Here is a 225,437-nt window from a genome sequence, read left to right on the forward strand (position 1 = left end):
GTAATATTCTCACCCACTTTCTTTACCTGGTTTTCTTATTTTTACACAGCTGCCTACATTTCTCTTCAAGGGACAAACTATACTATGCAGTCATAACAATGGTTTGAAATGAAATTTCTACATCTTACAAACCGATAGTTGTACAACTTATACTCAGTGTTAAGTACATAAATAATACCCTAAGTAATAATCAAAAACACATGTTACTCAAACGTATAATTTGACCTTACACTGAAATGAAACCTTAAAAATACTGGACTCGTCAAAGTTTCAATGCAACTCAACTTCTTTCATATGAAAAAGATGGTGTGCGAAAAAAACTAATCACACAAATTACCTATGTGTTCAGTCAAACAGAATTTCTCCCTCTCGTGTTTTTACCTTGATTTTGAAAGATACACTTACGCTATACTTTTCTTACCGCCTTTATTTGCAGGAACAATACTCTGTCTGTTGAGGGTCTTTTCCTCGAGACAGGTATTTCCTGAGGGAAGAGGACATTATCATAGCTGAGGAGTGTCACGTTTCCTATATATATGGAGGCTTTTCCTTTCAGGAGAACTGACTCCCAATTCCGAATGAAAGCTCATTTCTAGAGAAGGGTCTATATATTAAACATGGCTGGGTTGTAGTCACATGCAGGCTGCAGGTATTCTGGCAACAATGAGGGCACATGCAGCAGCAAAACCTTGGAACAATACGGGCTATCTGTTGCTGGTAGTTTAAGGTTTCAAGGTTGTGAGGTTGCGCAATACATCGGAAAGAGTAGTTTACCAAATCACATATTTTATCATTCCCCAACTGAGGGATCTTCCAAGATATAACATGCCTTACCAGTGTTTCTTTTTCACTCTGATGCTAAATCGAAAAGGTGGTTTTGCTGAGTCCTACTGCTGTGAAATGTACTGGACAAAAACACGGAGGTTTAGCTATAAAAAAGAGAAGAAACTAAGGAAAAAACTCAAGAGATCCCCATTTCTTTATATTTTATTTGTTTAGTTATTTCACAGATGCATTGCTGCCTGAAAAATTACAACTTTTGTTTTTTTACTGTTATGGGATCGATATTTAGAGAGACTTTGTGTTTTGAAAAGGTTATGCAACCTTTCCAGGTCAGCAGGGGTTTAAGTCATGCTTTACGAGATTGTGCATCCCAGAATAAAGTTTCATCAAGCAGATCGAGTGAAAGATTAATTTCTGTCGCCCAATCTTAAAGCAGGTGCTGAATCTAAATGTGGGACCCAACGGCAAATCCGGGGTGGATTATCTCTTCTCCAGCATCTTATGGGTATACAGCACAAATGTCAGCTTCGGATGTGGCATAATTCAAGAAGCAGCTAAAAATCATAGTTATAAATGTGCTGGGTAGTTTTCTTGCATTCTTTGACTCATTTGTCATTGTCTGTCTCTTTGCTGGACAGATGCATAAGAGCCTTCTTTTCCACAAACACAGCTTCTTCTTGTGGGCCGTTCCACCAGCTCCCTGCTCCTCAGCATTCAGGCTTTTTCCTCAGCCTTTTAAACTGAATTCTTTCAGTTGCTTTCCTCTCCACATTCTCCTCCTTAATGTTACACAACACCTGGACTGATGCCTATATGGTTGAATTTGCCCTTTCCTATTTCATTTCTTTCAATTCTTGGGCAGTCACTTGCTGGCTTATCCAACCACACAAACTCATCAAGTCTGCATTACAGTATATTGCTTCTCAAGCACTAAGCCGCTGTCATGTCCCACTAACATTTCCTCAAACTGACATTTAGACTTACTTTGTTCTTGTAAGCCTTCAACTTGACCACCTCATTGCTATCCTCCAAACAGCAGAACTGATCCAACACCACTGCTTTGTGATCTTTTTGCTCCTCACTATTAGCGGAGGGGTTGCAGTTAATCGTATTGATTATATTCAGATGGATATGGACCCGAAGGGGGGATGGTGCAGTGGGTTTGGCCTGTGCCTCCTCTTTGGTGGGTCTGGGGTTCGAGTCCTGCTTGGGGTGCCTTGCAATAGATTGACGTCCGGTCCTGGGTGTGTCCCCTCCCTCCCAAGTTTTGTGCCCTGTGCTGCTGGGTTAGGCTCTGGTTTGCTGTGACCCCCACTTGAGATAAGTAGCTTCAGCCAGTGTGTGTGGATATGGACCCCTCTCAAAGCTCTGAGTTGGCGGTGGTTCATGTAGTTTAATTTTCATTCAGTTATTTATTTATTTATGTAGCTGATGCTTTTCTCCAAAGCCACTAACAATGTAAAGCTACTGACTGTTATTTACCTGTTTGTACAGCTGGGTAATTTTACTGAAGCAGTTCAGGGCAAGTGCCTTTCAAAAGGTCACTACAGCTGGAGGTGGGATTCAATCTTGCAACATTTTGGTCCAAAGGCAGCAGCTTTGACCATTATGCTACCAGCTAACCCTATTCACAGGGCTGTTTACCAATAATTTATAATTTTGCAGAATTTACAGATACAGATTTTATCATTTTTACAGATATTATTATACAGACACACACAATGGCCACAACCGCTTGTCCCAAGTGGGGTCACAGCAAGCCGGAGTGTAGCCTGGCAGCACAGGGCGCAGGGGACACACCCAGGATGGGACACCAGTCCGCTACAGGGCATCCCAAGCAGGACTCGAACCCCAGCTCCACCATAGAGCAGGCTGCGGCCAAACCCGCTGCACCGCTGCACCCCCCTAATATTACTACAATGCAATATAATAAATTTTGATAAATTATAATAACTTTTATAGATCATTTAATAATACAATTAATATATGGCCATACAAATAACATAATATATAATTGTATTGCAAATAATAATGCAAGTTATTTACAGATAGATATCAGTAATTATCTATCCCTTAACAGTCCACAAAGGAAAGTTTCTGTGGCTGTCATCCTCTCAGTATAAGCAGTCTCTTCCTCATCTGTTCAGATTTGTTGCAAACTTTTGACTGGTGTCAGAACTTTTTATTAAAATACAAGTATGATGATGGTTGTCAAGATTTATTGTATCCTACTGGATGGGTAGTGTTTGGTCAAGTATCTCACAGATGATGTGTCGGTTTTAACAGCCATGCTTTTATTTGACTAGCAAAGTTCTCTGATTTGACTGGCTATTAGACCCAAAACTATAAGCTCAAAGCACTGGATGTTAAGAGGGGTTTCAAAGGGTTCCGTGCAATTGATCCCAATACAAAGACAGACACAAGGCCATTATGTGGCCGTCATCTTATGTTCAAAGCATAGTTTTTCGTATTTTTGGCTGAGTTATACTCCTGCCTGTGAATATCTGGTGTCCTTGAAAAGGCCTTTCTGATAACAGTACAATGGATAATTTTGAACTGTTGAAAATCAGAGGATTTTGCACCAGATGCCGTCGTCTTCAAAGTGATGAGATCATGAAGTTCAAAATCCAGATGAGAGCATAGTTGGGATCACATTACTCCACTGTCGCAATTTATCACTTCGGTTTCACCGCACAAAGCCTTGCGCTCATTTTTGGCAATTGCACAAATCGATTTAAACCTCTCCTGTTATCAATCTTCAGCCAAAGATGTACAGTATTTTTAAAATGGAATTTGATTAAGCGCTTGACCATATCAGTGAAAAGTTACAGAGCCAAGAATGATGCATGTCAACAAATGTACAATTATTAGCTTTAAATCTGCTTTTAGAAGAATTTAATTTGGAACATGTGGGAACAATATAAACAATCACTGTGGATTTCGCTGTTTCGCACCCTTGGACATTGCACCGCTTACCATAACTTTTGTGCCACATTAAAATATGTGATCTCTAGTGAAATTATGTTAATCTTTTATTCAATATACGATTTTGTTATAATTGTTGTGGTGCACCCATCTGTTTTACTATGTCCCCATTACTGCATTAAATATAAATACTGTTTGTTGAACAGTTTTTTCCTCTTTACTTCTTACAGCAATTTCTTCTTCACCATATCATCATGACCCCCACCTGTTCAATTGTATGGCAGAAACTGAGACGCTCACATAAATGAAATTTTCTCTTATCTGACCTGTAAGCTGTGATCACTCACTGTTGGCAGATGTTCACATCTATCTCCCTTCTGGGGGAATCGTGACATCGACAACCTCTCAGAGTTAAGAACAACAATCCCACTTTGAGCTGTGTGTCATAAGAGACAGGAGTGGGTTTTATTTCCTCTTCCTCACACTCTTGACACAGCCCATTTGTGATGTTTCACAGCAAAATAACAAGGAGAAATAACAATAACAAAGAGAAATCACAGCACCAATGGATCCAGTTACTCGCAAAAACACAGCGCCGGCAAACTTTAGACTCTTTAAAGCAGAAAATGTTTTTTAGCTCTGGCAGTCAAGTGGCTGCACTGCTGGGCTTCTACACAGACAACAAGTCAAGGTGCGTTAGGGGACAAGAATACAGCTGTATATTGTACTGTGACCAGTACACAGCAGTGCAGCACACATGCAGACACCATATGGGTTTGACCCCTTGGATTCACTAATGTCACCCACATGTGTTGACTCTGATCATAGTGGACAGTGGCGTAGTGGCTAAAACTGCTGCATTTCACTCAAAGCAGTCAGGTTTGGATCCTACTTCCCCCTGTACTGTATTTATCCGTAATTGCTGTAAAAATATAATGCATGTTTATAAATGGGTAAATCACTGTAAGAAGATTTACATTGTGGGTGGCTTTGGAGGAAGATTTGTACAATATATGAGTGCTAGGGATCAGTTTTGTACTGTAAGGTCTCTGGATACAAAAAAAGAATAACTCTGCTCTACAAAGGGTTGCAGTGCTAAGCTGTCCTTCTGAGAGGAATGAAAACAGCGTGAAGGTTAAGAGGGAGGTGCAATGTCTGAGCTTTGCCATTTGATTCTGTTTCACTGCAGAGGAACCTGTCTAATAAAGCTGCATAAACAGCAGTAACTGCATCAGGGCGACTGGCACAGGAGTGAAACGTGAAAAACGTGAAAAGACGTGAAAAAATCATTGTGCGATTCTAAAATGTCAAAGAGTAAAAGAATTTAAAACATTAATTTGTGTGATTCTTTAACGGACTATGAAAAGGGAAGCAAATAGCCTTCTTTTCTGCTAATGTGAAACACAGCATAAGACATTTCATCAGCTATGATTTCAGGGATGGCGTAAAATAATGCACCAAACGACCACCAAAAAAGTACTTTTCTTGCAAAATGATTATGTTCAGTATCTTCGCGTCACACTACTGTAATATGTACAACACACAGATTGTATATAGTTTCATCTTTCAACTTCAAAAGGCTATATGTATAAAGCATAGTGCAAACTCTTCTCTCATTCTGTGCCACAGAGCCCCAAATCAATAGTGTACAAGAGACAGCCTGAGCCATGTTTTCATTAGGCGCTCGTGCTTCTGTATGATGGCCTTGCAATGACATCCAGAGAATGGGCTGTTTGGAAACTCAAACACTCGCAGAGATGTCCCCCAAAGAGCATTTTCACAGCCGCACAGCAACCACAAACCACTGGAAGTCTTGGAATTGAACCGCACTCGAAAAAAGCCCTTCCTGTGCTGAACGCCATCCTCCGGGTGCAAGTAGCTCATCGTTAGGCTGTGCAGACACGCATTGTTTAGGCTGCACTCACTCCTGCTGCGTCGAACATTTAAACAAACACTGCACGAGTGCTTAAATGTCTCCGCGAAGGACGGGACTGTTTCCCGTGTACCTGCTTCACATATGGTTTTATTTCCCTGTCCTGCAACTCTGATCTAAAATATTCATTTTGGAACCAGTTATTGGCAAAGTGCAGCGAAGAGCATATTTGATACAGTGTGGTTTCATCATCTCCCTATCTGTGTTGTGGAAGTCATATTTACATTATTTTTGTGGGTGGTCTGTGTCACCAGGGACTGAGTAGAGCGTCAAGAAGACCACCGGACCGGGGTGTCTGCTAGGCTGTACCTCAGAGCAGTGGCCACCCTGTGCGCATAGTTTCAAGTTACTGAGGACTGCTGGGTCTCTATTGATTTGATTAAAAACAGTCTGTTGCTCTGCAGAAGGGCATAAATTAACAGAATTTCTCTTGCATGTTTGGAGTTAAGTGAAAGAAGTGTAAAGCAGTACAGCCTCTGTGTTTGCAACATTAAATTAAATAGTTCCAGCAATTGATATGCACACACACGCTGGCTGAAGCCACTTGCCCCGAGGCAAGCTGGGCAACACAAGAGGTGGATGGGACACACCCAGGACGAGACACCAGTCCATCACAAGGCACCCCAAGCTGGACTCGAACCCCAAAGCTGCCAGACAGCTGGCAGAGGCCAAGCCTGCTGCACCACCACACCCCCTGCGATTGATATACTACACCTAATACATTTTGCTCACAGTGTTGACTGAGTTTTAATATAATCACAATTTAGAATATATGATTCGCTATCACTGCTGATCCTAAAATTATAGTGTGATTTGCATTATTTTGTAAGCTTTGGTCATGTAGTTCGGAGCATTGAGGCCAGTGCTGGCTAACTTGGAAATTAGAGAAGTATCTCTGCATTGTTTTGCACAGGTAGTTTTCCTTTTGCATTAGTGAAAGTACAGCATAACATATTTTTCAAACATAACATTGTACATGCTAGAATAGAATTTCAATAACTTAATTTTCCCATTATTATTATTATTATTATTATTATTATTATTATTATTATTGCTGCTGTTACTGTGTAATTTGTATTAATAGTTGAGTGTGCGCTTGATTTTTTATTTAAGGTTTTAAGCTGTCTCCCTTGGTTTTCATCGTTTGTCCAAAATATGTACCAGTGATGGGCTGGGGGAGGGGGAGTTGATTAAGCCTTGTCCCATGCCAATACCTTCAGACATCTTTGCCAGTGGAAAATATGAGGGTAATTCATGACTGGCTGTTGTGTTGTCCAGTACAGATTCACACATCTACATTTACATTTATTCATTCAGCAGAGACTTTTCTCCAAAGGAATGTACATCTCAGAGAAAATAGAATTTGTACTTACATTAAGAGAGACAGTTACATACAGACATGATTCTTAAGTAAACCTAGTTTGTTACTTTCCACTTGATGCACCAATGTTCATCACTTGAACAGATACATAAAACGCAGGATAGATGAATCCTGATAACCTTCCTACAATTTTTTTATAAGGTACAAACATTTACATATATCTATAGTGATTCTTTTACGTGTGTGTGTGTGTGTGTGTGTGTGTGTGTGTGTGTGTGTGTGCTTTCTAATTTAAAAGGATATCTTGTGAAAAGTATTATTTTATGTCACTGAAACTGGGAGATATCATGTGCCACCAATTGAAGTTTTTGCTTTGTTATAGTAAAAATTAAAAATTTGATACAATTTATTATACTGCTGTAAACTGACTTGTTGCATCTGGGACTTCCATACGTTTACATTTACATTTACATTTACAATTATTCATTTACATTTATTCACTTAGCAGATGCTTTTGTCCAAAGCGATGTGCATCTCAGCAAAAGTACAATTTATGCATTACACTAAGAGAAGGAGACACTGAGAGAAGGAGACGTTTACTTTGTTTTCTGCAAATTATGTAGAGAAAAAATCGAAAACTCGCGCTTGTTATAGATTTGATAGCCCCGAACAAAGCACTTTCTTGAAATGAACTTATTGCCGGACTTTTAAACCACCCAATCTCAACAAACATTAGCCTTGCCTTTTGTCTTACTAGGTTCTGTTGTAAGTCCCTGCTCTGGCAGGGTCCCCCTGCAAATCCTAATGAGGAAATAAGCTACACCTCCAAGTCCCTTGGACAAACCAAGTACTCCTGCACAATGCAGCTGCAGTGTGATGAGCTTCTGTAGTTTGTCTGAAATATAATGAACCTAAAGCAGCAAAATGTAACAAAAACTGCAAGCATACATGAACTTTTTAGGAAAGTTATGTCATGAAGCTAAATATATTATGTAGACCTTGTCATGCTTTTAGAGAATGTACCCAGGGCTGTTTTACATGATGGTCCACATGTGCTCATGGCAAATGTCCATGTTGAGCAACCCTTTTAATTACCAGCCTTTGTATGCTTTTTTGATATAAATTCTGTACTAAGCTGTTGAGAACATGCTGATCAGATAAGGTTACAAAGTAACACAGATTAAAAAAATTAATTATTACGCTCTGTAACTGTGCAATGACATATCAGAGTCTGGATACTACACCTTTTTTGACTCTTGCTGTCATCACAAATCATAGTTTTAAAATGGGCAAATGAGTGTATTCACATGATGGTCTGGTAGCATTGTGTCTTTTGTATAGTAAACACAATAAAGTTTATTTGATTTTTTTTCAGTTAGTTCCAAGGGCCATATGGCTCCACTCAACGGGATAATGTTTCCATGCCATTATTTTGTGTTGCTGCCATGTCAGGAAGGCTGACAGTAATGCTGTTCTGGCCATCTATGAGTGACATTGAGAACATTGTTTTTTGCAGAGGCTCAGTGGCTGGCCTAAAGGTAAATTCCAAAGTGTGGAGAGGAGCTGGAAACACAAGAGGCCTTTGTGGCCTGGTCCCCTCTCTTCGCCTGTATCCGCAGACCTCCCTTTTTTCAAGACTGAGGAGAGCATTCATGTGTGAACTTGCACAAGATCATTTTACTCCCACTCATTATCAGCCCAGATTGACAGAAGCAGGAGAAAGGACACATAACCAGATAGAATCAGGATGCTGTCCATGAATGTGCTATAGCTCTAGTCTGATAGCTGTAGTGTTGTCCTAATTACTAGCCTTTCAATACAACTAAATAAAACATTTCACTGAGAATATTGTAAGAGACAAATCTGTGAGTTCACTAATATTGTAAATACAAGCATATTCACTTAGAAGACACTCATCACATCAAAGTTTGGTTACAAGCATTTATTTTTTTCAAAAAACAATAATACTTTTACAAAAAGCAATCACTTCACATGTCTGTTGTATGAAATTTTTGTGGATACTAAAATAAATATGAGAGATGAAAATAAAACAGGACTGTATTGATATATTTATACGTCTCCAAGGTTTTTAAAGAGTTAGTGACACATAGCGCTGAACAAAGATCCATAACTTACAATCAGTAAGTAAACTGTTATTATTATGAAAATTATTTATGATAATGAGCTTTTATTCATTTTGACTAAGGGGTCAAATTGATTTTGTGGCTACAAACTTAAAAAAAGTTCATCATAGTCCCAATTTTCTTTGTAAGTTCCAGTGTATACCATTTTGATTCTTATTACATAAGTAAATGTAATATATCAAAATATTGCTTCCCAAACAACACATAGTAATGAAAAACACAGCAATATAATATATATATTATATTGCTGTGTTTTTCATTACTATGTATTATAATAATATAATAATAATGTATGTAACATAACAATAATCCAGTCCTTTTTATTGTGGTCAGGATTATTATTTGGCTCCTAAATTGTTCAGTTTGTAGGGAAGCTGTAAAGACTTACAAAAAAAGACACTCTACAGTATGTATAACCTCATTTTTACCATACTCACAAATACTACTTTAAAAAGAGAAACCTTGCTAATTCTGTTTAATTCTTTAATTTTATTTGTATGTCTTTTACTCTGTAGTATATAGTCTACACTGTATGTGAAGTTAAGACACACCCCTACAGCCTACACTGCATGATATTTTTAAGATGCACAAGGCCGCTGGAACACCATTCTTCAATCATAAGTATTTGTGTAATAAATACATTTGCCAGTTATGTGTTTTAGGCACATTCGTGTGATGCTTTCATCTATAGGGAATCCAGCTTTTTTCATCCTGGAGACACTGTACATAGATTTTAAGTAACTCCTAAAGAGAACAACATGCAGAAAAGAATCTTAGATTGTTACACTTGTCGAAGAGGAAAATTTTAGTCTTCTAATGTGTGACTGGGTTGTGGATTGGGGTTGCAGCGGCACAAAGACTCGTATAGCTGGTAAAACTGGTGAATACTGTGCACCGGAAGGGACAAAAAACTAACACTTGCAACAGTAACAATTACAGGTCTACCAAATGTGTTTACTGTGAATACATTTCACTGGAAGCACAAAGGTGGTACTGATCCAGACAAACACATGGCATCGTTACCACTAGACACCACACACTTTCAGGGCCTGGAATGCAGGGAATCACCAAAGGGTGCCAAAATCATGTGTGGGTGCCAAATCTTGCTAGTAATTTTTAAGTAATCTTAGAAAGAATAATTTAAAATAATAATAATTATCGGGGGGTGCGGTGGTGCAGCAGGTTTGCCCTGTGCCTGCTCTCTAGTGGGTCTGGGGTTTGAGTCCCACTTGGGGTGCCTTGTGGCAGACTGGCATCCCGTCCTGGGTGTGTCCCCTCCCCCTCCAGCCGTGTGCCCTGTGCTGCCAGGTTTGACTCCAACTTGCTGCAACCCTGCATGGGACAAGTGATTTCAGACTGTGTGTGTGTGTGTGTATGTGTGTGTAATAATTGACAGTTTTATGAGAAAACTGGAGATTTGCTGTCTTATATGCTACATGTGATGCGGCGCTGCCCTATGTCATATGAATTGTTAGTCTGTGCAGAGAATAATACATAATCTATAGCCAAAATAATACTCATGTCAGACACACACACAGTTATAATTGTGTGTGTGTGTCTATATTAACTGCGAGACAGAAGTGGAAGGGGTGCCTGCCCTGCTGTTCCCATTTACAGACATCACACACTTTTCACATCCATGAAGAACACGAAACATGGTTCACGTGCAGAAAGTCGAGCAAACAAGTCCCAAAAAAAGTCATAATAGAAACGAGTCTGTCGGCGCGCAGTGATCAAGCTTCGGTAAATAAATGTAAGAAGTGGTGTAATTTACGAGGACGGAGTGAATATCGGCGGATGCACATACACAGTCGGCGCTGCTGTCAGATTCCCCCTCCCGCCCCCACACACGCCACCCCCCCCCATCCCCCCACCCAAGGCCGCCCACGGAGCAGAGCACTTCGGACCAATGAGATTCATGTGCAGTCCAGGTCCCGAGTGGAAGGCCCACAAGGAGAAGCGCAGAGGCTGTGGAAGAGCAGCTCCTTCCTCGGCACGCGGGTTTTCTTTGCAGCGCGCGGCCGGACGAAGGAAGGGCGTTCGGACCCGCGTTAGTGCGACGAGACTCTGCAGGAGACCGATGAGAGAAACAAGACGCGCGGAGCTCTTGCCGCTGCTGCTGAGACAAAAGTCGAGAGCGCAGGGATGCTGCTTTAGGAGGTCTGTGCTGCGCTGCGCTGTGCTGTACTGTACTCGACCTTCTCAGAAAGTACACGAGGAGTGCGATGTGCGGCCAGAAGTCGAAGCAGGCGGACGAACTCCGGCCGATTTATCTGCACACTCGGAAAAGAGCGACCCGCCGGTAACTGAACGTCGCGAAGGCATCACCCTCCTCCGCTGAGCGATCGCTGCCTGCGTGGGTCGAGCTCGTCCTTCGCACTCGTTCAAATCCGCGTTGGAGCGCCGATCATCGCAGTGTTGTGCGACTCATCTCGGGCGGTCGGGAGAGGGGGTGGGGGGCGGAATCGGCGCGTTCTCCGCCGCGCTGCGCGCTCCCGGCGACTCTATGCTCCTGCGGAAGCGCGCGCTCTGAAATGGCAGCTCGTGCCGCTCCGACGCGCTGCTGCCCGCGCCTCTTCTGGCCGCTCGGATGCGCGCTCGTGCTTCTGGGCTGCGTCTCTGGCGCGTCTCCGTCCCACGGCCGCCGCCTGGTCTGCTGGCAGGCCATCATGAAGTGCCACGGAGAGCCCGACTGCCACTACGCGTACGAGCAGTACGTGCACGCGTGCGCGCCCGTGCTGAACGGCGCCAGGAAGAAGTGCCCGAGTCACTGCATCTCGTCCCTGGTACAGCTCAACCTGACGGCGAACGGGCCGGCCCTGGAGGACTGCGACTGCGCGTCCGATCGCTTGTGTCGGGACACGAAGCGCGCCATCGAGCCGTGCCTGCCGCGGACGCGCAGCACGGGCTGCACGGACGCGCGGCGCCAGTGCGAGACGGACGCGCGCTGCGGCGGCGCCATGCGCGACTACCTGCTGCACTGCGGGAAGCTCTTCAGCGGCGTGCGCTGCACGGACGCGTGTCGCGACGTGATCGCCAATATGCGCAAGATCCCCAAAGCGGAGCTGCTGGACACGTGCGTGTGCGACGGCAGTGAGCGGACCATCTGCGAGTTTGTCAAAGTCAGCATGAAGACGCTGTGCTTCGACGCGCGGGACGAGTACACGGGGAGCGGGTTCTCCCACCTGGAGGACGACTCCGAAGAGGGAGATGTACCCGAAGACCCCTGGGATGAGGACAGCGCGGGTGCTCCCTCCAGACCCCCGCACGCCCTGACTGCACTGGCACTCATTTTGGCCATGCTGTCTCATCTTTAAAAGGCGGGGGTCACCGGCGTGTGCCTGAACCTTCATGCCTGGGATTCCGCTCTTATCAGGAGTCGGGAGGGAGAGTTAAGCATTGGGTTGGGAGGATGTGCCTAAAAATGACCCTAAAGAGCGTGGATGTAACTCGCAATACATGATTCGTTTCCATCCGTCATCAATAGCTGCTTGTCCAGGGTAGGGCCCTGTGGTCCAGAGTCCGTCCTGCAAGCATAGGGCTCGGCTCCAGACCGTCACAGGGCATTTGCACACTCATCACACACACACTAAGGGCACGCGTCCGGACTGGGGGACCAAACCGGGGCACCTGGAGCAAACCCATGCAAACATGGGAAGAACGCGCAAACTCCACACGGAGCCGGATTCAAACCAGTGTCCACACCCGCAGCCCAGAACTACCTGCTGCCCCCACCGTGACACCAGCTCACAGTACGCTTGGGTTCCCCACTGGCTTTTGCATCCAAGGTCATGTTTCCCACTGCGTGTGGGTTTCCTATGCAATGCACCCCGATGAGTTGCACACAGGGAGATTTACCCCTTTTGGTCCCTGGCTTTCAGGTTGTTGTTCTTTGTTTTTTTTTTGTTTCTCTTTGTCTTTTTAAGAGTGATGCTCTGAATGTACAGTGTCTGTTCACCGTATCTTCCGTCAATACCGAAATGAGTTTTTTTGCCGTGCCTCACAAGCTTTGCCTCGGAAAGCTTGACTCAGCTTACTGTAACCCCACTGTGAGAAGTGTGACTCTTCTGCTCACTGTATGCTTCATTTTGTCCTTGAAACCGAAAAAAAAAAAAATGCAAAAAGTGCACTAGCAAACACACAAGTGTCTAAAACATACTGGGATTTTTAAATATTGTCTCCGGTTGTCAGAATTTCAATTTTGTGTCCGGTTTAATTATGCAATTGGAGATTACGGGCCTACATAGCTTAAAAAAAATCACAATTTTATGAACCTGAAATTAATTTATTTGCCAGCTGTCAAATTAAGCCCAGTCAAGATGTCAGTATTTCAGTTTTTCAGAGATACTTGTATGAAAAGCTCAATACTTAACTGTATAGTGTTTTCTATAAAATTATTTAGATTGTGCTTTGCTGAGATGGTTTGTTCACTCTCAAGAAGCATCAGCGTCCAATGTATACGGTTCTGATCTTGTATTTGTACAGATGGCATAAAAGAGTCTTCTTAAAGAAATTCTTGACTGATGGTTATTTGTTTAGCAATGGATTACTACATCTTTTATTATGTACTGCAACTTGTTTTGCGCATAGAAAATGTTTACTTGTGGATAAATATACTTGTGGGCCAGATTAGTTTAACTTCTGTTGGCAGATACCTCCCGTCTAATGCAAATATTCAAATGTTATAGGGCACTGGCACACTTGACCTTGCAAACAGACATGTTTGCTGAAGGAATAAGCTAAGGCGTTTGTAAATGTATAAACAAAGAAAGAAAAGCGCTTTTCCCTAAGGGCATTTGAGATGAGATGACGCCAGGACAAAAGGCCAAAGTACTTTATTTTTCTTAACTGCTTATGTTTTCAGAGGCTGTAAATTGAAAAAAAAAAAAAAAAAACTGCCGATTTAAGCAACATTCAGAAACGAAACCTGACTGAGAGCAAAACTGGGGACTTAGATCAAAAGTGCATTTAGTTTTGCTCTTTGTCACGTTTCAAGTAGTCCCTTTCGCCTTTCAGTGCAAAATACTGTAAACACATTGACTGTCGTGACATAATTTAACAAGACAGTTTAATGGATGCTGCTTTAGACAGCTCGGGTTCAGATTTCATTAGTAAAACGTTGGGCAAAAACAGGTCTCAAATTAGCAAGTACACTGCATAAACAATAGTGCACTTACATGTTTTATATTCTGTAATAAATCAATACAAAACATTCTGATTATGCCCTATGAATAAATACTTTTTAAACCTCCAAGCGGAGTGCCAGCTTTTTTTCCAGCATATTTGTAATGTAATTACAGGCTTTGCCAAGCGGTCTATTTAAGTGGCTTGTCAATTGAAAAACATTATGTCTACAATTAAACTGTAATGCACACACTTTTGTAAACATGAAGCTCTAAAATGCCAAACCACACAACTCCATAGTTTCATATTTGCAAAAATGTAAAAGAGGGTTTAATTTACTGTATGACTTATTACCTGTTGTCCAGGAGGGTGAGCCGAACTTTACGTTCATTTACTAGTCTCATCATATCACCATTATTTTGAAACGATTTACATGACGTTCAAAGCAACCTATAAGCAAAGGATCAAATCTGTGAACTACCTTCAGATATATTTCATGAAATACTACCATGGGACATAAGATATTATAGGATTAATGCTTTTTCTTCACTTGCCCTGTGAATATGTTGTTCAAAAGAAGATAATTCTCCTAGTTCCTACAATACAGATCCAGACTTTGCTGTGAAACAGAAAGCTATAATTTGTTCTGTAAGTTATTCAGAAGGAGGAATAAAGTGCAAATTTAAATATAATACATTGTAGCACAATTTTTGATCACGCCTATGAACACAATTCCAACCTGAGAACATTTATAACCATTTTAGTCTATATGTTGCGAACATGGATTGCCACGACAGGTAATGTGTACTGCGACAGCAAACAAGGACCCTTAATTAACAAATAAGAGTCTGAGTGGCACTTGGATCCCCGGATTGTATAGGAGGTTCTCAGCTGTCAAGTTTGGTTCTTGGCTTCAGGAAAGGGCTCTAGGGAGTCTTTTGTTTGCATCCTTCATGGCTGTCAGCCAGCGAGAGAAGTAATTTCCCCCTGCTTTTAGCCAGCGAGGTATCTCTGTGCTAAGTTGTGCTTCACAAAATGAAAATACAGTCTATAGCTGGAAGAGCAGAGAAAATAGAATTTAATTACTCCTGTTGTTCTCAAGAGTCAGTCTTTGTGTAAAAAGAGAAAGGAATGACTGAGTATCAACCACTTTGTAGCGAGGCATAGCTCTTTGACATATTTCATTGTCCCATGGAAGTTCTCCATATAACAAATCACTGGACCTTTCTTTCATAAGCATAATATTGCAGGTTTTCCAACAACTTCTATATAATTAGAGTGTATAGTTATGTCCCAGAAGTGGTGAAGAGCCTTACATAACAACTGTAATGTCTGATCAAACTAAATAAATTATAAATTTTAATGGACGTTACTTTTTTTTTTTTTTGCTGTCCAGTTGAGATGCAGAAACACTCTTCTTTCACTTTTGCTTTCCAGCACATTTTAATCATTTTAGCTTCAGAACAGCCTCTTCTTGTGCAAACCATGGTAGGACCAGAGCTCCATATATCTGCAACCCTTTATATCTGTATCGAGAACTGGTGATATTCATTGAATTGACAATAATGGAAGTAATCAAATTATCCCTTGAGTTTCTTTTACTTTCTCTCCGGGTCTAAGCCCTGATGCTTCCAATCCCAAATATTTCTTTCAGATTCAAGCTGCCACTTTGATTTCATCACGTTAGGCTCCTGTTGAGATCACAGCCCTTTGTAATAAAAAAAATGTTCCTAATCCAGTTATAACAGCTGGGTTTCACTGCTCAGGGCCTTGGGAGGAACACCGGGATTAAAATGCACTCAAAGAAAATCCTTAACCACTGCTTATTGGAAACTTTACAGTCTGGAAAAAAGCATATTAGAATTAAAATCCTAGGCTTTCTATTTTCACACTTAACATGCACCCAGAAACTGTGTTACAGCTATATGACATAAATAAAGGTGATTTTTTAAAAAGTAGTTTTATTGCTTTAAATAGAAATAGCTATCAGGGACAAGTAAAAGACTTTAATATTTCTCAGTATCAGGATGTTCACTGGATCCTGATCAGCCAAGGAGAGATAACTTCAAGTGAAATGCACGTGTTTACATCATCATGCATATTTTTAATATTTCAAACGTGAAGATCACTTGCAATAGCTAATCAGTCCTTTTAATTTAAGCTCTACAACCAGTGAAAATTGGAAACAGATGCTCTCAAAATGCCTATAAAGTCAAATGCCTCTAAAGTCAAATGTAGAAAAATATTTTGTTACACAGGGGCTCTGCTAGGTGCTCTGTTTATTTCCAGGTGGCATGTAGCTGTATAATGACCAAATGTGACAATGTACAGTATGATAACCACATTGTTTATACACACTGTAAAAGTGTATCAGCATGTTAAGTACCGCAAACTGCTTCCCCTCTGTTGTTTATGCACTTAAATGACACTGAGCCAGTTTTTGTGCATCCTTATGTCCTGTTCCCTAACCCTCTTCTTAAAAATGCAGAACCAATATATGCATGGATCCAGAGTTTGTGAATGCGGTGCGGTCAACATCATGCAAAAGTGATTTATGCTGCTAGGGTAGTTCAGGCAGAAACACTTGCATGACCTCTGACCGCAATACAAACAAACCTGCCCACAGCCTTGCAAAACTGTTTCTAAGCCTCTTTACACTGCAGGCCATAACGCTGTCAGTGCGGTAAGCGGAACAGGCTGGGGGTCGGATGGTGGGGGTCGTCTATGTCTATGGTGTGGTGTTGCGCAACGCACTGGGACCAGGGATGGACAGTGCAAGAAGGAGAGGAGAGGATCTGTCAGCGAGCGCAAAACTAACTCCACCTTTATGATCTATATCAGCTCCTCTGCATCATTTTGCTGGCTGGGACAGGGCTGCCACTGGGCCGTCCTCCCGCCACTCCCCAGCCACCTCTTCAGACAGGGGTTTGCTGGAAAAATAGGAGCGTGGTGCAATAATTCCAGGAGCTGAGAGAAGGAGATGGGGGAGAGAAAAGCACAAAACTTGCTGACACGGGGCATAACTTAATTTCCACGGTGCCGCGGCAGCTGTGTGGAGTAATCTGCCGTGGCAGGCCATTAAAACTTCAATGCCTTCACTGACCCAGAAGGGAAACTCAGGCCGCAGAGAGCCATTTCAAAGCGGGAGGTGATCCGCGCAATTTATGTGCTTGTCTTAAAGAAACACACTCCACTTCTTATTGCCAAGCTACTCGAGTGTTTGGCGGTCACCTTGATCTTGCCTATGCGATCGAGTGTCATCGACAGGGAAACTGTGGAAAATCATTGTACATGTATAAAGTATTAAAGCATTACAGTCGGAAATTATTTGGGCAAACATTTCACTCAGATATTTATTTAGACATTTTAAGAAATGTTCACTGTTTTTTCAGCTTTAAATACATACTTAAATGCATCAATGCAAACTTACGTTGAAATTATTTTATTTAAGTAATGTTGGGGGCAAGCTATTTTAGTAAATGTTTAAACTTTGGTGTATGTATACATAAAGTTTTAAAAGTAAATAAAAGTTACAAATAAAATACATTTTTTGGATTTTTGATTTATTATTATGTGATTTATGGTCTGTATTTAATTGTCCACTGTATTCTCAAAATAAAATTTACATTTACACCAATAATACTGTATGTATACGGGAGCACTCCCTGTAAGTGAGCTTGGAAAAAGATTACAGATAAACAAATACGTAAATAAGTGAATAAATAGATAGACAGATCAACTCATTATAATAACAACAACAATAATAATAATAATAATAATAATAATATAAAAAGTTATTGTTGTTATACATATATTTTAATTTAAGTACAAGGCATTGCAGTGATTTCCTTGTATGAAGATACTGAGTTGAGCTAAATTTGCATAATAACATTTAAAATAATAAAACAACATTGAGTTTAAGGGTGGGCCACAGAAGAACATCTTATGGGTCGTTCTAGTAAGGTTTGCTACAGGCACAATAGTAAAGCTGCCAGGGCAGTTTGGTCATCGTATGGTGCAAGTGCAGCTCCAACAAAGCCCTCAGCGAGAATAATGACGCAAAGCTGGGGAGTTGTTAGGAGTTAATTGTCTCCCATGGACTCAATAAGGGCCGGGCCTTCACTCCATTAAGCTGACCCCTGGGGGCATGGGCCAAATTGCACCCAGTTGTTGTCTTGAAGGTATTCATCCTTCACACATTCATTTCCTCCTTTATGTTATCCCACCCGCCCCTCCCACACCCCCCTTTTCATCTGGGGAAGATTTGCCGGGGAATCCGGGTTCGGGGAACAGTCTCTGTACAGTCTCTGAGAAAAGAAAGAGAGCCAGGGTCATAAATATGTTAAACTGGCAAGGGAGTTTAAGTGGCTTTGTAAAAGAAGCACAAATGGACCTTGAGAGCAATTAATGAATATGAAGCAAAGAGATACCTCCTGCAGAGGGGTGCTTTTTTTACATTTAACAAAACACATTCCAGCATTCTCAAAATCAAGTCTGAGATTCCTGAGGGACATTTATGATTAGTACAACTATTATCAAGTGCAATCGATACAAATATCAGGTTCGGCATGTGTTTAGTGACGATGATGTATATTGCTTCGATACACAATAAATACATTAAAAAAGGATTTAAAGATTGTTGCTACACTTATGTTTTGTGATTTTTCAGTGTGTGTGGTTTCACTCGAAAGAAACGAATAAAAACAGTTTTGAGGTCAAGTATTGATTGATATTCATCAGCTCTTGCCTTAGTCATTTTTGTTTGCCAAAACGTCGACAATTTTTGCAGTGGAATTTGTGTAGTGAGTGGTTTGTAGTGGTAATTCTTGGAGCATTTTCAGTTATGTTGGAAAGTGCTACCATTTAAATCCAGAACCAGAAATGCAATTCAAAAGTTATTAAAAAAAACTTGCCAGACATTGTGGTTTATACTATTGAACAAATGTCATTACTTCACTCTGAAAACACGTCTTTGTTTCTCTATTTACATTTTAAAAATGTTCCAGAGTACCATAAAACAATGATATGATTCAGTTTAATTTAATAACTCGGCGTAGCAGTTAAAGTTTATTACGCAACCTTTGTTACAAATACACGTAAAAATAAAATTTTCCTCAAGAAATCTGCACTATGAATTTAAACATGAGAATTAAAATTTGAAGTCAAATCCTTGTATTTTTCTCTTCCAAAGAATGACTCAATGTTGTACATTTGTCACGACCGCACCAGCGTATAGAGCGACCCATTCCAAGTGATCCTCAACATTGTTAGAAACGCAACATTTGTTCTACCACAACACCTAGTTAATGATACTCTTCTGTATTATTTGAAGGAAGCCATAAAAAGCTGATTGACCCTTTCCTATAAATAAGAGAACCGTTTGGGGTGGGGGCTATGAGCAAGGCCGAGGGGGAAGGGCTGGGATTAAGGCGACTCAGACCAGGGAACAGAGCTCAGTCTGGCTTGGCAGCAGTGGGGGGGGGGGAACCCAGAAGGCTGCCCAGGGAACGGGCCCACATTCAGCCGTCCTAAGAAATCAGTGGGAAGGCTGTTCCAGATGTTTTACTAAACATTTCAGATTGCATCATGCTGCTTCTACTTTTTTTTACATAAATCTGCAGGGTCTATAAAATTAAACGCTGGCATTATTTCATGCCCCAGGTTTGAATCTCCAGTTCTGCCATAGTACCCTTGGACAAGGCATGTTCCCTGAATTTTTACGGTAAAATTTACCATATAAATGGGTAAATCATTGTGTGCTGCTCAGTACCCTAAGATTGTGAGGCATCATGGAAAAGGGTGTTACCTAAATAGTGGAGAGTCAACAAATGTTGCTTTCAAATCAGTCTCCATATGGAAGACTTATTCCTTCCATCTGCCTCAGGCATGTAAAATATTTCTCTCCCAGCTTAAGAATGTAAATTTTCAGTGTTTTTTGCTACATTTTATTGGCTGCGGATCTTCTTGTGTTTTGTTCTGAGAAGGAATGTGGACACGTGATTGAGTGAATCTATATAGCTACCTTTTTATGTGGTGCCATCATAGAGAAATTTTAGCTCTTAACAGAGCTCATAACCAGCTCAACCCATCTGTAAGGCTGATTCCTCTTGATGCATTTTGACTTACCTCTGACGAAAATGCTGACATGAAGTTATACAGATGTCAGCAACGATTAAACCTTTGGTGGAGAGGATGTGGAAGGAAAGGCAGCCCAGAAGAGCAGTAGATGCCGTTGGTGCCCCATGGAGCCTGGGCCGTGTGACTGGATTTAGGTTTGATTCCTGCTCAATTTATGGGTAGTTTACATGTTCTACTCATGTTTTCATGAGTTTCCTCCTGGTGCTCTCGTTTCCCACCACAGTTTAAAGACACATGCTTCTGATGAACTTGTCACTCAATGGTGCTTCTATAATATGTATAAAATGTGTTATATTACTCTGGTGTATAGATTTATAGGGACTTTAGTGTAGTCTGCCAGTCACCTTGACTGAGGTGTGTGCTGAATACTTCATACTACTCATTGTGCATTCCTTTATAGAAAATTTTAAATTGTCTGCTAAATTAATACATGAAGGAGGCACACTGGGTAGCTGGAGCAAAACAAAATTACTTATCTGAGCCCTGTTTCTGTTGTGCTTTTTACCTGCTGAGTTGTCTGTTTTGCAGGACTGAACATAAGGTCCACCTCAGTGCAGCGATAAAATAAAGTCAACATCACTGATTTATAGTTAGCATTTTTGTGTGTGGTTAGGTTTAACTTTATTTTCCTTATGATTTGATCCAAAATATGATAAAAACGACTTTTATCTGCCTGAAATATCAAAAATCTCTTTTCTGGGCATGATCAAATACAACAAAATATATTTTCCTACTTGCCATCCGTTCTGTAGTAATTCAGCTTCCTTTCCATGAGCCCTGAAAGGGTAAAGCAGGACGGAACAGCTGTTGCTTCCATAAGAACCTTTAACCTTATAGCATCAAAGATGAAAAGAGGAGCATTGTCATGGAGACAACCTTCCACCCACGCCACCCCCTCGTCATAACTGGAGTGGGTTTTCACTCTCTCGGGAGCCAGAGAAACCAGGCCTATTGCACTCATTCACACACACACTGTCTGAACCGCTTGTCCCATTTGGGGTCGCAGGGAGCCAAAATCTAACCCGGCAACACAGGGCATAAGGCTGGAGGGGGAGGGGACACACCGAGGACAGGATGCCAGTCTGTCACAAGGCACCCCAAGCAGGGCTCGAACCCCAGACCCACCAAAGAGCAGGATCCAGTCCAACCCACTGCACCACCACACCCCCTGTATTGCACTCATTCTTTAGAATCAGAATTAGAATCAGAACGAGCTTTATTGCCAAGTATGTTCACACATACAAGGAATTTGTCTTGGTGACAAAAACTTTACTGATAATTTCTCACCGGCCTGGGGGGGTTTCCATTCATGCCATTGGTAACTGTCCCTCCCAGCAGTGTACGCACTACCTCTTTACTGTCCCTCTGTTGCTGGGCACCAGGAGTGTCGCACTCAGCTCCTGGACTCATGCAAACCTCAGTTCTTGAGTCCAGAGTTATGTATGCACTTGTAACTTTCTGCAACGTCTTCCCTTCATTAATCATTCATAAAGAATGATAAAGCACACTCTAAGATTGCAGAGCTATTTTCTTTTTTTCAGGATGTACAAAAAGTACGAATAGTACAGATAACTTTAATTTTCCACAATTTGACCAGTTAAATGATGAGCATCTCATGAAATAAATATCAGTGGACACACGGCCAAGATATCAATTTTATATCTGTCTGAAATCCTTGAAATCTATTATTTAAATAACATAAAACTGCTTTAAAAACCAAAGTCTGTTTTTATATTTAATTTTGCCAAGACATAAAATGCACAAGTTATAACTATCAAAGTACTACTGAATCAATTTTCAGCTTTTCTGTTCTTTTGTCACTCTCCCTTTTTAAAGGTTCACATCTCTGGTCTGCTGAACTGGCATCTCATCTAGGGTTTCACTCCTCTCTCCAAGCCTTCTGCCCAATGCTTTAGGGATAGGCTCCGGTTCACCATCACCCTGATCAGGACAAGCTCTTATTGCAATTGAATGGATGGATGGAGTGGGTTGGACCACAGTCCTGCTCTCCGGTGGGTCTGGGGTTCGAATCCTGCTTGGGGTGCCTTGCGGCGGACTGGCGTCCCGTCCTGGGTGTGTCCCCTCCCCCTCCGGCCTTACGCCCTGTGTTGCCGGGTAGGCTCCGGTTCCCCGTGACCCCGTAAGGGACAAGCGGTTCTGAAAATGTGTGTGTGGATGGATAGATGGATTTATCTCTGACCTGACCATTGAAGAACTTCAAAACAGTGGAGATGATCGTAGACTTCAGGAGAAACACCTCAGCATTATCCCCACTCACCATCATGAACAGCACTGTGGCAACAGTGGAGTCATTCAGGTTCCTGGGCACCACCATCTCACAGGACCTGAAGTGGGAGCCCCACATAGACTCCATTGTGAAGAAGGCCCAGCAGAGGTTGTACTTCCTTCGTCAGCTGAGGAAGTTCAACCTGCCACAGGAGCTACTGCTGCAATTCTACTCCGCAGTCATTGAGTCCGTCCTCTGCACCTCTATAACTGTCTGGTTCGGCTCAGCTACGAAGTCAGACATCAGAAGACTGCAGCGGATAGTTCGGACTGCTGGAAGAATCATCGGCACATCCCCCCCAGCTCTCCAAGAACTGCACTCGTCCAGAGTCAGTAAAAGGGCGAGCAAAATCATTCTAGACCCCTCACATCCAGGCCACTTCCTCTTCGAACCCTTGCCATCTGGCCGGCGCTACAGAGCACTGTGCACCAGGACAGCCAGGCATAAGAAAAGTTTCTTTCCTCAGGCCATCTACCTCATGAACACCTAAATCTCTCCCCTAGAGAGTAAACCGTCCAATACATAATGCTATTTATATTTATAACTATTTATCACATTTCTCTTACACTCCCTTGCATTTGTATCTAGCGACTATTTTTGTACTATTTTTGTATATTGGGTACTTTATATTTTTTAAATATTTTTTATCCCTTGCTCACATACTCTATCTTCTCATCTGTGTCTTGTCACTGTCATTCTGTCTGTGCTGTGGTAGTTCCTGTCACCAAGACAAATTCCTTGTATGTGCGAACATACTTGGCAATAAAGCTCGTTCTGATTCTGATTCTGATTCTGATTCTGATAACATTTCAAAAATGTTTTCAGTTTCTTTAATTCATTAGTAGGGGAAAAAAACACAAGTTACAACTAAGTAATCAAAACACTTCTGTTCTGTGTTTGTGTTTGGAAAAAGTTATAGACCAACACATGCACAAAGATACAAAATGGACTTTTCTGAAGTACTGAAGATCATTTTATGTGAGCTGTGCTAACACTGACTATGTTTTTTTTTTTCCCCACAGTAAAATTTAGAGCAATTTTTCAACTTGCTTTCAACATGGTTTTTCTAATTTCTAAAATTTGCAGGATGACATGAAGCATGTTTGGTTGGTTGGTTTGGAAGTGTTAGAAGAGCTCTCCCACTTGCTGGAGGACCCTGGTGTTGTCCTTTCTCTTTTACAGCCAAAACTGTTATGACACTAGAGTGGAAAGAGAACAGAGAAGCAGTGAATTACAATGACATTTGACAGATGAACTTTCTGTTTTAAGGCAGAATATTCCTGATTTTAAATATTTGTTTTAGGGAAGAAAAAGAAGGAAAGTATTACAACACCCCAAATATGGAGTTAGTGCACTAACTAAGTTAACACTGCGTATTCTCTTAATGTCAGCTATAATACATAGGCGTGGTCAAATTTCTGAAATGGCATGAATTTTCCATGGAAATGAATACATGAAAATTTACATGCAACTAGGAAATGCATTGATTTGATTAAAAGACCTTATCCAAGACCAAAAAGTGAACACTCAAAAGTAAACCGATTAGGACACTTCAAATCGGTGAATTAATACAAGGTGCAGACAGGAATTCTATCAATCAGGTTCTTTCATACGGACTTTCATGTCTCTCATACATGTGGGTACCTCTCATTAATGGAGCTGTAGCTTGAGATCTTGTGGGAGGTAGATTTCATAATGCTCATTGTGAGTTATAAAAGAAGAACACTGCCTTTTGACATTCCCAAACATACAAAACACCTCAGTGTTCTTCAAAAACACCAGATAGGTGCAAAGGTCAAAAGCAAGGAGTGATAGGGTCACAGTCATACAAAAGATGGAAAAAATGTTGAAGATCTGTCTTTTCCTTATTTTGTTCCCCCACTTTTCATTTTCTCCATGCATTTGCCCCCTCTGAATTCCAGTCAAAAGAGATAATGAGGTTAGGAAGACAATGTCTCTTTGTGGTATTTCATGTTTTCTTCTCAAGTCTGAATACCTTTGCTTTTGGAAGTGTCCAGTTAAGTGTAAAAAAAATCATGACGGAGTTGCATTGACTAACTGCTTTAGTTAAACAAAAGAATAAAAAAAACAACAAAGGGTGCAATACAAATGCATCCATTCTTAATTTCATTTGTTCAACTGTGAAAACTAAGTCATGCAATATTATTTCTTTTTATACTTTATCAGTAATTACAGTTTTCATTTCAGGATACAGAAAGAATACTGTATGCAAATCTATTGTAATTCACTTTCCTGCCCTTAACCTCCATCTTTTCAGATACCAAACTCAATATAAGCCATAAAAACCATTGTTCAGCAGAATGAAAAATCTTTCCATGAGACATTGGTAATTTTTATACTTCAGCACAATTCCATTATGGCATTATCTGTAGGTACTAAGTGACAATAAAAATATGAAACATGCAGTGAAAATTTCTGTGTAAGTACAAAAGTCTAATATAGTATCATATTTTCAGCTTGTAATAATATTTTTAACCACACATTATGGTTTATTGTATGAAGAATGTCTGAAGACACCTATTTTAACAAAGCCATTATTAACAAAGCTCATTATTCTGTCTGTTCCGTTTATGCTTCACATATTTTCAGTTATAATTTCAACGGGAAGTTGACTCAGTTTTTATTCCAAGTGTAATGTTACAAACTGAATAAGGGCAGAATGTGGTGTAAGTGGTTAGAGCATTCATCTGTGGACTCAGGTTGCAGGTTTCATCCCCCCCCCCCCCCTTGCTTTAGTACTCTTGTCATGGGGCTTGCCATGTTATGTTACAATAAACCCGGTATGTAGGATCTAGACTTTCAATCAAGTTGCAGCACAAGATTAGTAGGAAAACTGTGTACCTTCAATTAGATACTTTAAGTAGCTTAAATTAATAATTACCCATTTTGATCATGATTTTGATTACTAACCGAATGATTGTGACTGTGATCCAACTTAAGCTAAATTAATTAATTCATTATCAATAACTGCTGATCCAGTCCATCGCAAGGCAATCGTACACACTCAGTCACTCACTCATACACACATTAATTTACATTCAACACTCTACTTGAAACATATGTTTGGATTGTGGAAGGTAAGAACCAGGTTGCAGTGCATCAACAAGAATCACTTTCAAATATGTTTCATAATGTATTAAACTAAAAGTTTATTTATTTATTTATTTATTTTCCCCCACAACTGTGTTACTGACTAAATTGCTTTAAAAATATGATGATTTTGTAACATTTCTCATTTATGTTACCTTGAAATAATTTACAAGTTTAAGAAGCCTAACATTTTTAAGGCGACATAAAGTGGTTGGATTGTGACAAAGATCCTTGCAGGATCCTTCTCAGGTTTCTTGCTAAAGGTGCATACAAATGATCAGTACTAATGGTTGTTTAAGTGCCATAAGTTAGTTATCATCTATGTTGTGCTGTGTGAGTTATACATGATGATGAGAATGTTCTAATACAAGTTTTGAAAAGTGTCTTATGAAATTTCAGAAGTGTTATTAATTTTGTTTCATATTAATGTTTTCTTTTTATGGCATTTAGATACCTTTATCATTTTTTATTAGCGGGGTCAAATAATAACGCCTTGTACAGTTGCTAAAGCCTTTCTGCTTTTTCTGAAATTCAGGTGGGAGATGTACTTCCTGTCCCGTTTCTAAATTTTCTTCATCCCACATCTAGCATGTTTTCTATAAACTTCTGGGCAACATGTAATAAATGAGCAAGAGATAGATCTTGTCCAGGCAACTGCGCCCACTCCAAGGGACCGGCATGTTCTTCTACATGATCTATTCTAGGGAGGGTCTCTATGGGAGAATCAAAGTCAGGCCAAGTGTGCACTTTTGCTGTGAACTTTGATAGGGCCTCCACAAAGTCAGAAATACCACCAACAACCAGAAAAGCATGGAACAATTCAAAGCTTCAAGCAAAAAAGTGTAATATAAAAAATTTCAGTTCAAAATAGGATCCTTCACGATGTCAAACACTACATAACATGAACAGCCCCCACTCTCCACATGGAGTGTGACCTCTGTCATCTTGTAGCTATGTGCCATCACTTGAGCATCTCTCAGAAACATTGTTGCTTTTATCATACAACCACACACACACACACACTTTCTGAACCGCTTGCCCCATACGGGGTCGCGGGGAACCGGAGCCTACCTGGCAACTCAGGGCTTAAGGCCGGAGGGGGAGGGGACACACCCAGGACGGGATGCCAGTTCACCGCAAGGCACCCCAAGCAGGACTTGAACCCCAGACCCACCAGAGAGGAGGACCCGGTCCAACCCACTGCACCACCACACCCCCTGGATCACACAACCATCATCTGTCAAAATGATATGCGCTAAAGCAAAAGAAAGTGCAAAAAGCAGTAAAGTGCAGACAGAATGCAGAGAAAAACATGAACATCCATTATCAAAAATTACTCACCCAATGCAGGATTAGTGACGAAAAGACGCAGAAAAAATTTTGACCCCTCACCAAGATGCGAGGTGTGACAGTACTGCTCCATTCAAATGAAGTCTGTGGAAAGAAAAGAGCAAAAAGATAGAATTTTTGTCCTGCTTAAATATGCAATGGACAACGCTGAAAGTTTAAGATTATGTGGGGAGCCGAGCACTGGGGTAATTTCTCTTCATTGCCTGAAACATTGAAGAGCATTGGATACTTCTGAGAAATGCTCATTCTATAGCTGAAAAGAATTGAATAATTAAGACTCTTCCGTATGTATACGTTTTGTAAGGTTTCATCCCTTCAAAGTTTAAATAGTGAATATTTGTGATCTTTTAAGCTAATTTAGAGTGATAAATGGACACTGCCTTGCTTACAGCGTTTATAGTCTTTTCCCAAATATAACTATGCATAAAGGAACTTGATTTTAAGACTTATTATATAATTATTGCAATTTTTGCGAACTAATTACTGGAATTCAGGGGGTTCAATCTGTAAGAGTGCTTTCAAGAAATGTCTGGGGCCAAGTAGGTGAAGATGAAGAAAGAAAGCAGTGTTAACCCCTCCCACATACCGAAAACTTTGGATTTGCTCACCATGCTGATTGGCAAGTGTGTCCTACACGTATTTTGTATTCTGTAGCTCTTTGCTCATCAGTGGCTTGCGGATCACCATAATTAAGACAGCCAAATTCCACAGGACTGGTTGTTTTTTGTGTTATGAGACTTAGAGATATCCCTTTGGAATATACCTTCAAACTAGTCCCCCCGAGGCCATACAACTCCTATAGACTCACTCATAAATTTTCACAACATTAAGTTCAGGTTTCCTTTCAGGAATGAATAAACAAAACGGAGGAAAACCTAGAGCACCAAACTCGTTACTCTTTGGGGTTGTAATTTTACCTCCTCACAAGTAATTCACTTTATTAGGATCCATATATGTGTAATGTTTTAGTGTGATTTCCAGTTACAAATTTAATGTGTTTGATTTTACTTAATTAGTGAAACCCTAAATTGAGCACATTAGAGCAATTTGATTTCTGTGTGTGTATGCGTGTGTGTGTGTGTGTGTGTGTGTGTGTGTGTGTGTGTGTGTGTGTGTGTGTGTGTGAGTGTGTTTAACCTTCTACATTTTTTTTTCTGCATTTTGTAATTATCCTTGATGACTTAGTTAATTAATGGGTCAAAGTGCAGGAAAGCTAAGATACTGAGAGTCAGTATATTTTTAACTTCCTGTTATTTTATCTTGACAGAGCATTTCAGATAATTAGCTCAGCATGAACTATATGCTACAACAGAAAGGAAATGTGAAAATTGCTTCCAAGTTTGTGTGTCTTTCACCATGTATGTTAGTGCAAGCAAGCATGTTTGTTTGACATTTTGAACTTTTTGTCTGCAGAAAAGTTAAACCCTTGAGGATAATTACAAATTTTATTGTGCAATGCTTCTGTAAAATAAATCAAGTACGTAAATGCAAACTATAAGTTCAGTTATTCACGCACGTCAGATTTTTACTTCAGATGCTTCACAGATTCATACTTGGCTGATTTTATATACTGCTGAAAAGATGTAATAATTGTAAAAACATTAGAAAACATCAAAAGTTCAAAATCCTAAAAGCACAAAAATTCTAGAAAGAAAGAAAGAAAGATGAACAAACATATAGATAGATAGATAGATAGATAGATTCAAGTCCTCTAATATATGTTGATTTTAAACCCATGTGGTTTATAGAAATTATATAATTATATTTACTTGGGGGGTTATTAATGTATTCCATTAAGGGGACATGTTTTGGAGTTTGTTCTTTTCTGAAATATTTCCATCCTACCATACATGTCTTGGGTGATTTTAAAATTCAGAACATCCCCAACTTTGCACGAAAAGCCAAAGGCATTATTACTCCTTAAATATTCTGCTTCCTGACGGACCCCGAAATGAATTAAAGATTAAATGTGGGGGAAAAGGAAACACATCTAGAAATGCAAACCTAAACCTTAAGTGTGCATTTAATGAAACTGAAACTTATGATGTCAGCTTGAAATAATGTTTGCCTGAAGCATGTAACGAAGACACTACCATACTATGCATTTATAATAAAAACCATATGGTTTAGGTCTGACATAAATTTGGCTCCTGAGTGAGCTCCATGTGACCTTAACATTCTTTGTGCTGAGGAGATTTAGGAACACTGTTAAAGGTCTCAGCACCACAGCCTTTTTCAACATTTCCCAGCAGGACTGCACAACTGTTTACTTAGAGATTAAAAATGAGTAATTTTTTAATGTAACAATTTATCTTAGATGAATTTAGTGTATACAGCATAGATATGCAATACTACTAATATGTTTTTAAAGGTAGTAAAAGAGCAATTTGTCCTTATGTCCTACATAAGAACTGTTGAATTTTTTACTAGGATTGCCTGCATAAAACATTAGTTACTGGCAAATCCATTTGAAAGAAAGGTATTTTATCTATGATTTTTAAAAAAAAAAAAAAAATAAATCATTTGGCAGTACACTCTTACTATTTAAGCCCTTCATTTTTGTCTTGCACAGCAAAACCTTTGCCATATTTTATTCTTGGACATGGAGATGATTTTTGTTTAAATCTGCATACCAAATCATAATCAGTTGTACAAAACTATCCATCCATCCATCTTCCTCCGTTTTTATCCGGGGCCGGGTCGCAGGGGCAGCAGTCCGAGCAGAGTCCTCCAGACTTCCCTCTCCCCGCACACCTTCTCCAGTTCCTCTGGGGGAACCCCAAGGCGTTCCCAGGCCAGCCGGGAGACATAGTCTCTCCAACGTGTCCTGGGTCTGCCCTGAGGCCTCCTCCCAGTGGGACAAGCCCGGAACACTTCCCCAGGGAGGCGTCCAGGAGGCATCCGGAACAGATGCCCGAGCCACCTCAACTGGCTCCTCTCGATGCGGAGGAGCAGCGGCTCTACTCCGAGCTCCTCCCGGGTGACTGAGCTCCTCACCCTATCCCTAAGGGTGCGCCCAGCCACTCTGCGGAGGAAACTCATTTCTGCCGCTTGTATCCGCGATCTCATTCTTTCGGTCATGATCCAGAGTTCATGACCATAGGTGAGGGTAGGAACGTAGATCGACCGGTAAATTGAGAGCTTCGCCTTACGACTCAGCTCCCTCTTCACCACAACAGACCGGTACAATGACCGCATTACTGCGGACGCTGCACCGATCCGTCTGTCGACCTGCCGCTCCATTTTTCCCTCACTCGTGAACAAGACCCCGAGATACTTAAACTCCTCCACTTGAGGGAGCAACTCCCCCCTAACCCGGAGGGGGCAATCCACCTTTTTCCGACTGAGAACCATGGCCTCGGATTTGGAGGTGCTGATTCTCATCCCCGCCGCTTCGCACTCGGCTGCAAACCTCCCCAGTGCACGTTGCAAGTCTTGACTTGATGAAGCCAACAGGACCACATCGTCCGCAAAAAGCAGAGACGAGATCTCGCGGCCACCAAAACAGACACCCTCCTTTCCCTGACTGCGCCTAGAAATTCTGTCCATAAAGATAATGAACAGAATCGGTGACAAAGGGCAGCCCTGGCGGAGTCCAACATGCACCGGGAACAGGTCTGACTTACTGCCGGCAATGCGAACCAAGCTCCTGCTCCGGTCATACAGGGAACGAACAGCCGGTAGCAACGAGCCCCGAACCCCATAATCCCGAAGTACCCCCACAGGATGCCACGAGGGACACGGTCGAATGCCTTCTCCAGGTCCACAAAACACATATGGACTGGTTGGGCAAACTCCCACGAACCCTCCAGCACCCTAGTGAGGGTATAGAGCTGGTCCAGTGTTCCACTGCCAGGGCGAAAACCGCATTGCTCCTCCTGAATCCGAGGTTCGACTATCGGTCGGATTCTCCTTTCCAGTACCCTGGCATAGACTTTCCCAGGGAGGCTAAGGAGTGTGATCCCCCTGTAGCTGGAACACAATCTCCGGTCCCCCTTCTTAAAAAGAGGGACCACCACCCCAGTCTGCCAGTCCAGAGGCACCGTTCCCGAACTCCACGCGATGCTGCAGAGGCGTGTCAGCCAAGACAGCCCCACAACATCCAGAGACTTGAGAAACTCGGGGCGGATCTCATCCACCCCCGGAGCCTTGCCACCGAGGAGTTTTTTGACCACCTCAGCAACTTCAGCCAGGGTAATGGACGAGTCCCCCTCCAAGTCCCCAGCCTCAGCTTCCTCTGCGGAAGGCACGTCGGAGGGATTGAGGAGATCCTCAAAGTACTCCTTCCACCGCCCGAGAACATCCTCAGCTGAGGTCAGCAGCGCACCACTTCCACTGTAAACAGTGTTCGTGGAACACCGCTTCCCCCCTCTGAGTCGCCGGACGGTTTGCCAGAATCTCTTTGAGGCCGACCGAAAGTCTTCCTCCATGGCCTCACCGAACTCCTCCCAAGCCCGAGTTTTTTCCGTGGCGACTGCCAGAGCCGCGTTCCGTTTGGCCCGTCGGTACCTGTCAGCTGCTTCAGGAGTCCCATGAGCCAGCCAGGCCCGATAGAACTCCATCTTCAGCTTGACGGCATCCCTTACTTCCGGTGTCCACCACCGTGTTCGGGGATTGCCGCCGCGACAGGCGCCGGAGACCTTATGGCCGCAGCTCCGAACCGCCGCCCCGACAATGGAGGCGCGGAACATAGACCATTCAGACTCGATGTCCCCCACCTCCCTCGGGACCTGGTTGAAGCTCTGTCAGAGGTGGGAGTTGAAGACCTCTCTGACAGGGGCCTCCGCCAAACGTTCCCAACAGACCCTCACTATGCGTTTGGGCCTGCCAGGTCTGTCCAGCTTTTTCCCCCGCCATCGAATCCAACTCACCACCAGGTGGTGATCAGTTGACAGCTCAGCCCCTCTCTTCACCCGAGTGTCCAAGACACATGGCCGAAGGTCAGAAGAAACGACTACAAAGTCGATCATCGACCTCCGACCGAGGGTGTCCTGGTGCCAAGTGCACTGATGGACACCCTTATGCATGAACATGGTGTTCGTTATGGATAAACCGCGACTAGCACAGAAATCCAATAACAACTCACCGCTCGGGTTCAGATCAGGGAGGCCGTTCCTCCCAATCACGCCCCTCCAGGTATCACTGTCGCTGCCCACGTGGGCATTAAAGTCCCCCAGTAGAATGACAGAGTCCCCAGTGGGAGCGCTTTCCAGCACGCCCCCCAGGGACTCTAAAAAGGCCGGGTACTCTACACTGCCACTAGGCGCATAAGCACAAACGACAGTGAGAGACCGTTCCCTGACCCGAAGGCGTAGGGAGACGACCCTCTCATTCACCGGGGTAGACTCCAGCACATGGCGGCTGAACTGGGGGGCTATTAATAAGCACACACCAGCCCGCCGCCTCTCACCTTGGGCAACGCCAGAATAGTGGAGAGTCCACCCTCGATCGAGAAGAGTGGTTCTAGAACCCAAGCTGTGAGTGGAAGTGAGCCCAACTATATCTAGACGGTATCTCTCAACTTCCCTCACCAGCTCAGGCTCCTTCCCCGCCAGTGAGGTGACATTCCAAGTCCCAAAAACCAGAGTTGGCGCCCGAGGTTTGGGTCAGCCGGGCACTCGGCCCCGACCACTGCCCAAATCACAATGCACCGGCCCCTTACGGTTTCTCCGGCAGGTGGTGAGCCCACTGAAGAGCGGCTCCACGTCATGGCTTCGGGCTGAGCCCGGCCAGGCCCTGTGGGCATAGACCTGGCCACCAGGCGCTCGCATGCGAGCCCCCCTCCCCGGCCTGGCTCCAGGGTGGGGCCCCGGTGACCCCATACCGGGCAGGGTAAACGAAAGCCTTGATTTTTTTCTTCATAAGGGGTTTTTGAATCGCGCTTTGTCTCGTCTGTCATCCAGGACCTGTCTGCCATGGGAGACCCTACCAGGGGCATATAGCCCCAGACAACATAGCTCCTGGACTCATTCAGGCACTCAAACCCCTCCACCACGGTAAGGTGGCGGTTCACGGAGGAGGTTGTACAAAACTAATTTGCATTTATGAAGAAGTCAATCCATTTTACACTTACAATTTACTTGAATCGAAAGAACCGCTTTGGTAGAGGTAACCTGGATGTCACCAAAAAAAAAGTTTTGAAGAGCTCACATGATATTAAAAACTGAGAAACCTGTAACTATACAAATTTGACATGAATTGTGTCTCTGTCCCGTAAAACAGATGTAACCCAGAGGGGCTGCCAGTGTCAGCGGCATGAAGAGAATATCTTGTTTTCTCTCTGGGGGAATTCTTGTGGTTCTGCCATGGCATGACTCAGAGTTTTGCTGATCCATTTCACGCTCATGAACAAGAAAGGTGCATGTGGGAGTGACAGATCCCTTACCCACCCCCAGTTACCACATACCCAGGGTGAAGACCAGTGCAGTATCAAGACTCTCTTGGGGCCAACCAGTTTCCACACTAAATACCCAGGGTAAATTGTGTTTGCTTTGGGGATATCTGTGAGAATGCTCTGGACATATGAGATGGAATGAATTTGCCTAATTTCATGCCAGTAGGGAGATACACTATATTTCCTTGGACATGTCTCAAGCACAAAACTGGAAAAAGGTTCTGCTAATGATCAGGGTGGCAACCAGAATTTGTAACATGTTCACATACATTTATTTGTTTAGCTGATTCTTTTTTGAAAGCAACTTGCAATGATTTACCAGCTCATGCAAAAGTCTAATTTTTACTAGAGTGATTTAGCCTAACCACCTTTCTCAGGGGCCCTACAATGGGATTTGTTAGTACTATCTAACATTAGTCTCTACAGTGGAAGGTAGCGAGACTAACCACTGCACCACCTGCTGCCCCAAGGAAGGGTCACTTCCTCCACAGTGTAATATTTCATATGGCATATCATACAGTTTACCATAAATACATATATTCTTTCATTGCGCCTGCTTTTAAAGGTATGGGTAATATTTTTGTCTGTGGCCTGATTTTAAATTTGCAGATATCAATATTGTCATTGAAGGAGAAGATACAAAGATGCATGTATAACAAAAATATTGCCTTCTACAAAGGTACCGCATACAGACTTATGTGAGTCAAAGTAACTTTTGCAGAATTTTGTGATAAAGTTGTACATAGAATCTTTCTTTCACTTACACACACACACACACACACACACACACACACACACACACACACACACACACACACACACACTTTTCAGTCCATGTCATTATTTTGCAACTGTTAATTTCAGTGTCAGCAATTCCTTACCCGACCCTTAGAGTTATGCACCTTAATATTCGAAATGCATAGCAGTGGACCTAATACCAAAGAGGAAACCACTGCATTCAAGAATATAATGTTTCTCTAGCATGGGACACTAATGACCTCTGGATTTGATCTCAGATAATGAAAGATAAAGAAAGAAAACAAACTGATGATGCATACATGCAAAGAACTGGATCATTGTTTGTTTTAAATGAGCTTCTCCACACCTTGTTGGAACACTCGCTCAATGACAGCAAGACACACAAACATGGAAAAGGTGTGAAATTCTATGAAATGCATCTGAAGGCACAGCTAATTTTTTTTCTCATATAACATGTGTCTACGTGAGTGCCAAGGCAAACAGCTCTGTGTTGACTTTACCTCAGAGGTATTTAGCCTCCTCCCACTTCTTGACTAATAAGAGATGTGAGCCCATAGCATTACTAATTGCAGGGCTGAGTGAAGGGGGAGCTGAGCCATTAGGCAAAGCTTCCCATTTACCGGTCGTTCTACGCCCCTACCCTCACCTATGGTCATGAACTTTGCATAATGACTGAAGAATATGATCGCGGATACAAGGGGCTGAAATGAGTTTTCTCTATAGGGTGTTGGGACTCACTCTCCATGATAGGGTGAGGAGTTTGGACATCTGGGAGGAGCTCAGTAGAGCTGCTACTCCACCACAATGAGAGGAGCCAATTGAGGCGGTTCGTGCATCTGATAAGGATACCCCCTGGGCACCTCCTTTTGGAGGTGTTCTAGGCACGGTCAACTGGAACGTGGCCCCGAAGTTGGCCCAGGACCTGCTGGCTGAGCTGGAGGAAGTTGCGAAGGACAGGGGCGGTTGGGCCTCTCTCCTCTCACTGTTGCCACCACGACCCTACTAGGACAAGCGGGAAAGAAAATGAATGGATGGATGGATGGATAGATGGATGGATGGATGGATGGATGGATGGATGGATGGATGGATGGATGGAGTAGGAGAGCAAATCAGGGCACACACTTCCAATGCTTTATTCCAGGAGACCAACTGTGACCCCCCTGGGAAACAGCACATTGGGAAGGGCATTCTTTAGGACATGGTTCTAACCCTTAATTTAAATTAAGAGAGTACATTTTCCCTTGATACCTAGCCATATTAAATGAGGCTGTTTGTCCCTGTAGACCAAACAATGAGTCAAAAGTCCGCTTACATGTCTGTTCTTATTTCAAATACTTTCTGATATGGGGGGAAACTTGCTCAGGTTACTCCGATTTTCAGTTTTATTGTTTCAAGGCACATGACAGAAAAATATGATCCAATTTAACTAGAATGGCTGATAAGTTTCTTAACATTAAAGAATCTGGTGTCATTATAATTGCGTCAAAAGGTATGGCCATCAAAATCGCATTTGTGTGTATTATTACCTGTGTTTCTTCACCAGATTTTGTATTAAAAAAAGATTTTGCTGAAACAAGTCCATTATTCAAAGAGTTAAATAAAATACCAGGAAAAGGAAACGCTTTTCCCTTTTATGTAGGTCGTAATTTCAGCTGTTATCGTCAGAGCTGACAGTGTTTTACATATACAGTATGTGGCACATTTGTTTATAGCACCTTAGCTGAAAGGTTGAAAGTTTTCAAGATATCATTCCTATCAGCAACACACTGTCAGAAAGCATTTTAAGTTCATTCTTCTTTGGTTTTCGAGGGCTGCTAATAATTTCCCTTTACAAAAAAAAAAGAAATGTTTCCAATTACGCATTGAACTCCTGCCCTCTTCCATGGCTCTGTTTGGAGCGCAGACAATATACCTTTGATGAAATGTGGCGGCAGATTGATTGTGTCAGGACTGGTGGGAAATATATGAATTAATTTTGTGAGACAAACTTCCAGTGACTCTGATATGTGGAATGTTAACTCCGAAGTCAGTATCTGGGCCTTTTCTGTACCATTTCCCTGCGGGGGATCCCAGCAGACATGAAAAGCACGATCTTGGGTCACCTTAATAACATACACCAACATTTGTTTTTTTCTCTCCACTCTTTCCTGCAAATATCGGTCTTGAAAAAAATTTTAAGTGACTGTCAGGCTATTAAATTTTGCTTCTCCACTTATTTTTGGAACTACAATGATGTGAAAAAGTATTTGCCCCCATCCTGATTTCTTCTGTTTTTGTGTATATTTCATACTAAATGGTTTTAGAGCGGGGGCGTGGTGGTGCAGTGGGTTGGACCGGGTCCTCCTCTCCGGTGGGGTTCGAGTCCCGCTTGGGGTGCCTTGCGGCGGACTGGCGTCCTGTCCGGGGTGTGTCCCCTCCCCCTCCGGCCTTACGCCCTGAGTTGCCGGGTAGGCTCCGGCTCCCCGCGACCCCGTATGGGACAAGTGGTTCTGATAATGTGTGTGTGTGTGTGTGTGTGTGGTTTTAGAGCTTCAGGTGAAATACAACATAAAACAAAGGCAGCCTGAGTAAACACAGCATACAGTTTTGAATTTTTTTTTATTGAAGCAAAAAAAGAGTTATCCAACACCTATTACCCATGTGAAAAACTAATTGCCCCTTTAAACTTAAAATCTCGTTGTGCCACCTTCAGCAGCAATAACTGCAACAAAATGCTTCTGATAACTGGAGATCAGTTTTTCACAGAGCTGTGGTGGAATTTTGGCCCACTCTTTTTTGCAGAACTGCTTTAGTTCAGCCATGTTGGAGGGTTTTCGAGCATGAACTGCAGCATGTTTCAGGTCCTGCCACACCATCTCAATTGGGTTCAAGTCAGGACTTTGACTAGGCCACTCCAAAACTTTAATTTGCGCTTGAGTTTCAACTTACGGACTGAAGATAGGACATTCTCCTTTAGGATTTTCTGGTAGAGAGCAGAATTCATATTTCCCTCAGTTACTGCAAGCTGCCCAGGCCCTGAAGCAGCAAAGCATCCCCACACCATCACACTGCCACCACCATGCTTGACCGTAGGTATGATGTTCTTTTTGTGGAATTCGGTGTTTGGTTTACTCCACATGTAACAGAACCTCTGTCTTCCAAAAAACTCCAGTTTTAATTCATCAGTCCACAGAACATTCTCCTAAAAGGTTTGAGGATCATCAAGATGTCTTTTGGCAAAATTCAGAGGAGCCTTAATGTTCTTCTAGGTTTGCAGTGTTTTTTACCTCGCTACTCTTCTATGGAAGCCATTTTTGCCCAGTGCCTTTCTCATAGTGAAGTCATGAACAGTGACCTTTATTGATGCAAGATAGGCTTGTAGTTCCTTGGCTCTTTTGTGACTTCTTAAATGAGTCATCTCTGTGCTCCTGGTAGAATTTTGGGAGGTTGGCCACTTCTGGGAAGGTTCGTGCCGAGTTTGTTTCCATTTGGAGATAATGGCTCTCACTCTGGTACTTTGGAGTCCCAGAGCCTTTGAAATAGCTTTGTAACCCTTTCCAGAGTGATGTATTTCAATCACCTTCTTCCTCATCTTTTCTGGAATTTCTTTCAACTTTGGCATAGTGTGTCATGGAATAAGACCTTTTAACCAACTTCATGCTGTTGAAAAAGTTCTATTTAAGTGTTGATTTGATTGAGCAGGGCTGGCAATAATCAGGCCTGGTGTTGTCTAGTCCAGCTGAACCCCATTATTAATGCAGCTTCATAAATTTTTCACACAGGCCCAGTTGGTACTGGATAACTTTTTTGCTTCAGTAAATAACATTTTCATTTAAAAACTGTATTTTGTGTTTACTCAGGTTGCTTTTGTTTTATGTTAGATTTTGTTTAATTTCTGAAACAATTTAGTATGAGATATACACAAAAACAGAAGAAATCAGGATGGGGACAAATACTTTTTCACAGTACTGTATATATAAAAATATCTGGCATAACAAGTCTAATACCACTTCAGAAAAACAAGAAACCCTTTCTTCTCTCTGCCATGATGGTTTTTAGCATTCCCTTTGTTAATGACAATCCACTCAAAGAGTTAATCCTTATAATTTAACACAGTACATTTCTTTGGAGGAATTTGTCATGGACAGACTTAGGAATTCTTGCAAAACAAACTATGCCAGCTATACCACTCCACAGGTCTTTGCTTGTGCCAAGAGTTGAACTAAGAGGTCATTTGTTTTGCCATCTTTTGGAGGGGGCATTCCACCTTTAATTGCCTCCGCACATTGAACTGGACTGTTCATTCACTGTACTTATGCTCTCAACACTGAGTAATGGCACACTAAAGTCTGCTAAGAGTCACACTTAATGGATCTGGCACGAGGGACAACAACACCAACAAAAGGTCACAGCAAGACGAAAGCTGAAGAGACTGGTGAGAGCATTCATCTGGTCACTGAAAGGCTGTACTGTGGTATTCAAGGCTAATCAGTCTCCAACACATTCAATGGCACAGCCACTATTTCTGTACTGATTTAATAATACCATGGTACAAGGAGACTTTAAATAGGGGACTGGCTTTAAAAAAAAACTGCTCATACGAAATTACTTTATATATTGCAGTTTACGACCAAGCAATCCATAAACGATTAATACTATTCGATGCATATAATAAAAATTAAATTATTAAACACTAAATGAAACAAACATTAGCATACTGAAGTGATTTGGTTTCACACCAAACAAGTATGAAAATCATAGTACTAAAGCTGCTTACTTTGTCACTATGAAATTAATATCAAATCATATTGTACAAACTGTTTAAAAGCATACACGACAAGCTAAAACACCAAGAACAAGGAAGAGAGTAAGCAAATAAACAAATACAGCAAAAAAAAAAAAAAAAAAAAAAACACCAAACAAGAACTAATTTCTCTCCTCCAAGTCTATGAGACAACTAACGTGTGTTTGGTTTTTGCAGTGGAGCACTATCTGCTGTTCTAACACAACAGCTGCTGCAATTTTTCTTGCCCTGATCCAGACACACATGGACAAAAGGCCTGATGGTGGCAGGCTGCTGTTCAACACAGGCTGTCATTCAGGGTTTCGGCACGGTGCCGCAATGGCTGCGAGTCCCTGGCTGTGCCCTTGGCAGCCCCTTGGCCTTCCTGCTGGGAGCTTTGACAGAGGGACCTGTCGGTCTGGGGCCAAGGCCTGGGAAAAACAGACTTTGCCTGCAGGATTTGGTGGCTGGAGAGTAAGAGGTTGTGCTAACCTAGAGATATGATGAACTAAAAGGTTGAGTCAAACTTTGTAACAAGTTCAATATTTACTCATGTGAGAAGGACATCAGAAACACATTTTTAGTATGTAAAAATTTAATACATACTCATTTTTCATTGTATTTAGTACATTGGCTGCTCTGCTCATGAACGCAGCAGGCTGTTTTTAACTTATTTGCTGGTAACTCCAAAGTCCCTTTCACCCCTACACCACAATAAGTAAAGGCTTAATCATACAGACACCCCTCAATTTATTTGCATCTTAGCTTCCTTCAAAACCTTGGGTTTTGATAAAATGAATGAAAAAATACTCTCTAAGACTTTTTATCATTGTGATTTTATTCTTTAACTTCTATATACAAAATAAAAACTGACAGCAATATGTCTCTTCACTCAACACTCAGGAACACCAGACATGGAATACAATCACTGCGAAAGAGAAAAAGATTGCCCCTTTCTTGTTTGAGTGAGCTTTGCAGTCATCAACTGGTGCAGCGGGTAGTGTAGTGAAAAGAGCTGCTATCTTCGGACCTGAAGGTCACAGGTTTAATTCCCACTTCTGTCTGTAGTACCCTTGAGCAAGTTGCTTCAGTAAAAATGATCAGGCTGTACAAATGGGTAAATAATTGTAAGTTGCTTTGGAGGAAACACACACACACACACAGACATACAGAATGTCTACGACAGCTTGCCCTGAGCAGGGTCCTGGTGAGCCAGAGCCTAACCCGGCAACACAGGGTGCAAGGCTGAAAGGGAAGGGCACGCACCCAGGATTGGACGCCAGTCCGCTTTGCAGAAAAGCATCAGTTACATGAATAAAAACATCTGTATCTATTGGACTGTTGGGCAACACTGTCTACATTTATAAGCTAAACTTTTACGAAGCAGATGTGTTGTTTGTGTACCTTTAAAAAAATTGTAGGAAGGCAATCAGGAATCGTCTATCCTGAGTTTTATGCAGCTACTCGTGAGATAGGGGGGACGTGGTGGCGCAGCGGGTTGGACCGCAGTCCTGCTCTCCGGTGGGTCTGGGGTTCGAATCCCGCTTGGGGTGCCTTGCGACGGACTGGCGTCCCGTCCTGGGTGTGTCCCCTCCCCCTCCGGCCTTACGCCCTGTGTTGCCGGGTTAGGCTCCGGTTCCCCGTGACCCTGTATAGGACAAGCGGTTCTGAAAATGTGTGTGTGTGTGTACTCGTGAGATGAGCATGAGTGCATAAAGTGGAAAGAAACAAACTAAGTTTACTTAAGAATCACACCTCCGCAACTATGTCTCATTCTCCTAATGTGATGTACAAATTGCATTTTCTCTGAGATGTTCGTCGCTTTGGAGAAAAGCGTCTGCTAAATGAATAAATGTTTGTAAATGTAAACCACATGAATTAAAAATAAAGTGGGAAAATATAGCTCAACCATTGGTTACCTGAACCCGTGTATATTGAGGTCACATGTGTACATGTATTCAAGGCAGTACAGATAATGTGTAAAATCATAAAAGTATATCATGTTATCAGTCCCATCCATAATAATGAAATCTAGAAAATTAGGTGAATTAATGTTTCAGATGCAATGTAGCTTTTTATTTTTTTTTTAAAAAAGGCTTTGGTTATTTAGTTTTTTATAAATTATGCATGGATAAGTACCTCTGTGCATACTGCACACTGTGGGAACGATTTTTAATGCCAATAAAAATTCCTTATGGTCAGCACCTCTTTACAAAAATATTTGTGCCCTCTGTTCTGTATTTAACACTGCTTCTGACAACAAAAGAATATGCAGAGCATGATTTAGAAATTTCCAACTGTAGTCTTTCAACTGAAATGACCTGTGACAGAAAAGTACCTCCCCAGATATAGTTAATGTGAAAAGAACTTATTGTCCAAATTTGAATACTTTAATGAAAAGATCACATTTCATCCCGCAGTTGCTATGGTTGGAGTAATACCACAAGATTTGTTTTTCCCCTCAAGTGCTGCATGACCACTGGCAGGAACTTTATTTAACTGAGTTGCTCCGCAACCACAATGTAATAACACCAAAAACCAACATGAACGCAGCTCTTCGGCTGGCCAAAGTCAGCTGGGAGGTAATGAAGAGAAAGAAAACAGACGTCATTGGAAAATTAGCATTAACACCTCTTCCAGAGCTTCATTTGTCCTTGGGGAAATTAGAAGAAAAGGTGGATATTTCAAAAGAAATACTGCATTTTAACAGTTAATTTCTAAGAAGTATGTGTGCGGTCATCAAACATAGAGAGAGGTCACTGATGCGCTTCATAATGACAAAAATGATAGTTTATTGTACTTTTTGCAACACCATTAATAAATTGGCAACATTATATTTTCACAAATATGACAGAGCACACTGACTTGTAGAAACGTGCCTGTTAATGATATAGAGAATCTAAAGTGGAAACAGCTGCATGGCTCAGGTTTACATAATTTTACTTTACAACATTATTTTTCTTCAAATACAATGGTTTGCACCAAAAGAGAAAAAGTACTGAGATAAGTGAAATAAAGTACATCACTGCGTGTGCAGCTGTTTTACCCCCTCTCTGTTTTCAGTCTGGGAAAAGTCTGAAAAGTGTCTTTTTGCTCTGTGGATAGATTCCCCCCCCTCCCCCTTTCAGAATGACTGAATGGTGACTGAACCTCCCCTCATCTTCACTGGCCAGAACAACCTCGGCCAGTGGGCTGAACAAACACTGCAACATCAAGGGGCAACGGTGGCTCATTTCTTTGCTGTTGAGGTCTCTGGATTAAGTTCACATCTCATAATTTATGGGGTTTTAAAATTACCACATTCACAGTATATGCAGTATACTAATATTTTTACCTAAAAACATGATCACTCACTTTCTATGGATAACCTCTTGTCCAAGTCTGGGTCCTGGATGTCTTGAGACTGTCCCAGAATCATAGGGCACTAGGCTAGGTTGGGTACACCCTGGATGGGAACGATGGCAACAGGGCAAATAAATATGTGCATTAGCTATACTCCAGAATGAGTAGTCTATAAGAGTGTTACTTAGATTCACTTGCTATGAGGTTCTTTTCTGAACTGAAACTACATCAGTTGTGGTTGCAGCTAAAGATGGGAAAGGTTCATGTGCTTTTTTCATGCACTTCGGAAGTCTTTCTCCATCTTGTGGAAGTAAGTGGGAATGTAATGCAAAATTCTTGTACAACGCAGAACTCTGAACTCTGAACCTTTTAATGCCAGTGTATAAGACCCTGGAATTGGTTGTGGTTAGGCAACGCACATGAAACACAATATAACAACATACAGATGATGAACGACAAGGCAATAACAATATACAAAACAGCCAACATGTGGAAGTATGAGATATATGTCTCTATGGACAAAAGCATCTGCAAAATGAATAAATGTAAATGTAAAATTGAAATGTAATAAATAAACAACAGGATTGCAGACATGAGCAGCAGTGCAAAGCAACACAGGTAGTTATTTGCACTACAAAAACAGGTTTAAAAACCTACAAACCCATTTGCACACCTGAAACAGGTTTAAAATAATGTTGAACAAAGTGGAGTTCAAAAATTGCTTAGGTTACCTGGCATTACCAAGGATGCAACTTTAAGCATATTTGTATCCGAAATGTGGTAATAGTGCTGTTAATACTATTTAGTAATGGACCTTCAAAACTGGAAGAAATCAGACACTTGTAAATCTAAATAGAGTTAAACTAAGTAGAGTTTTACCTGAGAAGGGGAATTTATGGGATGATACAGGATTTTATGAGGAAATGGGGCATGCTGCACTTTTTCAAACAGGCCACACTGTAACACATTCAGTGTCATCTGATCATTTGTGTTTCCCTAACCCAGAGAAATACAAATGTGTTGCCCATACTCAGGGGGGTGCGGTGGTGTGGTGGTGCAGTGGGTTTGATTGGGTCCTGCTTTCTGGTGGGTCTGGGTTCAAGTCCCCCTTAGGGTGTCTTGTGATGGACCAGCATCCCATCCTGGGCATGTCCCTCCCCCTCCAGACTACTAAAAAACAGAATGGGGTGTATGAAGAGTGGTGCACATGAAACACTGGTGTCACTTCACAACTTTAGGGTTGCGGTGTGATAGTGACACCAAAATTTTCTGTTGTCCTTATGTTCAAGGTTTTTCAGTATGCTTCAGGATGACAGAATGATCATTTTAACGATAAGTGAATTGCAAATTAAATATGGAATGGCTGTTAAATTATCAATACTTCAGTTGAGGGCTCAATCTGGTAGTGCTGTAGACACTGGCAGGCAGCATGGTGATTAAGGGCATCAACACATGAAGTAAATTTCTAAAATCAACTTACCCTTAGGGAATGCATCTTAATTACTCCATTAAAATGTTCCACTGTGTAAACTCATGAACCTATACAAAAGTGTCAACTAAGTCCTGAACTATAAACCAGGAAATTTACATTCACTGCTGCTCTTTCTCTGAAACAGGCAAGTGAGGACGTTATTACACTGACACATCTACAAATCACTGAGCACTTAAAAGAACATTCAGAACTCTGAAAACCTTTTTATGCAAAATTGGCACCATAGATGTGTAAATGTTCAATAAGAGATAAAATAGGAAACCCTGCAATTTTCTCAAGATGTTTTCTTCTCAAGATGTGTTCTCCTCTTCATTTAAGTGAAGCTTTATTGTTCAACCTTTTTCACTGTCCACGAAGGCTGTTCACCTTGAAGGTTGGAATGCAGTACAAATCATATTCTTTCTTTCCAGAGTGCTCACGTCCAGGATCAGGGCTCTGGAGAACATTTTTTGTACAGACCAAAACTCTGCCAGTCTTTGAATATTCCAAATCTGATGCAAGCCATGAACTCAAAGATTAACTCTTCAAGCAAGTTCTTTGGTTTAGCCAGATCACAAAGGTGCTGTTCATGTAAAGTCAGCTCACTCTTTTCAGGGACCTGTAAGAGAAACAATGGTTAAAAAACTTACTTTTGTTATGCAGATGGAAAGTAATTTCCTGTATTTATACTTAATTATTATGTATTATAGTAAATTTGGATATGGGCACAGTATTAATACCCATGATTACACCAAGTGTATAATGAAAACAAATTTAAACAAAAACAGTAAAAGTAACTTATTTTTGTGATACATTGCCCCAACTTACCATACTACATAAATATAAAAAAAAATCACAAATAATGTATGCAAACATTTTAGCATTGCTTTTATCAAACTGAATATACACCAGATTTTTTTCCTTCCTATCATTTTTTTTTACCAGGGTTTTTCATATGTTATTCACATACAGAATTGCCAATAGTTCTTTCATAGTCACAAGGTTTAGTATGTCTTTCAATACAATGTCAGAACCAGTAATTTAGGAACTGATGTCCAGCAGCTTTGCATCTTAACAGAAATATCAAATATCACTATGAATCTTAATTAACATTAATCTTCATTTATAAAGGACAGCTTACAATGGTAGATTTGTATGCTGTGGTACATAAAATTATTTACTCATTCATGCACTTTGGGGAATTCTTGGTAAGTACTGTACTTTGATCAAAGATACTTGAACAGGAACTCAATTAAAACCAGCAGTCAGATTGCAGGACAAAAAGGCCCTGAGCACCAGCATACCAACTGTCTTATCGTTAGTTTACTACAAGAGCACAATACAGCAGTGTGTGTTTGATCTGTCTGAGCCTTTCTCCTTGGGATATTCTGGTTTCCTTCCACTTTCAAAAGGTATGTTGTTTGTGTATTATGCAAGATCTTCATTCGCTGTAGATTGTGACTGCACAAGTGAAACTAAAGAAAATAAAAAGTTTACACTTATAGACACACACACACACACACACACACACTTTCAGAACCGCTTGTCCCATACGTGGTCGCAGGGAACCGGAGCCTACCCGGTAACAGAGGGTGTAAGGCCGGAGGGGGAGAGGACACACCCAGGACAGGACACACGTCCATCACAAGACACCCCAAGCGGGACTCGAACCCCAGACCCACCGGAAAGCAGGACTGCGGTCCAACCCACTGTGCCACCACACCTCATAAAAAGTTTATATGTATCTCAAAAAAATTACTAGGAAGGTGATTAGGAATCAGTAATATTCTGGTTAAGTTATTACGCAGCTACTTGTGCGATGAACGTTGGTGCATATGGTGAAGAAAACTAACTGTACTTAAGAGTCACACATCTGTAGCTATGTCTCTTTCTCCTAATGGAATGCACACATTGTATTTTCTATGATATGTACGTTGCTTTGGAGAAAAGCGTCGGCTAAATGAATAAATGTAAATGTAAAAGTGAGTCTCTGTGTCTCTGTCGAGGCATCATATAAATTGAACCCTGGCTTATGTAATGCATCACTTACACTTGGTTTAGAGTGAGCATGACCCTCCACCAGAGATAAGTAACTAAAAGAAATGCATACATTTATATTTCAATATCAACAGTTCTTTATTAATTCCAAATCATTTTAAAAAGTGAGACAAAATGTGTATTACCTCAGAGGCTATTTTTGCCAACCATATCTTTTCTTCTTCACTGAATTCCATTATGGACTTTCTGGTCCTCTAGTGAACAAAAAGTAGATAAATTAACACATTTTTACTGCACTGTAAAATATTTTAAAACATGTTCCACTTCAATTTGTTTGTCTGTGGATGCAGTAAATGTGGTCCATGGTCTGTAATACACTGAGAGTATTGTGGTTGGTCTGTAATACACTGAGTGTACTCTGATTGGTCTGTGATACACTGAGAGTATTCTGACTGGTCTGTAATACACTGAGAGTATGCTGATTGGTCTGTAATACACTAAGAGTATTCTGATTGGTCTATGATACACTGTGAGTATGTTAATTGGTCTGTTTTACAGTGTTAGTATTCTGGTGGGTCTGTAATACACAGAGTATCGTGATGGGTCTGTAATACACTGAAAAGTATTCTGACAGATCTGTAATGCAGGTATTCTGATTGGTCTGTAATAGTACACTGTGAGTATTTTGATTGGTGTGTTTTACATTGTTAGTATTCTAGTGGGTCTGTAATACACTGAAAATATTCTGACAGATCCGTAATGCACTGCGAGTACTCTGACAGCACATGCTACGGGAAGGCAGCCTCGCGGACATCCTCGTGGCTAATCATAGTGTGTTTCCTGGAAATCATGAGGGCTTCAGAAGCCGAAATTAATTATGTGCGGGAAATGGAGATCGCGGCTCCACATCAGATGTTGGAAGCAGACGAAGTGGTAAAAACAGGACATGTTGTTGTGAGAAAACACAGGGTTTTTTACCAGAAAGATAAATATAACGAGAACAGACATTCATGACATGACAACAAATAACAAAATAACCTCTGGTAACAAAAGTGAAAGTAGCGCCCTGGCAAATCATGCAGTTGGGAATGAAAGTTTAACTCATCGTTGTGTAAACATAGATTTCTGTATCACAAATCAAGTTTAGAAGCTGAGGAATCTGAGCGAAATACATGACAATAATATGAATACGCGTTGCCGCAGATATACGTAAACACACACCTACGCGCGCGCACACACACACACACACACACACACACACACACACTTGACACCATCGCTGTGCGCCTCACTCACCTTTCCGTCCAGAGAAATGTTGATGACATGTATTCGACACAAGTTGTAATGAATCAGAAATTTGCCAATATGGGTGCATGAAAAGAAAAAATGACACTTTTTTTTTACCGCATATTGCGCTCTGTACCTACGCCGTTCAGTGCTCTGCGAGGCAATAGCAAAAGTGAAAGCAAGTTTTGTTCCTGAGTGTCCTGTTTGTTCCGCATGTCTTATCTTTAATCCTCTTCGCTCCACTTGAAAACACTGTACAAAATCACACGCCAGCTTTCAGGAAGGAAGATCAACACCAACAGACCCGTGAAAGGAAGATGGAACCATTCTCTGGCAAAACCATCGGACCAGCTAATAGGTAGAGGGAGCACTTCAACAGCCTTAACGGTACATCCATGGAAAAACCACTTCTGATAGAACAGGGAGACGATCTGAGTGTGAACCTTAGTCCTGTCTCAAAGGAAGAAACTATCAAAGCCATTAAGATGATCAAGAATGGGAAAGCACGTGGACCGGACAGCATTCCCCTGGAAGCACTGAAAGCAGACCCTGGAATCACAGCAGACATCGTGGTTGACCTTTTACAAGTGGCTTTGGAGAGAGAAGAAATACCGCAGGAATGGAAGACAGGCTACATTGTCAAGCTTCCGAAGAAAGGAGACCGCACTGAGTGTTAGAACTGGAGAGGGATCCAGCTTCTATCTCTCCCAAGCAAAGTCTTCACAAGAGTGATCCTAGAAAGGATCAAAATAGCTGCGGTTGCCAAGCTAAAAGAAGAGCCGGCAGGATTCAGGGCCGGTAGATCCTGTGCAGACCAGATAGCGACTCTTCTTATCACCATTGAACAGTCACTGGAATAGTAGTCTCCGGTGTATGTCTGCTTCATCGACTTTAAGAAAGCATTCGACATGGACAGAACAGTGATCTGGAGAGTCCTCAGACATTATGGCATCCCCTATAAGATTGTCAGGATGATCCAGAGCCTATGAAGAAACCAGCTGCAGAGTCATTCACAGTGCCAAACTGTCTGCACCCTTCACAGTCAACACCGGAGTCAGGCAAGGCTGCCTCCTGTCTCCCATTATCTTCCTTCTGGTTATTGACTGGGTGATGAAGACAGTGCTAGACAAACCAAGGGGTATACAGTGGACACTTACCCAGAAGCTGGAAGATCTGGATTTTGCAGATGATACTGGTCTGCTGTCACATAGTTTTCAACACATGCAGGCGAAAGTGGTGAGGCTCAAAAATGTTACAAGGACTGCAGGGTTAGAGATCAGCACAACAAAGACCAAGACTCTGTGAATAAACTCCACACAGGAAGTTCTCATCACCATTGATAAACAGGCTATCAAGGACGTTAATCGCTTCACCTACCTTGACAGTGATATCAGTAAGACAGGAGGGACGGACAAAGATGTCAAAGCCAGGATCAACAAAACACGCCATGCCTTTGTTTCCCTCAGACCAGTGTGGAGGAACAGGAGGCTCAGTCTGTGCTCCAATCTGAGAGTGTTCATCACACATGTGAATTCAATGCTGCTATATGAGGAGGGAGGGGGCGTGGTGGCGCAGTTGGTTGGCCCGGGTCCTGCTCTCCCGTGAGTCTGGTGTTCAAGTCCTGCTTGGGGTGCCCTGCGACGGACTGCCATCCCATCCTGCGTGTGTCCCCTTCAGGCCTATGCCCTGTGTTGCCGAGTTAGACTCCGGCTCCCCGCGACCCTGTATGGGACAAGCGGTTCAGACTGTGTGTGTGTGTGTGTGTGTGTGTGTGTGTGAGTGTGTGAGACCTGAAGACACACAAAGAGCCTGGAACCGCAAGTTGCTCCACATGTGACCTATGTAACATACCATCACAGGCAACTGCCAAAACACAGTTAAAAATGTAGTGCATGATGTACTGTTCAAAATAGGGGACCTGTTATATTTTAACTATGCAACACTAACTAAAGGTCCTGGTTATTAAAAAAAAAAAAAAGCAAGTGCTTCACAGACAGAACAATAATCTTCAGTTTTCTGGGTGCTTTCTGTAATGTGTTTTGTGTCAGACAGTCAAGATGCTCACCAGCTGTATGGTGCCTCAAAGAAAGAGCTGTGATAGTGGAACTATATTAGAAAATTATAGGAAACACAGCTTTTGAAGGAAAAGTGCACGAAACCCTCAGCTTACGAATGATCGCGTTACAATATTTGAAGATCAAAACATTTCAGTCTGTCTGTCTGTCTGTCTATCTATAGATTTTTTGGAACCGCTCGTCCCATACGGGGTCGCGGGGAACCGGAGCCTACCCGGCAACACAGGGCGCAAGGCCGGAGGGGGAGGGGACACACCCAGGACGGGACGCCAGTCCATCGCAAGGCACCCCAAGTGGGACTCGAATTTTTTTAATGCAATTCCTTCATTTATCTCTTTTCCTATCATTTCTGCCTGCAGCTGAGTGCTGGTGATTTGTTCACTTGCTGAGCCCAGAGATGGCAGTAAAACCCTCCAAAGAAGAACTGGGAGTTTGTTTTGCTTCCACAGTGTCCACAGGTTGTGCATGGTCTTTGTAAGTTTGTGTTTCTAATACTGCCAGTAAGAAGAGGTAAACTGTTACCATGACTATAAAAAAGAAATTATGTGTGGATAAATTTGAAAGTGAGGGTAAGACAACAAATGCTGCATTTTTTATTGGATGAATCTGGATTAAATGTTTAAAGGGTTGTATTTTGATGTATATCAAAATTAATATAAAAATAAATGTAATACTCATTTCTGCACCTCTCTTATTGTACCCTTATGCTAACCTTTGGTATCTGGCATAGGCATTGCAAGGGGGGTATAACTTCCCAGTGTTCAAACAAGCTTAATTTGCATCCCCTAAATATAAATCCGATAATGGACTGAAAATTAAATGAAAATTATGAAAAATATGAAAATCAAAAACCTGATTTCAATAAGTTCTGTGTGCTCTCCCATTTTCTTCCATAATTTTATGTTTACTAGAGGGATTTGAGCACCCAAGCTTTATCTTGAGCATGTTTTATGATTTTTTCCATATAAAATTGTAAATTAACAAAGATAAAAGGTTTTTCCAGTTTTAAAAAACATTAAGCCACAAAATTGTTTCTAATCTTTTATTTGTCACAGTGCTTGGGGAAAACACCTTGGGAACATGGGACATGTTAATATTTTTTTTTTTTACATGTAATACAAAAACAAACAGTTAAAACTGGTTCCAACTAATTTATACACCTAATTCATATATGAACTACTACTTGCTGCATCAGAAAAAATCCTTAGTTTTTTCTTATTTAAGTGAGCATGAAAGGCCTTACTGATTAGCAATAATCAGTGCTCTCTGTCTCCCCTTTACAGGAGGCACCAGTGAGGCCATTTGTGTTACAGGTGCGGGTTCGAGATCGTCGACTTCCACTGCAGGTAGACCAGGGAGACCAGCAATTCCAGTTTCCCTCTTGGATGATATTGACATCTGGGAAAAAATACAGATTCTTCAGTTTATAACAGAAGAATTAACTATTTAATTTTTTGTGGAAAAACAGCAAAGGCACAGTGGTATGTTGCAGGAGGCTGTTCCAGTGCTGCCAGGGGACAGACTGACTTACCCCGCAGAAGGTCAGTCTTGAGCGTCTGGCATGCCAGGCCCTCAAACTGGGGCGGACAGAGACACAGGCACTGGCCGTCCACCAAGGTGACTGTCCCCCCGTTTTGGCAGGGCTGACACTTGCAGACACTGTACTCGGCAATATAGTCTTTTGTAGCTCTCTCCAGGTTCTCTTTCTTGGCATTGCCATGGGGCATGTTCAGAGGGATGAGGGAGTGTATGGCCTCAGGCTGCAGGTAAGAATAAAGATTCTTCCATTGTCACAAAGCAAACTGCTGTTCAGCAGGCTGATAAAATAAAAGGCAGCATACGGTACAAAGGTTAGATGTGTGCTTTAGCAATTGATATGTTGCCAGTTACATTGCTACAAGAGGTCCTGGTATTATTCTGCTGAGAAAAGTGCTTAATGTGGTTGGCTTCAGTGAAAAAGGAAGGAAGGAAAAACTACAAGCTCAGTGGTTCAGTTCTGATAAAACTGTCAGCAACTGCGGAATAATGAAAGTCATTTAATGCTAATAACTGTTAAAGTCAGTTAGCTTTTTTTCCAGAGCAGCTTACAATTATTTATAGCTAGATAATTCAACAGGAGAAATTTCAAGGCAAGCACAATGCTCACAGGTACCACATCTGGGATTTGAACCTACCATTTTTCAGCCCAGAGGCAGCAGCTCTAGCTACTATGCTGTCAGCATTACATTCAGAAGCCCTTGTGAACCTAGCTCAAAGGCACATTTCATATTTAGGAATGAGGAAAGTGTGTAAGCAGAATGATTAAAGTGTTAAGGAAACCCATATTTATGTTGTGCCTTCTTACTTGACTGTGCAACAGCACAGGAGCATTAATCAGCGACTTGGCCCACTCAACATAGGCTCCCACATCAAGTACCCCACTCTTCTCAATCTTCATCTTCAGGGCAGCAGCTGTTGCTGCTGTGCCTCCACTGACAGACGTCACCACTTTGTCGATGAGTGCTTTTTTATCTCCAGTTTCTGTTTGGGGAAGTCAAGCATATTACAAATACGTCCTGGGCTCATGCAAATTTTAAACCATTTCACAGGAGCTCGTCTCTCAGAATTGCAATTCATCTACATGGGTTGACCTATTTGCCTTCCAAAAACACTAGCACAACACTTGTTCTATGGTGAAAGCATAATGTAAAAATAAAAGTAACACACCATTCTCATTAACGCTGACGTCTTCACAACCTTCCTTCTTTATATCCCCCTCTAACACAGAAGTGTCACCTTCCTCTTGGATGTTTATGCTGGCATCAAGGTTAAGGCAACTATGGATTTTCTGCTCTGTTATTTCTGGAGGGAGCAAATATGGAGCATTATGATTACATACCAGGAAGGCATAGGATATTTTTTTATCATTATTTCATAATGCGCATAGCTACAAGTTTAAAATAATAAAATTTGCATTTAATAATTACTAATGAGACAGAAATGTTTCTGGTTCTACCTACAAGCCAAGTACTACCAAGTACTGAGAATTATTTTGCTTATGCACTTGACAGAAATGACAATAGGAGACTTACATAATAAGTTCTTCAAGAAATATATGAGTAAAATACCTTTTTTAGTCATTGTCTCTTTGTTTATAACGTAAACAAGTTCATATTCGCCTCCTGATCTTCCAGATATGGCATAGTGTGTTCCATAATCCTCCAGGAATCTGAAGTATTCCCCTTTCATATATTCCACAGGCAAATGTGCCACATCATTCTGGAAGGTTTCGGTCAACATCAGATCTCTGGACCTCATTCTGAAAGTGCTCAGCTGAACCTTCCCTTTAACTCTCATGAAGGTCTTATGCTGTAATAAGGAGAAAAGTCTTGATTTATAATTGTGAAATATCGCGTTTTATTTTGTTCAAAACTTAACTGGGCTGTCCACTAATTCATATAAAGCCCAGCTTTTAAGCATTTTATTGTACAATTTTTTTTTTTTTACATGACCTGTGTCATTAATAATAAAAAGGCTGAGTTTCATACAAATGAGTTTCAAATTTTCATACATTTCCTTTTCTTTTTTAATATTCTCTGTAACTACCCACTAAGACCAAGTGTCTGAAAAATGCACTGAAACAAAACAGTAGTGTTGAATCTCTGAATTTAAGAACTCATTCAGCTGAATTGATGCTGCATATTGCAAATGTGGAAAAAGTACCAAAAAAAATTATTCCCACACCTTATGTTGTTAAACTGAAAAACAGTAATTAACATTAAAATTGTTTTTCTCTATAACATTGCTTACCTTCACAGATGAGTATTCCGTCAGTTTTTTGATATTTTCAGTTTTTTGTTTTCCAAACTTCAGATTAAAATTGCTGGGAGTTGCATCGTTTGTCACCTCTTCAGTTGTAGTGAATTTGAAAGAAAAACCCAAACTGAGAGATTCTTTTGTTTCCTGCAAGACTTCTTTCAGCAGAGTACTGGAGTCATCATAAAGCTCCTTTGAGAAGGATTCATCAGCAAGAGTCTAAACAGCACATGAAATTTCAATCAGCACAGCAGCTTTAGAGTTTCCACTCAGTTAAAGACATAATGGGATATGTAGGAAGACCTAAGAACATTTCTGAGTTATGAGTTTTGCAAAATTCCCAAATCAAGACTAGAAAGACAGCTATCAGCTTATATTAATGTTAATAAAAAATACTGGCAAAGTATAACTCATGGAAAAAAGCAAAGTCTGTACTATTTAAAATTACAGGGGCGTTAACTTACATTTATGTTTTACATTTACTTTTATTCATTTAGCGAACGCTTTTCTCCAAATCGACGTACATCTCATAGAATTTGCTTGAGTAGACCAAACAGAAAAAAAGTCTAAGACTAAATGGCTGTAACTGGAATAGTTAAACGCACTGCATAGTTGAGAGTTGCCACATTCCAGGGGATGCGGTGATATTCCAAAGTGTTGGTGTCCCGTACGCGGTTGCACAGTCCATTAAAGAATTCATTGTTGAAGGCATTGCTTCTGGGGTCTGAACCCAAGATGTTGATGCTGTCAAAACAAGAACAGAGTAAAAACGATCTGAAAACAGAAAGAGAGATCAGCAATTTTCTATGAAAAAGGGTCTGATTTTGTTTCCTTTTGAGTGTTCCCTGAGTGCTGGTGGTTATTTATGTGTTTATCAAGCACTGGGTGGAGATGGTTGGGTGCCCTGTCCTGGGGCATTCAGCTCACCCATATCCAGCTGTCCTACCCAGCTCGGACAGCTCAAGCTCATGTTTCCCACAGGGTGTGCGCTTCACATCCTCGCAGATATCCTCGTCAGAGAAGTCCCCACAGTCATTGTCTCCATTGCACTGCAGTCTTTTCTTAATGCAGTTGCCTGCAGTCAAAACATATATGACACATTTGAATGAGGGCTCTCTGAAAAAGTTATATTTAGCCATGTGCTTCTTGCTTTGAATATAGTATGCATAAAATAATATAGCTTATACCGCCATTTTAATCTCAGGTGTTGCAACTATTACCAATATATAAAGAGTAGTGTTCAAAACCAAAAGTTTTTCACGATTTTATGTTTTTCATGTTAGAAAGTTGGCAAGAAAAAACATGCCTACTTAAAGACGTGGTTGACTCAAACAACTAAATTATTTCCATCAGAAAAATTACATTTGACATGTATTGTACTAGTGAATTTCTAAATTGTTTGTCATCTTTTTGGAACCTTTTTAAGCAGTGTTGCATGATCTCTTCTGCTTAATCTTGTGCCCATGTGCTGTATTTACCAATACCTATATCTGTTACTCAGGTGGTGAACTGATATCTGAGTTGTTGTGACCCAGTACTGTTCTGATCAGTTTTTTTTAAAAAATCAATTGAATGCTCTACATCTCTGCCAGTTTGTTTATTCCAGTGTTATCCAATATGATTTCGAATCAGATGTTTCTTTAGTCACAGTACCTGATTCACACTGGAACTCCGTGTTAGAGCACTGGGGTCTTATCTGCTCTTCACAAACACGATCTGGCTGGCAGGCCCTGCGATCGCCCAGGGGCTGGTTGCACACGAGGCCTTTGAATTGTCCAAAGGCCTCCACGCTCCTGGAGCGGTACTTCATACAAGAAACACAGCAAATGATGAACCAGGCAATGTAAATCTTACATGCTTCTTTTCAGATATTTTGATTTTCCCTTCATATAATTTTATATGGATGGTCTATCTTCACATCCAAAAGTCATACATTTTCTTTTTTAGTATAATTATTCTATAAGGAACGGGGGTGCGGTGGCGCAGTGGGTTGGACCGCAGTCCTACTCTCCGGTGGGTCTGGGGTTCGAGTCCCGCTTGGGGTGCCTTGTGACGGACTGGCGTCCCGTCCTGGGTGCGTCCCCTTCCCCCTCCGGCCTTACGCCCTGTGTTGCCGGGTAGGCTCCGGTTCCCCGTGACCCCGTAAGGGACAAGCGGTTCTGAAAATGTGTGTGTGTGTGTATTCTATAAGGGCAGGGGTGTGGTGGCGCAGTGGGTTGGACCACAGTCCTGCTCTCCGGTGGGTCTGGGGTTCGAGTCCCGCTTGGGGTGCCTTGTGACAGACTGGCGTCCTGTCCTGGGTGTGTCCCCTCCCCCTCTGGCCTTACGCCCTGTGTTACCGGGTAGGCTCCGGTTCCCTGCGACCCCGTATGGGACGTGTGTGTGTGTGTTTTCTATAAGGTAGACTCTACTTTTATCCAACATTACACAGCTTTTCATCATTTATTGGTTATAAGCTGAAGTCCAAAACCCCCTGCACTCCTTTTCTGTACATATTTTTTGCCCATATCCAAAAACACCTGTGGGAATCACCAAGTGATTTTCTGGTGACTTCAGCAGCTTCAATGGGATCAATCAACCTCACCATGAGTTTGGAACAGGGGTCACAGGGGCTCCACTCGGACCAGGGGCTCATTTTGCAGTCCACAGCTGCTGGGGCACCAACTTCCCTCACTGTCCTTCTGAATTGCTTGCTGTCACTCCCATCTCTGGATGAGACAGAAGGGATTGACCATATAATATTTACTGCACACTGAAACACAAATATAAAATTTCCTGAAGAAACTAAAAAGACAAGGAAAGAAAGTTTGACTTTATTTCAGCTTTGATTTTTATTTAAAATAGGATAGCACCATGGTAAAATTGTGTTTCAAATTCTAGCAGCATCATAATCATTAAAGCTCCTAAACAGAATAATAGTATAACAATTTCTAATTGCATTACAGTAATGGTATTTATTAGATTGTTATAACAAATGTGCCACAATGTGACCCTTATACATACTTGTGTTCATTCCCACCAACAAAAAGTATTTGGTAGTAAATGCAAAAAGCAGCACATAGAGCAGCTGTAGTCCTCATAGTGGCGTTGTGGAGATGTGCACAAAAACCAGCTTGTTTCCCTACTTAAATAAAGTTGTCTATTAATGATTGTCTGAAAGGAAGCTCACAAAGGTCAGATTTGATAATCTTAGACACACATCATGCACCCTCATGTCTCTTTTGAAATCAAATTCTGAAAAAACTAAATTGCATAATTCCTCCATTAAAAAAATCGTTTTTTTATTTAATTTCAGTCAGTAAAAATGAAGCAATAACTTTAAGAACACATTCCAGTGACCATGAATGAAGTCCCATAATTTACTATAATGGACACAGAGTGCTTTGATTATTAGAAAATTGTATTACTAATTGCTTGCTTTGCCTTGCACATCTTGTGTCAATGGACCTTTTATTTCCTGAGCTGACACTTTTCCCCAATCTTAAGTGATTTACAGTCATTATACAGCTGGGCAGTCTGAGTGGAGCAATTTTTTGGCAAGTACGTTGTACAGAGACACTACATCAGGAGGTGACAATTGAACATACAGCTTTTGGCTCCAAGGACAGTGGCACTGCTCTCCGTATTACGTGCTGCCCCAGCACTGTGTGGAACAACTGCATTGTGAAGGAATATACACAGCTATTGCGACTCTTGCTTCGTGTATAAAGTCAGCTCTAAGGGCAGTTTATGGTAACATAACTTGTTCTTCAGGATGTGATCAAATGACTATCAGTGAAATTATTAATTTCTTTACCATGATTAGATGCACAATTTTCTGTCTTTAAAATAGTTAATAGATGTATACTGTATGTTCAACTGGTAAAGAATCAAAGTTAATAGCAGCAATTGGTTTTAATGGAATTTGCTCCTGTTCCTCAATAATAAGTTCTCACTTAAAACAAAAAAAAAAATTACAAGGGAATGTAAATTAGAAATCACTAATGGGAGGTGGTTTGTGAAATTCTTTCTTCTTGGATCATTTCTAACATTTCCCAATCCCAGTACTTTTATTGTGTTTTAATTTACTTTTACTGTAACCACTTTCAGTAATTTGTGGGAAGGGGAAAAAATTCCCCACGACTAGGTTGGCAGAATAAATATTTAAATATGTGTTTGGGTAAATCGCTTGTGTAATATTTTTTCCTAAGGTCAAAGTCCATGAGGTTTACCTGATAAGGAGATTACATATTACTAGGAGAAAGATCTAGCCAGTGGTTGTGGCTTAGGAGGCAGCAGAATGTTTGGGGGAAGCAGACCTAAGCTTGTGGATATTCACTAGTGTTGTTGTTGCCACGAATATTGTAAGTTGGTTGCATGCTGGTCAAAGGGTGGTCAGTGGGTGGCATGGAATGAGTGGCAATAGGTGATAGAAATGTATGGTGGTTGAAGTGTGGTTGGGTCTCATAAGGAACTAGAGGCACTGAGTCCCCTGTGGCAGGACAAGTGAGACTTCTAACAGACTGAGCCACTAGGACAGTGCTATAAGCATGGAATGGAGTGGGTCTGGGATGCCAGACCTCATGGTTGAGCCTTCTGCAGGTGTCTTGGGCTCAGTTCAGCGAAACACCGACAAAGGTGCCCACTTAACAACCCCAGTGAAGTGCTCAGAATGAACCCAAGTGAGGTGGGTAGCATCCATGGCTACTCTGTGCTGGTGTGCAGAGGTACTGTGAAGAGGTTTGGGTAGTAAGGATAGCTAGATAAGATTAGACAAGATCAGGGGTGTAGTCAGAACTTTTTTTCAGGGGTGGCCAAGTAAGACCCAGTGATTTCATTGGGGTGGCCAAAAAAAAAAACTCACAACTGACTGTGACGTGCTGTACCAAAAGGAAATTCTACAGACAGAAATTTGGCTAGAGTAATGGTACCGAAATTAAATTTTACTGCTCCTACTCCTCCTTGCTACACACAGAGGTTTGTGCCGTGCGGGCGGTTCGCAGCTCTTCACCCTAATAATGCCACACACTATGTGCGTCATACAAGTTTGAGCGGCAAAAAAAAGTCACCTGTCAGTGTTGTCAGAGTGCTTTGTACAACAGGGGTGGCCAGAGGGGTGACCAGGCTTCAGTGAGGGGTGGCACTGGCCACCCGTGGCCGCCACATAGCTAGGCCCCTGGAAGATGCTTGGTATATTCTAGTAGGAAAGCATGGATAGCCATCCACAGACTTGCTGGCACAAGAAAAAAAACAAAAACTAATAACACATCTGTCAAAGCTGCAGATGTGGCTACATATTTCATCAGAAATGGCAAATTTGCAGAATACAATAAAATGTTTACTTATAAAGTGCTCAATGAACTGAAAGAAGAGCAACAGAAACCTTCAGCAGACATGGGTCTATATCAAGAATTTTCACCTCAAGAAATGGATGCAGCAATTAAATGCCTCAGACCTGATAAAGCTCCAGGGCTGGATGACATACACCCAGAATTCATCATAAATATTAACAAACAGGGGTGCGGTGGTGCAGGGGGTTGGACCACAGTCCTGCTCCCCGGTGGGTCTGGGGGTTCGAGTCTTGCTTGGGGTGCCTTGCGACGGACTGGCGTCCTGTCCTGGGTGTGTCCTGTCCTGGGTGTGTCCCCTCTGGCCTTACGCCCTCTGTTACTGGGTAGGCTCTGGTTCCCTGCGATCCTGTATGGGACAAGCGGTTCTGAAAGTGTGTGTGTGTATTAACAAACAGACCATCAATTGGCTTAGGATTTTCTATAACATGTGTCTTAAAGAAAACAAAATTCCAAAAATATGTAAGGTGTGTGGGCTGATAACACCACATAGTATCCACTGGAAGTTGCTTTGGAGAAAAGTGTCTCCTAAATAAATGTATCCCCTCTGTTTGTGTTGATGCTTCTGCTGTCAGCCCCTTCTCTATCACTGCCTGGGTCCATGTTTACATACAGAATCATTCTAAAGGTACCCCATTTTGTATACATGGTCATGGGTAGGCCTTCAGCTACATTGGTAATCGGATCTGGTTGGTCTCTTTTTCTTTCTCTTTCTTTAGATTTTGACCATATTTCAAGATGGTATTGGGGGCATGGCGGTGCAGTGGGTTTGGCCAGGTCCTGCTCTCTGGCAGAGCTGGGGTTTGAGTCCTGCTTGGGGTGCCTTGTGACAGTGCAGAGTTTTAAAAAGTGAACTCAATCTTAAGAAATACATGAAATGCAGCAAAACAGACCATGCGCAGTCCTGAATTTAGTGGTTGGTGCCCCCCAGTGTTCACTGTAGCACCAGGGTGTCTGCAGTCTGTCCACTATGAATTTCTGAATATATAAACATTTCCTGCTTTATTTACACATACTGTCTGAAACCGCTGGGCTCAAGCAGGGTCAGAGCCTAACCTAGCAACACAGGGTGCAAGGCTGGAGGAGCCACCAGTCCATCACAGGGAACCCCAAGGAGGACTCAAACCCCAGACCTACCAGGGAGCAGGACCTGACCAAGCCCACTGCGACACCACACCCTCCTCTCTAACAGAATGTCTTTGGACTGTGGAGGAAACCCACACAGACATGAGGAGAACATACAAACTCCATACAGACTGAGCAGGGATCAAATCCCTGTCCTCTTACACCACCCAGGTGGTGTGAGACAGCAGGACTACTAGCTGTGCCACTGTGCCGCATCCACTTTATTTAATTCTTTTTATTTTCCTCACTGATTTGTTTTGCTAAATACATGTCCCCCTCAAACCTACTAGTGACAACAGACATCTGGTAGCACAGTGGCTAGTACTACTACCTTTGGCCCTGAAGGTTACAGGTTTAATTCCCCCTTTGGCTGTGGTACTGCTGAGTAATGTATTTACTCTCAGATTACTACAGCAGATGGAAAAAAATTACCCCACTATACAAATGGGTAAACAAATATGAGTACCTTAACATTGTAAGCTGCTTTAGAGTAAAGTGTCAACTAAACCTACTAATGTTCTAACAACCAGACACACATTTTCTGAACCGCTTGTCCCATATGGGGTCACGGGGAACCGGAGCCCACCTGGCAACACAGGGCGTGAGGTGGAGGGGACACACCCAGGACGGGACGCCAGTCCGTCGCAAGGCACCCCAAGCGGGACTCGAACCCCAGACCCACTGGAGAGCAGGACCCGATCCAACCCACTGCGCCACCATGCCCCCCTAATAGCGAACAATTAAATAAAAAATTAAAACAAAAATTTATTTTTTAGCACAGCGAGTGTCATAGTGTAGGACATGTATGTAGTCACTCAGTGTACCTTAAGGAATTTAAAACTGCAGAGGAAAACAACCAGACATTAGTTGGCAATAAAATATACTCTAGTACCTTAATTAAGCATCTCATAGCAGGAGCAGATGCCAGTATGTTCTCTGGGAAAAACCTGCTCTCAAATGTCTGAGTTTTGTACCTTTTCTTCTGCCTTAAATGGACAGTATTTGACATACTGCATACATACTGCTTCCATCAGTTTAGGACTATATCTGGGTGGTAATAATAATGGCAGATTTACTCCAGAGGTGAAAGGAAAAAAGGAAGGAAAATACATCTTCTAAGTTTTAGGTTAACTCATTAATTTCTGCCTTTTATTACTTCGGTTTCTATTAAATTATTACATACAGTATATATATATATATATATATATATATATATATATGTGTTTAAGTGGTATTGCATAAAATTTAAACATACATGACACATTCAAGTGTTTTTCAGGAAGCAAAAATGTCATAAATCAAGGAACCCACCTGTTTTCCAAAACACATATCTAATACTTCATCATCAGACAGAAAGCAGGTTATTCAAAGAAAAAAAATTGTTTGTAATTCCCATCTCACCTCCCGATTACCTAAAATCACACCAGTAAAAATGACCAGCCATATAAATGGGTAAATAAATTTAAATAGTTTCACATGTAAAACTGTTCTGGAGAAAACCATCAGTTCAATGAATAAAACCTAACAAACAACTCAAAGTACACTGCTAACCTTTGAGCCTATCAATAATTTTCCTTACCCTTTTCTGTAGAACAGATATGACCCCCCACCAAAAGCAGGCCTGGCAGATACATTTTCCATATTGTCAACATGTCTCAACTGTCTCATCCCTCAGAAAATTCACATCATTATGCAGCTTCTTAGCAACAGCAAGTACTGCAGGATCTGTAGATCCTCAGCTGGAACTTTCGAAAAACTCTTATGAACTTGTCAGTTTGATGACTGCAGCTCTGTTCCTGCAAGCCACCTTGTGTGTGAAACCAGAGTACTCCAACTCAGCCAGCTTGTGGTTGCTGGACCGGCTTTCAGCTTCCCCTGGTGCATTCCTCAATCCCTGCCACAGACTCCTTTAATCTCAAAGAGCTGTTCTGGAAGGCATCTGCGCAAGTGCGTCTTTTAAAACCATCAATGAAATGTCCCACAAATCAGTGCAGCCATGGTTTTATTAGTGCTGGCAGCATACAAAGACTGATTCATCCAGGAAACATAAAACATGTATCCTGTTTTTGTTACAGCTAATAAAAACACCATAGTTTTATTTTCATCATATTGGATACAACCAAAAAAATTACAGAAATACAACCCACAGAACTGGAAAGGATTTTTTTTCATTAAATTTTTTTTTTTTCCAGTTTTTGTTTATTCATTTATCATCAGAAACTTACTGCTTGCTGCATTGCTGAATTTTTAAACAATGTTCATATTGTGCTGTATTTTACACATTTGTGCATTTAATTAACACAGTATTTACAGATCAATCACCATTACCAGCCTGCCTGAAATTTATGATTCCTTTAGAAAAATGCTTAGCAGAATCCTTACTTTTGACACCTTTTACACAGGCTATTTTTCTTGTACACAGAAATCTTCATAAATATAACAATGTCTTCCTTGTTTGCTGAAATGAGTACAATTTTTCATTTGTTCCACTGCAGAATGTTGTTATTTTTCAATCTAACATGCATTTATGATGAATGAACAGTAAATTTTCCTTTAGACAAATCATATGTCAAATGTGTTTTTTTATACTGGCAATATGAACAATATAGGCATTGCCCTTCCCCTAACCCTAACTGTGTCCCGTACAGAAAAGTGCCAAAATGACAAAAATACCACTGACACATTCTTGGTAAATCCTGCATCTAAGAGGAAAAGAAGTGCTGATGTCATTCTTTTCAACGTGCAGTTTCCTGCAGACATTGCTCATGGAGAGCAATGGGATACAGCACAGAAGCCTGTGAGTCAGAATTACTTTTCCCTGTTAGAATGGCTTCCAACTGGGAGAACCAGCTGGAAGGCTGGTTAGAGGACCACTCGGAAGACTTGTTGGAGGATCGTTCCATGCAACAGGACTTTTAAGGTTAGAGAAGTTCTGATGACTGACGTGTAACTCAGGGTCTACTCATTATACTAATTATGTGTGCTATATTTAAATTTCAAACTTTAGAGGAAATGGCCATGTATCTGTACACTTGTACGTCAGTATATAAACACAACTGGCACCAGAAGTACGTTCGTGATTTCAGTTGTTTGGAAGTGCAACCACTACTTTACAATCTACTGCATGGAAGTTTAACAATACTGCTTAATCCCTCAATTTATTCATGGGTTAGGTCTTCTGCAACAGCAACATTTTAGAAAATAAAATGGTGAAAAAAAAATGCAATTAACAAGAAATAAATAAACTTGTAAAATGTTCATGTCTTCAAAAATTTATAAATTTGATATCTGTAACACAATGTGCAATGATATCTGCTTCTGCAAACTTCAGTATTTCTTAACATGTCTGAGAACATGCATGTGAATGACTGCATATATGAATGGATGTCATTGCATGAGTTGTGTTTGAACTGTTAAAGCTTTCCCACATGTTTCCATCTCGTCGCCTGTAGCAGCCAGTATTGAGTTCAAGACTCTGTTTACAGCCCATGAGATCATCAATGGATCTGCTTCCTAACACCTACAGGACCTCATTGTTGATGGTCCCATGCACAACAAATGAAAAGGTCAAAGGTTCTCTGTTATAGCCCCACTGTGATTGAGTGAGCTACCTCTCTCATTCAGAACTGCTGAATCCCTCTCCACTTTCAAGAACAGTCTGAAAACATATCATTTGGGGATCCACTTCTGTCCTGATCTGCTGTCTATCCATAGGCTTCCGTTATATTATCGGTTTGTAAACATTGCATAAACATATACTAATGTCACATCCAGCTGGTTTAACCATGGTATTGACTGAACTTCTGCTCTTCACATCTCATATCTTCATCTGTTCTCTCTGTCTGTTGGTGAAATTCACTTTTCGTTTGCTCACAGTTGCACATCTCTTCAGAGAAAAGTATCTGCTATATGAATAAATGTGATTTTAAATAAATGATCTATATTTTTATTTATTCCAGTGCATCACTTTGTGATTAATGGAATTGTAAAGGATAGATTACTCAACAACCATTTTTCTCTACACAGTAAAGGCAAGTTTAAAAACTGACTCCTGCTTCTCATCTCTGAAAAGTTTCGAGTAGGGCCAAGTTTCGCTTTCTTGTACAAAAACTGGAGTGTGTGCTTTCAGTAAATCCCTGCTAAGTGGAATGGTTTCTTTGCCAGCTATGTTGATGCTTGATACCATGATGGAAAGCTACTGTCAAACACAGGAGTGGTTTGCCAAAACCATGAAGTGTACCAGAAACATTTTGAACAACTGCGAAAGATAAGTCACGATGGAAGTTAGCCGGATCCAATTGTTAAACAAGTTATTTTAAATTTACCTGAAAGTAAAAACTGTGCAGGTTGAAATTTCTATAGTTTTTTTCTACGACCTCATTACTATCATTCCATTAATACATTTGTACTGTACTTAGTTGATTTACCTTCAGCAAATAGAATGTTTTCTAGAGAACTTTTTTGCAGATCTTGATTTTATACATGGAACAATTAAGTTATATGCCTCATTTAGCTTTTGACAATGAAACAGTTGTTATTTTGCAGCCATCCATCAAGCTTTTCCATCCACTTACAGGAACAGTTAGCCTTAATGAAAGAAAAATGTGTATTGTTATTATTTGGAGTACAGACACCAAGTGCAGTGGTGTGTAATAATGAGATTTTAAAAAGCGCACATCTAACAGAATTACCAAAAGAAGGGAAAAGCAAGCCTTCTAAGAAGTTGCTTGATTGCTTAAGTCTTAAGATTGATTAAAATCAGCTGGAGAGAGCAGCTATTTTTTACTGACTTCTCTCAGTTTCAAATTTCCAGCTTTCATAAGAAGTTGTACACTAGACATTGATATAAAAAGTAGTATTGATGTTTTTCTGTACCATACAATTATAATCATATACCTCAGCATCAAAAATTGTGTTACTTTCACTACATCAAGCAATGTTGAAGGTTTAAATGAGAATTAATGGAAATACAAGGTTAAAATGAGTTAGTTTTTTTCTTAGCCAAAGCTTTAACTCAGAACCTTTTTTTTACTGGACTAATTTTATTTGTTAGTTTAATATTATTTAAGTGTATGCAGTTGCTTAAAGCTCAATGGTAAAAGGTAATCCATACAAACCTGATCCAGTAATTTTCAGGTACCAAGTCCGCATCAAAACTTGGTTAGACACCATACAGAATGTATCAGTAATTTAACCCGCACAGTATGTATCGAAGGTCAGTAAGCTTTTTCCAGCGATGTCACATGCGTGTCTTTACATTGCGTCAAAATGGGCATTAATGAATATAGAGAATTAATTCATATTCAATGTGCACAGGTGTAGCGGGTGATCGTTTCCCCCACTGATCATCAAGTAAGCCTAATATACACTCCTAGCTTATAGGTTTAAATCCAGTGAGTAGGACTGCTAATGTTTTTTGTCCTTCAGGATTTGACATGTTGCCAGGCCTCTGTGAACTTAAACATTTTCAATAGGCTCTCACATTATAGAAACACTTATTCTAAAACAAAAAGTGAAGCCACCTTGAAAGAGGCAGGACCTGCTACATGAAGAGGGAATTATTGCCTCCAATCAATAATTTAGGTGATTGGATCTATTTTATTACACAATTGTTCACTACTACAATCTTACCTCTGCACCAGCTACGGATACAAACCCCATACCTTTCACTGCCACACACTACTTTTCGGGATCCTCTCAAACGACTACAGAGGGTCTTTGGGAAATGAATTATTTTTCATTGGTGGTTTTAGAGAGATCATACAATGGGTGGCACTTTGCTGCCCCTGAGCTGTGTGTGGATTCAGATGCAGCTCAGTCGGCATAGAATCTGCATGTTCTCCCTGTGTTTGTGTGGGTTTTCTCCCACTGAAAAGTCTCAGTGAAGGTCCCTTCTGCATAAAATTTAGACCCAAACCTGGTAGAAAAGTCATTCTAAAACTTGTGGCTTTAAGCACATTTTTCGGGAAGTGGAATGCTTGTCGAGCTGTCACTGACAGTGCTCACTTGCTGTGCTCCACTCCAAGTCATGACCTTCGCTTCTTCCCTACAGGGACACAGAGACTGATTCAATGCCAGGAATTTAGGTCCACCGTGGAAGAACTTGGCTTCCCAAAGATATCCATTGTACAGGAAGGACAAGAGAGGATGAACAGGCTCTTGTTTGCTACGATCTCCTGAAAACTGAGCAAATAAATCCATTTTAAAAACACATTTCATGGACTCATCCGCAGTCCAGAAGGGTTCCTGGGGTTTTTTTTTTTGTCTCATCCTTTGGGTTAAGCTCAGAACAAATGACCTAAGAAATTACATTTATCCTATCCCAGATAAATTACTAATGTGGGGTGAATTTATGAAAAAAACAACATCTAAATGCAACCTGGCAAAAAGCAGCACTGATTGTAGCATGTGCTTTAGCAGCTCCTTTTGAAGACCTCATCTATCCATAACATTAAACATGCGGTTTCCTCCAGCAATGTAACAAAGAGGCTTCAGTGTGGACTTCGGTCCAGCACAGAGCATATACTGTGAACCTCATAACAGAGAAAAGCTTTACCAAAGCTGCCTGGCGAACATGACCTTTCCCCCACAAGAACTTCCATTAAAGCTGACTTTTTTATGGGAATGAACCTTAAAATAGTGACTGAGAACAGAAGTCCTCACAAAACTTCTGTGAAGACAATACAAAAGGTTTAAAAGTCCATTTCTTCCTTACTTCAGAGAAAGAGTCACAACTTTCAAAGTCTGGCATGTGATCCTAGTTCAGTGATCCTAGTTGACAGGAGCCACCAGGTGGCATAATGGTTAAAATTGTCTACTTGCAGCTTGAGGAACTTAAGCTTGAGTCATCAGTCCTGCTCTAGTACCCTTGAGCTAATTACAGTACTTATTCTAAATTGCACCAGTAAAAATGTACTATCTGTATAAGTGGGTAAATAATTTTAAGGAGCATAGTGTACAAACATTGCACAGTAAACTGCCTTGAAGAAAGGCATCAAGTAAATTAAAATAATAGTATTGAAAACCAGCAAAAATGGAATTTGAAGTCATTATTTGCTTTACGGGGGGGCACGGTGGTGCAGTGGGTTAGATCGGGTACTGCTCTCCGGTGGGTCTGGGGTTCAAGTCCCGCTTGGGGTGCCTTGCGACGGACTGGCGTCCCGTCCTGGGTGTGTCCCCTCCCCCTCCAGCCCTACGCCCTGCGTTACCGGGTAGGCTCCGGTTCACCGCGACCCCATATGGGACAAGCGGTTCAGAAAATGTGTGTGTGTGTGTGTGTGTGTGTGTATTTGCTCTACATACACCCAGGGAATATTGGAAAGTTATACTGTAATAATTTCAGACATCCATGGAATTAACGCCACTAATTTGCTTTGTCTTTCTGGAAAAGTGCAGACCTGTCATAACGCATATTATTCCATTCTGTATCATTTTAGAGGGGGCACGGGGGCACAGTGGGCTTGGCAGGGTCCTGCTCTCTAGCAGCTCTGGGGTTTGAGTCCTGCTTGGGGTGCCCTGTGATGGACTTGCGTCCCATCCTGGGTGAGTCCCCTCCCCCCAGCCTTAAACCCTGTGTTGCCGTGTTAGGTTCCAACTCGCCACAGCTTCAGCCAGTGTGTGTATCATTTCAGTGTCGTTGCCCAATAAACTACCTTTACATATTTGTGGTACAAACCAAAGAAAATTTCAAAATATTCTGTAAAAATCACATGACATTTCTAAAATCTCCTTTTGCTAAGTGCCATAATCAGCACTATTTTTGAGACAGATGGCGCCTTTTTTCCCCACTCACTTAGTAATCATGCAGTAGAGACCACATTTGGAAAGAAACCACAGAAAGGTTCACAGCAGCAACTTAAAAAAAATATAGTATGCCCATATTGTGTGCATATGTGTATGATCGTGCTTGTGGTTATGGCCTCCCATACATGGTGTACCCTGCCTACCCTAGAACCTTGTGCTTCCGAGACAGACTCCAGATCACCACAACCCTGAGTGAGTAAATTAAGTTGTATTACTTCATTTCATCTCCTTGTGTCATTAAAATTTATGTGTAGTGGGTTCAACATTTATATACACGGTACAAAACACTTTGATCCATAAAGATTCCACTATTCCTTTTGTGCCGCAACGGAAAACAAAATTTACAAATAACAGAGAATTTCATTTATTTTTTTTCTCCCTCAAATTGTCCACTGCTCCATCCTGAGTTCAGAACTCACGCTTGTATTATTCTGAGAAGATTGCTGAGAGCTGCAACAAGTAACACACGAAGATGCCAAAGGACCTGAACTCACGGGGCTGTGCTGTTTCCTTCTGCTTAATGAGCACCGTCAGCAAAGTACAGAAAGTGCAGAAAATGTGAAAAGGAAGGAAGAAGTCTCTCATCTGCCCAGTTTTGTTCCAAAGCTCACACATCCTGTCCACCTTTTGGGTCGCTGTGGAATGAAAAACACTGCTTCCTTGTGTAACAGTCACTAAGATCTGAAAACACACTTTACCTCTGTGTATTCCAAGTGTATCTCTCACGAGATTGTGTGTAACCATGGTGTAGCCATCTTCTTCTTCTGCACCACTTGTCCCAGTCAGGGTCACAGAGCCTAACCTGGCAACACAGGGCATAAAGCTGGAGGGCGAGGGGACACATCCAGGACAGGACGCCAGTTTGTTGCAAGGCACCCCAAGCGGGACTTGAACCCCAGAACCACTGGAGAGCACGACCTGAGCCAACCCACTGCGCCCCCCCCTCCATGGTGTAGCACATATGACTATTTGCACCTGTCAGTGTGAAGAACCCTTTGTTTTTCACTTACAAAGTTGTTTGTCAGCAGTTTACTGTAAAATGAAATGAGGAACAAGTCTCAGAAAAACTTTCATGTTAAGCAAAGAAACTAATTGCTAATAAAAAGGTCTGGAGAAAATATTTATGGAAAAATGCATCTATGACAGCATTTTTTTTATTTCAAACACTAGCTGGCTGTGTTTTCGTTTTTTTTTTTTTTATTATGCAACCATAATATTCCAGAGAACTGCTGCCATGCATTTTAGAGCAACATTACAATATTTCTTGCAGGTGTGGTGCAGGTTAGACATGAAAATGGTTAATGGGCTCTGTACAGAGTAGCAACAGTGATTATCTTTCTTCATGATATAGGAACACTTGTATGTGCATGGCATTTAGTGAATTGAGAGATTTTTTTTACCACCTCACTGGAATATTGCATGTTCTTTTCCTTTTGTCTTGATTACTCATCTAAAAGGTTTTACACCAAATTTTGACTACGATCTCCAGATTTGTGTCACTGCCCTAAAACTTACACGGATAAGCCATTGTGTTCAAATTAACAAAATGTTTCCAGCTTGGTTTATCTTTACATTTTTGTATACAAATGAAACATTGCTCATTGACAGCTGACCACATAATTAGTCAGGGGGATGAAGCTCACCACGGTACACTGGCATCAACCAAGAACAGCAAACAGACTCATTCATGGCAACCACATTTTTTTATGGTTAAAGCTCAAATGGTTTTCCAGGTGATTTTTGAAGACATCTGTGGCTAGAAACACATATCCATGATATTCTTTAATTCAAACGAGTTTTAATCGTGACTGACTGACTGACTGACTTTGTCCAACTACTTGTCCAGGCCATGATGACATCCCGTCTGGACTACTGCAGCTCTCTCGTGTGGCCTTCCTGTTACTGCTATCAAACCTCTGCAGCTGATACAGAACGCTGCTGCACGAGTTGTGTTTGACTTGCGTTCCCATGTATCTCCTCTACTTACTTCTCTGCACTGGTTTCCTATAGCTGTCCAGATCAAGTTTAAGACCCTGGTTATTGCCTATAAAAGCATCAATAGAACTGCTCCCAGCTATTTACAAGACCTGATCAACCGCTACACCCCAACCAGACCCCTTCGCTCATCTACTTCTGCCCACTTGGTGGTCCTGCACACGAAAGGTAAAGCACTGAGGTTCTCACTTCTGGCTCCGTTGTGGTGGAATGACCTTCCCCTCTCACTCAGAACTGCTGAAACTCTGTCTACATTCAAGAAGGGTCTGAAAACTCACCTTTTCCGGACTCACTTTGCCCAAGATTTCTCAAGCTCATGTATGATGTAAATATTGATGCATCGTAACTTTATGATCATCCCCAGATAAGCCTTTACACAGCTGCTACTCCTGTATTGTATGTAAATGTCTGTGTACCTTTAAAAAAAAAAAAAAATTGTAGGAAGGTGATCAGGAAACGTCCATCCGGAGTTTTATGCACCTACTCATGCGGTGAACATCGGTGCATAAAGTGGAAAGAAACTAAGTTTACTTAAGAATCACACGTCTGCAAGTGTGTCTCATTCTCCTAATGTAATGTACAAATTGTATTTTCTCTGAGATGTACGTCGCTTTGGAGAAAAGCATCTGCTAAATGAATAAATGTAAATGTAAGTATAAATAGTTCAACAAGTTATGTAGTGCAATATGACGGTCCCCCACATTGAAATTCCACTCCCGCTGTGGTACCCTTGATCAAGGTTATTTCCCTGAATTACTCCAGGAAAATACACTGGTCCCTCAACATATGAGCGCAATTAGGACTAGACGAGGTCTGTTCATAATTCAAATTGTTTGGAACTCCCATCACTTTTACTGCTAAGTGACAATCAATAAAAGCTACATATTTATTAATTTAGCTGACACTTTTCTCCAAAATGGGGGGGGCATGGCAGCGCAGCGACGTGGCGGGCTTGGCTTGTGCCTGCTCTCTGGTGGGTTTTGGGTTCGAGTCCCGCTTGGGGTGCCTTGTGACGGACTGGCATCCCGTCCTGGGTGCGTCCCCTCCCCCCTCAGCCTTGCATCCTGTGTTGCTGGGTTGGGCTCCGGCTCGCCATGACCCCGCTTGGGACAGACGGTTTCAGACTCTGTGTGTGTGTGTCTGTGTGGAGTTTGCATCCTCTCCCCATGTCTGTGTGGGATTCCTCCTACAGTCCAAAAACATACAGATCAGTTGAATTGGACACTAAATTGCTCATAGTGTGTGTGTGGCCATCCTGCAATGGCCTAGGGCTCCATCCAGGGTGCACCTCCCCAGCCCTGAAACCAGTGATTCCTAGATAGGCTCTGGACTGCTTGAACCTTAACCAATTATTGCAAGTGACCAAGGGACAGCAGACACTAGCTGTAAACACTCTGAAAGTGAGTTGAATTAAGATGTTCTCATACTTGAGTGCATTTCACTTGCAATTTGCAGCTGGCCTTGGAAGTGCAAGTTGTTTTACCTTTGCAACAAACAATAGTTCTGGAAAACAGAACAGTGAGGAAAATATATTTTGGAATATAATGGAATTTTAAAAGGGGGATGCAGTGGTGCGGTGGTGCAGCGGGTTTGGCCTGTACCTGCTCTCTGGTGGGTCTGGGGTTTGAGTCCTGCTTGGGGTGTCTTGAGATGGACTGATGTCCCATCCTGGGTGTGTTCCCTACCCCGTGCTGCCGGGTTCTGCTCTGGTTCGCACGACCCCTGCTTGGGACAAGCTGTTTCAGACAATGTGTGTGTGGAATTTCAAACTGGAAAACAATACAGATATTTGAAAAATGTAACTCAAATGTTACTATTACGAGGACACAGTGTACCCAGTTCTATAAAAAGCTAAACAACTGCATCTTAGTTACTGTACAAACCTATGCGATATGGATAAAGTTGTCAAAGAAAGGAAAAAAGGAACAGAACTTTAATCAGTTTCTTCTGTTTTGTACTTCCACCGCAGCACCTTTAAGAAAATATCACAGGATATGAAGGTGAAGGCGAATAAGGAGGAAAAGATGCTTGTCGGGTCCTGTGTCCATAAATACATAAACAAATATATACATAGTACTACCACCTCTGGGGTTGAGGTCACATCAGGAACAAACAAACAAAATAATAACATTACTTGCAATATACATCGTTTGCAGTGCTACTTTAATGACCAAAAAAAAAAAAAAAACACTGTCTGAAGCACACACCTTGTCTGTCTTATTTGATACAACTAACGGTGTGAAGTTTTCACACAACACTATCCCACACACACATTATCAGAACCGCTTGTCCCATACGGGGTCACGGGGAACCGGAGCCTACCCGGCAACTCAGGGCGTAAGGGACACACCCAGGACGGGACGCCAGTCCGTCGCAAGGCACCCCAAGCGGGACTCGAACCCCAGACCCACCGGAGAGCAGGACTGTGGTCCAACCCACTGCGCCACCGCGCCCCCCTCACTATCCCATTTCCTATAATTTATTTAAAATAACAAGTATTATAACCCGCATTACTAGCAGGAAAGTGGCCTGCAGCTGTGCGTCCCGTCCTGATCCGCAGGGGGTGGATACCCATTTCAATTAGCGGGCATTGCTGGGCCAGTGATCGCGCTGCTGGGGGTGGAGGTGTTAAAAGCGTGGAACGAGGGGGGGATGGAAGGATTCCGCGCGGTGGGGGAGTAACCCGGCCCTGGCAGCACAGTTCACCACAGCTCCGCTCACTCTTCGGTGCGGCGCCTCCCGATCAGGACCCACTGCGAGGGGCTCGAGCGCAGTTCGCTCGCTCGCTCACTCACCCGTCTCTTCGCGCGCGGGCCCGGTGACCCTGCGGGAGCATGTGCGGTGTGACACTGCGGCCTTTCTGACGGTGAGCGTGAATTTTTTTTTTTTTTTAAATATTTTCTTTTTATTTGGAGACCGCACAGTGCACTCGTGAGCAGTTTGGGGTGTTCGGCGCGGTAAGTCCCTGTAACTGAAGTGGAATTACTTAAAGTGACTCTTAATTGTGTGAATTCAGTTTCCCGGTTTGCGCATTACACTACTTTCCTGGTTCATGACATGTCATCTGTGCGGCTCGTTTCGTTATATTTGTTTCCTTTCAGAGGAACGGTGTGACGTGACCGCAGACCCACCGCTTCGGCTCTAGAAGCTGTTTAGCTGACGGCGAATCTATTGCAGCACAGTCACACAGTGTTCGTTCGGGGTTTAGTTCCTGAGGGTCCCTGGGGTGAAGCGATGACTTAATTTGGGAAGCTTCTAATATTCATCACTAGATGAACGAGTGTTGACGACTTGCCGTGTGGTCATTTACCTTCTTGCATTGTAAGGAACGTGTGATGTCCTTTGGTACTTAACTTAACTTCGCGAAGGCGAGTGGCCTTTAAGTGAGTCTTTTTTTGAAACTTGCACGCACCACAAACATGGAACTAATTTTCCGTTTGTTGTATTTGCCGTTTTGCGTACCCAGACTAAAAATCAGTTCGCTTAATTTCTCTGCAGCCATTATAAAGCGGTTTCAGATGTTAATCATGAATTAATACTTCAGTAGTGTTAGCATTTTTTAAAAAAAAAAAAAGTGATACGTGGTATGTTTCATTATGCTGAAGGGTTTTTAAATTGCACATGCAATTCAAGAGCTGTGCAAGAATGTCATGAGTTTCGGTTTTGCGCAGACTTGTTCTGCGTACTGGTATAATTTACTCCTACATCATAGACCCCTGAAATGAATAACACACGGACAAGTGCCTAAAGAAATGTTTGAGGCACACTGTTACAAATACAATTGTTATAATCGTACTGGTTGGCATGCTTTGAGAATTACGTGGTCAGCCAGGCAGGTGTCGACTGTGTTAAACAAGTTGCCAATATTATCGCTTATTTCACAGTAACGCTTCGTATGCATGACTGAATCATATATATATATATATATATATATATATATATATATATATATATATATATATATCGCGAAGATCCGGACTGTGTGCGCGCTTTCTCAGGACAGGTGAGACATGGAACTAGTAGTAAAAATTGGTAGGCAAATGGTACACCACCTGTACGAGTTGTTACCCGTGTGACGGACTTTCGCTCCCCGAACTGAGTATCCTCTTGATCTGCCGCGCACGTGAGCCTAGCTCCCTTGTCAGAGGGATAAAGTGCGCATGCGTGTTGGGGTGGCGGCTAAGGCTGAACTCCCGGGATGCAGAACGTGGTGACACCGGTGACGACCAAACTGTGCTGTGCACTGGATGCGGTGGACAATATCTATTTAATGACGTGACTGCATGCGCTCTTTATCATGGAACCTCAGCGCTTTCCTATATATTCAGAATGTTTTCTGACTCTCTCCATTCTGTGTTCAAGACAATTTAAGTGCCCAGACACCTCCATTACTGTGATCTATTGTAATGTTCTGACTTCCTCCTTGTAGGTGGCTGACTTTCAAGTCATGAACTGAATAGCCGTGACTTGAGCACAGTACTGTACCTCCAGCTCTGCTACCATTATTGGCATTCTGTTCTGCCTCCATGCAGAGCCAGGATCATCTTAATTTAGCCATGGAGAAGTCAGAGTAGTACAAAGGGTTAAAGCTTCTCATCCAAATGCTTAATTTATAGTCCCTACTATACTGGGACAAGAAATGTTGCTGACCCAAGGCCTAAAATGGGGCAAAGTCAGCCTGGCTCAGCATCATTTAGTTACTAAACAACTCAAATGTCACTTGACAGGGGTTGGCTTAGTTTGAGATGGTGTGTTCAGTTTATTTTGCCATAGTGGGAATGTTGACTCCATGTAGCTTGTGATGGTTTGACAAGTGACATAACCACTTTGATATTGCACATGAAATGTAAGTGTATGGGTTAGAGCTGCTGCTGTTGGATGTAGCTCTTGCAAGTTTCTCATCTTGCAGTACTACTGGACAAGTAATTTGTCCAGTTGTGCCAATTAACTTACCCTTGTTTAAATGGGTACCCTCATCTATACTATGTGAAACCCTGGGATGACATGAAATGGTATCCTGCTAAATTCCTTTTATCTGATGGCATGCTTGAAATAATTCATGAATGAATTCCCAAAATAAAAACTTGACTTTCTATTAGCTAGTCAGTTAGCAACATGTCAGCTGTCTAAGTCCACTTGATAAAGATCAATATCAACTTCCTATACTGAGTTCGGTGACTTGATGGGCTATAAGTGGATTCCAGCATTTTATAAAATGGGTAATGCAATCTGCTCCACATATGAGCCTGGGGGGGTGAAATTTGGTCATGAAAACACTTGTTGGTATGGCACTAGTCCATTAGGTCTTCAATGTATGACCCAATGGTTCTGAACTATAGTAAAGGATGAGGAATTGAAAGTGATCTGCTGGATGCATTTTTCTGGCATTTCCCTAAAATATTTCTAATGCTCCAACTATACTCTAAACTTGGCAACAAGTTAGTTGACCTGTTGTACATGAACTTAATTTCTTTCAATATTTTGCTTACAATACTCCCCCCAAATATTGGGGGTAACATTGGAAAGCAATCATCCCCAGTACAGTGTCACCATTTCCCAGTTGGCACTGCATGGCAAAGGTATGGCAATATCTATGAAGTTCTCTCCTTCTTGAGAGAAGGCTGTGAAAGTAAAGACAATGGGCTTCCAGTACAGTGGTTTCAGGTCTAGCTCTGAAAATTGGGTATTTGTTTCCTGTTAGACATCACATGAGATTTTCCAAGGGAACATGCATGACTTGGTGGTGACAGTTCATACTCCACTGCAGGAAATGAATGTCAGTTTAAACTTTAAACACATCTAGCAGTAAATGCAACACTTAAAGGAGATCTTAACTGCTTTTATTGTGAAAGGGTGCAACATAACTTCTACACATTAAAAACAACTGCCACTGTGGCACTTTCTCCTCAATATATGTTCATCTGAAACAACTGCATTGTCCTCAGCTTGGTCACTTCCATTTGAGTTAGTCTCAGATGTATACTTTCACTGCAGGACCGTTTGGAAGAAGTCTTATTTGAAACATTCTCAGACAAGACATGTTTGGGAGGTGCTGTGGTGCCAAGTGTAAATTTAAGTGGAATTGAATACATTCCACCACCTGTTGCCCTTGAGTGCTAAACTTACCTTAAGTTGGTCTGCAGAGTGGTGAAATCTCTAATGAAGAACCATTAGCCCAATATTAAACATGAAGTGCATTAACTGGAGTTAGCAGGAATATTGGTCTAATAGTAGCTAGAGCCCTTATCACTGTTTGGGGAATTTGGCACATCCATAGAAACATTAAGTTCTGGTTCAGGGGTGACAAACTAGTGTTCAGATAGGACCCATGGAGAAACTTCATGTAAATTGGGTTTTAATTGTAGGAATTCTATTATGGCAGAGCAGGTAGCATTCACAGCACCTGTTTAAATCCAGCTTAGTTTAGCAAAGTCTACATCTTCTGTTCCTATAAGATTCTTCCTGCAGCCCAGAGACCTGCCTTTCAGGTAACTGGCTGATGGGAAATTGGCCATGTCTGATGTTGTTGCCCTGAGGTGGATAGGCATCCTGTCCAAGGTATACTCCTAGCCTAGATCAGTGATTCTAGTAGGTGCCAGAGAGCTGCAACACTAAGGGACTTTCTGCAATTACAAATGACTAATTTTATGCATGCTGTATACATACTACTTGCTGGAATGGGATTGACTTGGTGATCATAAGTTACAATATCCAATATGTCTTAATTTTTCACTAATTGCAAAAGGAATTTCCTAGTTCTGGTGAACTTCCTGGTATTTTTTTCTGATTACAATGCAGAAAAGTGCATCCAAAGAACTCGAATGGCTTTTTCAGAACTATTGGAAAGCAAATGTAAACATCTGCATATAGTGAGATGAAGGCATTTTCAGCCTAATCATGGAGTAACACCCAAATCACTTCCATTAATCCTTAGGTTCCATATGCCAAAGGCTGTGATAAGGAAACATTTTTAGGATGGGGGGGGTTAGTGGCAGTACTAGACTTGTCTTGACCAACTGACCAGATTCCTGAATTTTTCATTCTGTCTGTAAAAACAATTGAAATGCAGTTGATTAAAATGTAATCAAGGTGCTTGTGACTAATCATTAATTCAATGTTAATGACCAAATGGTATCTGATGTACAGGGCTCACTAATGTAATGCATGTACCTTGCAACTGCTTACCTACAAATGCTATAGCCCATATAGACTGAGCCAGTCCAGCTGGCCTCAAAAGCTATGGTCAAAGTCTACAGCCTCCAGCTGGATTTAGAGGTCTGTTAATCAGTGTGGAATAGCATTTTCTGTCTCTGCAGGTGCTACTGACTGACTATTGAGCAAACGAGCTGCTCAGAACTTGACACGAAGGAGCTGCCTATCCTGACACTCCCAGAAATCCAGTGGGGCTGGCCTTCCATCATGTCAACAGAAGTAGACACCACTGTGAACAACCAAGCTGACCTAGGCACTGCCAAGACTGCTTCCAAGAGGGAAAAGAAAAAAGGTAGGCTATTTGGAAAGATCCCCTATAGCAGTTTACTTGCATGCTTACAGCTTTTATTAAATACTTTCATAGTCTAGAAGTTCAGTCAAGCAACTTGTATGGCTTTGACTTGCATGGTAGGTGTTTTGGACACTATCATTACAAGCTATACAACTGGTAGTGAGTCTGCTTTGGTTAAGCAGATCAAGTAAAAACATTAACAGCCCATGATGCTTCTAGTTAAAGTTTATCTAGGAAATTTTTTTCCCCCTCCCCCCCCAGCATGTTCAGGGTTTGTTCCCATTCAGCCTCTGATGTAAAGATGTTTATGCAAGGCTTCCTCGGATCTTAGTGGAGAACTTTGAGCAGTGTAGAAACTAAACTTTCACCACACCCTATGTATATGGAGAATATTGACAGAGCGATCACTGAAAGAAGAACCTGAGTATTCCATTAATGGGCTAACTGGTTGAAGGGTTTCACATTGCTGATTTTTCTCAACTTTAAGCAGGTTATGTTCCCCAATGAAATACCAAGCCTGTCAAACATTCCAGAGCTCTTTAACCTAATGTTTGGCGAGACTTATTTTGCTAAGCTGTACTTGGCCTTACAGTTTTGTGTGAAGTGGTGGTTTGATCAAGGCTTCACTTTTCCCAAGCTACTTCCAGGTAACTTGGAGCTAAACTTCTCACAATGAGTAACAGGTCACATGTGACAGTTGTGGCAATCCAGTTTATCATTTAAGTGCATGGGTTTGCAAAAGTAACCATCAGGTTTTGTCAGGCCCCTTGTGGCCTTGAATGCATGAACTATTATAGGTTTATGACTAGAAATTCTTGGCATGAATTAACAGATTTCAACCTTGTGGCTCTGCACTGTGCTCCAAGTAACTATTGGAACATTCAAATGCTCTGTGTACTCAGGACTTCATAGCCACTTGATTTTGCAGACCAAATTGATTTCATAGAAGTTATTCATACCCTTTATAAATTTGGTATTCAGTAAATTCTTTGCAGTAGGATTTCTGAAGTCCCAGATGGAGGTAAAATGTTGCTGTAGTTGACACAATGAGAAGCCAGAAGTAGGGAAAGTTTCACCCCAATCTATTTATATCAATGACTCGGCCTTTATACTTGCTGTATATTATATTGCCTCTAAATCCTTATGGGTATAACGTCAATTTTTGCTGACTTGCTGCTATCTGAACAGAGGTATTCACTGCTGATCAGGTCTAACATAGCATCCATCACTGAATTGCTTTGCTTGGTTACCTTGGGCACAGTATCAAGGATGAAGAACAGTGCTGTGCAATGCAAGATTGCAAACTAAAGGTTTGCATGACATTTTGGCAAGTGCTCCTTTAATGTGCTAGAGGAAGTGGCACTTTCCCCCCACAACTCAAGGAATGGCATTGTTCTCATTGGTTAGATTCCTACTTATCACAGGCTGCACTTTAAATTGAGTTCTGTTCCCATTAACAACTAGTGGAATGGAAAAGTGCTAATTTCAAAGTATGGTTGTCCTTCACCAGAATGGTGTGAAAGAATGTACCATGTCTGAGTCCTTTAAATACCAGAAGGTATTTCAAATGTGTCCTGATGTAAGGATTCACAAGACCAGTAAAGGGGGGGGGAAACAAGTGCTTGTTTTAGTATTGTGGCTGTTTAGACATGAGTAACTTAAGATTATGGTGCTTGGTGGCAACCATAGGATACATGACAAACCCATAACTCAGTCTTCTGAAATTTGTTGCTGGTTTTTTGCCTTGCAGGTCCAGAGAAAAATGATGAATTTTTGCTGGCTAGATTCAAAGGAGATGGGGTACGATACAAAGCCAAGCTAATTGGTGTGGATGATGTACCTGAAGCCAGAGGGGATAAAATGAGCCAGGACTCCATGATGAAACTAAAGGCATGTCTTCCCCCTTGTGTTCAGGAGAGGGCGGAGATGCGGTTGCCCTTGTTTATATTCTTTCTTCCATAGGGCATGGCAGTAGCCGCTCGATCCCAGGGAAAGCACAAACAAAGAATCTGGGTCACCATATCTTTATCTGGGATTAAAATTATTGATGAGAAAATGGGGGTAAGTCCATTCAGTTGGATGTTAGCTGCTGCACATGTAGCTACATGTTAACATTGCTGTTACAAATACTGCTGTAGAGTTCAGCTTGTGGTGGATATGCTAATGGGGAAACTATTCATGGTGACATTTAAGCATGTTACTTAGGCAATGAATTCTTCCCTCCTTGCTCTGGATCTCTCCCAGGTAATAGAGCATGAACATGCTGTGAGTAAGATTTCCTTCATTGCACGGGATGTGACAGACAACAGGGCCTTCGGCTATGTGTGTGGCGCGGAGGGACAGCACCAGTTTTTTGCCATAAAGACTGCCCAGCAGGTACACAGAAGCCCAAAGGACACATTAGCATACTGATTTCAGCTCTGAAAACTATTTGGCTCTGAGGTCCTCACTTCTATTGCAACAAAGAATGATCTTGAAGAAGCAATTGGAAAGGTCCTAGCTCATGCCAGGACCCAGTCCTGAATGGCTTGGACAGGTTATTTTATACTACTACACAATGTTTGACTTGTTTAAATTTGTATTTCCTTTCAGCACAATGTCCTGATGTGTTAGTACTTATTCTCACAGGCTGAGCCATTGGTGATGGACCTGAAGGATCTCTTTCAGTTAATTTTTAACATGAAGAAGAAAGAAGCAGAAGGTCCAAAGACAGTAAGTGCATAAGGCACCATAGCATTACTGGAGTTAAGTAGTATAATGGTACAAGTTTCCTCATCTGTTGCAGAATCTTGATTCTTTACTAAACTTCCAAAGTTGAAATTTGGGGTCATAATCCTCATGTACTAAATCATGAGTCAGGAGAAAATGATCAACTGATCAATGAAAAAGTATCATTGTGAAGTATTTGACTTGGTTGTACTATTAAATGCTGCTTGTTTAAGCTTTTATTGTACTTAAGTCAGCTTATGCATCTTTTTTTCTTAGGATGAAATGGATAACAAGGTTGTACTGGTAAGTATAAATTCCCCATTGAAATGGGGAATAATTCCAGGTTGGGGGGGTCTAACCCAAATGTATAAATGGCTGCAACAATGCAGTCTGCTTTGAAAGCTGTGTACTTTACAATGAGTAACATAAACTGAATTTACAGAATGGGAGTGATGCCTTGCTTAATACTGAAGGCCAAGGAGAGAACTTAAAAGTGAGTATGCAGATAAATGTGTTCAGGTATCTTAGATTTGGAATATTACAAACCAAGCTGGATAGACCACTCTAAGAACCCCTGGATTTCTGAGCTGTACTTGGTGGTCACTGTTCTCTAACAAATGCTAGTCTTTACATCTAGCAGGTTATGTACTGTGACTGCTTTGTCTCATTCTGTCAGCATTAGTTGCTGAAAGGTAGCCCTCTGCTAAACAGTTCCTTGACAGTTCATCCAGCTGACTTTATCCAAAAAAAAATGACTGACATTCATCTAGTATCCCAATAGATGGGACATGTAATGAGTCACCACTTATATAAATTGTGGTCAGAACTGACTCTCCATGTTGTAGGCTGTTGACCAGCTGGACCTGTTTGGTGACATGTCAACTCCTCCAGATTTGCACTCTCCCTCAGTAAGTTGTAAAACAGGTTGAACTTAATGTATGATACTGTAATGTCTACTGAAGTATAAATTTTAGCAGTTTTTGGTCTATGTACAGAAACAACATACCACAGAAGCAATTCCAGTGGAGCAAGTATAACATCAACCTGGCTATTCTGAAAATTATTAAACTAGTAATTAAGACAGTACAGAAGCCATCAGTTCTACTTGCTATAGGTAGCAATCTCCCATCTGTACTGTTAAAAGGTTGAGTACTATGATTTGGTGTTAAGCCCTCATATCAAGCATGATGGTTTTGCAGCAGGATATTTTAAAGATTAAGAAAGTTGGCATTTCACTGGGCCTTGATAAAATGGCCATGATTGAAATCTAAGGTAATCACATTACAAATGGTATTGTATGCACAATCCACAGAATGACAAATCAGCATGTTCCAGTGGTGTACACCCCTATTCAGCTCAGCACAATCTTCTTGCTTGCTCATCCCAGTATAACTTGTATAACAATTTGCATGTTGAGATCATAAATGCTTAAATTCTTCATGGCATGAAACTTTCACTTTTGTAAATGAGCATTTCTCTGGCTTCAAAACTGATTTTTCTTTTTTCTCCCCCTTCCCAATAATCAGGAAGCAAACGATACCCTCTTGTTGGATCTGTCCTCTGAGGTTGATGACAATCAGAACTTTGTGAAGGGAAATCCTTTCACTTCCTCTGTCTTTTGGTCCAAATCTCAGCCCAGTATTATAGCTGAGAACACTTCTACATCAGACTTGATCCCTGATCCTTTCAGTGACAAACTTTTCTCCAAAAGCAACCAACCAGCCTCCATGGACATTCCAGGCTCATTTGGCCATGGAGAAACTTGGCAAGACACAAATCAGCCAAAGCTGAATGGCAGTCATCAGAATGGTGACTCTGACTGTTTTGGTCAGCAATTTGATCAGTTATCCAGTAGAGCTATGATTCAGTCATTAGTGAATGACCACTGGCCTACACAAACATTACCAGCAACCTGGATAAAGGATGGGCTCCTAGTCAAGGAGCAGAACAGCATGTCGAAGTCCTCTCTGAACCCATTTCTTGAGAGTACTTGCAAGAGCACACAGCTGCAAAATGGAGTAAATGGTGATCTGGTGGGGTTTTCAGAGGTCTCTGTACCACCAAAGGAGTCTATGCTCATTAGTCCACCTCCACCCAACACAAAGGCTGGACGAGGAAGGAGGAGTGTTAAGGTGAAGCCAGACACTTTACTTGTCAGTTCCTTGTAGACTAAGGGTGTCAAACCTGGTCTTGGAGACTGGTTTTCTAGAAATATACATGTGCATATCAAGATGCCTCCCAGAGGCAGAGTTGAAATTTAATCAGTTCATCTCTAGATGAATAATCCAGTAATGGGTAGTTTAGGTTCTTCAGCTAATAGAATGGGTTTCTCTCAGATCATGGTTGGAAAACTCTGCCTTGATTTTTAATTGTGCATGTCTCATTTAATGCTTACTGCACTTGGAAAAGAGTACTTTAAGAGGTTGAGATTTTGACAGCTAAAACATTTGGTTATAGCAATTTCCAAACCATTTAACACTGCTTTCATCTAGTAAGCCATACCTAATGTCTTATTTCCTTTCATGCATCAGTGATAACCTTAAAGGTAAGCCTCCATTTGAGAAGGCATGATTTCTTTGTAGTTCTAAGTCTTTAGAAGCATCCAATGACTTTCAGTACTCTGGAAAAAGCCTAAAACAATGTTTCAGTAACTTTATGAAAGTTCATTCTTGCTGCTTTGTTCCCAACAGTCTCCTACAAATGTTTTTGGATCAGACTTGTTTGGTTCAGCTGGCCAGCCAGAAGTCTCTCCCCTTTCTGACCCTGCCCAGTGTAACACTATGGATCTCTTCAGCAGTGGTCCCATAACCACTGGTACCACAGCCTCAGGTGTGGGAAATGCCACTTCTCTACAGGGACTAGGTATTGTATGATGGTGTACTTTAAGCAGGGCAATCTTGCTTATGTAGAAGTACTACTGGTATGCTGTTTGAGTTATTCCTATTTCCCATAGGAACACTGCCACTGGGAGGTCCTTCTACAAACCTTACCTCAGGGACATCAGCATGGAGACCACCAGGCCCCACCATGTTTCCATCACCTAGTGGTATTTCTCAGGTCACAGGGCCTGTTCCCCAGTCAGCTTTTGGCACCCCATCCATGCCTGCATGGGTGCATATAGCACCACCTTTTGGTGCAGCTCACTCTCAGTCCCCACCCTGGGGTCAGGTCAGAGGCCCTGTAGCCCCTGTAGTCTGGCCTCAGCCTCCCATGGCTGGTTCTCTTCAAACCAGCATGGTGCCCCCCTCCATGCTGGGAGCTATGATGGGAATGCAGCAGGCTTCAACCCCTCAGCGTCAGCCCCCTCCTCGTCCAGCACCAGCAGATCCTCCTAAGGTTGAAAGTGCCTTTACTGCCTTGGACCCTCTAGGGGAGAAAGAGCAGAAGAATGTGAAAGACATGTTCAAGAACTTCCAAATGGCTAAACCCCCATCACAACCAGCAAAAAAGAATGAGCAGGGGACTGTCCCTAGCTCAAATAGTGGTCCCTTTGCAGAGTACTTCTCCAGCAAAGTGGGACTTGCCCAAGAGGCAGCAGATCATGATGACTTTGACATTGATCAGCTATCAAGCAAAATCAGTGGTAATGATTGGTTTCCTGATAGAATCAGTTCTGGCTAATGTACAGGTAACAATAGCAAAGTAATTTTGTATACTAAAATTACTGGTATGGTAGTTTAATGTATAATATGGACCTTTCAAGACATGGGTTTACCTAGATTTTTTTTTTTTTTTTCCTCCTCCCCCCCTCTTCAGTGGGAACTTAATTTCTGCTGTGTTCTTCTGTAGAGCCACCCAAACCTGCACCCCGACAGACACCTGCAACCACTGCCTCAGCCCAGGATCTGTTTGCTGACCCTTTTGGGGCTGATCCCTTTGAACCTGCTCCTTCAATTATGGCAAGCTAGTTCATTATGCAAGCTCTACAGAACAAAATGATGGCAATTCTCTTCCCTGCCAAAGTCCATCATGCTGAGCCCAATTAAATGCAATATATTGCATTGTACATCTGATCAAGAATATTCATGTACAACCTTGTACTCTTCCAATGTGTCTCAGAGCTCACCAATGCCCCAGCCAAGTGCTTCTGACCCTTTTGGAGACCCCTTTGGTGATCCCTTTGCCTGAGCACCACAACTTTCACCATATTCACCCCCAGGTGAGAGATCAGTAATTTCAGTGCAATGCAACTAATTTCAAACTAGTCATATGGCAAAATGTAACAACTTCTCTCTTTCCAGGACTTGATGACCTGAAGTTGACCCAATAAGCTATTCTGCTGTCACAGAAAACCAGCTGATCTACAGAGCATAGCCAGCTGATGCAACTTCTCCAAACCACCTTCCACTAACTTCACTTGCCCCAACACTGTTCAAATCCTGCACTTTTCATGTGTTCTTTCCAGATTGTTTACAAAAAAGCTAATAAATTGTACCCTATTTCAAGTTCATACATGGGTCTAGTGATCATATGTGTGAACTCCTTAATGGATAGTTACTACTGAACACTGGCTTTCAGTGTGCAGTTAATTCCAACATGCAAATGTTTGTGTGCAATATGCCAAGAGCATTGGCTATGAGTTGTACTGCAGTCTTGAGTCTTAACCATTTTGGATTTAAGTTCCTGAGACTGTTATGCAAGCCTTCAAGTTACAGGAAACTCTTCAGATGCAAAACTGATTTGGCAAGCAACCCGAAGGCAAACATCCACTCAAATGCCATGGCTCACTCAGTGCTATACAACACTTTGGTACAGGACTGGACTAAAACTACCTACCACTTTGTATCACTGCCTTAGTTTCTGTAAGGGTACCTGTTCCTATTGCTTTATTTTCCCTGATGCAAAATTCATATTCAACTTTTTTCTTACAGTGGAAGTAGGGGGGCTTCCCAATACTTTGTTCAGCAGCTGTTATCCTGTTAATACTCACCAATAGTGGTAGGAAACCACCAATCCTATATGGATATGCTTTGAGTTCAGTCAAACTTGCAACCAGTATGTGCTTCAAGTTAGAAGTCCTGCATTAGTGATGGAGTTCCACATAATGGTGGAACTCCTTCAGAAACTGATTATGCTACATTTTAGTTGTGGGTCTTTAGAACTAACCTTTCCATGTAGTATACCTCCTCCATAAATTGACTTTCAACTGAGTACAAGCCTGGTTAATGCACTCTTTCACAATTTGTTCTAATCATTTATGCCTTATAAAGCAACCTTCTGCATGAAAACATTTTGCTTTTGAATTCCCAAAACACTATAGTGTGTGTGTGTATACTAACATGCAGAGATTAAGGGTCTGCTAGAACAAGGCCCAGAACACCCTCATTCCCAGAGAATCTTCCTCATTCTACAAAGTAAACTTTTGTCCACACATTGACACAGTAGCCCTGAACTGTTAGAGCATCAAGAACAAAAGTCTGAAAATATCTCCAGCTGCATGCCTAAAACATGTTTGTTCTTCTAATTGCAATACATCACTCATCTGTAAGGAAAGCATCAGACAGATCCATGAACACAATGTCAGCATACTAGCAGTCCGTAAGATGCATGGCCACTTTGTCCAAAACTAGCATCAGTCTGCTCCTCTTGTGTGCAGCATTCACAAAAAAAAAAGTGTCAGAGCCACTGGAGTTCTCTTCCTTTTAATGGGAGGGTTCAACTTCCAGGGTACTTTTACCATCACAAACTCAAGGAGGTTATGAGATCTTCCCAACTGAGTGCCACACAGATCCATTTCTCTTTAAAAAAAGAACTGATCTCCAAGTTGATACTTTGACTTGAGAAGAATTACTAGAGAATTTGACACAAACCTGTTCAACATTTACCTTGAACACAGGTCACACACGCTGGCTGAAACTGCTTGTCCCAAGTAGTGGTTGCAGCAAACCAAAGCCTAACACAGGGTGCAAGGGTGGAGGGGACACACCCAGGACAGGACACCAGTCCATCACAAGGCACCCCAAGCAGGGCTCAAACCCCAGATCCATCAGGGAGCAGGTCCTGGCCAAACCCTCTGCACCACAGCACCCCCTGAACGCAGGTCATGTGTCACCTAACCCTAGGAAGGCAAAAGGTGAAATCTCATATGGGATGTTTCTTCATAAAAAAGCCCATATGTCTGACACCTAGCATGAATCCCATACATCTTCTTACCTGAGTTGGTAGACCACACAGCAAGGTTTTGTTGCATATTAAGAGAAGTAATTATATCTTGAAAGTCTTTTAACATAAACTGAAGTGTCATGGAGTTCTATTTGAAAAACTCATTCTTCAGTTGGCATCAGAACTTTCCTTCTGTAAAAATCTTTGATTTAGCTGTAATAAATACAAATGTGTTAAAAGGACTTTTTAAAATATTTTCATAGAAACCACCTGCCTTCAAGCTATGCTCAAATGGTATTCACTGCCACCTATTGCTTGCAACATCAAATCCATTAGTTTAGCTGACGCTCTTCTCCAAAGTGAGTTATAACATAAAGGTATTTACAACTCAACTGTTTACCCATTTATAATTTATACACTTGGATATTTTCACTGGAGGAATTTGAGGTAAGTACCTTGCTGCTCAAAAGCCAGAGGTGGGAATCGAGCCTATGGATCCAAAGGCAGCAGCGCTAACCACTACAGTACCGCTCTGCCCTACACCCATATCACCTGTTCACTCCTAAAAAAAACAGAAATGTTATTAAATAGAAACACATACAATTAAAAATAAATAGCCTAAATAAATGTTCGTAGCTTTTCAACTGTGGTTAACATGTTATGAGCCAGTCGACGTCACATCACTGAATTCACACAAACTCACAAAAAAAACTTGAAAAAACTTATGCTAATGTAATATACACAGATTCAGATTGTATTTACATAACAATGCGAACATTCGCTACGCCGACATTCATACTACGTTCTGCAGCTGAACAAAATTTGTTGCGTTACATCATGCTGCCGTTGAGTACTGGGAAATGTATTACTTTGAGCATAAAAGTAGCGGTTGCCAAAGTGTTAAGAACTACAGCTCCAACAATCCTTTGCTAAACCAACGGCGCATTTTTCATGACGTCACCTATATCAACATGGCGGAGGACATTGAAAAGCACGAAACGGAAAAATAATGTCTGGTAGAAAAATGAAACATCGTCAAAGTGAGTATTTTATGTGAACTTCATATATTTTGGAGTTAAGTACACCTACTTATTTAACGTATTAAAAGTAGCTCTCTAACTATAAAGCATTTTTGTCTGTTACGCCTAAGCTTAAGCCTGGCTGGACCGAGTGAGTTGTTATAATTAGTACTACTACTAAGTCTAGTGGTGCTTCTTTCAACCTGACAGCATTTCCCCACTTGCAGACAAATGCAATCTCACTTCTCATTAGGCTGACACGCTGGAGAGAGGCATGATATCCTTATTATTATTATTATTATTATTATTATTATTATTATTATTGAGCAGACGCTTAGCGACTTTCAACAGGATCAACTAGCCCACCACACACCATAAATTATATTATATTCACCAGGTGACTTACTGCTAGATACGACTGGGTCACTCATCAATTCACCTGTGAAGCACACTTTCTTGTCACACACACTGTGGGGGTACCCGAACAGCAAGTCTTTGGACTGTGGGAGGAAACCAGAGCACCTGGAGGAAACCCACACTATTATTATAATACAGGTGGTCCCCGACTTTCGATGATTGGGATTACGATTTTTTTCGACTTTACGATGGTGAGCTGGCGATAGATATTCAGTAGAAACTGTAGTGTACTTCAAATTTTGACTCCCCCTCCCCCCGGCAAGCAATATTGCAGCGCGATACTCTCTCGCGATGCTGGGCAGCGACAGCGATCCGTATCTCCCGGTCTGTCGCACAGAGGTGTATAATTATATAGGTGTATTAAATGAATTTTTCCACTTACCATATTTTTGACTTACAATAGGTCTCGCGGAACATAACCCCATCGTAAATCGATTATCGGGGGCCACCTGTCATAATAATAATAACCTTTAGCAGATCGAATAAGACCGAGGCGACTTACAGTGATAGATTCACTTCACAGTGATTTAGCCATTATATAAATTTATACAACAGAGTGTAGGAACTGTGAAGTTAATTAATACCGGAGTCATTTTAAAAGACTATGTCTAAAAAAAAACTAGGTTATGCCATTGAGATAAAATCATAGTAGTAGCAAGATGCAGTCATTTTTACCACTGGCTTGTCATAGAATCGAGTAGTAAGTATAGTAAGGCGTTTGTGATCAGAACAGTGTCAGTTTTTTGTCCTTTGTCTGTATATTGGTTTTGGCACGTACTTTAAAATAGACAGGTGGATTCCCTAAGCAGATCAAATTAGATTCATTTGCTCCTTTGGCGAAGGGGGCGCGGTGGTGCAGTGGGTTGGACCGGGTCCTGCTCTCCAGTGGGTCTGGGGTTTGAATCCCGCTTGGGGTGCCTTGCGACGGACTGGCGTCCCGTCCTGGGTGTGTCCCCTCCCCCTCTGGCCTTACGCCCTGTGTTACCGGGTAGGCTCCGGTTCCCCGCCACCCCGTATGGGACAAGCGGTTCTGAAAATGTGTGTGTGTGTGTGTGTGTGTGTGTGTGTGTGTGTGTGTGCGCGCGCGCGCGCGCGCGCTCCTTTGGCCATAGGTACACCTGAGTATTACTTCTGTTACTTTGGTTAACATTATAATTAGGTTATATTTTCCTGTTCTCATTTAGATTAGTATCATGTTTATTGCTGGTGTTAAATTGTGCTGAACTCTTTACTGACAGGATGATGCGGAGATCACGGATTGCTGTACGGCCCAATGTAAGGCCTGGAAGCCGAGGGCTGACCGCCACACAGGATGCACAGCCTGTGTGGAGCAGCACAAATGATGCTCGGGACTGTGATGAAGCACCTCAGAGCTCTGGGACGGAAGCTGGTGGAGCTGGAGTGCAGAAGGGGGCAGCAGACCAACCTGATGAAAAAGAATGCAGCGATCATTCAACACATAGTACCCGTTGTTCACAGCCGGAAAAAGCTTCTTTTCACTTGTAAGTCTTATTTCTTTGGTGATATTTTTATTAAACATTTCTTGTAATTTACCATTACACTGCTAAAAATTTTCTTAAACTAGCTAGGGCCTGCATGAGGGTACCATAGCTTGACCCATCGTTGGTCTTGATCTGGCAGCATTCTGGTCCTAAGTCTGAATCTTTAGCCAATATGTGACCAACTATAAGAGTTCAGTATGAAATGTAATTACTGTTTTTTTTTTTTTTTTTTTTCTGTAATGGTTTACCAGGACATATTAATTATCTGCACTGTAACTTACTTTTTGTTATATACTTTTTCCTGCTGTCTGATGAAGGGATGGAAAACACCAGAATGGAGAGACCACTGCTTGTAGCAACCCCCCAGTTCCTTCCTGGCAAAGAAGAAATCGATTTTGTGTCATGCCTAATCTTACCAAGACCAGGATGATTGCAGCACCAACCCGCTCATTTCACAGGACTCCCAGGTCTCCTGCCGCAAAGGCAGTAGGAAGTCCCCCAGCTGAGGTCACAGTAGCTGAATCTGAAGGCCAGCTGCAGTTGAACAGCAATTCCTCACATGCTCTCAGATCTCCAAGCAGACAGAGGGCTTCTAGCTGTGGAAAACAGCCCAAAATTCAAAGCAGACCTGCACCCTTGTCATCAGCCTCCAAAAACCAGAGTGATTCTTCTCAAGCGAGGAAACTTGTATCTAAAACAACGCCATGTTTGCCTGCGGAAGTGTTGGAGCGACAGCAGGAGGCAGCCCCCAGCCACAGCAGGGCCTTCACAAGTGAACCCTCTCCAGTGGCTCCAAAGTTATTACAGGGCATTGTGTCATTTACAAAGGTCCATCCACCTCTGTCCACCTTGACCTCAAGGAACCAGAGTATCTCCTTTGAACGCGAGAGGATTGTGAAGGCCAACAAGCTGAGGGAGCTTCTAAAGCGAGAATGGAAAAAAGAGAGGGTTAGTATGATTCTGATTAGTCCTGGTAACTGTTGCCTTTTCAAGATGTGTTGAAATAATATCCCTTTGCTTAAAATGCCAAACTTACCAATTCCTGTTTTGTGTTCTACAGTTACTGACCATATTTCATTTTGTACACCTTGCTTTTGTTTTTTTTTTTTTTTTTTTTTTTTTTTTTGTGGTATGCCAAATTTAATTTTTGTTTTTATAATGCCACCACCACTAGACATGGTGTAAAAACTATACTTAGATTTATGTTATAGCTTTTCATGTATTTTTTTGTATGATGCTTCTTTAAAAGTTTGTTAAATATTGTAACTTTCTCAGTATATTTAACAATATTGCAGTAGTGATTAATAAAAAATGTGTTCCTGTAGAAGCACAAGAAAAGCAAATCCATCGTTTCTGAATGCAACACACCACAGGACCGTAACAAGATGACAATGGCAGACCTTATCCACTATCTTCCAGACACCAATCCAATGAAGTAATATTACCTTTTCATTTCAACATTGTTTTAGCTATTTTCTGAGATTCTTGCTATTCACGTTTCATTGTAATTTTGTGTTTTTCCAAGCTTTATAAATTTATATTTGATGTTTGAAGAGTTAAAAATCATTTGATATCAAACAGATCCTACCTCGTGGAGGAGATGAAACACACTGAAAAAGTTGTTCCGTCATCACCGTGCAAAAAGTAAGAGCCTCTGTGTGGTTCTTGATGTGGAATACATGTTTGACAGCATCTATCATTTCTTTTTGTGTGATTGTAGATTACTAAGCCCTTCTGAAAAAGAATCTGATCATGCTCTTCCTTTTATTTTTTTTAAAGTCTGCATGAGGACCCACGAAAAAATGAAGTAGAGGATGACAGGCATGTGGAGGATACTGATAATGATCCTGCCCAGGATGCTCAGCTGGCAGTGCCTAGGGTAAAAGTGGCAGAAGACGGTTCCTTGATTATCGATGAGGAAAGGTAACATCCTTGTTTTGTAACTTTTTGCTACATTCTTTTCTGCCACATTACAAGCTCCGTGAATTATGGCAAGAAAGTGTACGTACTTAAGACAAGTTGAATCCTCCAGCGTTTTTCCCAGCACATCACTTTTTGTACATTTCAGTTTAACTGTTGAGGTCTCGAGGGTTAAAGGCCCTAACACAGTGGAGGAGAATGACCCCATTTTTGAACGTGGATCTTCAACGACTTACTCGAGCTTCCGGAAAACCAGCTACACTAAGCCCTGGTCTGACAAAGGTAAAAATAAAAAAAATTAACAAAGATTATCTTAATTATAAACATTTTCTTTTCATTAACCTTACCTATATAATAGCAAAGAAATTGTATAAGGTTCGGTACACATTTGTATACAGGTGGTCCCCGATTTATGATGGGGTTATGGTCTGCAAAAGCCATCATAAGTCAGAAATATTGTAGGTCAAAAATGCGTTTAATACACCTCACCTACCAAACATCATAGCCTAACATACGTGCAGTGGCCATCACGGGCTTGCTACCTTCATGCTGATTGTTATCTTGAGTTTCTCCTCAAGAGTAATTGCCCTCCTCTTGTTCTTCCCACCAGTAACAGGAGAGACAGATGGGTGTTTCTGTGACATTACGGATGCAGAAAACACAGCCTAGGTACAGGGGGGTATTTGTATAGCGACTGCATGGCAGACTGAGAGATGCCAATAGCTGCCGCCGCCCAGCATCGTGAGAGAGTATCCCACCGCATATTTCTTGCCCGGGGGGGGGGAAAAAAATCAAAATTCAAAATTCGAAGTACAGTTTCTACTGAATGTCTATTGCCAGCTCACCATCGTAAAGTCAAAAAAATTGTAAGTCGAAGCATCGTAAATCGAGGACCACCTGTATTCTGAATTGTGTGTCACTCTGGAGAAAAATGTGTGCTAAATGCATGAATGTAATTGACAGGAAAAGCATGATTTAGTAGTAAAAAAAAAATAAATAAATAAAAAAAAGACACGTATAGTATACAGCTTGGCATAGTATATACTGTGTGTCCAGTCTAAAATACTGGTCAGTAGACGGATTCATCCTCCTTATGTTTTCTTGTGTCTGCAGAGACAGACATGTTCTTCTTGGCCATCAGCATGGTAGGGACTGACTTCTCCATGATTGGCCAGCTTTTTCCTCACCGTGAAAGGGCAGAGATTAAGGTACAGACCACTTCAGAAGTCATGAATACGCTTTAAAGACACGTGTCAGCGTTATCAAGTTAGTCTTTGTGCATCTGTGTATTGCCTTGCAGGAAAGCAAAGCATTGGTAAAATTTAGGTCCAGTAATCTTTGGACAACAGATAAAAATAGAAAACATGGGGGGGGGGAGGTTTATGTAGAATTTTCACAGGTTCTAGAGGGGAACGAGGTTTTTCCATTCCTGTAAAAATATGTAGTTACGGAAACTATGCAAGTACCCATTATGAGGCAAAAATAAATTTATAAGCATATAGTTTACAAACAAAGACTATGTTTTAGATTATATATTTATAAATACATTTTTGCATTATTTAAAAATGTTGTTCCATTGTGTTTCTCACAGAACAAATTCAAAAAGAAGAGCGAACTAATTCTTGGAGGATTGATAAGGCTTTCAGTAAGTGCAAAAGCCATATGAACTGAGATTTTTTTTTTTTTTTTGGTCTTTCTGTTTTACTCCTCTAAATTGAATGCAATCTGAACCTTACTGCTGTAACTTTGGTTAAGTCAGAAAGTGAATTCTAGGTATAAACCGTCCAAACCCTTGTTTAACAGAAATTGTCTACTTCACAGGAGAGAAGCGCCGACTTGACCTTAACTACTTTAACACACTCCTGAAGAAGACTCTGGCTGAGGAGAACATGAAGCGGGAGAAATCTAAACCTGATAGTCAGATCAAGAGAAAGGTAGCAAGAAAACCGTCTAGTAAACAAAAAGGTAACTTTACATCAGGGTGTCGTACTTGTTTCATAGAGCAAGCCAAGTAGGATTTGTGCCGCCTGCAGTGGGCCAGTCTTGTACATCATATTTCTGTAACAGCAGAGATGATGATTAGCAGTGCGGATGAACACTATTCATAGCCGCAGTAAGTTATTAATGCTTGATTCACCTGTACTCTATATTGCTGTATGCTGATTCAGTACCCCTGTGCTACTGTTACTGAAAAGTAAGCAGTTTCCAGATGAAAAAATATAAATCAATAATGAAGTATCACTAAGGTACCATGACATACTTGCTGTTTGTTTATGTTGTTACTGCCTGATACTGCTTAGCTTATACAACAGTCGCAAATTATGGAGTATGCAATGGAGCAATGGCAAGCATCAGAACAGTGTTCAAATTGCTGTCATTGAGTTGACAACCATGCTTTGACATATTCATATTACAATTATTATTATATATTATTCACAACAGCGGTGGCACAGTGGAGCAGCAAGTAATATGTCAGGGTTAGGGCCGGAGCCTGGGCAATGGCTGGAGGTAGGGTGAAGGCTGGAGCTAGGGTTAGGGTTCGAGCTAGGGTAATTGCTGGAGCCCGCCTAAGGGTTTCGGCTTTTTGCGGGGCCGGCGCTGTGGCTTGCACAGCAGCCGGATTTCAGCTGGGAGATACGGTTTGGGCTGGAGGTTGGGTTAAGGCTGGAACCTGGGCTATGGCTGGAGGTAGGGTTAAGGCTGGAGCTAGGGTTAGGGTTCGGGCTGGGGCAAGTGCTGGAGCCCGCCTAAGGGTATCGGCTTTTTGCGGGGCCGGCGCTGTGGCTTGCGCAGCAGCCAGATTTCAGCTGGGAGCTACGGTTTGGGCTGGAGGTAGGGTTAAGGCTGGAGCTAGGGTTAGGGTTCGGGCTGGGCATGTGCTGGAGCCCGCCTAAGGGTTTCGGCTTTTTGCGGGGCCGGCGCTGTGGCTTGCGCAGCAGCCGGATTTCAGCTGGGAGCTACGGTTTGGGCTGGAGGTCGGGTTAAGGCTGGAGCCTGGGCTATGGCTGGAGGTAGGGTTAAGGCTGGATCTAGGGTTAGGGTTCGGGCTGGGGCATGTGCTGGAGCCCGCCTAAGGGTTTCGGCTTTTTGCGGGGCTGGCGCTGTGGCTTGCGCAGCAGCCAGATTTCAGCTGGGAGCTACGGTTTGGGCTGGAGGTCGGGTTAAGGCTGGAGCCTGGGCTATGGCTGGAGGTAGGGTTAGGGGTGGTGTGAGATTGTGCAGGAATGAAACCCACGCTATCTGTGTGGAGTTTGCATGTTCTCTTGTTGTCTGAATGGGTTTCCTCCAGGTGCTCTGGTTTTCTTCCACAGTCCAAGACATTTAGTTCAGGTGAATTCCTAACACCAATTTGGCCATTGTATGTGAATGGTTGATCGTGTGTGTGTGTGTGTGTGTGTGTGTGTGTGTGTGTGTGTGTGTGTGTGTGTGTGTGTGTGTGTGTGTGTGTGTGTGTGGCTACCCTGCGATGGACTGGCATCCCATCTAGAGTGTACCCCTTCCGCCTTGTTTCCAGTGCTTCCGGCATGGGCTCCGATTTTTTTTTTTTTTTTTTTTTTTTTTTTTTTTTTTTTTTTTTTTTCCCCCCCCCCCCCCACAACCCAGAACAAAGTGTTACTGTAATTGGCTGTGTGGATTATTCATTACAGAAAATAGCTGTTCACAGACGGAAATTGTTCCGAGTGGGGACATAATTCTTGCAGAAAAAGTTGTCAACGCTGGGTTATTTTGAACCTGTGTAGCAGTGAAATGTTATATTCATATTTTTACCTGATGTGCATATGTCTATCAGCACCACAGATGAAAACTGCGAAGTCAACCACATTAATTATAGCATGCTTTCATCAGTTGCTAGTCACAAGTTTACCAAAATGTTGACTTTGTTGGAAAGCTGATTTTCAAAAAATGTGTTAAATCAATATCCTATACAGCTGTATTTTTTTGAAAGGCTTATACTGGCAAAGCTGTGTTTACTTGGGTGTATTAGTTATGCGCACATTAACATGCACTTATCTGTTCTCCACTGGAATATGCTGTCACTGTGGGCAAAGTATTGCTGGCCATTTGGTGGTATGATGGTATAATAGATTTAGTTACATAACTTTTGATAGGCAGATTTAGTCATTTGTGTATTATTAGTGCTATTTCATAAAGTCTATAATAACAGTGTTCAGCTGCAGGCAAAAACTTGCCCACTAATCATGTAGGCTGGATAACAGATTGTATGTTTGACTCCCCTGCTTTACACAACACTTGTCTTTTACACCAATTATATTTTTAGCCACTTTGCTCAAGGGTTTAAGGCCACAGCTTTTTTCTTTGTTTCCCAAAACATTTGTGCTTGGTCACTCCATTTCTAACTTTAGGTAAGGTCCTTAGCCCTAATGACCAAACTGCTGAGGAGGAAATGGACAACGAAGTGGCTGAGGTGGACTCTGAGACAGCTGAGAAAGAGAATGAGGACTGCACTAATGTCATTGGGTCTGCAAACGAAGATGCCTCTTTCCAAAGGAAACACAAATCTAAACTTGAGGAACTGGAAGATTCATCCTCTGAAAAGCACACAAATGGAAGGAGGCCAATTAACTGTAGTAATGATGGTAATGCTAAAGTCACAACAACGCTGAACAGGGACATGAGTTATATCATTTAAAGTCATGAATTTTTCTTACGCTGTGGTAACTTGTTTTTTTCTGCTCTTGACAGATGATGCTGTAGTCAGTGATTTAGTTACAGACACTCCAGCATCTCATGCTGATGCGAAAAGGTAAAAATAAGTGGATTAACATTTAACATACATTATTGATGGGATGTTTTTGCTACATTGTCATTTTACCCACATAATTTTGTTAACGTATACTTATTTAGTCACTCACTCCTTGTTGTCCAAACCAGGGATACAGTGATCCAGAGCCTATCGGGGAAGCATAAAGCACTAGGCGAGACAGCATACACCCCAGACTGGACACCAGTCCAACGCAGTGTAACCATAGGAAAATTTCATGCACACATTCACACACTATGGGGAGAGTCAACAATTCACCTGATATACATATATTTATTGTGGGATATATTTGTTTTGTGTGTCTGTATACATTGTACCCTTTAAATGCTTTGAGGCTGCTTTGTTGGAATGGGTGCTTTTAAAAATATACTGAATTTAAAAAATGAGAAAGCCAATAATGGAACTTCCTCAGTTCAGCACTGCATTTTCAAGAGAACACTCTTGATAATTCACTTCCAGCTGGAGCTATTAGTCTAGGAGAATGCTTTACAATGAAAATTGTATGCACTGAAGTTGATAATATGCCTTTTCTCTCATCACAGTCATTTTTAACAGATTAAGGATGACTGCAAAGCTCACCAAGATCCAGAATTGGGAGCTTGGGCTCTGTAACATGTATTCTGTGTTTGTTAAAATCAGGTTGGAGACACCTGATCATCCTGAGGTAGCCAGAAAGGGGCCAGTGATCAAGCCAGCCCAGCTGTCAAGGGGACGCCTCCAAAAACCTATCCCAAACTTTGAAAGGCACTGGGCCAAGAAGCTTCTGGGGATGAAAGAAAAGCCTTGTAATAAAGCTAAAGCAGGATGTGAGCAAGATCAGGAAATTGGTGTCATAGAGGTACAGAATGTAACATGCATGTATTTTATATATACAGTATGGTCATATCTGAAGAATGAAGATTATTGTGCTGATTATTATTCCTTTATAACAATAATCATGATGTATTACAGCTCTCTTGTGGACATCTGGAATACAAAGTCTTAAGCAAACACAGAATATAAAATACAATGCAGTTAAAGTCACAAAAAGTAAAGCTTTAACAAAGCTGTCTTAAAAGATTGACAGTTTTTTCGAATTGTTAGTTTTATTTAATATTTTTCAGCTACTGTCTTAACAGCAGTTATCAGAACCAGAAGTACAAGCTTTTGAACTGGGCTTTATTTCCAGTGCCAGGTTATTTTTTTTAACAGCTGCTTTACTGTCACTAAGGCTGGTGCTGAAGCTGAAGGATACGTGGAGAACAAGCCTCAGCAAAGTAAGAGGCAAGCTGGAGGCGTCACCTCTCTTGACGATGATAAGGACGAGGATACAGAGGATGAGCTGGACCTAATGGCCATGCAGGAACAGATGCTCAACAAGCCCACCAGGTGCAGCAATGCACAGTTTGCTGTTCACACATACACATGTTCAATCAGCGATTTAACCCTGAAAATTATATATTGTGCCTGTCTGCCTGTGACAGGTCAGGAAGAATCCCGAAGATATCCCAGGTCTTGCAACAGGCTGGAGAGGAAGACTCCCCTGATGAGGCTTCATCCACCTCTCCTCCACCACAACCAAAGGCCTCCCCCAAACAGCAGCGCAGGAGAGCCAAACCTAAGCCCAACTTGGACATGAGCAAGAGGAGCAAGGGAGGCTTGAGGTCCAAGCTGGTCACCTTGCGAGCCCCACTTCCAGAGGACTGCGAGGAAGAGGAACAGAGTGAGGCCCGGCCCGAGGAGACCTACAGTTTTCCCATCAACCCTGAGGAGCAGAACCAGGCACCTGCCTTTGTGCCCTTGAGCCTACGTTCTCCAGAACCTGTGAGGCTGGAGGTTGAGGAAAGCATGGAGGAGGTGTGTGTGGAAATCCAGTAAAACTGAACTTTACTGCTGTGTCGTTTTGCCTGGGGGGGGTGGGTAACCACTGGCACTTGAACCCCCCAGATGATTTATTTCTTCTCCCCTTCATCATATATTTTTTTTCTTCCATTTTCCTCTCCTCAGCTCCCAACTAGTTTATTTGTCCAACTTTTTCAGACGTTATCACTGTTTCTGTTACTGTCTTGATTTTGGAAATGATTATTCTGTTCAGAATTGTTCAGTACTCTGCGTCACTCTGCTGAGAAGAGCACACTATAAAGATGAACTGAAATGAGCAGAATTGGGCCATATTGTGTGCTGAATGACATAGTGGCGTAGCGGATAGTGCCGATGCCTCACAGTAACTTGCCTGTGGGTTCAGGTATGGTTTCATACTGTGTTGAGTTTACATGCTCTCCTTGTGTTTGTTTACAAAGTCCAAGGGCATGTGTTTCAGTTTTAGATGGCACTCAGTTGCTCATAGTGTGTAGTGAGTGAGTGAATGAATGTGCATGTTGTTGCCTGGTGCCTTATCCAGTATGCACCTTAACTCAAACCCTATGATCACATAAGCTTCAGACCACAGCATCTCTGCATTGGACAAACGGTCATTGATAATGGGTAATGAATGTATATTGTGCAAGTGCAGCACGTACTTTTGCATATAGTTATCTTCCTTTATATCCCCTCTCTACTCAGCTTGAGATTTCGGTCAATGTCCCTGATGTCCTGGACGTGTCTGAAACTCAGGATAGCCTCTGTTCTCAGTCAGAGTGCCCAGGGGTGCAGGAGGAGGTGACTGTGACTACAGAACATCAGTTAGATCTACTTGTTGTAAGTAATGTATTGCATCAGTTCCTCCTTTGTTTTTTACACCAAGTGACCTAATCTGACTTTTCTTTATTTTGTACTGATAGTTATTTTCCTGTTTTTAGGATGTGATGGAGTATTTGTCCCCAGAACATGAAGAAGGTATGTTTGAAAGACAGATCGGTCTCCCTCCTTCCTGTCTAAAACTCTAGAGCGGGTGACCTGTGATCAACTGTCTGATTTCCTCACCCGGAACCATCTCCTCAATGGATATCAGTCTGGTTTCAAAGTTGGTCACTCCACTGAGACAGCCTTTCTGGCCATGTCTGATGCTCTCCAAGCTGCTAGAGCCGCCTCCCTCTCCTCGATCCTCATCCTCCTCGATCTGTCTGCAGCATTCGACACTGTCAACCACCGATTTCTACTTTCCTCTCTTAGTCAGCTTGGGATCAAAGGAGCAGCACTAAGATGGTTTATCTGACAGATTCTGTCAAGTGGTCTGGCAGAGCTCTCGTTCTTTTCCTCTGCCTCTCTCAATCAGTGTCCTGCAGGGCTCGGTATTGGGTCCTCTCCTTTTCCCAGTCTACACCTCCTCCCTCAGCCTGGTCATAGTCTCCCATGGATTCAAATGTCACTGCTATGCTGATGATACCCAGCTCTTCCTCTCCTTTCCACCTGGAGCATCAGACATTTCCGCACGCATTGCTGCCTGCCTGTCAGACATCTCTGCATGGATGCCTGACCACCACCTCCAGCTCAACATCTCTAAAACAGAGATTCTTCACCTCCTAGCTGTCTTGTCCTCCTATCGCGATCTTTCGATCAAACTGGACGGCTCACTCATTTTGCCTACCTCCTTGGCCAAGAGTGTGGGAGTGATGATTGACTCGAGTCTGTCTTTCTCTCGGCACATCAAAGCCACAACCCAGTCCTGCCGATACATCCTGCATAGTATTCGTAGGATCCATCCCTACCTCACAACGGACTCTGCCCAACTACTTGTCCAGGCCATGGTGACTTCCCATCTGGACTACTGCAACTCTCTCCTGTGTTTCCTTCCTGCTACTGCCATCAAACCTCTGCAGCTGATACAGAACACTGCTGCACTAGTTGTGTTTGATTTGCCAAAGCATTCCCATGCATCTCCTCTACTTATTTCTCTGCACTGGCTTCCTATAGCTGCCCAAATCAAATTCAAGACCATGGTTATTGTCTACAAATGTATCAATAGAACTGCTCCCAGCTATTTACAAGATTTGATCACCCACTACACCCCAGCCAGACCCCTTTGCTCGTCTACTTGTGCTCGATTGGTGGTCCCACGCACAAAAGGTAGAGGTCCTCAGTTCTGGCTCCGCTGTAAGGGGAATGACCTTCCACTCTTACTCAGAACTGCAGAAACTCTGTCTACATTCAAGAAGGGTCTGAAAACTCACCTTTTCCGGACCCATTTCTCCGAAGATCTTTCCAGCTCATGTACAGTGTAAAAGTTCATACATCGTAACTTCATGATCTTCCCCAGATAGGCCTTTACACAGCCGCTACTCAGGCATTGTGTGTGATTGTTTGCGTACCTTATTCTTGATGAACAGTGGTACATCAAGTGGAAAGTAGCAAACTAGGCTTACTTAAGAATCACATGTCTGCAGCCATGTCTTTTTCTCTTAATTTAATGCACAAATTGTATTTTTTTTTTTTTTTTTCTGCGATATGTCTCTTTGGAGAAATGCATCTGCTAAATGAATAAATGTAAATGTAAACGAAAGCAGTAAAGGTGATGGCCGCCTTAGTAAAATGTTACTGTAAGAATGTTGCTGTCTTTAACCGTTCTGTAGTGGTAACAAACTCTGAAGAGAGCTCTAATGAGGCGGCCCGGACACTCCTGACAATAAGAAACCCAGAACTCTTCTCCCTAGCTACCTCCACATGCCACACTGGTGAGCAAATGTTTTGTCTGCAGCTGGAATACAAGCTTTGCTGAAAAGTAAGGTGTGAATGCAACTATTATTGAGTAAATAAAGGAAAATGCCATGGTGTTTTGTTTGAGCAGAAGCTTCCATTCCTGAGGAGCCCACCTTAAAGAAGCCCGAAAAAGAGGATGCAACTGGGACGGAGAACAAGCCGGAACATATTGAGCAAACACTGTGTGTTGCAGAGCCTTCTCATACCAAGACCTGTGACTTCTCTGACCCCAGCTCTTTAGACAGGGCTAATCACCCACAGCCTGAATCTGCAGCACACTTAGACATGGTACAGGAAACCTATGGATCCGACAATCAACGGATAGAGACCTCTTGCCCGTCTCCATCGTGTCAAGAGAGTAACATCTGTGCCAGGTAATGCCACATCATGAAGAGTAAACATACACATTAGTGTGGAAGTGTTGTTTAAATACATCCTGAACTTTGTGATCGGCTTTGTTTCAGTTCAAGAGATGCAGAGGACCCCTCGTCTGACTTGAGCTCATTTCTTAAAGCCACACAGATCAGAAAAAGCCGGTTTGCAAAACCCAGACCAAATTTGGGAGGAATAACCCAAAAATGTCAAGTTCAGCTGAGCCGGAGTAGTGTACCCACCAGCTCAGGTGAGACCTCTGGTGGACTTTTGGAGATGGAGTGGTTAAGCTGGTGTTGTGTGTGTGTGTGTGTGTGTGTGTTTTTTTTTTTTTTTTTTTTTTTTTTTTTTTTTTTTTTTTTGCTGCTGTTGTGTCCTTACCCAGTTATTGGTACTATACTGGTATAGCACAGGTTTTCTGTTGTCAGTTACCTGTTTTCATGTTGGTTTTTTTTTTTTTTTGTTTAGAAGATGCTGCTGACTTTGCTTCAAGCCCAGTTTTTCTGAAGCCTTTTGAAGAAGAAAAGAGTAATGCTGAGAATATTGCCAAGGGTAAAGTTTTGGAAGAAAGCAAGGATGAAGGAGCAAGTGTGAAAAAAATGAATGAAAGGTTGGAAGACTCAGCGTAAGGAGCTCAAGACTAATCTCTCCTTGTCAGCATGTCTCATTATTGAATTGGAGGATGGATCATGATAGATCTATTTCCGTTTTTCTGTTTATCACTAATAGTGATTATCTGACATTGCTTTTATTAAGTTAGTGTGCATCGTGTGTGTTAGTAATTCTCAGGAAGGGGCCCAGAGCTCTGATGCATTACCTCCGAGGACCAGAGAGCCTCAGAGCCGGAGAAGTCGATTCCCCAAGCCCAAACCCAACCTGGATCGTGCCACTCGAAATCCACAGAGGGCAACATCCCAGACACACTCAGCACCTAACACAGGTGAGGGCAAAAAGACACAGGGAAGGGGCTGCTGAATCAGAGTTCGCTTTGGGATAAGCAATTTCTTAAAAGTGGCTTTAGTGCTTTCTTTTGTGCTGACCTCCGCTCCAAGCAAAATGCAATCTATTTTACTACTCTCTTGATGACGTACTATGTAGTTCTGCAGGTTTCCAAAAACACACGTGTGTATGGGTCTGCGTGAGTTTTCTAAATACGGGCAATCCCCGAATTACGAAAGAGTTCCGTGTCCTCAGTTTGTCTTTAAGTCGGATTTTAATGTGAGTTGGAACAGTTAGGTATAGTGGGTATCTGATGTCAGTTTGTCAAATGTTTGACTTAGTGTATCTTTCGTGTATCTTTCTGTGCATAAAAAACATTAAGGAAACACTTTGGATACACTAAAACATCTGTAATATAACAATACAGTATGATAATACAATGTAATGATGTAATAATAATATAACGAGATTTATGTCACTTTGGAGAAAAGCAGCTGCTAAATGAATAAATGTAAACGTAATAATAATAATAATGTAACTATAGTATTAATAATAGAGAGAAACATGGAAAGAGACAATAATAAATGTTTAGACTGTGATGATGAACAGAGTACACGGAGGAGACTGGACCCAAGTACCGGATCGTTTATTCAAAATCAAACGGCTAGGAATGTTCTTGTGGTCAGGGATGGGCGAATGGTCGGTCGGCGAACTGAACACAGGCGAAGATCCGAAAACGGGGTCGAGGGACAAGGACTTGAGCAAAGTGAGGTAGATTTGAGAACACAGGAGGCGGGGTTGTCTGGAGTGAGATTCCGCAACTGAGAAGAAGTGTCTTTTGTAGCTGAGTGCTCTCTCAGAGAGAGAGCGAGATTGTGTGCATGTGCAAAACATTAAAGAAACTTTAATGTCCACTTTTTCCATTGTTCGGTGGCATTTCACCTTTCACTTTATTATTTACTCTTAGTTTCAATCGTGATAGTTTCCTTTTTCTTGGATGCATCACTATCATTTGCATCACATTTACACTTTGGTGCATGTTAGGACTGTAAAAACAAAAAAATTTTAAGTCAAATACAGTAATATGAGACACTTAGAACAGACTTCGTTCTTTTCCTAACTCGGGCTCATGCACCTCGCATACAAGCCAGCAAACCGCTGTAGACGCCCAACGTTTAGATGGGCTTTGCAAAGTAGCCCCCATTTATTATTAAAAACAATTGTATATACAGTAACTCAAATTTTTAATATAATAGGCTGAATTATGAAGTTTTCATTTGATTGCTACTTAAGGGTGACAAGAATAAATTCAGCTTTCGGTGGGTAAGGGGATGGTTCATAAGTACAGGTTCTACGTAAGTCGGACGTTTGTAACTCGGGGATTGCCTGTAAATGCCTACAGATATCTAATTTAGCTTCATGGTTCAATTTAGGTAGGTAAAAGTCCATAAAAAGAAATCTATCGTACCCATAGGCAACTTGTTCAGAAAGACTTCACTTGAACCTCTACATGTATAAAGAGTACAAGTGTAAAAATGTTCACTTTTCTGTTTTTGCTAAAAATTGTCGGTAAAGCAAGGAAGTCATGTGCTTTGAATTCTTTTGCTAGTTACTGGGCGGCCGACTGAAGAGACCCCAGCTAAGGCAAAAAGTGCAGACGCAGAAGCAGTCAAGTATGTGGGGGTTGGATTTTGTCCAAATTCATGGCTGTACTTTGTTGCACAGTTATAGATGACTGTGAGGTTCAGCTTATTTTTTTGGTGTTCTGTTAGTGTAACTCTCTCTTTTCCTGTAGGACATCTATGAGTGAAGCTCAGTTAAAGGAAGGTGAAAGGCCCGGATGCAAAGCAACAATTGAACAGGTGAGACACTGCAACAATCAGTGAACACATAAAGGGGAAGGTTTACTGGGCAAAGTGCAGCATGTGTTAGGTAACAAGTCCAAATGGATTGCACTTGAGGAAATGTATAATGTGTGTCAGTGGGTGGCATAGAAGCACAGCATATATAAGTGTCAGCTTAAATTACTGGAGGATCTTTGTCCTTTATACTTCCTTTATCTACTTTAGTAAGGTACTAAAGTACCTTAAGGACCTCTGCTGTAGAAAAATTATCTATTTGAAAGCACTTTAAATGTTTACAGATGCTGAAGGATTTCTAATTCGGTTATGATGTGTTCATTATTCTTACTAAACTAGACTTTATATCTAGTCATACAGATAAAATGAAGAAACATGCTAAGATTGAAAATCAATACCTATTTTGGGCTTAACACATGCTCAAAATCACTTTTGCAAAATATACTTGTAAGCTGCCTTTTTTGGTTTCCCTTTCCCCTCCATTTATCTCACTGTGATTTTCTCTTTTTGTTGTTTTATTGTTGTAATTTCTTAAGTCCTGTTATTTTTGTAAATTTCTTCAGCGATTGCTTTAGAGTTATACTAAATCCTCATGGCAAAGGACTTTGAAAAGCTGCTTTTAAAAGTACTGTATAAAATAAAGATGATTGATTTATTTATTGTACCTCTTTCATACTTTTTTAAGTTGAACAGAGTCTGGATAATGGCTCACAATTATGATTCTCTTTCTGGCTTAGCAACAAGCCACAAATCTCCACACTGACAAGGAGCTTGTCTTTACCCCCAGTGGCACAACAGAAGGTATGGTGGATCTGTGATTTATTGTTTTAAATTCTGTAATACTCTCTCATCGATGGCTGCATAATCACCTAACAAAGTGCTTCTTCTAACAGTTATTGACTGGACATACGTATCGAGTCCTCATTCTCGTGATCTCTTTCAGATGAGTTCAACCACCGGGAGCCCACTATTATCCTGACTCTGTTCCAAATTCCATCATCGCCAGCTGATGAGTACGAGTCCAGCTCTGTTCCAGTTGGGACAGTCACCGCTGAGCTCCTCTCTCCTCTAATGTTTGTGGATGCACAGTCTGAACCTCAGAGGTAAAGGTTATCCTCAAAATTGCCATATTCCACAGAGCTACTCTAGTTGTGGATGGATGATGTTCCTGAGCCACGGTAATACAGCATGTTAAAACAAGTTATTTGACTAAATATATTTGGGAAAATGTAAAATCTGGATAAATGTGTCAGCTAAGCAAAAATGCATAGCAAAGTTAACATATGGAAAAATTCACAACTTCCTTGTCTTTTATATATGTAAAGTACTGAACAGACCTTAAAGGACATATAAATGTTATTTTTACGTGTGTGTGTGTGTGTGTGTGTGTGTGTGTGTGTGTGTGTACAGCAGAGATCCCCTGACTGCATCAGAAGTACAGATGGCAGGAGGTTGCAGCAGCATCTCTCACTTCATGGTCAGCAACCCCTTGGAAGAGCATGGAGGCGAGGTGGGTCCCATCTTTTACAAGGGATGGAGAGTCATCTTCTAGATTTTGCATCATGAGCATCTGAGATTCATATAAAATGTGAGAAAAGAGGGACATTTCCTTAGTTCAATGTCTCTTTAGCTAGTTAATGTGTTCTTCTTCATGTTTTCAGAAATGTCATGCTGAAAGACCTGACGACTTATGCGGTAAGATCCCAGTAGATCATGTTGTCCGAATTAGTCTTAATGTGAAGATTATAGTTTTAAGTGAAAGCCAAGTCTGTTTTATTCCTGTTTGGTGAGTTGTTTGATTTATAAAGGCATGTAAAACATTGTCCATTCATTCTGAGCTTGTTTTTATTCCTCATTAATGGAAAAGTTGAACAGATTTAAACTGATATCTAAAAGTTCATTTTGTGTTTTGTTGAAGAAGAGGAAGATATCACCCTTTCACTGGTACCAGTGGAGGAGTCATGTGGTCCATTGGATACTGGATCTGAGGAGGCAGGTGTGGATGCTGTCCATCCTCTGAAAAAGAGAAGAATAGCCATCAAGACAAGAAGAGGTAGGGGGAAAAATATTTTTTTCAATTGATATTTGACCCTTGAACTATTTTTTTCCCTTCTTAATCTAAGTGTAGCAAATGTTTTGCACACATCTCAGAGCCTTATTAATTTTTATTGTACAGTGACTGTTCTTTTTCAGCTCTGTTGTTTTTCATTCAAATAAAACGTTATTTTACAACCAGGTAAATCCAGTCCAAGCCCTTCCGAGAGTGCACCAGTAAATCCCAGAGAAAGGGAACGGGTGGATCTTGGAGACGAACCTGCAGCACCTATTTCCTTCCAGATGTCTTTCCAGGAAGAACTTCCCACAGTAGCCACAATCTCTGCCTGGCAGAGCCTCACAGAGCCTCAAATGCCAGCTGCTGCAGAGCTGCAACGAGGTGCTGTGGGCCATACTGACCCTCTGCAGCAGAACACGGATACAACTGTTAGAGTAGAGAAAGTGAACAGCAGTAAAGAGGAGGAGTCAGAGCCAAACTATCAGATCCCACCCCTGGCCTCAGATGGGCCACTCACCAGGTGAGGAGGAGTCTTTGTGTTCAGAGGGCAACTTTCTTTCAATTACCTGAAATTAGATTTGTGGTTTATAGTACAAAATTAACAGCAAACCTCTGGTGCTCTCAAGATAATTTATATGCACAAAATAATGGTTCACATCAAGTAAAGTATTTTAGGAGCCATGGGTGTTGTTCATTTTTTGTTAGATAAGCACTTGGATTTTTGTATGTGCTCATGATTCCAATGAACTTTTTTCTTGCTTCCGATTAGGAGGCCTGGAAGAAAGCCCCGAGGATTCCTGTCTTTTATCTCCAACAAAACTTCCACTGGCTCTGCCGGCATTGCGAGGATGAGCAGATCCATATCTCAGAGGCCTTTGGTGAACACTGCTCGCGTAGAGAGAAGAAGATCCTCAGCAGCATCCATGGGAACAGCCACAGAGACCCCTGCGATAAATGACACCTGTTCCAAAGTCATGGTCGCTTCGTCCCAGGGCGTACACACACATAATGTAACCATGCTCAACTTTTATTGCACAAATTATCTTTAGACTTAGTCTGCTGTAGAAATACATTTGGTTAGTATTTAGTTCTACATAGGACCCTTTTTGGGATTTTGCTTTAGCATGCTTTACAGAGAAAAGTGCTGAAACTATAGGGTAACATACAAGGAGTGGTTTTAAAAATGCCAATGAAAAATTTGAAAACAAGTGTATATGAACACTTGATTTGATTCAACAGACTATATGAATCAAAAGGCCTGTTACTTGGCATAAAATGTATTTAACAATTAGAAATTTTTAAGCATTGCAACATTTGTGAGTTGTGGGCTTGATTAAGATGATTTGTTTGTTATATATTTTGACTTATTTTCTTTTAGATTGCATCCCCTCAAGACTCAGAATCTCCACCCAGTGAGGTTTCCTGTGCCAAACCAATGGTACATAAGGCTGACGGTAAGGAACCCACGAAGGTGACAGAGTACTTCTTCAGTGATATCTTCACAGAAGTCGAGTACCAAGATGGACACCAGCCGTGAGAAGACAAGAGGATCCTGACAGATGCTTGAGGAACAGCTTTGAACCTAAATGTTCTTGCTCACAAAAATGAGCCAGTTTAAAGAACCATGTAGTCTCTGTGTTCCTAGAAAGGCTGTGTTTCGTCCTAATCGAACCCTGACAGTCCTGGAATTCAACCCTCATCACATCATAATACAGCCTTTTGGAAGATAATTTTTAAATCTGATTTTGTCGAGAAACCAGTTTTTGTCCTTTTCAGTTACGTGCTTTGCTTTTGGATATTAGGATAATTAGAACAGTGGGTTATACCATCTTTTGTGCACTTGTACATCCATTAGTTATATTACACAATTTTTTACTTATCAGTGTTTCTAATATTTATCAAAACATTTTCCTTTATCATTCAGTATTCATTTACAATAATGCTTTAATAAATTCTGGACATTTTGTTGATTTACCTTTTTATCAGAAAAATAAAAACTGCAAGGAAGCTGATCAGTCTCATACAAAAATGGAATAATTGACATTGGTCAATTTCTGCATTTAGTAGTTGAATTGAAAGCTTTCAACGATGTGCACAAAAGGGAAGAATAAGAAAACTATTTGGGGGGGAAAAAAGTAAATTAGGTTGTGTAAAATTATTTGGTTAAATGTTTCTTAATCCCATTTTTCAGATTGAGCCTGTCTCAAACTGAACGTGAGTCAACTCTGAATGTTAAAAAGCTGATGTAATATTGCTATGCACTTCAAAAATGTAATACTATTGGCTTATTGCTTTTTGTTTAAAGACTGAAACTTTTAGGATGAAGACATACTAACAACTGCATCATGAGTGTAGTCAAAGTAATTTCAGTTGTATTTATTTGTTTTTTTTTTTTTCTGTCATACGGTTTTTCTTGTGTTGTTCAGCATGGTCATTTCAGTATACAGCAGTATTTTGATACCATTTCCTCTTTAACTACTTCTCAATTTGTGTTTCTTGTATCCCTATTTCAAGATTTTATAACTTCTTATTACAATGTGAATGGTTTTTAGAGGAATTCAACTGATTTTTGAAAGGGGGCTTAGCTCTATGAAATGTACCACTTGTATGCTATGTATACCAAATATATTTGACAGTTGTCTCAGGATGTTGTGTTAATTTTAGTTTTTTATACTTTGTCTTTTTTGGAAGGTTAGATGCATTGTTTCTTATCGGTGCCTGTCAAGGGTAAAATTTGCATCTTTGAATAGCTTTAAGTAAATAACTTTTTTGGGCTGGATAAATGCTTTGTGAAGACACAAGGGCATTGTGCAGATCATGGCCATGTTGAGATTGAGAAGGTCATGCGTCTAATTTCAGCTACCCACTCCGCTAAGATTACGACAGTAGATAGTATTATAGAATAGGCCAGTGAAAAAATCAAAAACTGGTATTTGTTATTACTGTCATATAAGAAATGTAACCCATTTGCAACATTTGGTTTTTTTTGTGTATATGTACAGTGTGATGTAAATGTAATAACTGTTATTTTATTGTACTGAAACTATGGAAGACGTGAAAGCAGGGATGACCCGTCTTAAGAGCAGCACTTGTACTGTGTATCCTATTCAATTTGACATTTAGAATTAGCCTTTCACGTCATACAAATTGTTTTGGATATATTTTTCTACTAAAGTGAGACACGAGTGTCAGTGCTTGAATCCATGGTAGGAGTTTGTGTTCTGTTTTCTCAGTACTGCCTGGTACTTAGAAACTCAGTGTGACCAACTGAACCAACTGAGCTGAAAGGCCAGACTTAGAAACTGTTCTATTCAACCATACAATACATTTGTTTTAGTCATTTTAGTGTTATGAAGTACACGTGATATACTCATGTAAAATGAAAATAAAAAATTTGTACAGATAAACTTGGCTGTTAATGTGTGTTAATGAGAATCAATGTACGCGACCAACTAATCTGTATATTTATATGGATTTATTTACAGTACACTTGTTTTAAGAACTAATAACATAAGGCATGAGCTCTTTTCTAAAGCCTACAGGGTACATTTAACATCCATGTCTGCGGTCATATCTTTTCTTTAATACTCTATACAGATTGGAGCATATCCTTGTTGGTCATCCTCCCATTTGTGTCTGCTGTTTCTCCTACTCCAGAAACCCAAGACACTTTTGTTTAATTTCTGTTTTTCCATGCCTTAAATTAAATGTTGTAAAATGCGATGAGCTTGTCTGAGGACAACTGTGTGTGTCTTATAGTCTACACATTCCAGCATGTCTGTGAGCTGTGAAAGTCATTTATTTCGGAGCACAGCAGCACCAGACTTTTTGTGGCTTTTGCAAGCACTCGGCTTTCTGTTTCACAGTCACGGTCATTGTAATCGAGATTTGGGATGAAGTGTGTGAGAACCACTGCTCAGGAACAAACAGCTGCAGAAGGCACCATTAACCCTTTCTTAAATGCAAATGCATTCATTTTCCATTTGGTCAAGGCAATATTTCAACCGTTTGTGTAAACCGTCTCATAATAAAGTATATTGTAATCAGCCTAGTAATAATAACCTTATTTCTAATAACCTTCATTCAAACACAAAGGATGATTTGACAGAGTGACATGGTAAAAAAAGAATTTGGTCGCTGTGGGACACCCTAGGTGGACAAGTCAGCATTCAGCAAAGTTTCTGAGTGCTGTATATTTGACCATTTTTGTTAATAAGTAAAATGAACATGATTAATGGTGGAACTGCGTTCCATTATAAGTGAGGACTGGAGCAGGATGTTTTGTTAATTTCAGGATCTTCTGGCTCTCTGGCCTCCATGTGACTCCATGAACAGGTGGTCTTTGAGATGGCAGCTTCAAATCTGATTCTGGAAAGCAATGGGGCGGAGCAGACGAATAAAGAGAACATCAGGGCAGGATATGCTCTGTAACTTAAGTATGAGTGGAAACAAACTTCTGGAATATAGGCGGGTTTAGTGCTAGTGCTAGTGTTCAGGTACCGCAGCGGGGCCGTGCTGGGTGGATTGGGTCGCTACTGCTGGTGGCCGGCAGTTCCGCGCTCCGCCGGCAGGGGGCACTGAGCGCACCGAGAGCGGTTGCGGAGCAGCATGCGAAGCGAAGACCCTGCCCCCACCCCTCTCCCTACTGCTCAGGGGCTCAAGCCCGCGTTCACATGGGTATGAGAAGGGTAAGTGCTGGTGTCAGGCTAAGGGTTTCGGCTTTTTACCATATTTTTGACTTACAATAGGTCTCGCGGAACATAACCCCATCGTAAATCGGGGGCCACCTGTCATAATAATAATAACCTTTATTTAACAGATCGAGTAAGACCGAGGCGACTTACAGTGATAGATTCACTTCACAGTGATTTAGCCATTATATAAATTTATACAACAGAGTGTAGGAACTGTGAAGTTAATTAATACCGGAGTCATTTTAAAAGACTATGTCTAAAAAAAAACTAGGTTATGCCATTGAGATAAAATCATAGTAGTAGCAAGATGCAGTCATTTTTACCACTGGCTTGTCATAGAATCGAGTAGTAAGTATAGTAAGGCGTTTGTGATCAGAACAGTGTCAGTTTTTTGTCCTTTGTCTGTATATTGGTTTTGGCACGTACTTTAAAATAGACAGGTGGATTCCCTAAGCAGATCAAATTAGATTCATTTGCTCCTTTGGCGAAGGGGGCGCGGTGGTGCAGTGGGTTGGACCGGGTCCTGCTCTCCGGTGGGTCTGGGGTTTGAATCCCGCTTGGGGTGCCTTGCGACGGACTGGCGTCCCGTCCTGGGTGTGTCCCCTCCCCCTCTGGCCTTACGCCCTGTGTTACCGGGTAGGCTCCGGTTCCCCGCCACCCCGTATGGGACAAGCGGTTCTGAAAATGTGTGTGTGTGTGTGTGTGTGCGCGCGCTCCTTTGGCCATAGGTACACCTGAGTATTACTTCTGTTACTTTGGTTAACATTATAATTAGGTTATATTTTCCTGTTCTCATTTAGATTAGTATCATGTTTATTGCTGGTGTTAAATTGTGCTGAACTCTTTACTGACAGGATGATGCGGAGATCACGGATTGCTGTACGGCCCAATGTAAGGCCTGGAAGCCGAGGGCTGACCGCCACACAGGATGCACAGCCTGTGTGGAGCAGCACAAATGATGCTCGGGACTGTGATGAAGCACCTCAGAGCTCTGGGACGGAAGCTGGTGGAGCTGGAGTGCAGAAGGGGGCAGCAGACCAACCTGATGAAAAAGAATGCAGCGATCATTCAACACATAGTACCCGTTGTTCACAGCCGGAAAAAGCTTCTTTTCACTTGTAAGTCTTATTTCTTTGGTGATATTTTTATTAAACATTTCTTGTAATTTACCATTACACTGCTAAAAATTTTCTTAAACTAGCTAGGGCCTGCATGAGGGTACCATAGCTTGACCCATCGTTGGTCTTGATCTGGCAGCATTCTGGTCCTAAGTCTGAATCTTTAGCCAATATGTGACCAACTATAAGAGTTCAGTATGAAATGTAATTACTGTTTTTTTTTTTTTTTTTTCTGTAATGGTTTACCAGGACATATTAATTATCTGCACTGTAACTTACTTTTTGTTATATACTTTTTCCTGCTGTCTGATGAAGGGATGGAAAACACCAGAATGGAGAGACCACTGCTTGTAGCAACCCCCCAGTTCCTTCCTGGCAAAGAAGAAATCGATTTTGTGTCATGCCTAAATTCTTACCAAGACCAGGATGATTGCAGCACCAACCCGCTCATTTCACAGGACTCCCAGGTCTCCTGCCGCAAAGGCAGTAGGAAGTCCCCCAGCTGAGGTCACAGTAGCTGAATCTGAAGGCCAGCTGCAGTTGAACAGCAATTCCTCACATGCTCTCAGATCTCCAAGCAGACAGAGGGCTTCTAGCTGTGGAAAACAGCCCAAAATTCAAAGCAGACCTGCACCCTTGTCATCAGCCTCCAAAAACCAGAGTGATTCTTCTCAAGCGAGGAAACTTGTATCTAAAACAACGCCATGTTTGCCTGCGGAAGTGTTGGAGCGACAGCAGGAGGCAGCCCCCAGCCACAGCAGGGCCTTCACAAGTGAACCCTCTCCAGTGGCTCCAAAGTTATTACAGGGCATTGTGTCATTTACAAAGGTCCATCCACCTCTGTCCACCTTGACCTCAAGGAACCAGAGTATCTCCTTTGAACGCGAGAGGATTGTGAAGGCCAACAAGCTGAGGGAGCTTCTAAAGCGAGAATGGAAAAAAGAGAGGGTTAGTATGATTCTGATTAGTCCTGGTAACTGTTGCCTTTTCAAGATGTGTTGAAATAATATCCCTTTGCTTAAAATGCCAAACTTACCAATTCCTGTTTTGTGTTCTACAGTTACTGACCATATTTCATTTTGTACACCTTGCTTTTGTTTTTTTTTTTTTTTTTTTTTTTTTTTTGTGGTATGCCAAATTTAATTTTTGTTTTTATAATGCCACCACCACTAGACATGGTGTAAAAACTATACTTAGATTTATGTTATAGCTTTTCATGTATTTTTTTGTATGATGCTTCTTTAAAAGTTTGTTAAATATTGTAACTTTCTCAGTATATTTAACAATATTGCAGTAGTGATTAATAAAAAATGTGTTCCTGTAGAAGCACAAGAAAAGCAAATCCATCGTTTCTGAATGCAACACACCACAGGACCGTAACAAGATGACAATGGCAGACCTTATCCACTATCTTCCAGACACCAATCCAATGAAGTAATATTACCTTTTCATTTCAACATTGTTTTAGCTATTTTCTGAGATTCTTGCTATTCACGTTTCATTGTAATTTTGTGTTTTTCCAAGCTTTATAAATTTATATTTGATGTTTGAAGAGTTAAAAATCATTTGATATCAAACAGATCCTACCTCGTGGAGGAGATGAAACACACTGAAAAAGTTGTTCCGTCATCACCGTGCAAAAAGTAAGAGCCTCTGTGTGGTTCTTGATGTGGAATACATGTTTGACAGCATCTATCATTTCTTTTTGTGTGATTGTAGATTACTAAGCCCTTCTGAAAAAGAATCTGATCATGCTCTTCCTTTATTTTTTTTAAAGTCTGCATGAGGACCCACGAAAAAATGAAGTAGAGGATGACAGGCATGTGGAGGATACTGATAATGATCCTGCCCAGGATGCTCAGCTGGCAGTGCCTAGGGTAAAAGTGGCAGAAGACGGTTCCTTGATTATCGATGAGGAAAGGTAACATCCTTGTTTTGTAACTTTTTGCTACATTCTTTTCTGCCACATTACAAGCTCCGTGAATTATGGCAAGAAAGTGTACGTACTTAAGACAAGTTGAATCCTCCAGCGTTTTTCCCAGCACATCACTTTTTGTACATTTCAGTTTAACTGTTGAGGTCTCGAGGGTTAAAGGCCCTAACACAGTGGAGGAGAATGACCCCATTTTTGAACGTGGATCTTCAACGACTTACTCGAGCTTCCGGAAAACCAGCTACACTAAGCCCTGGTCTGACAAAGGTAAAAATAAAAAAAATTAACAAAGATTATCTTAATTATAAACATTTTCTTTTCATTAACCTTACCTATATAATAGCAAAGAAATTGTATAAGGTTCGGTACACATTTGTATACAGGTGGTCCCCGATTTATGATGGGGTTATGGTCTGCAAAAGCCATCATAAGTCAGAAATATTGTAGGTCAAAAATGCGTTTAATACACCTCACCTACCAAACATCATAGCCTAACATACGTGCAGTGGCCATCACGGGCTTGCTACCTTCATGCTGATTGTTATCTTGAGTTTCTCCTCAAGAGTAATTGCCCTCCTCTTGTTCTTCCCACCAGTAACAGGAGAGACAGATGGGTGTTTCTGTGACATTACGGATGCAGAAAACACAGCCTAGGTACAGGGGGGTATTTGTATAGCGACTGCATGGCAGACTGAGAGATGCCAATAGCTGCCGCCGCCCAGCATCGTGAGAGAGTATCCCACCGCATATTTCTTGCCCGGGGGGGGGAAAAAAATCAAAATTCAAAATTCGAAGTACAGTTTCTACTGAATGTCTATTGCCAGCTCACCATCGTAAAGTCAAAAAAATTGTAAGTCGAAGCATCGTAAATCGAGGACCACCTGTATTCTGAATTGTGTGTCACTCTGGAGAAAAATGTGTGCTAAATGCATGAATGTAATTGACAGGAAAAGCATGATTTAGTAGTAAAAAAAAAATAAATAAATAAAAAAAAGACACGTATAGTATACAGCTTGGCATAGTATATACTGTGTGTCCAGTCTAAAATACTGGTCAGTAGACGGATTCATCCTCCTTATGTTTTCTTGTGTCTGCAGAGACAGACATGTTCTTCTTGGCCATCAGCATGGTAGGGACTGACTTCTCCATGATTGGCCAGCTTTTTCCTCACCGTGAAAGGGCAGAGATTAAGGTACAGACCACTTCAGAAGTCATGAATACGCTTTAAAGACACGTGTCAGCGTTATCAAGTTAGTCTTTGTGCATCTGTGTATTGCCTTGCAGGAAAGCAAAGCATTGGTAAAATTTAGGTCCAGTAATCTTTGGACAACAGATAAAAATAGAAAACATGGGGGGGGGGAGGTTTATGTAGAATTTTCACAGGTTCTAGAGGGGAACGAGGTTTTTCCATTCCTGTAAAAATATGTAGTTACGGAAACTGTGCAAGTACCCATTATGAGGCAAAAATAAATTTATAAGCATATAGTTTACAAACAAAGACTATGTTTTAGATTATATATTTATAAATACATTTTTGCATTATTTAAAAATGTTGTTCCATTGTGTTTCTCACAGAACAAATTCAAAAAAGAAGAGCGAACTAATTCTTGGAGGATTGATAAGGCTTTCAGTAAGTGCAAAAAGCCATATGAACTGAGATTTTTTTTTTTTTTTTGGTCTTTCTGTTTTACTCCTCTAAATTGAATGCAATCTGAACCTTACTGCTGTAACTTTGGTTAAGTCAGAAAGTGAATTCTAGGTATAAACCGTCCAAACCCTTGTTTAACAGAAATTGTCTACTTCACAGGAGAGAAGCGCCGACTTGACCTTAACTACTTTAACACACTCCTGAAGAAGACTCTGGCTGAGGAGAACATGAAGCGGGAGAAATCTAAACCTGATAGTCAGATCAAGAGAAAGGTAGCAAGAAAACCGTCTAGTAAACAAAAAGGTAACTTTACATCAGGGTGTCGTACTTGTTTCATAGAGCAAGCCAAGTAGGATTTGTGCCGCCTGCAGTGGGCCAGTCTTGTACATCATATTTCTGTAACAGCAGAGATGATGATTAGCAGTGCGGATGAACACTATTCATAGCCGCAGTAAGTTATTAATGCTTGATTCACCTGTACTCTATATTGCTGTATGCTGATTCAGTACCCCTGTGCTACTGTTACTGAAAAGTAAGCAGTTTCCAGATGAAAAAATATAAATCAATAATGAAGTATCACTAAGGTACCATGACATACTTGCTGTTTGTTTATGTTGTTACTGCCTGATACTGCTTAGCTTATACAACAGTCGCAAATTATGGAGTATGCAATGGAGCAATGGCAAGCATCAGAACAGTGTTCAAATTGCTGTCATTGAGTTGACAACCAGGGGGTGCGGTGGCGCAGTGGGTTGGACCACAGTCCTGCTCTCCGGTGGGTCTGGGGTTCGAGTCCCGCTTGGGGTGCCTTGCGATGGACTGGCGTCCCGTCCTGGGTGTGTCCCCTCCCCCTCCGGCCTTACGCCCTGTGTTGCCGGGTAGGCTCCGGTTCCCCGTGACCCTGTGTGGGACAAGCGGTTCTGAAAATGTGTGTGTGTGTGTGAGTTGACAACCATGCTTTGACATATTCATATTACAATTATTATTATATATTATTCACAACAGCGGTGGCACAGTGGAGCAGCAAGTAATATGTCAGGGTTAGGGCCGGAGCCTGGGCAATGGCTGGAGGTAGGGTTAGGGCTGGAGCTAGGGTTAGGGTTAGAGAATGTTATGTGCTGGAGCCTGCCTCAGGGTTTCGGCTTTTTGCGGGGCCGGCGCTGTGGCTTGCGCAGCAGCCGGATTTCAGCTGGGAGCTACGGTTTGGGCTGGAGGTCGGGTTAAGGCCGGAGCCTGGGCTATGGCTGGAGGTAGGGTTAAGGCTGGAGCTAGGGTTAGGGTTCGGGCTGGGGCAAGTGCTGGAGCCCGGCTAAGGGTTTCGGCTTTTTGCGCGGCCGGCGCTGTGGCTTGCGCAGCAGCCGGATTTCAGCTGGGAGATACGGTTTGGGCTGGAGGTTGGGTTAAGGCTGGAACCTGGGCTATGGCTGGAGGTAGGGTTAAGGCTGGAGCTAGGGTTAGGGTTCGGGCTGGGGCAAGTGCTGGAGCCCGCCTAAGGGTATCGGCTTTTTGCGGGGCCGGCGCTGTGGCTTGCGCAGCAGCCAGATTTCAGCTGGGAGCTACGGTTTGGGCTGGAGGTCGGGTTAAGGCTGGAGCCTGGGCTATGGCTGGAGGTAGGGTTAAGGCTGGAGCTAGGGTTAGGGTTCGGGCTGGGGCATGTGCTGGAGCCCGCCTAAGGATATCGGCTTATTGCGGGGCCGGCGCTGTGGCTTGCGCAGCAGCCAGATTTCAGCTGGGAGCTACGGTTTGGGCTGGAGGTCGGGTTAAGGCTGGAGCCTGGGCTATGGCTGGAGGTAGGGTTAAGGCTGGAGCTAGGGTTAGGGTTCGGGATGGGGCAAGTGCTGGAGCCCGCCTAAGGGTTTCGGCTTATTACGGGGCCGGCGCTGTGGCTTGCGCAGCAGCCGGATTTCAGCTGGGAGCTACAGTTTGGGCTGGAGGTCGGGTTAATGCTGGAGCCTGGGCTATGGCTGGAGGTAGGGTTAAGGCTGGAGCTAGGGTTAGGGTTAGAGAATGGTATGTGCTGGAGCCCGCCTAAGGGTTTCGGCTTATTGCGGGGCCGGCGCTGTGGCTTGCGCAGCAGCCGGATTTCAGCTGGGAGCTACGGTTTGGCTGGAGGTCGGGTTAAGGCCGGAGCCTGGGCTATGGCTGGAGGTAGGGTGAAGGCTGGAGCTAGGGTTAGGGTTCGGGCTGGGGCAAGTGCTGGAGCCCGGATAAGGGTTTCAGCTTATTGCGGGGCCAGCGCTGTGGCTTGCGCAGCAGCCGGATTTCAGCTGGGAGCTACGGTTCCGTCTGGAGGTCGGGTTAAGGCCGGAGCCTGGGCTATGGCTGGAGGTAGGGTTAAGGCTGGAGCTAGGGTTAGGGTTAGAGAATGGTATGTGCTGGAGCCCGCCTAAGGGTTTCGGCTTATTGCGGGGCCGGCGCTGTGGCTTGCGCAGCAGCCGGATTTCAGCTGGGAGCTACGGTTTGGGCTGGAGGTCGGATTAAGGCCGGAGCCTGGGCTATTTCTGGAGGTAGGGTTAAGGCTGGAGCTAGGGTTAGGGTTCCCGCTGGGGCAAGTGCTGGAGCCCGGCTAAGGGTTTCTGCTTATTGCGGGGCCGGCGCTGTGGCTTGCGCAGCAGCCAGATTTCAGCTGGGAGCTACGGTTTGGGCTGGAGGTCGGATTTAGGCCGGAGCCTGGGCTATGGCTGGAGGTAGGGTTAAGGCTGGAGCTAGGGTTAGGGTTCGGGCTGGGGCAAGTGCTGGAGCCCGGCTAAGGGTTTCGGCTTATTGCGGGGCCGGCGCTGTGGCTTGCGCAGCAGCCAGGATTTCAGCTGGGAGCTACGGTTTGGGCTGGAGGTCGGGTTAAGGCTGGAGCCTGGGCTATGGCTGGAGGTAGGGTTAAGGCTGGAGCTAGGGTTAGGGTTCGGGCTGGGGCATGTGCTGGAGCCCGCCTAAGGGTTTCGGCTTTTTGCGGGGCCGGCGCTGTGGCTTGCGCAGCAGCCGGATTTCAGCTGGGAGCTACGGTTTGGGCTGGAGGTCGGGTTAAGGCTGGAGCCTGGGCTATGGCTGGAGGTAGGGTTAAGGCTGGAGCTAGGGTTAGGGTTAGAGAATGGTATGTGCTGGAGCCCGGCCTAAGGGTTTCGGCTTATTGCGGGGCCGGCGCTGTGGCTTGCGCAGCAGCCGGATTTCAGCTGGGAGCTACGGTTTGGGCTGGAGGTCGGGTTAAGGCTGGAGCCTGGGCTATGGCTGGAGGTAGGGTTAAGGCTGGAGCTAGGGTTAGGGTTAGAGATGGGCATGTGCTGGAGCCCGCCTAAGGGTTTCGGCTTTATTGCGGGGCCGGCGCTGTGGCTTGCGCAGCAGCCGGATTTCAGCTGGGAGCTACGGTTTGGGCTGGAGGTCGGGTTAAGGCTGGAGCCTGGGCTATGGCTGGAGGTAGGGTTAAGGCTGGAGCTAGGGTTAGGGTTCGGGATGGGGCATGTGCTGGAGCCCGCCTAAGGGTTTCGGCTTATTGCGGGGCCGGCGCTGTGGCTTGCGCAGCAGCCGGATTTCAGCTGGGAGCTACGGTTTGGGCTGGAGGTCGGGTTAAGGCTGGAGCCTGGGCTATGGCTGGAGGTAGGGTTAAGGCTGGAGCTAGGGTTAGGGTTCGGGATGGGGCAAGTGCTGGAGCCCGCCTAAGGGTTTCGGCTTTTTGCGGGGCCGGCGCTGTGGCTTGCGCAGCAGCCGGATTTCAGCTGGGAGCTACGGTTTGGGCTGGAGGTCGGGTTAAGGCTGGAGCCTGGGCTATGGCTGGAGGTAGGGTTAAGGCTGGAGCTAGGGTTAGGGTTCGGGATGGGGCATGTGCTGGAGCCCGCCTAAGGGTTTCTGCTTTTTGCGGGGCCGGCGCTGTGGCTTGCGCAGCAGCCAGGATTTCAGCTGGGAGCTACGGTTTGGGCTGGAGGTCGGGTTAAGGCTGGAGCCTGGGCTATGGCTGGAGGTAGGGTTAAGGCTGGAGCTAGGGTTAGGGTTCGGGCTGGGGCAAGTGCTGGAGCCCGCCTAAGGGTTTCGGCTTATTAGCGGGGCCGGCGCTGTGGCTTGCGCAGCAGCCGGATTTCAGCTGGGAGCTACGGTTTGGGCTGGAGGTCGGGTTAAGGCTGGAGCCTGGGCTATGGCTGGAGGTAGGGTTAAGGCTGGAGCTAGGGTTAGGGTTAGAGAATGGTATGTGCTGGAGCCCGCCTAAGGGTTTCGGCTTATTGCGGGGCCGGCGCTGTGGCTTGCGCAGCAGCCGGATTTCAGCTGGGAGCTACGGTTTGGGCTGGAGGTCGGGTTAAGGCTGGAGCCTGGGCTATGGCTGGAGGTAGGGTTAAGGCTGGAGCTAGGGTTAGGGTTCGGGCTGGGGCAAGTGCTGGAGCCCGGCTAAGGGTTTCGGCTTATTGCGGGGCCGGCGCTGTGGCTTGCGCAGCAGCCGGATTTCAGCTGGGAGCTACGGTTTGGGCTGGAGGTCGGGTTAAGGCCGGAGCCTGGGCTATGGCTGGAGGTAGGGTTAAGGCTGGAGCTAGGGTTAGGGTTAGAGAATGGTATGTGCTGGAGCCCGCCTAAGGGTTTCGGCTTATTGCGGGGCCGGCGCTGTGGCTTGCGCAGCAGCCGGATTTCAGCTGGGAGCTACGGTTTGGGCTGGAGGTCGGGTTAAGGCCGGAGCCTGGGCTATGGCTGGAGGTAGGGTTAAGGCTGGAGCTAGGGTTAGGGTTCGGGCTGGGGCAAGTGCTGGAGCCCGCCTAAGGGTTTCGGCTTATTGCGGGGCCGGCGCTGTGGCTTGCGCAGCAGCCGGATTTCAGCTGGGAGCTACGGTTTGGGCTGGAGGTCGGGTTAAGGCCGGAGCCTGGGCTATGGCTGGAGGTAGGGTTAAGGCTGGAGCTAGGGTTAGGGATTAGAGAATGGTATGTGCTGGAGCCCGCCTAAGGGTATCGGCTTATTGCGGGGCCGGCGCTGTGGCTTGCGCAGCAGCCGGATTTCAGCTGGGAGCTACGGTTTGGGCTGGAGGTCGGGTTAAGGCCGGAGCCTGGGCTATGGCTGGAGGTAGGGTTAAGGCTGGAGCTAGGGTTAGGGTTCGGGCTGGGGCAAGTGCTGGAGCCCGCCTAAGGGTTTTGGCATTTAGCGGGGCCGGCGCTGTGGCTTGCGCAGCAGCCGGATTTCAGCTGGGAGCTACGGTTTAGACTGGAGGTCGGGTTAAGGCCGGAGCCTGGGCTATGGCTGGAGGTAGGGTTAAGGCTGGAGCTAGGGTTAGGGTTCGGGCTGGGGCAAGTGCTGGAGCCCGCCTAAGGGTTTCGGCTTTATTGCGGGGCCGGCGCTGTGGCTTGCGCAGCAGCCGGATTTCAGCTGGGAGCTACGGTTTGGGCTGGAGGTCGGGTTAAGGCCGGAGCCTGGGCTATGGCTGGAGGTAGGGTTAAGGCTGGAGCTAGGGTTAGGGTTCGGGATGGGGCAAGTGCTGGAGCCCGCTAAGGGTTTCGGCTTTTTGCGGGGCCGGCGCTGTGGCTTGCGCAGCAGCCGGATTTCAGCTGGGAGCTACGGTTTGGGCTGGAGGTCGGGTTAAGGCTGGAGCCTGGGCTATGGCTGGAGGTAGGGTTAAGGCTGGAGCTAGGGTTAGGGTTAGAGATGGTATGTGCTGGAGCCCGGCTAAGGGTTTCGGCTTTTTGCGGGGGCCGGCGCTGTGGCTTGCGCAGCAGCCGGATTTCAGCTGGGAGCTACGGTTTGGGCTGGAGGTCGGGTTAAGGCTGGAGCCTGGGCTATGGCTGGAGGTAGGGTTAAGGCTGGAGCTAGGGTTAGGGTTAGAGAATGGTAAGTGCTGGAGCCCGGCTAAGGGTTTCGGCTTTTTGCGGGGCCGGCGCTGTGGCTTGCGCAGCAGCCGGATTTCAGCTGGGAGCTACGGTTTAGGCTGGAGGTCGGGTTAAGGCTGGAGCCTGGGCTATGGCTGGAGGTAGGGTTAAGGCTGGAGCTAGGGTTAGGGTTAGAGAATGGTATGTGCTGGAGCCCGCCTAAGGGTTTCGGCTTATTGCGGGGCCGGCGCTGTGGCTTGCGCAGCAGCCGGATTTCAGCTGGGAGCTACGGTTTGGGCTGGAGGTCGGAGTTAAGGCCTGGAGCCTGGGCTATGGCTGGAGGTAGGGTTAAGGCTGGAGCTAGGGTTAGGGTTAGAGGAGGGTAAGTGCTGGAGCCCGGCTAAGGGTTTCGGCTTATTGCGGGGCCGGCGCTGTGGCTTGCGCAGCAGCCGGATTTCAGCTGGGAGCTACGGTTTGGGCTGGAGGTCGGGTTAAGGCTGGAGCCTGGGCTATGGCTGGAGGTAGGGTTAAGGCTGGAGCTAGGGTTAGGGTTAGGAGATGGGTCAAGTGCTGGAGCCCGGCTAAGGGTTTCGGCTTTTGCGGGGCCGGCGCTGTGGCTTGCGCAGCAGCCGGATTTCAGCTGGGAGCTACGGTTTGGGCTGGAGGTCGGGTTAAGGCTGGAGCCTGGGCTATGGCTGGAGGTAGGGTTAAGGCTGGAGCTAGGGTTAGGGTTAGAGAATGGTATGTGCTGGAGCCCGCCTAAGGGTTTCGGCTTTTGCGGGGCCGGCGCTGTGGCTTGCGCAGCAGCCGGATTTCAGCTGGGAGCTACGGTTTGGGCTGGAGGTCGGGTTAAGGCTGGAGCCTGGGCTATGGCTGGAGGTAGGGTTAAGGCTGGAGCTAGGGTTAGGGTTCGAGGATGGGCAAGTGCTGGAGCCCGGCTAAGGGTTTCGGCTTTTTGCGGGGCCGGCGCTGTGGCTTGCGCAGCAGCCGGATTTCAGCTGGGAGCTACGGTTTGGCTGGAGGTCGGGTTAAGGCTGGAGCCTGGGCTATGGCTGGAGGTAGGGTTAAGGCTGGAGCTAGGGTTAGGGTTCGGGCTGGGGCAAGTGCTGGAGCCGGCCTAAGGGTTTCGGCTTTTGCGGGGCCGGCGCTGTGGCTTGCGCAGCAGCCGGATTTCAGCTGGGAGCTACGGTTTGGGCTGGAGGTCGGGTTAAGGCTGGAGCCTGGGCTATGGCTGGAGGTAGGGTTAAGGCTGGAGCTAGGGTTAGGGTTCGAGCTGGGGCAAGTGCTGGAGCCCGGCTAAGGGTTTCGGCTTATTGCGGGGCCGGCGCTGTGGCTTGCGCAGCAGCCGGATTTCAGCTGGGAGCTACGGTTTGGGCTGGAGGTCGGGTTAAGGCCTGGAGCCTGGGCTATGGCTGGAGGTAGGGTTAAGGCTGGAGCTAGGGTTAGGGTTCGGGCTGGGGCAAGTGCTGGAGCCCGCCTAAGGGTTTCGGCTTTTTGCGGGGCCGGCGCTGTGGCTTGCGCAGCAGCCGGATTTCAGCTGGGAGCTACGGTTTGGGCTGGAGGTCGGGTTAAGGCCGGAGCCTGGGCTATGGCTGGAGGTAGGGTTAAGGCTGGAGCTAGGGTTAGGGTTAGAGAATGGAAAGTGCTGGAGCCCGGCTAAGGGTTTCGGCTTTTTGCGGGGCCGGCGCTGTGGCTTGCGCAGCAGCCGGATTTCAGCTGGGAGCTACGGTTTGGGCTGGAGGTCGGGTTAAGGCCGGAGCCTGGGCTATGGCTGGAGGTAGGGTTAAGGCTGGAGCTAGGGTTAGGGTTAGGGCTGGGGCAAGTGCTGGAGCCCGCCTAAGGGTTTCGGCTTTTTGCGGGGCCGGCGCTGTGGCTTGCGCAGCAGCCGGATTTCAGCTGGGAGCTACGGTTTGGGCTGGAGGTCGGGTTAAGGCCTGGAGCCTGGGCTATGGCTGGAGGTAGGGTTAAGGCTGGAGCTAGGGTTAGGGTTAGAGAATGGTATGTGCTGGAGCCCGCCTAAGGGTATCGGCTTTTTGCGGGGCCGGCGCTGTGGCTTGCGCAGCAGCCGGATTTCAGCTGGGAGCTACGGTTTGGGCTGGAGGTCGGGTTAAGGCCGGAGCCTGGGCTATGGCTGGAGGTAGGGTTAAGGCTGGAGCTAGGGTTAGGGTTCGGGCTGGGGCAAGTGCTGGAGCCCGGCTAAGGGTTTCTGCTTTTTGCGGGGCCGGCGCTGTGGCTTGCGCAGCAGCCGGATTTCAGCTGGGAGCTACGGTTTGGGCTGGAGGTCGGGTTAAGGCCGGAGCCTGGGCTATGGCTGGAGGTGGGGTTACGGCTGGAGCTTGGGTTAGGGTTAGAGAATGCAAAGTGCTGGAGCTCGGCTAAGGGTTTCTGCTTTTTGCGGGGCCGGCGCTGTGGCTTGCGCAGCAGCCGGATTTCAGCTGGGAGCTACCATTACGGCTGGAGGTCGGGTTAAGGCCGGAGCCTGGGCTATGGCTGGAGGTAGGGTTAAGGCTGGAGCTAGGGTTAGGGTTAGAGACTGGTAAGTGCTGGAGCCCGCCTAAGGGTTTCGGCTTTTTGCGGGGCCGGCGCTGTGGCTTGCGCAGCAGCCGGATTTCAGCTGGGAGCTACGGGTTTCGGGCTGGAGGTCGGGTTAAGGCCGGAGCCTGGGCTATGGCTGGAGGTAGGGTTAAGGCTGGAGCTAGGGTTAGGGTTCGGGCTAGGGCAAGTGCTGGAGCCCGGCTAAGGGTTTCTGCTTTTGCGGGGCCGGCGCTGTGGCTTGCGCAGCAGCCGGATTTCAGCTGGGAGCTACGGTTTGGGCTGGAGTCGGGTTAAGGCCGGAGCCTGGGCTATGCTGGAGGTAGGGTTAAGGCTGGAGCTAGGGTTAGGGTTAGAGAATGGTAAGTGCTGGAGCCCGCCTAAGGGTTTCGGCTTGTTGCGGGGCCGGCGCTGTGGCTTGCGCAGCAGCCGGATTTCAGCTGGGAGCTACCATTACGTCTGGAGGTCGGGTTAAGGCCGGAGCCTGGGCTATGGCTGGAGGTAGGGTTAAGGCTGGAGCTAGGGTTAGGGTTAGAGAATGGTATGTGCTGGAGCCCGCCTAAGGATATCGGCTTATTGCGGGGCCGGCGCTGTGGCTTGCGCAGCAGCCGGATTTCAGCTGGGAGCTACGGTTTGGGCTGGAGGTCGGATTAAGGCCGGAGCCTGGGCTATTTCTGGAGGTAGGGTTAAGGCTGGAGCTAGGGTTAGGGTTCGGGCTGGGGCAAGTGCTGGAGCCCGGCTAAGGGTTTCTGCTTATTGCGGGGCCGGCGCTGTGGCTTGCGCAGCAGCCGGATTTCAGCTGGGAGCTACGGTTTGGGCTGGAGGTCGGATTTAGGCCGGAGCCTGGGCTATGGCTGGAGGTAGGGTTAAGGCTGGAGCTAGGGTTAGGGTTAGAGATGGGGCAAGTGCTGGAGCCCGCCTAAGGGTTTCGGCTTATTGCGGGGCCGGCGCTGTGGCTTGCGCAGCAGCCGGATTTCAGCTGGGAGCTACGGTTTGGGCTGGAGGTCGGGTTAAGGCCGGAGCCTGGGCTATGGCTGGAGGTGGGGTTACGGCTGGAGCTTGGGTTAGGGTTAGAGAATGGAAAGTGCTGGAGCTCTGCTAAGGGTTTCTGCTTTTTGCGGGGCCGGCGCTGTGGCTTGCGCAGCAGCCGGATTTCAGCTGGGAGCTACAGTTCCGTCTGGAGGTCGGGTTAAGGCCGGAGCCTGGGCTATGGCTGGAGGTAGGGTTAAGGCTGGAGCTAGGGTTAGGGTTAGAGAATGGTATGTGCTGGAGCCCGCCTAAGGATATCGGCTTATTGCGGGGCCGGCGCTGTGGCTTGCGCAGCAGCCGGATTTCAGCTGGGAGCTAGGGTTTGGGCTGGAGGTCGGATTTAGGCCGGAGCCTGGGCTATGGCTGGAGGTAGGGTTAAGGCTGGAGCTAGGGTTAGGGTTAGAGAATGGGTAAGTGCTGGAGCCCGCCTAAGGGTTTCGGCTTATTGCGGGGCCGGCGCTGTGGCTTGCGCAGCAGCCGGATTTCAGCTGGGAGCTACGGTTTGGGCTGGAGGTCGGGTTAAGGCTGGAGCCTGGGCTATGGCTGGAGGTAGGGTTAAGGCTGGAGCTAGGGTTAGGGTTAGAGAATGGTAATGTGCTGAGCCCGGCTAAGGGTTTCGGCTTTTGCGGGGCCGGCGCTGTGGCTTGCGCAGCAGCCGGATTTCAGCTGGGAGCTACGGTTTGGGCTGGAGGTCGGGTTAAGGCTGGAGCCTGGGCTATGGCTGGAGGTAGGGTTAAGGCTGGAGCTAGGGTTAGGGTTCGGGCTGGGCAAGTGCTGGAGCCCGCCTAAGGGTTTCGGCTTTTTGCGGGGCCGGCGCTGTGGCTTGCGCAGCAGCCGGATTTCAGCTGGGAGCTACGGTTTGGGCTGGAGGTCGGGTTAAGGCTGGAGCCTGGGCTATGGCTGGAGGTAGGGTTAAGGCTGGAGCTAGGGTTAGGGTTCGAGAATGGTAAGTGCTGGAGCCCGCCTAAGGGTTTCGGCTTTTTGCGGGGCCGGCGCTGTGGCTTGCGCAGCAGCCGGATTTCAGCTGGGAGCTACGGTTTGGGCTGGAGGTCGGGTTAAGGCTGGAGCCTGGGCTATGGCTGGAGGTAGGGTTAAGGCTGGAGCTAGGGTTAGGGTTAGAGAATGGTATGTGCTGGAGCCCGCCTAAGGGTTTCGGCTTTTTGCGGGGCCGGCGCTGTGGCTTGCGCAGCAGCCGGATTTCAGCTGGGAGCTACGGTTTGGGCTGGAGGTCGGGTTAAGGCTGGAGCCTGGGCTATGGCTGGAGGTAGGGTTAAGGCTGGAGCTAGGGTTAGGGTTCGGGATGGGGCATGTGCTGGAGCCCGCCTAAGGGTTTCGGCTTTTTGCGGGGCCGGCGCTGTGGCTTGCGCAGCAGCCGGATTTCAGCTGGGAGCTACGGTTTGGGCTGGAGGTCGGGTTAAGGCTGGAGCCTGGGCTATGGCTGGAGGTAGGGTTAAGGCTGGAGCTAGGGTTAGGGTTAGAGAATGGTATGTGCTGGAGCCCGCCTAAGGGTTTCGGCTTTTTGCGGGGCCGGCGCTGTGGCTTGCGCAGCAGCCGGATTTCAGCTGGGAGCTACGGTTTGGGCTGGAGGTCGGATTAAGGCCGGAGCCTGGGCTATGGCTGGAGGTAGGGTTAAGGCTGGAGCTAGGGTTAGGGTTCGGGCTGGGGCAAGTGCTGGAGCCCGCCTAAGGGTTTCGGCTTTAGCGGGGCCGGCGCTGTGGCTTGCGCAGCAGCCGGATTTCAGCTGGGAGCTACGGTTTAGACTGGAGGTCGGGTTAAGGCCGGAGCCTGGGCTATGGCTGGAGGTAGGGTTAAGGCTGGAGCTAGGGTTAGGGTTCGGGCTGGGGCAAGTGCTGGAGCCCGCCTAAGGGTATCGGCTTTTTGCGGGGCCGGCGCTGTGGCTTGCGCAGCAGCCAGATTTCAGCTGGGAGCTACGGTTTGGGCTGGAGGTCGGGTTAAGGCTGGAGCCTGGGCTATGGCTGGAGGTAGGGTTAAGGCTGGAGCTAGGGTTAGGGTTCGGGATGGGGCATGTGCTGGAGCCCGCCTAAGGGTTTCTGCTTTTTGCGGGGCCGGCGCTGTGGCTTGCGCAGCAGCCGGATTTCAGCTGGGAGCTACGGTTTGGGCTGGAGGTCGGGTTAAGGCTGGAGCCTGGGCTATGGCTGGAGGTAGGGTTAAGGCTGGAGCTAGGGTTAGGGTTCGGGCTGGGGCAAGTGCTGGAGCCCGCCTAAGGGTTTCTGCTTATTTGCGGGGCCGGCGCTGTGGCTTGCGCAGCAGCCGGATTTCAGCTGGGAGCTACGGTTTGGGCTGGAGGTCGGGTTAAGGCTGGAGCCTGGGCTATGGCTGGAGGTAGGGTTAAGGCTGGAGCTAGGGTTAGGGTTAGAGAATGGTATGTGCTGGAGCCCGCCTAAGGGTTTCGGCTTATTGCGGGGCCGGCGCTGTGGCTTGCGCAGCAGCCGGATTTCAGCTGGGAGCTACGGTTTGGGCTGGAGGTCGGGTTAAGGCTGGAGCCTGGGCTATGGCTGGAGGTAGGGTTAAGGCTGGAGCTAGGGTTAGGGTTCGGGCTGGGGCAAGTGCTGGAGCCCGGCTAAGGGTTTCAGCTTATTGCGGGGCCGGCGCTGTGGCTTGCGCAGCAGCCGGATTTCAGCTGGGAGCTACGGTTCCGTCTGGAGGTCGGGTTAAGGCCGGAGCCTGGGCTATGGCTGGAGGTAGGGTTAAGGCTGGAGCTAGGGTTAGGGTTAGAGAATGGTATGTGCTGGAGCCCGCCTAAGGGTTTCGGCTTATTGCGGGGCCGGCGCTGTGGCTTGCGCAGCAGCCGGATTTCAGCTGGGAGCTACGGTTTGGGCTGGAGGTCGGGTTAAGGCTGGAGCCTGGGCTATGGCTGGAGGTAGGGTTAAGGCTGGAGCTAGGGTTAGGGTTCGGGCTGGGGCAAGTGCTGGAGCCCGCCTAAGGGTTTCGGCTTATTGCGGGGCCGGCGCTGTGGCTTGCGCAGCAGCCGGATTTCAGCTGGGAGCTACGGTTTGGGCTGGAGGTCGGGTTAAGGCTGGAGCCTGGGCTATGGCTGGAGGTAGGGTTAAGGCTGGAGCTAGGGTTAGGGTTAGAGAATGGTATGTGCTGGAGCCCGCCTAAGGGTTTCGGCTTTTGCGGGGCCGGCGCTGTGGCTTGCGCAGCAGCCGGATTTCAGCTGGGAGCTACGGTTTGGGCTGGAGGTCGGGTTAAGGCTGGAGCCTGGGCTATGGCTGGAGGTAGGGTTAAGGCTGGAGCTAGGGTTAGGGTTAGAGAATGGTATGTGCTGGAGCCCGCCTAAGGGTTTCGGCTTTTGCGGGGCCGGCGCTGTGGCTTGCGCAGCAGCCGGATTTCAGCTGGGAGCTACGGTTTGGGCTGGAGGTCGGGTTAAGGCTGGAGCCTGGGCTATGGCTGGAGGTAGGGTTAAGGCTGGAGCTAGGGTTAGGGTTAGAGAATGGTATGTGCTGGAGCCCGCCTAAGGGTTTCGGCTTTTTGCGGGGCCGGCGCTGTGGCTTGCGCAGCAGCCGGATTTCAGCTGGGAGCTAACGGTTTGGGCTGGAGTCGGGTTGGGGGAAGGCCGGAGCCTGGGATAATGGCTGGAGGTAGGTTAAGCTGGAGCTAGGGTTAGGGTTCGGGCTGGGGCAAGTGCTGGAGCCCGCCTAAGGGTTTCGGCTTATTGCGGGGCCGGCGCTGTGGCTTGCGCAGCAGCCGGATTTCAGCTGGGAGCTACGGTTTGGGCTGGAGGTCGGGTTAAGGCTGGAGCCTGGGCTATGGCTGGAGGTAGGGTTAAGGCTGGAGCTAGGGTTAGGGTTAGAGAATGGTATGTGCTGGAGCCCGCCTAAGGGTTTCGGCTTTTTGCGGGGCCGGCGCTGTGGCTTGCGCAGCAGCCGGATTTCAGCTGGGAGCTACGGTTTGGGCTGGAGGTCGGGTTAAGGCTGGAGCCTGGGCTATGGCTGGAGGTAGGGTTAAGGCTGGAGCTAGGGTTAGGGTTCGGGCTGGGGCAAGTGCTGGAGCCCGGCTAAGGGTTTCGGCTTTTGCTGGGGCCGGCGCTGTGGCTTGCGCAGCAGCCGGATTTCAGCTGGGAGCTACGGTTTGGGCTGGAGGTCGGGTTAAGGCTGGAGCCTGGGCTATGGCTGGAGGTAGGGTTAAGGCTGGAGCTAGGGTTAGGGTTAGAGAATGGTATGTGCTGGAGCCCGCCTAAGGGTTTCGGCTTTTTGCGGGGCCGGCGCTGTGGCTTGCGCAGCAGCCGGATTTCAGCTGGGAGCTACGGTTTGGGCTGGAGGTCGGGTTAAGGCTGGAGCCTGGGCTATGGCTGTAGGTAGGGTTAAGGCTGGAGCTAGGGTTAGGGTTCGGGCTGGGACAAGTGCTGGAGCCCGGCTAAGGGTTTCGGCTTTTTGCGGGGCCGGCGCTGTGGCTTGCGCAGCAGCCGGATTTCAGCTGGGAGCTACGGTTTGGGCTGGAGGTCGGGTTAAGGCTGGAGCCTGGGCTATGGCTGGAGGTAGGGTTAAGGCTGGAGCTAGGGTTAGGGTTCGGGCTGGGGCAAGTGCTGGAGCCCGCCTAAGGGTTTCGGCTTTTTGCGGGGCCGGCGCTGTGGCTTGCGCAGCAGCCGGATTTCAGCTGGGAGCTACGGTTTGGGCTGGAGGTCGGGTTAAGGCTGGAGCCTGGGCTATGGCTGGAGGTAGGGTTAAGGCTGGAGCTAGGGTTAGGGTTAGAGAATGGTATGTGCTGGAGCCCGGCTAAGGGTTTCGGCTTATTGCGGGGCCGGCGCTGTGGCTTGCGCAGCAGCCGGATTTCAGCTGGGAGCTACGGTTGGGCTGGAGGTCGGGTTAAGGCTGGAGCCTGGGCTATGGCTGGAGGTAGGGTTAAGGCTGGAGCTAGGGTTAGGGTTCGGGCTGGGGCAAGTGCTGGAGCCTGCCTAAGGGTTTCGGCTTTTTGCGGGGCCGGCGCTGTGGCTTGCGCAGCAGCCGGATTTCAGCTGGGAGCTACGGTTTGGGCTGGAGGTCGGGTTAAGGCTGGAGCCTGGGCTATGGCTGGAGGTAGGGTTAAGGCTGGAGCTAGGGTTAGGGTTCGGGCTGGGGCAAGTGCTGGAGCCCGCCTAAGGGTTTCGGCTTTTTGCGGGGCCGGCGCTGTGGCTTGCGCAGCAGCCGGATTTCAGCTGGGAGCTACGGTTTGGGCTGGAGGTCGGGTTAAGGCCGGAGCCTGGGCTATGGCTGGAGGTAGGGTTAAGGCTGGAGCTAGGGTTAGGGTTAGAGAATGGGATGTGCTGGAGCCCGCCTAAGGGTTTCGGCTTTTTGCGGGGCCGGCGCTGTGGCTTGCGCAGCAGCCGGATTTCAGCTGGGAGCTACGGTTTGGGCTGGAGGTCGGGTTAAGGCTGGAGCCTGGGCTATGGCTGGAGGTAGGGTTAAGGCTGGAGCTAGGGTTAGGGTTAGGGATGGGGCAAGTGCTGGAGCCCGCCTAAGGGTTTCGGCTTTTTGCGGGGCCGGCGCTGTGGCTTGCGCAGCAGCCGGATTTCAGCTGGGAGCTACGGTTTGGGCTGGAGGTCGGGTTAAGGCTGGAGCCTGGGCTATGGCTGGAGGTAGGGTTAAGGCTGGAGCTAGGGTTAGGGTTAGAGAATGGTATGTGCTGGAGCCCGCCTAAGGGTTTCGGCTTTTTGCGGGGCCGGCGCTGTGGCTTGCGCAGCAGCCGGATTTCAGCTGGGAGCTACGGTTTGGGCTGGAGGTCGGGTTAAGGCTGGAGCCTGGGCTATGGCTGGAGGTAGGGTTAAGGCTGGAGCTAGGGTTAGGGTTAGAGAATGGTATGTGCTGGAGCCCGCCTAAGGGTTTCTGCTTTTTGCGGGGCCGGCGCTGTGGCTTGCGCAGCAGCCGGATTTCAGCTGGGAGCTACGGTTTGGGCTGGAGGTCGGGTTAAGGCTGGAGCCTGGGCTATGGCTGGAGGTAGGGTTAAGGCTGGAGCTAGGGTTAGGGTTAGAGATGGGGCAAGTGCTGGAGCCCGCCTAAGGGTTTCGGCTTTTTGCGGGGCCGGCGCTGTGGCTTGCGCAGCAGCCGGATTTCAGCTGGGAGCTACGGTTTGGGCTGGAGGTCGGGTTAAGGCTGGAGCCTGGGCTATGGCTGGAGGTAGGGTTAAGGCTGGAGCTAGGGTTAGGGTTAGAGAATGGTATGTGCTGGAGCCCGCCTAAGGGTTTCGGCTTATTGCGGGGCCGGCGCTGTGGCTTGCGCAGCAGCCGGATTTCAGCTGGGAGCTACGGTTTGGGCTGGAGGTCGGGTTAAGGCTGGAGCCTGGGCTATGGCTGGAGGTAGGGTTAAGGCTGGAGCTAGGGTTAGGGTTAGAGAATGGTATGTGCTGGAGCCCGCCTAAGGGTTTCGGCTTTTTGCGGGGCCGGCGCTGTGGCTTGCGCAGCAGCCGGATTTCAGCTGGGAGCTACGGTTTGGGCTGGAGGTCGGGTTAAGGCTGGAGCCTGGGCTATGGCTGGAGGTAGGGTTAAGGCTGGAGCTAGGGTTAGGGTTAGAGAATGGTATGTGCTGGAGCCCGCCTAAGGGTTTCTGCTTTTTGCGGGGCCGGCGCTGTGGCTTGCGCAGCAGCCGGATTTCAGCTGGGAGCTACGGTTTGGGCTGGAGGTCGGGTTAAGGCTGGAGCCTGGGCTATGGCTGGAGGTAGGGTTAAGGCTGGAGCTAGGGTTAGGGTTCGGGCTGGGGCAAGTGCTGGAGCCCGCCTAAGGGTTTCGGCTTTTTGCGGGGCCGGCGCTGTGGCTTGCGCAGCAGCCGGATTTCAGCTGGGAGCTACGGTTTGGGCTGGAGGTCGGGTTAAGGCTGGAGCCTGGGCTATGGCTGGAGGTAGGGTTAAGGCTGGAGCTAGGGTTAGGGTTAGAGAATGGTATGTGCTGGAGCCCGCCTAAGGGTTTCTGCTTTTTGCGGGGCCGGCGCTGTGGCTTGCGCAGCAGCCGGATTTCAGCTGGGAGCTACGGTTTGGGCTGGAGGTCGGGTTAAGGCTGGAGCCTGGGCTATGGCTGGAGGTAGGGTTAAGGCTGGAGCTAGGGTTAGGGTTCGGGCTGGGGCAAGTGCTGGAGCCCGGCTAAGGGTTTCGGCTTTTTGCGGGGCCGGCGCTGTGGCTTGCGCAGCAGCCGGATTTCAGCTGGGAGCTACGGTTTGGGCTGGAGGTCGGGTTAAGGCTGGAGCCTGGGCTATGGCTGGAGGTAGGGTTAAGGCTGGAGCTAGGGTTAGGGTTCGGGCTGGGGCAAGTGCTGGAGCCCGCCTAAGGGTTTCGGCTTTTTGCGGGGCCGGCGCTGTGGCTTGCGCAGCAGCCGGATTTCAGCTGGGAGCTACGGTTTGGGCTGGAGGTCGGGTTAAGGCTGGAGCCTGGGCTATGGCTGGAGGTAGGGTTAAGGCTGGAGCTAGGGTTAGGGTTAGAGAATGGTATGTGCTGGAGCCCGCCTAAGGGTTTCGGCTTATTGCGGGGCCGGCGCTGTGGCTTGCGCAGCAGCCGGATTTCAGCTGGGAGCTACGGTTTGGGCTGGAGGTCGGGTTAAGGCTGGAGCCTGGGCTATGGCTGGAGGTAGGGTTAAGGCTGGAGCTAGGGTTAGGGTTCGGGCTGGGGCAAGTGCTGGAGCCCGCCTAAGGGTTTCGGCTTTTTGCGGGGCCGGCGCTGTGGCTTGCGCAGCAGCCGGATTTCAGCTGGGAGCTACGGTTTGGGCTGGAGGTCGGGTTAAGGCTGGAGCCTGGGCTATGGCTGGAGGTAGGGTTAAGGCTGGAGCTAGGGTTAGGGTTAGAGAATGGTATGTGCTGGAGCCCGCCTAAGGGTTTCGGCTTATTGCGGGGCCGGCGCTGTGGCTTGCGCAGCAGCCGGATTTCAGCTGGGAGCTACGGTTTGGGCTGGAGGTCGGGTTAAGGCTGGAGCCTGGGCTATGGCTGGAGGTAGGGTTAAGGCTGGAGCTAGGGTTAGGGTTAGAGAATGGTATGTGCTGGAGCCCGCCTAAGGGTTTCTGCTTATTGCGGGGCCGGCGCTGTGGCTTGCGCAGCAGCCGGATTTCAGCTGGGAGCTACGGTTTGGGCTGGAGGTCGGGTTAAGGCTGGAGCCTGGGCTATGGCTGGAGGTAGGGTTAAGGCTGGAGCTAGGGTTAGGGTTCGGGCTGGGGCAAGTGCTGGAGCCCGCCTAAGGGTTTCGGCTTTTTGCGGGGCCGGCGCTGTGGCTTGCGCAGCAGCCGGATTTCAGCTGGGAGCTACGGTTTGGGCTGGAGGTCGGGTTAAGGCTGGAGCCTGGGCTATGGCTGGAGGTAGGGTTAAGGCTGGAGCTAGGGTTAGGGTTAGAGAATGGTATGTGCTGGAGCCCGGCTAAGGGTTTCGGCTTTTTGCGGGGCCGGCGCTGTGGCTTGCGCAGCAGCCGGATTTCAGCTGGGAGCTACGGTTTGGGCTGGAGGTCGGGTTAAGGCTGGAGCCTGGGCTATGGCTGGAGGTAGGGTTAAGGCTGGAGCTAGGGTTAGGGTTCGGGCTGGGGCAAGTGCTGGAGCCCGCCTAAGGGTTTCGGCTTATTGCGGGGCCGGCGCTGTGGCTTGCGCAGCAGCCGGATTTCAGCTGGGAGCTACGGTTTGGGCTGGAGGTCGGGTTAAGGCTGGAGCCTGGGCTATGGCTGGAGGTAGGGTTAAGGCTGGAGCTAGGGTTAGGGTTAGAGAATGGTATGTGCTGGAGCCCGCCTAAGGGTTTCGGCTTTTTGCGGGGCCGGCGCTGTGGCTTGCGCAGCAGCCGGATTTCAGCTGGGAGCTACGGTTTGGGCTGGAGGTCGGGTTAAGGCTGGAGCCTGGGCTATGGCTGGAGGTAGGGTTAAGGCTGGAGCTAGGGTTAGGGTTCGGGCTGGGGCAAGTGCTGGAGCCCGCCTAAGGGTTTCGGCTTTTTGCGGGGCCGGCGCTGTGGCTTGCGCAGCAGCCGGATTTCAGCTGGGAGCTACGGTTTGGGCTGGAGGTCGGGTTAAGGCTGAAGCCTGGGCTATGGCTGGAGGTAGGGTTAAGGCTGGAGCTAGGGTTAGGGTTAGAGAATGGTATGTGCTCGAGCCCGCCTAAGGGTTTCTGCTTATTGCGGGGCCGGCGCTGTGGCTTGCGCAGCAGCCGGATTTCAGCTGGGAGCTACGGTTTGGGCTGGAGGTCGGGTTAAGGCCGGAGCCTGGGCTATGGCTGGAGGTAGGGTTAAGGCTGGAGCTAGGGTTAGGGTTCGGGCTGGGGCAAGTGCTGGAGCCCGCCTAAGGGTTTCGGCTTTTTGCGGGGCCGGCGCTGTGGCTTGCGCAGCAGCCGGATTTCAGCTGGGAGCTACGGTTTGGGCTGGAGGTCGGGTTAAGGCTGAGCCTGGGCTATGGCTGGAGGTAGGGTTAAGGCTGGAGCTAGGGTTAGGGTTAGAGAATGGTATGTGCTGGAGCCCGCCTAAGGGTTTCTGCTTATTGCGGGGCCGGCGCTGTGGCTTGCGCAGCAGCCGGATTTCAGCTGGGAGCTACGGTTTGGGCTGGAGGTCGGGTTAAGGCCGGAGCCTGGGCTATGGCTGGAGGTAGGGTTAAGGCTCGAGCTAGGGTTAGGGTTAGAGAATGGTATGTGCTGGAGCCCGCCTAAGGGTTTCGGCTTTTTGCGGGGCCGGCGCTGTGGCTTGCGCAGCAGCCGGATGTCAGCTGGGAGCTACAGTTTGGGCTGGAGGTCGGGTTAAGGCTGGAGCCTGGGCTATGGCTGGAGGTAGGGTTAAGGCTGGAGCTAGGGTTAGGGTTCGGGCTGGGGCAAGTGCTGGAGCCCGCCTAAGGGTTTCGGCTTTTTGCGGGGCCGGCGCTGTGGCTTGCGCAGCAGCCGGATTTCAGCTGGGAGCTACGGTTCCGTCTGGAGGTCGGGTTAAGGCCGGAGCCTGGGCTATGGCTGGAGGTAGGGTTAAGGCTGGAGCTAGGTTAGGGTTAGAGAATGGTATGTGCTGGAGCCCGCCTAAGGGTTTCGGCTTTTTGCGGGGCCGGCGCTGTGGCTTGCGCAGCAGCCGGATTGCAGCCGGGAGCTACGGTTTGGGCTGGAGGAAGGGTTAGGCCGGAGCCTGGGCTATGGCTGGAGGTAGGGTTAAGGCTGGAGCTAGGGTTAGGGTTAGAGAATGGTAGTGCTGGAGCCCGCCTAAGGGTTTCGGCTTTTTGCGGGGCCGGCGCCGTGGCTTGCGCACCAGCCGGATTTCAGCTGGGAGCTACGGTTTGGGCTGGAGGTCGGGTTAAGGCTGGAGCCTGGGCTATGGCTGGAGGTAGGGTTAAGGCTGGAACTAGGGTTAGGGTTCGAGCTAGGGTAATTGCTGGAGCCCGCCTATGGGTTTCGGCTTTTTGCGGGGCCGGCGCTGTGGCTTGCGCAGCAGCCGGATTTCAGCTGGGAGCTACGGTTACGTCTGGAGGTCGGGTTAAGGCTGGAGCCTGGGCTATGGCTGGAGGTAGGGTTAGGGGTGGTGTGAGATTGTGCAGGAATGAATCCCACGCTATCTGTGTGGAGTTTGCATGTTCTCTTGTTGTCTGAATGGGTTTCCTCCAGGTGCTCTGGTTTTCTTCCACAGTCCAAGACATTTAGTTCAGGTGAATTCCTAACACCAATTTGGCCATTGTATGTGAATGGTTGATCGTGTGTGTGTGTGTGTGTGTGTGTGTGTGTGTGTGTGTGTGTGTGTGTGTGTGTGTGTGTGTGTAGGGCTACCCTGCGATGGACTGGCATCCCATCTAGAGTGTACCCCTTCCGCCTTGTTTCCAGTGCTTCCGGCATGGGCTCCGATTTTTTTTTTCACAACCCAGAACAAAGTGTTACTGTAATTGGCTGTGTGGATTATTCATTACAGAAAATAGCTGTTCACAGATGGAAATTGTTCCGAGTGGGGACATAATTCTTGCAGATAAAGTTGTCACGCTGGGTTATTTTGAACCTGTGTAGCAGTGAAATGTTATATTCATATTTTTACCTGATGTGCATATGTCTATCAGCACCACAGATGAAAACTGCAAAGTCAACCACATTAATTATAGCATGCTTTCATCAGTTGCTAGTCACAAGTTTACCAAAATGTTGACTTTGTTGGAAAGCTGATTTTCAAAAAATGTGTTAAATCAATATCCTATACAGCTGTATTTTTTTGAAAGGCTTATACTGGCAAAGCTGTGTTTACTTGGGTGTATTAGTTATGCGCACATTAACATGCACTTATCTGTTCTCCACTGGAATATGCTGTCACTGTGGGCAAAGTATTGCTGGCCATTTGGTGGTATGATGGTATAATAGATTTAGTTACATAACTTTTGATAGGCAGATTTAGTCATTTGTGTATTATTAGTGCTATTTCATAAAGTCTATAATAACAGTGTTCAGCTGCAGGCAAAAACTTGCCCACTAATCATGTAGGCTGGATAACAGATTGTATGTTTGACTCCCCTGCTTTACACAACACTTGTCTTTTACACCAATTATATTTTTAGCCACTTTGCTCAAGGGTTTAAGGCCACAGCTTTTTTCTTTGTTTCCCAAAACATTTGTGCTTGGTCACTCCATTTCTAACTTTAGGTAAGGTCCTTAGCCCTAATGACCAAACTGCTGAGGAGGAAATGGACAACGAAGTGGCTGAGGTGGACTCTGAGACAGCTGAGAAAGAGAATGAGGACTGCACTAATGTCATTGAGGCTGCAAACGAAGATGCCTCTTTCCAAAGGAAACACAAATCTAAACTTGAGGAACTGGAAGATTCATCCTCTGAAAAGCACACAAATGGAAGGAGGCCAATTAACTGTAGTAATGATGGTAATGCTAAAGTCACAACAACGCTGAACAGGGACATGAGTTATATCATTTAAAGTCATGAATTTTTCTTACGCTGTGGTAACTTGTTTTTTTCTGCTCTTGACAGATGATGCTGTAGTCAGTGATTTAGTTACAGACACTCCAGCATCTCATGCTGATGCGAAAAGGTAAAAATAAGTGGATTAACATTTAACATACATTATTGATGGGATGTTTTTGCTACATTGTCATTTTACCCACATAATTTTGTTAACGTATACTTATTTAGTCACTCACTCCTTGTTGTCCAAACCAGGGATACAGTGATCCAGAGCCTATCGGGGAAGCATAAAGCACTAGGCGAGACAGCATACACCCCAGACTGGACACCAGTCCAACGCAGTGTAACCATAGGAAAATTTCATGCACACATTCACACACTATGGGGAGAGTCAACAATTCACCTGATATACATATATTTATTGTGGGATATATTTGTTTTGTGTGTCTGTATACATTGTACCCTTTAAATGCTTTGAGGCTGCTTTGTTGGAATGGGTGCTTTTAAAAATATACTGAATTTAAAAAATGAGAAAGCCAATAATGGAACTTCCTCAGTTCAGCACTGCATTTTCAAGAGAACACTCTTGATAATTCACTTCCAGCTGGACCTATTAGTCTAGGAGAATGCTTTACAATGAAAATTGTATGCACTGAAGTTGATAATATGCCTTTTCTCTCATCACAGTCATTTTTAACAGATTAAGGATGACTGCAAAGCTCACCAAGATCCAGAATTGGGAGCTTGGGCTCTGTAACATGTATTCTGTGTTTGTTAAAATCAGGTTGGAGACACCTGATCATCCTGAGGTAGCCAGAAAGGGGCCAGTGATCAAGCCAGCCCAGCTGTCAAGGGGACGCCTCCAAAAACCTATCCCAAACTTTGAAAGGCACTGGGCCAAGAAGCTTCTGGGGATGAAAGAAAAGCCTTGTAATAAAGCTAAAGCAGGATGTGAGCAAGATCAGGAAATTGGTGTCATAGAGGTACAGAATGTAACATGCATGTATTTTATATATACAGTATGGTCATATCTGAAGAATGAAGATTATTGTGCTGATTATTATTCCTTTATAACAATAATCATGATGTATTACAGCTCTCTTGTGGACATCTGGAATACAAAGTCTTAAGCAAACACAGAATATAAAATACAATGCAGTTAAAGTCACAAAAAGTAAAGCTTTAACAAAGCTGTCTTAAAAGATTGACAGTTTTTTCGAATTGTTAGTTTTATTTAATATTTTTCAGCTACTGTCTTAACAGCAGTTATCAGAACCAGAAGTACAAGCTTTTGAACTGGGCTTTATTTCCAGTGCCAGGTTATTTTTTTTAACAGCTGCTTTACTGTCACTAAGGCTGGTGCTGAAGCTGAAGGATACGTGGAGAACAAGCCTCAGCAAAGTAAGAGGCAAGCTGGAGGCGTCACCTCTCTTGACGATGATAAGGACGAGGATACAGAGGATGAGCTGGACCTAATGGCCATGCAGGAACAGATGCTCAACAAGCCCACCAGGTGCAGCAATGCACAGTTTGCTGTTCACACATACACATGTTCAATCAGCGATTTAACCCTGAAAATTATATATTGTGCCTGTCTGCCTGTGACAGGTCAGGAAGAATCCCGAAGATATCCCAGGTCTTGCAACAGGCTGGAGAGGAAGACTCCCCTGATGAGGCTTCATCCACCTCTCCTCCACCACAACCAAAGGCCTCCCCCAAACAGCAGCGCAGGAGAGCCAAACCTAAGCCCAACTTGGACATGAGCAAGAGGAGCAAGGGAGGCTTGAGGTCCAAGCTGGTCACCTTGCGAGCCCCACTTCCAGAGGACTGCGAGGAAGAGGAACAGAGTGAGGCCCGGCCCGAGGAGACCTACAGTTTTCCCATCAACCCTGAGGAGCAGAACCAGGCACCTGCCTTTGTGCCCTTGAGCCTACGTTCTCCAGAACCTGTGAGGCTGGAGGTTGAGGAAAGCATGGAGGAGGTGTGTGTGGAAATCCAGTAAAACTGAACTTTACTGCTGTGTCGTTTTGCCTGGGGGGGTGGGTAACCACTGGCACTTGAACCCCCCAGATGATTTATTTCTTCTCCCCTTCATCATATATTTTTTTCTTCCATTTTCCTCTCCTCAGCTCCCAACTAGTTTATTTGTCCAACTTTTTCAGACGTTATCACTGTTTCTGTTACTGTCTTGATTTTGGAAATGATTATTCTGTTCAGAATTGTTCAGTACTCTGCGTCACTCTGCTGAGAAGAGCACACTATAAAGATGAACTGAAATGAGCAGAATTGGGCCATATTGTGTGCTGAATGGCATAGTGGCGTAGCGGATAGTGCCGATGCCTCACAGTAACTTGCCTGTGGGTTCAGGTATGGTTTCATACTGTGTTGAGTTTACATGCTCTCCTTGTGTTTGTTTACAAAGTCCAAGGGCATGTGTTTCAGTTTTAGATGGCACTCAGTTGCTCATAGTGTGTAGTGAGTGAGTGAATGAATGTGCATGTTGTTGCCTGGTGCCTTATCCAGTATGCACCTTAACTCAAACCCTATGATCACATAAGCTTCAGACCACAGCATCTCTGCATTGGACAAACGGTCATTGATAATGGGTAATGAATGTATATTGTGCAAGTGCAGCACGTACTTTTGCATATAGTTATCTTCCTTTATATCCCCTCTCTACTCAGCTTGAGATTTCGGTCAATGTCCCTGATGTCCTGGACGTGTCTGAAACTCAGGATAGCCTCTGTTCTCAGTCAGAGTGCCCAGGGGTGCAGGAGGAGGTGACTGTGACTACAGAACATCAGTTAGATCTACTTGTTGTAAGTAATGTATTGCATCAGTTCCTCCTTTGTTTTTTACACCAAGTGACCTAATCTGACTTTTCTTTATTTTGTACTGATAGTTATTTTCCTGTTTTTAGGATGTGATGGAGTATTTGTCCCCAGAACATGAAGAAGGTATGTTTGAAAGACAGATCGGTCTCCCTCCTTCCTGTCTAAAACTCTAGAGCGGGTGACCTGTGATCAACTGTCTGATTTCCTCACCCGGAACCATCTCCTCAATGGATATCAGTCTGGTTTCAAAGTTGGTCACTCCACTGAGACAGCCTTTCTGGCCATGTCTGATGCTCTCCAAGCTGCTAGAGCCGCCTCCCTCTCCTCGATCCTCATCCTCCTCGATCTGTCTGCAGCATTCGACACTGTCAACCACCGATTTCTACTCTCCTCTCTTAGTCAGCTTGGGATCAAAGGAGCAGCACTAAGATGGTTTATCTGACAGATTCTGTCAAGTGGTCTGGCAGAGCTCTCGTTCTTTTCCTCTGCCTCTCTCAATCAGTGTCCTGCAGGGCTCGGTATTGGGTCCTCTCCTTTTCCCAGTCTACACCTCCTCCCTCAGCCTGGTCATAGTCTCCCATGGATTCAAATGTCACTGCTATGCTGATGATACCCAGCTCTTCCTCTCCTTTCCACCTGGAGCATCAGACATTTCCGCACGCATTGCTGCCTGCCTGTCAGACATCTCTGCATGGATGCCTGACCACCACCTCCAGCTCAACATCTCTAAAACAGAGATTCTTCACCTCCCAGCTGTCTTGTCCTCCTATCGCGATCTTTCGATCAAACTGGACGGCTCACTCATTTTGCCTACCTCCTTGGCCAAGAGTGTGGGAGTGATGATTGACTCGAGTCTGTCTTTCTCTCGGCACATCAAAGCCACAACCCAGTCCTGCCGATACATCCTGCATAGTATTCATAGGATCCATCCCTACCTCACAACGGACTCTGCCCAACTACTTGTCCAGGCCATGGTGACTTCCCATCTGGACTACTGCAACTCCCTCCTGTGTTTCCTTCCTGCTACTGCCATCAAACCTCTGCAGCTGATACAGAACACTGCTGCACTAGTTGTGTTTGATTTGCCAAAGCGTTCCCATGCATCTCCTCTACTTATTTCTCTGCACTGGCTTCCTATAGCTGCCCAAATTAAATTCAAGACCATGGTTATTGTCTACAAATGTATCAATAGAACTGCTCCCAGCTATTTACAAGATTTGATCACCCACTACACCCCAGCCAGACCCCTTCGCTCGTCTACTTGTGCTCGATTGGTGGTCCCACGCACAAAAGGTAGAGGTCCTCAGTTCTGGCTCTGCTGTAAGGGGAATGACCTTCCACTCTTACTCAGAACTGCAGAAACTCTGTCTACATTCAAGAAGGGTCTGAAAACTCACCTTTTCCGGACCCATTTCTCCGAAGATCTTTCCAGCTCATGTACAGTGTAAAAGTTCATACATCGTAACTTCATGATCTTCCCCAGATAGGCCTTTACACAGCCGCTACTCAGGCATTGTGTGTGATTGTTTGCGTACCTTATTCTTGATGAACAGTGGTACATCAAGTGGAAAGTAGCAAACTAGGCTTACTTAAGAATCACATGTCTGCAGCCATGTCTTTTTCTCTTAATTTAATGCACAAATTGTATTTTTTTTTTCTGCGATATGTCTCTTTGGAGAAATGCATCTGCTAAATGAATAAATGTAAATGTAAACGAAAGCAGTAAAGGTGATGGCCGCCTTAGTAAAATGTTACTGTAAGAATGTTGCTGTCTTTAACCATTCTGTAGTGGTAACAAACTCTGAAGAGAGCTCTAATGAGGCGGCCCGGACACTCCTGACAATAAGAAACCCAGAACTCTTCTCCCTAGCTACCTCCACATGCCACACTGGTGAGCAAATGTTTTGTCTGCAGCTGGAATACAAGCTTTGCTGAAAAGTAAGGTGTGAATGCAACTATTATTGAGTAAATAAAGGAAAATGCCATGGTGTTTTGTTTGAGCAGAAGCTTCCATTCCTGAGGAGCCCACCTTAAAGAAGCCCGAAAAAGAGGATGCAACTGGGACGGAGAACAAGCCGGAACATATTGAGCAAACACTGTGTGTTGCAGAGCCTTCTCATACCAAGACCTGTGACTTCTCTGACCCCAGCTCTTTAGACAGGGCTAATCACCCACAGCCTGAATCTGCAGCACACTTAGACATGGTACAGGAAACCTATGGATCCGACAATCAACGGATAGAGACCTCTTGCCCGTCTCCATCGTGTCAAGAGAGTAACATCTGTGCCAGGTAATGCCACATCATGAAGAGTAAACATACACATTAGTGTGGAAGTGTTGTTTAAATACATCCTGAACTTTGTGATCGGCTTTGTTTCAGTTCAAGAGATGCAGAGGACCCCTCGTCTGACTTGAGCTCATTTCTTAAAGCCACACAGATCAGAAAAAGCCGGTTTGCAAAACCCAGACCAAATTTGGGAGGAATAACCCAAAAATGTCAAGTTCAGCTGAGCCGGAGTAGTGTACCCACCAGCTCAGGTGAGACCTCTGGTGGACTTTTGGAGATGGAGTGGTTAAGCTGGTGTTGTGTGTGTGTGTGTGTGTGTGTGTGTGTGTGTGTGTGTGTGTTTTTTTTTTTTTTTTTTTTTTTGCTGCTGTTGTGTCCTTACCCAGTTATTGGTACTATACTGGTATAGCACAGGTTTTCTGTTGTCAGTTACCTGTTTTCATGTTGGTTTTTTTTTTTTTTGTTTAGAAGATGCTGCTGACTTTGCTTCAAGCCCAGTTTTTCTGAAGCCTTTTGAAGAAGAAAAGAGTAATGCTGAGAATATTGCCAAGGGTAAAGTTTTGGAAGAAAGCAAGGATGAAGGAGCAAGTGTGAAAAAAATGAATGAAAGGTTGGAAGACTCAGCGTAAGGAGCTCAAGACTAATCTCTCCTTGTCAGCATGTCTCATTATTGAATTGGAGGATGGATCATGATAGATCTATTTCCGTTTTTCTGTTTATCACTAATAGTGATTATCTGACATTGCTTTTATTAAGTTAGTGTGCATCGTGTGTGTTAGTAATTCTCAGGAAGGGGCCCAGAGCTCTGATGCATTACCTCCGAGGACCAGAGAGCCTCAGAGCCGGAGAAGTCGATTCCCCAAGCCCAAACCCAACCTGGATCGTGCCACTCGAAATCCACAGAGGGCAACATCCCAGACACACTCAGCACCTAACACAGGTGAGGGCAAAAAGACACAGGGAAGGGGCTGCTGAATCAGAGTTCGCTTTGGGATAAGCAATTTCTTAAAAGTGGCTTTAGTGCTTTCTTTTGTGCTGACCTCCGCTCCAAGCAAAATGCAATCTATTTTACTACTCTCTTGATGATGTACTATGTAGTCCTGCAGGTTTCCAAAAACACACGTGTGTATGGGTCTGCGTGAGTTTTCTAAATACGGGCAATCCCCGAATTACGAAAGAGTTCCGTGTCCTCAGTTTGTCTTTAAGTCGGATTTTAATGTGAGTTGGAACAGTTAGGTATAGTGGGTATCTGATGTCAGTTTGTCAAATGTTTGACTTAGTGTATCTTTCGTGTATCTTTCTGTGCATAAAAAACATTAAGGAAACACTTTGGATACACTAAAACATCTGTAATATAACAATACAGTATGATAATACAATGTAATGATGTAATAATAATATAACGAGATTTATGTCACTTTGGAGAAAAGCAGCTGCTAAATGAATAAATGTAAACGTAATAATAATAATAATAATGTAACTATAGTATTAATAATAGAGAGAAACATGGAAAGAGACAATAATAAATGTTTAGACTGTGATGATGAACAGAGTACACGGAGGAGACTGGACCCAAGTACCGGATCGTTTATTCAAAATCAAACGGCTAGGAATGTTCTTGTGGTCAGGGATGGGCGAATGGTCGGTCGGCGAACTGAACACAGGCGAAGATCCGAAAACGGGGTCGAGGGACAAGGACTTGAGCAAAGTGAGGTAGATTTGAGAACACAGGAGGCGGGGTTGTCTGGAGTGAGATTCCGCAACTGAGAAGAAGTGTCTTTTGTAGCTGAGTGCTCTCTCAGAGAGAGAGCGAGATTGTGTGCATGTGCAAAACATTAAAGAAACTTTAATGTCCACTTTTTCCATTGTTCGGTGGCATTTCACCTTTCACTTTATTATTTACTCTTAGTTTCAATCGTGATAGTTTCCTTTTTCTTGGATGCATCACTATCATTTGCATCACATTTACACTTTGGTGCATGTTAGGACTGTAAAAACAAAAAAATTTTAAGTCAAATACAGTAATATGAGACACTTAGAACAGACTTCGTTCTTTTCCTAACTCGGGCTCATGCACCTCGCATACAAGCCAGCAAACCGCTGTAGACGCCCAACGTTTAGATGGGCTTTGCAAAGTAGCCCCCATCTATTATTAAAAACAATTGTATATACAGTAACTCAAATTTTTAATATAATAGGCTGAATTATGAAGTTTTCATTTGATTGCTACTTAAGGGTGACAAGAATAAATTCAGCTTTCGGTGGGTAAGGGGATGGTTCATAAGTACAGGTTCTACGTAAGTCGGACGTTTGTAACTCGGGGATTGCCTGTAAATGCCTACAGATATCTAATTTAGCTTCATGGTTCAATTTAGGTAGGTAAAAGTCCATAAAAAGAAATCTATCGTACCCATAGGCAACTTGTTCAGAAAGACTTCACTTGAACCTCTACATGTATAAAGAGTACAAGTGTAAAAATGTTCACTTTTCTGTTTTTGCTAAAAATTGTCGGTAAAGCAAGGAAGTCATGTGCTTTGAATTCTTTTGCTAGTCACTGGGCGGCCGACTGAAGAGACCCCGGCTAAGGCAAAAAGTGCAGACGCAGAAGCAGTCAAGTATGTGGGGGTTGGATTTTGTCCAAATTCATGGCTGTACTTTGTTGCACAGTTATAGATGACTGTGAGGTTCAGCTTATTTTTTTGGTGTTCTGTTAGTGTAACTCTCTCTTTTCCTGTAGGACATCTATGAGTGAAGCTCAGTTAAAGGAAGGTGAAAGGCCCGGATGCAAAGCAACAATTGAACAGGTGAGACACTGCAACAATCAGTGAACACATAAAGGGGAAGGTTTACTGGGCAAAGTGCAGCATGTGTTAGGTAACAAGTCCAAATGGATTGCACTTGAGGAAATGTATAATGTGTGTCAGTGGGTGGCATAGAAGCACAGCATATATAAGTGTCAGCTTAAATTACTGGAGGATCTTTGTCCTTTATACTTCCTTTATCTACTTTAGTAAGGTACTAAAGTACCTTAAGGACCTCTGCTGTAGAAAAATTATCTATTTGAAAGCACTTTAAATGTTTACAGATGCTGAAGGATTTCTAATTCGGTTATGATGTGTTCATTATTCTTACTAAACTAGACTTTATATCTAGTCATACAGATAAAATGAAGAAACATGCTAAGATTGAAAATCAATACCTATTTTGGGCTTAACACATGCTCAAAATCACTTTTGCAAAATATACTTGTAAGCTGCCTTTTTTGGTTTCCCTTTCCCCTCCATTTATCTCACTGTGATTTTCTCTTTTTGTTGTTTTATTGTTGTAATTTCTTAAGTCCTGTTATTTTTGTAAATTTCTTCAGCGATTGCTTTAGAGTTATACTAAATCCTCATTGCAAAGGACTTTGAAAAGCTGCTTTTAAAAGTACTGTATAAAATAAAGATGATTGATTTATTTATTGTACCTCTTTCATACTTTTTTAAGTTGAACAGAGTCTGGATAATGGCTCACAATTATGATTCTCTTTCTGGCTTAGCAACAAGCCACAAATCTCCACACTGACAAGGAGCTTGTCTTTACCCCCAGTGGCACAACAGAAGGTATGGTGGATCTGTGATTTATTGTTTTAAATTCTGTAATACTCTCTCATCGATGGCTGCATAATCACCTAACAAAGTGCTTCTTCTAACGGTTATTGACTGGACATACGTATCGAGTCCTCATTCTCGTGATCTCTTTCAGATGAGTTCAACCACCGGGAGCCCACTATTATCCTGACTCTGTTCCAAATTCCATCATCGCCAGCTGATGAGTACGAGTCCAGCTCTGTTCCAGTTGGGACAGTCACCGCTGAGCTCCTCTCTCCTCTAATGTTTGTGGATGCACAGTCTGAACCTCAGAGGTAAAGGTTATCCTCAAAATTGCCATATTCCACAGAGCTACTCTAGTTGTGGATGGATGATGTTCCTGAGCCACGGTAATACAGCATGTTAAAACAAGTTATTTGACTAAATATATTTGGGAAAATGTAAAATCTGGATAAATGTGTCAGCTAAGCAAAAATGCATAGCAAAGTTAACATATGGAAAAATTCACAACTTCCTTGTCTTTTATATATGTAAAGTACTGAACAGACCTTAAAGGACATATAAATGTTATTTTTACGTGTGTGTGTGTGTGTGTGTGTGTGTGTGTGTACAGCAGAGATCCCCTGACTGCATCAGAAGTACAGATGGCAGGAGGTTGCAGCAGCATCTCTCACTTCATGGTCAGCAACCCCTTGGAAGAGCATGGAGGCGAGGTGGGTCCCATCTTTTACAAGGGATGGAGAGTCATCTTCTAGATTTTGCATCATGAGCATCTGAGATTCATATAAAATGTGAGAAAAGAGGGACATTTCCTTAGTACAATGTCTCTTTAGCTAGTTAATGTGTTCTTCTTCATGTTTTCAGAAATGTCATGCTGAAAGACCTGACGACTTATGCGGTAAGATCCCAGTAGATCATGTTGTCCGAATTAGTCTTAATGTGAAGATTATAGTTTTAAGTGAAAGCCAAGTCTGTTTTATTCCTGTTTGGTGAGTTGTTTGATTTATAAAGGCATGTAAAACATTGTCCATTCATTCTGAGCTTGTTTTTATTCCTCATTAATGGAAAAGTTGAACAGATTTAAACTGATATCTAAAAGTTCATTTTGTGTTTTGTTGAAGAAGAGGAAGATATCACCCTTTCACTGGTACCAGTGGAGGAGTCATGTGGTCCATTGGATACTGGATCTGAGGAGGCAGGTGTGGATGCTGTCCATCCTCTGAAAAAGAGAAGAATAGCCATCAAGACAAGAAGAGGTAGGGGAAAAATATTTTTTTCAATTGATATTTGACCCTTGAACTATTTTTTTCCCTTCTTAATCTAAGTGTAGCAAATGTTTTGCACACATCTCAGAGCCTTATTAATTTTTATTGTACAGTGACTGTTCTTTTTCAGCTCTGTTGTTTTTCATTCAAATAAAACGTTATTTTTACAACCAGGTAAATCCAGTCCAAGCCCTTCCGAGAGTGCACCAGTAAATCCCAGAGAAAGGGAACGGGTGGATCTTGGAGACGAACCTGCAGCACCTATTTCCTTCCAGATGTCTTTCCAGGAAGAACTTCCCACAGTAGCCACAACCTCTGCCTGGCAGAGCCTCACAGAGCCTCAAATGCCAGCTGCTGCAGAGCTGCAACGAGGTGCTGTGGGCCATACTGACCCTCTGCAGCAGAACACGGATACAACTGTTAGAGTAGAGAAAGTGAACAGCAGTAAAGAGGAGGAGTCAGAGCCAAACTATCAGATCCCACCCCTGACCTCAGATGGGCCACTCACCAGGTGAGGAGGAGTCTTTGTGTTCAGAGGGCAACTTTCTTTCAATTACCTGAAATTAGATTTGTGGTTTATAGTACAAAATTAACAGCAAACCTCTGGTGCTCTCAAGATAATTTATATGCACAAAATAATGGTTCACATCAAGTAAAGTATTTTAGGAGCCATGGGTGTTATTCATTTTTTGTTAGATAAGCACTTGGATTTTTGTATGTGCTCATGATTCCAATGAACTTTTTTCTTGCTTCCGATTAGGAGGCCTGGAAGAAAGCCCCGAGGATTCCTGTCTTTTATCTCCAACAAAACTTCCACTGGCTCTGCCGGCATTGCGAGGATGAGCAGATCCATATCTCAGAGGCCTTTGGTGAACACTGCTCGCGTAGAGAGAAGAAGATCCTCAGCAGCATCCATGGGAACAGCCACAGAGACCCCTGCGATAAATGACACCTGTTCCAAAGTCATGGTCGCTTCGTCCCAGGGCGTACACACACATAATGTAACCATGCTCAACTTTTATTGCACAAATTATCTTTAGACTTAGTCTGCTGTAGAAATACATTTGGTTAGTATTTAGTTCTACATAGGACCCTTTTTGGGATTTTGCTTTAGCATGCTTTACAGAGAAAAGTGCTGAAACTATAGGGTAACATACAAGGAGTGGTTTTAAAAATGCCAATGAAAAATTTGAAAACAAGTGTATATGAACACTTGATTTGATTCAACAGACTATATGAATCAAAAGGCCTGTTACTTGGCATAAAATGTATTTAACAATTAGAAATTTTTCAGCATTGCAACATTTGTGAGTTGTGGGCTTGATTAAGATGATTTGTTTGTTATATATTTTGACTTATTTTCTTTTAGATTGCATCCCCTCAAGACTCAGAATCTCCACCCAGTGAGGTTTCCTGTGCCAAACCAATGGTACATAAGGCTGACGGTAAGGAACCCACGAAGGTGACAGAGTACTTCTTCAGTGATATCTTCACAGAAGTCGAGTACCAAGATGGACACCAGCCGTGAGAAGACAAGAGGATCCTGACAGATGCTTGAGGAACAGCTTTGAACCTAAATGTTCTTGCTCACAAAAATGAGCCAGTTTAAAGAACCATGTAGTCTCTGTGTTCCTAGAAAGGCTGTGTTTCGTCCTAATCGAACCCTGACAGTCCTGGAATTCAACCCTCATCACATCATAATACAGCCTTTTGGAAGATAATTTTTAAATCTGATTTTGTCGAGAAACCAGTTTTTGTCCTTTTCAGTTACGTGCTTTGCTTTTGGATATTAGGATAATTAGAACAGTGGGTTATACCATCTTTTGTGCACTTGTACATCCATTAGTTATATTACACAATTTTTTACTTATCAGTGTTTCTAATATTTATCAAAACATTTTCCTTTATCATTCAGTATTCATTTACAATAATGCTTTAATAAATTCTGGACATTTTGTTGATTTACCTTTTTATCAGAAAAATAAAAACTGCAAGGAAGCTGATCAGTCTCATACAAAAATGGAATAATTGACTGGTCAATTTCTGCATTTAGTAGTTGAATTGAAAGCTTTCAACGATGTGCACAAAAGGGAAGAATAAGAAAACTATTTGGGGGGGAAAAAAGTAAATTAGGTTGTGTAAAATTATTTGGTTAAATGTTTCTTAATCCCATTTTTCAGATTGAGCCTGTCTCAAACTGAACGTGAGTCAACTCTGAATGTTAAAAAGCTGATGTAATATCGCTATGCACTTCAAAAATGTAATACTATTGGCTTATTGCTTTTTGTTTAAAGACTGAAACTTTTAGGATGAAGACATACTAACAACTGCATCATGAGTGTAGTCAAAGTAATTTCAGTTGTATTTATTTGTTTTTTTTTTTTTTTTTTTTTTTTTTTTTTCTGTCATACGGTTTTTCTTGTGTTGTTCAGCATGGTCATTTCAGTATACAGCAGTATTTTGATACCATTTCCTCTTTAACTACTTCTCAATTTGTGTTTCTTGTATCCCTATTTCAAGATTTTATAACTTCTTATTACAATGTGAATGGTTTTTAGAGGAATTCAACTGATTTTTGAAAGGGGGCTTAGCTCTATGAAATGTACCACTTGTATGCTATGTATACCAAATATATTTGACAGTTGTCTCAGGATGTTGTGTTAATTTTAGTTTTTTATACTTTGTCTTTTTTGGAAGGTTAGATGCATTGTTTCTTATCGGTGCCTGTCAAGGGTAAAATTTGCATCTTTGAATAGCTTTAAGTAAATAACTTTTTTGGGCTGGATAAATGCTTTGTGAAGACACAAGGGCATTGTGCAGATCATGGCCATGTTGAGATTGAGAAGGTCATGCGTCTAATTTCAGCTACCCACTCCGCTAAGATTACGACAGTAGATAGTATTATAGAATAGGCCAGTGAAAAAATCAAAAACTGGTATTTGTTATTACTGTCATATAAGAAATGTAACCCATTTGCAACATTTGTTTTTTTTGTGTATATGTACAGTGTGATGTAAATGTAATAACTGTTATTTTATTGTACTGAAACTATGGAAGACCTGAAAGCAGGGATGACCCGTCTTAAGAGCAGCACTTGTACTGTGTATCCTATTCAATTTGACATTTAGAATTAGCCTTTCACGTCATACAAATTGTTTTGGATATATTTTTCTACTAAAGTGAGACACGAGTGTCAGTGCTTGAATCCATGGTAGGAGTTTGTGTTCTGTTTTCTCAGTACTGCCTGGTACTTAGAAACTCAGTGTGACCAACTGAACCAACTGAGCTGAAAGGCCAGACTTAGAAACTGTTCTATTCAACCATACAATACATTTGTTTTAGTCATTTTAGTGTTATGAAGTACACGTGATATACTCATGTAAAATGAAAATAAAAAATTTGTACAGATAAACTTGGCTGTTAATGTGTGTTCATGAGAATCAATGTACGCGACCAACTAATCTGTATATTTATATGGATTTATTTACAGTACACTTGTTTTAAGAACTAATAACATAAGGCATGAGCTCTTTTCTAAAGCCTACAGGGTACATTTAACATCCATGTCTGCGGTCATATCTTTTCTTTAATACTCTATACAGATTGGAGCATATCCTTGTTGGTCATCCTCCCATTTGTGTCTGCTGTTTCTCCTACTCCAGAAACCCAAGACACTTTTGTTTAATTTCTGTTTTTCCATGCCTTAAATTAAATGTTGTAAAATGCCATGAGCTTGTCTGAGGACAACTGTGTGTGTTTTATAGTCTACACATTCCAGCATGTCTGTGAGCTGTGAAAGTCATTTATTTCGGAGCACAGCAGCACCAGACTTTTTGTGGCTTTTGCAAGCACTCGGCTTTCTGTTTCACATTCACGGTCATTGTAATCGAGATTTGGGATGAAGTGTGTGAGAACCACTGCTCAGGAACAAACAGCTGCAGAAGGCACCATTAACCCTTTCTTAAATGCAAATGCATTCATTTTCCATTTGGTCAAGGCAATATTTCAACCGTTTGTGTAAACCGTCTCATAATAAAGTATATTGTAATCAGCCTAGTAATAATAACCTTATTTCTAATAATTAACCTTCATTCAAACACAAAGGATGATTTGACAGAGTGATGTGGTGAAAAAAGAATTTGGTCGTTGTGGGCCATCCTAGGTGGACAAGTCAGCGTTCAGCGAAGTTTCTGAGTGCTGTATATTTGACCGTTTTTGTTAATAAGTAAAATGAACATGATTAATGGTGGAACTGCGTTCCCTTATAAGTGAGGACTGGAGCAGGATGTTTTGTTAATTTCAGGATCTTCTGGCTCTCTGGCCTCCATGTGACTCCACGAACAGGTGGTCTTTGAGATGGCAGCTTCAAATCTGATCCTGGAAAGCAATGGGGCGGAGCAGACGAATAAAGAGAACACCAGGGCAGCATATGCTCTGTAACTTAAGTATGAGTTGAAACAAACTTCTGGAATATAGGCGGGTTTAGTGTTCAGGCACCGCAGCGGGGCCGCGCTGGGTGGATTGGGTCGCTACTGCTGGCGGCCGGCAGTTCCGCGCTCCGCCGGCAGGGGGCACTGAGCGCACCGAGAGCGGCCGCGGAGCAGCGTGCGAAGCGAAGACCCCGCCCCCACCCCCACCCCCACCCCCACCCCCACCCCCACTGCTCAGGGGCTCGAGCCCGCGCTCACATGGGCGCTGAGTCACGCCCGTGCTGTCAGACGGGACAGTGGGAAAGAGTGTGTTCTCTGGAGCCGTCAGCGAGCACCGCCGCACTCGCGCTTTGGATTCATTGTCCAGTTCAGCTGAACTGGCTGCTGCGCTCGACTGCAAGCGTCTCCCCACGAACTTAGCTGGCAGGAGGATCATCATTTGATTTGCCATGTAGCGGTCATCAGCGACGCCGGTTTGTGCTAAAAGTCAGAGTCATCCAGCGCAGAAGAAGAAGGCGATGTTTTGCCGCAATCAGGCCACGCGCGCGACGGTGGCGCGCGGCTCCGCGCTCGAGATGGAGATCCGCCGCGGCAAGTTCAGGCTCAGCGTCCTTTTGGACGCCCCGCAGGTACGGAGGAGCTCGCCGTGCGCTCACACGCGTCACGCGCATTACGAATTTTACACGTAGCTGCTTTTCTCAGAGCCACACTTAGAACGTTAAGATGCCGACAAATACAGCTGGCTAGTTTTTACTGGAGCTATTTAGGGTTAGTGCTTTGCTCACAGGTTCTACAGCTGGAGGTGAGAGAGATTTGAACCTACAACCTATGCATGCGTTCAAAAGGCACCAACTATGTATGCTACACTACAGCAGCCCTAGTCAGTTGGTACTGTCAGTGAGTGAGGTGGACACATCAGTCAGCATCCTGACACCGCACACCAAGGTGACTTACACTGCTAGATACACTGCTTACAATGGGTCACTCATCCATACATCAGTACAAATACATTTAATGTGTGTTTTTTTCAGTGCCGTGGGTCACTTTTTCACTGAGTGTCACTTTTCTGCCTAAATCACTGTATCCTGTTATATACTATAGTATATAAATATAACATCAGCATCATTGTTAACAGCAGCACCATGGTCATACTCATCCTTCTCTTCATTGTCACAGTTGTGGGTATTAGAGTAGGTCAAAGAAAGAATGCACAGAGATTTAACTCTGTAAATAATTTCAGATAGATAGATAGATAAAACTCTGCTTTCCTGGGCTGTGGATCATTTTTGTAACTGGAATCATACATATTTTATATTTCACAAGAGTACCTCATCAATGCCAGCACCCAGTTGTACGGAGAGGGATAAAGAAAATGAATGGAACCCCCTGCGAAAATGCCATATTCACCCATTTATTAGTTGTATCCATAGTTTATATTGTCTCACCATGGGAATATTTTATAGTCCAAATAGCATTGCTCGGAGTAGAAAGGTCGGATACTTGTTAAAGCATGGAGCTCATTGATTGTACTTAATTAGGGGCTAGCTGTCTATTTTCTGTACCTCATAACGTAATGAAAAAAATCACAAAAGATGCCGAAGGGGCATTTCCGAAAGAAAAACACAAAGACAACTGTGAAAGAGTATGATTTTTCATTAACATATTTATTATTTGTACTTATCTATGCATTTTTCATAAATATTAAAAACAAACATTTGAATTGAAGTATTTTTGTTTTAAAATATTAACATTTCCAGTTATGCTGTACTTCCAAAAAATAGTGCAATAGAGCTTTATAATTTCAAAACCCCAAAAAATGGAAAATTAGAAAATGTATACATGTTTTGTCATGATTTGTAAGAATTCAGAATTCATAAGCAGTTTCTCATAAGATGAACTGCATGTTTTTTCCCAAAACTGATTTGAACTAATTTACACAGAAAAAAAACCGAGAAATTAATATGGGTGAAAATGTACAGAACAGATGAAATCAGAGTAATATTTTGGGAATCCTTTGCACCAAAGGCCTTGAAAGAGTTGCAGTGATGCATCCATAACAACCAGGACAATAAGGAATGACCAGAAAAAATACCACCATCCTCATGTTTATGTGATTTTTATATAGCCACCGAATCGCTTTTTCCTCAGAGTAATATTTTACATCTTTATAATAAATTGCCTGACTGTTGCCGTCTGTGGCCAGAGCTCCATGAGGCTTTTGTCGCCATGGAGACCCATAACAAAAATATGCCACTGGATGAACCTCAATTAGTGTCTGCAACAACTCCGCTCCAGTGTGTGAGTAAATGGAAGAAATGATTTACCCAACATGTTTTATTACCTTATTTTTCATGCGCTGCATTCTGTGTAGTACCTTCCTAAATAAAGTGGAAGACAAACACATGTTCCAAAAACAAGATGCTTCCTGCACGTGATGCCCAGCCTCATGTGTGGAAGTGATCAGCGCTGCTCTTTTATAGTTCTTTCTTTGGAGAGGATCATAATTCTGTGCAAAGTATTTCAAGGAGTTTGTTGTAGCATTGAGATTTTTTTGTTCGCAATTACCCAGCGATGACGCTTTCATAGAAGTCACATTAACTACAGAAGTTAGAAAGTACTCAGTTCCTGCATGTGTGGGAAATTAGGGCGATAAACACTTTTCACTGCTTTCTGTACGGGAAAAACATGTATTGAAAAATGTTTTTTGAAAATGGTCACAAAAAATGTTGATATTACACACCAGCAGTGCATTTGTAGGCATTAAATTGTGGCGTACAGATAATAAAGCATATTGTACATACTGTATGCATTCAGGTTATGAGTCGACATTCTGCGCTGTCACACTGCCGGCTTCCCAACGAGGAAGAGGAGATGTTTTTTCTTCAGTAAGATCATAAAATTGTTCATATTAAAGGGGTTAGTTTTAATTGCTGTGAGGGATATGTCAGTGATTTGCTGTAGCAACAGGCAGAAAAACTGCTAATGGAATGGGCAGAGCAGCTGTGTGTGTGTGGAGCAACTTGTTAGCTATTGGTGGGATCAACAATATTGTCGATAGTTCAGGGTAGCAGTGGAGTCATGCACAACGTCTTCGACAGGCCCGAACAGTGCTGGGGACACGTCCCACCCCACCCCCTAGGTTGCGCCTATGTAAATAAGCATATTGCAGCTCCCAGTGTTCTTGCGGCGGAAATTCTCTCTCTGAATAAGTAACTTTCCCACCTAACCTTCATTCAGGCCGTTTGCTTTCATACCATTTATTAACTTTACACACACAAGTGCTCCGATCCAGCACAGGCTGCGGTGAGTAATTCCTTACACAAACACAGCAGCACACTGGATGCCTCCCGGCGTCTTCCAGCTCCAAAACCTGCTGTAAATGTACTGTGTTACAGGTCGTGGAAACTGACGTTGTAAGACCCTATAATTATTTTAATCCAGAAATGATGTACTGTAGATAAACACAAACAGCATAAAAGTTCTTTCCTGAGGGGGGCGCGGTGGTGCAGCGGGTTTGGCCGGGTCCTGCTCTCCAGTGGGTCTGGGGTTCAAGTCCTGCTTTGGGTGCCTTGCGATGGACTGGTGTCCCATCCTGGGTGTGTCCCCTCCCCCTCCAGCCTTCTGCCCTGTGTTGCCGGGATAGGCTCCAGTTCGCCATGACCCCGCTTGGGATAAACGGTTTCAGACAGCGTGTGTGTGTGTGTGTGTGTGTGTGTGTGTGTGTGTGTGTTCTTTCCTGAGCGGTGTTAGTTTTTTCAGAACAGGGCTAAACTTTCTTCCCTCTTCACTCTTACTTTGTTCAGCAGCACCTTGACCAACTGTGAACCCTGCTCATTGATTGAAAACAGTGCGTTAACCGTATAGTTTGGAGCTGATAATGATGGCGGTAATGGGGTCCTAACCCTCATCCCGAAGAGCCAATGAGTATCTGACACTCGCTACATCTCTTAAATGTTACGCAACCTAATCTAAACTCGCCTTCGATAAGCAAGTGACATAAACGATCTTACACAATGGATATGTAACAAAAAAAAAAGTCGATAATAAACACTCTGCTTCAGCACATCCTGCGCACGATGATCAAGTGAGTTAGGAATATAGTAGATATGAACATTTGGTGGTACAATTATTCACAAATCTGGTGCAGACAAAGGATTCGCTTCCGTTCCGCTGAAAGAGTTGTTGTCGGCGTGCGTGTGTGTGTGTGTGTGTGTGTGTGTGTGTGACATCTCGGAAGGGGGAGAGACGATTGCCGCCCTCTTTATTTTTTCTACTACCACTCAACTTTTGTACTTTGACCTCAGAGGTACAGGACTTATAGTTTATCATACAATACAATCACTTAGAATATAATTTGATAACTGCACCGGTAACTGTTCTCATTATTTCTTTGTTTGTTATTTCTCTAGGTGGGACATAGTCGCTGTGTTATTTGGGCTGCAGTGGAGGAGCTTTGTGTGTCACGTCGGCTCTGGGGGGAATATTTACACTCCTGCTGGGATCGGTGCTTAGAGGTGCACTCCACGCACGACTTCTGCTCGGGTTCTGGTTCAGAAGCCTGATGGTTCAGGTGGAGTCGGTGTGCTGATCTTGAGTTTCTCAGGAAGGAAGGATGGGCGCTTTGAGCGGCATCCGCTCTGCACCGAGTTAGGAGCCACTTGGATGCGCTCGGAGAAATACCTGGGGCCACGAATCCTGGGCAGTGTACACTATGGTCTGTGTGACAGGCCATCAGTGATATCTGTCTTGGGCTTTTCTGTAGGTGGCACATCAGCTAGGATGGGTTCTACTCCCTTTTTCTTATCCTCTTTATTCACTCTTATTTATCTATTATAGCTTCTTCATCATATTATTCGGTAGGTCTTCTGGGGCAGCACGGTGGCACAGCGAGTAGCGCTGGTGTCTCACAATGCCTGGGTGGTGCGAGAGAATGTGGGTTTGATCCCCACTCAGTCTGTGTGGAGTTTGCATGTTCTCCCTGTGTCTCTGTGGGTTTCCTCCAGGTGCTCTGGTTTCCTTCCACAGTCTAAAGACAAGCTGTTCAGGTTCCCTGTAGTGTGAGAGTGACAGGAGAGGGTGTTCCACTGATGTATGGATGAGGGACCCAGTGTAAGTAGTGTATCTAGCAGTGTAAGTCACCTTGGGGAATAAGGTGTGTGGGCTGATAACCCTATATAGAGTTCATGGGAAATCACATACACATTTTCAGAACCGCTTGTCCCATACGGGGTCGCGGGGAACCGGAGCCAACCCGGTAACACAGGGCGTAAGGCCGGAGGGGGAGGGGACACACCCAGGACGGGACGCCAGTCCGTTGCAAGGCACCCCAAGTGGGACTCGAACCCCAGACCCACTGGAGAGCAGGACTGTGGTCTGCGCCACCGCACCCCCATCATGGGAAATCACTTTGGAGAAAAGCATCTGCTAAGTGAATAAATGTAGGTCTTTTATCATATTACCCCACTGTATCGTTTGTGTCCTTTTCCTTTCCTTTAATGCATGTATTACTGTCAACTGCATGTCATTGAAAGTTCTAGAATACAAGCCCCTCTCTTACTGGTGAGTACCTCTGCACAAGCAAGGATGGGAGACTAAAAGGACTTGGATGGTTCTTCTTTTCAGTAACAAATAAATAAGTAAATTCCAGGCTGTATTAAAAGACAGAACGGAGATGCATGAGACACTCGGCTCCTGTGAACACAAGCGCGGGAGTTTGTCTTTTGCGAGTATTTGCGTGCGTCCGTGATGAATAACCGGATGTTATTAAGCCCCTGTTAATAACGTGACTTTTAATAACATCCAATAAGAAAATATAATTTTTAACTAAAAGGAACTCGTTTTAACTGGTGAGCTTTTCAAAGGTTTACATTTTGGGAAATGTTTATTTAAATGCTTGGTAAATGCCCATACGTGTGTGTGTGTGTGTGTGTGTGTGTCTTGTACAACCAGAGCCCAGCTCTCCGGAAGCCTTTGCTATGTCTTTGTTTGGTTTCTGTCGCTGTGCTGCCTGTACCTGCAAGCAAAGGTGTTTGCAGAAGGCTGAGTTGTGCAAGACGCTCGCCCCAGGAGACACACCCCGAGAGTGTGTGTGACTCTTCGTTATGGATGCCTAGTGTTCATTAATGCCTAACGGAGCGCTGTGGCCGATGGCTTACTTGAACTGGAAGGGCGCAGTAAAGCGTGATGTCCGGGGAGCCCCAGGCCAGGCCCAGGCTCACACGCGGAGGATGCAGGAAGTCTGGGGTTTACCCAGGAGACACACATGGCTCTGCAACACACACACACACACACACACACACACACACACACACACACACACACACACACACACACACACACACACACACACTCTCTCTCTCTCTCTCCATCACTGATAGACGCTGTAAAGTTACAGGCTGTAAAGTCATAAAAGAAGGCAGTCTTGGGTCCTTCCCTTTCCCTCAGGGGTGTATGAGTGGCGTTTAACAGCAGGGCACCTGCTGACGCCGCCACGCGTTGGGCCGTGTTCAGCCAGCACCGGATGTCGTGTGATTCCTAACAGTTCTGTACACAGCGCCAGATCTCCCAGCAGACCCGCCATCCACACCTCAGTGGGAACTTCACAGGGTCTCTAAAGTTGTCGGTGGTGTCGGAGTGCCGCTTCACACGTGTTCTGCTGCTCCGTCCTCTTCGCCACAGAAGATGCTCACCGCTTGGCTTGCCGGTTTTCCACCCGGATTGCTGGACCCCCGGCACCTGACCCCTCTCCGTTGGGCCCTATCCCATGTCGCCCTGTTTCTGTAAGCGAAGGCCTGGCTCGCCCCAACGCACAAGCCCCCGGGGTGCAATCCCAGCACAAGCGCGACAAGCTCAGACACGGAGCTGCTTGGCTCCTACCGTGGTAAATCAGCCAGCTGCCTCTGACCTTATTCTGTGTCACATGCTGACTGGAGACAAGTCCCAGCAGACAGGGTAACTTATACCTTCAGGGGGGGCAGAGTGTGTGACGAAGCAATGACGCAGTGGTGCTGTGTGGAATTTACCCCCCCCCTCGCACCTCTGTCTGGGTTCTACGCCGCATCGCACATCATTTGCCTGCTCTGTTTTTGTCTCATTGCTTTCATTCCTACTTTTGGCCACTCCTTCCTTCATCTGGGTCTTAATCAGAAATGTTCTGTATCTCCCAGCCGTTCAAAGTCTCTCTGTCTCGACTCAGCTTCCCACCGCTTGTCTCATTCTGTTAACGATGACTTGATGTTCCCGGCGCTCACCCCCGACTGACCCTTCTTTCACAAGACGGCACACGCCTAACTTAGTCTCCTCCTGCCACGAGGCCACGAGGCCGTTCAGATGATCCTCTGCGAAAATAGCATTGCCGCATTACACATTGTTTGCGGTACAATGGGAACCACAGCGGGGGCATCGACATCACATTGAGAGTCGTTCAAACTGTGCACTTTTACAAAAAGTACCTAGTCGGGTTTCTGCCCTCGATGATGTTGTAACCCCACGGCCCTCTGGACAGACACCCTGGAGCTCTGAGAAAGTGACCAACATTGGAAGGACATACGACAGTGAATTATTCGGCAATGCATATCTTTGGACTGTGGGAGGAAACAGGAGCACCCAGAGGAAAGCCACACAAACACAGAGAGAACATGCAAACTCCAGACTGGGCAGGGGTCAAACCCATGTCCAACCACACCAATCAGGCACCGTGAGACAGACACCAGACCTGTACCCTGCACCATGGTGCAGCGCACACAGTCAAGCCTTGTTATTTGATTTACTTTTTGTGAGTTGTTTTTTAGGATTTGCTGCATTTGAAATCTTGCATTTATTTCCTTTCATTCCCTTTTGTTATTCTCTACTTTTATTTTGTCTCATATTTATTTTGCTATTTCTTTGGGTCTGGTGTTTTTCAATAACTCAATATAACGAACGACGCGAGGGCGCCCTCCAGTGGCGGCTAGAGGCAGCACTACCAGCAGGGCCGCCAGAAAAGGGCAATAACAGGACATTCTTAAGGAGTGTGTAATCTTACAATAAAAATTGCACAAGGGTTTCATAAAATAATTCTGTGTTTGGAGGATCTGCTTGATATGTAATTTTAAGGAGGTGGATATTCATATCTCTTAGTTATATTGTGTAGTTGGGTACTTTCCTGATTACTGTTTTTTTTTTTTTTTTGTTTTTTTTTTTAGTTATTATGGCTTTTCAATTCAGCATTTTTTTTCTTCAACTCAAAGACCTTGAATACAGAAGCCTTTGCATTTTCTAGGCTGTGCTAATATTTTCAATATAAAACTTTAGTGTGTGACCATTCTTTTCTTTTAAAATAGTATTATGTTCCTTACATGTAGTATGTTCCCATAAATATACTGTATGTAGAGTGCAGTGAAGTCAAAAGTGTAGTCCATACCTTGATCACTTCAAGTGTGATCAGGGCTTTCATATATTACAGTGGCTATTGTGTAAAAACTTCAGCTTCCGCTTTAATAAAGCTTGACTTGTGCTCCAATCTATGTAGTTTGAGAACATGTGCTACTGTTTGAAGAAATTATAGAATGTAGTGAAAATGCATTTTAGTATAAAAAGCCCCTTTTGACTGACTGGAAAAAGAAAAAAATTGAGAAACTTTTAGATGACAGACCCTTGGATAGTAATTACAGAATATTATTGATTCAGAGAATAGGAAAAGGCTGTGTTTTAGTGACTGAGACTAATTGTGAATTTAGTCCAGTGACATCTGACATACATTCTCCAAAAGTGAGGACACTTTTCACATTGAGACAATTAGCCGTTAATTTAATTTCAGTGTGAATTCATTGTTCCTGTTGCTGATGACTCCAAGGAACCGGCCCCGGGGAGGGTATGATTGGGACAGCATTTCCCTCATCACTCATGCTACGTATTAGCAGACTGGAATGGTTCCTACTCTATTCCCAGTGCCAGATGTTTGGGTCAGCCTGTACCGCTACGCTCATTTCCTCCTTTGCGTCGTCTTCCTGTGTGTCACAGCAGCACAGCGAGAATGTGGCCTCATGCCAACTAGAAAACTCCGGCATGTCTGCGATTCCCACAGACTCATCCCGTCTCTCGATTCTGTCAGACCTGTCTCAACTAAGAGTCTGCTGCTGGACCAGGTGGTTGATGAAAAATCCTTACAATTACTTATTTATTTCATTATTGGAACAATACACAAAGAATAGATAAAGAAACTCTTCACCTGTTGCCTACGCACCATCCTGTATGGGCAGCATACTGGTCAGACCTGTGCCCTTCCATTTGAAGGGCCTGAATTCAAATCTCACCTTCTCCATTTGTACCCCGATCAAGGTATTTACACTAAGTTACACACACACTGTTTGAAACCGCTCATCCCAAGTGGGGTCGCGGCAAACCGGGGCCCAACCCAGCAGCACAGGGCACAAGGCTGGAGGGGACACGCTCCAGATGGGATGCCAATCAGTCACAAGGCACCCCAATCAGTACTTGAACCCCAGACCCACCAGGAAGTAGGCCCCGGCCAAACCCACTGCACCACCATGCTCCCTGCACGAAGTTACTCTAGTTAAAAATTACCCACAGGTATAAATGGATAAATCAGTCTAATTAACAGCATAAGTTGCTTTGCAGAGAAAAAGTGACAGCTAAATGATATATCCTACATGCGATGTAATCAGAGGAGACCCAGATGTATACAAAGTTTGGTAAGAATCGGTCTTCGTAGCCGCAGACAACACTAAAACAAAAGCCTGACCCTCTTCAGTGTCAAACTGTGATGCGTAGAGGTGGTGATTTCACACATGACCGGTTCCAAGCCATGAAACTGTGATCCCAGCCTTGCTGGTAGGTCAGCAGCAGCCACAGCTGATTCCCTTCCGGCTCTAGTTCAATGGCAAGACAGGCGTTTTCACAGGGATGGGGGGCGTTCAGGGAAAAGGGGTGTTTGCAGCAAGCTATAGATCTTAATCTCCTCTGTTTATTGACATCACAGGGTCACTCCTTCCTGCGGCTTTGCTGCTGTTTACAGGTCTCCCCTTTGTTGTGGCATTTGGTGTATTGCAGCCCCGACTTAATGATGTTTGTGTCACATTTAGGTTACAGTCGGAGGCCCGAGGTTGGCGTCTGTGGTCACACTGTATATTTTCTTGCTTGGCGTTTAATCTCCCACCACTGAGAATCTGTTCTTTAACTCTTCAAACTACGACGGTGGCAGATCTTTGAGTTCAGCAAAATACTTCTAATTCGCTTCTATTATTCTGCGTATCCCGGTTTCCGTACGCGCTGTGCTTGGCACAGGAAATGTTTCCATACATTGTGCTATTGTAAGTCCTTCACAGGGACAAAAATTCTGCCAGGCATTGTTAGAAAAGCCAAACCTTTAAGGATCTCTTACATAACAACAGTATAAAGTTGTAAGCACGCTGCACTGTGGCACAAAAGATCTACGTAGACCGGAGCAATTCTGCACGTCCTTTCAGCGACCCACTGGTCATTAAAATCCGCAGGAGCAGGGCTAACAATGCTTCTTTCTCCAGCAAATGCAATTTGACTCCTCCTGCAGCGTTCTTGTTTCAGTAGTCAGACCTCATATCATGTTAATTGTGAGCGAAACGATCAGAAACGCATACGAAAGACGAAGCAGAGCAGCAAAAATGTAGGTCTGAAATGTAAGGTCATTCCATGCACTAGATACTTTTATTGCACGAATGTGATAGGATACAACATAACTGGAATTGTGCTCATTCAACCGTTCAAAAGCTCTTGAACATTTTTCTTCTGTATTCCTTTTGACCTGCAACCCAAATTCTGTTTCTGATGAAGAGTTGGGAAGTGGAATATTCTTACGCATCGCAATGGCCGACACCAGAATCTCCCTCCACAAATGTGTAGTTAATGCAGGCGTCTAAATTTCTTCCGCGTGGAAAATTAACACTTGATCTGAAGGGTAACTCATTCAATGAATACTGGAACATCTCATCACACTTTTGGACGTACTAGCGTAATAATGCATGGCCACCCATGCTAAATATTGTAACCAGTTCCACTTGCTTAGTATTATAAATCTATGTATTCCCATTATTTTCAATACAGTAATTATCTCTATAAAGCTGTGACCTGTTTTTTTTTCTATTGTTAAATGCATAAAAAAGTGTTTCTATTACTAAGTTAATTGTGGATAAAGCTTTGGTCTTGTGTGCTTCACTAAAGGATTTCGGCCGGAGATGTGCAGTACAGTAACATGCAGCTCATTTAGGGACATGCGAGAATCTCAGCACTGAAATGTTATTTTCTCTTGGAGCTCCATCAGTGTTTCTGTTTAGAGATCACAGATTGCCATTATATCGTGTTAGTAAAGCTGTCTGGTTTTTACTTTATGTAATTATTTCTGTGTGTCTTCAGGCAGGCCATGTGTAATGCTTACTGTGGGCAGACTCCTTTCCCTTTGGTGTGATCCCACCCTGTAGGAAACAGGGTGAAAGCCATTCATTAGACACCCAGATAAGAACAGGGTGCTGCCAAATAGTTCACAGTCCTTACCGAGGATGAAAGAACGGGTTTCCTACAATTATGAGCGGCCATTTTCAGTGTGTTCTTTGCCTCTTGAGAAACTCTTATGGCCTAAATACAATACCTGGCATTTTCGCTGAATGCCTTAACATCTTAATCTTTGTTGTGGAAGAAAATACAAATTATGAAATGTGTCTTATGTATGTATTTTTGGTACATGTTTGTTTAAGGATATTTGTCTGGGATTTGTGTGCTTTCTCTATGCTGTTCGCGCTCTCGTGTCGGGTGTGTGCCGCCATTTTTCTTCGTCAGACGAAAGAAAGGTTGTAAAAAAGCGGAATAATGTTCGTTATTCCCTAGGAATGTGATTTTTATGATAAGGCGTTTATGGTAAATGGAGTGTCCTTTAAGTAGTCATTTTTACGTAGTGAGAAAGCTTTTTTTCGGAACAAATTTATTCCGTCACTGACAGTAGGAAAGCAAACTCCCCCCAAAGTGAAAAATGTTCTATCAGTTACATTTTTAGAAGAAGAATTATCTTAGAAAAGCATGCGTTTTTATAGTCAAATAATGTTATAAACCCGAAAGCACAAAACGACTTTAAATTACCCTAAACGCTGTTTAAAGACAACACCTGACACAATGATGTCTACACTGACCCCCTCCCCCCTGCCAGTTTACCGCATGAAAACTTTGAAAAGAATATATTATACTGGTATTGGTTTATAAACAGCACGCTTTGAAGCACTGTGTAATCCACGATATTCAAAGGAGGAGTGAATGTAACTGGTGTGAGAACCGTGTTCATAAAACTCCCACTCCGCCTAAGCAGCCCTACGAATTTAGCACTCTTACTGCATGATAAACCTGAGATTTACTAGATCTTGGAAAACACGCAGTTACAACAAAAAAAGTCTGTGCTTCTATGATTTAAAGTTGTCAGAACGTTGTGTTGGGTAAGAAGTTGTCAGGTACTGATAAACCACAAATACGCGCTGTACTGTAGCAGTGCCGAACGCACACACACTGTCTGAAGTGCTTGTCCTATAGGGGGTCGCGGGAAGCCGGAGCCTAACCCGGCAACTCAGGGCGCAAGGCTGCAGGGGGAGGGGACACACCCAGGACGGGACGCCAGTCCGTTGCAAGGCACCCCAAGCAGGACTTGAACCCCAGACCCACTGGAGAGCAGGACCCGGTCCAACCCACTGCGCCCCCTTATACAGTGCCGAACGGTTTTCCAGAAAATACTGGTGGTTGTTGGGTTGAGACACACTCGTGCCGGCGCAGGCTGTGTTTTCAACGCGCGGATGACCGTGGGACGACTCAACACACAGCCTGCAGGGCTCCTTTCTTCACCCATTCAGACTTGAAGATAAAAATCATCCAGTCCGGTTTGAAAGCTGTTTAAGAAACACAAAGGTTGAAATACATGTTTAAGGATTATGATTCAGATTGAATTTTGTTGAATTCTTAGGACGGAAAGTTCATTCTTACTTCGCTAAAACTCTATAGGAATTCGTTAAACTGACAGTTTTAATTTAAGGGCTTTAACTTAACTTTAAACAAATGCATGAGATACATCCGATTCCTTTAGGGGGTGTTATGCGATTCTCAGTATGAAGCAAGTTGTACTAAAACGACCAGTCAGAAGCTGCAGCTACTGTCGTGTTCAGAACCGCCCTGTTCTAATCTGAAGGTTGGTGGTTCGATTCCCACGCCCATGGCAGCAGCTTGGTGCTTCCCCAAAATTGATAGTTAGGGTATGAAATTTTGGTAAAGCTTATTATCGGAAGCTGGGCGGATGTTTGGTGTGACAGTCACGCAAATAAAATGTGCTAACAGGATCAGTCCTACACGTTCTTTGTGTCGTCCCTTTACCACCGCGACTCAGCTCTCTACCCCGTGGCTCCGTCTCGAGACGTGGGAGGCTGTCCGTGGGTTCGGGGAAGGCAACACGTCAGACCCCCCCCCCGCGCCGGCTCCGGCACAGTGCAGTACACTGTAGACTAGAGCGATCGACGGCAGCGCAGGAGAACAACGGGGCGGCTTTTGCTGTTGCGCCGCATCGCCGCGTCCCGCGCGCGCTGCACTTATTCGCATAGCGAGAAGTTGAACGTAGAATCGGCGGTCGCTCGGACTGAGTATTCGAAACTCCTGGAGTCCCGCTGTTGCTTGTTAGAAGATCCGAGTGCGGTGTTCCCGAGACCCTCGTGTCCCGCTGACCCGGGTGAGATGCCTCGGTCCCTGGAGCCAGGCTTTGCTCCGAGCCACGCCGTGCGGAAGCTCTTCGGGCTCTGAAAGCCGCGCATCGGCACCTTTTTCTAACGCTCTCCCGAGTCCGAGCGGCTGCAGCGGTTGAAACCGGGTGGTGAGGGGCTCCAGGGAAACTTGTTCAGCGAAATGCCAGTGGACAGATCGGCAGCAATGGAGGAGAAAATGCGAATCCTGGAGGATCTCAACATGATCTACATCAGGCAGATTGCCCTGAGTCTGCAGGTAAGCGGGCGCTGGAGACCATGGCATGTGCTCGATGAGCCTTGGCTCTTGTACCAGGGTGAGGAGAGCCTCTGTCAAAGAGTTCAGAGCCTACAGCCGCTCACTGGTGCGGAAAAAAAAAAAAATGGGAACATTAGTATGAAAATAAGTCTTCATGAATGATAATTACGCCAGAACGACATTCCTAAATAACATTTATTCTAAGGAACAATGTTAGCACTCATACTAGGTAGACAGGGGGCACAGAGAAGGGGAGGTTAGAGGCTGGATTTAATTTCACACTGATTATTTCTTGCCCTGCTGCATTGTAGCCACTGCCCAAAACACACACACACACAAAAACTGTATTTATGTATAGAAGAATTTGTGTGACTGACAGATCAGGTTGGGTCTCCATGTCCACTGCTGTGTAACAGATAAAGATGCCCCACATGGCAGCAAGGACATGACTCCTATCTGTCTCCAGAGCTGCTCCCTTAGCTGTGTTGTTCGCAACCTCCTTCATGATACTATGTACTTGAGATCAGACTGAGTGAAGATTCTGTTTAAGTGTAACCATTAATGATTAGTTATTCTGCCTTCTCACACTGACAAGCTGTGCAGCAGAAGTCTTGTGTTTCTTTCACATTTTCTCCTTACACTAAGCCATAATAAAACTTTTTGGGATCGCAAGTATATGTTGTGCATGTGTTACTATCAGATTTTCATTCATAATTGTCTGTAAAACAATGAGTTTGTTTTTAAGTAGTTCAGGTAGCAAATTTATATCACATTTTCTTTGTATCATTTGTAAGTGTTACGTAACATAACCTTCGTAACATTGGTTACGGGCCATAGCAGTACATTTAATATTTTGCATAATTTTTAAAGTCTTTCAGACTGACATGTACAGAACAATAAAAGTCATATTTTTGTCCGGATACAAGGACTGAGGGCTAGCAGTATGATTCTATCATTTGGTGTATGGCATGGTACTGCAGTGTGGTAATACTGTGTGTAGAGGGTCAGGCTTTTTTGGAAAAATGAAAGGACTTTCAGTGGAGAGAAGACTTGTTCTGAACTGCACAGAGTGAACCATGACAGCTGTTTGATGCGCCCACCACAGAATTTCCTCTTCCGTGATCTTCGCCCTTTCTATTCTCGGACAAAATTGCAAAGTCTTTGTGCCGAACTCTGTGCCTTTTCTCTCTAAATGACTTTGTTGTGCTCTGAGTTGCCATTTATGCCTCTTATTTATCCCTCTAATTGTGCAAAGCAGTAGGCTTGATGTCATGGCGTGTCCCCTCTGGTATGTTACTCCAACAGTGACTTATTGTGCTCCATGGTATGGTCTCAGCCTACAATGTCCCTTGGAGGAATTTTTGCTGGGTGGGGATGCTGGATGCTCCCAATTAGAAAGGTTAACTCGGAGCCCATGGTGTCATCATGTACACATGTACAAATGTGCTGTCTCTCAGATCTTAAGCCAGCTGGCCTGGATCTAACACTGTGTTGCCAGAGTTGTGTACATGACTTTGTTAAGTACAGTGATGTCACATGCTAGTTTAAGGCACAATATGTCTCCAGTGGGCTTACAGCCTTATCAGCCTGTACATTCCCATGTTTTCAAGGAGTGTTTAGTATGACAGTTGCTTCTGTATTTGCATCAGCATTATTCATGTGGGTTAAGCGCAATCTTACTGTGCAGTCATCTTAAAAGAGACTGAAATTCTTTGGTGTGGTGAAAGACAAGAACTAGAATTGTGTTTTATCTTTTCATATGTAAATCGTGCTCCATTAAGTTTAAAAATCCGTCGATCCATCCATCCATTTATTTTCATGAACCGCTTGTCCCGTTCAGGGTTGCAGGGGTCAGGAGACTTTCCAAAAACCACTGGGTGCAAGGCTGAGGGGGGTACACTCTGGATGGGATGCCAGTCCACCTCAGGGTAGAGGTTTTAAAATTCAATTTCTCAGCTGTTTTGCTTTTTTAGTCACAGCACCACCATACAAGCTGAATGCTTAATTCAAGAAAAATTTAATAATATGAGCATGTCCGTGCTGCCTGACATTTGAAAACAGTGTATTTGTTATTAAATTGTAATTCCCAGTGGGAATGTGTCACTGCAAGCATTTAGAAGCGGAAGTGATTAATGAATTACAGAAGGTCTGTGCTGGACTGTCTGCTCTAAAAACTCCTTGATATTGTTTTGTAAGATGAATCATGAATGGTATCAAAAATTTCAAGCTCTGCTGCTTACTTTCATAAATGGTGGTCAGTGTGGTTCCCTGACAGAGCAATTATGAGGAGTTTGACCAAGAATAATCTTTATTACATTTTTATTGGCTTGTTAGCTTGACAACGATTAACTTTCACTGATTTTATTGCACTAACAGTACTTCTATTTTTTTATCTGAATGTTACTGTTGTTTTTGACAATACACATGATCTTTTTTTTTGTCTGTTGACGTTTCTTCACAGTGTCTAAGATCTTAGTTTACAGTGTGTTGTTATTACCTGAACAAGTACTGTTATTAATATTGTTGTTATTAATTAATACTTAGCTGGTGCCTTTGTAAAAGCTGGATAAACAACTTGCAAGTATATACCAATCCACAAAACAGAAATTTGCAGACTGTAGCCAGTTTAGAGTTACAAATTCACCAGAAACACACGTCTTTGGACACCTGTAGGAAACCCATGTGAAAACGGGAAGACCATACAAATTCCACACTGACTGAGTCAGGTTTGAACTCACATCCGTACCCACAGCCCCAGAGGAGCAAGGCACCAGCAGGCAGCAAGTTATGGTCTTCTGGTTTCAGACACACACACTTTCTGAACCGCTTGTCCCATACGGGGTCGCGGGGAACCGGAGCCTAACCCGGCAACTCAGGGCATAAGGCTGGAGGGGCAGGGGACACACCCAGGACAGGACGCCAGTCCGTCGCAAGGCACCCCAAGCGGGACTCAAACCCCAGACCCACTGGAGAGCAGGACCCGGTCCAACCCACTGCGCCACCGTGCCCCTACGTTTCTCATATATTGCCATTATTTATTTAAGCCCCTTGGTGTTGTAGTTTTTACATGAATTGCTACATCAGAGGTAACTCTTGAATCTTGGAAGTGTGGAATTTCAGCTATCTGGTCCAAACATCAAACATATCTCAGCACCGAATTCTGGGATGTATCACAGACTATACATCTAGCGTGTGTCTACTGAGTGAGGATATTCTTTGAACTACCCCACTTGGCTCTTTAGTTTCTGCTGGTGAATGATGAGCGATCCAACACTTGAAAGCCCTGGTGAACTGGTGTCACGTAGAGATTTAAGGTTCCCATTCCCAGCAAGTAGTGGTACCAAGATGAGCTCCTAGTAAGGTTGACACCAGCAAGCCAGCCTGTCTAGCACGCTGGAGCACATGGTCTCGCCAATATTGTTAATCAGTCAAGGACTGCAGAGTCACTTGGCCATCTGGTACATCCAGGTAGTCTGATCAGGACCTATTTGCGGTCATAACCTCTGATGGTATGAGCACGTGTGTCCATGTGTGCAACTGCAGAGCAACAGGGACAAGAACCATTTAGGGAAAAGGTATCCTTCTGATGAACGCTGTACTAGAACAAGAGGGACACATGTCCAAACACACAGCAGTCTCCCTGAATCCCACCATCGCTGGTGAGTCATGGGGGAGCACAGCTGTTTCAGGAGGAGGGATTGACAGGATCTTTAAACCTGAGCGGTACATTCAGCTGACTCATAGCTGAGCTGTGACATGCTACTATAAATACACATGCCCGGGGTAAGTGGGGGCGTTGGGGGTCACATGGCTGGTGGATGCCGGGGTTCTGGCATGCCCTCCCATTGCGGGCCGGCCGCTGAGAAGCTGTCAGCAACTGCCCTAAACCAAAGGTCTGCTTGTAAAGTCAGACATTGATTTCTCTGATATTCCTCTCCGTGACCATTGTTACAGAAGTGACATGCAGTATTCTTCAAGCGGGAAAATGATGGGAAAGATGGGCAATGCACACCAAGCGAAAGCGATTTATTCGTAGTGAGCAACCGATGGCACCTAGTCTATAGTTTCACTATGTCAGTTGACAGTTTTTGGCAGTCTTAAGTGTAACACCCAAGAACACAAGGTGGACATTAACAGTTGTCGTATCCCCTGAGCTACTCCCTGTGTGTGCTAATATATGGATTAAAAATGAGTGCTAGTGGTTGATCTCCACATACGCAATATCATGTCTTATTGTTGCCTCCGCTGGTTTTTTTTGGTATTCAAAGTGTTGCTGTAAGTGTGAGCTAACTGATCAGTTCTGATAGGGTGTGGTCCATGTGTTTTCCATCAAATGCGGTTCCCTTGTAGCGCCTAGTCGCAGCACTCAGTTTTGTGCGGTGCATGGCATGTTGGAGAAAGGAATATTTGTTTATTTCCATGTCCTGATAAGACCGTGGGACTGAATAGCTACTTTGTTTACAAGGAGACAGTAAAATTCCTAAGCCTCAGCCTGCTTCCTCTTGAAAATATCACAAGGGATTCTGGGCGTTAGGAGAAACATCTCAGCGTTTGTGACGACTGCTCCAAGGTCCACCTCCACAACTCACGCCCTCGGTGCCAAACTCAAGCAAAAGGCGAAGGGCCATGCCCATTATTACAAATATGCATATCCAGGAAAATGACTTGGATTTTTGTAAACGGAGGACTGGATTGTTGTGGATAAAGCAATTTTTGATGTTTTCAGCATATAAATCAGGGTAAGGAGTCACATCATGATATGTGAATATGGGCTAAAACGAAGAACGCTCTGCGCACCCTTCTTAGGGCTCTTTGCTAAAATGTGTTATGACGGTGCAATATTTCTCCATGGACCGTGTGGAGACCAGAACACTGAGGTCCTTATGTGTGGAGCGGGCCTCTGGCTTGGCACTGACTGCAGAGGGGCGTGTGTTCGCTGGAGAACTGACCCAGCTCTGCTTACTTGAGGTGCACATGTGGCTGTAATTGCCATGCTGTATCTCCAGGAAGCTTGAGCAGAGGTGGGAATCTTGGCTTTTCATTTGGAAATGCCTTTGCTTTTTCCGCCGCCGGATCGCTGCTGAGACCCCAGAATGAGGGAACTTGTCTGGTTGCATATAAAAAGAAAAGACAGATTTAGAAAAAAAAAAATTGTGCTTTTGCCACAGTCATATCTCTTGCTTTCTTGTTATGTAAGTCTGCCCTTAATTGGGCCACAGTTTAGGTGCTTAAAGCATAAGGAACGTGTGCGGCCAGCAGCGCATATTTGAAGGGGTGTTCTAATGGCCAGATGGCAGTGCTCACATGTTGTTCTGCCATGTAAAGCATCCAGCTGAACTGAGGTTCGGTGCAGTAGTATAGCTGTTGTCGTCCAAGAACAGCAACCACACACTCACACACATTGTCTGAACCGCTTGTCCCATACGGGGTCGCGGGCAGCCGGAGTCTAACCCGGCAACACAGAGCGGAAGGCTGGAGGGGGTGGGGACACACCCAGGACGGGACGCCAGTCCATCACAAGGCACCCCAAGCAGGACTTATACCCCAGACCCACCAGAGAGCAGGACCTGGTACAACCCACTGCGCCACCACACCCCCCGAACAGCAACCAAACGTTTCCAATAACAACCAGAGACCTCATCACTCCTTATGCTTATTGAAAGGAAACAATGCTTAGTGGGCTCATCAGTTACACCCATGACGACTGACTGGACAGACTGGTACATCAGTACCTGCATCTGTGGAGGAGTGCCTCTGAAGTTCAAAGCCTTCTCAAAAACACACACGTAGGATTATTTTTTGGTGATCAAGGTGTTTGCTTATTCTGCTGACAGTAAAACATACATTCCGGAGCCAGTTCAAAGTCTTGGTGACCCATCCAGTGCTGAGAACAATGAAGGTTCTCTGTCAAGAACAATTTTTACTTTTTAAAGAATTGAGGCAGTTAAGTAAGATGTGTTATGGAAATAAAAATGTTTGCCTCGCTACTGGCTGTCTGTTTAACTGTAGGAAACGACTGACTTCATTTTACTGCTTTCTTACAGCCATGCTGTGTAAGTGACTGTTTTACTAGTTTACGCAGCTGCATATCGGTTAAAGCAATTCAGTTTAAGTACTTTTTCTTAAGAGTTCAGAACTATGAAACTGGAACCTGCAAAGTTTTGGTAAAAAAAATGAATAATTGGGGGCTGCTGATGAAAGGGGCATGGTGGAGTGGTGGGTTTAGCTGGTGCCCACCGTGTGGTGGGTCTGGGGTTTGAGTCCTGCTTGGGGTGCCTTGCGGTGGACTGCTGTCCCATTCTGGGTGTGTCTCCTCCCCCTGGAGCCCTGTGTTGCTGGGTTAGACTCTGGCATGCTGTGACCCTGTTTGGGACAAGTGGTTGGTTGGCTAGCTGGTATATAGTCAATTCTGACAGGTTCTTCCATAATTGTGGTCAACAAATATAAAGTGGTAGTGTTATGTTGTTGCAAGTAAAAAAGGAAAAAGTCTAATAACTTGGATTTGTGCATGGTTTTTATCTTATTAACAAATATGGCTGGATGATCTACATTTGGGGGTGCAGTGGTGCAGTGGGTTGGACCACAGTCCTGCTCTCTGGTGGGTCTGGGGTTTGAGTCCCGCTTGGGGTGCCTTGCGACAGACTGGCGTCCCCTCCCCCTCCGGCCTTATGCCCTGTGTTACCGGGTTGGCTCTGGTTCCCCGTGACCCCGTATAGGACGAGCGGTTCTGAAAATGTGTGTGTGATCTACATTTCCTCATTTATCTGATGCTTTTCTCCCAAGTGCCTTGTAATGTTAAGCTGCTTACAATAATTTGTCCATTTATTCAGATGGGTAGTTTTACTAGAGAAATTCAGCGTAAGTACCTTGCTCAAGGGCACCACAGCTGGAGGTGAGACTTAAACCTACAACATGCGGGTCCAAAAGCAACAGCTCTAACCACTTTCCTACCAGCTGTACCATGAAGAATGCGAAGGATGATATTTGCAAAAGCTGGAGAAGAATCATTTACTGTTAAGGTTTTAATATTTGAATAAAATGAGTAGCATATGCTACATTCAGAAGCAGCTGCTGTAAGTGAAGGCACCTTAACTGGGGGGGTTGTTTCCTTCAATTCTAGCGTTGGCTCTAATTTCAACCGAGATTTTAAAGATTCGGTCGTGCCCAAAAGGGTGTGTCACGGAGCTGCAGAAGGATGCAAAGGAGCTGTGAAAATATGTGCCGCGGTCCTTTCTGATGGCAGCCAGAGATTGGGCTCTTTGTAGACATGCATGAAGGAGGTGCAATACGATAGGTGTGCTTATCCCAGAAACCATGCGGAGAAGATCGGGGAAAAGCTGTCACCTGCACAGGCTTCTAATCTTGCCCTTGCTTTGAAGCGTAAAGGTTACGACGTGATCGCGCAGCGCAGGCCCAAGGACAGTCCCTCGCAGACACGCGTGCCGGATGCTGGCTGCTGGTGACGCAAAGCAGCACGTGCACTGAGCGGAGACCAGACGCGTTTATTTGAACGCACCTACAAATCAGCCTGACCTTTTTCAACGGTATAAATTGCGAGGGCCTTCCGTGCTCCCGTGGCACAGCGGCGGGTTCGCCGTCTCCCACGCTGGTAGTTAAGTGTTGTTTATTCACAATCAAGCCCGCAAGCCTGCAGTGTCGTGACCTCAGCTCTCGGGCAGCACTCCGATCAGGACCATTTAGTCTGTTTCCTGCCTGTGCGGCACACTTCCTCCAAAAGAAGGGATTTCCTCGTGTGCGATCGCACTGCACGCAGGAATTTGGAGCACAGTGGGAAAAGAGGTGCCGTTAATTAACACTGCGCTTCCTGCGTTTAATGTGAAGCACAAACGAAGCTTGAGCGAAAACAATCGGGAGAGACGCCATTATCTACTGCGCTCTACCAGGAAGGACAATGGGCTCATTCCCCAGTAACTTTATTTGGGTTAAGCGATGTCAGAAGTATTGTGAGGTTTGTGAAAACATTTCTTGAAATGTGTGTAATGTATGCAGGTGAAAAGGCACAAAAACGTGGTTAAGTCTTGAATAAAGTAAAGCTGTCGGTGGAAACCCAACGTCGCTGGAGCGAATAACGCGTTAGAAATAACCTCCTGGAATTATTTGCTTTTGAGAACATTATTTGTAGTTGCTTTGCATGCTCTGGGGTATGTACTTTTAATTTTAATTAAACAAATAGTACTAAGATCTCATCAAAGCAGATGTACTATTGAAACAAGAGGCAACAACTGTAACTCCTTCGTCACCGTGCTGCCTGCTCCCATGTATTGTATGCATAAATGAAGGCAGAGCTGAGCAGAAGGGTTTCAGAGTATTATTACTGCTCCACAGGTGAGGAAAAGATCATGAAAATTCTCGCAGTCCATCATTGCGTTGTTATTATTTCTTAATCTCAATATGGAGGGGGGTGCAGTGGTACAGTGGGTTTGACTGTGTCCTGCTCTCTGGTGGGTCTGGGTTTCAAGTCCTGCTTGGGGTGCCTTGCGATGGACTGGCGTCCCGTCCTGGGTATGTCTTCTCCCCCTCCAGCCTTGCACCCTGTGTTGCCGGGTTAGGCTCCAGCTCCCTGCGACCTCGCATGGGACAAGCGGTTTCAGACAATGTGTGTGTGTGTGTGTGTAATCTCAGCATGCGTATTTATGCGTGTTGTGTGTGCGCATGTGTATTTCTGTGTTCTTCCACATAGAATATTGTCACTCACACACATGCTTATGATAGATGGTAAATACAGCCATGCTGCAATAACACCAACGTAGTTCATCATGTTGCTTTTGGAGAGGGGATGTTTAAAAATACGATGAATTATAATCTGGGCACCTGTATTAAAACGTAGCAGGGAAGCTGTAATTTTCCGATGCTTCCCTTCGTTCAGAAAAGCCATCTAGGAAGAATGACATGAAAACTGCAGTTTTAGCTTGGACCCTTGCCAGTACCGTGCGCGCACGCGCACACACACACACACACACACACACACACACACACACACACACACACACACACACAGAGCCAGGCCCTCACAGGCTAATTGGCAAGTACTGCCTAAGTGCAGCAAATTGCTTGCTGTGTGTTATTATCATATAAAAACCACACAGCATACCCTCATTGCCGGAGGCCCGGCTTCCTCTTCCTCATATAAACCTTGATGGAGGCAATCTTTCTCCTTGCATCATGTAATTGGGGGGGGGGGGGGGAGTCTTCCTGGTTCACTACATCTGTCAAATAGTCCACTGATCTTATATTTCTGTGCTTCATGCATGATTGCGTTTGTTCAAGGCCTTTATTGTGTCACCGCTCGTGGTCCCCGCGCAGTACGGAGGGCACCAGGTACCTGGAGGAGCCCCTGTACACTGCTTTCACCCCAAATACTGTACTAAATGATTCACACCATCCCAACTTTCATTGATGTGACACAATGCAGTCTGTATGCCTCTATGAACAGTAGAAAGGCCACAAAGTCAGCAGAGTAAAGCTTTTTCCATGCCCATTCGTTATAGATATTATTGTTCTATAAAGGTGTAACTGTGTTCAGGAGCACGTGTCTGCATCCAGCCTGGTCTCTCTTTCTGTCCATGTAATAATGCGCTCCTTGTATTTTTTTTCTGCGGGATCGTGCGTCACTTTGGAGGAAAGCATCTGCTAAATGAATAACTGTAAATGTAATGTAAATGTACAGTCCTTTGCTGTACATCGGCCTCCCCTGGTCAGACCGATTGTATTGACGTCTTTCATTTGGACTAATATTAATCCAGCACTCGGTGGAACGAATGTCAGACGGATCATCTTCGCAGTTTGTGTTACAGCCGCTGCGTGACTGAGTGACTGACACCCACGTCCGTTGCCATACTGCTATTATTATTATTATTATTATTATTATTATTATTATTATTATTACTATTATATGTTTTGCTACTGTTATAAACGTAGTGGTCTTTGAATGTGTCCCATCAAGTGTTTGTTTTGCGGTCGTACAATATGAGATATTTTTATGTTTATTATTTAATACTAGTTTAATAATTTCCCTGCAAGGATGACCAGCGAAGTTTGTTCCAGTCCTGCCCTAGATGTGAGGAAGAACCAGTGGGAAACGGGCTAATTTGGGACAGGGCACATTGTTGAGCGGCTGCTTTTCTCACACACACACACACAGAAGAAGGATTATTTATTACGGCCGTTCGGAGCACACGGTGGGGAATTAGAGCGCCGCGCAGTAAGAACCGCGGTTATCGACGGGACTCCGGGGCTCCGAGCCTCCGGGCTACACGCTGCTCCCGTCGCGCGCGCTGCTCGTTTACCATGTCTGTTCTACCCTGTTTCCTGAGACGGACCTACACGGAAACGTAAAAAAAGTGGACACGAATCACAGCGTTTTAAGAACGCAGGCAGCGCGTCTTCTCTCGCGGGGCTTCCAATCCCGGGGGTTCAGTCTGCCGGTGCCAGGGTCCGGTTCGCTCCTGATCGTTCCAGCCGAGCCGAAAAGGGGGTCGAGGCACTCGAAGGAGCTCACCGGGCGGGCACGCGCCTCGCTCCTCAGTGCTCCGCGCGGTGCCGCATCACGGGGGGTGACCCGCGCGCGATGTGACACGGTGGCGCGCGCGTGCGCGCGCGCGCTCAGCGGACAGTCGTTGATTCGCGCTCGGCGGTCGCTCGCTGGAAACATGATGAGCAACTCACAGCTGGAAGTAAGTGCCGCTGCCGCCGCTGCTGCTCTTTCCCGCATCTCTTACGAGTCTCAGCTCCACCGCGCGCAGCGATCGATCGGCCGGCGAACGGTTTAGACTAGTTCAGTTCAGTTATTAACGCGTGACATGATGATGATGATGATGAGAGCGACGTGCGTCGCGATGCTCACATTCACTCTGCGAAGCAAAGACGGGTGGGTGGCAACAAGAAACAGGGGTCTTCAACTATGTGTGCAGTGGAGACGTCCAGGACATTGTCTTATGGTGAATATCCAGCTTTGCGGACAGTTTGATGTTGACATCACTTTTGATAACAATATTCATTCATTCATTCATTCATTCGTTCATTCATTCAGCTGATGCTTTTCCTCCAGCACTCTACAATTGTTTACCCACTCTTGCAGCTGGGTAATTTTTACTGGAGCAATTTTAAGATAGGTTACCTTCCTCAAGGGTACTAAAAATGAAGGTGGATTCGAACCTGCTACTTCGGAGTCCAGAGGGGCCTGCAGCTCTAAACAGTACACAGTATGCTACCCGTATACTGAAGAAATCCTAAAGAGGTGGACCTGGGTGCAGGCTGGTCTTGCTGCTTTGGCAGGGACATGCGTTTAGGGCTGAAGGGGCAGTCAAGTGTGTGAGGGTGCATCGCCAGGGCTCTGCATCTTTTGCAATCAGTAAAGCTGCCTTTGCCCTTTTTGAACCAAGCTCATTATTCATTCTTGTCGGTAATTGGGTTTTAGGGCAGGATTGCAGAGCTAAGCCACTTAACAGCATAAAAACACAAAAGTATTAGAGAGATTGGCTTTGTCATGCGGCTTGCGTCGCACAGCCTCTGCATTTTCCTCCGGATGTTGCCGCTGGACGGGGTGCATTGCCGCGTCTTTCTGAAAGTGACGGGAAACAGGGGTCTTATTTTTGTTTCTGGAGCAACAGTTTGCCTGTAATACTTCTGATGTTTGCCAGCTGCTGTTTCTCACACCAGCAAGCTGAAAAGTTCCCTCCATGCTGTGAATGTGCTTTTATTGTAAGCTGTACATGTGATATGTTTGGCCTCTATTCACACTGTACAAATTAGCCTGGGGGGAAAGGGAACTGATCATGTGCTCAGAGCACAGCACCTGCTTTTGAGGTTCATCAGCCTGTGGAGAAGAAAAACATACAGCATAGCTCTTATTATTATTATTATTATTATTATTATTATTATTTATGTAACTGACATCTTCCAGTGTTAGACACATTACACTAAGCTACTTAGAATTATTCACTGTGGTACTGCTAGGTGATTTTTACTGTTATTTCAGGGTTAGTACCTTGTTTAAGGGCAGGAGCAGGGATTCAAACCTGACACGTTCCAGGTGCAGAGCTGTCACGAGCCCTGGAAGGTGTGTCACAGTGACAAAGCAGGACCCTTCATCCACCAAGTCTTGACTCTATTCTGCACACTGCAGTTCCATGATGGCAGTCATGGGGTCTTTAAAAATAAGGCCTGATCCTCTCTACACACACGCACACAGCCTGAACCACTCGTCCCATACAGGGTCGCGGGGGACCGGAGCCTAACCCAGCAGCACAGGGCATAAGGCCGGAGGGGGAGGGGACACACCCAGGACAGGACACCAGTCCGTCGCAAGGCACTTCAAGCAGGATTCGAACCCCATACCCACCGGAGAGCAGGACCCGGTCCAACCCACTGCGCCACCGCACCCCCCCGATCCTCTCTACCTTTGTGCAATTATGCTCAGTGTACACTTGCTAACCGGGTCTCGTGTGACCCCCTTATGCTGATATTTATTCGTTTAATCGATGCGTTTCTTCAAAGCAGCACACAACATAGAGTTGCTTACTACGAATGACCCATTTATACAGTAAGGTAACTTAACTAGGGTTAGGGTACCACAGCTGGAGCAGGGAATGAAATGTGGGTGTTTCAAGTTCAGAGATAGCAGCTCCAGTTACTATGCTGCTGGCTGCTGGGAGTTAGCCTCACAACTACCGTTGTTTTTTCCAGCCTTTGTATTCCCTCATCATTATCTTAGTTTATGTGTCACCTTTCACTATAAATAAGCTCTGCACCTGTATCCACCATCACCCTTTGTTACCGTATTGTTGTATGACAAAAGCAACGACTCTAATAGTAGGCTTCTTAAGAAACCATTCATTTGAATGTGACAGATTTAGAGACTATTTAGAAAATGTCCTAACTGTCCAGTTACTAACACTACCAAATGATAAAAATTGCTGTGTTCGAAATTATGACACTTTAAATTGTGAGTAATCAGCATATTTTGATTTGTTCTTTGGCAGACACTTTTATCCCAGTCATTAGTCAATATCTGACTCATTTACACAGCTGGGTATTTCAGTGGAGAATTTTATAGTAACAACCTTGCACAAGTACCCTGTAGCAGTCACAAGGGTTGTGGGGCTCAAACCAACAACCTCCAGGTTGTAATTCCAAGTGCCTAACATCTGCATTAGCTCTTCCATGGATCACTGATTTAATTGGCTATATGTCGTTACCAACCACAGGACTAACTGCTGGTAAATGATTTAAAGCATAAGGAGTAAGAGAATGCTGTTCTTTATTAGCAGTACTATAAATCATTATTATACCACTTTCAGTTAATTTAATATTCTCATCCAATGCTCTGCAGCATGCATATTTCTGGAATGCTGTATCCATAGCAACTGCACAGAAACAGTGGAGAATGTTTGAACATCCACAAAACAATGCCTCTAATAACATTTTGACTAAAAGCCAACCGAATGATGAGATACTTTAATGAAAATTAACTTACGCTCATTTCTTCACACTGGAAAGGATCGCTGTGTGCCTTGAGTCAGTCGGTATTAATACAGGCAAAATTACATGAGTGACTGACGTTGATCCAATATGTAAAAATCTTTAATGCATTTTATTGTACTGCAGTATTGGAGACATTGTTTTGCTTGGTTTCCTGCCGTAATAATTAATGGGGGTAATTTTATTTATTTTATTTATTTATTTATTTATTATAAAACTAAGCGTTTTATCACAGCATACTGCTTGTTCTTGTCTTTTCACAGAGTCCTAGAGTCGAAAACTCAATGACTGCCATTAAAATTGCATAATAATGCTGAAATGAAGGCGATGTTGGAGGCTATAAAATACTTGAGAAAAGTATTTTTGAGCCAGAATTCTCAGTTCTGAAGTTGAGATAGAGCTGAGCTCATGAAGGTGCATGGTAGGGAATGTGTGTGTCTTCTCTGTGGGCGATATGATCGCATTATGTGCCCACAGCACAGGCTTGCGTGTAGGGCGGACTGAGTGGGAGAGCGAGTACCTAAGGGACGAGCGCAGGTTAGCTGCCTACGCATGTCCAGAATGTAAATGAGTTCCGAGCAGGACTGCAGCAGAGATTGCTGCCGTTTGGTGTTACGCATGACGTAGCGTTGCGGGTCGCAGATACCAGGGAGGCACCAAAACAGGGATAGTGCAGTTTTCGGAAGAACCAGAGGTTCATAATTCGCATAACATACAGCTGGATGGCAAGATGGTGCGGTGGGTCACAACTCCTGGGCCATGGGTTCTAATGTGGCTTTGAATGGGGCTCGATCAGTGTGGAGTCGGTATGTTCTCCCCATGTTTTCGTGGGTTTCGTCGGGGTGCTCTGGTTTCCTCCAATAGTCCAAAAACACATGTTTTAGGCCAGTTGGTGACTTTTGTGACTGAAGTCTGTGTGATTGCCCTGTGATGGACCCTAACTCGCTCCTTATGCTTCTAGGATAGTCTCCGCGCCTCCACCACCCTGCTGCGGACATGTGCCTATAGATAATAAATGATGAATGAACGAATAACCTACGATGGCCAAACTTTTTCTTTTTCGCAGGGTTTATTTTTCTTTGGCATGGGAACAAAGCTATATTCATGAAACAGCGTTGGCAACATGAGGATCCTTGATCCATTTTTCAGAGTTTTCTGCAGTCCTGCATATAATAGACATACTGCCCTCACAGGGATTTCCACTTATTTTATCTGGAAAGGTTGAGATTAGAGACGTTAGCTCAGAGGTATAGGAGAGATGAGAGGAGAGAAATAACATTTCTGTGTCAATGACGTATTCCTGGAAAATTTTCCTGTGGGAGGGGAAGAGGACCTTGTTTCGTTCTGAAACTTTTAAGCACCCTGCTATTGTTGGAAGCATCGGACCCTGTGATGTGCCGCAGGGGTAACTCTGAAATCCTCTACCACTGTATTTCTTTCCGAGGGTTTGAATAGGTGCATGAGATGAATTAGTCATCGGTTCCAGTCATTCGGTGCTCAGTGGCAATAAACGGTATTTCTCATGTCACGGTGAAAAAAGAGTGCTAAATCCCGACGGAAGAAGCGCGGGTCTCACCGTACACTTAACACCGTTAGTCATCCTGAACAGCGTTCAGTAGTCGGGAGTATTTATTCCATAGCCATGTCGCTCTGTCTGTCTCTTGAAAGCGTTGTTTAGAGACACACAAATGCAAAAGAGTTCCTGCTTCGTACTTTTTATAGGACGAGTTAACAAGCATAGAAAATTTGACAGTTATCTAGTGCACAGGTATGTAGGTCGGTCTTGACCCTTCATCATTTTTGATCAGTCGTCATGGAATTGGTCGGGAAAGGCTCTGTTTTCTCAGCCCCTGCAACCCCATTATTCTCCCATGCAGTTTGTTCAGCTTTTTCCAAAGAGTATTATAATGACGGTATATTAATGGGGGGGGCGTGGTGGCATGACAGGGTTTGGCCAGTGCCTGCTGTGGGGCGGGTCTGGGGTTCGAGCCCTGCTTGGGGTGCCTTGCGACAGACTGACGTCTCGTCCTGGGTGTGTCCCCTCCCCCTTCGGCCCTGCGCCCCATGTTGCTGGGTAAGGCTCCGGCTCACCGCGACCCCACTCGGGACCAGTGGTCGTCGACATTGGTCGGTATATTAATGTTGTATTATAGCTTGGTATACTGTCTTCTGTGCCTTTAATCAAGATGAGCATTAACGCCAGCATTTTTTCACTGAACACCCAGTCATTTTTCTGGCACAGATTACCTACCTACTAGTGATCAGAAATGTTACGAAATGATTCACGGTGAAGACAGAAAGAGAACGTTGGATAATGGAAAGATTCACTTTTGGCATAGACTCCGGCGTGTTCCGCTGTATCTGTTACTTTGTGCTTGGATAGCTAGATGTACGGGCCACACCGAGAAGATGTGTGTTCCCGGTCCCAGGCCTGGCCGGCTGGCAGGACTCCTCTAGTCAGTGCCTTTAATATCCTCAAAGTATTAATAACTGGCTGGGTCAAGAGAAACTAGTACACTACTCAGTGGGTCGAAACTGGGGCGCACCAAATCCGGCTTGCGATCGCTGCTGGTGCTGCTCTTCCTAAGGTTCGAATAACTGACTTGAACTGGTTTTGGGGCAGCGCGGTTCTGAATGGGCGTGGGACCAGTTTGGCTCGTGGGCTCAGTTGGACGTGGGCTACTCCACCTCCTTGGGAGTCAAGAGAGCATTCACACTTTCAGAATCAGAGCTCAGTTACAGGGCTGCTGCCTCGCAGCATCTACCGCGTGCATTCCGACACAGGTTCCATCCCCGTTCCCGTGTGGAATTTGCATGTTCTTTCTATGTTCACGCGGGTTTTCTCTGGGTGCCCCAAAGACATGCACTTCACATGATGTCCTGTCCAGCGTGTACCTTTCCTCTCTCCCTCTGCCTCCAGGATAGGCTCTGACACCCTGCGTTGGACCCTGGCTCTTGACAATGGACGGACTTTGTTACAAGGCCTTAGCAAATTCTTCTGGCGTTAAAAAAAAAAGCTTTCCTGCCCAAAAATCAGTGTGTTTGCTATGAAGTGTGCACTTTGTTACCAGATGGCTGACTTGAGTGCAGTTCATTAGCAGCGGCCGTCCGGCAAATGAAGGAAAACAATAATTGCGGCTCCCGTTTACAAACTCACACCTAGGGTGCGATCCGGGGTGCTCTGGTTCCGAAAGGCTGCCCTGCTAAATCAGTTCGCCGAACTTCATTGCACTGGATCTGGTTACTCTTGGGACTGTTTTCTACACATTGTCCTCATACCTGGTATTAAAGGGCCACTTAGTGCCACCACCCCTGCGCCCATCTCAGTGTGTGTGTGTTGGGGCAACATCCCAAGAGAGGCATAATCATGTGTCCGCTGCAGAGCGCACACTCTGGGGGGCTCAGCCTACATTCTGCAGCGCCCGCTGGCCACCCCCATCGTGCCACAGAGCAGGCTGGGAAACACTCAGCGCCTTTGTGTGGGAACAGCTGGCGGAGGGGGTCCGGAGGCACGCACGCTGTATGAAGTCGCAGTCAAACGCAGCAGTGCCCCGTGCCAACCGAGACTCACCCACGACCTCGGGGCTCCGTTGTTCGCAGATAAAAGATGCACTTTGACTGCTGTGCGACCTGAAAAGGAGCTCTTTAAATCGACATAAAACATTTGGCCCGCTTCTGAAATGGATCCGGCGCTGCGCAGCGTGTGATAACGAACGATCGCAGACATACCCTCTATTCCAGAACAATGTGAAGGTGCGTCAACCGCCAGTAACCTGCAGGAAGGTCCTTTCTCTTCAGCTTCCCGGGGCAGTGTAAATACCCTGTTTCCGGCTGTGGGAGATGTGGAACTGCGTTCTACGCTGGTTATTTTGAAAGTGCGCCGGAGTGTCTTTGGGTCGTGTTTTTATCGCAGTGTGCTGATGGGTGTTCTGCTTGCTTTCGGGATTATAACCGTTGTGGCCAAACTGTCCCTGTGAGACTACTAGTGTAACGACATGGCACATTTTTGTGGCTTGCTAATTAGAGACCCAGCTGTGTGTTTGTTTGCGCCAGTGTGTGTGTTTCGGTGCATTGGTGTGCTGATGTGTGCCGACTTCACCTTGCCTTCTTGGGCTTTTCTGTAACTGTTTACAAGCCGTACGTGACGCTGTACTGTATTATGATGCTGTGCTTTACAAGGGCGCATTCCCAACATTTGGGAAAATGATGTGCAAGCGTTCTGGTGGCTGACGTCTTCAGGAACGAATCCTGAGTAAGGAGGTTACATTTGTCACGAGTGAAATCAGCGCCGTACGGCCGTCAGCATGAGATTGGCAAAGCGGCTGTGATTTTGCATGCATTAATCTTTGAATCAACTGGGGGTGCAGTGGCACAGCGGGCTTGGCGGAGTCCCACTCTCTGGCGGGTCTGGGGCTCGAGTCCTGCTTGGGGTGCCTTGCGGCAGACTAGCATCCCATCCTGGGTGTGTCCCCTCCCCCTCCAGCCTTGCGCCCTGTGTTGTCGGGTTAGGCTCCGGCTTGCCGCGACCCCGCTTGGGACAGGCGGTCTCAGACTGTGTGTGTGTGTGTGTGTGTGTGTGATTTATATCAAACTGGTCTCCCTCTAATCAGCTCAAAGGGAAAAAGTGCTATGAATAGTTTTGCAGTTATTTTCCCATTGACCACCAGGGGGAGCCGTGGTGCGAGAGTTCTGCAGGGTTGTACTTAGAATGTATCTGATGTCTGAGCCAGTTCAGCCTTTTTTGCACATGGCCCATATTATTATAAAGTTGTGTCACTGAACCTCATGGACCAAACGGGCTTCTGTTGCTCATTCTCGGTTAAATTCTTGTACGCATTCTTGAAAAGGGTTGCGCTAACAGCTATGCTTATGTATAATCAAGTGACCCAGAGAAACCACCCGTTTGAATTATATCTTAGGTTCACGGTTGTTTTTTGCCGAGTTGGAGACCTAAGATGTGACAGCCATGTATTTTGGGCATACTAGAAAAAAATGCGCTTGGGCGTCAGGCTCCGGACTTTCTTTTTGTTTACCAGAGGCCTTGAATATTGTTCCACTGTGCAGCAGCAGGAAGATGAGCTATAGGACTGTAGATGTTGTCTTAGGTGCAGGTTCCTCCGAGCTTCCTCAGAACTTTCCTGTAGCCTGCATCTTCCACTGTCACGTGCTTGTGCTCATAATAAGAGTTGGCGCTAGAGGGGGGCTGGAGTGGGCATCCCCCCCAGATTTTGCCCCCCTCATCTAAGTACAAGTACAGTCTTTCAGCATCTGACTAACTAAAGGTATGTCATTCCTTTACATTTAAATTTATTCATGTAGCAGATTCTTTTTTCCAAAGCAATGTACATCTCATAGAAAATACAATGTGTGCATTAGAGAAGAGGAAGTTAGATGCAGATGCATGATTCTTAAGTACAGTTAGTTTGTTTCTTTCCACCATATAAACCAATGTACATCACATGAGTAGCTGCATAAAGAGCCTCCATTGCCTGGGAATCAAATCAACAAGTAACACACACACATTGTCTGAAGCCACAGCGAACCAGAGCCTGACCCAGCAACACAGGGCACAAGGCTATGGGGGTAGAGGACACACCCAGGATGGGGTGCCATTCCATCACAGGGCACCCCCCAACAGGGCTCAAACCCCAGACCCACTAGAGAGCAGGCCCTGGCCAAATCCACTGCACCACCCCCCCCCCAACTAGTAACAGACTCAGGTAATTGATTAGCAGTCATTTACACAAGTACTCAGGCTGCTGAAGTTGAGAACCTGCACTGGCTGGGACTCGAACCTAGGTCTCCCACATGACAGATGAGATTTGTACCACCAAATCACCAATGGTTGCTTTGCTTTATGTGTCACATAAGTCTAGAACTGGGACTGGTTTTTGAACCCCTATCCCACTTAGTGCCCTTGATCACAGCAATTACCCTGATTTGGTCTTATGAATGGGAAAATAATTGTAAGTGCAGTTATACAAACCTAAGCTTGCATGTCACTTTGGATGAAAGCATCAGCTAAATGAATAAATAAAAAATAAAATATCCCAAAACTGCCTGCTGTGTCTAATTTGCTTCTTATGTCACTTCCAGGACAGTGATATCCAGAAGAAGATTGACTATGAGATCCGGATGCGGGAGGGAACCTGCAAACTGCTGGGGGCCTGTTCCCAGAGGGACCAGGCGCTGGAGGCCGCCAAGAGCCTGCTCACATGCAACGCCCGCATCCTGGCCTACATGTCAGAGCTTCAGCGCATGAAAGAGGCCCAGATCCTGCAGAGAGCAGCACGCAGGTCAGGCCTGGAGGCATTGAAGGGAGGTTTGGGTGATGGAGGGGTCAGGTGTTTCTCTGGATACAGTGCAATATGGAGCACGAATACCACAAATTTGATTTGTGATCTAAGGCAGACCATAGACATGATCAGTAGTTGTGAAGACCTGTGTATGGGAAGGTGTTTAGCTTGGGGAACAAAGCGATGGGGTTATTCAGATACTTTACTGGAGAGTCCAGGAGGATTTTGGTCTATTGCCAACTACCCTTCAGTAGAGATAAAGTAAGCCTGGTCTCTTCTGCAGGCCATCAGATGCTGATCCTTTGGACGAACGACTCCCCTGCAAGGGCAAAGTGGCCATCTCAGGTGGGTTCTGTCATCTTCCAACATGCCCTGATTTGTGCTTTCGTCTAAAATAGATTTCCTAGAAACTGATCTTCTATATAAAGTATCTAGTGCAACACATCCACAGCCTCCCAAGAGCTTTGTGAATTTTAGAATCAAAGTCAAAATATCATCTTTTTTGTGATCCGTCAGAGTCGGCAAGTGGTATTATTTTGAAGACCTTTCCAGAAGCATTGAAGATGGATTTAGAGTTTGCAGAAAAAAATTGGACTTAGAACTAACAGAACAAAATATTCCCTTAGAAGCCTCCGCACAGCACGGTAGTCGGTGTTAGATTGTATTCCGAAATATACATGTATATTTCTAGCTTCGGGCAGATATTTACTGTGCATGTGTAAACCTAGAGTTCCAGCTAATGAAACAAAGCATAACTTACACCTTATTAAATTAGGGCCTTTTTCTTCAGACTAGTGGTTATAGCCATTTTGTATTGCTACCATAGTCCTTTTCTCACCGGTACATGTTGTTCATACTTACAGATTTTTGGAAACAGCTTGTTATGCAGGGATGAAAACACCTTGTGTTATTGTGACTTCAGGGGAGTCCTTCATTATGTCTAGAAATGGAGATACTGTTGTTAACATTAAGTATTAGCATAGTCAGATACCTACCAACCCACCAACCTCCACAACTGCTTGTCCTAAGCAGGGTCATCACAGCAAGACGGAGCCTACCCGCCAACACGGGGCGCAAGGCCGAAAGGGCGCTCTCTGGACGGGATACTAGTCTGCTCCAGGGCACCTCAATCAGGGCTCAAAGCCCAGACCCACCACGCACACAGTGGACACTGGCCGAACCCGCTGCGCCACCACACCACCTGTGGTCAGATACCTGAATAATTACATTTACATTTACATTTATTCATTTAGCAGACACTTTTGTCTAAAGCGTCGTACATCTCAGCAAAAATACAATTTGTGCATTACATTAAGAGAAAGAGGCATGGCTGCAGACACATACACAGTCTGAACCACTTGTCCCATACAGGGTCATGGGGAGCCAGAGCCTAACCTGGCAACACAGGGCGTAAGGCCAAGGGGACACACCCAGGACAGGACGCCAGTCTGCCACAAGGCACCCCAAGCAGGACTCGAACCCCAGACCCACTAGAGAACAGGACCTGGTTCAACCCACTGCACCACCAGATGGCTACAGACATGTGATTCATCTTATACTAAATATAATAAATGAATAACAAAATAATAATAGTAAATAATAATAAACTAAATAAATGTAATTATAGTTAAAGCAACCAGTTATGCCACACACATTTTCAGAACCGCTTGTCCCAAACGGGGTTGCGGGGAACCGGAGCCTACCCGGTAACACAGGGCATAAGGCCGGAGGGGGAGGGGACACACCCAAGACGGGACGCCAGTCCGTCGCAAGGCACCCCAAGTGGGACTTGAACCCTAGACCCACCGGAGAGCAGGACTGTGGTCCAACCCACTGCGCCACCACACCCCTATGTTATGCTACACATTCGTACACATTTCCATCCAACATGCAATTATTGGTTAATTTGCCTACTAAAAAATAATGGCATTCTCCGTGGGGTTAAGTTTGCACTGTACATTGTAATAAGGAACGACTATGGTAAACTATTCTATAGTGGTTTTCCAGTTTATCTTCAAGTGTTGCTGAAAAAGAAGAATACAGCACATCCTCGTGTGTGGACATAAAGGCACGAATTTACGGGCAGACATACATGCCCCTACATGCCGTTCACAGCAGAACGTGCATGCAGTGCAATCATTTCCTCCCCTTTTAATTCAGTCCTCCTGTATCTATGGAGAGTGTCACAGCTGCCTCTCCCGAGGCGTAAATGAAGGCAGACGGAGTGCTTGAACAGGGCTCCGACTGTCCTTGCCGTAGGGCCCATCGCAACAACTCACACATTTCCAAAAGAAATGAATGATTCCTATTCTGCGGATGGCCTCACTTTGTACCTTGTTTTTTTTCCACTGGGCCTGGGACCGTATTGCTCTAAAAGAACATTGTGGGATTATCCGAGGTCATTTCTGAGAACTTGGCTGGTGCACATGTCCCGCTGCAGGTTTTTCTTGAATTTGTTTCTTGCGGTGTTTGGAATGATGGAAGAACAGATACCGCCAATCGGTTCGTCTTGTACGATCCTGTGACGCACGCTAAGAGCACGCGTATCATGACCAGCAGCCGTCTCAGCCAGCAACGTGCGTAAATTACCGTACGTGACGTGTGACGCCATTGCGGACGTGCTCAGGGAGTCGCGGCTGCCAACAGGCACGCGTGCCCTGGAGCTGGGCCCTTCGGACACGCTGTCTTTTTGTGTTGCAGATCTGCGCATCCCGCTCATGTGGAAAGACACAGAATACTTCAAGAACAAAGGAGGTGAGCCAGAGGATGTCACCGTTCACCTCAACCTTATGGCGACAGAGCAGCAAAACCCTGCATCTGAGGTCCTCAGTTTATTAACCCATAAGTGTGATTTGACCCCCTGTCCTGGCAGGTCTCGGTTCGAGCGCAGACTCGAAAGTGTGAGTGCACCTGGCCACCCTTGACGATTTTTGCATTGGACAAACTGCACAGAGGAGTCAAAGCAAAGCAAATAAATTTGAAAATAAAATAAAAATCAGAATTAAAATAAAATTAGTGAATGCCATAGTTTAATCTCACAGTACATGCCTTGTGCTTGAAGTGGCGCAGGGATCCAGTTTAACCAGTCAGATGGTCAGATACTGGAAACGAGGAAAAGATACCGAGCCACTAGAGTCCATCCCACCTGATATCATGGAACTGATATGTATCAAAAGCGGGAAGAACAGGTAGTCCCTTCCTTGAGGGTTTGGCGTTGCTGTTGCTCAAGTTTGTAATGTGCTGTTTCCAAATAGCTCAGGGCAGCGTAACTCTGAGATCTAGTATGGATTGCAGTGAGAAGGCACGTGTGTGCTGTGCGTGCACCATGCATATTCATACACATCCACAGACGCTAGTGATGCATATATGGTGTATATTCACACACGAAACGCACAATCTATACGGATGCCTACAACTGTAAACGCACAAATAGAGGCCCGTTTCACCGCACTCTGCTGTCAGTGTCTACTGTCTGCTCTGATCTGTAAAGACTCTTGTATGTTAGGACAGGTGGTAGTGTAGTCCTGAGAGCTACTGCCTTTGGACCCGAAAGTTGCACGTTTGATTCCCACCCCTGGCTGTAGTATGTTTGGGTGAGATACTTACCCTGAGTTGCTGCAGTTTTTTTAAAAAAAAATACCCAGCTATATAAATGGGTGAATAGTTGTAAGTACCTTAACATTGTAAGTTACTTTGGAGAAAAGTCTCAGCTAAATGAATGTATGTAAAATGTACATGAGAGTGAATTGAAATACAGTCAAATTCATTTGTTCCCGCTCTCTCTGTCATTCTGTCAGAGCTGCACCGCTACGCTGTCTTCTGCCTGCTTCAGCTGGGCGGCGAGATCCACGACACGGACATGGTGATGGTGGACCGGACCATGACGGACATCTGCTTTGACAGCACCATCGTGTTGTGAGCCCCCTCCTTACATTCGCTTGCAGTGCTCCCTGGGCACTTTCAGCTGGCTTCTGCCAGGTCCTACATAACCCCTCCTCCTTGTGTGCCTCTCCTTCCTATGAAAATCATTTAATTCCGAGTTTTAAATACAGTTAATCTGATCATGACAGTGAGATTTCAGCCAGACAGTACACTGGGTTTACATGGGCTGTATTGCTGGTGGTGTGCTGGATTTACACATAACAGGATACGAAGTGAATGTTGAGGGTGGTACTTGACACCGCTTCTCGAGACCTGGAGGTGTGTTTGCTCCTGGATGTAATGGGCTGCGTTTGTGTGCTCAGCAACGAGGCCGAACCCGGGTTCGAGCTGCGCGTGGAACTCTACAGCTGCTGCACAGAGGACGAGAGTTCCACGGGCGGTGCGCCCCGTAAACTGGCCAGCCGACTAGGAAGCTCCTTGGGCCGCTCCTCGGGGAGGAAGGTCCGCACGGGGCTGGAGTCTCCGGGAGGAGGGAGCCCGGTGGGCAATGGGGGTGGGACCCCCCTACTTCTGTCTGTCCCCTCCACTCCGTAAGTGTGTCTCCGAAAAGCCGAGCGACAGATCTCATTCCCACAACGCTCTGTGGACTCGGTTATTATAATTAGGGGTCTAGACGACCCTCTGGTTATTTTTAGTCCAATTGTACCTTCTTTACATAACTTTTCACTCTCTTATTATTGGAAGTGTTTTTCCTAAAGAGCCCCTTTATGAATCTAGAACTGCCAAAATAAATTTAATTTACAAACTCTGAAGGCACATGGCATGCTTGGTGTCATAAAACTAGGACTGTAACCTTTTTGCCTCTAGGACCAAATACAATTTTCCCAGTAACATTATTTTTTAATGGATTTTCAAATTTATGGAAAGTACAGCAACTCATGAAACTGCTCATTGATCATTCTGCAGGAAATTGTACATGGTGGGTATCCATTTACATCTATTCATTTAGCTGATGCTTTTTTCCCCAAGCAACTTACAATGTTGAGGTTACAATTATTTACCTATTTATACAGGTGGGTAATTTTACTAGAGCAATTCAGGGTAAGTACCTTGCTCAAGGGTATTACAGCCAGAGGTAAGGCTTGCCTCTAACCTTTGGGTCTAAAGGCAGTCAGGCTAACCACTATGCTACCAGTTGCCCCTCCAAGAGTTTACCTCAGTTTTTAACAGTTCAGCATCAGCACGATCTCACACAGACATGTTCCATCAGCCTTTGTGACAGTGGCAAACACACACTGTTTCTAACAAACACTGATCCTTCATGTCACCTCTTGCCCGTTGTGGGTCTGTCTGCAGGGGACCCAAGTACCACCTGCTGGCCCACACCTCGCTGACCTTGGCGCACGTGCAGGACGGCTTCCGCACACATGACCTGTCCATCACAGGAAATGGTGAGCCTTCCATTCTCTCCTCCTTAACCCTCCTCTTCCTCTTTTTTCATCTGCTCTTGAGCCTCACTTGTCTGCTTACTACTCCTGCATTTAAAAACCCAACATTTCATGTACAGTCTGTCCAATTCCACTGTTTTTGCTGGCACGCATCACATGAGAATTCATGGGAAGTACTAAAGTGAGGCAGGGGTGCAGGGGCACAGTGGGCTTGGCCGGGTCCCGTTCTCTGGCAGGTTTGGGGTTCGAGTCCTACTTGGGGTGCCTTGCGGCAGACTGGCGTCCCGTCCCGGGTGTGTCCCCTCCCCCTCCAGCCTTACGCCCTGTGTTGCCGGGTTAGGCTCCGGTTCACCGCAACCCCACTTGGGATAAGCGGTTTCAGACTGTGTGTATGGGTGTGTTCGAAAGTGAGTGTCACAGATGATTTAAAGCAAGTTTATAAAGCACATATGAAATCAGGAGACCAGTAGGTTCAAAAGAGATGTGTTTTGAGACCCTCATTGAATGTTGAAAGGGATTCAACATTCAAGAAGGCGCTCATTCCACCACATCAGAGCCAGTAGATAGACCTGTGAATATTCTGAGTAGGGTGAATTTTCTTTCAAAGTAAACTTTAAAACAAACTTTTATAAAAATCTGCTTAAACTGTCTCCAGAGTGTATGACTGCTGTTTAATTTTTTAAACATTTCTTGTTTATTAGGCTTATTAATTTTTTTCTTTAGTATCATGCTCCTTTAAATTCATCAGCTTTGAATTTACACATCATGGGGTGTTAGTCTGGTAGTCAAGGGAATTCTCTGTTGAGTTTGTCCATTTCCTGATGAAAGACCAGGTTAGTATGGTTCTAAGTGATGACTTAATGAAGAGAAGAAGAAGAAGAAGAGCAAAAACAGCTGCCATGTGACCCTCGGAGCTTTGAGTCTCCCGTCCCTGAATTATACCAGAATTGGACACCTTAGAGAAAGGGCTACAGCGAGACCGGTCCTTGCCATCCTCTGTGACTGTCTTCTTGTTTCTCTGCCTTCCAGAGGAGTGCTCCTACTGGCTGCCCTTGTACGGCAGCATGTGTTGCCGCCTGGTGGCTCAGCCGCGCTGCATGACTGACCAGATGATGAGCGGCCGCCTCACGGTCAAGGTGAGAGGGCAGCTCGATGGGGCTGAAAGCGAACCGCTCCTCTTCGCATCTTGCGAATCGTCCTCTTCCTTCCATCAGCCTGTCTTAATGTGTCCCGCAGCACCTCGGGAGCGATAATCAAAGCTGGACAGACGTCTACGGTGTCCTGAAGGGGACAAACCTCTTCTGCTACCACCGGGAGGAGGATGTCGACGCCAAGGTGGAGCCAGCTTTCACGATCGCCATTAACAAGGTCAGCCAAGAGAGAGACGGCTCAGACTTTTAGAGCACGACCGTGGCATCTCCTGAACTTTCTGTGCTAAATACTGCTATACTGTAGGAGCTGAATGTGCTCACATGTGGAAGATGTTTGTGGCTGTTGCATTACCCGTGTTTACAGAGCACTATTTACGGAGAAAGCCTTGGTTTTAAACTCAGCTAAAGTGTGATAGTTACAAAAGGCATTAACTGTCAAATGTCCAGTTAATGGCAGCAGGTTTGTCCAGTCTGCTTGTTGCTCTCCGACACTATGGCACAAGGACCTGAGCTGACACACAGTGGGGTGAAATAACAGTAAATGATCAATCTGTTATCATCAATAACCTGTTGATCAGTGCGGGGTTGAGGTGATCTGGAGCCTGTCCTGGAAGCATACGGTGTGAGGCAGGGCCCACCTTGGATGGCACACCAGTTCCTCACTGGGCAATTACACGTTGCATTTACATTTATTCATTTAGCAGACGCTTTTGCCCAAAGCGACGTTCATCTTAGAGAAAATACATTAGGAGAAAGAGACATGGCTGCAGACGTGATTCTTAAGTAAACTTAGTTTGTTTCTTTCCACTTTATGCACTGACATTCATCGTATGAGTAGGTGCATAAAACTCAGAATAGATGATTCCTGATCACCTTTCTACAATTTTTTTTTTAAAGAGAAGGTACATAAACATTTACATACAATACATGAGTAGTGGCTGTGTAAAGGCTCATCTGGACATGATCATAAAGTTAAGTTTAAGTTAAAATTAAACACACACACACACACACACCATCTGAAACCACTTGTCTCATACAGAGTCGCAGGGAGCCAGAGCCTAACCTGGCATCACAGGGTGTAGGGCTGGAGGGGGAGGACACACCCGGGATGGGACGGGACGCCAGTCCATCACAAGGCACTCCAAGCGGGACTCAAACCCCAGACCCACCGGAGAGCAGGACCCAGTCAAACCCACTGCACCACCGCACCCCACTAAAAGAAAATTAGTGGATTATAAAAAGACCTACTATACTGTTCCATAAAAACCTCTGTAGACTCAAAAGCCTTCATTTAAATTGTTGCATTTCCAGAAAGTTGTAGATTTTTTGTTGCAGTAAACGCTTTACTGTCCCACCCAGCAATGATGTGGAGCACGGATGTGGTCACAGTTTGGGACAGGCCACGTGTGACAGTCACCCAATTAGCTCTGAGGCCACGGGACGTCCCATCCGCCTAACGGGCGACACGTCGATCCCTTTCCTGCCTGGCAATCGACCTGTATGTCTGGGCCAACACTGCCACGGGCCATCTCCCCTGACACAGGGCATTGCTGTTGTCCCAGGAGGGAGTCGGACTGCAGGCTTGCGATACACACAGTAAAATGAGATGCATCCCCCAGTTTTTTGTACAGGTGGCTTCATGGTTTCCTTTCAGGTGCTGCCATCTGCTGGGGATGTCGTGTGTGCAGATGTGTCTCTCTGGGCAGTTTGAGGCCTCGTTAATAATCTGAGCAAATCAAATGGCAGCTCATGAATGTCTTAAAAGACAGGAGTTGCCTATTGATGCTTTTACTGGCAGCGGTCTCTACAAATCAGTTATTGCAGTTTTTAACTTTTTATTTAGCCGATAGCTTTGTCCAACACAACTGATAATGGATCGATAATCAACTTTATTGTGATTTACCTATTTATACAGCAAGGTATTCTTACTGTTTAAATCCAGTGCAGGTACCTTTATGAAGGGTAATAGAGCAGGGGTTCAAATCTGGAATCTTCAGGCTGCAAGTCACCATGCCAAAACAATACATCACTCGCTACTGAATAAGTCTTTTCCTCAATATCAGAAACAAATTTTGACTTTTTTATTTTTACTTTGATATTTATCACCTGGTAATCATACTGTTTCATATGCAGTTCTTTGAATCCATGTATTTGCAGATGTGTACTGTTCCACTGTTTTGAAACAGAATTTAGGAGATGCTCTAACACTCCCGTGCATCCCATCCCAGGAAACAAGGATCCGGGCCACAGAGAAAGAGCCCTGTAGCAAAGCACAGAGCATCTCCATCAGCAACCGGTACGGTGGGGAGGAGGTGACGCACACAGTGGCTGTGGAGAGTCGTGAGGATGCGCAGCGCTGGATGGAGGCCTTCTGGCAGCAGTTCTATGACATGAGTGAGTGTTTTCGGTACATCGGTGCAATCAAACCTGTGGCCTGGCTGAAAGACCACCAAAAACTTACCCACGAGTTACCTGGCACCTGTGGTCTCTCTGTTGCAGAGCAATTTTAAACCCTTAAATCCCCCCAATCATTTTAACTCAGCACCACACTACTCTACAACTGCCTACAGCTCACAGCCTCATACCTGCCTCTACCTGCTGTCCTGTGTATTTATTTATTGTCTCGTGCCATCTTGTGTGTTGCACCATCATGGTCTCCGGAGAAAGGACATTTCGTTCCACTGTACACAAACTGTATGGAGGAATGACAATAAAAACAAGTTGAACTTGAACTTGAACTAAGGAATCTTTCATATTTTCTTATTTTCTGATTTTCAAAAATGTTAGAATAAAATACTTTTTTTGTTTTTTTTACACTGAACTAATGTAGGAAGTTAAAGTGAAGAATGATAATACATTATAGACCCGATAACGGGACTCAAGACAACGCGGAGTCGCATAAGGCGATTAGATCTTGGAACCAACATTTTTTTCAATCAGTTCCTTTCCACGTGTTTCTATCTGGGTGGTTCCCAAACACACACACACACACACACACACACACATTTTCAGAACCGCTTGTCCCATATGGGGTCACGGGGAAACCGGAGCCTAGTACCCGGCAACACAGGGCGTAAGGCCGGAGGGGGAGGGGACACACCCAGGACGGGACGCCAGTCCGTCGGAAGGCACCCCAAGCGGGACTTGAACCCCAGACCCACCAGAGAGAAGGACCTGGTCCAACCCACTGCGCCATCGCACCCCCCATGGTTCCCAAACAAATTCCCCAAAGTCGAAAAGTTATAGCGATTACCGTAAAGTCCCTATTTAACGCCCCACCCATTTTTGAAAATACCCGGTATATTTTTTTTCGAGTAATCAGAAAAGAATGGAAAAAAAAAACTTACCAGTACCAAGTTTTAAATCCCATTCTCTTTCCGTAGTCCGCGTAACATGAAACAATCCACCAACATTAATAACTATGTATGTGAACACGTCAAACTTCCGTGAAAAACACTGACACACACTGACAACTGTTAGTCAGACACTGTATTAACACATTTTACACAGTGTGTAAAGATAATCCACTGCACTGGTTTATTAATTAATGTCCTGGACCGTAATCCGACGTCGCCTCCCCCGACAGTCACACGCGCGTGGTCAGATTCAGAGTCCGAAATTTCACACCCAGCAAGGCCAGTACTACCCCCGGCAACATTCTCAAGCACATTTTCACTCAGGATGCTAGGGGGTAATACCCGATGTACTTGTGGTATTTGCATGAACTTTTTAGGGAGAGAAATGATGATCGATTTCACTACCATATGACCTCTGATAAACGCCCCCCTTTTGGAAAATCAAAATGTATCGCTCCGAGCATTAAATAGGGATTTTACGGTAGTACAACACAGACCTACGTTGAAAAATAAAAAAATATTGACATTTTCTGAAAAATGTTTTGAACGATGCATAGTATATCTATATTGTTTTTGTCACACATATTGTAAGAATTTTATTCCCAGGATATTTCGGTGTAACTTTGCTCTCGCTCCAGAGCAGTACGGCTCAGCAGACGTAGGCTCTGTAGGCCTCCTCAGACAGAGCAAGTCCACTGTTGCCTTCTACCCCACAGAGCTGTCTCTGAATTGCTGACATTTTTAGTACATTTATTCATATACATTTATTCATTTGACAGATGGGTTTCTCAGAACCAACGTACAACGCGGAGTAAACAAAAGTGCATTTCATAGCAGATGAAGAGTTAGATGCAGACCCACAGTTCTTATAGCACGGCTCAGTTTGTCTAAAACCACACATACACGAATACCTGCATATAGGACTGATGAGGAGCCCTTGTTCGCTCTGTTTTGTGTTCATCTTGCATTCTTTTTAACTAACAAACCAACTCTCAGTCCCAATTAAGGTTGTAAGTAGGGGATGAGCTGTGCTTGGAGGAAGCTCACGCAAATACACGGTGCACATGCAAAGTTTATGCAGACAAAACTCTGTTGTAAGTTGACATTGTCCAGTATCTCAAAAATATCCTTATATTCTACCTATTGACTGATAATAAGTAAAAACTAACAGTGAAAATTATTAGCCATTTAAATTGTTCAAGGTGACTTTTAATTTAGGAAAATTCAAGGTAAGTACCTTATTTGAGGGTAATGCAGCAGGAATGAGGGTTTGAATAGGGAACACTTGTACACCTGTAAAATATTCAGGTTTACAAATGTATGAAATTAACTTTAAATTGAACTTTAAATTTAAGCTTTAGCAAAGAGGATCACATGTTAATAAATGGAGCAACAATGTACATATTCTTTTTACCTATTACAGTATTATACAACCATTTTTCTGTAAACCGGTTCTGTTTACGAAGATAAACATCATTTAGAAAGCAGGCAGACAAGTTGAGATATTTGCACAGGTAAAGGTAATTTTATCAGTGAGCTCATAATATTGGGATGCCAAGTGTGCATCTTTTAAACATGTCATGAGACATCCTGTTAGTCACAATATCAGTCCCCATAATGATTTGCATTCACACACCGCTGGCACTGCAAGGACTGGCCAAGCCTACTGTGGAATTTAGATTTCTTAGTTTATGCAACAGTCAATTTAGAAACTTTCAGAAGCTTTATGACAACTTTGAGAAAAGTTATTGCTTGCTTATATGCTATATGCAGTGTCATTCAGAAGTATGAGTGCAGTTGCTGCAAAGTTGTTTGTTTACACAAAGCATTTGATTAAATAAAATTGAACAGGAAATCAGCTGGCATATCTTCCCAACTCTTCTGCAGCAATTCCTAGAGGTGTAAAACACTTGTGAGTTGCTTTGCTTTGACTCTTCTTTCCAGATCACCTCAGAGAGGTGTTACCCAAGGTGTCCAGGTATACTCAAACTTTTTACTGATACTGAGATATAACTTTATATTCTCTTATAGGATATAACTACATATCCTCATTGTATTATGCTTACCTTTCTTCTTTATATAGAAAACAATTGAAGTTATGTGAATTCTGAGGATGTTTCCAGAAAGTTCTTTTTCTTACATTACATTTACATTTATTCATTTAGCAGACGCTTTTGTCCAAAGCGAAGTATATCTCAGCAAAAGTACAATTTATGCATTACATTAAGAGAAAGAGACACAGCTGCAGACATATGACTCAAGTAAGCCTAGTTTGTTACCTTCCACTTGCTGCACCGAGGTTCATCATTCAAGTAGGTGCATAAAACACAGGATAGACAAATCCTGATACCCTCCTACCAATTTTTTTTTTTTTTTTTTTTTTTTTTTTAAATAACATTATAAGATATACAAGTAAACAAAAACAATGCTGGAGTTACGGTACATGAACATTTACACCGTACATGAGCTGGAGAGATCTTGGGCGAAATGGGTCCAGAAAAGGTGAGTTTTCAGACCCTTCTTAAATGTAGACAGAGTTTCCACAGTTCTGAGTGAAAGGGGAAGGTCGTTTCACTACAACGGAGCCAGAACCAAGAACCTCCCTGCTTTACCTTTCGTGCACAGGACCACCAAGTGAGCAGAAGTAGACGAGCTAAGGGGTCTAGTTGGGGTGTAGTGGTTGATCAAGACCTGTAAATAGCTGGGAGCAGTTCTATTGACGCATTTGTAGACAATAACCAGGGTCTTAAATTTTCTTGGCTCTAGAGTTTCCTTTTTCGTGTGTCTGATAATTGATTTGTTGTGAGACACTAAAGTTGTGAAAAATGTTCATGACGTCTACAGTCTAAGGTGGGAAGACATCAACCGAGGCCACAGGGAGATAAGAGTTTTCAGTGACAGTGACATCTACACTTGGAAAGTACCAGATGAATGCTAGTTGACATCTTGACAAGTGAGTCTGTTGATAGACATCAGTTAAGGAACACTGATTCCTTACAGTGGCATTCTTCTTAAAAGTCCTTCTCCAAGACTATTGCCCATGAGGGTCATACCAGGTTAGGTTTGGCAGGCTGCTCAGGTCAGTGAGTTTCTCTCTGTTTGCACAACTGTTTGGATGGCAACTTCTCACATGCATATTTTGTTTTTAATAAATATAGAACAATTTAGTCAATAAATAAGGGAAACAAGTTCTTTTAACTACTTGCATTTTAATTAAAAATTTACACTCCTTGACTGCACTGTTACAAATACATTATGTGAAATATTTTGTGTATTCAGAACAGAACCCAATGATCACAACACAATGGACAGAAAATGTAACTTATCGGTTGCCATAATTAGTGTATAACTTGTGTATAAACCTACACGGGGCTGCTATGATCTCTAATGTGTAGTATGCAAAAAGTTTCTGTTTTCTGCTCAGTACTTTGCTGTTTTTTATCAACAGACCTCAACATATCGGTGTGCATGTCAACATACCACAACACAGCAAAATACCATGAAAACGTGACATTTTGAGGTTTTTCAGAAATGCTCAAAGTTGTCAGTTGAGCTTTGGGTGTTTTGCATGATCTGTGTGTATAAGCTTGAACCCATGTGTCTGTCAAATTTTGGCACGTGTTAGATGCTTGAACAGAAGGATGTTGCTTCCTTCCATTTCTTCATATGGGTTTGGTTGCTTTTTTCACAGTACATTAGAGTAATTAATTGTCAGAAAAATTTTCTGCTCTCTGAGTTGCTCTCTCTGAAGTTGGCTGTACGTTATGTTGCATCAGTGTACCACTGCGGCAGTCTTGCACAAACACTTCCTCATTTTTCAAACACACCTGCTGTTCCTGGTTTTATTCAATTTGTCTTGGGGAGGAAAACAAGAGGTGGTTTTGAATATGCGGAAAGAAGAGCAAAAAACTTACAGGAAAGATGAAGATGAAAGTACATGTTAAAAAAAAAAAAGATAAATGCGGGGGGTGCAGTGGTGCAGTGACGCAGTGACGCAGTGGGTTGGACCACAGTCTTGCTCTCTGGTGGGTCTGGGGTTCGAGTCCCGCTTGGGGTGCCTTGCGACGGACTGGCATCCTGTCCTGGGTGTGTCCCCTCCCCCTCTGGCCTTACGCCCTGTGTTGCCAGGTAGGCTCTGGTTCCCCGCGACCCCATATGGGACAAGCGGTTCTGAAAATGTGTGTGTGTGTGTGTTTGTGTGTGTGTGTGTGTGTGTGTGTGTGTGTGTGTGTGTGTGAAAAGTATGGGTTATGATGAGATTTGTAAGGAAGTTTTTTACAGCTGGATGGTGTAATGTCAGAGCTGGGACCTGTTACCTCAGAATCATAAAGTCTGGAATATGAATCCTTGCTCCTGCTGCCATACCCCCAGTCGAGACAGTCCCAGCTGTAAAAATGGGTAAATTAAACCTAATTGTAATTTGCTTTGGACAGCGGTGAAATAGTTAATAATGTTTCCTTTATGGAATAAATAATGGCCATGCTGCAGTACACATGGCCATGCATTACTGTCTCCAGCTGTGAAAGACACCACTGATATGGACAAATGAGCCACTAAAGACAAAGGCTCTTCTTAATGCCTTTCTCAAATTAGGATGTAGCTACCAATTCAAGTTTTTGTTCAAAATGTAGGTGATAAGGCTCAAAATTCAGGATACATTTAAAATGAACTTGGTTTAAGGTTAACAGAGCATTTGCATTTCTATACATTGAGGGTTAAGCTCATTGCGCTTGGCTGATACTGACTGTTTCTTGTGCAGGAACGTGAAAGGACTTTTAAGGTTTACTCTTGAGTTTTACATCGCTTTGGACAAAAGCATCTATCTGATGAATAAATGAAAAGGAAATGTAAAGGCACACTGCTTAACATAAAGTGTTCATTAGAACAGATAACACTTATGAGGGCTCACACTGAAAAATTATATCTTTTTCAAATATGTCAAGGTCAGTAATATCAGAGTATGGTTTAGGAGGTGAAAGTCAAGTCTCACCTGTCTGGTTTTACATAGCTTTCAGTCAGCATTCTATTATCTGCATAGTTGATGAGAAAGACAAATTGACGTCAGTCATTCCGAGATCAAGATTTGTTTGGATGACACATTCAAGTGTGGCACACACCTAAAAAGAACAGAATTTTGTCTAATAATTGAGTTGATATTTGTAGGAATTTGCAGATGTTAATTTTAAAAAAATCAAGACCTGCTTGTTTTTATTTCTTTTCTGTGTATTTTGCATAAGAGACTGCAGTATTCTGTTTAAATTATCTGAAGATAAATGTTAATGACTTCCTTAAATATATATGTATAATACTTTTATTTGACACTTTTCTCAAAAGCAGCTTGTAGTGTTGAGGTTACAATTATTTATACAGCAGGGTAACTTTATTGGAGTAGTTTAAGGTAAGTCCGTTGCTCAAGGGTATTACAGCCAGAGGTAAGGCTCAAACTTGCAACCTTTGGGTCTAAAGGCAGTGGCTCAAACCACTATGCTACCAGCAGACCAGTGTTTTGTAGTCCAAAATTTGAAAATGTACCATAAAACAACCAACCTGCCCAATAGATATTGCATAATACATTCAAATTTTCTTTCAAAAGGAACATAGTTCACAATTTGCTGATTCATTTTAGTCATTCTACTGTTTTTTCATTCTATTTTGTTTGCAGTAAACAGAATTTTATTCATATTTTCCTGGTATCACTTAACATAAAAGACAATGTTTTTACTATTTTTCTCTGACTGTGTGACAATATCTCAGAGTTTGTAATCTTAGAAATGAAATGATGTCCATATTTTTTGTCAAAACATGCACAGGAATATGTAATGCTGTAACAGGTATGTTCCAGGAAATGATTCACATTTATGCCATAAACGTGATGTGTTATAAACTTGTTGATGTGCTCTTAGGCTTTTTTTTGTCATTTCAGTGACTGCACGTAACTAGCCACAAAAATCGTACACATTCCCCTGTGGTAACACTGAAAATTTGTTCAATTTCTACTGCCGTTTTTTACAGTGTTCATGAAGCCAAGGTAAAGTTCATAGCCTTCTGGAGGTAGTACCTGCAAGTTCAACTTAGTCGAGGACATCTTTATCTCCCGTTCAGAAACATTGCTTCATCTGTGTCATCTTCTTTCCCCGTAGGCCAGTGGAAGCAGTGCTGTGACGACCTCATGAAAATTGAGATGCCATCTCCACGGAAACCCACTCCCACTGTGGCGAAGCAAGGCTCTCTGTACCACGAGATGAGTAAGATTCGCAAGTCCTATGTGTGCACTCACGTTCCAAACCCAGACAGCACCCGCTCTTGTTTTGGAATCATTCCTTTTCAAAAACTCTTGTTCAAAGCAAGTGGCTGATTTACATTTGATTACACTGTTGATTTTCAAATTCATATGTGAATGCACAAACCAGAAGGTATCATTTTAGTCATTTAATTGATAGGACAGACATAGATGTGTTTATCTCTCAGTTTGTGTGTTATTTTGTCAGTCGTTGATTTTTCTCTTATGTGTAATGAGTTATTTTTCCTTTTCATTTCTTTAAAATTTTCACTTATAATTAAATAATTATAACGGTGAGTTTAACTGGGCTATGCAAATATTTTTTAAATTCTAACCAAGATGTAGTAATTATTAAGCCTTTCAGTTCTGTGCTAAATCTGGTTCATTTTCTGTGTTTAAAAAAAAAAAAAATCTAGATTTGCAGCAGACAGATAGTGCCTTCCAGCAGTTTTCATTTGATAACTGTCAGACACTGAATCTCAGGCAGCAGTGAAGAAGAAAAGCCAGCTTTAAAGCAAACAATCATAGACACATTCTGCAGTGACAGAGATCTGTCTTAGGTCATTCATCATGCTGTCTGCATGAATACCTGTCTAACTGTAGGCCCTCCCTGCTGTACATCCGAGAGCTCAAACACATTACCTACGTTGCTTCAGCATGCAAGGAATCGGACGAGGAGAACAATAAACACTTCTGTAACTGTGATGAAGGAGTACACATCACAAAGCTATCTGTTCTCATTCTTAAGCTTTTTCGTTTGTTTGTTGTACGAGCAGCTCTTTAACAATGCGTTTGGACTCAAGCCTCTGCTAGCTTACACTAAACTTTGGTCATTCCAGCGGTGATATGGCATGTGGATGTAAATATTTCCTTTTCTGTGTAACACACTGAAACTCATTTTTGTGTCTTTCCCCTTTCCTTTGTTGCCTACAACCTGGTTTCGACCCCTTTGCACATGTACGGTCTTCCTCCTCCCGTTTTCTCTCTCAACTGTTGTTCCATCCTGCCATTCCATCTTAATCCCTTTCATTTTTTAATCATAAATGTATTTACCTATGTAATGGTTTCCGATGTTTTGTGTGATGTCTTCTTTTATCCTAACTGCTTCCGTTAAATAATCTCATGATCTCATTTTTGATTTTGGGATGAATTAACATGAACTGTTACCCTTCTCTCTGCTTCCATTGTTCATTCCACCTGACCTTGCCCCATCCTCTTAACCCAAACACTTGATTTTCCAACCATGGTGTGTTTTCTCACCCGTCTCGGTCGTCCCACCAACCGCAAAAATAACCCCCCACCCCCCGTCCAAATCCCACCCTTCCCTATGCCCCAGCCAAACCCCTCCCTGTGCAGTCCTGTGAGGGTCTGCTGCTGCAGGATAACGCTGTGTCATCTGAGGTCCGTGCTCTGCTCTCCTCCTATTACAGCGACAGGTGAAGTAACAGTAGCACCTCCTGCTTTACCTCTCTGACCACTCCCACAGCACACCCGACACTATAAATGGGTCAAATACTACGCTCCAGATAAAGTGTCAAATAATTAATAATATTACTACACCCTATTGTTAAGTGCTATTGAGTCAATGTGAACTCTTGCACACCACATCAATGGAATGTCAAACGAAACTTTGGTCCTCCACTTGTGTCTTTGGTGTTGAAACACACGTGTTCATTGTTATATAGTTGAGTCCATTCATCTGATCAGTGGTCATTCTGTTTTCCCTTTCTTTAATTTTCCCAACCATTACAGTATTTTTGTGCAAATCCAATCTTCTCATGATATGTTCAGACCTCATTCTTGGCATTTTTGCTTGTAATGAGAGTTTGGACCTCATTTGATCCATTATCGCTCTATGTGTTTTCTTGGCTGCCCTTGGTGTCCTTATAACTGTCCTCCAGCACCACAGCCTATATACAGCATAGTTATAATGCCATGTTTTATTCAAAAAGCTTGTATTAGCTGTATTAGACCATGTATAATCATTACTAGATGCATAATATGTATTTATTTATTTGTTTAGCATTGACTTTGAAGCGGACTTTATGAGTCGGTGTATGGTGCATAAATTATGTTAGAACAACAAAGCGCTCGACTGGCTAGCATAATGTGCCCCTCTGCCATAAATGACCATGCACAATGGAACATACCCTATTTTCTTTTGTTGTTTTCACTTGAACTCAACCACAGACAAATCAGCATAGGCTTTTTAATAATTCCATACTGTGTTGCAGAATCTATCCTGTTTTACTTTGCGACTTCTTTCAGTTACTTGAGATGATCAGATTTGACATTAATAGTGCAATAATACAAGTATTTTTCCGTGTGTTACACTTCCGTGACCTTTTCAAGCTGTGCAAAGGTCCAAGCTGTGTTCTCAGCCAAACCAATACACTCTACCCTGCAGTACTGCTGTATAACTTGCACGGCCTTTGCAACTTAAGTTTCTCTGAACACAGCTCTGGTGTGAAATGACTTGGATTTTCAATAATGACTGCATTGTAACTCAGGATTTTTGACAAAAAGGTTCCTTGTTTATCCATTAAGACTTGCCTACATTTTTTGCAGACCTGAGAACAGATGATACTTGTTCTCTGGTGGTACAGAAGAGGAAAAACAACATGGGGGAGAGCTCGTGGAAGGGCTTACCAACTGGCCTTTTGTTCTGGTTTTCTTTGGTTCATGCATTAGAAGCTTGTTCTGTGATGGATGATGTTGACACTGTGAGAGTTCATACTGAGAAAAATGACCATGTGTAATTCAGGTTATATGCAGTCAAAAAAAAGACTTTGCTTGCAGTCAGTAAGCCAGGGATCTTTAAAATCCTTTAATGTGTTTAGTTCTTACTGCACAAATATGTCGGCAAATGTAACAGGGTGAATATGGCACAATCCATGATAGCGAGGCAATGAGAATCTCCTACTGGGACATACTTGTAGCCTTCTCTCAGCTCACCCCACCATGTGCACACAGACATCCAGTAATGAACTTAGTCCAGCCTTGGTCTCCCTGTAATTTAACCACAGTAATTTCAGGACTGATACTATGTTTGAATGGCAGAATCTGAATAAATGCAGTCCCTTTCTTTTTGGATTTGGTGACGTATGATCAGTTCCAACAGAGACTTAGAAACAATATTGTCATCATCATCAGAAACCGCTTGTCTCATATGGGGTCGCAGGGAGCCGGACCCTAACCCAGCAACATAGGGCGAAAGGCTGGAGGAGGAGGGGACACACCTAGGACAGGACGCCAGTCCATCGCAAGGCACTCCAAGCAGGACTCAAACCCTAGACCTACTGGAAAACAGGACCCGGTCCAACCCACTACTCCACTGCGCCACCACGCCCCCCCCCTTAGAAACAATAGCTTTGGGGAAATTCCTCATTTAATGTGAACACCAGAACATGTGAATGATTCTACAAGCATGTACACATACAAGATTGGCTAAAGGAACCAAGAATTTACACATCAAATCTTACTGAGATCAGTAAAATTGTGGCACTTTGTTTTCACTTTGCATTCAATTCTAGACTTCCTGTACATGCTGGAAAACAAATGATTTGATTTGAATGAATATAAAAAAAGGGGGTGCGGTGGCGCAGTGGGTTGGACCGCAGTCCTGCTCTCCGGTGGGTCTGGGGTTCAAGTCCCGCTTGGGGTACCTTGCGGCGGACTGGCGTCCCGTCCTGGGTGTGTCCCCTTCCCCCTCCGGCCTTACGCCCTGTGTTGCCGGGTAGGCTCCGGTTCCCCGTGACCCCGTAAGGGACAAGCGGTTCCGAAAATGTGTGTGTGTGTGTGTGTGTGTGTGTGTGTGAATATAAAAAAACATAATTCCTGCTTCCAATACCCCTTTTCAGATTACTGTTTTTATCTCTCGGGTACAACAGTTGAAACTCGTGCTGATTCACTCCTGTCATGAACACATTACTTTTACCGTAACAACAACTGCAAAAAAAGCACTGGAATGCTGCAGAGCACAGATTTCAGACACGTAGATACTTCCTGCTGTGCTGTCAAGATCTCCTGCAAAAGGGGTTGACCCCCCCTCATGTGCATGTTTGCTCTGAAGCATGGCATACGGGAGCCACAGGTACTGGGCTTTATTGTTACCTGGGACTGCACCGTTAACCAGCATGGTAATAATTTGACCTCAGTGCACCTCTCTCTGATGCAGCTTGTTGTTTAACTCATAAGTGATGGAGAAAGTTCAGGACTTTCTTTGCTCTGATGGACATCACTGCTCATAGTAGTCTTGCAGGTTTGTTCACTTGTAAGAGACAGCAAGTTGTCAGGACCAACACCAAAAAAGGCATCAAAATGCTCTTACGTTGCCTTTTTACTTTCAACAAGTGTTCAAACCTCCAGTGTTCATGTTAAGAAAAAATGTATTGCCCCCAGTAGCAATTTTTGTCTTTGACTGCCACGCTGCAATATCGAAAACAGAGCCCACACAAAGTATACATACAATTTGTTCAATCTAGACATGTAGTATATAAACACAGCAAACAGTAACTATGGATTTTATGGTAAATAGTTTGATTTTAGCTAACAACAGTGATTTGTAGTCAATTCGGTATAAGCTTTGACAGATGTAATTTCAATTAGTCTTAAAGACTCCCAAAGAAAGCAGAAGTTCCATAACACAGAAGACTTTCTTTCCGCATCTGGTAATGGTGAGGTGTTGTATGTGTAGCAGCTGAAATTGATGGCATGCACAACACAGTTTAAAGAGCTAATAAAAAGGTGTTTTATTGTTATGGAGACTCAGGCTAGCATACAGTCCCCAGGGATGTTCAACCTCTTAATTAAAATCAAGGAAAAGGGGGAAGAAAAGGTCAAAATCTGTACTAAAAAAAGGTATCATTTTTTTTAAAAAAGTTTTAAAAAAAAATGATGAAATCTGTGAGTCCCTTGTCAGTCTTCAGTGATAGTCCTTGTTCCTCATTTGAGGGGGCCTTGTTATCCTCTCCTCTCACTTTCATTCTCAACAGTGTGAATAGCAATGACAAACTGGTCATTTATTAGGTTGGTTTGATTGATTGTTGATAGGTGTGATCACAAGTACATTTTCACTGCCTTGTGTTGTCATGGCCGTTATTTTTAGTGTTGACACTCAATTTGTGGGTTTCATTACTCCGTTGTGTGGATGGGTACACACTTTTGGGTACCTTAGTGCATTTTATCTGGCACTGTAGGTGGCCTTGGACAAACTACAAAATAATAACAAAGGATTCCTTTTTCAACATGCAGATAACAAATCAGATAAATGAATTCATTCTGTTCACTCCAAGTTGTAAATCCGCATGTGGTAAGAAAAACTTGAATTAGCTGAACCGTACAAAACTTGCCTACATCTTCTTGTGAGCAGACAGGAGTAGAACCCAGCATGGGCTTTTGCTGCTGTAGCCCATGTGCTTTGTGGTTTTAACAAGTAGTGTTGTAAGATGTCCTTTTGCGCTATTTCACTGAGCTGTTATATTTGCTTCCTTGCTGCTCACCTGTTTGTTTGCATGAATATGACCATTCTCCTTTGACCTTTCTCATTAACAAAGATATTTTTAGCCAAAAGACTGCTTCTAAACTGGATTTTTTTGGTTTGCTTCAATTTCATCAGTAAATTCTTGACCCTATTGCTTGGATAAATCTGAAGTCAGTTTCCATAAGGGTAAAATTAGGGTCTGGCACCAATGTTATGCCATGTTCAGAGTTGTTTAGGCTGTCCTTCATATACATTCTAGCATCCACTCAATAAATAACTAGATTGCTCGGCTTTTTCTAGACTTTATATTTCGTTCTGGGGGCGTGAAGATCGTGTAACCTGGCAGGGGTACCTAACAAAGTGGCCACTAAGTGTATATGTTGAGCAGCTGAGTTTCATTACACCCAGGACTGCATTGTTTTTTGAGAATTTGTAATGCAGCTATTGGGGCAGTACTTTCACATGCACTGTTATAAAAGGTGATACACTGAAAGGGTATTGGTAACTCTTGGGATCCGAAACAGAGAACAAAATTACTCAGTCTTTGATTTTGAGACATTTGATTTTAGTAGCATATTTTGAGAAGGATGAGGTGAGCACGATTCATGTTGTGCAAATGTCAGTGCAGTTATGATGTTACTGAATGGAATGTGTTATTGAGATTTCTCTGACATTTTTCAAGTTCAAATGGTACACAGGACACCTTGTTTATATGTATCTCCAAAAAAAAACTAGGAAGGTGATCGTGAATTGTGGTTATTCTGATAAAATTTTATCCAGCTTCTCATGGGATGAACATTGGTTCATATGGTGGAAAGAAACAAACAAACTGCACTTAATCATGTGTCTGTATCTAAGTTTCTCTTCCTGCTAATGTAATGCACACATTGTATTTTCTACAAGATGTGCATCACTTTGGTGAAAGCCTGCACTAAATTAATAAATGTAAATGTAAGTGTAAGTCCTATGAGAAATTTCCACCTCTACTGCCCAAGGAAACTTGGCCTTAATGAGAAAGATGTTGCAGCAGTACGAAACACACTTCACCACACCTAAAACTACTTTTAGCACGTTGCCAAATCTGTGTTCATGTTAGAACAATATATTTCATCTTTATGTAATAGATATTAGTTCTGCAGTCACTGTGTTCTTTTGGACAAGCAAACATTCATAACTCGATCATCGGTAATCACTACTAGTTTCAGTGGTAAAAGTTCTTATGCATTTGTTAGCCAACAGAAGTGAGATGTATTGGTACATGTATAAAACTGACTAGCGTTTCTGAATTAAAGCAGTTTTGCAAAGAAAAGTTAGCTAAAATTTGTCCATAGTGATTCAATGGACTGATACTGAATTATAGGAAGCGTTTGGTTGCGGTCATTTCAGCTAAAGGTGGTGTAACCAATTCACTCAGTAAATTAAATAAGTAAAAAATGTATGTTCACTAAGATGTTCCTTCTGTAATATTATATTTTGTTGAAGACCAGGAAACACACACGCACACACACATTTTCAGAACCGCTTGTCCCTTACGGGGTCACGGGGAACCGGAGCCTACCCGGCAACACAGGGCGTAAGGCCAGAGGGGGAAGGGGACACACCCAGGACGGGACGCCAGTCCATCGCAAGGCACCCCAAGCAGGACTCGAACCCCAGACCCACCGGAGAGCAGGACTGCAGTCCAACCCACTGCGCCACTGCACCCCCCCAGGAAACATTGTGGGGGGGGGGGGAAAAAAAAAAAATCAATAATATAGGTATGAAATAATTTTCATACCATGCTTGCAGCCTTCACTCAGAACCCCTGGCTGCATAGTTCTACACGCAACCTTAATTTAACTTTGGTGTCTGTGTAAGCATGGCAGAACAAACCCCTGTTCTGCAAGCACAGTGTCTAATCGCTATTATTTCCACAATCCCAGGACTAGAACTGTATTTAAATTTAGGCATCTGAATAAAAACACATCTGAAGTATTAAGAGTACCATGTGCTTTGCTTTCAATAAGAACTTCCAGTAAAAATATTGTACAAATACTTCTAATGAACTTGTCCTCCATGTCATTGAATATTTCCTATTTGTAATAATTGTAAAATAAACCATTTAATGCATTGTAGGCTCATTAAGTAACTTCTATATTAGCAAAAAAAAGGTGTATATTAAAGCTTAAAGTCCATAAGTCAAAAGCAATTCCATTAAACTGTGAATTAAAGAAGAAATACACTGCAGTATGATCAACATCAGTTATATCAATATTCAAACAGATTTCTTTCTTTTCTTGGTGGGTTCGATCCCTGCTCAGTCTGCATGGATTTCCTCTAGGTGCTCCGGGTTCCTCCCCCAGTCCAAAGACATGCAGTTTAGGTGAATTGGTGACTCCAAATTGCACATAGTGTGTGTGTCTGTTTGCCTGTCTGTGTGTGTCTGTTTGTCTTTGTGTGGCTGCCCTAGAATGGACTGGGATCCCATCAAGAGTGCCCTCCAGCCTTGCACCCAATACTTCTGGGATTGGCTCCGGTTCCCTGCACCCTGCTGACAAGCGGTTATTGAAATTGGATGGATGGCTGGATGGATGGATGGATGGATGGATGGAGTAGCAACAATTAATAGCAACAGCAGTGACAGGTCTTCATAATTTCAGGGGAAGTTGTTACATGGTACATGTAATGGAACTTCCTTTGGATGGAAATGAAAAAAACATTTCTGCATCGGATTCCCTGATAATGCAGGTTATTGTTGTTTGTCATTTGAGGCACCACTTTACCCTGTCATACGTTATCACTACCCTGACCATAACAACACCTGCAAAAAAAAAAAAAAAAAAAAACATAGTGAAAGGCTGCAAAGCACAAGTCTTAGACATGTACACATTTACTGCTGTCCGGATCTCCTGTCACCGGTTTCTGCTTGCGCAACTAGCGGAAAGCCCTCACAATGTGTGTGTTTGCCTTGAAGCATGGCATGCGGGAACCGCCAGTGCAAGGCCTCAGTGCATCCTGTTACTCTGTTAACCAGAGCAGTGTTCACAAAACCACAGTGCCTCCTTTCCTGATCCTGGGTGCTGTTAAAAATGTAAAGGTGAAGAATGTTTTTTCTGACGAGATCACGGCCCATAGACATCATGCAGGTTTGTCCGTATGACAGGAACAATAGAACTATGGCATGAACAGTGAATTATGATGGTGAAAACAGAGTAACAATTGTCCTGTTTCATACCTGTAGACGTGTTATTAGATGGGAATGTACTGAATGTACTACAGCCATACTCAAAGTAGGATTTGATGTGTTCTGTAGCATTAATGGAATATATCATTATGGAAATGCGCATTACAGTGATCATTCGCTGTAATAATAGAAGTCAACTATGAACTAGCTGTAGCAAACTGCACTACCGTTTTCTTTGTTTAAATGATTTTATAATTTTTCTGACCTCATTGTTAAAACTGCTTGCCCAAAATGTTTTTCTAGTTAGTCTATGTAACTCTTCGATTGCGATTAAAATATATTCATTTTATACTCAGTGTGATGTGTCACTCATGGCGGTGTCCACCCCACAAAATGCATTTCCTCAAGTAGCATGTGACATCTCCTGTAATCTGCCATCAGGCTAAGATGCAATTTGTGGAATGCGTTTTTCATTTCTTCTCATTTACACCGTATCTCTCCTGTTTTATGTGCACAAGCTTGGTTTTCTGTGAAAGATAGTCTTGAACTGCTGTGCTTCATTTAGCATTTTATTTTTCATTCTTTATTTGTCAGCGTGGAGAATTGGCCTCAGTTATATTGAATCTATCAGCTTACTAAGTCTTTCTCTCTCATTCCCTAGTTATTGACACGTCAGATGATATTGGAACGGTGACCGACATTCTGACAAAGCGCATGCAAGAGGTGCAGTTTTCCAGTCAGATGGTGGGACGCTTTCCCTGGGCATCCTTGTTTGCGGCGGCGCCTCCAACCCACTCTCATCCTTCACGGGCTGCCGCTGGGCTTAGCCCCCGCCTCCACAGCCGTGTTCCTCGCAGCCCCCGCGTTGCCCGGCCCGGCCACCCCTCCTCCAGCGCCAGCCTGGCCTCTGATAGCAGTAGCCCCCTCAGCACCAGTCCCAGCTCCCCCCGCAGGTGGCCAGATTCCCCGCGCCCCCACTCTCGACCCCGCACCCTCTCTCTGGACGCCAAGCTCAGCAGTCTGCGAGGCCGGGGGTATGTGGCTTCTCCTTGCAGTCATCTTCCCCAGGAACTCCTCCCTGCTCCGTCCTGCTCCAGTACTTCCAGTCACAGCTCTAGCGAGGGCAGCACCACTTCAGAATCAGATGGCAACCCCTTCCCTCGTGCCGTCACGGGACGCCGTAGCCTGAGGAATTTGCGTGCTAAGCTGGACCCTCGTAACTGGTTACAGAGTCAGGTGTAACCCCCCACCTCGTACCCTTTCCTTGTAGAGGAAATTCTCCTGGGATGCACTGGAATTGTTGCCACGCGCGGATGGGCTGGTCCTAGAACCATTAATTTACCAGCTGCACGGTCTATATTTTACATGACATGTTTCACTCGGAGACAGTAAGGACCAGTGCACCATATGCTTTGACAAGACCTTGTTTTAATATTCCAGAACTTATTTTGTTCATGAACTATGACGGTAACGGAAATGGGAGGAACTTTCAAACCAAACAAACAACATCCTGAATTTCAAATCAACAGAGATATAATATTAGCTGTGAAAAGTGAAATATCTAAAATTGTACCATTTTTCTTCATGACTGTTTGTGTTTGCACAGTAGCCTTCGAGTTCATCGGAGATGAGATTCTCTGTAAAGCCATCTACCTTGCTGTACTGGAAGCCTATTTTCAACACAGAATTTGGTGTTGTATATATTTAGGTGGTTATCAGACATAGCTGCAGTACAATGCCCAAAAGCCTTCAGTAATTTACCTTAAATCAGGCCTCCTAAACTCAAATACATCTGAACTGTATTGTAAATAAGGCTACATGTTTTGTATTCATTAAAGTTTATTACTAAATGCCTGTCAATACATGAAAAACAGTATAAAATCTAGTATACACATGTGATTATTAAATGCTTTGACCTGTTTCTCCCTGGAGCAGTGGTACCATTTGTTTTTTTTGTTTTTTGTTTTGACAATACATCCTCTTCAATTAACAATTAATTGTTCAGTTTCTTTAAGACATCTAAATATTATGAGAATTTATATAATTAAAAATAAATTGCTTAACTGTACATGGCTTCTTTGGAAGTGGAACTGAAATTAAGTCTATTTCTGTGCTAGTGACTTTATAGCAAAATAATTTTCAGTGAATTTTAGTTTATCCATCTGAATGTATCTATGACAGGTAGATCAATGGAAAACATGAAACAAGAACTTTTTTTCCTACAACTTCTTAAGATATGAGTATAAACACACTGGTGACATAGCAGTGAAACATTTTAATGAAGCCTTACCGTCTGCTGCGCCACTGGTGCAGTATGTTCTAGTCATGGTACATTGATCTCCATATCTAGTTTAAACAAAAGCAACAATTGATACGCTGGACAACAGTGATAGATAGTAGAGAGATTACATTTTCTTATACCAGTTATAGTCACTCTTATGCCAGCAACTTATGTTTAAGTTATGAGGAACCTATTTAAGTACTCCCTCCTTCATATGGAAATATATGTTATAAAATGATTACATGCTGAATAACATTATAACATGCTTTGGAAGAATGGATGGAAGAGGCAAATGAAAAACAATGGTGAGGTATGAGGAACTGTTGGAGCAGTGCCACCCAAAACATTGCAAGACAAGGTGTGTGTCCACTGGAGTTGGCTGCAGGAAACTGGCAGGGAGCTCTTTGTATTTGGCCTATAGTATGTTGGGTATCATGGGCAGTCGGAGGAGAAGGGTCAGGAGAGTTGATACTGAGTATGTAGAGAGAAAATCAATGGTTGTGTATCAGGAGTGGTGAACCGCAAATTTAAGGCAGCACTACATGACCACAGGCCAGTATCTGATCAGTTCTGGTCAGGTCAACTGGACAAGGGTGCTAATGCTGAAAGAACCAAAACACCCCCGACCCCAGGATACATCATTAATGATGTGCCTAGGTACATCACAATAAAAGTGTCATATAAATAAGCTCACTCTTACACCAGGAACTGATGATGTTTAAGTTGTGAGGAGCCTTTTAAGCACATCCTCCTTCATGTGGAAAAATACTTCACAGTCTATGAAAAAATAGTTTTCATGTTGTCACCTGTTGTATCTCAGCGTGCACCTAGAAAACCATTTGTATGTTTTAACAAGTATATGAGAAAGATTTTACACATGTTCAACATATTTCTCTGTGCTCTGCTGATCCAGAAAATGCAGAATGATTAGTAACTGTTGGCATCATCCTCAAACATTGATTTAATGAGGTCCTGAGATTCATAATTGCAATTTGTGCCACGTTGGCACAGGTTTTTTGGTTTGTATTACCTGTAACTGAAAATGTATTTATTTTTTGGCAAGCACACAACTATATGTTGACTTGTTGGTGAACCATCAAGTAAAACATTTGGGGGAGAAGTCATGTTATTAGTCATACCTCAAGGAGCAATTAGATCTCTGAAACACTACACAAGAGAAAATGCATGTATAATGACAGAAGTGAGACATGCATTGCAGTGTGAATCACCAAACTGCCACTTTGTACATTTTTTTCTAAACAATTTCTCTCTACACTCCAGTTCGTGTGAATAACTTTAAAGTTTGTATATGCAAGACTAACGTGAAATAAAACAATGCATTGCAAAAGAAGTCTGAAATTCAGTTTTTTCACTGTCTCCCAGGTTTGTTTAACAGAATGCTGATATACAGTGGGTATATCTCAACTCACAAAGAAACTGGGACCGGAAGCCTTTTTATAACTTGAATTGTCGATAAATCGAACAAGTATATAAAAGCTTTATAATACAGACATACCTTGATTTATTCTCACACTAGCTTTTGTGAAAACATAAAATAAAGTGACAGCAGGTTACTGACTACTGAATAACCAATTTAGATAGATAGATAGATAGATAGCCCAAATCAACCCAGATTGCATTGAAACACCTGATTCCTAACTATCCCCTTAGTTAAACTGATCAGTGTTAAGGGGTACAAACTTTTCCACACACATTCTTGCACATTTCATTATCTTCCATATCAAAGATGTGACAGAATAACTATAAAAGCAAGGTGTCAGATTTTCTGTCAGACTCAGGGTCTACTACAAGCAAACAGGAAAAAGTGGAAAAACCAATAATTGGGAAAAACTTTTTCACAGCTCTGTAAGCTGTAACACTTGTAATATTCAATTTGAGCTAAATGATAACTATAATAAATAATTAATAAATAATAATAAATAAAAATACCTCATTTCCATACACTACTATTCAGTGCTGATTGTTGACTGATTCATCAAATTCTATAAAAGTCTCTAAATACTCAGCTAAAATAAATATAAAAATATGCTGACTTTTTAAAAAAGATTTTTATTAGTTTTGCACTACATTAAAATGAAACCATTTTAAAATGGGTGGCATGGTGGCACAGTGAGTAGTGCTGCTGTCTCACAGCAGTGGGGTGGTGTGAGATATTGTGGGTTCGATCCACATTTAGTCTCTGTGGGTTTCCTCCCACAGTCCAAAGACATGCTGTTCAGGTTCCCCCATAGTGTGTGAGTGACAGAGAGAGTGTGTTCCACTGATGTATGGATGAGTGACCCAGGGTAAGTAGTGTATCTAGCAGTGTAAGTCACCTTGGTGAAAAAGGTGTTATGGGCTGAATAAATGTGAAATAAAATCTGTTGTCTTCACAAACTTACTCACTTTGAGTTTATTGAGTTGTCACACAAATGTGCAACATTTGTCTTGTCATCAAACACTCTACAAGAGCAGAGAGGAACTGTAAAAACTGGAAACAAGCTGAATTAATCTGGTTCTACATTCCTACTTTAACTTGCAACTAATAGCTGGGTGTGGAAAATTCAGGTTGCGTTCACTCTGCAGTAAATTTTGCCAAAAAGAGAAACAAGGAAAAGAGTTAAAAATAAATACAGAGAACATATTAGTATCTTCAGACACTTTTAACACAAGCACTCAGTATAGATTACTGTAATGGAAGTGCTATAAACCGAACAAACAACAATGACGTGGAGAGCTAAAGTATAAATCAACAAATTGCAAATGACATGTTAATTTAATGAAAACAAATTCAAGAAATAAGCAGCAAAACCTGCTCTTCCAGCAAAAGGTCTCAGCAGAATACGTGTCATGGAGTTTTTTTTTTTTTTTGCTTTTTTTAATGTCAGTACCTTATTCTTATTTTGATTAACTTACTTGTATGTGTCACCATTGTGTTTTGCTGTAATTCTCCTTTTTAAAGCTGGATTCCAGACTTCTTGAAACTTGACACAGTAATTTGATGATATACTGTAAGCACAGAATGCATGTGGGAATTTAAGAGATCAAGATTGTGTTACTGCCTTAGGAATGTGGTGTTGTTGCATGTTCCATGGTATATAACCATTTAATAACCTTGTTACAGGTATACATCCTAGTTGTACGCCAAACCTGTGTCACGTATACACACAGTTCAGTTAAATACAACATATTGTTTCTTGCTCCTTATGTTCTGCTGGGCACGACACATGCTGGTGAATGTAACATGCAACAAGCTCACATCTCCAAAAAGTTGAAAAAAAACTCAGATGATCGTGGCATCTTGCAACGTCCAAGTACCTAAATGACAATATTGCGGACTCAAATTGGTGGTTAGATGTGGATCTGAATCTGGTTTCCTCTATGCGAGGTTTGCAGGTTCACTTTATGTTCCTGTGGGTTTCCTCCAACAGTCCAAAGACATATGTTTCAGCTGAAGTGGAAAATTTTAAAAAACTGCCTATGGTGAATGTGTGGGTGTGTATGCTGTATGAAGGACAAATTATTGTAGGGAGTTTAGTGTTGCGTGGCTAATGTTGTCATTTACCTTGGACAAAGCTGTCAGTTTAATACCATACGAATGTATGGTGGTTGGGAGAAATTGTAATTGTAATTGTAATTGTAAATTGGACAGTTTGGTTTGCATTGCTGATCTCGCCAAACCCCACAGAATTAAAAATTGCCACAGATTACACTACTACCGTTGTCACAGTGAACATGTCTGTTTCCCTCTATAATACCTTTTCCCGTTTCCTAAATCTCTCAGATGCAAATGCTCTCTAACACTCATATTAGAGAAAAGTGTTTTAATCTTAACTATATGACAACCATTGTGAAACCAAAAGGGAATTTGCTTGACTTATCTTAAGTGACATGCAATGATACTTCGAAGTTGGTTAAAGTAAATGGGCTTGCGAAGAAAATGCTAGCAACGAGGCATGTGTGCTCAAGTTTCTAAAAATTCAAAATTGTGCAACTACAATAGAATTAGTCTTTGAAGGATGTCAAATAGGCGATTTTATTTCGCTCATAGATTTGCATAATGTTAGTTAATGGTTTTCTTCTGGGTTCTTTGGTTGGGAAAACAAACCAGTGTCCGAGATATGGAATTCCCCTTCAGCCTTCCAGTTTATCTGCTGTTTGCATCAGTATCCTGTTTAACTATGCCAAATGTAACTAGAGCTAAAATAAATGTGTCGGTTACGTGTTTGGCAGTTGCAAGTGGTACTCATGCAAAGAGATCAATATTATAAGGTCTCCTCAAGACAACTGCTAAAACACAAATCTATTAAACATATTTATATACTAGGCTAATTAATGCATGTTTCTTCTCTGACACATGAAAATGACTTTCACAAAATATGTCAGCTGGGTAGAACTTCTTTTTCCTCTGCTGTTGTCTGCCCAGCCTACAGCGTGCATTAAACTCAGTTGTACTGACACAGGATTACACTGTTACACTTAAGAATTTATTCCGTATGACTTCATATTCATGAGGAAACAGTATATTTAAGTTAACGTTACTTAGAAGAATATTTACACAATATGAATATATCAGGAATAATATACAGCTTTTACAGAAAACTAATACATTGTATTTCATATTTCATACAGAGACATTTGAATAGTTTTAACACTTGGATAACTGTTAAAACTATTATAAAAACTAATGTTACTGCTGACCAAATTCGGTTGGTATTTAACAAATATGTAATCCTAAATACCTGGTGATTTAACAAATGTCCAGCAGTTTATTTTGCAGAAATTAGTACATTCCTTGGTTTTGTATACTTTAAGAAAACAAGCTCTATATATACAGATGAACAGATGTTCTTGTATTATAAAATTTTACATTTATTAGGTATTTCACAGACCCTCATAACAGCTAAACATGTTTTAGTCTAAAGGCACTTAGGGCAAAAGAGAGTGTCGGAGTTTGGAGTTTAAATTCATATTTATAGCCTTATAGTAATTTAAAAATACTTTTACATGACAAACACTCTCAGACAAACATTACCTTAAAACAACATATCTACAAACTTGTCAAACAAAAATCTGTGTGGTATGAAAACTTCATTGTGGGTCACACTTACAAAACCAATTCAAGCGACAAAAAATATATAACAGAGCAGACATTTCATAACAGCACTACTAAAGAAAGGTTTACAAGTATAAAATATTTTTTTAAAAAATCAAAATTCAAGAAGTTTAACCAAAATGTAAGAAGACCAGTTTAAAAAAAATACAACAGTGCTACAATGCTACAATGGTTCTTGGTGGTTTCTTTTAGTCTAAAAAATTGAAGACAGAAAACTACTGTACATGCTTATCTCTGCTTTATGCTTTGCAAGTGCCCATTCTAGTAACATTCAAACAATGTCCTTATGGAGAACTAGAGATAAGCTGTCTAAGCTTAAAGTATTCCTCTGGGGTAAGGGACAGCACGGAAGGGGAGGAATGATTAGCCATGACCATTGTGGGCACATCTGACACAGAACGCCTTTCAGGTAGCCCTAATGACACACCTTGTGCTGCCCTAAACTGAGAGGCCATGCTTTGTGGCAGATTGGCTGTGAAGCCTGGTGCTGGATGAACCTTAATCTCATGTTCCCGTACGCGGGACTCTGGATACAACCACACGGGGCTCGAGGGAGCCTGAACACACCTTCTGTCCAACATCGAGTCCTGGATTTGCATGTTCCTCGTGGCACGCTCCTTCCACACTTCATATTCCTTGAACTGTGAGTACATCTGTGGATGTGAAACATTGCCTGTGGTACTGCTGTCTGCCATGATTAGCTTAGAAAATTTAGTGCCTCCTCTATACTCAGACAGAGACTCCACTTTGTGAGTTTTTGAGTCCATTGACTCCTGGCAAGTGCTCATACTTTCATGGCATTGGTCATGGCTGTCTTTGGAAGAAGAACTTGTTGAGCTTCTCATCCTCTCTAGGTTACTTGCCCTGTGGCTGACCTCCACAGTGGTCTTTCTCTCTCTTGCATTTTCCTTGATACTAAGGTCTGCTGGGTCTTCTCCAAGTGTGACTGTCTCTGCATTTGACTGACACTCGATCCTACCATCACCAACATCCTTTAGATCTCTGTCAGACTGCAGGATAGAGGCCATCTGGAACCTGCCTTTCAGCAGGTCCTGCAGCACTCCTAGTGGAATCTGGATCTCCATCCTTCCCATAGAATTCTTGGGTGAAGTTGGCAATACGCCACTGAGATCAAGGGGAAATGGTGTAGGACTATATGCCTCCTCATCTTCCTTTTGTTGTGAGCAGCTTCTCTCTGGAGTCTTAGCAGCTGAGTTGTCCAGAGTACATCTGTGTGTTGGAGAACTACCAGTGTTCAGAGGAATAGCAGGAGCCGTGACCGTAGAACAGTGGTTCCATAAAGTAAGATCAACGATATGGGGATCTTTAGCTAGAAATGGACTCTGGGGTGGGCTTTGCATTGTACCATCTCTTTCTTTCTCAGATAACTCGACTTCTTCACTGGACAATTTCCAGGCTGCATACAGAGGAGAGGCTTTGTTTAAAAATCTGGGAGTTTTATTGCTGCTACTGGTTGGAGTGAAGGAAGATGGCTGCTGCTTAAGGGTATCCATTCTTCCTTCTTTACAGCTGAGGTTAAGTGGCTCAGCCCACCCTGAAGTGAATTCCTTTGCAAGACTTCGGAGCAGAGCCAATCGCTGCTCGGGCCACTCACTCAGCTCCTGGTGGGGTGGCATGCGTTGGATAGGGCAGTGAGGATGGGAATGGGGTGAATGCATGGTTGGGGAAATTGGAGAATAGTTGGGTAGTGGATGATGACCACTGTGGAAGTATCTGTAATGCATAGGTACTGGGATGATCCTCATTCGAGTGTCTGGCAGAAAGTCACGATGGTCCTATAGTAACAACAAAAGGAGTTCATCAGAACATCGAGTCCCATTAAACCCAAGGTAGAGAGTGGTGCAGTTCACATCTATATAAAGATTATGTGGAAGAGTTCAGGCTAGTAGGACCCTCAGTTGCAGCATCAGTCTTTTGGGATACATAACAGATTAGACTAGTTATGAAAAAACAATTCAACATACTGATCGTGTTTTGATGGAGCCATAGCACAACATACCTGAGGAAGTGACATAGGCTGGAGCCCATAACCCACAGCACGTTTGCCACCCCTCAGGATCTCCTCTTCCTCATTAAGGAAGCTGCTGTATCTTGACCGCTTCTGCTGACGTGGAAGTGGCAAATCCTTGTCATCTTTCCCCCTCAGGTGCCACTCAAAAGGCAGTATCAACCTGAACAGGTCAACGAGCACAATGAGCACCAGAGAACTACAACACTTGGCTGATAAACACTGCAAGACCTTTATTGCACACACCGTTTGGGAAGCTCATTACTTATTGCAGGGGTAGAAATTATGTTATTGCGAGAGGTTATTCCTGTCCCCCAGAACGTTCAAAAGGATGGGACTCACTTCTCATAATGACGGCGTGTGCAGGTGGCCGCACTGGTGCTGCGGGGGTTCCCACCTAGCTCATTATAGACCTGTTTCCATAGCTGGTGGGCTGTAACCTAGAAGAGGCAAAGCTTAAGTTCAGTGAATTTTCTTTTCCTAGTGACAAACCCTTGTTTCTCCACTTCAGCAGGTTACATTCTAGTCTCCATGTCCAACCTATAATGGAAACTGAGGTATGGACACCATATTTGCATGATGGCCATTTACATGAAATAGCAGCTTAATGAATATAACACAAAACAGAAATCACAAACACAAACTGAAATGTATTGTTCATTTAAGCACTTCTGATATGTTAAAAAAATTCTTTGCATGCATTTTCAGTGAAGCATGTTTGTCGGATAGACTGACTACACATTCAGCACGTTGTCAGGGTATCATTCTCTGAATCATTTATTTGTGTAACAAAGCTGACCAAAGGAGGAGTGGGACAGGGTGGTTCGGTGGATTCATACAGATTTTAATGTAATCTGTACAGGTGAAAGCTAAATCCATATCCAATGAAATGACTGGGTTCAGCACGTACATGATGTACAGAATCGGACAGTACTTAGCCTAATTAATTATGTATATGTTGTATTATTTATTTAAGTTATATATAACATTTTACCTGACTATATCCTCCTAGCTTCTGCACTGTCTTGTACATCAGAAAGAGATCAACTGTGGAAAAATACACAAACAAGAAACCTGTGAGGAACAGCAATATTTCACAAAAAGGTTCAACCCATTTCTTTGCTATAAAGTCATTTCTGCAGAACGTTTGAGGATCTTGCTTACAATAAGTAAGTTTTTGCCAGTGTGGATACTTCAAACTCACTTTGCTTGAAACCCAAGTGTGGGATTCTTTCGATGGGTGTATCCCTGTTCCTCATGAAGAGGTACAGCTCCTTGAGGAAGTTCTCTTCATTTAAGTCCTTCTGCTCTGAAGATGGACCTTCGCAAACTCCCTCCTGGGACATGGTTCACAACCTATCAACAGAAAGGATTCCTTTTCATCCCTGCCCTTGTGTTTTGTGGACTGCCCCGACAAAGTGTGGATGAAAGATTTTATCATTTAAGTGGCTCTTCAGATGGTTTGTTCCAAGCTGAACATACATGGATCTGTCAGTCGTATACATAAATAGCACACACACACACACACACACACACACACACACACACACACACACACACACACACACTTTCAGAACCGCTTGTCCCATACGGGGTCGCGGGGGAACCGGAGCCTACCCGGTAACACAGGGCGTAAGGCCGGAGGGGGAGGGGACACAGCCAGGACAGGACGCCAGTCCGTCACAAGGCACCCCAAGTGGGACTCAAACCACAGACCCACCGGAGAGTAGAACTGTGGTCCAACCCACTGCGCCACCGCGCCCCCCCATACGTAAATAGCATTATGTCATCAAATAAGGGCTTATGTTCACGTTACACCAACTTTCCTCCTATAAGAAAAAATGCCATCTGTGAAATATATTATCTGTGAATATGTTTTTTAGTCACAATGACCACAAATGTTAGGTCATTACATATGACCTTGTTTCCCTACTGAGTGGACAAACTAGAAAAAGATGCCAAATTGCACCCAGTGTGATGCAGGAGCAGTGACTTTCTAAATGGGACAAAGGCTCTCCAATCGTCTTTGTAGGCCATAATACACCGGAATCTGGTTCTTCTCCAAATGCTTGCATTCCTGTTAAATACTTCAAGCAAACATGCTGAACGAGGATGTCACGCAGTCAAACTTCTGAAGCCAAAGAATGTTTTAGCCGTGTTCAGAGAGTGTTGTGTTATCCGGGTGGATTTTGGATAAACGTTAAGATCAGAACGGTTTGCATGGCCATCTTTCGATTCTGGTTTAAGCAAAAAGTAAAAATTAATTTCAAGAGCTCCAAAGGTATCTTTCCAGCATATAGGCCCTGAATGACTTTATTTGCTGATTTCTATGTTAACTCTCTACCACAAATCATTCTAGTGACTACAGGTTGTCCTCTACTTATGATGAGGTTCCATTCAAATGACCCTGTTGTAAGTTGACTTTCTGAAGATTACAAGTACAAAATCTCCTGATATTATCGGAACCATAAGGATACATAAATTAATTAATATGTGTGAATGGCACATTGTTTAATAAGGAACTGTTATATTTATTTGCTAATCTGATACATTACTCATGTTAAAAACTAATATAAAATAATAATAATCTATATAGGGTACAGTATTATATTTTCATACTCCACTATTTTTATTATTATTTCTAAAACTACTGCCAGTTTATCTATTTCGGTTTTTTTTTTTCCAGGACCACAAGAATCCTCATTTATTCATTTGTTAGCCATTTTAAATGAGACAGATATTGAAGGGAATCACATATGAAAAGTTTTGTAAACAAAATGGAAAGGTTGCTACACCAGTACAATGACTAAGACCCAAACAATAAGAAATGGTGCCTTGTCTCAGCGCAGCCAGCGTCAACACACAGCAAATAGAGCAGTCACCAAATGTCAGGACATGAAAATGATATAATAGTCTTAATGGACAACCACCATTAAAGCCATAAAGTATATATTTTAGTCAAATACTGATGTGCACAAAAAGTCCAGGTGGTCATAGATTCCATGTGTCCTAATCTGAGAATCACTTGTTTGTTTCCAGTATTTATACCAATTTATTTAAAATGGAACATTTAGTTCAGTTTTAAGTTTTCCTGAATATTTTCTATATAATAAATATAAACTGATTGTACAGAAAGTTGAAATTTTAGAATAAGCTCATTTAAAAATGCATTTGACTGTGAGTATCAGACCAGCAGGTAATGCAATGGTAAGAACTGCTCCTTTGCCTTTGAAGAACCCATATTTCGATGTTACTTTCTGGTGCCCGTGAGTAATGTATTTATCCTAAATTGCTCCTATCAAATTTTACCCACCTGCCTTTGTAAGTAGTTTAGTACAAGTTGGTTTGGAGAAATATGTGAGATAAATACTGTCATTTATATAAAATATGGACTCAACAATCTTTACATACCTCTAAATGAAGTTACATAACTAAAATTTAGACATTTTAGTTAGTAGAGAAAGGGCGCGGGTTTGGCTGGGTCCTGCTCTCTGGTGGGTCTGGGGTTCAAGTCCAGCTTGGGGTACCTTGTGACAGACTGGCATCCCATCCTGGGTGTGTCCCCCTCCCCCTCTAGCCTTACGCCCTGTGTTGCCAGGTTAGACTCCGGTTTGCTGCAGCCCCACTTGAGACAAGCGGTTTCGGACGATGTGTGAGTTAGTAGAGATTGTTGTATGAAAACATTTACTATGTGAGCATGAAAGTCTTCATAAAGAATTATGCCGTTTTATATAAAATAAATTTAGATAATACTCTATATAAGGTATACTCTAAGCTTGCATTCTGTGCTTACAGGAGAAATTCTGGATCGCCACAAACCTAACTTAATCAAGTGGTTAAGGATAATAGGTGAATGAGTGGTGTGTGTGAATATATATGTATTATATTAATATGTACATCATTTTATAGCATTTTAATCTTTAGTTAATTTTAGATGTATAAGGGAACGCCTCTGCCAAATTAAATGTTCTCCTGTGTCTTAGTCATACCTGTTGTACTGACTTGTGACAGTCAATAGCTCTTGACTCAATATCTTGAATTGCAGGATAGATTTATCCAACTCGAATTCTATGGGACGCATGCATGTGTTACCATGCTTTTCTCTTTCTACCAAGAAAGACATTTCATGGTGTAATTTGTGCTTCAGTGTGATGTAAGTGATCTTTTTCCAGGAAAAACATCAGAAAATTTTAACTGACTCATGTCTGTATTGAAGCAGCTGTTACATAATACCAAAACTGCAGCAACATATCCATAGCTCCATAAATTACGTTATTTCAGGACTTTCTGCATACCATCGTACGCACCCCTTTACAGGGAACTTCAATCAAGATGTGGCTATACCAGCAACACTTCCAGTAACCAGTGCTGCAACTTCTTCCAGAAAGGTGTCATTGATTTAAAAAGAAGAAAAATTTGACAATGTTATTATTTTAATTTTCATAAAACTATTAGTTTTTAAATTTCTGATTACTTTATGTTTTGGGACAGCAAAATAAAATTTAAATTGCATGGTGAGAAAAGGTTAAAAAGGCAGAATATTAAAGTTTCCTGTTTTCATTGAAATAATATTAAAACAGATGTAGCATTTAAGGAAATCTGAAGGTCTGGGTGAAGATTGCATGGAGTAAAATAAAATAATTGTACAAAAGAAGTAACCACACTCAAACCTCAACAAATTCATACGTGTTCAGCTCACCAAAGCCATTGTTGCTGTCTTGTAAAAGCGCTGTCAGCCGGTACATAATATTTTAGTCATAGAATAAAACATAGATGATTAAACATATGTTGAAAAATACTTACAGGAATACTGATATATGGAAACCTTTTCAAATATTTTTATAGATAGGCTCTTTAAGAATATTGCTGCAGCTTCACTTTTGAAATCAGAGGATTTCAAGAACAATCTAAATAGAAATTACTTTTATTGAACATACTGCATTTTTAGTGAACATATTAAGTTGTTAAAAGAAATCAGGACATGAAGTAATCATTTTATGATACAAACAGTGACTGATCTAATAGTCAGTACAATAAAATCCTAAGAATAAATTCAATATGACAAACTGCAGCATTTCTGGTTTGGTGAAACGAACTTGTGTGAAGCAACATTGGGTGAACTTAAAGCCAACTTTAAAAAATAATACAAACATAAGAATAATGTAATTTTACAACAAAATGAAAATTTTCTACCATCTTAAATCACCAGAACTATCAAGAAAACATTATTATTGGAGTGTTCAGCTTATGGGATGTTCCTATTACCACTGTAACTATTTATATATTCACTTTGTGTTTCCAAAATTTGAAGTAACCTAATGGCAATGTGCACAAGAAACCAAATATTATTCCAATTCATTAAATCTGATCCTACACAATGTAATTTATATTTTTACATTTCTTTAAGTAAAAATATGCTCATTTAATTCATCTGTACATGAAATACCCTAATACCTAGTCTTGCTCAATTACGTTATTATTTATTAATTTAGCTGACACATCTCATATATAGCTTGCAATGTTAGGTTTGTACTGTAAGAGATTTATAATTATTTGCCCCTTTATACAGGTAGGTATTTTTTACTGAAGATATTCAGGGTAAATATTTTACTTAAGGGTTCTAAGAGTAGATGTAAGTACTCAAATGCAGGTCCTTCCACTAGAAGGTGAATGAATGCCCAAACCAGTATGCTACCTGCTCTCCTACATCTGTTATTGAAATTAGTGACCTTTCTGATTAATTAATAAAACACAATAGCTTTCAGTAATTCCCTGAATAGCACATACGCCCATCTCATACATGTAACCCTACAGTTATAATAGATAAGGTTTATACAATTATGTACCGTGTATTACCTGTATAATTATATACAGGCAATACCCCTGCCCAACAAGTGCGATATGAGGAAAAAATGTGAGCATGCAGATGCCCAGACGGAAGGAAAGGAAAGGAAATCTGAACATGCAACTTATGAAGCATCAGTAATAGCTGCTGAACTGTAGTACCTTCCTTAAAACACTAAGACACTTTAAAAGTCATCCTAAAGCTAATCTGTAAAAAAAAAAAGACAAAGAAAATGCAATGCTTTTTGTTATGTATGCTTTATAAAGAATATATATCAACAAAAAAAGTTCATTTGTTGCAATAACATTCTTCCACTTGACACCTTGGAACAAATCCTGCATGATTAAAGTGAAAACTTATAAAAATAGTAAAATATTTCAGTAAAATTTTTAATAGAGTGTAAAGACAGGGCAAGAGTCACTTACGTGTGGAATTAGAGGAACTCCAGAATAACGTAAAAGCCCTTTTGCTGGAAGACGCAGAGAAGAGTATGCTTTCTTTCTCGCAGTGTCAAGAGTGAGACAATGGTTTTACCTGTCACACCTGTGTCTCTTAGCTGGGTGACACCTTTGTCTTCTCCTAGTGGCCTGTCTCCTGTGCCCAGCCCACATGTGTGTTTGACATCAACAGGTTTTTCCTGCTCATGAGACTGAAGCCAAGTCAGAACAATAGGGTATTTCACATAATGAGGAAAAATTTGAAGTATTGGATATTGGACATAGCAAAGTCACTTTCCTAATGAAAACATTGATAAATTGATTTCTAGGTTTAGGCCAATGTACTCTGATTAATAGATGGACAATAGAAGGATGAAGCTTAAATTGATTCTGCTATTAAGGTGATGAAAAGAGGAACTGTATATGCTGAAATAAGTAAGAAAATGTGTGCTGTATAATAGAACAAGATTTACATGCTGCTCTTGCCTGTCATTTCACCTGACTTCTCAAAACTTGACTTCCACTTATTGGCATGTGTTATGGCTGCAGAAAAGCAGAAATACTTCAGATGAATCAGATGCACAATTCTTGCAACTGTAGTACTGAAATACACACACACACACATTTTCAGAACCGCTTGTCCCTTACGGGGTCACGGGGAACCGGAGCCTACCCGGTAACACAGGGCGTAAGGCCGGAGGGGGAAGGGGACACACCCAGGACGGGTACTGAAATACATTTACATTTATTCAGTTAGCAGACACTTTCCTCCAAAGCGATGTACATCTCAGAGAAAATACGATTTGTGCATTACATTTATAATAGCTTAGTATATAAACTATTATACAAACGCGTTGCAGCTCATGTAATAAGCAATAAAATACTGGGAAGCTCTAGCAATTTCAATATTAATGCAATTATTCTATTAGGTGCCTTAACTTACTGACACATTTGCTGAAAACTTTGTATGTAGTAACATATGGCTAATAATTGCTTAGCCCAAGGGGGTGCGGTGGCGCAATGGGTTGGACCACAGGCCTGCTCTCCAGTGGGTCTGGGGTTCGAGTCCTGCTTGGGGTGCCTTGCGACGGACTGGCGTCCCATCCTGGGTGTGTCCCCTCCCCCTCTGGCCTTACGCCCTCTGTTACCGGGTAGGCTCCAGTTCCCCACGACCCCGTATGGGACACGTGGTTCTGAAAATGTGCGTGCGT

The 225,437-nt window shown here is 43.8% G+C and overlaps 8 protein-coding genes and 2 long non-coding RNA genes across 14 annotated transcripts; 6 read left to right on the forward strand and 4 right to left on the reverse strand.

Annotated features, from left to right (window-relative positions):
- The first annotated feature begins 10,469 nt into the window (after positions 1 to 10,469).
- LOC108925007 (growth arrest-specific protein 1-like) lies at positions 10,470 to 13,239 on the forward strand. The gene has a single exon (XM_029252655.1). The coding sequence runs from the start codon at positions 11,641 to 11,643 to the stop codon at positions 12,421 to 12,423; it is 783 nt and encodes a 260-aa protein (XP_029108488.1). The 5' UTR covers positions 10,470 to 11,640; the 3' UTR covers positions 12,424 to 13,239.
- Positions 13,240 to 43,503: 30,264 nt separating this feature from the next.
- LOC108925044 (uncharacterized) lies at positions 43,504 to 47,669 on the reverse strand. The gene is made up of 3 exons (XR_001965371.2): positions 47,139 to 47,669; positions 46,028 to 46,096; positions 43,504 to 44,463 (listed from the first exon to the last, which is right to left on the reverse strand). It is a non-coding gene; the product is annotated as an uncharacterized LOC108925044 (long non-coding RNA).
- Positions 47,670 to 50,300: 2,631 nt separating this feature from the next.
- c9 (complement component 9) lies at positions 50,301 to 56,113 on the reverse strand. The gene is made up of 11 exons (XM_018736642.2): positions 56,003 to 56,113; positions 55,584 to 55,707; positions 54,653 to 54,803; positions 53,927 to 54,074; positions 53,605 to 53,743; positions 52,994 to 53,218; positions 52,312 to 52,552; positions 51,911 to 52,045; positions 51,549 to 51,724; positions 50,736 to 50,964; positions 50,301 to 50,602 (listed from the first exon to the last, which is right to left on the reverse strand). Exons 1-11 carry the CDS (start codon positions 56,077 to 56,079, stop codon positions 50,451 to 50,453), a joined length of 1,797 nt encoding a protein of 598 aa, XP_018592158.2. The 5' UTR covers positions 56,080 to 56,113; the 3' UTR covers positions 50,301 to 50,450.
- Positions 56,114 to 71,781: 15,668 nt separating this feature from the next.
- dab2 (DAB adaptor protein 2) lies at positions 71,782 to 83,912 on the forward strand. Of its 4 annotated transcripts, none has more exons than XM_018736847.2 (15): positions 71,782 to 72,115; positions 76,566 to 76,753; positions 78,504 to 78,643; positions 78,716 to 78,814; positions 78,998 to 79,129; positions 79,382 to 79,465; positions 79,739 to 79,765; positions 79,905 to 79,955; positions 80,308 to 80,370; positions 80,989 to 81,594; positions 82,153 to 82,324; positions 82,416 to 83,045; positions 83,252 to 83,361; positions 83,522 to 83,621; positions 83,704 to 83,912. In XM_018736847.2, exons 2-14 carry the CDS (start codon positions 76,669 to 76,671, stop codon positions 83,588 to 83,590), a joined length of 2,268 nt encoding a protein of 755 aa, XP_018592363.1. In that variant the 5' UTR covers positions 71,782 to 72,115; positions 76,566 to 76,668; the 3' UTR covers positions 83,591 to 83,621; positions 83,704 to 83,912. The 4 variants fall into 4 exon arrangements, with proteins under 4 accessions (XP_018592363.1, XP_018592364.1, XP_018592365.1 ...); XM_018736848.2 differs by having other exon boundaries at positions 82,153 to 82,291; XM_029252972.1 differs by lacking the exon at positions 71,782 to 72,115 and adding an exon at positions 72,158 to 72,206.
- A 1,527-nt stretch (positions 83,913 to 85,439) lies between these two features.
- LOC108925050 (uncharacterized) lies at positions 85,440 to 86,033 on the reverse strand. The gene is made up of 3 exons (XR_001965374.1): positions 86,020 to 86,033; positions 85,616 to 85,777; positions 85,440 to 85,520 (listed from the first exon to the last, which is right to left on the reverse strand). It is a non-coding gene; the product is annotated as an uncharacterized LOC108925050 (long non-coding RNA).
- A 497-nt stretch (positions 86,034 to 86,530) lies between these two features.
- Positions 86,531 to 108,438, forward strand: LOC108924969 (transcription factor TFIIIB component B'' homolog). The gene is given in 33 exon segments (XM_029253062.1): positions 86,531 to 86,604; positions 88,239 to 88,502; positions 88,820 to 89,450; positions 89,828 to 89,937; positions 90,084 to 90,146; positions 90,282 to 90,425; positions 90,571 to 90,704; positions 91,536 to 91,630; positions 92,014 to 92,022; positions 92,025 to 92,067; positions 92,244 to 92,387; positions 94,787 to 95,020; positions 95,127 to 95,187; positions 95,845 to 96,043; positions 96,416 to 96,573; positions 96,669 to 97,041; positions 97,747 to 97,881; positions 97,983 to 98,019; positions 99,693 to 99,794; positions 99,908 to 100,193; positions 100,284 to 100,441; positions 100,660 to 100,816; positions 100,971 to 101,131; positions 102,740 to 102,803; positions 102,926 to 102,992; positions 103,727 to 103,790; positions 103,933 to 104,092; positions 104,400 to 104,499; positions 104,651 to 104,684; positions 104,908 to 105,042; positions 105,226 to 105,562; positions 105,812 to 106,052; positions 106,421 to 108,438. Coding segments are annotated over 32 exon segments (5,058 nt in total). The 5' UTR covers positions 86,531 to 86,604; position 88,239; the 3' UTR covers positions 106,580 to 108,438.
- A 2,832-nt stretch (positions 108,439 to 111,270) lies between these two features.
- Positions 111,271 to 144,591, forward strand: LOC108923720 (transcription factor TFIIIB component B'' homolog). The gene is made up of 24 exons (XM_029253080.1): positions 111,271 to 111,802; positions 112,179 to 112,288; positions 112,435 to 112,497; positions 112,632 to 112,775; positions 112,921 to 113,054; positions 113,885 to 113,979; positions 114,363 to 114,417; positions 114,595 to 114,738; positions 135,289 to 135,522; positions 135,629 to 135,689; positions 136,347 to 136,545; positions 136,918 to 137,075; positions 137,171 to 137,543; positions 138,247 to 138,381; positions 138,483 to 138,519; positions 140,186 to 140,287; positions 140,401 to 140,686; positions 140,777 to 140,934; positions 141,152 to 141,308; positions 141,463 to 141,623; positions 142,312 to 142,396; positions 143,421 to 143,487; positions 144,222 to 144,285; positions 144,428 to 144,591. The coding sequence occupies exons 1-24, from the start codon at positions 111,281 to 111,283 to the stop codon at positions 144,589 to 144,591; spliced, it is 3,708 nt and encodes a 1,235-aa protein (XP_029108913.1). The 5' UTR covers positions 111,271 to 111,280.
- Positions 144,592 to 145,846: 1,255 nt separating this feature from the next.
- On the forward strand, positions 145,847 to 147,564 carry LOC114910732 (transcription factor TFIIIB component B'' homolog). Its single transcript, XM_029253042.1, has 3 exons — positions 145,847 to 146,049; positions 146,299 to 146,539; positions 146,908 to 147,564. The coding sequence occupies exons 1-3, from the start codon at positions 145,883 to 145,885 to the stop codon at positions 147,064 to 147,066; spliced, it is 567 nt and encodes a 188-aa protein (XP_029108875.1). The 5' UTR covers positions 145,847 to 145,882; the 3' UTR covers positions 147,067 to 147,564.
- A 2,683-nt stretch (positions 147,565 to 150,247) lies between these two features.
- Positions 150,248 to 212,137, forward strand: LOC108925054 (rhotekin-like). Of its 2 annotated transcripts, none has more exons than XM_018736760.2 (12): positions 150,248 to 150,597; positions 183,557 to 183,756; positions 184,040 to 184,101; positions 186,457 to 186,510; positions 187,554 to 187,671; positions 188,001 to 188,228; positions 188,995 to 189,089; positions 190,116 to 190,222; positions 190,323 to 190,454; positions 192,466 to 192,631; positions 199,734 to 199,838; positions 209,180 to 212,137. In XM_018736760.2, exons 1-12 carry the CDS (start codon positions 150,487 to 150,489, stop codon positions 209,758 to 209,760), a joined length of 1,959 nt encoding a protein of 652 aa, XP_018592276.2. In that variant the 5' UTR covers positions 150,248 to 150,486; the 3' UTR covers positions 209,761 to 212,137. The 2 variants fall into 2 exon arrangements, with proteins under 2 accessions (XP_018592276.2, XP_018592277.2); XM_018736761.2 differs by lacking the exon at positions 150,248 to 150,597 and adding an exon at positions 163,480 to 163,960.
- A 3,900-nt stretch (positions 212,138 to 216,037) lies between these two features.
- On the reverse strand, positions 216,038 to 224,333 carry LOC108924978 (uncharacterized). Its single transcript, XM_018736671.2, has 6 exons — positions 224,215 to 224,333; positions 219,149 to 219,300; positions 218,939 to 218,991; positions 218,287 to 218,384; positions 217,936 to 218,107; positions 216,038 to 217,711 (listed from the first exon to the last, which is right to left on the reverse strand). The coding sequence occupies exons 2-6, from the start codon at positions 219,288 to 219,290 to the stop codon at positions 216,200 to 216,202; spliced, it is 1,977 nt and encodes a 658-aa protein (XP_018592187.2). The 5' UTR covers positions 219,291 to 219,300; positions 224,215 to 224,333; the 3' UTR covers positions 216,038 to 216,199.
- Between the last annotated feature and the right edge of the window lie 1,104 nt (positions 224,334 to 225,437).

The sequence above is a fragment of the Scleropages formosus genome, chromosome 6 (assembly GCF_900964775.1).
Source record: "Scleropages formosus chromosome 6, fSclFor1.1, whole genome shotgun sequence".
Classification (NCBI taxonomy): Eukaryota; Metazoa; Chordata; class Actinopteri; order Osteoglossiformes; family Osteoglossidae; genus Scleropages; species Scleropages formosus.

What these genes read in the sequence shown, in the direction of transcription:
- LOC108925007 (XM_029252655.1), top strand. Translation starts at nt 11,641, where the DNA reads ATGGCAGCTCGTGCCGCTCCGACGCGCTGCTGCCCGCGCCTCTTCTGG.
- c9 (XM_018736642.2), bottom strand. Translation starts at nt 56,079, where the DNA reads ATGAGGACTACAGCTGCTCTATGTGCTGCTTTTTGCATTTACTACCAA. An exon ending in GGAGTTCCAGTGTGAATCAG is followed by an intron (nt 54,075 to 54,652) that starts GTACTGTGACTA and finishes TTTTGACTGCAG; the next exon opens with GCAACTGCATTAAGAAAAGA. An exon ending in CGTCAGCGTTAATGAGAATG is followed by an intron (nt 51,725 to 51,910) that starts GTGTGTTACTTT and finishes TTCCCCAAACAG; the next exon opens with AAACTGGAGATAAAAAAGCA.
- dab2 (XM_018736847.2), top strand. Translation starts at nt 76,669, where the DNA reads ATGTCAACAGAAGTAGACACCACTGTGAACAACCAAGCTGACCTAGGC. An exon ending in CCATAAAGACTGCCCAGCAG is followed by an intron (nt 79,130 to 79,381) that starts GTACACAGAAGC and finishes TTATTCTCACAG; the next exon opens with GCTGAGCCATTGGTGATGGA. An exon ending in AAGCAGAAGGTCCAAAGACA is followed by an intron (nt 79,466 to 79,738) that starts GTAAGTGCATAA and finishes TTTTTTTCTTAG; the next exon opens with GATGAAATGGATAACAAGGT.
- LOC108923720 (XM_029253080.1), top strand. Translation starts at nt 111,281, where the DNA reads ATGATTGCAGCACCAACCCGCTCATTTCACAGGACTCCCAGGTCTCCT. An exon ending in TACCTCCACATGCCACACTG is followed by an intron (nt 140,288 to 140,400) that starts GTGAGCAAATGT and finishes TTGTTTGAGCAG; the next exon opens with AAGCTTCCATTCCTGAGGAG. An exon ending in ACACTCAGCACCTAACACAG is followed by an intron (nt 141,624 to 142,311) that starts GTGAGGGCAAAA and finishes TCTTGTGGTCAG; the next exon opens with GGATGGGCGAATGGTCGGTC.
- LOC114910732 (XM_029253042.1), top strand. Translation starts at nt 145,883, where the DNA reads ATGCCAGCTGCTGCAGAGCTGCAACGAGGTGCTGTGGGCCATACTGAC. An exon ending in TCAGATGGGCCACTCACCAG is followed by an intron (nt 146,050 to 146,298) that starts GTGAGGAGGAGT and finishes GCTTCCGATTAG; the next exon opens with GAGGCCTGGAAGAAAGCCCC. An exon ending in AGGGCGTACACACACATAAT is followed by an intron (nt 146,540 to 146,907) that starts GTAACCATGCTC and finishes ATTTTCTTTTAG; the next exon opens with ATTGCATCCCCTCAAGACTC.
- LOC108925054 (XM_018736760.2), top strand. Translation starts at nt 150,487, where the DNA reads ATGTTTTGCCGCAATCAGGCCACGCGCGCGACGGTGGCGCGCGGCTCC. An exon ending in ATACTTCAAGAACAAAGGAG is followed by an intron (nt 186,511 to 187,553) that starts GTGAGCCAGAGG and finishes TCATTCTGTCAG; the next exon opens with AGCTGCACCGCTACGCTGTC. An exon ending in TTTGACAGCACCATCGTGTT is followed by an intron (nt 187,672 to 188,000) that starts GTGAGCCCCCTC and finishes TTGTGTGCTCAG; the next exon opens with CAACGAGGCCGAACCCGGGT.
- LOC108924978 (XM_018736671.2), bottom strand. Translation starts at nt 219,290, where the DNA reads ATGTCCCAGGAGGGAGTTTGCGAAGGTCCATCTTCAGAGCAGAAGGAC. An exon ending in ACACTTGGGTTTCAAGCAAA is followed by an intron (nt 218,992 to 219,148) that starts GTGAGTTTGAAG and finishes ATTTTTCCACAG; the next exon opens with TTGATCTCTTTCTGATGTAC. An exon ending in ACACGCCGTCATTATGAGAA is followed by an intron (nt 218,108 to 218,286) that starts GTGAGTCCCATC and finishes TGACCTGTTCAG; the next exon opens with GTTGATACTGCCTTTTGAGT.